The 227,741-nt window shown below is 40.0% G+C and overlaps 11 protein-coding genes and 1 long non-coding RNA gene across 23 annotated transcripts; 1 reads left to right on the plus strand and 11 right to left on the minus strand.

Moving 5' to 3' along the window:
* Nucleotides 1-95,287: 95,287 nt before the first annotated feature.
* Nucleotides 95,288-104,075, minus strand: ubl3b (ubiquitin-like 3b). The gene is made up of 7 exons (XM_039665679.2): nucleotides 103,768-104,075; nucleotides 103,572-103,665; nucleotides 103,006-103,159; nucleotides 99,746-99,854; nucleotides 98,998-99,084; nucleotides 98,715-98,792; nucleotides 95,288-96,961 (listed from the first exon to the last, which is right to left on the minus strand). Exons 3-7 carry the CDS (start codon nucleotides 103,030-103,032, stop codon nucleotides 96,909-96,911), a joined length of 354 nt encoding a protein of 117 aa, XP_039521613.1. The 5' UTR covers nucleotides 103,033-103,159; nucleotides 103,572-103,665; nucleotides 103,768-104,075; the 3' UTR covers nucleotides 95,288-96,908.
* A 316-nt stretch (nucleotides 104,076-104,391) lies between these two features.
* On the minus strand, nucleotides 104,392-113,830 carry slc7a3b (solute carrier family 7 member 3b). Its single transcript, XM_039665680.2, has 12 exons — nucleotides 113,720-113,830; nucleotides 111,143-111,546; nucleotides 110,689-110,850; nucleotides 110,149-110,320; nucleotides 109,740-109,858; nucleotides 109,429-109,651; nucleotides 109,185-109,324; nucleotides 108,993-109,095; nucleotides 108,518-108,750; nucleotides 108,207-108,373; nucleotides 107,991-108,099; nucleotides 104,392-107,453 (listed from the first exon to the last, which is right to left on the minus strand). Exons 2-12 carry the CDS (start codon nucleotides 111,510-111,512, stop codon nucleotides 107,323-107,325), a joined length of 1,929 nt encoding a protein of 642 aa, XP_039521614.1. The 5' UTR covers nucleotides 111,513-111,546; nucleotides 113,720-113,830; the 3' UTR covers nucleotides 104,392-107,322.
* Nucleotides 113,831-114,139: 309 nt separating this feature from the next.
* Nucleotides 114,140-120,820, minus strand: LOC120475007 (uncharacterized). 6 transcript variants are annotated; one of them, XR_016169676.1, is made up of 9 exons: nucleotides 120,652-120,806; nucleotides 118,176-120,206; nucleotides 118,019-118,061; nucleotides 117,281-117,436; nucleotides 116,992-117,139; nucleotides 114,778-114,843; nucleotides 114,597-114,668; nucleotides 114,422-114,490; nucleotides 114,140-114,277 (listed from the first exon to the last, which is right to left on the minus strand). XR_016169676.1 is itself a non-coding variant. In XM_089134852.1 (9 exons), the coding sequence occupies exons 2-8, from the start codon at nucleotides 120,186-120,188 to the stop codon at nucleotides 114,426-114,428; spliced, it is 2,505 nt and encodes an 834-aa protein (XP_088990978.1). In that variant the 5' UTR covers nucleotides 120,189-120,206; nucleotides 120,652-120,804; the 3' UTR covers nucleotides 114,140-114,277; nucleotides 114,418-114,425. The 6 variants fall into 6 exon arrangements, 3 of the variants coding, with proteins under 3 accessions (XP_088990978.1, XP_039521618.2, XP_088990979.1); XM_089134852.1 differs by having other exon boundaries at nucleotides 114,418-114,490; nucleotides 117,050-117,139; nucleotides 120,652-120,804; XM_039665684.2 differs by having other exon boundaries at nucleotides 117,050-117,139; nucleotides 120,652-120,803.
* Nucleotides 120,821-123,857: 3,037 nt separating this feature from the next.
* foxo4 (forkhead box O4) lies at nucleotides 123,858-131,185 on the plus strand. Its single transcript, XM_039665687.2, has 3 exons — nucleotides 123,858-125,953; nucleotides 126,297-127,764; nucleotides 128,034-131,185. Exons 1-2 carry the CDS (start codon nucleotides 125,522-125,524, stop codon nucleotides 127,740-127,742), a joined length of 1,878 nt encoding a protein of 625 aa, XP_039521621.1. The 5' UTR covers nucleotides 123,858-125,521; the 3' UTR covers nucleotides 127,743-127,764; nucleotides 128,034-131,185.
* On the minus strand, nucleotides 128,388-132,335 carry LOC148977552 (uncharacterized). Its single transcript, XR_016169679.1, has 2 exons — nucleotides 132,027-132,335; nucleotides 128,388-128,616 (listed from the first exon to the last, which is right to left on the minus strand). It is a non-coding gene; the product is annotated as an uncharacterized LOC148977552 (long non-coding RNA).
* A 2,511-nt stretch (nucleotides 132,336-134,846) lies between these two features.
* sesn4 (sestrin 4) lies at nucleotides 134,847-151,387 on the minus strand. The gene is made up of 8 exons (XM_039665688.2): nucleotides 151,200-151,387; nucleotides 141,437-141,634; nucleotides 140,566-140,994; nucleotides 138,933-139,047; nucleotides 138,605-138,729; nucleotides 137,523-137,689; nucleotides 137,133-137,277; nucleotides 134,847-136,583 (listed from the first exon to the last, which is right to left on the minus strand). The coding sequence occupies exons 1-8, from the start codon at nucleotides 151,263-151,265 to the stop codon at nucleotides 136,494-136,496; spliced, it is 1,335 nt and encodes a 444-aa protein (XP_039521622.2). The 5' UTR covers nucleotides 151,266-151,387; the 3' UTR covers nucleotides 134,847-136,493.
* A 7,780-nt stretch (nucleotides 151,388-159,167) lies between these two features.
* On the minus strand, nucleotides 159,168-163,862 carry c9hxorf65 (chromosome 9 CXorf65 homolog). The gene is made up of 6 exons (XM_039665769.2): nucleotides 163,749-163,862; nucleotides 163,475-163,561; nucleotides 162,826-162,948; nucleotides 162,657-162,722; nucleotides 162,225-162,331; nucleotides 159,168-161,962 (listed from the first exon to the last, which is right to left on the minus strand). The coding sequence occupies exons 1-6, from the start codon at nucleotides 163,771-163,773 to the stop codon at nucleotides 161,876-161,878; spliced, it is 495 nt and encodes a 164-aa protein (XP_039521703.2). The 5' UTR covers nucleotides 163,774-163,862; the 3' UTR covers nucleotides 159,168-161,875.
* Nucleotides 163,863-163,966: 104 nt separating this feature from the next.
* Nucleotides 163,967-168,480, minus strand: il2rgb (interleukin 2 receptor, gamma b). Its single transcript, XM_039665689.2, has 8 exons — nucleotides 168,257-168,480; nucleotides 167,736-167,823; nucleotides 167,402-167,580; nucleotides 166,673-166,821; nucleotides 166,439-166,589; nucleotides 166,263-166,359; nucleotides 166,069-166,153; nucleotides 163,967-165,983 (listed from the first exon to the last, which is right to left on the minus strand). Exons 1-8 carry the CDS (start codon nucleotides 168,342-168,344, stop codon nucleotides 165,789-165,791), a joined length of 1,032 nt encoding a protein of 343 aa, XP_039521623.1. The 5' UTR covers nucleotides 168,345-168,480; the 3' UTR covers nucleotides 163,967-165,788.
* A 13-nt stretch (nucleotides 168,481-168,493) lies between these two features.
* On the minus strand, nucleotides 168,494-170,655 carry LOC120475011 (UDP-N-acetylglucosamine transferase subunit ALG13). The gene is made up of 4 exons (XM_039665691.2): nucleotides 170,490-170,655; nucleotides 170,165-170,327; nucleotides 169,099-169,237; nucleotides 168,494-168,968 (listed from the first exon to the last, which is right to left on the minus strand). Exons 1-4 carry the CDS (start codon nucleotides 170,568-170,570, stop codon nucleotides 168,857-168,859), a joined length of 495 nt encoding a protein of 164 aa, XP_039521625.1. The 5' UTR covers nucleotides 170,571-170,655; the 3' UTR covers nucleotides 168,494-168,856.
* Nucleotides 170,656-172,275: 1,620 nt separating this feature from the next.
* rap2c (RAP2C, member of RAS oncogene family) lies at nucleotides 172,276-175,892 on the minus strand. The gene is made up of 3 exons (XM_039665692.2): nucleotides 174,999-175,892; nucleotides 173,705-174,014; nucleotides 172,276-173,160 (listed from the first exon to the last, which is right to left on the minus strand). The coding sequence occupies exons 1-2, from the start codon at nucleotides 175,269-175,271 to the stop codon at nucleotides 173,736-173,738; spliced, it is 552 nt and encodes a 183-aa protein (XP_039521626.1). The 5' UTR covers nucleotides 175,272-175,892; the 3' UTR covers nucleotides 172,276-173,160; nucleotides 173,705-173,735.
* A 2,017-nt stretch (nucleotides 175,893-177,909) lies between these two features.
* On the minus strand, nucleotides 177,910-222,502 carry mbnl3 (muscleblind-like splicing regulator 3). 6 transcript variants are annotated; one of them, XM_089134856.1, is made up of 10 exons: nucleotides 221,867-222,502; nucleotides 209,754-210,856; nucleotides 196,332-196,496; nucleotides 196,032-196,232; nucleotides 195,379-195,612; nucleotides 190,867-191,017; nucleotides 189,131-189,166; nucleotides 187,233-187,340; nucleotides 185,976-186,070; nucleotides 177,910-184,275 (listed from the first exon to the last, which is right to left on the minus strand). In XM_089134856.1, the coding sequence occupies exons 2-10, from the start codon at nucleotides 209,925-209,927 to the stop codon at nucleotides 184,258-184,260; spliced, it is 1,182 nt and encodes a 393-aa protein (XP_088990982.1). In that variant the 5' UTR covers nucleotides 209,928-210,856; nucleotides 221,867-222,502; the 3' UTR covers nucleotides 177,910-184,257. The 6 variants fall into 6 exon arrangements, with proteins under 6 accessions (XP_088990982.1, XP_039521630.2, XP_088990983.1 ...); XM_039665696.2 differs by having other exon boundaries at nucleotides 209,754-209,999; nucleotides 221,867-222,167; XM_089134857.1 differs by lacking the exon at nucleotides 189,131-189,166.
* A 606-nt stretch (nucleotides 222,503-223,108) lies between these two features.
* hs6st2 (heparan sulfate 6-O-sulfotransferase 2) lies at nucleotides 223,109-227,259 on the minus strand. Of its 2 annotated transcripts, none has more exons than XM_039665694.2 (2): nucleotides 226,392-227,259; nucleotides 223,109-224,627 (listed from the first exon to the last, which is right to left on the minus strand). In XM_039665694.2, the coding sequence occupies exons 1-2, from the start codon at nucleotides 226,949-226,951 to the stop codon at nucleotides 223,802-223,804; spliced, it is 1,386 nt and encodes a 461-aa protein (XP_039521628.2). In that variant the 5' UTR covers nucleotides 226,952-227,259; the 3' UTR covers nucleotides 223,109-223,801. The 2 variants fall into 2 exon arrangements, with proteins under 2 accessions (XP_039521628.2, XP_039521627.2); XM_039665693.2 differs by having other exon boundaries at nucleotides 223,109-224,630.
* Between the last annotated feature and the right edge of the window lie 482 nt (nucleotides 227,260-227,741).

Raw genomic sequence — 227,741 nt, forward strand, 5'->3', positions numbered from 1 at the left:
TTGGAGAAACTTAATTTTTCGCCCAAAAAAAAAAATGTAAGGGGTACCACTGTCGTTTTTTTTTCGGGCCGAATTTTTGAGTTTCGATATCTCAGCTCTGGAAGGGGCTAGAGCCTCCATTTTTGCACTCAGGTCTAAGTCTCATGGCCCTCTATCAGAATCCAGAGTTTTGGGAAGATTGGAGAAACTTAATTTTTCGCCCAAAAAAAAAAAACGTAAGGGGTACCACTGTCGTTTTTTTTTTGGGCCGAATTTTTGAGTTTCGATATCTCAGCTCTGGAAGGGGCTAGAGCCTCCATTTTTGCACTCAGGTCTAAGTCTCATGGCCCTCTATCAGAATCCAGAGTTTTGGGAAGATTGGAGAAACTTAATTTTTCGCCCAAAAAAAAAAACGTAAGGGGTACCACTGTCGTTTTTTTTCGGGCCGAATTTTTGAATTTTGATATTTCAGCTCTGGAAGGGACTAGAGCCTCCATTTTTGCACTCAGGTCTAAGTCTCATGGCCCTCTATCAGAATCCAGAGTTTTCGGAAGATTGGAAAAACTTAATTTTTCGCCCCAAAAAAAAAACGTAAGGGGTACGTACCACTGTCGTTTTTTTTTCGGGCCGAATTTTTGAGTTTCGATATCTCAGCTCTGGAAGGGGCTAGAGCCTCCATTTTTGCACTCAGGTCTAAGTTTCATGGCCCTCTATCAGAATCCAGAGTTTTGGGAAGATTGGAGAAACTTAATTTTTCGCCCAAAAAAAAAAACGTAAGGGGTACCACTGTCGTTTTTTTTTTTTGCGCCGAATTTTTGAGTTTCGATATCTCAGCTCTGGAAGGGGCTAGAGCCTCCATTTTTGCACTCAGGTCTAAGTCTCATGGCCCTCTATCAGAATCCAGAGTTTTGGGAAGATTGGAGAAACTTAATTTTTCGCCCCAAAAAAAAAACGTAAGGGGTACCACTGTCGTTTTTTTTTCGGGCCGAATTTTTGAGTTTCGATATCTCAGCTCAGGAAGGGGCTAGAGCCTCCATTTTTGCACTCAGGTCTAAGTCTCATGGCCCTCTATCAGAATCCAGAGTTTTGGGAAGATTGGAGAAACTTAATTTTTCGCCCAAAAAAAAAAACGTAAGGGGTACCACTGTCGTTTTTTTTTTTTGCGCCGAATTTTTGAGTTTCGATATCTCAGCTCTGGAAGGGGCTAGAGCCTCCATTTTTGCACTCAGGTCTAAGTCTCATGGCCCTCTATCAGAATCCAGAGTTTTGGGAAGATTTGAGAAACTTAATTTTTCGCCCCAAAAAAAAAACGTAAGGGGTACCACTGTCGTTTTTTTTTCGGGCCGAATTTTTGAGTTTCGATATCTCAGCTCAGGAAGGGGCTAGAGCCTCCATTTTTGCACTCAGGTCTAAGTCTCATGGCCCTCTATCAGAATCCAGAGTTTTGGGAAGATTGGAGAAACTTAATTTTTCGCCCAAAAAAAAAAACGTAAGGGGTACCACTGTCGTTTTTTTTTTCGGGCCGAATTTTTGAGTTTCGATATCTCAGCTCTGGAAGGGGCTAGAGCCTCCATTTTTGCACTCAGGTCTAAGTTTCATGGCCCTCTATCAGAATCCAGAGTTTTGGGAAGATTGGAGAAACTTAATTTTTCGCCCAAAAAAAAAAACGTAAGGGGTACCACTGTCGTTTTTTTTTTTTGCGCCGAATTTTTGAGTTTCGATATCTCAGCTCTGGAAGGGGCTAGAGCCTCCATTTTTGCACTCAGGTCTAAGTCTCATGGCCCTCTATCAGAATCCAGAGTTTTGGGAAGATTGGAGAAACTTAATTTTTCGCCCCCAAAAAAAAACGTAAGGGGTACCACTGTCGTTTTTTTTTCGGGCCGAATTTTTGAGTTTCGATATCTCAGCTCAGGAAGGGGCTAGAGCCTCCATTTTTGCACTCAGGTCTAAGTCTCATGGCCCTCTATCAGAATCCAGAGTTTTGGGAAGATTGGAGAAACTTAATTTTTCGCCCAAAAAAAAAAACGTAAGGGGTACCACTGTCGTTTTTTTTTTCGGGCCGAATTTTTGAGTTTCGATATCTCAGCTCTGGAAGGGGCTAGAGCCTCCATTTTTGCACTCAGGTCTAAGTCTCATGGCCCTCTATCAGAATCCAGAGTTTTGGGAAGATTGGAGAAACTTAATTTTTCGCCCCCCCAAAAAAAACGTAAGGGGTACCACTGTCGTTTTTTTTTCGGGCCGAATTTTTGAATTTTGATATTTCAGCTCTGGAAGGGACTAGAGCCTCCATTTTTGCACTCAGGTCTAAGTCTCATGGCCCTCTATCAGAATCCAGAGTTTTGGGAAGATTGGAGAAACGTAATTTTTCGCCCCAAAAAAAAAACGTAAGGGGTACCACTGTCGTTTTTTTTTCGGGCCGAATTTTTGAGTTTCGATATCTCAGCTCTGGAAGGGGCTAGAGCCTCCATTTTTGCACTCAGGTCTAAGTCTCATGGCCCTCTATCAGAATCCAGAGTTTTGGGAAGATTGGAGAAACTTAATTTTTCGCCCCCCCAAAAAAAACGTAAGGGGTACCACTGTCGTTTTTTTTTCGGGCCGAATTTTTGAGTTTCGATATCTCAGCTCTGGAAGGGGCTAGAGCCTCCATTTTTGCACTCAGGTCTAAGTCTCATGGCCCTCTATCAGAATCCAGAGTTTTTGGGAAGATTGGAGAAACTTAATTTTTCGCCCAAAAAAAAAAACGTAAGGGGTACCACTGTCGTTTTTTTTTTTGGGCCGAATTTTTGAGTTTCGATATCTCAGCTCTGGAAGGGGCTAGAGCCTCCATTTTTGCACTCAGGTCTAAGTCTCATGGCCCTCTATCAGAATCCAGAGTTTTGGGAAGATTGGAGAAACTTAATTTTTCGCCAAAAAAAAAAAAACGTAAGGGGTACGTACCACTGTCGTTTTTTTTTCGGGCCGAATTTTTGAATTTTGATATTTCAGGTCTGGAAGGGACTAGAGCCTCCATTTTTGCACTCAGGTCTAAGTCTCATGGCCCTCTATCAGAATCCAGAGTTTTGGGAAGATTGGAGAAACTTAATTTTTCGCCCCCCCAAAAAAAACTTAAGGGGTACCACTGTCGTTTTTTTTTCGGGCCGAATTTTTGAGTTTCGATATCTCAGCTCTGGAAGGGGCTAGAGCCTCAATTTTTGCACTCAGGTCTAAGTCTCATGGCCCTCTATCAGAATCCAGAGTTTTGGGAAGATTGGAGAAACTTAATTTTTCGCCCAAAAAAAAAAATGTAAGGGGTACCACTGTCGTTTTTTTTTCGGGCCGAATTTTTGAGTTTCGATATCTCAGCTCTGGAAGGGGCTAGAGCCTCCATTTTTGCACTCAGGTCTAAGTCTCATGGCCCTCTATCAGAATCCAGAGTTTTGGGAAGATTGGAGAAACTTAATTTTTCGCCCAAAAAAAAAAAACGTAAGGGGTACCACTGTCGTTTTTTTTTTGGGCCGAATTTTTGAGTTTCGATATCTCAGCTCTGGAAGGGGCTAGAGCCTCCATTTTTGCACTCAGGTCTAAGTCTCATGGCCCTCTATCAGAATCCAGAGTTTTGGGAAGATTGGAGAAACTTAATTTTTCGCCCAAAAAAAAAAACGTAAGGGGTACCACTGTCGTTTTTTTTCGGGCCGAATTTTTGAATTTTGATATTTCAGCTCTGGAAGGGACTAGAGCCTCCATTTTTGCACTCAGGTCTAAGTCTCATGGCCCTCTATCAGAATCCAGAGTTTTCGGAAGATTGGAAAAACTTAATTTTTCGCCCCAAAAAAAAAACGTAAGGGGTACGTACCACTGTCGTTTTTTTTTCGGGCCGAATTTTTGAGTTTCGATATCTCAGCTCTGGAAGGGGCTAGAGCCTCCATTTTTGCACTCAGGTCTAAGTTTCATGGCCCTCTATCAGAATCCAGAGTTTTGGGAAGATTGGAGAAACTTAATTTTTCGCCCAAAAAAAAAAACGTAAGGGGTACCACTGTCGTTTTTTTTTTTTGCGCCGAATTTTTGAGTTTCGATATCTCAGCTCTGGAAGGGGCTAGAGCCTCCATTTTTGCACTCAGGTCTAAGTCTCATGGCCCTCTATCAGAATCCAGAGTTTTGGGAAGATTGGAGAAACTTAATTTTTCGCCCCAAAAAAAAAACGTAAGGGGTACCACTGTCGTTTTTTTTTCGGGCCGAATTTTTGAGTTTCGATATCTCAGCTCAGGAAGGGGCTAGAGCCTCCATTTTTGCACTCAGGTCTAAGTCTCATGGCCCTCTATCAGAATCCAGAGTTTTGGGAAGATTGGAGAAACTTAATTTTTCGCCCAAAAAAAAAAACGTAAGGGGTACCACTGTCGTTTTTTTTTTTTGCGCCGAATTTTTGAGTTTCGATATCTCAGCTCTGGAAGGGGCTAGAGCCTCCATTTTTGCACTCAGGTCTAAGTCTCATGGCCCTCTATCAGAATCCAGAGTTTTGGGAAGATTTGAGAAACTTAATTTTTCGCCCCAAAAAAAAAACGTAAGGGGTACCACTGTCGTTTTTTTTTCGGGCCGAATTTTTGAGTTTCGATATCTCAGCTCAGGAAGGGGCTAGAGCCTCCATTTTTGCACTCAGGTCTAAGTCTCATGGCCCTCTATCAGAATCCAGAGTTTTGGGAAGATTGGAGAAACTTAATTTTTCGCCCAAAAAAAAAAACGTAAGGGGTACCACTGTCGTTTTTTTTTTCGGGCCGAATTTTTGAGTTTCGATATCTCAGCTCTGGAAGGGGCTAGAGCCTCCATTTTTGCACTCAGGTCTAAGTTTCATGGCCCTCTATCAGAATCCAGAGTTTTGGGAAGATTGGAGAAACTTAATTTTTCGCCCAAAAAAAAAAACGTAAGGGGTACCACTGTCGTTTTTTTTTTTTGCGCCGAATTTTTGAGTTTCGATATCTCAGCTCTGGAAGGGGCTAGAGCCTCCATTTTTGCACTCAGGTCTAAGTCTCATGGCCCTCTATCAGAATCCAGAGTTTTGGGAAGATTGGAGAAACTTAATTTTTCGCCCCCAAAAAAAAACGTAAGGGGTACCACTGTCGTTTTTTTTTCGGGCCGAATTTTTGAGTTTCGATATCTCAGCTCAGGAAGGGGCTAGAGCCTCCATTTTTGCACTCAGGTCTAAGTCTCATGGCCCTCTATCAGAATCCAGAGTTTTGGGAAGATTGGAGAAACTTAATTTTTCGCCCAAAAAAAAAAACGTAAGGGGTACCACTGTCGTTTTTTTTTTCGGGCCGAATTTTTGAGTTTCGATATCTCAGCTCTGGAAGGGGCTAGAGCCTCCATTTTTGCACTCAGGTCTAAGTCTCATGGCCCTCTATCAGAATCCAGAGTTTTGGGAAGATTGGAGAAACTTAATTTTTCGCCCCAAAAAAAAAACGTAAGGGGTACCACTGTCGTTTTTTTTTTCGGGCCGAATTTTTGAGTTTCGATATCTCAGCTCTGGAAGGGACTAGAGCCTCTATTTTTGCACTCAGGTCTAAGTCTCATGGCCCTCTATCAGAATCCAGAGTTTTGGGAAGATTGGAGAAACGTAATTTTTCGCCCAAAAAAAAAAAACGTAAGGGGTACCACTGTCGTTTTTTTTTCGGGCCGAATTTTTGAATTTTGATATTTCAGCTCTGGAAGGGGCTAGAGCCTCCATTTTTGCACTCAGGTCTAAGTCTCATGGCCCTCTATCAGAATCCAGAGTTTTGGGAAGATTGGAGAAACTTAATTTTTCGCCCCAAAAAAAAAAACGTAAGGGGTACCACTGTCGTTTTTTTTTTCGGGCCGAATTTTTGAGTTTCGATATCTCAGCTCTGGAAGGGGCTAGAGCCTCCATTTTTGCACTCAGGTCTAAGTCTCATGGCCCTCTATCAGAATCCAGAGTTTTGGGAAGATTGGAGAAACTTAATTTTTCGCCCAAAAAAAAAAACGTAAGGGGTACCACTTTCGTTTTTTTTCGGGCCGAATTTTTGAATTTTGATATTTCAGCTCTGGAAGGGACTAGAGCCTCCATTTTTGCACTCAGGTCTAAGTCTCATGGCCCTCTATCAGAATCCAGAGTTTTGGGAAGATTGGAGAAACTTAATTTTTCGCCCCAAAAAAAAAACGTAAGGGGTACCACTGTCGTTTTTTTTTTTCGGGCCGAATTTTTGAGTTTCGATATCTCAGCTCTGGAAGGGGCTAGAGCCTCCATTTTTGCACTCAGGTCTAAGTCTCATGGCCCTCTATCAGAATCCAGAGTTTTGGGAAGATTGGAGAAACTTAATTTTTCGCCCAAAAAAAAAAACGTAAGGGGTACCACTGTCGTTTTTTTTTTTTGCGCCGAATTTTTGAGTTTCGATATCTCAGCTCTGGAAGGGGCTAGAGCCTCCATTTTTGCACTCAGGTCTAAGTCTCATGGCCCTCTATCAGAATCCAGAGTTTTGGGAAGATTGGAGAAACTTAATTTTTCGCCCCAAAAAAAAAACGTAAGGGGTACCACTGTCGTTTTTTTTTCGGGCCGAATTTTTGAGTTTCGATATCTCAGCTCAGGAAGGGGCTAGAGCCTCCATTTTTGCACTCAGGTCTAAGTCTCATGGCCCTCTATCAGAATCCAGAGTTTTGGGAAGATTGGAGAAACTTAATTTTTCGCCAAAAAAAAAACCGTAAGGGGTACCACTGTCGTTTTTTTTTTCGGGCCGAATTTTTGAGTTTCGATATCTCAGCTCTGGAAGGGGCTAGAGCCTCCATTTTTGCACTCAGGTCTAAGTCTCATGGCCCTCTATCAGAATCCAGAGTTTTGGGAAGATTGGAGAAACTTAATTTTTCGCCCCAAAAAAAAAACGTAAGGGGTACCACTGTCGTTTTTTTTTTCGGGCCGAATTTTTGAGTTTCGATATCTCAGCTCTGGAAGGGACTAGAGCCTCTATTTTTGCACTCAGGTCTAAGTCTCATGGCCCTCTATCAGAATCCAGAGTTTTGGGAAGATTGGAGAAACTTAATTTTTCGCCCCCCAAAAAAAAACGTAAGGGGTACCACTGTCGTTTTTTTTTCGGGCCGAATTTTTGAGTTTCGATATCTCAGCTCTGGAAGGGGCTAGAGCCTCCATTTTTGCACTCAGGTCTAAGTCTCATGGCCCTCTATCAGAATCCAGAGTTTTGGGAAGATTGGAGAAACTTAATTTTTCGCCCCAAAAAAAAAACGTAAGGGGTACCACTGTCGTTTTTTTTTCGGGCCGAATTTTTGAGTTTCGATATCTCAGCTCTGGAAGGGGCTAGAGCCTCCATTTTTGCACTCAGGTCTAAGTCTCATGGCCCTCTATCAGAATCCAGAGTTTTGGGAAGATTGGAGAAACTTAATTTTTCGCCCAAAAAAATAAACGTAAGGGGTACTTTTTTTCGGGCCGAATTTTTGAGTTTCGATATCTCAGCTCTGGAAGGGGCTAGAGCCTCTATTTTTGCACTCAGGTCTAAGTCTCATGGCCCTCTATCAGAATCCAGAGTTTTGGGAAGATTGGAGAAACTTAATTTTTCGCCCAAAAAAAAAAAAACGTAAGGGGTACCACTGTCGTTTTTTTTTCGGGCCGAATTTTTGAATTTTGATATTTCAGCTCTGGAAGGGGCTAGAGCCTCCATTTTTGCACTCAGGTCTAAGTCTCATGGCCCTCTATCAGAATCCAGAGTTTTGGGAAGATTGGAGAAACTTAATTTTTCGCCCCAAAAAAAAAAACGTAAGGGGTACCACTGTCGTTTTTTTTTCCGGGCCGAATTTTTGAGTTTCGATATCTCAGCTCTGGAAGGGGCTAGAGCCTCCATTTTTGCACTCAGGTCTAAGTCTCATGGCCCTCTATCAGAATCCAGAGTTTTGGGAAGATTGGAGAAACTTAATTTTTCGCCCAAAAAAAAAAAACGTAAGGGGTACCACTGTCGTTTTTTTTTTGGGCTGAATTTTTGAGTTTCGATATCTCAGCTCTGGAAGGGGCTAGAGCCTCCATTTTTGCACTCAGGTCTAAGTCTCATGGCCCTCTATCAGAATCCAGAGTTTTGGGAAGATTGGAGAAACTTAATTTTTCGCCCCCCCCAAAAAAAACGTAAGGGGTACCACTGTCGTTTTTTTTTTCGGGCCGAATTTTTGAATTTTGATATTTCAGCTCTGGAAGGGACTAGAGCCTCCATTTTTGCACTCAGGTCTAAGTCTCATGGCCCTCTATCAGAATCCAGAGTTTTGGGAAGATTGGAGAAACTTAATTTTTCGCCCAAAAAAAAAACGTAAGGGGTACCACTGTCGTTTTTTTTTTGGGCCGAATTTTTGAGTTTCGATATCTCAGCTCTGGAAGGGGCTAGAGCCTCCATTTTTGCACTTAGGTCTAAGTCTCATGGCCCTCTATCAGAATCCAGAGTTTTGGGAAGATTGGAGAAACTTAATTTTTCGCCCAAAAAAAAAAACGTAAGGGGTACCACTGTCGTTTTTTTTTTCGGGACGAATTTTTGAGTTTCGATATCTCAGCTCTGGAAGGGGCTAGAGCCTCCATTTTTGCACTCAGGTCTAAGTCTCATGGCCCTCTATCAGAATCCAGAGTTTTGGGAAGATTGGAGAAACTTAATTTTTCGCCCAAAAAAAAAAAAAACGTAAGGGGTACCACTGTCGTTTTTTTTTTCGGGCCGAATTTTTGAGTTCCGATATCTCAGCTCTGGAAGGGACTAGAGCCTCTATTTTTGCACTCAGGTCTAAGTCTCATGGCCCTCTATCAGAATCCAGAGTTTTGGGAAGATTGGAGAAACTTAATTTTTCGCCCCCAAAAAAAAAAACGTAAGGGGTACCACTGTCGTTTTTTTTTCGGGCCGAATTTTTGAGTTTCGATATCTCAGCTCTGGAAGGGGCTAGAGCCTCCATTTTTGCACTCAGGTCTAAGTCTCATGGCCCTCTATCAGAATCCAGAGTTTTGGGAAGATTGGAGAAACTTAATTTTTCGCCCCAAAAAAAAAACGTAAGGGGTACCACTGTCGTTTTTATTTCGGGCCGAATTTTTGAGTTTCGATATCTCAGCTCTGGAAGGGGCTAGAGCCTCCATTTTTGCACTCAGGTCTAAGTCTCATGGCCCTCTATCAGAATCCAGAGTTTTGGGAAGATTGGAGAAACTTAATTTTTCGCCCAAAAAAAAAAACGTAAGGGGTACCACTGTCGTTTTTTTTTTTTGCGCCGAATTTTTGAGTTTCGATATCTCAGCTCTGGAAGGGGCTAGAGCCTCCATTTTTGCACTCAGGTCTAAGTCTCATGGCCCTCTATCAGAATCCAGAGTTTTGGGAAGATTGGAGAAACTTAATTTTTCGCCCCAAAAAAAAAACGTAAGGGGTACCACTGTCGTTTTTTTTTCGGGCCGAATTTTTGAGTTTCGATATCTCAGCTCAGGAAGGGGCTAGAGCCTCCATTTTTGCACTCAGGTCTAAGTCTCATGGCCCTCTATCAGAATCCAGAGTTTTGGGAAGATTGGAGAAACTTAATTTTTCGCCAAAAAAAAAAACCGTAAGGGGTACCACTGTCGTTTTTTTTTTCGGGCCGAATTTTTGAGTTTCGATATCTCAGCTCTGGAAGGGGCTAGAGCCTCCATTTTTGCACTCAGGTCTAAGTCTCATGGCCCTCTATCAGAATCCAGAGTTTTGGGAAGATTGGAGAAACTTAATTTTTCGCCCCAAAAAAAAAACGTAAGGGGTACCACTGTCGTTTTTTTTTTCGGGCCGAATTTTTGAGTTTCGATATCTCAGCTCTGGAAGGGACTAGAGCCTCTATTTTTGCACTCAGGTCTAAGTCTCATGGCCCTCTATCAGAATCCAGAGTTTTGGGAAGATTGGAGAAACTTAATTTTTCGCCCAAAAAAAAAAAACGTAAGGGGTACCACTGTCGTTTTTTTTTCGGGCCGAATTTTTGAATTTTGATATTTCAGCTCTGGAAGGGGCTAGAGCCTCCATTTTTGCACTCAGGTCTAAGTCTCATGGCCCTCTATCAGAATCCAGAGTTTTGGGAAGATTGGAGAAACTTAATTTTTCGCCCCAAAAAAAAAAACGTAAGGGGTACCACTGTCGTTTTTTTTTCCGGGCCGAATTTTTGAGTTTCGATATCTCAGCTCTGGAAGGGGCTAGAGCCTCCATTTTTGCACTCAGGTCTAAGTCTCATGGCCCTCTATCAGAATCCAGAGTTTTGGGAAGATTGGAGAAACTTAATTCTTAAGTTAATTAAGGGGTACCACTGTCGTTTTTTTTTTGGGCCGAATTTTTGAGTTTCGATATCTCAGCTCTGGAAGGGGCTAGAGCCTCCATTTTTGCACTCAGGTCTAAGTCTCATGGCCCTCTATCAGAATCCAGAGTTTTGGGAAGATTGGAGAAACTTAATTTTTCGCCCCAAAAAAAAAACGTAAGGGGTACCACTGTCGTTTTTTTTTCGGGCCGAATTTTTGAGTTTCGATATCTCAGCTCTGGAAGGGGCTAGAGCCTCCATTTTTGCACTCAGGTCTAAGTCTCATGGCCCTCTATCAGAATCCAGAGTTTTGGGAAGATTGGAGAAACTTAATTTTTCGCCCAAAAAAATAAACGTAAGGGGTACTTTTTTTCGGGCCGAATTTTTGAGTTTCGATATCTCAGCTCTGGAAGGGGCTAGAGCCTCTATTTTTGCACTCAGGTCTAAGTCTCATGGCCCTCTATCAGAATCCAGAGTTTTGGGAAGATTGGAGAAACTTAATTTTTCGCCCAAAAAAAAAAAAACGTAAGGGGTACCACTGTCGTTTTTTTTTCGGGCCGAATTTTTGAATTTTGATATTTCAGCTCTGGAAGGGGCTAGAGCCTCCATTTTTGCACTCAGGTCTAAGTCTCATGGCCCTCTATCAGAATCCAGAGTTTTGGGAAGATTGGAGAAACTTAATTTTTCGCCCCAAAAAAAAAAACGTAAGGGGTACCACTGTCGTTTTTTTTTTCGGGCCGAATTTTTGAGTTTCGATATCTTAGCTCTGGAAGGGGCTAGAGCCTCCATTTTTGCACTCAGGTCTAAGTCTCATGGCCCTCTATCAGAATCCAGAGTTTTGGGAAGATTGGAGAAACTTAATTTTTCGCCCAAAAAAAAAAACGTAAGGGGTACCACTGTCGTTTTTTTTTTGGGCTGAATTTTTGAGTTTCGATATCTCAGCTCTGGAAGGGGCTAGAGCCTCCATTTTTGCACTCAGGTCTAAGTCTCATGGCCCTCTATCAGAATCCAGAGTTTTGGGAAGATTGGAGAAACTTAATTTTTCGCCCCCCCCCAAAAAAACGTAAGGGGTACCACTGTCGTTTTTTTTTTCGGGCCGAATTTTTGAATTTTGATATTTCAGCTCTGGAAGGGACTAGAGCCTCCATTTTTGCACTCAGGTCTAAGTCTCATGGCCCTCTATCAGAATCCAGAGTTTTGGGAAGATTGGAGAAACTTAATTTTTCGCCCCAAAAAAAAAAAAACGTAAGGGGTACCACTGTCGTTTTTTTTTCGGGCCGAATTTTTGAGTTTCGATATCTCAGCTCTGGAAGGGGCTAGAGCCTCCATTTTTGCACTCAGGTCTAAGTCTCATGGCCCTCTATCAGAATCCAGAGTTTTGGGAAGATTGGAGAAACTTAATTTTTCGCCCAAAAAAAAAACGTAAGGGGTACCACTGTCGTTTTTTTTTTGGGCCGAATTTTTGAGTTTCGATATCTCAGCTCTGGAAGGGGCTAGAGCCTCCATTTTTGCACTTAGGTCTAAGTCTCATGGCCCTCTATCAGAATCCAGAGTTTTGGGAAGATTGGAGAAACTTAATTTTTCGCCCAAAAAAAAAAACGTAAGGGGTACCACTGTCGTTTTTTTTTTCGGGCCGAATTTTTGAGTTTCGATATCTCAGCTCTGGAAGGGGCTAGAGCCTCCATTTTTGCACTCAGGTCTAAGTCTCATGGCCCTCTATCAGAATCCAGAGTTTTGGGAAGATTGGAGAAACTTAATTTTTCGCCCAAAAAAAAAAAAACGTAAGGGGTACCACTGTCGTTTTTTTTTTCGGGCCGAATTTTTGAGTTTCGATATCTCAGCTCTGGAAGGGACTAGAGCCTCTATTTTTGCACTCAGGTCTAAGTCTCATGGCCCTCTATCAGAATCCAGAGTTTTGGGAAGATTGGAGAAACTTAATTTTTCGCCCCCAAAAAAAAAAACGTAAGGGGTACCACTGTCGTTTTTTTTTCGGGCCGAACTTTTGAGTTTCGATATCTCAGCTCTGGAAGGGGCTAGAGCCTCCATTTTTGCACTCAGGTCTAAGTCTCATGGCCCTCTATCAGAATCCAGAGTTTTGGGAAGATTGGAGAAACTTAATTTTTCGCCCCAAAAAAAAAAACGTAAGGGGTACCACTGTCGTTTTTATTTCGGGCCGAATTTTTGAGTTTCGATATCTCAGCTCTGGAAGGGGCTAGAGCCTCCATTTTTGCACTCAGGTCTAAGTCTCATGGCCCTCTATCAGAATCCAGAGTTTTGGGAAGATTGGAGAAACTTAATTTTTCGCCCAAAAAAAAAACGTAAGGGGTACCACTGTCGTTTTTTTTTTCGGGCCGAATTTTTGAGTTTCGATATCTCAGCTCTGGAAGGGGCTAGAGCCTCTATTTTTGCACTCAGGTCTAAGTCTCATGGCCCTCTATCAGAATCCAGAGTTTTGGGAAGATTGGAGAAACGTAATTTTTCGCCCAAAAAAAAAAAACGTAAGGGGTACCACTGTCGTTTTTTTTTCGGGCCGAATTTTTGAATTTTGATATTTCAGCTCTGGAAGGGGCTAGAGCCTCCATTTTTGCACTCAGGTCTAAGTCTCATGGCCCTCTATCAGAATCCAGAGTTTTGGGAAGATTGGAGAAACTTAATTTTTCGCCCCAAAAAAAAAAAACGTAAGGGGTACCACTGTCGTTTTTTTTTTCGGGCCGAATTTTTGAGTTTCGATATCTCAGCTCTGGAAGGGGCTAGAGCCTCCATTTTTGCACTCAGGTCTAAGTCTCATGGCCCTCTATCAGAATCCAGAGTTTTGGGAAGATTGGAGAAACTTAATTTTTCGCCCAAAAAAAAAACGTAAGGGGTACCACTGTCGTTTTTTTTCGGGACGAATTTTTGAATTTTGATATTTCAGCTCTGGAAGGGACTAGAGCCTCCATTTTTGCACTCAGATCTAAGTCTCATGGCCCTCTATCAGAATCCAGAGTTTTGGGAAGATTGGAGAAACTTAATTTTTCGCCCCAAAAAAAAAAACGTAAGGGGTACCACTGTCGTTTTTTTTTCGGGCCGAATTTTTGAGTTTCGATATCTCAACTCTGGAAGGGGCTAGAGCCTCCATTTTTGCACTCAGGTCTAAGTCTCATGGCCCTCTATCAGAATCCAGAGTTTTGGGAAGATTGGAGAAACTTAATTTTTCGCCCAAAAAAAAAAACGTAAGGGGTACCACTGTCGTTTTTTTTTTTGCGCCGAATTTTTGAGTTTCGATATCTCAGCTCTGGAAGGGGCTAGAGCCTCCATTTTTGCACTCAGGTCTAAGTCTCATGGCCCTCTATCAGAATCCAGAGTTTTGGGAAGATTGGAGAAACTTAATTTTTCGCCCCCAAAAAAAAACGTAAGGGGTACCACTGTCGTTTTTTTTTCGGGCCGAATTTTTGAGTTTCGATATCTCAGCTCAGGAAGGGGCTAGAGCCTCCATTTTTGCACTCAGGTCTAAGTCTCATGGCCCTCTATCAGAATCCAGAGTTTTGGGAAGATTGGAGAAACTTAATTTTTCGCCCCCCCAAAAAAAACGTAAGGGGTACCACTGTCGTTTTTTTTTCGGGCCGAATTTTTGAGTTTCGATATCTCAGCTCTGGAAGGGGCTAGAGCCTCAATTTTTGCACTCAGGTCTAAGTCTCATGGCCCTCTATCAGAATCCAGAGTTTTGGGAAGATTGGAGAAACTTAATTTTTCGCCCCAAAAAAAAAAACGTAAGGGGTACCACTGTCGTTTTTTTTTTCGGGCCGAATTTTTGAGTTTCGATATCTCAGCTCTGGAAGGGGCTAGAGCCTCCATTTTTGCACTCAGGTCTAAGTCTCATGGTCCTCTATCAGAATCCAGAGTTTTGGGAAGATTGGAGAAACTTAATTTTTCGCCCAAAAAAAAAAACGTAAGGGGTACCACTGTCGTTTTTTTTTTGGGCTGAATTTTTGAGTTTCGATATCTCAGCTCTGGAAGGGGCTAGAGCCTCCATTTTTGCACTCAGGTCTAAGTCTCATGGCCCTCTATCAGAATCCAGAGTTTTGGGAAGATTGGAGAAACTTAATTTTTCGCCAAAAAAAAAAACCGTAAGGGGTACCACTGTCGTTTTTTTTTTCGCGCCGAATTTTTGAATTTTGATATCTCAGCTCTGGAAGGGACTAGAGCCTCCATTTTTGCACTCAGGTCTAAGTCTCATGGCCCTCTATCAGAATCCAGAGTTTTGGGAAGATTGGAGAAACTTAATTTTTCGCCCCAAAAAAAAAACGTAAGGGGTACCACTGTCGTTTTTTTTTTCGGGCCGAATTTTTGAGTTTCGATATCTCAGCTCTGGAAGGGACTAGAGCCTCTATTTTTGCACTCAGGTCTAAGTCTCATGGCCCTCTATCAGAATCCAGAGTTTTGGGAAGATTGGAGAAACTTAATTTTTCGCCCCCCCAAAAAAAACGTAAGGGGTACCACTGTCGTTTTTTTTTCGGGCCGAATTTTTGAGTTTCGATATCTCAGCTCTGGAAGGGGCTAGAGCCTCAATTTTTGCACTCAGGTCTAAGTCTCATGGCCCTCTATCAGAATCCAGAGTTTTGGGAAGATTGGAGAAACTTAATTTTTCGCCCCAAAAAAAAAAACGTAAGGGGTACCACTGTCGTTTTTTTTTTCGGGCCGAATTTTTGAGTTTCGATATCTCAGCTCTGGAAGGGGCTAGAGCCTCCATTTTTGCACTCAGGTCTAAGTCTCATGGCCCTCTATCAGAATCCAGAGTTTTGGGAAGATTGGAGAAACTTAATTTTTCGCCCAAAAAAAAAAACGTAAGGGGTACCACTGTCGTTTTTTTTTTGGGCTGAATTTTTGAGTTTCGATATCTCAGCTCTGGAAGGGGCTAGAGCCGTAAGGGGTACCACTGTCGTTTTTTTTTCGGGCCGAATTTTTGAATTTTGATATTTCAGCTCTGGAAGGGACTAGAGCCTCCATTTTTGCACTCAGGTCTAAGTCTCATGGCCCTCTATCAGAATCCAGAGTTTTGGGAAGATTGGAGAAACTTAATTTTTCGCCCCAAAAAAAAAACGTAAGGGGTACCACTGTCGTTTTTTTTTCGGGCCGAATTTTTGAGTTTCGATATCTCAGCTCTGGAAGGGGCTAGAGCCTCCATTTTTGCACTCAGGTCTAAGTCTCATGGCCCTCTATCAGAATCCAGAGTTTTGGGAAGATTGGAGAAACTTAATTTTTCGCCCAAAAAAAAAACGTAAGGGGTACCACTGTCTTTTTTTTTTGGGGCCGAATTTTTGAGTTTCGATATCTCAGCTCTGGAAGGGGCTAGAGCCTCCATTTTTGCACTCAGGTCTAAGTCTCATGGCCCTCTATCACAATCCAGAGTTTTGGGAAGATTGGAGAAACTTAATTTTTCGCCCCAAAAAAAAAACGTAAGGGGTACCACTGTCGTTTTTTTTTCGGGCCGAATTTTTGAGTTTCGATATCTCAGCTCAGGAAGGGGCTAGAGCCTCCATTTTTGCACTCAGGTCTAAGTCTCATGGCCCTCTATCAGAATCCAGAGTTTTGGGAAGATTGGAGAAACTTAATTTTTCGCCAAAAAAAAAAAAAACCGTAAGGGGTACCACTGTCGTTTTTTTTTCGGGCCGAATTTTTGAGTTTCGATATCTCAGCTCTGGAAGGGGCTAGAGCCTCCATTTTTGCACTCAGGTCTAAGTCTCATGGCCCTCTATCAGAATCCAGAGTTTTGGGAAGATTGGAGAAACTTAATTTTTCGCCCCAAAAAAAAAACGTAAGGGGTACCACTGTCGTTTTTTTTTTCGGGCCGAATTTTTGAGTTTCGATATCTCAGCTCTGGAAGGGACTAGAGCCTCTATTTTTGCACTCAGGTCTAAGTCTCATGGCCCTCTATCAGAATCCAGAGTTTTGGGAAGATTGGAGAAACTTAATTTTTCGCCCCCCCAAAAAAAACGTAAGGGGTACCACTGTCGTTTTTTTTTCGGGCCGAATTTTTGAGTTTCGATATCTCAGCTCTGGAAGGGGCTAGAGCCTCCATTTTTGCACTCAGGTCTAAGTCTCATGGCCCTCTATCAGAATCCAGAGTTTTGGGAAGATTGGAGAAACTTAATTTTTCGCCCCAAAAAAAAAAACGTAAGGGGTACCACTGTCGTTTTTTTTTTCGGGCCGAATTTTTGAGTTTCGATATCTCAGCTCTGGAAGGGGCTAGAGCCTCCATTTTTGCACTCAGGTCTAAGTCTCATGGTCCTCTATCAGAATCCAGAGTTTTGGGAAGATTGGAGAAACTTAATTTTTCGCCCAAAAAAAAAAACGTAAGGGGTACCACTGTCGTTTTTTTTTTGGGCTGAATTTTTGAGTTTCGATATCTCAGCTCTGGAAGGGGCTAGAGCCTCCATTTTTGCACTCAGGTCTAAGTCTCATGGCCCTCTATCAGAATCCAGAGTTTTGGGAAGATTGGAGAAACTTAATTTTTCGCCCCCCCAAAAAAAACGTAAGGGGTACCACTGTCGTTTTTTTTTCGGGCCGAATTTTTGAATTTTGATATTTCAGCTCTGGAAGGGACTAGAGCCTCCATTTTTGCACTCAGGTCTAAGTCTCATGGCCCTCTATCAGAATCCAGAGTTTTGGGAAGATTGGAGAAACTTAATTTTTCGCCCCAAAAAAAAAAACGTAAGGGGTACCACTGTCGTTTTTTTTTCGGGCCGAATTTTTGAGTTTCGATATCTCAGCTCTGGAAGGGGCTAGAGCCTCCATTTTTGCACTCAGGTCTAAGTCTCATGGCCCTCTATCAGAATCCAGAGTTTTGGGAAGATTGGAGAAACTTAATTTTTCGCCCAAAAAAAAACGTAAGGGGTACCACTGTCTTTTTTTTTTGGGGCCGAATTTTTGAGTTTCGATATCTCAGCTCTGGAAGGGGCTAGAGCCTCCATTTTTGCACTTAGGTCTAAGTCTCATGGCCCTCTATCAGAATCCAGAGTTTTGGGAAGATTGGAGAAACTTAATTTTTCGCCCAAAAAAAAAAAACCGTAAGGGGTACCACTGTCGTTTTTTTTTTCGGGCCGAATTTTTGAATTTTGATATTTCAGCTCTGGAAGGGACTAGAGCCTCCATTTTTGCACTCAGGTCTAAGTCTCATGGCCCTCTATCAGAATCCAGAGTTTTGGGAAGATTGGAGAAACTTAATTTTTCGCCCAAAAAAAAAACGTAAGGGGTACCACTGTCGTTTTTTTTTTGGGCCGAATTTTTGAGTTTCGATATCTCAGCTCTGGAAGGGGCTAGAGCCTCCATTTTTGCACTCAGGTCTAAGTCTCATGGCCCTCTATCAGAATCCAGAGTTTTGGGAAGATTGGAGAAACTTAATTTTTCGCCCAAAAAAAAAAACGTAAGGGGTACCACTGTCGTTTTTTTTTCGGGCCGAATTTTTGAATTTTGATATTTCAGCTCTGGAAGGGACTAGAGCCTCCATTTTTGCACTCAGGTCTAAGTCTCATGGCCCTCTATCAGAATCCAGAGTTTTGGGAAGATTGGAGAAACTTAATTTTTCGCCCCCAAAAAAAAAAAACGTAAGGGGTACCACTGTCGTTTTTTTTTCGGGCCGAATTTTTGAGTTTCGATATCTCAGCTCTGGAAGGGGCTAGAGCCTCCATTTTTGCACTCAGGTCTAAGTCTCATGGCCCTCTATCAGAATCCAGAGTTTTGGGAAGATTGGAGAAACTTAATTTTTCGCCCAAAAAAAAAAACGTAAGGGGTACCACTGTCGTTTTTTTTTTTGGGCCGAATTTTTGAGTTTCGATATCTCAGCTCTGGAAGGGGCTAGAGCCTCCATTTTTGCACTCAGGTCTAAGTCTCATGGCCCTCTATCAGAATCCAGAGTTTTGGGAAGATTGGAGAAACTTAATTTTTCGCCCCCAAAAAAAAACGTAAGGGGTACCACTGTCGTTTTTTTTTTCGGGCCGAATTTTTGAGTTTCGATATCTCAGCTCAGGAAGGGGCTAGAGCCTCCATTTTTGCATTCAGGTCTAAGTCTCATGGCCCTCTATCAGAATCCAGAGTTTTGGGAAGATTGGAGAAACTTAATTTTTCGCCCAAAAAAAAAAACGTTAGGGGTCGTTTTTTTTTCGGGCCGAATTTTTGAGTTTCGATATCTCAGCTCTGGAAGGGGCTAGAGACTCCATTTTTGCACTCAGCTCTAAGTCTCATGGCCCTCTATCAGAATCCAGAGTTTTGGGAAGATTGGAGAAACTTAATTTTTCGCCCAAAAAAAAAACGTAAGGGGTACCACTGTCGTTTTTTTTTCGGGCCGAATTTTTGAGTTTCGATATCTCAGCTCTGGAAGGGGCTAGAGCCTCCATTTTTGCACTCAGGTCTAAGTCTCATGGCCCTCTATCAGAATCCAGAGTTTTGGGAAGATTGGAGAAACTTAATTTTTCGCCCAAAAAAAAAAAACGTAAGGGGTACCACTGTCGTTTTTTTTTTTGGGCCGAATTTTTGAGTTTCGATATCTCAGCTCTGGAAGGGGCTAGAGCCTCCATTTTTGCACTCAGGTCAAAGACTCATGGCCCTCTATCAGAATCCAGAGTTTTGGGAAGATTGGAGAAACTTAATTTTTCGCCCAAAAAAAAAAAAACGTAAGGGGTACCACTGTCGTTTTTTTTTCGGGCCGAATTTTTGAATTTTGATATTTCAGCTCTGGAAGGGACTAGAGCCTCCATTTTTGCACTCAGGTCTAAGTCTCATGGCCCTCTATCAGAATCCAGAGTTTTGGGAAGATTGGAGAAACTTAATTTTTCGCCCAAAAAAAAAAACGTAAGGGGTACCACTGTCGTTTTTTTTTTCGGGCCGAATTTTTGAGTTTCGATATCTCAGCTCTGGAAGGGGCTAGAGCCTCCATTTTTGCACTCAGGTCTAAGTCTCATGGCCCTCTATCAGAATCCAGAGTTTTGGGAAGATTGGAGAAACTTAATTTTTCGCCCAAAAAAAAAAACGTAAGGGGTACCACTGTCGTTTTTTTTTTGGGCCGAATTTTTGAGTTTCGATATCTCAGCTCTGGAAGGGGCTAGAGTCTCCATTTTTGCACTCAGGTCTAAGTCTCATGGCCCTCTATCAGAATCCAGAGTTTTGGGAAGATTGGAGAAACTTAATTTTTCGCCCAAAAAAAAAAACGTAAGGGGTACCACTGTCGGTTTTTTTCGGGCCGAATTTTGATATTTCAGCTCTGGAAGGGACTAGAGCCTCCATTTTTGCACTCAGGTCTAAGTCTCATGGCCCTCTATCAGAATCCAGAGTTTTCGGAAGATTGGAGAAACTTAATTTTTCGCCCCAAAAAAAAAAACGTAAGGGGTACCACTGTCGTTTTTTTTTCAGGCCGAATTTTTGAGTTTCGATATCTCAGCTCTGGAAGGGGCTAGAGCCTCCATTTTTGCACTCAGGTCTAAGTCTCATGGCCCTCTATCAGAATCCAGAGTTTTGGGAAGATTGGAGAAACGTAATTTTTCACCCAAAAAAAAAAACGTAAGGGGTACCACTGTCGTTTTTTTTTTTTGCGCCGAATTTTTGAGTTTCGATATCTCAGCTCTGGAAGGGGCTAGAGCCTCCATTTTTGCACTCAGGTCTAAGTCTCATGGCCCTCTATCAGAATCCAGAGTTTTGGGAAGATTGGAGAAACTTAATTTTTCGCCCCAAAAAAAAACGTAAGGGGTACCACAGTGTCGTTTTTTTTTTCGGGCCGAATTTTTGAGTTTCGATATCTCAGCTCAGGAAGGGGCTAGAGCCTCCATTTTTGCACTCAGGTCTAAGTCTCATGGCCCTCTATCAGAATCCAGAGTTTTGGGAAGATTGGAGAAACTTAATTTTTCGCCCAAAAAAAAAACCGTAAGGGGTACCACTGTCGTTTTTTTTTTTCGGGCCGAATTTTTGAGTTTCGATATCTCAGCTCTGGAAGGGGCTAGAGCCTCCATTTTTGCACTCAGGTCTAAGTCTCATGGCCCGCTATCAGAATCCAGAGTTTTGGGAAGATTGGAGAAACTTAATTTTTCGCCCCAAAAAAAAACCGTAAGGGGTACCACTGTGGTTTTTTTTTTCGGGCCGAATTTTTGAGTTTCGATATCTCAGCTCTGGAAGGGACTAGAGCCTCCATTTTTGCACTCAGGTCTAAGTCTCATGGCCCTCTATCAGAATCCAGAGTTTTGGGAAGATTGGAGAAACTTAATTTTTCGCCCCCCCAAAAAAAACGTAAGGGGTACCACTGTCGTTTTTTTTTCGGGCCGAATTTTTGAGTTTCGATATCTCAGCTCTGGAAGGGGCTAGAGCCTCCATTTTTGCACTCAGGTCTAAGTCTCATGGCCCTCTATCAAAATCCAGAGTTTTGGGAAGATTGGAGAAACTTAATTTTTCGCCCCAAAAAAAAAACCGTAAGGGGTACCACTGTCGTTTTTTTTTTTGGGCCGAATTTTTGAGTTTCGATATCTCAGCTCTGGAAGGGGCTAGAGCCTCCATTTTTTCACTCAGGTCTAAGTCTCATGGCCCTCTATCAGAATCCAGAGTTTTGGGAAGATTGGAGAAACTTAATTTTTCGCCCAAAAAAAAAAAACGTAAGGGGTACCACTGTCGTTTTTTTTTTCGGGCCGAATTTTTGAATTTTGATATTTCAGCTCTGGAAGGGACTAGAGCCTCCATTTTTGCACTCAGGTCTAAGTCTCATGGCCCTCTATCAGAATCCAGAGTTTTGGGAAGATTGGAGAAACTTAATTTTTCGCCCCCAAAAAAAAAACGTAAGGGGTACCACTGTCGTTTTTTTTTCGGGCCGAATTTTTGAGTTTCGATATCTCAGCTCTGGAAGGGGCTAGAGCCTCCATTTTTGCACTCAGGTCTAAGTCTCATGGCCCTCTATCAGAATCCAGAGTTTTGGGAAGATTGGAGAAACTTAATTTTTCGCCCAAAAAAAAAAACGTAAGGGGTACCACTGTCGTTTTTTTTTTTGGGCCGAATTTTTGAGTTTCGATATCTCAGCTCTGGAAGGGGCTAGAGCCTCCATTTTTGCACTCAGGTCTAAGTCTCATGGCCCTCTATCAGAATCCAGAGTTTTGGGAAGATTGGAGAAACTTAATTTTTCGCCCCAAAAAAAAAACGTAAGTGGTACCACTGTCGTTTTTTTTTCGGGCCGAATTTTTGAGTTTCGATATCTCAGCTCTGGAAGGGGCTAGAGCCTCCATTTTTGCACTCAGGTCTAAGTCTCATGGCCCTCTATCAGAATCCAGAGTTTTGGGAAGATTGGAGAAACTTAATTTTTCGCCCCAAAAAAAAAACGTAAGGGGTACCACTGTCGTTTTTTTTTTTTGCGCCGAATTTTTGAGTTTCAATATCTCAGCTCTGGAAGGGGCTAGAGCCTCCATTTTTGCACTCAGGTCTAAGTCTCATGGCCCTCTATCAGAATCCAGAGTTTTGGGAAGATTGGAGAAACGTAATTTTTCGCCCCAAAAAAAAAACGTAAGGGGTACCACTGTCGTTTTTTTTTTCGGGCCGAATTTTTGAGTTTCGATATCTCAGCTCAGGAAGGGGCTAGAGCCTCCATTTTTGCACTCAGGTCTAAGTCTCATGGCCCTCTATCAGAATCCAGAGTTTTGGGAAGATTGGAGAAACTTAATTTTTCGCCCAAAAAAATAACCGTAAGGGGTACCACTGTCGTTTTTTTTTTTCGTGCCGAATTTTTGAGTTTCGATATCTCAGCTCTGGAAGGGGCTAGAGCCTCCATTTTTGCACTCAGGTCTAAGTCTCATGGCCCTCTATCAGAATCCAGAGTTTTGGGAAGATTGGAGAAACTTAATTTTTCGCCCCCCAAAAAAAACGTAAGGGGTACCACTGTCGTTTTTTTTTTCGGGCCGAATTTTTGAGTTTCGATATCTCAGCTCTGGAAGGGACTAGAGCCTCTATTTTTGCACTCAGGTCTAAGTCTCATGGCCCTCTATCAGAATCCAGAGTTTTGGGAAGATTGGAGAAACTTAATTTTTCGCCCCCCCAAAAAAAAACGTAAGGGGTACCACTGTCGTTTTTTTTTCGGGCCGAATTTTTGAGTTTCGATATCTCAGCTCAGGAAGGGGCTAGAGCCTCCATTTTTGCACTCAGGTCTAAGTCTCATGGCCCTCTATCAGAATCCAGAGTTTTGGGAAGATTGGAGAAACTTAATTTTTCGCCCCCAAAAAAAAACGTAAGGGGTACCACTGTCGTTTTTATTTCGGGCCGAATTTTTGAGTTTCGATATCTCAGCTATGGAAGGGGCTAGAGCCTCCATTTTTGCACTCACGTCTAAGTCTCATGGCCCTCTATCAGAATCCAGAGTTTTGGGAAGATTGGAGAAACTTAATTTTTCGCCCAAAAAAAAAAACGTAAGGGGTACCACTGTCGTTTTTTTTTCGGGCCGAATTTTTGAGTTTCGATATCTCAGCTCTGGAAGGGGCTAGAGCCTCTATTTTTGCACTCAGGTCTAAGTCTCATGGCCCTCTATCAGAATCCAGAGTTTTGGGAAGATTGGAGAAACTTAATTTTTCGCCCAAAAAAAAAAAACGTAAGGGGTACCACTGTCGTTTTTTTTTCGGGCCGAATTTTTGAATTTCGATATTTCAGCTCTGGAAGGGGCTAGAGCCTCCATTTTTGCACTCAGGTCTAAGTCTCATGGCCCTCTATCAGAATCCAGAGTTTTGGGAAGATTGGAGAAACTTAATTTTTCGCCCCAAAAAAAAAAACGTAAGGGGTACCACTGTCGTTTTTTTTTTCGGGCCGAATTTTTGAGTTTCGATATCTCAGCTCTGGAAGGGGCTAGAGCCTCCATTTTTGCACTCAGGTCTAAGTCTCATGGCCCTCTATCAGAATCCAGAGTTTTGGGAAGATTGGAGAAACTTAATTTTTCGCCCCCAAAAAAAAACGTAAGGGGTACCACTGTCGTTTTTTTTTTCGGGCCGAATTTTTGAGTTTCGATATCTCAGCTCAGGAAGGGGCTAGAGCCTCCATTTTTGCATTCAGGTCTAAGTCTCATGGCCCTCTATCAGAATCCAGAGTTTTGGGAAGATTGGAGAAACGTAATTTTTCACCCCAAAAAAAAAAACGTAAGGGGTACCACTGTCGTTTTTTTTTTTTGCGCCGAATTTTTGAGTTTCGATATCTCAGCTCTGGAAGGGGCTAGAGCCTCCATTTTTGCACTCAGGTCTAAGTCTCATGGCCCTCTATCAGAATCCAGAGTTTTGGGAAGATTGGAGAAACTTAATTTTTCGCCCCAAAAAAAAACGTAAGGGGTACCACAGTGTCGTTTTTTTTTTCGGGCCGAATTTTTGAGTTTCGATATCTCAGCTCAGGAAGGGGCTAGAGCCTCCATTTTTGCACTCAGGTCTAAGTCTCATGGCCCTCTATCAGAATCCAGAGTTTTGGGAAGATTGGAGAAACTTAATTTTTCGCCCAAAAAAAAAACCGTAAGGGGTACCACTGTCGTTTTTTTTTTTCGGGCCGAATTTTTGAGTTTCGATATCTCAGCTCTGGAAGGGGCTAGAGCCTCCATTTTTGCACTCAGGTCTAAGTCTCATGGCCCGCTATCAGAATCCAGAGTTTTGGGAAGATTGGAGAAACTTAATTTTTCGCCCCAAAAAAAAAACGTAAGGGGTACCACTGTGGTTTTTTTTTTCGGGCCGAATTTTTGAGTTTCGATATCTCAGCTCTGGAAGGGACTAGAGCCTCCATTTTTGCACTCAGGTCTAAGTCTCATGGCCCTCTATCAGAATCCAGAGTTTTGGGAAGATTGGAGAAACTTAATTTTTCGCCCCCCAAAAAAAAACGTAAGGGGTACCACTGTCGTTTTTTTTTCGGGCCGAATTTTTGAGTTTCGATATCTCAGCTCTGGAAGGGGCTAGAGCCTCCATTTTTGCACTCAGGTCTAAGTCTCATGGCCCTCTATCAAAATCCAGAGTTTTGGGAAGATTGGAGAAACTTAATTTTTCGCCCCAAAAAAAAAACCGTAAGGGGTACCACTGTCGTTTTTTTTTTTGGGCCGAATTTTTGAGTTTCGATATCTCAGCTCTGGAAGGGGCTAGAGCCTCCATTTTTTCACTCAGGTCTAAGTCTCATGGCCCTCTATCAGAATCCAGAGTTTTGGGAAGATTGGAGAAACTTAATTTTTCGCCCAAAAAAAAAAAAACGTAAGGGGTACCACTGTCGTTTTTTTTTTCGGGCCGAATTTTTGAATTTTGATATTTCAGCTCTGGAAGGGACTAGAGCCTCCATTTTTGCACTCAGGTCTAAGTCTCATGGCCCTCTATCAGAATCCAGAGTTTTGGGAAGATTGGAGAAACTTAATTTTTCGCCCCCAAAAAAAAAACGTAAGGGGTACCACTGTCGTTTTTTTTTCGGGCCGAATTTTTGAGTTTCGATATCTCAGCTCTGGAAGGGGCTAGAGCCTCCATTTTTGCACTCAGGTCTAAGTCTCATGGCCCTCTATCAGAATCCAGAGTTTTGGGAAGATTGGAGAAACTTAATTTTTCGCCCAAAAAAAAAAACGTAAGGGGTACCACTGTCGTTTTTTTTTTTTGGGCCGAATTTTTGAGTTTCGATATCTCAGCTCTGGAAGGGGCTAGAGCCTCCATTTTTGCACTCAGGTCTAAGTCTCATGGCCCTCTATCAGAATCCAGAGTTTTGGGAAGATTGGAGAAACTTAATTTTTCGCCCCAAAAAAAAAAACGTAAGTGGTACCACTGTCGTTTTTTTTTCGGGCCGAATTTTTGAGTTTCGATATCTCAGCTCTGGAAGGGGCTAGAGCCTCCATTTTTGCACTCAGGTCTAAGTCTCATGGCCCTCTATCAGAATCCAGAGTTTTGGGAAGATTGGAGAAACTTAATTTTTTGCCCAAAAAAAAAACGTAAGGGGTACCACTGTCGTTTTTTTTTTTTGCGCCGAATTTTTGAGTTTCAATATCTCAGCTCTGGAAGGGGCTAGAGCCTCCATTTTTGCACTCAGGTCTAAGTCTCATGGCCCTCTATCAGAATCCAGAGTTTTGGGAAGATTGGAGAAACTTAATTTTTCGCCCCAAAAAAAAAACGTAAGGGGTACCACTGTCGTTTTTTTTTTCGGGCCGAATTTTTGAGTTTCGATATCTCAGCTCAGGAAGGGGCTAGAGCCTCCATTTTTGCACTCAGGTCTAAGTCTCATGGCCCTCTATCAGAATCCAGAGTTTTGGGAAGATTGGAGAAACTTAATTTTTCGCCCAAAAAAATAACCGTAAGGGGTACCACTGTCGTTTTTTTTTTTCGTGCCGAATTTTTGAGTTTCGATATCTCAGCTCTGGAAGGGGCTAGAGCCTCCATTTTTGCACTCAGGTCTAAGTCTCATGGCCCTCTATCAGAATCCAGAGTTTTGGGAAGATTGGAGAAACTTAATTTTTCGCCCCCAAAAAAAAACGTAAGGGGTACCACTGTCGTTTTTTTTTTCGGGCCGAATTTTTGAGTTTCGATATCTCAGCTCTGGAAGGGACTAGAGCCTCTATTTTTGCACTCAGGTCTAAGTCTCATGGCCCTCTATCAGAATCCAGAGTTTTGGGAAGATTGGAGAAACTTAATTTTTCGCCCCCCAAAAAAAAAACGTAAGGGGTACCACTGTCGTTTTTTTTTCGGGCCGAATTTTTGAGTTTCGATATCTCAGCTCAGGAAGGGGCTAGAGCCTCCATTTTTGCACTCAGGTCTAAGTCTCATGGCCCTCTATCAGAATCCAGAGTTTTGGGAAGATTGGAGAAACTTAATTTTTCGCCCCCAAAAAAAAACGTAAGGGGTACCACTGTCGTTTTTATTTCGGGCCGAATTTTTGAGTTTCGATATCTCAGCTCTGGAAGGGGCTAGAGCCTCCATTTTTGCACTCACGTCTAAGTCTCATGGCCCTCTATCAGAATCCAGAGTTTTGGGAAGATTGGAGAAACTTAATTTTTCGCCCAAAAAAAAAACGTAAGGGGTACCACTGTCGTTTTTTTTTCGGGCCGAATTTTTGAGTTTCGATATCTCAGCTCTGGAAGGGGCTAGAGCCTCTATTTTTGCACTCAGGTCTAAGTCTCATGGCCCTCTATCAGAATCCAGAGTTTTGGGAAGATTGGAGAAACTTAATTTTTCGCCCAAAAAAAAAAAACGTAAGGGGTACCACTGTCGTTTTTTTTTCGGGCCGAATTTTTGAATTTCGATATTTCAGCTCTGGAAGGGGCTAGAGCCTCCATTTTTGCACTCAGGTCTAAGTCTCATGGCCCTCTATCAGAATCCAGAGTTTTGGGAAGATTGGAGAAACTTAATTTTTCGCCCCAAAAAAAAAAACGTAAGGGGTACCACTGTCGTTTTTTTTTTCGGGCCGAATTTTTGAGTTTCGATATCTCAGCTCTGGAAGGGGCTAGAGCCTCCATTTTTGCACTCAGGTCTAAGTCTCATGGCCCTCTATCAGAATCCAGAGTTTTGGGAAGATTGGAGAAACTTAATTTTTCGCCCAAAAAAAAAAAACGTAAGGGGTACCACTGTCGTTTTTTTTTTGGGCCGAATTTTTGAGTTTCGATATCTCAGCTCTGGAAGGGGCTGGAGCCTCCATTTTTGCACTCAGGTCTAAGTCTCATGGCCCTCTATCAGAATCCAGAGTTTTGGGAAGATTGGAGAAACTTAATTTTTTGCCCAAAAAAAAAACGTAAGGGGTACCACTGTCGTTTTTTTTTTCGGGCCGAATTTTTGAGTTTCGATATCTCAGCTCTGGAAGGGACTAAAGCCTCCATTTTTGCACTCAGGTCTAAGTCTCATGGCCCTCTATCAGAATCCAGAGTTTTGGGAAGATTGGAGAAACTTAATTTTTCGCCCAAAAAAAAAAACGTAAGGGGTACCACTGTCGTTTTTTTTTTTGGGCCGAATTTTTGAGTTTCGATATCTCAGCTCTGGAAGGGGCTAGAGCCTCCATTTTTGCATTCAGGTCTAAGTCTCATGGTCCTCTATCAGAATCCAGAGTTTTGGGAAGATTGGAGAAACTTAATTTTTCGCCCAAAAAAAAAAAAACGTAAGGGGTACCACTGTCGTTTTTTTTTCGGGCCGAATTTTTGAATTTTGATATTTCAGCTCTGGAAGGGACTAGAGCCTCCATTTTTGCACTCAGGTCTAAGTCTCATGGCCCTCTATCAGAATCCAGAGTTTTGGGAAGATTGGAGAAACTTAATTTTTCGCCCAAAAAAAAAAACGTAAGGGGTACCACTGTCGTTTTTTTTTCGGGCCGAATTTTTGAGTTTCGATATCTCAGCTCTGGAAGGGGCTAGAGCCTCCATTTTTGCACTCAGGTCTAAGTCTCATGGCCCTCTATCAGAATCCAGAGTTTTGGGAAGATTGGAGAAACTTAATTTTTCGCCCAAAAAAAAAAACGTAAGGGGTACCACTGTCGTTTTTTTTTTGGGCCGAATTTTTGAGTTTCGATATCTCAGCTCTGGAAGGGGCTAGAGTCTCCATTTTTGCACTCAGGTCTAAGTCTCATGGCCCTCTATCAGAATCCAGAGTTTTGGGAAGATTGGAGAAACTTAATTTTTCGCCCAAAAAAAAAAACGTAAGGGGTACCACTGTCGTTTTTTTTCGGGCCGAATTTTGATATTTCAGCTCTGGAAGGGACTAGAGCCTCCATTTTTGCACTCAGGTCTAAGTCTCATGGCCCTCTATCAGAATCCAGAGTTTTCGGAAGATTGGAGAAACTTAATTTTTCGCCCCAAAAAAAAAAACGTAAGGGGTACCACTGTCGTTTTTTTTTCGGGCCGAATTTTTGAGTTTCGATATCTCAGCTCTGGAAGGGGCTAGAGCCTCCATTTTTGCACTCAGGTCTAAGTCTCATGGCCCTCTATCAGAATCCAGAGTTTTGGGAAGATTGGAGAAACGTAATTTTTCACCCCAAAAAAAAAAACGTAAGGGGTACCACTGTCGTTTTTTTTTTTTGCGCCGAATTTTTGAGTTTCGATATCTCAGCTCTGGAAGGGGCTAGAGCCTCCATTTTTGCACTCAGGTCTAAGTCTCATGGCCCTCTATCAGAATCCAGAGTTTTGGGAAGATTGGAGAAACTTAATTTTTCGCCCCAAAAAAAAACGTAAGGGGTACCACAGTGTCGTTTTTTTTTTCGGGCCGAATTTTTGAGTTTCGATATCTCAGCTCAGGAAGGGGCTAGAGCCTCCATTTTTGCACTCAGGTCTAAGTCTCATGGCCCTCTATCAGAATCCAGAGTTTTGGGAAGATTGGAGAAACTTAATTTTTCGCCCAAAAAAAAAACCGTAAGGGGTACCACTGTCGTTTTTTTTTTTCGGGCCGAATTTTTGAGTTTCGATATCTCAGCTCTGGAAGGGACTAGAGCCTCCATTTTTGCACTCAGGTCTAAGTCTCATGGCCCTCTATCAGAATCCAGAGTTTTGGGAAGATTGGAGAAACTTAATTTTTCGCCCCCCAAAAAAAAACGTAAGGGGTACCACTGTCGTTTTTTTTTCGGGCCGAATTTTTGAGTTTTGATATCTCAGCTCTGGAAGGGGCTAGAGCCTCCATTTTTGCACTCAGGTCTAAGTCTCATGGCCCTCTATCAAAATCCAGAGTTTTGGGAAGATTGGAGAAACTTAATTTTTCGCCCCAAAAAAAAAACCGTAAGGGGTACCACTGTCGTTTTTTTTTTTGGGCCGAATTTTTGAGTTTCGATATCTCAGCTCTGGAAGGGGCTAGAGCCTCCATTTTTTCACTCAGGTCTAAGTCTCATGGCCCTCTATCAGAATCCAGAGTTTTGGGAAGATTGGAGAAACTTAATTTTTCGCCCAAAAAAAAAAAACGTAAGGGGTACCACTGTCGTTTTTTTTTTCGGGCCGAATTTTTGAATTTTGATATTTCAGCTCTGGAAGGGACTAGAGCCTCCATTTTTGCACTCAGGTCTAAGTCTCATGGCCCTCTATCAGAATCCAGAGTTTTGGGAAGATTGGAGAAACTTAATTTTTCGCCCCCAAAAAAAAAACGTAAGGGGTACCACTGTCGTTTTTTTTTCGGGACGAATTTTTGAGTTTCGATATCTCAGCTCTGGAAGGGGCTAGAGCCTCCATTTTTGCACTCAGGTCTAAGTCTCATGGCCCTCTATCAGAATCCAGAGTTTTGGGAAGATTGGAGAAACTTAATTTTTCGCCCAAAAAAAAAAACGTAAGGGGTACCACTGTCGTTTTTTTTTTTTGGGCCGAATTTTTGAGTTTCGATATCTCAGCTCTGGAAGGGGCTAGAGCCTCCATTTTTGCACTCAGGTCTAAGTCTCATGGCCCTCTATCAGAATCCATAGTTTTGGGAAGATTGGAGAAACTTAATTTTTCGCCCCAAAAAAAAAACGTAAGTGGTACCACTGTCGTTTTTTTTTCGGGCCGAATTTTTGAGTTTCGATATCTCAGCTCTGGAAGGGGCTAGAGCCTCCATTTTTGCACTCAGGTCTAAGTCTCATGGCCCTCTATCAGAATCCAGAGTTTTGGGAAGATTGGAGAAACTTAATTTTTCGCCCAAAAAAAAAACGTAAGGGGTACCACTGTCGTTTTTTTTTTTTGCGCCGAATTTTTGAGTTTCAATATCTCAGCTCTGGAAGGGGCTAGAGCCTCCATTTTTGCACTCAGGTCTAAGTCTCATGGCCCTCTATCAGAATCCAGAGTTTTGGGAAGATTGGAGAAACTTAATTTTTCGCCCCCAAAAAAAAACGTAAGGGGTACCACTGTCGTTTTTTTTTTCGGGCCGAATTTTTGAGTTTCGATATCTCAGCTCAGGAAGGGGCTAGAGCCTCCATTTTTGCACTCAGGTCTAAGTCTCATGGCCCTCTATCAGAATCCAGAGTTTTGGGAAGATTGGAGAAACTTAATTTTTCGCCCAAAAAAATAACCGTAAGGGGTACCACTGTCGTTTTTTTTTTTCGTGCCGAATTTTTGAGTTTCGATATCTCAGCTCTGGAAGGGGCTAGAGCCTCCATTTTTGCACTCAGGTCTAAGTCTCATGGCCCTCTATCAGAATCCAGAGTTTTGGGAAGATTGGAGAAACTTAATTTTTCGCCCCCAAAAAAAAACGTAAGGGGTACCACTGTCGTTTTTTTTTTCGGGCCGAATTTTTGAGTTTCGATATCTCAGCTCTGGAAGGGACTAGAGCCTCTATTTTTGCACTCAGGTCTAAGTCTCATGGCCCTCTATCAGAATCCAGAGTTTTGGGAAGATTGGAGAAACTTAATTTTTCGCCCCCCAAAAAAAAAACGTAAGGGGTACCACTGTCGTTTTTTTTTCGGGCCGAATTTTTGAGTTTCGATATCTCAGCTCTGGAAGGGGCTAGAGCCTCCATTTTTGCACTCACGTCTAAGTCTCATGGCCCTCTATCAGAATCCAGAGTTTTGGGAAGATTGGAGAAACTTAATTTTTCGCCCAAAAAAAAAAACGTAAGGGGTACCACTGTCGTTTTTTTTTCGGGCCGAATTTTTGAGTTTCGATATCTCAGCTCTGGAAGGGGCTAGAGCCTCTATTTTTGCACTCAGGTCTAAGTCTCATGGCCCTCTATCAGAATCCAGAGTTTTTGGAAGATTGGAGAAACTTAATTTTTCGCCCAAAAAAAAAAAACGTAAGGGGTACCACTGTCGTTTTTTTTTCGGGCCGAATTTTTGAATTTCGATATTTCAGCTCTGGAAGGGGCTAGAGCCTCCATTTTTGCACTCAGGTCTAAGTCTCATGGCCCTCTATCAGAATCCAGAGTTTTGGGAAGATTGGAGAAACTTAATTTTTCGCCCCAAAAAAAAAAACGTAAGGGGTACCACTGTCGTTTTTTTTTTCGGGCCGAATTTTTGAGTTTCGATATCTCAGCTCTGGAAGGGGCTAGAGCCTCCATTTTTGCACTCAGGTCTAAGTCTCATGGCCCTCTATCAGAATCCAGAGTTTTGGGAAGATTGGAGAAACTTAATTTTTCGCCCAAAAAAAAAAACGTAAGGGGTACCACTGTCGTTTTTTTTTTGGGCCGAATTTTTGAGTTTCGATATCTCAGCTCTGGAAGGGGCTGGAGCCTCCATTTTTGCACTCAGGTCTAAGTGTCATGGCCCTCTATCAGAATCCAGAGTTTTGGGAAGATTGGAGAAACTTAATTTTTCGCCCCAAAAAAAAAAACGTAAGGGGTACCACTGTCGTTTTTTTTTCGGGCCGAATTTTTGAATTTTGATATTTCAGCTCTGGAAGGGACTAGAGCCTCCATTTTTGCACTCAGGTCTAAGTCTCATGGCCCTCTATCAGAATCCAGAGTTTTGGGAAGATTGGAGAAACTTAATTTTTCGCCCCAAAAAAAAAAACGTAAGGGGTACCACTGTCGTTTTTTTTTTTGGGCCGAATTTTTGAGTTTCGATATCTCAGCTCTGGAAGGGGCTAGAGCCTCCATTTTTGCACTCAGGTCTAAGTCTCATGGCCCTCTATCAGAATCCAGAGTTTTGGGAAGATTGGAGAAACTTAATTTTTCGCCCCAAAAAAAAAAACGTAAGGGGTACCACTGTCGTTTTTTTTTTGGGCCGAATTTTTGAGTTTCGATATCTCAGCTCTGGAAGGGGCTGGAGCCTCCATTTTTGCACTCAGGTCTAAGTCTCATGGCCCTCTATCAGAATCCAGAGTTTTGGGAAGATTGGAGAAACTTAATTTTTCGCCCCAAAAAAAAAAACGTAAGTGGTACCACTGTCGTTTTTTTTTCGGGCCGAATTTTTGAGTTTCGATATCTCAGCTCTGGAAGGGGCTAGAGCCTCCATTTTTGCACTCAGGTCTAAGTCTCATGGCCCTCTATCAGAATCCAGAGTTTTGGGAAGATTGGAGAAACTTAATTTTTCGCCCAAAAAAAAAACGTAAGGGGTACCACTGTCGTTTTTTTTTTTTGCGCCGAATTTTTGAGTTTCAATATCTCAGCTCTGGAAGGGGCTAGAGCCTCCATTTTTGCACTCAGGTCTAAGTCTCATGGCCCTCTATCAGAATCCAGAGTTTTGGGAAGATTGGAGAAACTTAATTTTTCGCCCCAAAAAAAAAACGTAAGGGGTACCACTGTCGTTTTTTTTTTCGGGCCGAATTTTTGAGTTTCGATATCTCAGCTCAGGAAGGGGCTAGAGCCTCCATTTTTGCACTCAGGTCTAAGTCTCATGGCCCTCTATCAGAATCCAGAGTTTTGGGAAGATTGGAGAAACTTAATTTTTCGCCCAAAAAAATAACCGTAAGGGGTACCACTGTCGTTTTTTTTTTTCGTGCCGAATTTTTGAGTTTCGATATCTCAGCTCTGGAAGGGGCTAGAGCCTCCATTTTTGCACTCAGGTCTAAGTCTCATGGCCCTCTATCAGAATCCAGAGTTTTGGGAAGATTGGAGAAACTTAATTTTTCGCCCCCAAAAAAAAACGTAAGGGGTACCACTGTCGTTTTTTTTTTCGGGCCGAATTTTTGAGTTTCGATATCTCAGCTCTGGAAGGGACTAGAGCCTCTATTTTTGCACTCAGGTCTAAGTCTCATGGCCCTCTATCAGAATCCAGAGTTTTGGGAAGATTGGAGAAACTTAAATTTTCGCCCCCCAAAAAAAAAACGTAAGGGGTACCACTGTCGTTTTTTTTTCGGGCCGAATTTTTGAGTTTCGATATCTCAGCTCTGGAAGGGGCTAGAGCCTCCATTTTTGCACTCAGGTCTAAGTCTCATGGCCCTCTATCAGAATCCAGAGTTTTGGGAAGATTGGAGAAACTTAATTTTTCGCCCCCAAAAAAAAACGTAAGGGGTACCACTGTCGTTTTTTTTTTCGGGCCGAATTTTTGAGTTTCGATATCTCAGCTCTGGAAGGGACTAGAGCCTCTATTTTTGCACTCAGGTCTAAGTCTCATGGCCCTCTATCAGAATCCAGAGTTTTGGGAAGATTGGAGAAACTTAATTTTTCGCCCCCCAAAAAAAAAACGTAAGGGGTACCACTGTCGTTTTTTTTTCGGGCCGAATTTTTGAGTTTCGATATCTCAGCTCAGGAAGGGGCTAGAGCCTCCATTTTTGCACTCAGGTCTAAGTCTCATGGCCCTCTATCAGAATCCAGAGTTTTGGGAAGATTGGAGAAACTTAATTTTTCGCCCCCAAAAAAAAACGTAAGGGGTACCACTGTCGTTTTTATTTCGGGCCGAATTTTTGAGTTTCGATATCTCAGCTCTGGAAGGGGCTAGAGCCTCCATTTTTGCACTCACGTCTAAGTCTCATGGCCCTCTATCAGAATCCAGAGTTTTGGGAAGATTGGAGAAACTTAATTTTTCGCCCAAAAAAAAAAACGTAAGGGGTACCACTGTCGTTTTTTTTTTCGGGCCGAATTTTTGAGTTTCGATATCTCAGCTCTGGAAGGGGCTAGAGCCTCCATTTTTGCACTCAGGTCTAAGTCTCATGGCCCTCTATCAGAATCCAGAGTTTTGGGAAGATTGGAGAAACTTAATTTTTCGCCCAAAAAAAAAAAACGTAAGGGGTACCACTGTCGTTTTTTTTTTGGGCCGAATTTTTGAGTTTCGATATCTCAGCTCTGGAAGGGGCTGGAGCCTCCATTTTTGCACTCAGGTCTAAGTCTCATGGCCCTCTATCAGAATCCAGAGTTTTGGGAAGATTGGAGAAACTTAATTTTTCGCCCCAAAAAAAAAAACGTAAGTGGTACCACTGTCGTTTTTTTTTCGGGCCGAATTTTTGAGTTTCGATATCTCAGCTCTGGAAGGGGCTAGAGCCTCCATTTTTGCACTCAGGTCTAAGTCTCATGGCCCTCTATCAGAATCCAGAGTTTTGGGAAGATTGGAGAAACTTAATTTTTCGCCCAAAAAAAAAAACGTAAGGGGTACCACTGTCGTTTTTTTTTTTTGCGCCGAATTTTTGAGTTTCGATATCTCAGCTCTGGAAGGGGCTAGAGCCTCCATTTTTGCACTCAGGTCTAAGTCTCATGGCCCTCTATCAGAATCCAGAGTTTTGGGAAGATTGGAGAAACTTAATTTTTCGTCCCAAAAAAAAAACGTAAGGGGTACCACTGTCGTTTTTTTTTCGGGCCGAATTTTTGAGTTTCGATATCTCAGCTCAGGAAGGGGCTAGAGCCTCCATTTTTGCACTCAGGTCTAAGTCTCATGGCCCTCTATCAGAATCCAGAGTTTTGGGAAGATTGGAGAAACTTAATTTTTCGCCCAAAAAAAAAACGTAAGGGGTACCACTGTCGTTTTTTTTTTTTTGCGCCGAATTTTTGAGTTTCGATATCTCAGCTCTGGAAGGGGCTAGAGCCTCCATTTTTGCACTCAGGTCTAAGTCTCATGGCCCTCTATCAGAATCCAGAGTTTTGGGAAGATTGGAGAAACTTAATTTTTCGTCCCAAAAAAAAAACGTAAGGGGTACCACTGTCGTTTTTTTTTCGGGCCGAATTTTTGAGTTTCGATATCTCAGCTCAGGAAGGGGCTAGAGCCTCCATTTTTGCACTCAGGTCTAAGTCTCATGGCCCTCTATCAGAATCCAGAGTTTTGGGAAGATTGGAGAAAATTAATTTTTCGCCCAAAAAAAAAAAAAACGTAAGGGGTACCACTGTCGTTTTTTTTTCGGGCCAAATTTTTGAATTTTGATATTTCAGCTCTGGAAGGGGCTAGAGCCTCCATTTTTGCACTCAGGTCTAAGTCTCATGGCCCTCTATCAGAATCCAGAGTTTTGGGAAGATTGGAGAAACTTAATTTTTCGCCCCAAAAAAAAAAACGTAAGGGGTACCACTGTCGTTTTTTTTTTCTGGCCGAATTTTTGAGTTTCGATATCTCAGCTCTGGAAGGGGCTAGAGCCTCCATTTTTGAACTCAGGTCTAAGTCTCATGGCCCTCTATCAGAATCCAGAGTTTTGGGAAGATTGGAGAAACTTAATTTTTCGCCCAAAAAAAAAACGTAAGGGGTACCACTGTCGTTTTTTTTTTTGGGCCGAATTTTTGAGTTTCGATATCTCAGCTCTGGAAGGGGCTAGAGCCTCCATTTTTGCACTCAGGTCTAAGTCTCATGGCCCTCTATCAGAATCCAGAGTTTTGGGAAGATTGGAGAAACTTAATTTTTCGCCCAAAAAAAAAACGTAAGGGGTACCACTGTCGTTTTTTTTTTGGGCCGAATTTTTGAGTTTCGATATCTCAGCTCTGGAAGGGGCTAGAGCCTCCATTTTTGCACTCAGGTCTAAGTCTCATGGCCCTCTATCAGAATCCAGAGTTTTGGGAAGATTGGAGAAACTTAATTTTTCGCCCAAAAAAAAAACCGTAAGGGGTACCACTGTCGTTTTTTTTTCGGGCCGAATTTTTGAATTTTGATATTTCAGCTCTGGAAGGGACTAGAGCCTCCATTTTTGCACTCAGGTCTAAGTCTCATGGCCCTCTATCAGAATCCAGAGTTTTGGGAAGATTGGAGAAACTTAATTTTTCGCCCCCCCAAAAAAAACGTAAGGGGTACCACTGTCGTTTTTTTTTCGGGCCGAATTTTTGAGTTTCGATATCTCAGCTCTGGAAGGGGCTAGAGCCTCCATTTTTGCACTCAGGTCTAAGTCTCATGGCCCTCTATCAGAATCCAGAGTTTTGGGAAGATTGGAGAAACTTAATTTTTCGCCCAAAAAAAAAAACGTAAGGGGTACCACAGTCGTTTTTTTTTCGGGCCGAATTTTTGAGTTTCGATATCTCAGCTCAGGAAGGGGCTAGAGCCTCCATTTTTGCACTCAGGTCTAAGTCTCATGGCCCTCTATCAGAATCCAGAGTTTTGGGAAGATTGGAGAAACTTAATTTTTCGCCCAAAAAAAAAACCGTAAGGGGTACCACTGTCGTTTTTTTTTTTCGGGCCGAATTTTTGAGTTTCCATATCTCAGCTCTGGAAGGGGCTAGAGTCTCCATTTTTGCACTCAGGTCTAAGTCTCATGGCCCTCTATCAGAATCCAGAGTTTTGGGAAGATTGGAGAAACTTAATTTTTCGCCCAAAAAAAAAAAACGTAAGGGGTACCACTGTCGTTTTTTTTTTCGGGCCGAATTTTTGAGTTTCGATATCTCAGCTCTGGAAGGGGCTAGAGCCTCTATTTTTGCACTCAGGTCTAAGTCTCATGGCCCTCTATCAGAATCCAGAGTTTTGGGAAGATTGGAGAAACTTAATTTTTCGCCCAAAAAAAAAAAACGTAAGGGGTACCACTGTCGTTTTTTTTTTCGGGCCGAATTTTTGAATTTTGATTTTTCAGCTCTGGAAGGGGCTAGAGCCTCCATTTTTGCACTCAGGTCTAAGTCTCATGGCCCTCTATCAGAATCCAGAGTTTTGGGAAGATTGGAGAAACTTAATTTTTCGCCCCCCAAAAAAAAAACGTAAGGGGTACCACTGTCGTTTTTTTTTCGGGCCGATTTTTTGAGTTTCGATATCTCAGCTCTGGAAGGGGCTAGAGCCTCCATTTTTGCACTCAGGTCTAAGTCTCATGGCCCTCTATCAGAATCCAGAGTTTTGGGAAGATTGGAGAAACTTAATTTTTCGCCCAAAAAAAAAAACGTAAGGGGTACCACAGTCGTTTTTTTTTCGGGCCGAATTTTTGAGTTTCGATATCTCAGCTCAGGAAGGGCCTAGAGCCTCCATTTTTGCACTCAGGTCTAAGTCTCATGGCCCTCTATCAGAATCCAGAGTTTTGGGAAGATTGGAGAAACTTAATTTTTCGCCCAAAAAAAAAACCGTAAGGGGTACCACTGTCGTTTTTTTTTTCGGGCCGAATTTTTGAGTTTCGATATCTCAGCTCTGGAAGGGGCTAGAGCCTCCATTTTTGCACTCAGGTCTAAGTCTCATGGCCCTCTATCAGAATCCAGAGTTTTGGGAAGATTGGAGAAACTTAATTTTTCGCCCAAAAAAAAAAAAAAACGTAAGGGGTACCACTGTCGTTTTTTTTTTCGGGCCGAATTTTTGAGTTTCGATATCTAAGCTCTGGAAGGGGCTAGAGCCTCTATTTTTGCACTCAGGTCTAAGTCTCATGGCCCTCTATCAGAATCCAGAGTTTTGGGAAGATTGGAGAAACTTAATTTTTCGCCCAAAAAAAAAAAACGTAAGGGGTACCACTGTCGTTTTTTTTTCGGGCCGAATTTTTGAATTTTGATTTTTCAGCTCTGGAAGGGGCTAGAGCCTCCATTTTTGCACTCAGGTCTAAGTCTCATGGCCCTCTATCAGAATCCAGAGTTTTGGGAAGATTGGAGAAACTTAATTTTTCGCCCAAAAAAAAAAAACGTAAGGGGTACCACTGTCGTTTTTTTTTTCGGGCCGAATTTTTGAGTTTCGATATCTCAGCTCTGGAAGGGGCTAGAGCCTCCATTTTTGCACTCAGGTCTAAGTCTCATGGCCCTCTATCAGAATCCAGAGTTTTGGGAAGATTGGAGAAACTTAATTTTTCGCCCAAAAAAAAAAAACGTAAGGGGTACCACTGTCGTTTTTTTTTCGGGCCGAATTTTTGAATTTTGATATTTCAGCTCTGGAAGGGACTAGAGCCTCCATTTTTGCACTCAGGTCTAAGTCTCATGGCCCTCTATCAGAATCCAGAGTTTTGGGAAGATTGGAGAAACTTAATTTTTCGCCCCCCCAAAAAAAACGTAAGGGGTACCACTGTCGTTATTTTTTTCGGGCCGAATTTTTGAGTTTCGATATCTCAGCTCTGGAAGGGGCTAGAGCCTCCATTTTTGCACTCAGGTCTAAGTCTCATGGCCCTCTATCAGAATCCAGAGTTTTGGGAAGATTGGAGAAACTTAATTTTTCGCCCCAAAAAAAAAACGTAAGGGGTACCACTGTCGTTTTTTTTTTGGGCCGAATTTTTGAGTTTCGATATCTCAGCTCTGGAAGGGGCTAGAGCCTCCATTTTTGCACTCAGGTCTAAGTCTCATGGCCCTCTATCAGAATCCAGAGTTTTGGGAAGATTGGAGAAACTTAATTTTTCGCCCCAAAAAAAAAAAAACGTAAGGGGTACCACTGTCGTTTTTTTTTCGGGCCGAATTTTTGAATTTTGATATTTCAGCTCTGGAAGGGACTAGAGCCTCCATTTTTGCACTCAGGTCTAAGTCTCATGGCCCTCTATCAGAATCCAGAGTTTTGGGAAGATTGGAGAAACTTAATTTTTCGCCCCAAAAAAAAAACGTAAGGGGTACCACTGTCGTTTTTTTTTCGGGCCGAATTTTTGAGTTTCGATATCTCAGCTCTGGAAGGGACTAGAGCCTCCATTTTTGCACTCAGGTCTAAGTCTCATGGCCCTCTATCAGAATCCAGAGTTTTGGGAAGATTGGAGAAACTTAATTTTTCGCCCCCCAAAAAAAAACGTAAGGGGTACCACTGTCGTTTTTTTTTCGGGCCGAATTTTTGAGTTTCGATATCTCAGCTCTGGAAGGGGCTAGAGCCTCCATTTTTGCACTCAGGTCTAAGTCTCATGGCCCTCTATCAGAATCCAGAGTTTTGGGAAGATTGGAGAAACTTAATTTTTCGCCCCAAAAAAAAAACCGTAAGGGGTACCACTGTCGTTTTTTTTTTGGGCCGAATTTTTGAGTTTCGATATCTCAGCTCTGGAAGGGGCTAGAGCCTCCATTTTTGCACTCAGGTCTAAGTCTCATGGCCCTCTATCAGAATCCAGAGTTTTGGGAAGATTGGAGAAACTTAATTTTTCGCCCCAAAAAAAAAAACGTAAGGGGTACCACTGTCGTTTTTTTTTTCGGGCCGAATTTTTGAATTTTGATATTTCAGCTCTGGAAGGGACTAGAGCCTCCATTTTTGCACTCAGGTCTAAGTCTCATGGCCCTCTATCAGAATCCAGAGTTTTGGGAAGATTGGAGAAACTTAATTTTTCGCCCCCAAAAAAAAAACGTAAGGGGTACCACTGTCGTTTTTTTTTCGGGCCGAATTTTTGAGTTTCGATATCTCAGCTCTGGAAGGGGCTAGAGCCTCCATTTTTGCACTCAGGTCTAAGTCTCATGGCCCTCTATCAGAATCCAGAGTTTTGGGAAGATTGGAGAAACTTAATTTTTCGCCCAAAAAAAAAAACGTAAGGGGTACCACTGTCGTTTTTTTTTTTTGGGCCGAATTTTTGAGTTTCGATATCTCAGCTCTGGAAGGGGCTAGAGCCTCCATTTTTGCACTCAGGTCTAAGTCTCATGGCCCTCTATCAGAATCCAGAGTTTTGGGAAGATTGGAGAAACTTAATTTTTCGCCCCAAAAAAAAAACGTAAGTGGTACCACTGTCGTTTTTTTTTCGGGCCGAATTTTTGAGTTTCGATATCTCAGCTCTGGAAGGGGCTAGAGCCTCCATTTTTGCACTCAGGTCTAAGTCTCATGGCCCTCTATCAGAATCCAGAGTTTTGGGAAGATTGGAGAAACTTAATTTTTCGCCCAAAAAAAAAACGTAAGGGGTACCACTGTCGTTTTTTTTTTTTTGCGCCGAATTTTTGAGTTTCGATATCTCAGCTCTGGAAGGGGCTAGAGCCTCCATTTTTGCACTCAGGTCTAAGTCTCATGGCCCTCTATCAGAATCCAGAGTTTTGGGAAGATTGGAGAAACTTAATTTTTCGCCCCAAAAAAAAAACGTAAGGGGTACCACTGTCGGTTTTTTTTTCGGGCCGAATTTTTGAGTTTCGATATCTCAGCTCAGGAAGGGGCTAGAGCCTCTATTTTTGCACTCAGGTCTAAGTCTCATGGCCCTCTATCAGAATCCAGAGTTTTGGGAAGATTGGAGAAACTTAATTTTTCGCCCAAAAAAATAACCGTAAGGGGTACCACTGTCGTTTTTTTTTTCGTGCCGAATTTTTGAGTTTCGATATCTCAGCTCTGGAAGGGGCTAGAGCCTCCATTTTTGCACTCAGGTCTAAGTCTCATGGCCCTCTATCAGAATCCAGAGTTTTGGGAAGATTGGAGAAACTTAATTTTTCGCCCCCAAAAAAAAACGTAAGGGGTACCACTGTCGTTTTTTTTTTCGGGCCGAATTTTTGAGTTTCGATATCTCAGCTCTGGAAGGGACTAGAGCCTCTATTTTTGCACTCAGGTCTAAGTCTCATGGCCCTCTATCAGAATCCAGAGTTTTGGGAAGATTGGAGAAACTTAATTTTTCGCCCCCCAAAAAAAAAACGTAAAGGGTACCACTGTCGTTTTTTTTTCGGGCCGAATTTTTGAGTTTCGATATCTCAGCTCAGGAAGGGGCTAGAGCCTCCATTTTTGCACTCAGGTCTAAGTCTCATGGCCCTCTATCAGAATCCAGAGTTTTGGGAAGATTGGAGAAACTTAATTTTTCGCCCCCAAAAAAAAACGTAAGGGGTACCACTGTCGTTTTTTTTTCGGGCCGAATTTTTGAGTTTCGATATCTCAGCTCTGGAAGGGGCTAGAGCCTCTATTTTTGCACTCAGGTCTAAGTCTCATGGCCCTCTATCAGAATCCAGAGTTTTGGGAAGATTGGAGAAACTTAATTTTTCGCCCAAAAAAAAAAAAACGTAAGGGGTACCACTGTCGTTTTTTTTTCGGGCCGAATTTTTGAATTTCGATATTTCAGCTCTGGAAGGGGCTAGAGCCTCCATTTTTGCACTCAGGTCTAAGTCTCATGGCCCTCTATCAGAATCCAGAGTTTTGGGAAGATTGGAGAAACTTAATTTTTCGCCCCAAAAAAAAAACGTAAGGGGTACCACTGTCGTTTTTTTTTTCGGGCCGAATTTTTGAGTTTCGATATCTCAGCTCTGGAAGGGGCTAGAGCCTCCATTTTTGCACTCAGGTCTAAGTCTCATGGCCCTCTATCAGAATCCAGAGTTTTGGGAAGATTGGAGAAACTTAATTTTTCGCCCAAAAAAAAAAAACGTAAGGGGTACCACTGTCGTTTTTTTTTTGGGCCGAATTTTTGAGTTTCGATATCTCAGCTCTGGAAGGGGCTGGAGCCTCCATTTTTGCACTCAGGTCTAAGTCTCATGGCCCTCTATCAGAATCCAGAGTTTTGGGAAGATTGGAGAAACTTAATTTTTCGCCCCAAAAAAAAAAACGTAAGGGGTACCACTGTCGTTTTTTTTTCGGGCCGAATTTTTGAATTTTGATATTTCAGCTCTGGAAGGGACTAGAGCCTCCATTTTTGCACTCAGGTCTAAGTCTCATGGCCCTCTATCAGAATCCAGAGTTTTGGGAAGATTGGAGAAACTTAATTTTTCGCCCCAAAAAAAAAAAACGTAAGGGGTACCACTGTCGTTTTTTTTTTCGGGCCGAATTTTTGAGTTTCGATATCTCAGCTCTGGAAGGGGCTAGAGCCTCCATTTTTGCACTCAGGTCTAAGTCTCATGGCCCTCTATCAGAATCCAGAGTTTTGGGAAGATTGGAGAAACTTAATTTTTCGCCCCAATAAAAAAACGTAAGGGGTACCACTGTCGTTTTTTTTTTGGGCCGAATTTTTGAGTTTCGATATCTCAGCTCTGGAAGGGGCTAGAGCCTCCATTTTTGCACTCAGGTCTAAGTCTCATGGCCCTCTATCAGAATCCAGAGTTTTGGGAAGATTGGAGAAACTTAATTTTTCGCCCAAAAAAAAAAAACCGTAAGGGGTACCACTGTCGTTTTTTTTTCGGGCCGAATTTTTGAATTTTGATATTTCAGCTCTGGAAGGGACTAGATTCTCCATTTTTGCACTCAGGTCTAAGTCTCATGGCCCTCTATCAGAATCCAGAGTTTTGGGAAGATTGGAGAAACTTAATTTTTCGCCCAAAAAAAAAAACGTAAGGGGTACCACTGTCGTTTTTTTTTTTGGGCCGAATTTTTGAGTTTCGATATCTCAGCTCTGGAAGGGGCTAGAGCCTCCATTTTTGCACTCAGGTCTAAGTCTCATGGCCCTCTATCAGAATCCAGAGTTTTGGGAAGATTGGAGAAACTTAATTTTTCGCCCCAAAAAAAAAAAACGTAAGGGGTACCACTGTCGTTTTTTTTTCGGGCCGAATTTTTGAATTTTGATATTTCAGCTCTGGAAGGGACTAGAGCCTCCATTTTTGCACTCAGGTCTAAGTCTCATGGCCCTCTATCAGAATCCAGAGTTTTGGGAAGATTGGAGAAACTTAATTTTTCGCCCCAAAAAAAAAAACGTAAGGGGTACCACTGTCGTTTTTTTTTCGGGCCGAATTTTTGAGTTTCGATATCTCAGCTCTGGAAGGGGCTAGAGCCTCCATTTTTGCACTCAGGTCTAAGTCTCATGGCCCTCTATCAGAATCCAGAGTTCCCTTTCGTAGTCACTTCGAGTTACGTCAGAAGTGACGGAGATTGGGGGTTTCGCATAGAAAGCCAATCCTCTTCGAGTATTAAAACACGAGCCAATGGCATGCAATGCCTTGGGGCTGCGGAAATTTGCATAGCGTACTCCGCCCTACTCCGTGAGTATAAAAGGAGGAAGTGAACGCAACCGCAGTATGTTTTCGCTTCGGAGCCAAGAGAACCTCTTCACTCCTGAAAGCACTGTTCAAGACTCTTCGAGACGAGCGTCCTCTTCAGTGTTGGTGTGACGGCGGTACCCAGCGAGATTCTGCATCGCCTGCGATCTGAGCAGTGGTCTGCCAGACTTTGCGCTTCTCCCTGGTCGCTTCAGCGCTGAAAGAGTGAATTTCCTCCTCTCATTGAAAGAGCTGCACGCGCACGTCTTTTTAAAGACGGTTCGCCCGTGCTCTTCTGGGTGTGATTGATTTCTGTCGTCATCTGATGGTCACGATCGCTGCTTTGTATGCCTGGGCATTTCAGCATGCAGCAGCAGCGTTCGTGGATGACTCATTTTCCTTCTGTGGGAACATGACCATCTCTACACTGAGGTCGAGACTCAATGATCTCACTTGAGTGAGAGTCCCGGTCCCCCCCGCTCGATCGGTTTCCTCCATAGGGGGCCCGTCGACCCGGGGACCTGGTGATTTACGGTGATGGTGTGGGATAAGCCCCGACGATTCCTCGGGCCACACCTCCCGCCTCAGTGCGAGAGCCAGCGAGCGTTAGTTCGATTCAGTCGGTTGCTTCTTCGGTGGCACCGGCTGCTTCGGGCAGCGCTCCAGATGATGATGCGATGTCGATCACAGCATCACTAGGCGGGCTTGACTCCTCGGGAAGTGAGGATGCGGCCGCGTTGCCTCCCTCGGGAGCGTCAGCGCCGCCGTGTCTGATCCCGCGATGATGGCCGTGCTATCTCGGGCGTCCGTGAGCATCGGGTGGGGGTGGAACTCCGCCCCTCCCCGATCTCTCGCGGCTGAATAATTGGTTTTTGGGTAACGCTGCCGCCTTACGGCCACGGCCAACCCCAATTTCCTTTTTTTCCCCGAGTTGCATGCGGAACTGACACGCACTAAAAAAAAAATAAATAAATAAAAAAAAATAAAAATAAAAAAGCGTGCTTAGTTCCCCGCCCTTCCTCCCCTCGGCGATGCGGCTGTCTGTGGGTACGCTGGGGCTCCCCCGGTCAACCGGCGGTTGCTCTCAGATGCCCCTCCAAAGCCTATGGGTTCTCGTCGTCTATGGCGGCGCGATTCTGTAGAGCGGCGGGACAGGCAGCCTCCGCCCTGCATATGATGAGCACCTACAAAGCTAGCTGCTCAGGAATGTGCACGAGGAGGTGACGGACCAAGCGAGCTGCGAGCCTGTCGCCTACCTTGTCCTTAAACGGGTCACGGAGGCGGTCGCTCGCTCCCTTGGTCAGGTGATGCCCACCGCTGTGGTCCAGGAGCATCATAATGTTCGGCGGTGCGGTCCAGGACTTTGCCCAGCACTTCTCGACCGCCTAGGAGCAGACGAAGGCGGTTTCTCTGCCCCGACGGCCAGCTGCTGCCTCCAACCAGCCGTCAGCTCGGACGCCTCCGCCAGCTCGCCGCCGAGGACGCCCCCCTGCGGCTCCCTTCCCTCCCACGCGGCCCCAGCAGCAGCCTTCAGCCGGTTCGCGTCGCGGAGGAGGCCTCAGGTAAGCGTCCCAAGAAAAGAGCCCCCCCTCAGGCCGCGTGCCCCGCTAGACGCCAGGCGAAGCGATGTTCCTGAGGCGGGCCGCTCAGTGATAGTGTCATGGTTTTTCTCAGGAGGCGGTGGCAGGGCCCCTCCTTCCCCGGTGGAGGGCCGGTGGAGAATCTTTTGTTCTAGCTAGCTCCCTGAGCTGGTTGAGGAAAAGCTGACACTGTCATTGAGCACACAGACTGGAATGAGCGCGCACGACGTCCAGTGCGTCGCCCCGTTCATTCCTCTCTGTCTCGGAGGGCGCGGAAGGGTGCGTGTGTCGTCCCCGGGCTACGCCAATCCCTTCCCCCTCTGTCGCCAGACCCCCGGGCAGAACAGACCCCCGTGGAACGCTCTGCCTTCCCTGGTCTCTTCTGTCGGGGAGCGGGTTTCGACGGTGCATCCGGACGGGGTAACTCCTGCACGCATGCCGGTCGACCCGCCTCGCTGCCCCTCCGGGGGGACGTCTGTGGTTCGCATGACCCCGTTGGCACTTCCTGGAAGCCTGGCTAGTGCTTCCCGGGGTTCCCGCTGGGTCATCAGAACGATCGGATTCGGCTACGCGATTCAGTTCGCACGGTCTCTTCCCCGCTTCAGGGGAGTTCGCTCCACGATGGTTGGTGGCAATGCCCCAGTCTGAGAGCGGAGATTGCGACCCTGCTGGCGAAGGGTGCAATCGAGACGGTCCCTCCAGCCGAGGTGAGGTCCGGGCTTTACAGCCCCTACTTCATTGTCCCCAAGAAAGACCGGTGGGTTACGGCCGATCCTGGACCTGCGCATTTTGAACCGTTCTCTCCATCGACTACCGTTCAAAATGCTCACGGCCAAACGCATTTTCGAATGTGTTCGGTATCAGGATTGGTTTGCAGCGATCGACCTGAAGGACGCGTACTTCCATGTCTCCATTCTCCCTCGACACAGACCGTTTCTTCGGTTTGCCTTCGAGGGCCAGGCATACCAGTACGCCGTTCTCCCATTCGGGTTAGCTCTGTCCCCTCGCGTCTTTACGAAGATCGTCGAGGCAGCCCTTGTTCCCCTTCGCGAACACGGGGTTCGCATCCTGAACTATCTCGACGACTGGCTGTTACTAGCACACTCTCGAGCTCAGGTTTGCGAACACAGAGACCTGGTGCTACGGCACCTAGCCCGTCTGGGCCTTCGGGTCAACCGGGAAAAGAGCAAACTTTGCCCCGTGCAGAGGATCTCTTTTCTCGGCATGGAGATAGACTCGGTCGCCATGTCCGCGCAGCTCACGAACGAGCGCGCGCACTCACTGCTGGCTTGTCTTCGACAGTTCGAGGGCAAGAGTGCGGTTCCACTGAAACTATTTCAGAGGCTCCTGGGGCATATGGCATCCGCGGCCGCGGCAACGCCGCTCGGTTTGCTTCATATGAGACCGCTTCAGCTGTGGCTTCGCGATCGAGTCCCGAGGTGGGCATGGCATCGCGGCTCGCTCCGAGTTCCAGTGACTCCGACGTGCCGCCGATCCTTCTTCCCGTGGTCGAACCTCAGCTTTTTACGGACAGGGTCCCTATTCAGCGAGTTTCCAGGCATCTCGTTGTCTCCACGGATGCGTCTACCACGGGTTGGGGTGCCATGTGCAATGGGCATGCAGCCGCCGGTTCCTGGACAGGAGCCCAGCGCCTCATGCACATCAATTGCCTCGAGCTGTTGGCAGTACGGCTCGCCCGGCACCGCTTCCGAGCGTGCTCTAGGGCCAGCATGTGCTTGTCCGCTCAGACAACACTACGGCAGTAGCGTACATCAACCACCAGGGGGGGTCTACGCTCGCGCCGGTTGTCGCAGCTCGCCCGCCACCTCTTGATATGGAGTCAGAAGCACCTGAGGTCCCTTCGTGCAGTTACATTCCTGGAGACCGGAACCGGGCAGCCGCGAGCTGTCCCGGGCCCGTCCCATCTCCGGCGAATGGCGACTCCATCCCCAGTCGGTCCAGCTGATTTGGGACCAGTTCGGGGAGGCACAGTTAGACCTGTTCGCCTCTTGGGACTCGTCCCACTGCGCCCAGTTTATTCTCTGACCCGCGGCTCTCTCGGCTCGGATGCGCTGGCGCACAGCTGGCCACGGGGCCCACGCAAGTGTGCGTTCCCCCAGTGAGCCTCCTTGCACGGGTGTTGTGCAAGATCAAGGAGGACGAGGAGCAGGTCTTGCTGGTAGCCCCCTACTGGCCCACCAAGACGTGGTTCTCCGAACTCTTGCTCCTCGCGACAGCACCTCCTTGGCCTATTCCTCTGAGACCGGACCTACTCTCTCAGAGACGGGGCACTCTGTGGCACCCTCGTCCCGATCTTGGAGGCTGCACGTGTGGCTCCAGGACGGGACGAGGCAGGTTTGAGTTCGCTGCCACCTGCGGTGGCGGCAACCATCACTTCCGCAAGAGCGTCGTCCACGTGACACCTTTATGCGTTGAAGTGAAACCTCTTCGTCAATTGGTGTTCTTCTCGCTGAGAAGACCCCCGGAGATGTTCGATCGGAGTCATGCTTCCTTCCTGCAGGAGGGGTTGGAGCGCAGGCTGTCGCCCTCCACCCTTTGGATTTATGTCGCGGCCATTGCCGCGTCTCATGATGCAGTGAAAGGTAAGTCTATGGGAAGCATGACCTGGTCATCAGGTTCCTGAGGGGAGTGAGGGGGCTAAATCCGCCTCCCTCCCCTCCTGCCCTCTGGGGACCTCTCAGTAGACCTGGGTGCTCTGCAGAGGCCTCCCCTGGAGCCTTTGCAGTCGGTAGAGTTTTGCCCTGTCCTATGTGACAGCACTCCTGATTGCATTGGTTCCATCAGGAGAGTAAGGGACCTGCACGCACTCTCTGTTGACGAAGTGTGCCTGGAGTTCGGGCCGGCTTACTCTCACGTATTCCTGAGACCCCGGCCTGGATATATGCCCAAGGTTCCTACCATTCCCCTCCGGGACCTGGTGGTGAACCTGCAAGCGCTGCCCCTGGAGGAGGCAGACCCAGCCTTGGCACTGCTCTGTCCGGTACGTGCTCTCCGCACCTATGCGACAGAACGCAGTGTTTCAGGACCTCAGACCAGCTCTTTGTCTGTCATGGGGGGAGCCAGAAGGGAAGGGCTCTCTCAAAGCAACGGCTGTCCCACTGGATAGTGGATGCCATTGCTTTGTCTTACCAGCAGCAAGGCCTTCCGTGCCCCCTTGGTGTGACGGCCCATTCCACTCGGAGTGTAGCCTCCTCTTGGGCTTTAGCGCACGGCGCCTCGCTAACAGACATCTGCAGAGCTGCAGGCTGGGCGACACCCAACACCTTCGCCAGATTCTATAATCTGCGAATTGAGCCGGTATCCTCTCACGTACTCGTTTCGGCCAGTTCTGGATCCGCTCAGGTGTCTTCGCTTGCTCGCCACTCCACTCCCCGGACTGGATAAGTGCGATATTTCCTCAGTTCTTCCATTGAAGTCTTGAGTCCTCCAGCACCGACGATGCGGGCACCACTGCGTTGCTCTGGATGCTAGCTAGGTGCCTCCATGCGCACGGTTCCCCATGGTAACCGTCTCATGTGTATTATCCACTGTAAGCCTCTCTGAGCATGTGTCTTCCCTTGGCAAGCCATCTGCCACCCCTGGAGTTTAAATCAGTAGCCACCTGCGGTTGGTACTCCAGTGTTCCATATGCGTTCCTATGTGGCCATATGTGTATTCTTAAGTCCTCCCTTCGGTAGGCAGCTGGTAGCATGTCCCCTTCGGGATATGATTCCCAGTGTACCTTGGTAATCCTGTGTCAAAGTCGGATCCCCAAAAAAAAAAAAAAAAAGAGGTAAGGCTCGGGGGTTCAGTCTTTCGCAGGGCACTGGAAGACAGCTTGAAGATGGCGTGATGGCACAGACCCCCAATCTCCGTCACTTCTGACGTAACTCGAAGTGACTACGAAAGGGAACGTCTCGGTTACGTATGTAACCCTCGTTCCCTGAGTAGGGAACGGAGACGTTACGTCTCCCTGCCACTTCTGCTGTATCGCTGGGTAGAGGCCGAGTTCAGTCTTGGCTCCTCAGCGAAGACATACTGCGGTTGCGTTCACTTCCTCCTTTTATACTCACGGAGTAGGGCGGAGTACGCTATGCAAATTTCCGCAGCCCCAAGGCATTGCATGCCATTGGCTCGTGTTTTAATACTCGAAGAGGATTGGCTTTCTATGCGAAACCCCCAATCTCCGTCACTTCTGACGTAACGTCTCCGTTCCCTACTCAGGGAACGAGGGTTACATACGTAACCGAGACGTTTTGGGAAGATTGGAGAAACTTAATTTTTCGCCCAAAAAAAAAAACGTAAGGGGTACCACTGTCGTTTTTTTTTTTGCGCCGAATTTTTGAGTTTCGATATCTCAGCTCTGGAAGGGGCTAGAGCCTCCATTTTTGCACTCAGGTCTAAGTCTCATGGCCCTCTATCAGAATCCAGAGTTTTGGGAAGATTGGAGAAACTTAATTTTTCGTCCCAAAAAAAAAACGTAAGGGGTACCACTGTCGTTTTTTTTTCGGGCCGAATTTTTGAGTTTCGATATCTCAGCTCAGGAAGGGGCTAGAGCCTCCATTTTTGCAATCAGGTCTAAGTCTCATGGCCCTCTATCAGAATCCAGAGTTTTGGGAAGATTAGAGAAACTTAATTTTTCGCCCAAAAAAAAAACCGTAAGGGGTACCACTGTCGTTTTTTTTTTCGGGCCGAATTTTTGAGTTTCGATATCTCAGCTCTGGAAGTGGCTAGAGCCTCCATTTTTGCACTCAGGTCTAAGTCTCATGGCCCTCTATCAGAATCCAGAGTTTTGGGAAGATTGGAGAAACTTAATTTTTTGCCCAAAAAAAAAAACGTAAGGGGTACCACTGTCGTTTTTTTTTTTTCGGGCCGAATTTTTGAGTTTCGATATCTCAGCTCTGGAAGGGGCTAGAGCCTCTATTTTTGCACTCAGGTCTAAGTCTCATGGCCCTCTATCAGAATCCAGAGTTTTGGGAAGATTGGAGAAAATTAATTTTTCGCCCAAAAAAAAAAAAACGTAAGGGGTACCACTGTCGTTTTTTTTTCGGGCCAAATTTTTGAATTTTGATATTTCAGCTCTGGAAGGGGCTAGAGCCTCCATTTTTGCACTCAGGTCTAAGTCTCATGGCCCTCTATCAGAATCCAGAGTTTTGGGAAGATTGGAGAAACTTAATTTTTCGCCCCAAAAAAAAAAACGTAAGGGGTACCACTGTCGTTTTTTTTTTCTGGCCGAATTTTTGAGTTTCGATATCTCAGCTCTGGAAGGGGCTAGAGCCTCCATTTTTGAACTCAGGTCTAAGTCTCATGGCCCTCTATCAGAATCCAGAGTTTTGGGAAGATTGGAGAAACTTAATTTTTCGCCCAAAAAAAAAAACGTAAGGGGTACCACTGTCGTTTTTTTTTTTGGGCCGAATTTTTGAGTTTCGATATCTCAGCTCTGGAAGGGGCTAGAGCCTCCATTTTTGCACTCAGGTCTAAGTCTCATGGCCCTCTATCAGAATCCAGAGTTTTGGGAAGATTGGAGAAACTTAATTTTTCGCCCCAAAAAAAAAACGTAAGTGGTACCACTGTCGTTTTTTTTTCGGGCCGAATTTTTGAGTTTTGATATCTCAGCTCTGGAAGGGGCTAGAGCCTCCATTTTTGCACTCAGGTCTAAGTCTCATGGCCCTCTATCAGAATCCAGAGTTTTGGGAAGATTGGAGAAACTTAATTTTTCGCCCAAAAAAAAAACGTAAGGGGTACCACTGTCGTTTTTTTTTTTTTGCGCCGAATTTTTGAGTTTCGATATCTCAGCTCTGGAAGGGGCTAGAGCCTCCATTTTTGCACTCAGGTCTAAGTCTCATGGCCCTCTATCAGAATCCAGAGTTTTGGGAAGATTGGAGAAACTTAATTTTTCGCCCCAAAAAAAAAAACGTAAGGGGTACCACTGTCGTTTTTTTTTTCGGGCCGAATTTTTGAGTTTCGATATCTCAGCTCAGGAAGGGGCTAGAGCCTCTATTTTTGCACTCAGGTCTAAGTCTCATGGCCCTCTATCAGAATCCAGAGTTTTGGGAAGATTGGAGAAACTTAATTTTTCGCCCAAAAAAATAACCGTAAGGGGTACCACTGTCGTTTTTTTTTTTCGTGCCGAATTTTTGAGTTTCGATATCTCAGCTCTGGAAGGGGCTAGAGCCTCCATTTTTGCACTCAGGTCTAAGTCTCATGGCCCTCTATCAGAATCCAGAGTTTTGGGAAGATTGGAGAAACTTAATTTTTCGCCCCCAAAAAAAAACGTAAGGGGTACCACTGTCGTTTTTTTTTCGGGCCGAATTTTTGAGTTTCGATATCTCAGCTCTGGAAGGGACTAGAGCCTCTATTTTTGCACTCAGGTCTAAGTCTCATGGCCCTCTATCAGAATCCAGAGTTTTGGGAAGATTGGAGAAACTTAATTTTTCGCCCCCCAAAAAAAAAACGTAAGGGGTACCACTGTCGTTTTTTTTTCGGGCCGAATTTTTGAGTTTCGATATCTCAGCTCAGGAAGGGGCTAGAGCCTCCATTTTTGCACTCAGGTCTAAGTCTCATGGCCCTCTATCAGAATCCAGAGTTTTGGGAAGATTGGAGAAACTTAATTTTTCGCCCCCCAAAAAAAACGTAAAAAAACGTAAGGGGTACCACTGTCGTTTTTATTTCGGGCCGAATTTTTGAGTTTCGATATCTCAGCTCTGGAAGGGGCTAGAGCCTCCATTTTTGCACTCACGTCTAAGTCTCATGGCCCTCTATCAGAATCCAGAGTTTTGGGAAGATTGGAGAAACTTAATTTTTCGCCCAAAAAAAAAACGTAAGGGGTACCACTGTCGTTTTTTTTTCGGGCCGAATTTTTGAATTTCGATATTTCAGCTCTGGAAGGGGCTAGAGCCTCCATTTTTGCACTCAGGTCTAAGTCTCATGGCCCTCTATCAGAATCCAGAGTTTTGGGAAGATTGGAGAAACTTAATTTTTCGCCCCAAAAAAAAAACGTAAGGGGTACCACTGTCGTTTTTTTTTTCGGGCCGAATTTTTGAGTTTCGATATCTCAGCTCTGGAAGGGGCTAGAGCCTCCATTTTTGCACTCAGGTCTAAGTCTCATGGCCCTCTATCAGAATCCAGAGTTTTGGGAAGATTGGAGAAACTTAATTTTTCGCCCAAAAAAAAAAAACGTAAGGGGTACCACTGTCGTTTTTTTTTTGGGCCGAATTTTTGAGTTTCGATATCTCAGCTCTGGAAGGGGCTGGAGCCTCCATTTTTGCACTCAGGTCTAAGTCTCATGGCCCTCTATCAGAATCCAGAGTTTTGGGAAGATTGGAGAAACTTAATTTTTCGCCCCAAAAAAAAAAACGTAAGGGGTACCACTGTCGTTTTTTTTTCGGGCCGAATTTTTGAATTTTGATATTTCAGCTCTGGAAGGGACTAGAGCCTCCATTTTTGCACTCAGGTCTAAGTCTCATGGCCCTCTATCAGAATCCAGAGTTTTGGGAAGATTGGAGAAACTTAATTTTTCGCCCCAAAAAAAAAAAACGTAAGGGGTACCACTGTCGTTTTTTTTTCGGGCCGAATTTTTGAGTTTCGATATCTCAGCTCTGGAAGGGGCTAGAGCCTCCATTTTTGCACTCAGGTCTAAGTCTCATGGCCCTCTATCAGAATCCAGAGTTTTGGGAAGATTGGAGAAACTTAATTTTTCGCCCCAATAAAAAAACGTAAGGGGTACCACTGTCGTTTTTTTTTTGGGCCGAATTTTTGAGTTTCGATATCTCAGCTCTGGAAGGGGCTAGAGCCTCCATTTTTGCACTCAGGTCTAAGTCTCATGGCCCTCTATCAGAATCCAGAGTTTTGGGAAGATTGGAGAAACTTAATTTTTCGCCCAAAAAAAAAAACCGTAAGGGGTACCACTGTCGTTTTTTTTTCGGGCCGAATTTTTGAATTTTGATATTTCAGCTCTGGAAGGGACTAGAGCCTCCATTTTTGCACTCAGGTCTAAGTCTCATGGCCCTCTATCAGAATCCAGAGTTTTGGGAAGATTGGAGAAACTTAATTTTTCGCCCAAAAAAAAAAACGTAAGGGGTACCACTGTCGTTTTTTTTTTTGGGCCGAATTTTTGAGTTTCGATATCTCAGCTCTGGAAGGGGCTAGAGCCTCCATTTTTGCACTCAGGTCTAAGTCTCATGGCCCTCTATCAGAATCCAGAGTTTTGGGAAGATTGGAGAAACTTAATTTTTCGCCCCAAAAAAAAAAAACGTAAGGGGTACCACTGTCGTTTTTTTTTCGGGCCGAATTTTTGAATTTTGATATTTCAGCTCTGGAAGGGACTAGAGCCTCCATTTTTGCACTCAGGTCTAAGTCTCATGGCCCTCTATCAGAATCCAGAGTTTTGGGAAGATTGGAGAAACTTAATTTTTCGCCCCAAAAAAAAAAACGTAAGGGGTACCACTGTCGTTTTTTTTTCGGGCCGAATTTTTGAGTTTCGATATCTCAGCTCTGGAAGGGGCTAGAGCCTCCATTTTTGCACTCAGGTCTAAGTCTCATGGCCCTCTATCAGAATCCAGAGTTTTGGGAAGATTGGAGAAACTTAATTTTTCGCCCAAAAAAAAAAACGTAAGGGGTACCACTGTCGTTTTTTTTTTTGCGCCGAATTTTTGAGTTTCGATATCTCAGCTCTGGAAGGGGCTAGAGCCTCCATTTTTGCACTCAGGTCTAAGTCTCATGGCCCTCTATCAGAATCCAGAGTTTTGGGAAGATTGGAGAAACTTAATTTTTCGTCCCAAAAAAAAAACGTAAGGGGTACCACTGTCGTTTTTTTTTCGGGCCGAATTTTTGAGTTTCGATATCTCAGCTCAGGAAGGGGCTAGAGCCTCCATTTTTGCAATCAGGTCTAAGTCTCATGGCCCTCTATCAGAATCCAGAGTTTTGGGAAGATTAGAGAAACTTAATTTTTCGCCCAAAAAAAAAACCGTAAGGGGTACCACTGTCGTTTTTTTTTTTCGGGCCGAATTTTTGAGTTTCGATATCTCAGCTCTGGAAGTGGCTAGAGCCTCCATTTTTGCACTCAGGTCTAAGTCTCATGGCCCTCTATCAGAATCCAGAGTTTTGGGAAGATTGGAGAAACTTAATTTTTTGCCCAAAAAAAAAAAACGTAAGGGGTACCACTGTCGTTTTTTTTTTTTGGGCCGAATTTTTGAGTTTCGATATCTCAGCTCTGGAAGGGGCTAGAGCCTCTATTTTTGCACTCAGGTCTAAGTCTCATGGCCCTCTATCAGAATCCAGAGTTTTGGGAAGATTGGAGAAAATTAATTTTTCGCCCAAAAAAAAAAAAACGTAAGGGGTACCACTGTCGTTTTTTTTTCGGGCCAAATTTTTGAATTTTGATATTTCAGCTCTGGAAGGGGCTAGAGCCTCCATTTTTGCACTCAGGTCTAAGTCTCATGGCCCTCTATCAGAATCCAGAGTTTTGGGAAGATTGGAGAAACTTAATTTTTCGCCCCAAAAAAAAAAACGTAAGGGGTACCACTGTCGTTTTTTTTTTCTGGCCGAATTTTTGAGTTTCGATATCTCAGCTCTGGAAGGGGCTAGAGCCTCCATTTTTGAACTCAGGTCTAAGTCTCATGGCCCTCTATCAGAATCCAGAGTTTTGGGAAGATTGGAGAAACTTAATTTTTCGCCCAAAAAAAAAACGTAAGGGGTACCACTGTCGTTTTTTTTTTTGGGCCGAATTTTTGAGTTTCGATATCTCAGCTCTGGAAGGGGCTAGAGCCTCCATTTTTGCACTCAGGTCTAAGTCTCATGGCCCTCTATCAGAATCCAGAGTTTTGGGAAGATTGGAGAAACTTAATTTTTCGCCCAAAAAAAAAACGTAAGGGGTACCACTGTCGTTTTTTTTTTTGGGCCGAATTTTTGAGTTTCGATATCTCAGCTCTGGAAGGGGCTAGAGCCTCCATTTTTGCACTCAGGTCTAAGTCTCATGGCCCTCTATCAGAATCCAGAGTTTTGGGAAGATTGGAGAAACTAAATTTTTCGCCCAAAAAAAAAACCGTAAGGGGTACCACTGTCGTTTTTTTTTCGGGCCGAATTTTTGAATTTTGATATTTCAGCTCTGGAAGGGACTAGAGCCTCCATTTTTGCACTCAGGTCTAAGTCTCATGGCCCTCTATCAGAATCCAGAGTTTTGGGAAGATTGGAGAAACTTAATTTTTCGCCCCCCCAAAAAAAACGTAAGGGGTACCACTGTCGTTTTTTTTTCGGGCCGAATTTTTGAGTTTCGATATCTCAGCTCTGGAAGGGGCTAGAGCCTCCATTTTTGCACTCAGGTCTAAGTCTCATGGCCCTCTATCAGAATCCAGAGTTTTGGGAAGATTGGAGAAACTTAATTTTTCGCCCAAAAAAAAAAACGTAAGGGGTACCACAGTCGTTTTTTTTTCGGGCCGAATTTTTGAGTTTCGATATCTCAGCTCAGGAAGGGGCTAGAGCCTCCATTTTTGCACTCAGGTCTAAGTCTCATGGCCCTCTATCAGAATCCAGAGTTTTGGGAAGATTGGAGAAACTTAATTTTTCGCCCAAAAAAAAAAACGTAAGGGGTACCACTGTCGTTTTTTTTTTTTCGGGCCGAATTTTTGAGTGTCCATATCTCAGCTCTGGAAGGGGCTAGAGTCTCCATTTTTGCACTCAGGTCTAAGTCTCATGGCCCTCTATCAGAATCCAGAGTTTTGGGAAGATTGGAGAAACGTAATTTTTCGCCCAAAAAAAAAAAAACGTAAGGGGTACCACTGTCGTTTTTTTTTTCGGGCCGAATTTTTGAGTTTCGATATCTCAGCTCTGGAAGGGGCTAGAGCCTCTATTTTTGCACTCAGGTCTAAGTCTCATGGCCCTCTATCAGAATCCAGAGTTTTGGGAAGATTGGAGAAACTTAATTTTTCGCCCAAAAAAAAAAAACGTAAGGGGTACCACTGTCGTTTTTTTTTCGGGCCGAATTTTTGAATTTTGATTTTTCAGCTCTGGAAGGGGCTAGAGCCTCCATTTTTGCACTCAGGTCTAAGTCTCATGGCCCTCTATCAGAATCCAGAGTTTTGGGAAGATTGGAGAAACTTAATTTTTCGCCCCCCAAAAAAAAACGTAAGGGGTACCACTGTCGTTTTTTTTTCGGGCCGAATTTTTGAGTTTCGATATCTCAGCTCTGGAAGGGGCTAGAGCCTCCATTTTTGCACTCAGGTCTAAGTCTCATGGCCCTCTATCAGAATCCAGAGTTTTGGGAAGATTGGAGAAACTTAATTTTTCGCCCAAAAAAAAAAACGTAAGGGGTACCACAGTCGTTTTTTTTTCGGGCCGAATTTTTGAGTTTCGATATCTCAGCTCAGGAAGGGCCTAGAGCCTCCATTTTTGCACTCAGGTCTAAGTCTCATGGCCCTCTATCAGAATCCAGAGTTTTGGGAAGATTGGAGAAACTTAATTTTTCGCCCAAAAAAAAAAACCGTAAGGGGTACCACTGTCGTTTTTTTTTTCGGGCCGAATTTTTGAGTTTCGATATCTCAGCTCTGGAAGGGGCTAGAGCCTCCATTTTTGCACTCAGGTCTAAGTCTCATGGCCCTCTATCAGAATCCAGAGTTTTGGGAAGATTGGAGAAACTTAATTTTTCGCCCAAAAAAAAAAAAAACGTAAGGGGTACCACTGTCGTTTTTTTTTTCGGGCCGAATTTTTGAGTTTCGATATCTCAGCTCTGGAAGGGGCTAGAGCCTCTATTTTTGCACTCAGGTCTAAGTCTCATGGCCCTCTATCAGAATCCAGAGTTTTGGGAAGATTGGAGAAACTTAATTTTTCGCCCAAAAAAAAAAAACGTAAGGGGTACCACTGTCGTTTTTTTTTCGGGCCGAATTTTTGAATTTTGATTTTTCAGCTCTGGAAGGGGCTAGAGCCTCCATTTTTGCACTCAGGTCTAAGTCTCATGGCCCTCTATCAGAATCCAGAGTTTTGGGAAGATTGGAGAAACTTAATTTTTCGCCCCAAAAAAAAAAACGTAAGGGGTACCACTGTCGTTTTTTTTTTCGGGCCGAATTTTTGAGTTTCGATATCTCAGCTCTGGAAGGGGCTAGAGCCTCCATTTTTGCACTCAGGTCTAAGTCTCATGGCCCTCTATCAGAATCCAGAGTTTTGGGAAGATTGGAGAAACTTAATTTTTCGGCCAAAAAAAAAAAAACGTAAGGGGTACCACTGTCGTTTTTTTTTCGGGCCGAATTTTTTAATTTTGATATTTCAGCTCTGGAAGGGACTAGAGCCTCCATTTTTGCACTCAGGTCTAAGTCTCATGGCCCTCTATCAGAATCCAGAGTTTTGGGAAGATTGGAGAAACTTAATTTTTCGCCCCCCAAAAAAAAACGTAAGGGGTACCACTGTCGTTATTTTTTTCGGGCCGAATTTTTGAGTTTCGATATCTCAGCTCTGGAAGGGGCTAGAGCCTCCATTTTTGCACTCAGGTCTAAGTCTCATGGCCCTCTATCAGAATCCAGAGTTTTGGGAAGATTGGAGAAACTTAATTTTTCGCCCAAAAAAAAAAACGTAAGGGGTACCACTGTCGTTTTTTTTTTGGGCCGAATTTTTGAGTTTCGATATCTCAGCTCTGGAAGGGGCTAGAGCCTCCATTTTTGCACTCAGGTCTAAGTCTCATGGCCCTCTATCAGAATCCAGAGTTTTGGGAAGATTGGAGAAACTTAATTTTTCGCCCAAAAAAAAAAAAAACGTAAGGGGTACCACTGTCGTTTTTTTTTCGGGCCGAATTTTTGAATTTTGATATTTCAGCTCTGGAAGGGACTAGAGCCTCCATTTTTGCACTCAGGTCTAAGTCTCATGGCCCTCTATCAGAATCCAGAGTTTTGGGAAGATTGGAGAAACTTAATTTTTCGCCCCAAAAAAAAAACGTAAGGGGTACCACTGTCGTTTTTTTTTCGGGCCGAATTTTTGAGTTTCGATATCTCAGCTCTGGAAGGGGCTAGAGCCTCCATTTTTGCACTCAGGTCTAAGTCTCATGGCCCTCTATCAGAATCCAGAGTTTTGGGAAGATTGGAGAAACTTAATTTTTCGCCCAAAAAAAAAAACGTAAGGGGTACCACTGTCGTTTTTTTTTTTTGCGCCGAATTTTTGAGTTTCGATATCTCAGCTGTGGAAGGGGCTAGAGCCTCCATTTTTGCACTCAGGTCTAAGTCTCATGGCCCTCTATCAGAATCCAGAGTTTTGGGAAGATTGGAGAAACTTAATTTTTCGCCCCCAAAAAAAAACGTAAGGGGTACCACTGTCGTTTTTTTTTCGGGCCGAATTTTTGAGTTTCGATATCTCAGCTCAGGAAGGGGCTAGAGCCTCCATTTTTGCACTCAGGTCTAAGTCTCATGGCCCTCTATCAGAATCCAGAGTTTTGGGAAGATTGGAGAAACGTAATTTTTCGCCCAAAAAAAAAAAACCGTAAGGGGTACCACTGTCGTTTTTTTTTTTCGGGCCGATTTTTTGAGTTTCGATATCTCAGCTCTGGAAGGGGCTGGAGCCTCCATTTTTGCACTCAGGTCTAAGTCTCATGGCCCTCTATCAGAATCCAGAGTTTTGGGAAGATTGGAGAAACTTAATTTTTCGCCCAAAAAAAAAAACGTAAGGGGTACCACTGTCGTTTTTTTTTCGGGCCGAATTTTTGAATTTTGATATTTCAGCTCTGGAAGGGACTAGAGCCTCCATTTTTGCACTCAGGTCTAAGTCTCATGGCCCTCTATCAGAATCCAGAGTTTTGGGAAGATTGGAGAAACTTAATTTTTCGCCCCAAAAAAAAAAACGTAAGGGGTACCACTGTCGTTTTTTTTTCGGGCCGAATTTTTGAGTTTCGATATCTCAGCTCTGGAAGGGGCTAGAGCCTCCATTTTTGCACTCAGGTCTAAGTCTCATGGCCCTCTATCAGAATCCAGAGTTTTGGGAAGATTGGAGAAACTTAATTTTTCGCCCCAATAAAAAAACGTAAGGGGTACCACTGTCGTTTTTTTTTTGGGCCGAATTTTTGAGTTTCGATATCTCAGCTCTGGAAGGGGCTAGAGCCTCCATTTTTGCACTCAGGTCTAAGTCTCATGGCCCTCTATCAGAATCCAGAGTTTTGGGAAGATTGGAGAAACTTAATTTTTCGCCCAAAAAAAAAAACCGTAAGGGGTACCACTGTCGTTTTTTTTTCGGGCCGAATTTTTGAATTTTGATATTTCAGCTCTGGAAGGGACTAGAGCCTCCATTTTTGCACTCAGGTCTAAGTCTCATGGCCCTCTATCAGAATCCAGAGTTTTGGGAAGATTGGAGAAACTTAATTTTTCGCCCAAAAAAAAAAACGTAAGGGGTACCACTGTCGTTTTTTTTTTTGGGCCGAATTTTTGAGTTTCGATATCTCAGCTCTGGAAGGGGCTAGAGCCTCCATTTTTGCACTCAGGTCTAAGTCTCATGGCCCTCTATCAGAATCCAGAGTTTTGGGAAGATTGGAGAAACTTAATTTTTCGCCCCAAAAAAAAAAAACGTAAGGGGTACCACTGTCGTTTTTTTTTCGGGCCGAATTTTTGAATTTTGATATTTCAGCTCTGGAAGGGACTAGAGCCTCCATTTTTGCACTCAGGTCTAAGTCTCATGGCCCTCTATCAGAATCCAGAGTTTTGGGAAGATTGGAGAAACTTAATTTTTCGCCCCAAAAAAAAAAACGTAAGGGGTACCACTGTCGTTTTTTTTTCGGGCCGAATTTTTGAGTTTCGATATCTCAGCTCTGGAAGGGGCTAGAGCCTCCATTTTTGCACTCAGGTCTAAGTCTCATGGCCCTCTATCAGAATCCAGAGTTTTGGGAAGATTGGAGAAACTTAATTTTTCGCCCAAAAAAAAAAACGTAAGGGGTACCACTGTCGTTTTTTTTTTTTGCGCCGAATTTTTGAGTTTCGATATCTCAGCTCTGGAAGGGGCTAGAGCCTCCATTTTTGCACTCAGGTCTAAGTCTCATGGCCCTCTATCAGAATCCAGAGTTTTGGGAAGATTGGAGAAACTTAATTTTTCGTCCCAAAAAAAAAACGTAAGGGGTACCACTGTCGTTTTTTTTTCGGGCCGAATTTTTGAGTTTCGATATCTCAGCTCAGGAAGGGGCTAGAGCCTCCATTTTTGCAATCAGGTCTAAGTCTCATGGCCCTCTATCAGAATCCAGAGTTTTGGGAAGATTAGAGAAACTTAATTTTTCGCCCAAAAAAAAAACCGTAAGGGGTACCACTGTCGTTTTTTTTTTTCGGGCCGAATTTTTGAGTTTCGATATCTCAGCTCTGGAAGTGGCTAGAGCCTCTATTTTTGCACTCAGGTCTAAGTCTCATGGCCCTCTATCAGAATCCAGAGTTTTGGGAAGATCGGAGAAAATTAATTTTTCGCCCAAAAAAAAAAAACGTAAGGGGTACCACTGTCGTTTTTTTTTCGGGCCAAATTTTTGAATTTTGATATTTCAGCTCTGGAAGGGGCTAGAGCCTCCATTTTTGCACTCAGGTCTAAGTCTCATGGCCCTCTATCAGAATCCAGAGTTTTGGGAAGATTGGAGAAACTTAATTTTTCGCCCCAAAAAAAAAAACGTAAGGGGTACCACTGTCGTTTTTTTTTTCTGGCCGAATTTTTGAGTTTCGATATCTCAGCTCTGGAAGGGGCTAGAGCCTCCATTTTTGAACTCAGGTCTAAGTCTCATGGCCCTCTATCAGAATCCAGAGTTTTGGGAAGATTGGAGAAACTTAATTTTTCGCCCAAAAAAAAAAAACGTAAGGGGTACCACTGTCGTTTTTTTTTTTTGGGCCGAATTTTTGAGTTTCGATATCTCAGCTCTGGAAGGGGCTAGAGCCTCCATTTTTGCACTCAGGTCTAAGTCTCATGGCCCTCTATCAGAATCCAGAGTTTTGGGAAGATTGGAGAAACTTAATTTTTCGCCCAAAAAAAAACGTAAGGGGTACCACTGTCGTTTTTTTTTTTGGGCCGAATTTTTGAGTTTCGATATCTCAGCTCTGGAAGGGGCTAGAGCCTCCATTTTTGCACTCAGGTCTAAGTCTCATGGCCCTCTATCAGAATCCAGAGTTTTGGGAAGATTGGAGAAACTTTATTTTTCGCCCAAAAAAAAAACCGTAAGGGGTACCACTGTCGTTTTTTTTTCGGGCCGAATTTTTGAATTTTGATATTTCAGCTCTGGAAGGGACTAGAGCCTCCATTTTTGCACTCAGGTCTAAGTCTCATGGCCCTCTATCAGAATCCAGAGTTTTGGGAAGATTGGAGAAACTTAATTTTTCGCCCCCCCAAAAAAAACGTAAGGGGTACCACTGTCGTTTTTTTTTCGGGCCGAATTTTTGAGTTTCGATATCTCAGCTCTGGAAGGGGCTAGAGCCTCCATTTTTGCACTCAGGTCTAAGTCTCATGGCCCTCTATCAGAATCCAGAGTTTTGGGAAGATTGGAGAAACTCAATTTTTCGCCCAAAAAAAAAAACGTAAGGGGTACCACTGTCGTTTTTTTTCGGGCCGAATTTTTGAGTTTCGATATCTCAGCTCAGGAAGGGGCTAGAGCCTCCATTTTTGCACTCAGGTCTAAGTCTCATGGCCCTCTATCAGAATCCAGAGTTTTGGGAAGATTGGAGAAACTTAATTTTTCGCCCAAAAAAAAAACCGTAAGGGGTACCACTGTCGTTTTTTTTTTCGGGCCGAATTTTTGAGTTTCGATATCTCAGCTCTGGAAGTGGCTAGAGCCTCTATTTTTGCACTCAGGTCTAAGTCTCATGGCCCTCTATCAGAATCCAGAGTTTTGGGAAGATTGGAGAAACTTAATTTTTCGCCCAAAAAAAAAAAACGTAAGGGGTACCACTGTCGTTTTTTTTTTCGGGCCGAATTTTTGAATTTTGATATTTCAGCTCTGGAAGGGGCTAGAGCCTCCATTTTTGCACTCAGGTCTAAGTCTCATGGCCCTCTATCAGAATCCAGAGTTTTGGGAAGATTGGAGAAACTTAATTTTTCGCCCCAAAAAAAAAAACGTAAGGGGTACCACTGTCGTTTTTTTTTTCGGGACGAATTTTTGAGTTTCGATATCTCAGCTCTGGAAGGGGCTAGAGCCTCCATTTTTGCACTCAGGTCTAAGTCTCATGGCCCTCTATCAGAATCCAGAGTTTTGGGAAGATTGGAGAAACTTAATTTTTCGCCCAAAAAAAAAAACGTAAGGGGTACCACTGTCGTTTTTTTTTTGGGCCGAATTTTTGAGTTTCGATATCTCAGCTCTGGAAGGGGCTAGAGCCTCCATTTTTGCACTCAGGTCTAAGTCTCATGGCCCTCTATCAGAATCCAGAGTTTTGGGAAGATTGGAGAAACTTAATTTTTCGCCCAAAAAAAAAACGTAAGGGGTACCACTGTCGTTTTTTTTTTCGTGCCGAATTTTTGAATTTTGATATTTCAGCTCTGGAAGGGACTAGAGCCTCCATTTTTGCACTCAGGTCTAAGTCTCATGGCCCTCTATCAGAATCCAGAGTTTTGGGAAGATTGGAGAAACTTAATTTTTCGCCCAAAAAAAAAAACGTAAGGGGTACCACTGTCGTTTTTTTTTTCGGGCCGAATTTTTGAGTTTCGATATCTCAGCTCTGGAAGGGGCTAGAGCCTCCATTTTTGCACTCAGGTCTAAGTCTCATGGCCCTCTATCAGAATCCAGAGTTTTGGGAAGATTGGAGAAACTTAATTTTTCGCCCAAAAAAAAAAAAACGTAAGGGGTACCACTGTCGTTTTTTTTTTCGGGCCGAATTTTTGAATTTTGATATTTCAGCTCTGGAAGGGACTAGAGCCTCCATTTTTGCACTCAGGTCTAAGTCTCATGGCCCTCTATCAGAATCCAGAGTTTTGGGAAGATTGGAGAAACTTAATTTTTCGCCCCCCAAAAAAAAACGTAAGGGGTACCACTGTGGTTTTTTTTTCGGGCCGAATTTTTGAGTTTCGATATCTCAGCTCTGGAAGGGGCTAGAGCCTCCATTTTTGCACTCAGGTCTAAGTCTCATGGCCCTCTATCAGAATCCAGAGTTTTGGGAAGATTGGAGAAACTTAATTTTTCGCCCAAAAAAAAAAACGTAAGGGGTACCACTGTCGTTTTTTTTTTTTCGCCGAATTTTTGAGTTTCGATATCTCAGCTCTGGAAGGGGCTAGAGCCTCCATTTTTGCACTCAGGTCTAAGTCTCATGGCCCTCTATCAGAATCCAGAGTTTTGGGAAGATTGGAGAAACTTAATTTTTCGCCCAAAAAAAAAAACGTAAGGGGTACCACTGTCGTTTTTTTTTTGGGCCGAATTTTTGAGTTTCGATATCTCAGCTCTGGAAGGGGCTAGAGCCTCCATTTTTGCACTCAGGTCTAAGTCTCATGGCCCTCTATCAGAATCCAGAGTTTTGGGAAGATTGGAGAAACTTAATTTTTCGCCCAAAAAAAAAAACGTAAGGGGTACCACTGTCGTTTTTTTTTTCGGGCCGAATTTTTGAATTTTGATATTTCAGCTCTGGAAGGGACTAGAGCCTCCATTTTTGCACTCAGGTCTAAGTCTCATGGCCCTCTATCAGAATCCAGAGTTTTGGGAAGATTGGAGAAACTTAATTTTTCGCCCAAAAAAAAAACGTAAGGGGTACCACTGTCGTTTTTTTTTCGGGCCGAATTTTTGAGTTTCGATATCTCAGCTCTGGAAGGGGCTAGAGCCTCCATTTTTGCACTCAGGTCTAAGTCTCATGGCCCTCTATCAGAATCCAGAGTTTTGGGAAGATTGGAGAAACTTAATTTTTCGCCCAAAAAAAAAACGTAAGGGGTACCACTGTCGTTTTTTTTTTTTTGCGCCGAATTTTTGAGTTTCGATATCTCAGCTGTGGAAGGGGCTAGAGCCTCCATTTTTGCACTCAGGTCTAAGTCTCATGGCCCTCTATCAGAATCCAGAGTTTTGGGAAGATTGGAGAAACTTAATTTTTCGCCCCCAAAAAAAAACGTAAGGGGTACCACTGTCGTTTTTTTTTCGGGCCGAATTTTTGAGTTTCGATATCTCAGCTCAGGAAGGGGCTAGAGCCTCCATTTTTGCACTCAGGTCTAAGTCTCATGGCCCTCTATCAGAATCCAGAGTTTTGGGAAGATTGGAGAAACGTAATTTTTCGCCCAAAAAAAAAAACGTAAGGGGTACCACTGTCGTTTTTTTTTTCGGGCCGATTTTTTGAGTTTCGATATCTCAGCTCTGGAAGGGGCTAGAGCCTCCATTTTTGCACTCAGGTCTAAGTCTCATGGCCCTCTATCAGAATCCAGAGTTTTGGGAAGATTGGAGAAACTTAATTTTTCGCCCAAAAAAAAAAACGTAAGGGGTACCACTGTCGTTTTTTTTCGGGCCGAATTTTTGAGTTTCGATATCTCAGCTCAGGAAGGGGCTAGAGCCTCCATTTTTGCACTCAGGTCTAAGTCTCATGGCCCTCTATCAGAATCCAGAGTTTTGGGAAGATTGGAGAAACTTAATTTTTCGCCCAAAAAAAAAACCGTAAGGGGTACCACTGTCGTTTTTTTTTTTCGGGCCGAATTTTTGAGTTTCGATATCTCAGCTCTGGAAGTGGCTAGAGCCTCTATTTTTGCACTCAGGTCTAAGTCTCATGGCCCTCTATCAGAATCCAGAGTTTTGGGAAGATTGGAGAAACTTAATTTTTCGCCCAAAAAAAAAAAAACGTAAGGGGTACCACTGTCGTTTTTTTTTTCGGGCCGAATTTTTGAATTTTGATATTTCAGCTCTGGAAGGGGCTAGAGCCTCCATTTTTGCACTCAGGTCTAAGTCTCATGGCCCTCTATCAGAATCCAGAGTTTTGGGAAGATTGGAGAAACTTAATTTTTCGCCCCAAAAAAAAAAACGTAAGGGGTACCACTGTCGTTTTTTTTTTCGGGACGAATTTTTGAGTTTCGATATCTCAGCTCTGGAAGGGGCTAGAGCCTCCATTTTTGCACTCAGGTCTAAGTCTCATGGCCCTCTATCAGAATCCAGAGTTTTGGGAAGATTGGAGAAACTTAATTTTTCGCCCAAAAAAAAAAACGTAAGGGGTACCACTGTCGTTTTTTTTTTGGGCCGAATTTTTGAGTTTCGATATCTCAGCTCTGGAAGGGGCTAGAGCCTCCATTTTTGCACTCAGGTCTAAGTATCATGGCCCTCTATCAGAATCCAGAGTTTTGGGAAGATTGGAGAAACTTAATTTTTCGCCCAAAAAAAAAACGTAAGGGGTACCACTGTCGTTTTTTTTTTCGTGCCGAATTTTTGAATTTTGATATTTCAGCTCTGGAAGGGACTAGAGCCTCCATTTTTGCACTCAGGTCTAAGTCTCATGGCCCTCTATCAGAATCCAGAGTTTTGGGAAGATTGGAGAAACTTAATTTTTCGCCCAAAAAAAAAAACGTAAGGGGTACCACTGTCGTTTTTTTTTTCGGGCCGAATTTTTGAGTTTCGATATCTCAGCTCTGGAAGGGGCTAGAGCCTCCATTTTTGCACTCAGGTCTAAGTCTCATGGCCCTCTATCAGAATCCAGAGTTTTGGGAAGATTGGAGAAACTTAATTTTTCGCCCAAAAAAAAAAAACGTAAGGGGTACCACTGTCGTTTTTTTTTTCGGGCCGAATTTTTGAATTTTGATATTTCAGCTCTGGAAGGGACTGGAGCCTCCATTTTTGCACTCAGGTCTAAGTCTCATGGCCCTCTATCAGAATCCAGAGTTTTGGGAAGATTGGAGAAACTTAATTTTTCGCCCAAAAAAAAAAAAAAAACGTAAGGGGTACCACTGTCGTTTTTTTTTCGGGCCGAATTTTTGAATTTTGATATTTCAGCTCTGGAAGGGACTAGAGCCTCCATTTTTGCACTCAGGTCTAAGTCTCATGGCCCTCTATCAGAATCCAGAGTTTTGGGAAGATTGGAGAAACGTAATTTTTCGCCCAAAAAAAAAAACGTAAGGGGTACCACTGTCGTTTTTTTTTTTCGGGCCGATTTTTTGAGTTTCAATATCTCAGCTCTGGAAGGGGCTAGAGCCTCCATTTTTGCACTCAGGTCTAAGTCTCATGGCCCTCTATCAGAATCCAGAGTTTTGGGAAGATTGGAGAAACTTAATTTTTCGCCCAAAAAAAAACGTAAGGGGTACCACTGTCGTTTTTTTTTTCGTGCCGAATTTTTGAATTTTGATATTTCAGCTCTGGAAGGGACTAGAGCCTCCATTTTTGCACTCAGGTCTAAGTCTCATGGCCCTCTATCAGAATCCAGAGTTTTGGGAAGATTGGAGAAACTTAATTTTTCGCCCAAAAAAAAAAACGTAAGGGGTACCACTGTCGTTTTTTTTTTCGGGCCGAATTTTTGAGTTTCGATATCTCAGCTCTAGAAGGGGCTAGAGCCTCCATTTTTACACTCAGGTCTAAGTCTCATGGCCCTCTATCAGAATCCAGAGTTTTGGGAAGATTGGAGAAACTTAATTTTTCGCCCAAAAAAAAAAAAACGTAAGGGGTACCACTGTCGTTTTTTTTTTCAGGCCGAATTTTTGAATTTTGATATTTCAGCTCTGGAAGGGACTAGAGCCTCCATTTTTGCACTCAGGTCTAAGTCTCATGGCCCTCTATCAGAATCCAGAGTTTTGGGAAGATTGGAGAAACTTAATTTTTCGCCAAAAAAAAAAAAACGTAAGGGGTACCACTGTCGTTTTTTTTTTTTGCGCCGAATTTTTGAGTTTCGATATCTCAGCTCTGGAAGGGGCTAGAGCCTCCATTTTTGCACTCAGGTCTAAGTCTCATGGCCCTCTATCAGAATCCAGAGTTTTGGGAAGATTGGAGAAACTTAATTTTTCGCCCAAAAAAAAAAAAACGTAAGGGGTACCACTGTCGTTTTTTTTTCGGGCCGAATTTTTGAATTTTGATATTTCAGCTCTGGAAGGGACTAGAGCCTCCATTTTTGCACTCAGGTCTAAGTCTCATGGCCCTCTATCAGAATCCAGAGTTTTGGGAAGATTGGAGAAACTTAATTTTTCGCCCCCCAAAAAAAAACGTAAGGGGTACCACTGTCGTTTTTTTTTCGGGCCGAATTTTTGAGTTTCGATATCTCAGCTCTGGAAGGGGCTAGAGCCTCCATTTTTGCACTCAGGTCTAAGTCTCATGGCCCTCTATCAGAATCCAGAGTTTTGGGAAGATTGGAGAAACTTAATTTTTAGCCCCAAAAAAAGAAACGTAAGGGGTACCACTGTCGTTTTTTTTTCGGGCCGAATTTTTGAGTTTCGATATCTCAGCTCAGGAAGGGGCTAGAGCCTCCATTTTTGCACTCAGGTCTAAGTCTCATGGCCCTCTATCAGAATCCAGAGTTTTTGGGAAGATTGGAGAAACTTAATTTTTCGCCCCAAAAAAAAAAACGTAAGGGGTAACACTGTCGTTTTTTTTTTCGGGCTGAATTTTTGAGTTTCGATATCTCAGCTCTGGAAGGGGCTAGAGCCTCTATTTTTGCATTCAGGTCTAAGTCTCGTGGCCCTCTATCAGAATCCAGAGTTTTGGGAAGATTGGAGAAACTTAATTTTTCGCCCAAAAAAAAAAACGTAAGGGGTACCACTGTCGTTTTTTTTTTCGGGCCGAATTTTTGAGTTTCGATATCTCAGCTCTGGAAGGGACTAGAGCCTCCATTTTTGCACTCAGGTCTAAGTCTCATGGCCCTCTATCAGAATCCAGAGTTTTGGGAAGATTGGAGAAACTTAATTTTTCGCCCCAAAAAAAAAAACGTAAGGGGTACCACTGTCGTTTTTTTTTTCGGGCCGAATTTTTGAGTTTCGATATCTCAGCTCTGGAAGGGGCTAGAGCCTCCATTTTTGCACTCAGGTCTAAGTCTCATGGCCCTCTATCAGAATCCAGAGTTTTGGGAAGATTGGAGAAACTTAATTTTTCGCCAAAAAAAAAAAACGTAAGGGGTACCACTGTCGTTTTTTTTTTTGCGCCGAATTTTTGAGTTTCGATATCTCAGCTCTGGAAGGGGCTAGAGCCTCCATTTTTGCACTCAGGTCTAAGTCTCATGGCCCTCTATCAGAATCCAGAGTTTTGGGAAGATTGGAGAAACTTAATTTTTCGCCCCAAAAAAAAAACGTAAGGGGTACCACTGTCGTTTTTTTTTCGGGCCGAATTTTTGAGTTTCGATATCTCAGCTCAGGAAGGGGCTAGAGCCTCCATTTTTGCACTCAGGTCTAAGTCTCATGGCCCTCTATCAGAATCCAGAGTTTTGGGAAGATTGGAGAAACTTAATTTTTCGCCCCAAAAAAAAAACGTAAGGGGTACCACTGTCGTTTTTTTTGGGGGCCGAAATTTTGAGTTTCGATATCTCAGCTCTGGAAGGGGCTAGAGCCTCAAGTTTTGCACTCAGGTCTAAGTCTCATGGCCCTCTATCAGAATCCAGAGTTTTAGGAAGATTGGAGAAGTGGTATACCTTTCGTTTTTTTTTTTTTTTTTCGGGCGAAAAATGAAGGTTCTCCAATCTTCTCAAAAGTCTGGATTCTGATAGAGGGCCATGAGACTTAAACCTGAGTGCAAAAATTGAGGCTCTAGACCCTTCCAGAGCTGAGATATCGAAACTCAAAATTTCGACCCGAAAAAAAAAACCGACAGTGGTACCCCTTTCGTTTTTGTTTTTTTTCGGACGAAAAATTGAGTTTCTCCAATCTTCTCAAAAGTCTGGATTCTGATAGAGGGCCACAAGACTTAAACCTGAGTGCAAAAATGGAGGCTCTAGACCCTTCCAGAGCTGAGATATCGAAACTCAAAATTTCGACCCGAAAAAAAAAAACGACAGTGGTACCCCTTTCGTTTTTTTTTTCTGGCGAAAAATTAAGTTTATCCAATCTTCTCAAATGTCTGGATTCTGATAGAGGGCCATGAGACTTAAACCTGAGTGCAAAAATGGAGGCTCTAGACCCTTCCAGAGCTGAGATATCGAAACTCAAAATTTCGACCTGAAAAAAAAACGACAGTGGTACCCCTTTCGTTTTTTTTTTTCGGGCGAAAATTAAGTTTCTCCAATCTTCTCAAAAGTGTGGATTTTGATAGAGGGCCATGAGACTTAAACCTGAGTGCAAAAATGGAGGCTCTAGACCCTTCCAGAGCTGAGATATCGAAACTCAAAATTTCGACCCGAAAAAAAAAACGACAGTGGTACCCCTTTCGGGGTTTTTTTTCGGGCGAAAAATGAAGTTTCTCCAATTTTCTCAAATGTCTGGATTCTGATAGAGGGCCATGAGACTTAAACCTGAGTGCAAAAATGGAGGCTCTAGACCCTTCCAGAGCTGAGATATCGAAACTCAAAAGTTCGACCCGAAAAAAAAAGGACAGTGGTACCCCTTTCGTTTTTTTTTTTCGGACGAAAAATGAAGTTTCTCCAATCTTCTCAAATGTCTGGATTCTGATAGAGGGCCATGAGACTTAAACCTGAGTGCAAAAATGGAGGCTCTACACCCTTCCAGAGCTGAGATATCGAAAATCAAAATTTCGACCTGAAAAAAAAACGACAGTGGTAACCCTTTCGGGTTTTTTTTCGGGCGAAAAATTAAGTTTCTCCAATCTTCTCAAATGTCTAGATTCTGATAGAGGGCCATGAGACTTAAACCTGAGTGCAAAAATGGAGGCTCTAGACCCTTCCAGAGCTGAGATATCGAAACTCAAAAGTTCGACCCGAAAAAAAAAACGACAGTGGTACCCCTTTCGGTTTTTTTTTCGGACGAAAAATGAAGTTTCTCCAATCTTCTCAAATGTCTGGATTCTGATAGAGGGCCATGAGACTTAAACCTGAGTGCAAAAATGGAGGCTCTAGACCCTTCCAGAGCTGAGATATCGAAACTCAAAATTTCGACCTGAAAAAAAAAACGACAGTGGTACCCCTTTCGTTTTTTTTTTTTCGGGCAAAAAATGGAGTTTCTCCAATCTTCTCAAAAGTCTGGATTCTGATAGAGGGCCATGAGACTTAAACCTGTGTGCAAAAATGGAGGCTCTAGACCCTTCCAGAGCTGAGATATCGAAACTCAAACTTTTAACCCGAAAAAAAAACTACAGTGGTACCCCTTTTGTTTGTTTTTTTCAGGCGAAAAATGAAGTTTCTCCAATCTTCTCAAAAGTCTGGATTCTGATAGAGGGCCATGAGACTTAAACCTGAGTGCAAAAATGGAGGCTCTAGACCCTTCCAGAGCTGGGATATCGAAACTCAAAATTTCAACCCGAAAAAAAAAACGACAGTGGTACCCCTTTCGTTTTTTTTTTTTTTCGGGCGAAAAATGAAGTTTCTCCAATCTTCTCAAATGTCTGGATTCTGATAGAGGGCCATGAGACTTAAACCTGAGTGCAAAAATTGAGGCTCTAGACCCTTCCAGAGCTGAGATATCGAAACTCAAAATTTCGACCCGAAAAAAAAAAACGACAGTGGTACCCCTTTCGTTTTTGTTTTTTTTTCGGACAAAAAATTAAGTTTCTCCATTCTTCTCAAATGTCTGGATTCTGATAGGGGGCCATGAGCCTTAAACCTGAGTGCAAAAATGGAGGCTCTAGACCCTTCCAGAGCTGAGATATCGAAACTCAAAATTTCGACCCGAAAAAAAAAAACGGCAGTGGTACCCCTTTCGTTTTTTTTTTTTCGGGCGAAAAATGAAGGTTCTCCACTCTTCTCAAAAGTCTGGATTCTGATAGAGGGCCATGAGACTTAAACCTGAGTGCAAAAATGGAGGCTCTAGACCCTTCCAGAGCTGAGATATCGAAACTCAAAATTTCGACCCGAAAAAAAAACGACAGTGGTACCCCTTTCGTTTTTTTTTGTTTTTTTTTCGGGCGAAAATTAAGTTTCTCAAATCTTCTCAAATATCTGGATTCTGATAGAGGGCCATGAGACTTAAACCTGAGTGCAAAAATGGAGGCTCTAGACCCTTCCAGAGCTGAGATATCGAAACTCAAAATTTCGACCCGAAAAAAAACGACAGTGGTACCCCTTTTGTTTTGTTTTTCAGGCGAAAAATGAAGTTTCTCCAATCTTCTCAAAAGTCTGGATTCTGATAGAGGGCCATGAGACTTAAACCTGAGTGCAAAAATGGAGGCTTTAGACCCTTCCAGAGCTGAGATATCGAAACTCAAAATTTCGACCCGAAAAAAAAACGACAGTGGTACCCCTTTCGTTTTTGTTTTTTTTCGGACGAAAAATGGAGTTTCTCCAATCTTCTCAAAAGTCTGGATTCTGATAGAGGGCCATGAGACTTAAACCTGAGTGCAAAAATGGAGGCTCTAGACCCTTCCAGAGCTGAGATATCGAATCTCAAAATTTCGACCCGAAAAAAAAAACGACAGTGGTACCCCTTTCGTTTTTTTTTTTTCGGGCGAAAATTAAGTTTCTCCAATCTTCTCAAAAGTGTGGATTTTGATAGAGGGCCATGAGACTTAAACCTGAGTGCAAAAATGGAGGCTCTAGACCCTTCCAGAGCTGAGATATCGAAACTCAAAATTTCGACACGAAAAAAAAAACGACAGTGGTACCCCTTTCGGGGTTTTTTTTCGGGTGAAAAATGAAGTTTCTCCAATTTTCTCAAATGTCTGGATTCTGATAGAGGGCCATGAGACTTAAACCTGAGTGCAAAAATGGAGGCTCTAGACCCTTCCAGAGCTGAGATATCGAAACTCAAAATTTCGACCCGAAAAAAAACGACAGTGGTACCCCTTTTGTTTTGTTTTTCAGGCGAAAAATGAAGTTTCTCCAATCTTCTCAAAAGTCTGGATTCTGATAGAGGGCCATGAGACTTAAACCTGAGTGCAAAAATGGAGGCTCTAGACCCTTCCAGAGCTGGGATATCGAAACTCAAAATTTCGACCCGAAAAAAAAAACGACAGTGGTACCCCTTTCGTTTTTTTTTTTTTGTTTTCGGGCAAAAAAATGAAGTTTCTCCAATCTTCTCAAATGTCTGGATTCTGATAGGGGGCCATGAGACTTAAACCTGAGTGCAAAAATGGAGGCTCTAGACCCTTCCAGAGCTGAGATATCGAAACTCAAAATTTCGACCCGAAAAAAAAAACGACAGTGGTACCCCTTTCGGGGGTTTTTTTCGGGCGAAAAATGAAGTTTCTCCAATTTTCTCAAATGTCTGGATTCTGATAGAGGGCCATGAGACTTAAACCTGAGTGCAAAAATGGAGGCTCTAGACCCTTCCAGAGCTGAGATATCGAAACTCAAAATTTCGACCCGAAAAAAAAACGACAGTGGTACCCCTTTTGTTTTGTTTTTCAGGCGAAAAATGAAGTTTCTCCAATCTTCTCAAAAGTCTGGATTCTGATAGAGGGCCATGAGACTTAAACCTGAGTGCAAAAATGGAGGCTCTAGACCCTTCCAGAGCTGGGATATCGAAACTCAAAATTTCGACCCGAAAAAAAAAACGACAGTGGTACCCCTTTCGTTTTTTTTTTTGTTTTTTTTCGGGCAAAAAAATGAAGTTTCTCCAATCTTCTCAAATGTCTGGATTCTGATAGAGGGCCATGAGACTTAAACCTGAGTGCAAAAATGGAGGCTCTAGACCCTTCCAGAGCTGAGATATCGAAACTCAAAATTTCGACCCAAAAAAAAAACGACAGTGGTACCCCTTTCGGGGTTTTTTTTCGGGCGAAAAATGAAGTTTCTCCAATTTTCTCAAATGTCTGGATTCTGATAGAGGGCCATGAGACTTAAACCTGAGTGCAAAAATGGAGGCTCTAGACCCTTCCAGAGCTGAGATATCGAAACTCAAAATTTCGACCCGAAAAAAAAAACGACAGTGGTACCCCTTTCGGGGGTTTTTTTCGGGCGAAAAATGAAGTTCATCCAATTTTCTCAAATGTCTGGATTCTGATAGAGGGCCATGAGACTTAAACCTGAGTGCAAAAATGGAGGCTCTAGACCCTTCCAGAGCTGGGATATCGAAACTCAAAATTTCGACCCGAAAAAAAAAACGACAGTGGTACCCCTTTTGTTTTTGTTTTTTGTTTTCGGGCAAAAAAATGAAGTTTCTCCAATCTTCTCAAATGTCTGGATTCTGATAGAGGGCCATGAGACTTAAACCTGAGTGCAAAAATGGAGGCTCTAGACCCTTCCAGAGCTGAGATATCGAAACTCAAAATTTCGACCCGAAAAAAAAAACGACAGTGGTACCCCTTTCGTTTTTTTTTTTTTCGGGCGAAAAATTGAGTTTCTCCAATCTTCTCAAAAGTCTGGATTCTGATAGAGGGCCATGAGACTTAAACCTGAGTGCAAAAATGGAGGCTCTAGACCCTTCCAGAGATGAGATATCGAAACTCAAAATTTCGACCCGAAAAAAAACGACAGTGGTACCCCTTTCGTTTTTTTTTTTTTTTCGGGCGAAAAATGAAGTTTCTCCAATCTTCTCAAAAATCTGGATTTTGATAGAGGGCCATGAGACTTAAACCTGAGTGCAAAAAATGGAGGCTCTAGACCCTTCCAGAGCTGAGATATCGAAACTCAAAAGTTCGACCCGAAAAAAAAAAACGACAGTGGTACCCCTTTCGGGTTTTTTTTCGGACGAAAAATAAAGTTTCACCAATCTTCTCAAATGTCTGGATTCTGATAGAGGGCCATGAGACTTAAACCTGAGTGCAAAAATGGGGGCTCTAGACCCTTCCAGAGCTGAGATATCGAAACTCAAAATTTCGACCCGAAAAAAAAAAACGACAGTGGTACCCCTTTCGTTTTTTTTTTTCGGGCGAAAAATGGAGTTTCTCCAATCTTCTCAAAAGTCTGGATTCTGATAGAGGGCCATGACACTCAAACCTGAGTGCAAAAATGGAGGCTCTAGACCCTTCCAGAGCTGAGATATCGAAACTCAAAATTTCGACCCGAAAAAAAAAACGACAGTGTTACCCCTTTCATTTTTTTTTTTGGGGCGAAAAATTAAGTTTCTCCAATCTTCTCAAATTTCTGGATTCTGATAGAGGGCCATGAGACTTAAACCTGAGTGCAAAAATGGAGGCTCTAGACCCTTCCAGAGCTGAGATATCGAAACTCAAAATTTCGACCCCAAAAAAAAAACGACAGTGGTACCCCTTTCGTTTTTTGTTTTTTTTCGGGCGACAAATGGAGTTTCTCCAATCTTCTCAAATGTCTGGATTCTGATAGAGGGCCATGAGACTTAAACCTGAGTGCAAAAATGGAGGCTCTAGACCCTTCCAGAGCTGAGATATCGAAACTCAAAATTTCGACCCGAAAAAAAAAACGACAGTGGTACCCCTTTCGTTTTTGTTTTTTTTCGGGCGAAAATTAAGTTTCTCCAATCTTCTCAAAAGTGTGGATTTTGATAGAGGGCCATGAGACTTAAACCTGAGTGCAAAAATGGAGGCTCTAGACCCTTCCAGAGCTGAGATATCGAAACTCAAAATTTCGACACGAAAAAAAAAACGACAGTGGTACCCCTTTCGGGGTTTTTTTTCGGGTGAAAAATGAAGTTTCTCCAATTTTCTCAAATGTCTGGATTCTGATAGAGGGCCATGAGACTTAAACCTGAGTGCAAAAATGGAGGCTCTAGACCCTTCCAGAGCTGAGATATCGAAACTCAAAATTTCGACACGAAAAAAAAAACGACAGTGGTACCCCTTTCGGGGTTTTTTTTCGGGTGAAAAATGAAGTTTCTCCAATTTTCTCAAATGTCTGGATTCTGATAGAGGGCCATGAGACTTAAACCTGAGTGCAAAAATGGAGGCTCTAGACCCTTCCAGAGCTGAGATATCGAAACTCAAAATTTCGACCCGAAAAAAAACGACAGTGGTACCCCTTTTGTTTTGTTTTTCAGGCGAAAAATGAAGTTTCTCCAATCTTCTCAAAAGTCTGGATTCTGATAGAGGGCCATGAGACTTAAACCTGAGTGCAAAAATGGAGGCTCTAGACCCTTCCAGAGCTGGGATATCGAAACTCAAAATTTCGACCCGAAAAAAAAAACGACAGTGGTACCCCTTTCGTTTTTTTTTTGTTGTTTTCGGGCAAAAAAATGAAGTTTCTCCAATCTTCTCAAATGTCTGGATTCTGATAGAGGGCCATGAGACTTAAACCTGAGTGCAAAAATGGAGGCTCTAGACCCTTCCAGAGCTGAGATATCGAAACTCAAAATTTCGACCCGAAAAAAAAAACGACAGTGGTACCCCTTTCGGGGTTTTTTTTCGGGCGAAAAATGAAGTTTCTCCAATTTTCTCAAATGTCTGGATTCTGATAGAGGGCCATGAGACTTAAACCTGAGTGCAAAAATGGAGGCTCTAGACCCTTCCAGAGCTGAGATATCGAAACTCAAAATTTCGACCCGAAAAAAAAAACGACAGTGGTACCCCTTTCGGGGGTTTTTTTCGGGCGAAAAATGAAGTTCCTCCAATTTTCTCAAATGTCTGGATTCTGATAGAGGGCCATGAGACTTAAACCTGAGTGCAAAAATGGAGGCTCTAGACCCTTCCAGAGCTGAGATATCGAAACTCAAAATTTCGACCCGAAAAAAAACGACAGTGGTACCCCTTTTGTTTTGTTTTTCAGGCGAAAAATGAAGTTTCTCCAATCTTCTCAAAAGTCTGGATTCTGATAGAGGGCCATGAGACTTACACCTGAGTGCAAAAATGGAGGCTCTAGACCCTTCCAGAGCTGGGATATCGAAACTCAAAATTTCGACCCGAAAAAAAAAACGACAGTGGTACCCCTTTCGTTTTTTTTTTTGTTTTTTTTCGGGCAAAAAAATGAAGTTTCTCCAATCTTCTCAAATGTCTGGATTCTGATAGAGGGCCATGAGACTTAAACCTGAGTGCAAAAATGGAGGCTCTAGACCCTTCCAGAGCTGAGATATCGAAACTCAAAATTTCGACCCAAAAAAAAAACGACAGTGGTACCCCTTTCGGGGTTTTTTTTCGGGCGAAAAATGAAGTTTCTCCAATTTTCTCAAATGTCTGGATTCTGATAGAGGGCCATGAGACTTAAACCTGAGTGCAAAAATGGAGGCTCTAGACCCTTCCAGAGCTGAGATATCGAAACTCAAAATTTCGACCCGAAAAAAAAAACGACAGTGGTACCCCTTTCGGGGGTTTTTTTCGGGCGAAAAATGAAGTTCATCCAATTTTCTCAAATGTCTGGATTCTGATAGAGGGCCATGAGACTTAAACCTGAGTGCAAAAATGGAGGCTCTAGACCCTTCCAGAGCTGGGATATCGAAACTCAAAATTTCGACCCGAAAAAAAAAACGACAGTGGTACCCCTTTTGTTTTTGTTTTTTGTTTTCGGGCAAAAAAATGAAGTTTCTCCAATCTTCTCAAATGTCTGGATTCTGATAGAGGGCCATGAGACTTAAACCTGAGTGCAAAAATGGAGGCTCTAGACCCTTCCAGAGCTGAGATATCGAAACTCAAAATTTCGACCCGAAAAAAAAAACGACAGTGGTACCCCTTTCGTTTTTTTTTTTTTTCGGGCGAAAAATTGAGTTCCTCCAATCTTCTCAAAAGTCTGGATTCTGATAGAGGGCCATGAGACTTAAACCTGAGTGCAAAAATGGAGGCTCTAGACCCTTCCAGAGATGAGATATCGAAACTCAAAATTTCGACCCGAAAAAAAACGACAGTGGTACCCCTTTCGTTTTTTTTTTTTTTCGGGCGAAAAATGAAGTTTCTCCAATCTTCTCAAAAATCTGGATTTTGATAGAGGGCCATGAGACTTAAACCTGAGTGCAAAAAATGGAGGCTCTAGACCCTTCCAGAGCTGAGATATCGAAACTCAAAAGTTCGACCCGAAAAAAAAAAACGACAGTGGTACCCCTTTCGGGGTTTTTTTCGGACGAAAAATAAAGTTTCACCAATCTTCTCAAATGTCTGGATTCTGATAGAGGGCCATGAGACTTAAACCTGAGTGCAAAAATGGGGGCTCTAGACCCTTCCAGAGCTGAGATATCGAAACTCAAAATTTCGACCCGAAAAAAAAAAACGACAGTGGTACCCCTTTCGTTTTTTTTTTCGGGCGAAAAATGGAGTTTCTCCAATCTTCTCAAAAGTCTGGATTCTGATAGAGGGTCATGAGACTTAAACCTGAGTGCAAAAATGGAGGCTCTAGACCCTTCCAGAGCTGAGATATCGAAACTCAAAATTTCGACCCGAAAAAAAACGACAGTGGTACCCCTTTTGTTTTGTTTTTCAGGCGAAAAATGAAGTTTCTCCAATCTTCTCAAAAGTCTGGATTCTGATAGAGGGCCATGAGACTTAAACCTGAGTGCAAAAATGGAGGCTCTAGACCCTTCCAGAGCTGAGATATCGAAACTCAAAATTTCGACCCGAAAAAAACGACAGTGGTACCCCTTTTGTTTTTTACCACTGTCGTTGTTTTTTTTTTTTGGGTCGAAATTTTGAGTTTCGATATCTCAGCTCTGGAAGGGTCTAGAGCCTCCATTTTTTGCACTCAGGTTTAAGTCTCATGGCCTTCTATCAGAATCCAGAGTTTTGAGAACATTGGAGAAACTTATTTTTCCGCACGAAAAAAAAAAACGACAGTGGTACCCCTGTCGTTTTTTTGGGGGGGGTCAAAATTTTGAGTTTCTCTGATCTTCTTGAAACTCTGGATTCTGATAGAGGGCCATGACACTTAGAGTGCAAAAATGGAGTCTCTAGACCCTTCCAGAGCTGAGATATTGAGATATTTATAATGGTATAAATGCTACGTGGGATCTCAATATCTCAGCTCTGGAAGGGTCTAGAGCCTCCATTTTTGCACTCAGGTGTAAGTCTCATGACCCTCTATCAGAATCCAGAGTTTTGAGAACATTGGAGAAACTTATTTTTTCGCACACAAAAAAAAAAAACGACAGTGGTACCCCTGTCGTTTTTTTTTTTTTTTGGGTCGAAATTTTGAGTTTCTCTGATCTTCTTGAAACTCTGGATTCTGGTAGAGGGCCATGAGACTTAGACCTGAGTGCAAAAATGGAGGCTCTAGACCCTTCCAGAGCTGAGATATTGAGATATTTATAATGGGATAAATGCTGCGTGGGATCTCAATATTGCAAGCCATTATATCTCTCGAGGAAAAACTCAAATCTCAAAGCTATTTCTTTAGGAAAACCTCAAATTGCGCTCCCGCGTTCGTTCTTCCTAACTCATTTTCTTATGGGCGAGGCAAATTCTCCGGGCAGGCAAAGCATAGAAAGGGGAGGTAACCTTTCCCCATTATGACTTAATAACAAGGAGATTCAAGATCAGCGCGTCTGAGCTACAGAGAAGTGAAAAATAGCCAAAGCTCGGTTTACACCGATTGGAAATTATAGACACGAGGGGACCAAATACAGGCTAGGGGAACTAATTGTTAAAAAAAACTCCGAAATTTGGTAAAAGTATATTACATTGTTATTTGTTGTTTTACATTGATCACTGAAATGGTTCTTGCTGTTTGCAACAGATTTGCATTTCAGTTTCTACAGATTTCTTTCTAAAATTAATGGAACCATTAAGGAACCAGAGTCATTCCATTTTTGGTTTCCTATCTCTAATTATAAGTGATTGCATATAATGTGTATGGAGGATAGATGATAGCAGACCTTTTGTATAAGCTGAGAAGCCACAATAGCTTAAAGAGTATTCAATAGCAGTCCCTTTTAGGGCCCATGCTTTCTTTAGACCTATTCAGTGGCACTCCTGTTAACTGCACTTTCGATGTATGTATGAACTCTGTCTTACATACACAGGTGTGGTTAGCACACAGCTCTAAACCATTTGGGTGTAGTACAGAAGTCCCATTCTATCCCAGCTCTTAATTCCCATCACACTGAGGCTCAGTGTACAGTAGCCATCCAAGCAAATAAGTATTGTTAACAAGATCAGAGACTCCCTATGTACTATTTAATCCATTAATTGACTTCTGGTTCAACCCAGTGCTTTGGACTCACAACAGTGGAAAAAGCTTTTCATAACAATAGTCATTGTGCTTGACTCGTTTCCACAGCATACTGCCAATCAGAGTCATGACAATGCTGTGCCCCACTTAGGGGTGAGCGGGGCAGGGCACAACCTAGCGCAGGGCTAGTTGTAACACGCTTAGTGTATTTACTAGTTCCCATATCAACACTATATATGAATTGCGCCAAAATTCTGAAATATTTGAAAGATATCACCGAACATTTACTTAACCACAGCAAAAGTACATTTCTAACTTGTGTTAATCTTTCATCTTTTTTGTGTGTGTTTATTTAAAATGAGAAAAATCTGATATTATTTTAATCTCCAATCTCTTTAAGAGTTGAGATGGTTCTTCGCTAATCAGCAGAAGATAGTATCCTGGTTTAATCATTGCAGGTGGGGCATGTTATTACATTACAATGCGCCCTATTAGAACTATGTTATTCTATTCTATAATTTTATGAATTCTATCGAGAAACCATGAGAAAAAGGGGAATAAAGACTGAGAGTCACTGTTCAGAAATTATTAATTGTTATGTTGTGAACTATGCTGTATAGATGTGTTTTGTGGTGTTTACTGTCAAACTCAAAAATTTGTTGTCATTATTTTATATGAAAAAGTTGATAACGTATTTTAGAATTGTAATAATTGTATTTTATCAAAAAAATATTTCAGTTTGTCTTGTGGGCCTATTATTTTATTAGATCAGTTAACATTTTAATCTGTGATAACTACACTCTAAAAAATGCTGGGTTGTTTTAACCCAACTTTGGGTCAAATATGGACTAACCCAGCCGTTGGGTTAAATTTTTACATTACATTTTTAACCCAACATTTCGGGTTTGTCCATATTTGACCCAAAATTGGGTTAAAACAACCCAGCATTTTTTAGAGTGTAATTTTGTGATGTGACAATAATCCACCAATGGGGCATATTGTCAAAATTCACTTCCATTCTTTAGGGGTAAATCAAGAAAAATGTATATTAAATAAAACCACATAATTGTACTAGACATGTGCAATTAATGCAGGAAAAAATAAATACTCTGAAACCAAGTAGGTTTACACAAACTGAGAAAGTCAAAAATCGTTAGGTTGTGCCCCGCTGTCCCCTACTTCATTAACAGGATCTGTGAAAATATATATGGATGTTTCCACACTTTTTGGACCATAGGACCAGTTGAAACCAACTGTAGTGAAAAGTTTGCGCTTAGATAAATATTAATACATAATTTAATTACTTTATTAAAATAATTATTAATAATTAAAATGGCAAAAATGCTAGTATTTCAGAACTAAGAACCATGCCTGTCAGCGACCAGGCATTGCTCCATAAATGACACCATACCTTTATGAACCTAAACAATGTAGCTTTTTTTGCTCTTCCATCATGCCTTGTTTTATCATTCTTTCTTTTTTTTAATTGGACCTCATCAATATGTCAAACAGCAGCTCTTGACTGTCCTCAGCTGTTCTGTTGTTCCCCTTCAATGGGTCTGACATCTCCTCTCCCACAACACAGCTGTCCACCGACTCTGACCACTACTGTGCTGCACAGTTTCTTCTTTCTTCTTCTCTAACCTCTTCTGACAAACTCTGTCTCTCCCTCTCTCATTCTGTCCTACCCCTCCTCATCTCCCTAGGAGCTCCAGAGGTGTATAAATGCAGCTCTGCTTCCCTACAGTATGAGCTCATTCCCAACTTGGCAGCTCGAAGGAGTGAAGGGGAAAATCCACACAAAAGCACAGTTTGCAAAAGCAAGTCGAGGAATGCAGAACAAAATATTCTTATCGCAAAAACATTTTTAAAGACCATGTAACTGGCTCCAAGCACCGTTTGTTGAAATAAAATGTGTTATTAATAATAACTTTTCCTAATCTTCGAACAACTTTGTAATGATAAAATATTTAGACATTTATTTTGGTCATTAGTAATCTTTAGAGAAATAATTCAAGATAATTAGCATCATGAGATCCAGACTTTTTAAATAAATACAGAAAAAAAGAGAATGACATTTCTTAATTTGATCAATTTGTTCATTTAGAAATAAAATAAGGAAAGAGCAGAAATGTGACATCCTGACATGATGGAAATGAACGCATTATTACCATGCTGGAAAATAATTCTCATGGTGAGATATGAAGCCAAGAATAAGAGACATGTTTACTGAACCAACCTGCTGTCTGCAGAAGAAATGTCTTGCTTCTGGCAGTCTTACACAAATGTTTAGTTTTCCAATTACAGTAGCTGTGAAACAGAAACACATTTCATGCAGCACTTCAAACTATATTTCACCCAAAGATGAACATTTTGTCACATTGTACTCTCTTCCATGTCATTCTAACCCTGTATTAAGAAATATGTTACACAGAATGTACAATTTGCTCTTTCCTATAAAATCAAAAGTGGGTGGTTGTTTAAAAAATAACTAAAAAGCAGCACCTAAAAGTATTGTAGATATCTCAAAAATGATTTTATTTCTTCTTCTCTAAGCTCTTCTGACAAACAAAGTTGAAAAACTGTTGTCTTTTAAAGACAAAAATGCATTAGGGTTTGAAATTCCCACATTAAACATAATCTCAGTCTTTGTGTTAAACATTAAACCAAACTGAAAGACAAGTTATACGACAGAATTAAAAATTTTACATTTTCATGTTTGTTCACTCTTTCCATGTTTCCAAATGAAAATCGGGTGGACGTCAGAAACCAAACAAAATGCAACCCCTGACTGACGTTACTACTTTCTACAGAAGGACCTAGAAAGTAGTGGAGTAAAAAGTACGATATTTGTCTTTCAAATGTAGTGAAGTTAAAGTAAAAAATTTCCAGAAAAAATAATACTCAAGTACAGATACTCAAAAAGTTATGTACTCAAGTAAATGTATTTTGCTATAGTCCACCTCTGGTATTCAATAGTGAAAACCAAGATTCGTACATGAAAACAAACAAACAAATGGCTATTGTTAACTGGTATAAAAGTGCTTTCTGCTGAACATCAAGCTTGATCCACATCTGAGAGGAGTTGAGTAAATGATTTGGCCATGTTGGAGATTCCCAGCAGTGTTTTGAGTAGTCATAATGTCAGGCCTGGCAGACAGAGACAGCTGTAGAGAGTCTGATGTGACTGTTGTGCAGATGTTACCACAGACACACTCCAACACTCATCTGGACACCTGACCTTGTGAAAGGACTCCATAAGTATTGGCCACTTTAAAGTGATCCACGTCAGCCTTGCACGAATGCGTGCTGTTTTCAAACCTTTCTGAGCAAGAACATTAATGTATGCCATAAATATTGCACTGAATGGTTTCATATAAGCACAGTGAGATGATTGGGGAAAGGACTTCCCAAACAGCTGAGCAAATAGAAAATTCTGCCATAATCATGGCAGATTAATGCACATGTTTGGGATAATAGTTCTCCACTTTGGGTTCAGTTATGGTTCAGACTGTGAGAAGGAGAGGATGGATTGTGAGGGAAAGAGAAAAAAGAAAGAGTATGAATTTCAGTTTCTGTTTTAATTTACTCAGATGCCCAGAGCAATAACTGAAGAAAATATCATTCACATAAATGTAACAATAGAATAACACTTTTACCCACATTTAATGAAATGCCTGCATTAAATATCCTCTCCAATTTTATCTTCAGCATTAATCCAAATAAAAGGTCTTTAGTAAACATCAGAATCACAAAGTCTTCTGCCTTTCTCGACCACATTTAACAAAAACTGATAACACACTGAAAAGCAATCAATTGAGCTTATTGCTTTAACACAGCAGTATTATGGCCATTTGGGGGAAGAGAAATCAAGATGTCAAAACTGGTCCATGACAGAAAAATGGACACAGAAGAACCCAAGTTAAAAAACAGAGAGAAATATGCTCTGAGGCTCTCTATAAACAATCCAAAATATTCGTGGAGGATCTCATGGTGCTCTGCTTTGGCCCTGCTTCTTTGGCCCTAACACATGTATTTGCTCTAAGCACAGGTGATGATCAGACACTGACAGCCAGGATCACACAGTCTCCGGCAGTGGCACGGCCAGAAATTTTAAAGTGAGTGGACCTTGGTGAAATATAATTTAATTTAATAAAAATAATTTGACAATTAGGATTAGGATCAAGATAATTATCACAGATGAACACAACTTTTATGAATTTTGAAGGCTAAATGCAGTCACCATAAATAAAAATCTAAAAATGAACTGCACCACAGTCCCTCGAATTCAACGTCGTCAACATCACTTAAAGCTTCTGACAACTCTTTCAGTTTTTATGTAAAATAATTTTCCCAAAACGTTACAATAGTTTGTAAGAGCACAAATTTAACCATAACGAGGCTGTAAAAGCGGACTGAGACGATCTCCTTGACACCCTCTGTAGTCCCATTCAGTCACGCTTCAAAAAAATCACGAGTGAGGTAATATTGATGTATTTTATGTCGTAGAATAAAACGTGAAAGTGTCTTGAGCTTGTGTTCGCCACAAACCTTATTTCAGCCATTTAACCAAAACCCCATTCAAAAAACAATTCATGTAGGGACGATGGAACCACAAGTGGTAAAATATTACAGCCGCGCTTTGGCCTACAAATGTCATACCTGCACCACTCTAAAGAGACAGAACTAAGCTGAATAGCAAACTGGGTTGAGTTAGGAGTTGATAGAAATGACGATAGCAATTTATGCGTCGACCATGACAACAAGGAGTGACCCGAGGAGCAGGCTGAAAACCTCTTGAGGGAGAAAGACTCATGTGGATCTCCGCAAACGGATTGTTCTGGAATGACTAACGCAACATCCTAATGCATAAAAGAAAATTACTAGTGCAGTCTGCCTGAAATATGAAAGTCCCAAAAAATGTATTCCTTTCTCAACCACGGATTTATTTTCTAAGCTGTCAGAATGAATATATCTCTACATAGCCTATACATCATGAGCTTGTGCATTAGCAAGATGACAAAGAGACAAACAGAACAAAGACTTTTTCATCTCCTGTGTTTCAAATGGGATTTCTAATCCAACACAGAGACACGTTTGAGCCTCCCAGTGCATTGCATTCGTTTTCCTTCACCACAGCTCAAACTAATTACCAGACGTACTTCACAAGCCAAACAAACTGCAGCCTGCGTTTCGTCTCTGATACTGCATAATGAAACATTTCCCCTTTGACACTTCACAACAAAACAATCACAACTGCTTTCCCTTGCACTTTCCCTATAGGTTTTGTAGACATCATACATCAGAAAGAAAAAATAAAAAAAAACTTTAACCATACTGAGTAGATTTAGAAAGACTTTTTTGGCTTCATTCAAAATGATGTAAAACAGTTCTTTTCTGCCACAATGTTTTCTTCCAGCCTGAAGCATTTGGAGTACTTATTCCTGCCAAAATTGTGAAACGGAGGGAGGGGGGTACAATAGTGCAGAATGGATAGGACAGTTTTATGTTTTTTTTTTTTATTAAGAGAGAAAAAAACAGTGAGTCGGATGGAGGCAAGAAAATGTGGCTTCTTTTCCGGCTGCATTCTTTCCTTCATCAGGAATTCTCTGAGGTTTTGGCAGGACGATTTTATGGTGTTTATATCTGCTTTACTTGGGGAAGGATAGACTCTATGGAGAGGCCTGGGATAAATGTGCAGGACACTGAAATGTAAATCAATATAGAACCTCTCTACTCCATAAATAACAGCCATGAGACTGGGTCAAAGCAACCTCACACTACTGGTGATAAAAAAACATCTCATAAATAATATTCTAGGATTACACGTGACCTCTTCGAGATTTGGATTTAATCCTCTTTACTAATCTCACCTTTGGTATTTCAAAGAGCCTTGTCCTGACATGTTTTTTTTTATAATCCACTTCTTTCCCTCTGATGTGGATTCCAGTGTTGTACCGTGAGCATCACTCCTCTGGGGCATTAGCACCAGCAAGACCAGGCTCATCACATCACCACTGTTAATTCATGTCAGTGTAGCAGAAGATCCATGCACGATCTCAAACATTTAGTGTCTGCCCAAAGAAAACATGAGGGGAAAACATCATCCCTGTCCATGACAGCAGGAATCTATCTGAGGGAAGCTTATAAAAACAGAGTGACGGTGCTATAAAAGAGTGGATTGTGACAGCGGGTTTGTACCAGCAACAAAACCAACATCCCATCCTCGCATTAATCTGCTCAGAACAGCCGCATTTGACACAAGCTCTGTGCTCTATTCAGGACATAAAGTACAGAGAGAATGAGCTTGTTACACTAGACCGTTACACTTGCATAAAGAGACGATGGGAATGAAGCTCTCTAGGGCCTTCCCATACTTCACAGCTGAAGTGAGTAAGCACTTTTCACTGTTTTGTCAGGTTGACTGCAATGTACTTCATGTGATAAAATAATTGGTTTATTATATTTCAATCAACCTAGCTTAAGTGTAAGTTCTATTTTAAGGGTCATTTTTGGTTGAAGCTCTTTATAGATTTAAAAAATGTTAAATTTACTTTATTTACTGACCCTCATGTCATTCTGTGACATTTATTATATTTTTTATGAAACACGACATGGATAATTTGCTGTATATAAATGCAGCTCTTACTGGCAGTCCAGACAGCAACTGCTCGTATATGTTAGAATAAAAAAGGACAGAAAAACACACAAAAAGCACTATAAAAATTATTTGTTTTTGCTAGACATCAAACCTGATGCTTCCATATTTCGTTTGACAGCTATTCACAGGAAAAACTGGCAAAATCCCTTTCTCATACACAAAGTTTATTCAGAAATTCTCTTTTTGGATTACAGATAAAAAATACCATGCAGCTTTTGGCTTTTGAAACAAAAAAACGATTTTAATTTTAATAAGAATATAGATATTATATTAATAAATAATATCAATTCAAACATGAAAAACATGGATGTCATCCACATTCAATATTATATACAAGAAAAATCTTTTGAGAGCTGTTATAGCGCTCAACCTTAGTCTTCAATCTCACTCTGTTATCCCTCATGTGATGTTTTCATGCCACAGCTCTGATTCATGATGCTTTGATCTGAAAACAGTCCCATGATTTAGTATTTTAACTGTGATCTGGGCCTGTGGTGCATGAGGTGTTGGATGTTGAAATGCCCCATATGTGATTAACAAGCAGACTCACAGCAGCACAAATGAGCCACTCATAACAAATCCAGTTTCTGTTGTGCAACATTAAAGATATATGATGCAAAGATGTGCAATAAATGTCCCGCACTGACTTTCTGTTATACTCTTGTGTATCAAACTTCAGCTCAGAGCATGCAGGCATAGCTGTAAACAGCGCTCAGACTCGAAGATCAGTCCCGCTGCTCCTTAATTAATAGCATGAGAGACTGAGATGAGATGATGCAGAGACTGGGCTGCAGCTGCGTGTCCTCTTGTTCAACCTCTATCTCTCTGTTTGGTCCGACTGAGCAAAATCCAGTATCCCAAGAGAAAGCCTAGTCTCCCTAATCTGCCAAGCACAGGCTAATACATCCTCCTTCACAATTTTCCCCGGCACATCCCCAACTTCAAATTCCCAGAGCCAACAGTCTCCAACATGCGGGAGAACAAGAGCTCCACCGTCTTTAAAGACGAAATCCTTGCCTATATGAGAAATCAAGATAAATGAATCATCTCCAGGAGTTTAGATATTATGTACTGCTGCCAGTGTCGTGTCTGAATTTATGGGGAAGATCCGGAGCCACAGAGCCAGTCCAGTTCTAAGGCCAACAACTGTCAGTGTGGACCAAATGTGAAGCAGCTGTTATTATGCAATACTTCCGTATGACCCACAGCAATCGCCTCAGGGTGGCTGGCACAACATGGGCAGATTGTAAACTACTGACCTTACAGGTAAAATCCCATCTGAAGACTTCCTAAACCAATCTACAGTGAAGGTGTTGCAGATTAATGTGCATAGTTTTCCAGGGTGTTAAGTGAAGAGGACGCTGAAAGCTGTCAAACTAAACTTCTTCCTGCAGTGCTGAAGCATAGACGGAATATTTTTAACAGAATAAAGAATATTGCGGTTTCACTATGTAAAATAGACAGCATTTACAACATGGCAAGCTGGAACCTTTTAAAGCCTAATCCAACTAAAACAGTTTTTAATGGAACAATTAAAATATTTATAAAATTAGACGCTTTGCATTTCTGCTTTTAAAGGCCAGATTTATATAGCCTACATTGTACATTTCTTATCATACCCTGTTAAGAGAGGAAGTCAAAATGATTGTTATTACCAACATTATGCTGACAACCTGTTCAACTTGTATTGAGCCCAAAATATTCAGTTGCTTCCACTGATCTTCTTACATCTTTGTCTTGCCCCCATTATGTATGAATGCTAGAAGCCAAAAATAGTCAAAATATTTATCTAAAAACCTTGTTTAAAATAACCAAATACAAGCTGATAGTGATATGAATCTACAGACAATATAATAAGTGTGGCAAACATGTGTTGGGATTTTGTAAAGTTACAACAGAATAAACATCAGAAAGTATAAAACTGCAGAGTGGAGCCTGAAGCAGAGTTTGGGAAACCTGACTGTAGAGTTGATTTATAGCAGGGCGTCTCTGCTCTTTATGTGACCATAATACAAGGGCTTCCTCTGCGTTTTTTAACAGGCAACCGTAATGGAAGCCAACACCTCAGAACAAACTGCCCACCTGAGGTTTCTCACATTTCTGTTGGCATCCCTGTGAAGATTTATAGGGATAAAGGGAAGGATGAATATCCTTGACCATCACTTTACTTCATTCCCCCAAAAAGCTTTCATGAAACATTAGATTGAACCATGGACACTATCTTCTTGGATCCAGATGAACATGAACTTCTGACATGCTCTTTCTGGAGGAGTCATGAACGGTCTGTCAGTAAATGATAAAGTGAGCTGAATTTTCCACATCAGTCAGGAGGCTGGTCTGGACACGTTTCACAGCACTGAAACGGGATCCCCAGATGTAGAATAAGCTGTCCCTGCTCCTATCTCTATAACACTCAATATCACACCAAAAAGTGTGTTAATATTCTGAACTGACTGACATTTTAGACACAGTATTGTCAGTTTCTTTGTGTTTTTTGTTCCCTCAAAGAACATTTCAACAAAGTTCCAAACAAAGCCAAGCAGACTCGACCTGCTTGTCTGAAGTGTTTCACTCTACATAAATGAAGGTGTTTTATAATGAAGCAAATGATTAACTTCTCAATCATATCAGCTGTCGCAACGTGTGTGTAACAATCTAACAGAGTCAGGGGGATCCCAAAAATCCCCAGATTCCCCACCGTTATTAGTCACAGACTGTCTGGAGTACACAAACACAGACAAGCAGAGTGATACAAACAGTGAAAAGTCAGAAATCTTGGAATGCGGCCAATCAATTTCGAGGACTGGAACAAATTTTTTTATTATCTATGTTATAAAACCAAATAGGCTATTTGTATTGGTATTATTAACTTTCAATGTTAAAAAGCATTAAACTGTTTAATTTATAGTAGCATTATAAATTAAAGGTATAGCGGAGGATTTTATTTTTCCGGGTGGGTAGCCTATAATATTTGTCCACCTAAGTGTCAATCATTCTGGTGATATGTTTACATAAGGCCGTCTTCCCTAGTTTTCGCTTTCAGGTGTATTATGTGTGACGAGTTATGGTTTCAGACATTCCTTTGAAAATGGCTGAGGGTCGAAAGAGAAAAAATGTATACGAAGTGTATGATAAGAAGAGAAAGACCGCAGAATATAGAAACAAGACCAGAGTGATTTTGGGTGAATATTTCACACTCTGGCGTGCGCTAAAAGCACAGGTTGGGCTTCCCACTGATGCCGCAGTCACAAAGATTCTACTAGACAGGTAAAGTTTGTCACGCTATTTGGAGAAATCCATTTAAAATCACTGCTAAAAGTATAAGCTATGATTAGCGATGCTAGCCCTGGCACAAGTCATGCACCGCATAGACATGGTAAACATCTCAATTTGTCTAAAGTTGTCTTTTGACCAAATGGTAAATGGTATCACATAATTCCAATGGGTTAACCATAGTAATATTACACAAATGCAACAAGCTACTTCTCCATTGCATGTCATGTCTTGAGTCCTCGGTCACTCAATCAATCAGTATAATAAGTAAATAAAACACGGAAGGGCATTTGACATTTTGTCTTGCGTGAATGTTTTTGAGTTTTTTGCGCATGTGCATTTTTTAAAAAAATTGGAGAGGGCGGGTCTTCTCTAAAATTCAAAAAGATCCTGCTCTATACCTTTAATTTAACTTCAACAGGCTATTATGAAATTAATGTACACATTCATTTTAATATGGTGGGAAACTGCAGAGATTCCATTATATACAAAGGCAAGGATTAAAAAACATTAACCACAAGCATTCAAGAGCACGCAAGGTTGAACACTGCAAATACGTTTTGTACACATCTTCAGTATATAAATCAAACACTAGGAACCAGTTAAGGCTTTGATGAGCATTCCAGGAACAAAAAAACAAGGCGACTAGCTGAAAGCACTGATGTTGTTGTGACAGAAAGTAGTGGGAGAGGCTGAATTAATATCATCTGTTGAGTCCATATAGTGAATTTTGAACAAAATTGCCTATTGGCCATATGAAGCACAGATGACTCAAGTTTCAAACCAGAGAGACACACAGTGAACTGAATACAGAATATTTGTTCTTTAGGTCAGTGAAAAGTAGTATATGGGGGATGTAGCAACCCCTCTTTCTGTGTTTCTCTTTGACCTTTTATAAAACATTGAAACGTGAGATAAATGAACTGATTTCTTAGCTGTTTTCTGTCTTAATCCAACCTGTTTTCTCATTTTGGCTGGAGCTGCAGGTAACATCCGTGGAGCTGCAGAATGCCTAAGCGAGTCCAGAAAACTCTCAGCACTTTGTAATCCTTCAGCTCTTTTCCTAATGACTGACCTTAAATCCCTAGTGTTGTGAAAGATATTGTGCTGTTAAAACAGCAGGACAGCATTGAAACATTAATCCTTTAGTGAATCCAGCCATTATGGATTATAATCATTTTGAATTTGCAGAAAGACTTGGGGAGAACAAAAAACTATATATAAATCTCATAAATAAATGTCACACTGTGAATAAAATGTTTTTGGGTTCAATAGTTTGTCCTGCAGAAATCAAATTGAGAATATACTTCTAGATGACATGTAGCAATCTTTGACCTCCTCCTGGTTCACACTTGTTTTGTCCAGCAGATCCTTCATTATGGTGGCTCATTAAATGTCTTAAGTAAAATACAGAAACAAAATCCTTCATACGCCTTTTGAATGTCACATAAAGGCACTCATGGACTTTTAGTGCTGGATGACAAAGTGGAATGACAGACTCAAGTGACCTGAGGGTTGGTAGGCCATTTGGTTCCCGAAAAAAAAAATCCCATGGTTATACAATGTGAGAAATAATTCGGAAAGCTCAGAATGTTCTACTCTAAACAGGCCACCATAAATAATTCTGCGCACAGATGGAATTAGTCCTCACGTACCACATCTAAAAGCAAGACGTCATATTAAGTCATAAGCATGTGTTTGTGTGCGACAAGCTGCTTTCACAGATTGGATGGATCCACTTTAAATGTTTGAGAAAGATTAGCAGAGAGGAATGCAAACAAACGCACAACTGACAAACATAGCAACTGAGCTAATGTTTGGTTAAAGCATGTGTCTGTATATTTTGTTTAGAAGAAGCCATAATGAAGATGGATAATGGGGGATGTTTTTGATGTTTTCAGAGATGATAAATGCAAATGATCCCCTGGCATGTGCAGTTGCAATGAAGTATAAAGCCATAAAAAGAAGAGTTCACATTGATAATGGTTTAATTTTGTGGTTTTAATAAGTTCTAAAAAGGTACAATACAAAAAAACTGATGTGGGAGAGAATTTGCGAATGGCTTTGAAGTGACGCAATTGCTGCTGGGTTCCATACAATTACAACATTGCGAATGCTGTATGCCGGGATTACATTCATGGTACACACATTCACATTAGATTCTCACCTAAAGGATTTAGGAACACCATACTAATACTGTGATTGACCCCCTTTCGCCTTCAGAACTGCCTCAATTCTACGTGGCATTGATTCAACAAGGTGATGAAAGCATTTTTTATAAATGTTGGCCCATTTTGATTGGATAGCATCTTGCAGTTGATGGAGGTTTGTGGGATGCAGATCCAGGGCACAAAGCTCCCGTTCCACATCCCAAAGATGCTCTATGGGGTTGAGATCTGGTGACTGTGGGGGTCATTTTAGTACAGTGAACTCATTGTCATGTCCAAGAATTCAATTTGAAATGATTCAAGCTTTGTGATGTGGTGTATTGTCCTGCTGGAAGCCATCAGAGGATGGGTATATGGTGGCCATAACAGGATGGACATGGTCAGAAACAATGCTCAGGTAGGCAGTGGCATTTAAGCGATGCCCAATTGGCACTAATGGGCCTGAAGTGTGCCAAGAAAACATCCCCACACCATTACACCACCAGCAGCAGCCTGCACAGTGGTAACAAGGCATGATGGATCCATGTTTTCAATCTGTTTACACCAAATTCTGACTCTACCATCTGAATGTCTCGACAGAAATCGAGACTCATCAGACCAGGCAACATTTTTTCAGTCTTCAACTGTCCAATTTTGGGGAGCTCTTGCAAATTGTAGCCTCTTTTTCCTATTTGTAGTGGAGATGAGTGATACCCGGTGGGATCTTCTACTGTTGTAGCCCACCCACCTCAAGGTTGTGTGTGTTGTGGCTTCATAAATGCTTTGCTGCATACCTCGGTTGTAACGAGTGAAAGTCAAAGTTGCTCTTCTATCAGCTTGAATCAGTCGGCCCATTCTCCTCTGACCTCTAGCATCAACAAGGCATTTTCACCCACAGGACTGCCGCATACTGGATGTTTTTCCCTTTTCACACCATTCTTTGTAAACCCTAGAAATGGTTGTGCGTAAAAATCCCAGTAACTGAGCAGACTGTGAAATACTAAGACCAGCCCGTCTGGCACCAACAACCATGCCACACTCATGATCGCTTAAATCACCTTTCTTTCTCATTCTGACATTCAGTTTGGAGTTCAGGAGATTGTCTTGAGCAGGACCACACCCCAAATGCATTGAAGCAACTGCCATGTGATTGGTTGATTAGATAATTGCATTAATGAGAAATTGAACAGTTGTTCCTAATAATCCTTTAGGTGAGTGTATATAGTAGAACATAGTTTTTTAATGGATGCAAAATAATTACTTATTCAAAAGAAGTACTTAGAGATTATGCAATTTCAGATGCAGCCACTGTCTTAATGAGGGAGTCATTGAATTATTCGCTCAACTGATTCATTAACTCAACATTGATTCATTCAGGAATTAAACACCAGTAGTGTGATTGATTTTGTGGTTAAGTACAAAATAACAGGCTATTTTGGGTCTATAATGTAAGTCAATATTGATTTCTTGTTGGCCAGCAGTCTTACTTATGTGATATTGCATAATTGTTTTATTATTAAAACTTTTTCAATGTGGTCTCAGACCTTTGGGCCCCACTGCATGAATTAATGGCTATCAAATGTGGCCACCACTTAGCAGTATGTGAATAAACAATAAAGAAGCCAAATGTAAAAAATCTCTCAAGAGAGCAAAAGGCAGTCAACAGATTTTCTGTGGTCTGTGCTTCTCCTTGTTTGTAAAAGACCCCTTAGCTAGAAATCTCCATAGTGATCCCAAAGGTTATTCGCTGAGCATTTGACTTCCTCTCATCAGCTTTATACTGAGGGTCATACATCTAAAGCACCATCTCCTCCAAGAAAAAGAAACAAAAGGAGAGAAGACAGTGCTCCTAATGCTCACTCACAACACAAAGAAAGACAATTTGCAAAAAAAATGTTCCAAAGCCTAATATAAAAGACTTGCCTATTATTCACACATCATCTGTGAGTAATTTGAGAGGCAGCAAAACGAGAGCGCTTGTGCTCTGATCTTCTCTCGTTAAGACCTATAGTTCTCATTCACAACTTTCACAAGGAGAAAATAATGTTTGTTTGGATTGTAAATCCATAGCAGAAAACACAAACATTGAAATTGTGCACTTCCTGTAATGGAGATCCCCTGAATGCCTGCCGTAAAGTAAACCAGGCAATAGGGCTCTTGAAGAGCTCCATACTCAATTTGACAATTTAGATGCAACAACCTGACACTTTTGGTGTTTCCAGTTTTCAAAACAAGCGTCTTCAAGTCTAATGCAAAAAAAAAAAAAAAAAAAATTCACAATCATATGTTTCAAATTACAGCTAAGACAATTATATATTCGTAATTTGTAAAAAAATGGCAGAATTGAAATGATCAGCCTTCACATTCCACGTTGTCCAAAAAAAAAGAAAGAAAAGAATTATCAATCAAATAGAAATTATAGCACATGAGGGCACTGTCTAAAGAGCATAAGCGATACTGAAATGGCTTTATGACAGCTAACAGAACGAACAACAACAGCTGATGTTTATCACATTGCTGTACTAAAACAGTGTGAGAAACTCTCCACCCAGAATGCTTTGAGGCACATGTCTGCAAATCCTCTTTAACTGGCCTCCCCAGTTCCATACCCCTTCATTCTCTCTCCTTCCATCGCCACAAGGTACAGAGCTCACATTGTTATTAAACGGCCCTCCCTGCAGCCCTCCCTCTCGCTCCTACTTTTTTACAGTGGCGTGTTATTAAACTCAAGGGACCACCTGGTAAAATAAACAGGCAAATAAAAGGGGAGATGTAACAAAGCTCCGTTGCCTCCTCCGGCCCTGCCATGAAAATAAAGAAGCGTGTCCAGTTCTCCTCCCACCCGTCAGGCAGCTCCAGCTCACGGGTCTTACTTTACTGAATTTCCTATGTCAAACCACAGTCGTATGCGCGCTCGTGTCATTCCTATAATTGAGAAAATGGCTTCTGGAGGAGCTGCCTGGAGTTAGTGGTGAGGAGCGTGAACTTTAGAGCAGTCACGAAAGAGTTTCACACATTCAAGACGTGTATCCGCCGGCTACAGATTCTCTCAGGCCTCGAGCAGAAACTTGGCAGAGGACGCAAAGCATGCGTGCAGAATGATGGCGTCGACACACACGCTCTTGCCCTCTTTGTGGCAGGGATATTGGCTTGACACATAATACTCTCCCAGATGCACTACAACTTGCTTCTGTGATAAGCGACGGAATACCACAGAGCAAATGAACTGGATGGACGGTCAGAGAGTCCAGGCTAACAGTAGCCTGCTTTTTTCACAGCTGGTTTTAATATCAGCCAAAATGACAGTCTGCAGGACTGACAGAATTGAAACCTGAAGAAAAAGCAAAACAGAACCCTTCTGGTGCTAAATGTGACATCCATCATTCTGTGTTTATTATATATTTTCCACTCATTTTTAACATGGAGCTCACATAAAAGATTGAAAGATAGAGCTTGTTGTTGGATAAAGGTCTCAAGGGGTTAAATGGATCACACCACTTCTACTGACCACATACATATTTGTGTTTGACCTCAGGGAATCCTTAAAACCAAACAGAAGGAAAAAGAAAGGGGTTTAAGTTGAGGCAGCTGCTCTGTCACTCTTGTCGTTTCTTTAAAATCACCCACAATCATTAGTGGAGCTTTCTGTTTAGGTTTAGGCTGACCCTGGATCTGATCCATCCCTTCACACATAACAAGCAACAGAGACCTGAACTCACAGGTTAAATAGATTATTACAGCTAAGGTTTAGAAGATGGACAGTATTCAGACTGACTAAAGCAGAGCAAGTCACTAGGCCTATAACATATTCAGTAAACATAACTAAAAATGCTAATACATTAACTTTTGGGTTGTGATTGTTGTTTTCTTGGAAATAAATAATGACACTATTTACAGTTCAAAAATGTGGGCCAGTAAGATTGATGGTGAGAAGACTAATTAATAACAGACTTTTAATTTTTGGGTGAATGCAGCACAACTGCTTTCAACACCAAGAAATGTTTCTTGAGCATTAAAAAGAAAAGTTATTTTAAAATTTAAATAGGTTAAAAGTTTACAATTTAAGGGATAAATTGTATTTTTGATAATGCAGCATATAGAACTTTTTTTTTTTCAAAAGCGTTAAAAAATCGTGGCCCACCGACCTAAACTTTTGAACGTGTGGATGTTGTTTATTTTAGATTTAATTTAGATATTTAACGGCTAATTAGCTCTTTCGTAACTGTAGCGTTATTATAATTGTGAGGCCCTGTCATTTTAAAAAGAAACAGACGCACACCACGAGAAATTCACTATAAAGCGATTTAAAGAGTTTGTGTGCTGGATTCAGTGCACGATCTGGACAATTCTTCTTCCTCTGCCAAAGTCAACTGGAAACCTGGAAATGTCTCAACAATAAGTCATGAAAGGACTTTTCAAAAACAGAAGGAACAATTTATTAAACGAGAAAAGGTCTACAGTAAATGAAGGGTCATTGCAATCATTAAAAATAGGAAAGACATTTTATGGGTCACGTGACTGGGCCTGCTGTCGAACGGTCAGTGGAAATTGATGGTCATAATAAATAAAGCGATTTTCCAGAGTGAATACTAGCTATCATGTTTGTGCTGACCCATGTATTTAATCAATGTTTAATAGAATATGCTAATTGACTCAAGACTTAGCGAATATTAAACCATGAGAGAGGCAGGCCAAAATCATGAGAAAATCACGCAGTAACGGATAGATAACACGTCACATAACCAGACAGAGAACCGGAACCACCACATCGCCATCTAGTGGCTGAACCACAGCACAACATAAACACGGTGCTGCCGATTCATTTAAAAAGACATTCAACATAACGTGTTATTTTTCAAAGAATGCACCACTAGACCCAGTGTACATAATAAAGTCTATTGTATATAATACTGTTCTTGAAATGGTGTTAATAACAGTGATTCATTGGTGTTGCAGTTACATACATGATGTAACTGCAACACCAATAGTATTAGTAATACAGTGATTTCTGCAATATTGTTGGCCAGTAAGCAAAGGCAGGGGGATGTATCATTTTTTAGTTGATACATCAATAAACATGCTAAATAAATAAAAACAATATTTTAAAATCCACAGGGACACAGCATTATTTGAAAGATTTTATTAATTTATAATACAAGATTTAGGGATATTTTTTTTACATGTAATAATTTGTAGCTAATTTTCATAGCAGTGACAATGATAAAACATTCTTGCAGTAATTGGCCAATAAAAGGAAGATTGGAGACAGTTTCTCTGAAACTCACTATCTTTCCCCAAAAAAATTTCCCATCCACTCGCACTCACTCTCTCTCTCTCTCTCACACACACACACACACACACACACACACACACACACACACACACACACACACACACACTTAACACGAATCAGCCATCTGATGTGTACTAATAAAAACTCATACTCGGACAAGATAAAAAGGTCCCAATTATAACTCCATTATTAATAATATTAATTTCCCACAATCAAAAGGCAAACAAAACAGACGGCTTACAAACATTAGGAAATAAAACACTAAATTGTTCCTTTCTTCTGGCCCAGTGGGAGGCCATTAGGGCCGGCCATCCCAAACACACATTTTGACAAAATGCAACAATGTAGCAGGGGGTCCATGAATCCATAGTGCTTATAATGGAGGCTTTTAACAGCCCAGCCCTTAGCTCTAGACAGAGGCTTTCGGGTGATTTCCTTATTCTTTGCACCTGGACTGTGTCCCTCAGGACGCATTTTAGACAACCATGGGACAGGATACAGATGATATATCCTGACTGGGCAAGAAGAAGAGTTTGTCATCAAACACATGCTTCTTCAGCAGAGACGAGGAAAAGAAGAGGGAAAAAAAAAAAAAAAACTCCATTCAAGTAGACACAGGATGAATGGTTTTCAAAGGCGGCTGGTACACACCCAGGGCAAGGAAACACTAGACTAGGGTCATGCACAGATGTTGACGTAACTAGGTAGTAAGAGGAGTCTGGCGACTTTGAGATCCACTCTCAATTGGTCCAAGGACAAAGGCAAAAAACGCAGGTGGCCATAGCGCTATATCCACACAGTCAAATCCACCAGCGCTATATCAGACTCCCTCGGTCCACAGCAACAGACTGGTGCTTGTGTCATCACACCTCTCTCTCCGTAAGCTCCTTCTGTTTGAGGCAGGCAGGAGGATTAAGACTACAACACACACATAGTGACTTCAGATAAGGATCCGTGTTAAGTGCAAACAATAGTCTGTTATTATGACGCATGTTAAACTTCATCTGAGTCAGGCATGTAATGCCAAGTGAAAACTGACACTTGGGTGTTGGGAGAACAGAAGGTCTCTCAATTACAGGACGTCCTTCTGAAAACCTGTTCACACCTCAGTTTACATAATTTGCTTTCAATGATTCAGCTATTTCATATTTGTACACTTTAATATTTTCAGAGGAGGCAGCCTATAAACAAATGGCCACTTTACCAAGCAAAACTCAATTTTGGCAACCAAACGAAACGAGAAAACCAAACCATGGCAAACGTATGAGATTTGATAAACTTGGCACAAGAGAGTCTCCAGTTACTATAAGAGGCAAAAACACTGAACGAAAACCTAGTCGCACTGTCCCTGGAGCTGTTCTGTAATCTTGCAGAAAGCACCACGGGTTGGTGAGCAGAGACAGGAGCGAGGAGCAGAAGGACAGAAGGAGGTGGGGAAAGCTTTGTCTGGGTTTTACAGCAGTAGACAGCAGCTGCTCTCTGTAGTCTTCTCCCTGTTCCTCTGGCCTACGAGAAGAGAACAAATATTGATCGACACCTAATAAATCAAAGAATCACAGGTCGTCCTCTGAAACGCTCTTCAGTTACAAGAATGCGAGGGAAAAGCCGGACACTATGATGACTCGACAGAAGAAAATAACTCGCTTTCTTCCTCGAATGACATGCTACGTGTAACTAGTCTATAATTAATGAGGGGTGGTATTAAAATCAACATAAACCCCATTCAGAGCACAGTTGCTTCGGTAATGTAATGCATTTCAGAGTGAAAGAGAATATTCAGTGAGAAATGAAAATACAGACTTGATTTTATACATCAGGAATGGATTGGATCAAAGTGGGCGTTCTATACGAACCAGCCTCATATTCTGCTTCAAAAAGAAGCTGTTCGTTTGAACTTTCAATCAAATAATCCAGTAAATAAATAATGTATCACGGTTTCCACACAAATATAAAACAATGAATAATAGTTAGAAATATTGCTTGAAGAGCATAGAATGATTTCTGAATGATCATTTGCCTGAAGACAGGAGCAATGATGCAGAATTTTAAGCTTTTACATTACAGGAATAAATTACATTTTAAAATATGCATAAAGTTATTTGAAATTCTAGCTGTGTTTTGGATCATATAAACATAGCCTTGGTGAGTCGAATGGCTCTTTTACATTACCAGTACCAGCTCGACTCAGCTCGCTTTTCGCTTCCCATTGCAGACAGTACCGCCACAAATAGTACCCGGTTGTCATTGCGACGCCTTTCGTTCCTCGTTGCCCTATCAATCTCTCGCAGGATCCTCTCTTTGTCCACCAAACAAAGGAAAAGTCTGCACTCTGCACCTCCTCGTTTGACCACGGAGTATTCTTCCGAATTGCCATAATAATAGTAGTAAGTTTAGTAACTATCTCTGGCCAAACTATTTAAAAATGGCGGGGATATGCACATGTAATGATGACGCAGTGAATGGTGACGATTGTCTCTGACCAATCAGCAGTCGGCATTGTTTTCACGTGACATTTTAGTATCGACTTAGCTCACCTTAGCTCGCTCAGAACCTCCCCGGAGGTGATACAAAAAAAAAACAACCTAAAAGTAGGAACAGGTACAACTTTTACACAGTGGAAAATCAAACAAAGGCGAGCCTAATCGAGTCAAGCTGGTACTTTGTAGTGGAAAAGCGCCATAAGAGACTTCATTCAATATAATATAATAAATATATTAAATAATATAATATAATGGCTTATATAAAGTAATTATGGTTAATCCTGTTTTCATGTTGACTTTGCATGAAATCAAGGAAACTTAACCCCACAAAGACTGTGGGCAACAAATGGGCAATTTGTTCATGTTAACTTTATCTATTGTGAAGCGACAGTGTGAATGCTGGCTAAAACAAGTCTCTGCTCTGAAGCCAGACAATGTTTCTATTTTATATGATCAATAAATCAAACCATGCAACCTGCTTCCTCATTCCAAATATAATAATGACTAGTCATAGTGAACAAGAAGCTTGCTTCAAAGCCAGCACAACTTGTTAAACCGGAAGTACCGAGAAAGGAACAGACTTTACAGATCTTAAGATCTTAAGTTTTGACTCAGCATTGTGTGACTGGATAAAGTTACGTATAAATACTGATGCCAGTTGCTACCTGGCATCAGTCCTCCAATTACTGCCATCTCCTTGTCCTTAAAACAAAAAGTGGATGTGGATGGGCAAGCCAAAGACATTCAGGAGCTAGCCAGAAGAATATATCAGGACTTACCATGGGAGTTCGGCTCTGGCAGCGTCTCTCTGGCAACCAAATGCATGACAGTTGTTCGGCTAGGGGGCAACTTCAGCGCTATACAACAGAGAAGTGGCATTCTGAATATCTGCAAACAACTTGGCTACTTTGCCCAGTACAACCAGCTTCTGACCTCCAGCATATTTTAACATCCACTTTCACTGTCCTCACAATAATGTAGAGACAGACAAAGAGAGCGAAACAACAGGACTGTCAAGCCGTGTTGACCGTGACAGACACACAGACAAGGTCTAGTGCTCACCTCCTAGTGTGACATTGCCATGCAGGAAGCGGCCCTGGAAGATCAGCCTCAGGATGCTGGGGCTACTCACACTCTCCTCCTCCCAGCCTGCAATGCAAGTCATTACGGTCACTAATGAAACAGGCTTGCATGAAGTTTCACTATGTAAAAATGCTCAAGATCATAGTCGGACCGCATGTGGTCACGCATGTGAAATCCAGTGAAAGAAAATTAGCAATAAGAGAAGTATCTAATCCATATTCATCTATGACAGACACTACCATTCAAAAGTTAAGGTTTTTCATGTTTATCATGTGATGCAAAGCTGGATTTTCAGCATTAATTCCAGTCTTCAGGAATTAGGATTTCTTATCATCAATGTTGAACAGTTATAAGTTATGTTTAATATTTTGAGAAAAGATTATTTGATGAATAGAAAGTTCAAAACAGCATTTATTTGAAATAGAAACATCTTCAGTCACTTTCATTTAATATAATGAATCCTTTCTGAATAAACAGTCTTCATTTCATTAAAATAAAAAAATCTTACTGACCCCAAATTCTGAACGATAGTGTTGCCATTTCAAAGTGATTGTTTACCAGGAAAAAAAAAAAAAAAAACATTCTGTGATGGTCATAACATTTAACAGTGGATGATTTGAGCAGTTTCACGTATTGAGTTTAAACTATGTTTTGTGCAGAAAAAAAAAGTGTAACACAAATGCAACTACAAATAGAAGTACAATTAAAACATACACTCAAACCATACCTGCTGGCCAGTTTTCAAAAACATGGTGGGCAATGTCCGTGGCAGAGTCATTCGGAGAGAAAGTGAAATCCTGTGTCTTTCCACTTACAAGGATCAGCCGTAGATTCACCTGTAACCGAGTGAAAGGAGAGAATAAACTAATTTATTTATTCAATTGTGAAGCAGTGCCCTAAAATGCATGCACAGTGGCATTTCAGAACTTAATGACCCTTCAATCTGTGCTCACCCCACAAAACATGAGACGAACTGGAGAGTCCTTAGCTGAAATGGGCATCCCCTCCTAATTAGATTTATCTTCAGCTTTAAGGGTTAAACTAGCTGCTACCCTCTTTAAAGGTTCCTGTGAAATGGTCTGGTGAGTGGGGAAACGCAGGGGGAGGAAGTGCTAATGCCTTTCGTTTACATGTAGTGTACCCCCCCCCCCCCTTTCCTAGACACCCCTTCACCCTAATGCGATAACCCCAGGTGTCCCAGACAACCCAGGGCTGAGTTATTAAATTTACATGCCCCATGCATAACCCCTTGCAGGATAAGGGGAGCAGCACGGTGGATTAGCACAATAAATTTGACCCATGCATGAGTCCTATTAAAAATATGCAACAGACAGACACAATGCCTCTACAAGCAGTATTTATAACACAACAAAGGCCAACACACGCTTCATGCTAATGTTCATATAGGTCTACGAGATCCATCATGCCGTCTAAAAAATAAGGATTATTTGATTTTTACTGCCAGCATGTTCAAAGGCTCCATTCTTAGAAATAATTTAAAGCAATTCTCAGAATATGAAAAAAGTAATAATAATAATTATTTTACTAACTTACTATTTTATAATAATAATAGTAATGATGATTGTACTATAATAATTGTAATTCATTTTAAATAAATTCCAGCAATAATAGATACAACAGCTATAAATTCATATTTTTGTTGGAAAACAATAACATACAGTTCCAACCTTACTGATTTGTTAAGCATTTTTAACTCATTCTAACTAATATTTAAAGACTATAAATCTCAAATAATTTCAGCCAATTTTGACTAAATCTTTTCCATGTTAGCCACCTAAACAATTCTACAGTGGTTTCAATTTTATATCAGTTTGCAACAATATCCAATATATCAGAAAAAAAAGAAAGAAAACAAATTAGCTTTGCAATGACAACATGACCTTGATCAACCAACAGTAGTAGTTAGTAGTGATATCACCACACTGCCCAATTTAGGAATTTAACATAAATTTGGCAGCATCCTCTTTGAATATAAAAAGCACAATAAGACTCAATGTCTGCACAGAAAAGACACAGAGTGCCACTATATAAACTAATAAAAAAAACTCAGAGCAGGAACTTTGAGATTCCAAAGAGTCTCTTGTTCAGTTTATTTCTTCCAGGGTTTAAACATCCTCTCTCCCCCTGGCTCATGGTTTTCAATGACTGCAATTTAAACATTACATCACCCACACTCAGTGTAGAGAGCTTGGCCGGGCATTAATGCTTTCGTTCAGAATCAGTTGAGGGGCCGGGGGCTGTAAGAAGGTGAGCCAGTTGGCCCTGGCACTGCTGTGTATAAAGGCACATACGAAAAAGCGCAAAAACGAAGGAAAACTATCATCATGGAGACACTGCAACCAGTCAGCGGACCAAAACAACTTTCAACATGTTTCTGAGAAAGTGGAAGTGAAAAAGACACTCAGTTCCTCTGAGTTTCAACAGAAGATGTGCGAGTACAAGTTGAGTAAATCGGTTTATATTTTCATTTCTTTTGAGTCGAAGACACTAAATTGTAACCAGCTCATCAGCTCGCAATGGGGGGCCCCGAGTTTTCCTTCCACCCCACTGTGACAGCAGCCCAGGTCATGATCTAAATAGTGGAAGCAATTAAATAACATGACAGGAAAAGGACAACCTCTTCCAGCAACAAAAATGTGTTCAACCTCTAGCACCACGTGCCAGCTAAATCCTTACTAAGGGCGGGCCCCCAATGCCCTAACCTAACCTACTGTGAAATCAGGCTCCTGTGCCGAGGGCATTTGCAATGTAGGGCACCCCACCCCCATTCAGACATTCTTGCTTTCACCTATGGGGACCAGCAGTGAGAACAAAAGAGGTCAAACCATGGTGCATGACGTCATGATAACAGACTGTTTACAAACACCAAGCCCCCAATAAAGGCACGGAAAGCCCTTCTCCAGCCTGCTCGGGTGGATTTAGGGTGTTATCAGCAAATCTGTGATGGATAATATAGATGAGAGCGTAAAAAACAAATAAGCACTCCCTGCTGCCCCAGTTCTTAAAGCCTTGACAAATACAAAACATCAAATCTGCCTAAATGGCCCAGAAGCAGTAGGCAAACACCTCTATAATCTAACGGCTTATATATTTGTCTGCAGTATCTTCAATCGTGTTGTTTTTTATCCCAAAATTCAGAGTTTGAGACACCATACATGGCTACACATCATGTCACTTTCAAATCAAGAGCTTAAAGGCATCAACATTTGCCCCATCCTCAAATAATGGCAGTAAAATAACATATCCCAGAAACAAACAGGTTCAGAAAACAAGTAACCTCTAAGCAACAGTAAGACTGAGTGTGTAACATACAAGATTCATTTTGTTATCTCACCCTCAAAGAAAAGTTCAAATTTACAACTTATCTAATGTAAACCCATATTAGGACTAACAAGAAAAGGTAAGTGTTATTTTAGTATTATTTATTTACTATTACAGTATTTTATTTTATAGTTTAACTTATGTGCTTTTGTTATTTTCATTAGTTTTTTATTTTAGCCTTGTTTTGTCTTTTTTTATTTTAGCTTTATTTCAATAAACCAAAGTTAAGTTTACAAAAGTAACTTGGTAGTTTACAATAACACTAACTGTTTTCTTTTAATATAACATTTTTAGGCTTAAACTAATAAGGTATTTCACAGACAGAAATGCAATGACGTCTCCCTCTCCACAAATGTTAATATATAATCTTATAACTTGACAGCCATGGTCACCATGAACTTTCATAGCATGGAAAGGAGCAGCATGAACATTGTACTAAGTAACTTATATTGCATTTAACAGACATAAAATCATCTCTGTGGGGCAACAAGGTAAAAGTAGATGACAAAAATGTACATATTTCAGTGAACTCCGCACCTATAATTAAGATTTGAATGCATTCTAAAAATGACACCTGATGCTTCATCATATTGATATTGTGTAATGGTGCATGATGTAAAGAGAGATCTGGCCTGATATACTCACTGTGTCGGGGTCTCTCTCAGAGGTCATGGCTGTGATCAGAGGTGGAGGGCAGCCAGGAATCGATGGTTGACCAGCACTGAGAGGGCAGCACAACCCCTGGCACAAAGACTCAGTATGTGTCTTCTCCCTCTGGCCTTTCACTGCCTCGCACAGCCTAACACCAAGTCAGTTATTCACAACATGCCACACGGATTTGTTTACTATACACAGTCCAGTGGTCAAACCAGCATTACCACGAGATGATTAATTATATCTTTAAGTGACATACTTTACTAAGACAAAATGCAGGGCAAAGTATTACAACATACGGGTGATGAGATGACAAGACTAAACACCAGACAAACACTAACTCACGAGATCCTGGTGAATGTTTAGCAAGCAAGTTAACTGCTAGGTAAGTTAGTACTCTAAGTGACCCGAAATATTTGATTAATGGATCACCTAAACAATATACAACCATATAAACAATACACTGTATAACGTTACGGCTTATAAACAGATAACGTTAGACGTTTAACAGCGCGTGTGTAATTTAGGGAAATGCAGCTAAAACAAACGTCACATACCTTTGCTCTATTTGACGTGAAGCCAAACTGTTGTTTGTATTACTGGATCAGCATTATATATCAGCTTGAATCCGTGTTAGGAATCCAGACCTGCCTGTGAATCAGACACCAAACCAGGATGAGCTCGACTGCTGATCGGGAAAAAAATGTAACTTAGTCCAAAATTAAAGACACATCAAAACGATGATACACGAACCATTAAAGAAGAGAGATGTCTCGATTGTGATGCGAGAGATGAGAAATGTTGTATATGAGCAGAGAAAGTGCGCGCGACCGCTGGCCTTGAGCTGCTGGAATAATTTTGACTGCGGCAAAATAAAGAGGAACTAAAACGACCGCTTTGATCGAGTAACAGACGCCTATCAAATCCGGCGCGGTCGTTTGACGGTCCAGTGCTTTCGTGATATATTAACTGATGGGTATATCCATCGTTCTAATCAGATCAGATGTAGCCAAAATCACTCGCAGCTTTCGATCAGATTAATGGCTGAGAATTTAAAGACACCGGAAGTCAGCTGGCCATATATGCAGGAAACTGAGCACAAGGCTTTCTGGGACTTGTGGTTTTAAGGTAGCTCTCCATTTTGTTCTCACCTTGCAGAATGGCAGTCATTTCACATGCTGTGTGATGGAATGCGATGTGTTCTCTCTCTCTCTCTTTTATTTCTAAATAATCTTAAATATGTTTAAACGATCTCTTATGCCATTATGCTAAACATTATAGTAAACTCAACATTTGGCATACATACTGACTTAATTGGAATATAAAATTCCTTATAGAATTGAATTGTTTTCACAGATACACACTCAATTCTTCAACTGAATGACAATACTTCAGATATTTATTTGATAACAGCATAGCACATAATAAAGGCACATTGAATAGGCTCTTTACATTGGAATAATTAAAGCTGAAGAATGTAATTGTTTCAGCGTCACAATACTTTCTCATAATATGCAGAGATAATTTAAAGTAAGGATTTGTTTTCCCATTTACCCAAAAAAGTGTAAATACTGCAGATCTATGTAGCCATCAAAAGACATTCCTCTGTTTAAACATTTCAACCAAGGGTGCGTTTACCTAAAGTATGGTCACAAATTCCATTGAATTGTGTTGGTAATGACGGAACTTGCAACCATACTTTGTGTCAGCAATTTAAGTTTTACAATACAGTAAACAGTGACGCCTTTTCAATTACAGTAGCAATACAATACAGTTATTCAGTCATGATGTAAATTTGATGTAAAACAGCTTTGAAAGAGTGAGAAACAGCTAGTCACAACACTGAGCCATGTAAAACCATCATGAAGGCAGTGTCTGTTCAAAGGTAATACAACCGACTAATCATAACTTTGTAAGAAAAGATATGATTTTTTAATAAACTGGAGGAAACAGTCCCAGCAGCATTGTGTAAACATTAACTGTAAAACAGGCTTTAAAGTCACAATATGTGTAGCAAATTGTAATAACTTTCGAAAAATATACTGTACAAACAACTGTGTAGTGTAAAGAACCATACACCATTCTGTCCATGTCAATAAAATATACAGTATCAAAACAACAAATGAAAAAGCCACTAAATTCACAAAGCTTCATAATCTCCACTTTCAGACCAACTTTTCCTTTAAGAAAAAAAGCATTTACAAGGCAATGTTTTTACAAAAAACATGAAAATGGCATAAAAAAAATGTTATCTTAAGAAGATAACTAAAATGGCAAAAATATGCATGACAAATAAGAGTATTTAGAGGCTGACGCTCAATTTGAAAAATTACAAATTTATCACACAAGTAAAAAACAAAAACTATTTCAGAAAATAAGACAATTAAGTAATGTCTGGTTTAGCTATTTAGCACATTTAAGACAATGAGGTTTTCCTATTTTACATCCCAAATATATATACTGTCAAAAAAAATTGTTACTGAAAAAAATTACAGTACCATCAACAATAAATATATTTTCCTCCTACCGGTACATACATTTACAAAAATGTACAAGAATATACTTTTACAAATAGAAATCTACTACTAAAATCCAATATAATTCATGTATCACTTTTTCAATCATATCAAGTTTATAAAATTAAGTACTATAAGGACGTTTTGAGTTCAAAACAATAAAGCACATCATATTTTACCAAATACAATACACTTCCTAATTATCTCTGGTCCAATAAACATATTTTGGTTCTGTTTACACTGTATACAAATCCGAATTGTCTTTATATATAAATTTAGGACTGAGTGTGCTCACTGTGATTTTGCAAGGTATGAATTCTGATCCGTTTACTTACAGTAGATAGGTTAGAAAATACCTACACTGGTTGCTATAGTAATGATGCAAATGCTAGCATAATACAAAGAGACTCATACAACACCTGTTGGAAAGAGAGGACAGACCAGTTTCAATTTTTCCATCTTGCCACAGTGCACACTCATGAGGCACAATAGAGAATCCTTGTGCAATTAGTCACATTCACTAGTGAATGTCAGTGTGCTATAAGAGGAAATGTTTGAGTTTAGACATGAAGGATGTTAAAGGGTTAGTTCACCCAAAAATGAAAATTATGTCCGTATTTACTCACCCTCATGTTGTTCCAAACCCGTAAGACCTTTGTTTCTCTTCGGAACACAAATTAAGATATTTTTGATAAAATCTGAGAGCTGGATCACTCCTGCATAGTCAATAGGATTCTTGAGGGATTGAAACTTGCCGGCCTCTAAAAGTTATTAAAGACATTGTTAAAATAGTCCAAGTGACGACAGTGGCTCAATCTTAAGTTTATCAAACAACGAGAACACTTTTTGTACGCAAAAACAACAACAAAAATAACGACTTTATTTCAACTATTCATTTACTTCTCTCTCTGCCTTGAGTCAGGTTACTAGTTTAAGAGCGTAAGCTTCTGTTTTTGTACATGACACTCATCACGCACATGACCGGCGTCGGCCAATAGTGAGCCTACGTGTGACGTAGCTATACGCTATCACACTACTTTAACTGACTAGAGGCCCAGAGAAGGAAGTGAACAGTTGAAATTAAGTTGTTTTTTTTATTTGTTTTTGCGCACAAAAAAGATTGGACTATTTTTAATGATGTCTTTAATGACTTTTCGAGGACGGCAAGTTTCAATCCCTCAAAAAGCCAATTGACTAGTATGGAGGAGTGATCCAGCGCTCGGATTTCATCAAAAATATCTTTATTTGTGTTCCGAAGATGAACAAAGGTCTTACGGGGTTGGAACAACATGAGGGTGAGTAAATACGGATATAATTTTCATTTTTGGGTGAACTAACCCTTTAAATACATGTTGCATCATGAATTAGGAAAAAAAAACTACGCCCAATGAGATATTTACTGCCAGTCTGAACAAAGATTTTGAATAAAATATTAATTATGAATGAGAGGAGTCACCATGACCAGAGAACACCCACAGGCAGAGACACCCAGTTCACAAATGAAACAGTTCTGGTCCATCTCTGAATTGGTACCAGAAAAAAAAACATGTGCATACAAAGTACATGTAGGACTTGACCATAGTCTTGTCTAGACATACATAAGTAACACTTTCACTGTACCGTTATGCACTGACACAAGGTAAACTAGTAGGAAATACGGTTTACCTACTAAATAAAATTGATCTCTCTTCGATGCATACTTCAGAAAAATGATTTGGTACAAACATGAAACTGACTGCATTTTACAAAAGTGGTTGTGACGTAGCTGCCATACCAATCTAGTTTGCTCTTCTTAAGGAGTGGGCCCCTGATGTTCCCCGTCATCTTCTGCCAGGTAGATTGGCTTCTTTCCTTGAAAAATGGGCTCAGTTTTTTTACCCTCGGAGCTGTTCCATATTCCATACGCAAAATAAATAAGAAAACCTAAAAGAGACATGCAATGAAGTCAAACTTTGAATAAAAACTGACAAAATATCCATGTTAGTGTTCAATTACAATACCATTCAAAATGTTGGGGTCGGTAAGATTTTTAAGTTTTTGAGAGACGTCCCTTTGCTCAACAAGACTGCATTTATTTATTGAGAAAGAGTAAAAACAGTAATATTGAAAAACATTTTTACAATTTAAAACAACTGTTTTCTATTTGAATTTATGTTAGAATGTGATTAATTAATGTGATGACAAAGCTGAATTTTCTCATTTCTTATTATCAATGCTGAAAACAGTAGAGCTGCTTAATGTTTTTGTGGAAACCGTGAACTTTTTTTTTTTCAGGATTTGATGAATAGAAAATTCAAAAGAACAGCATTTATTTGAAAATGACTTCTTTTGTTACATTTATAAATCTCTCCACTGTCACTTTTGATTAATTTAATGCATCCATCCTGAATAAAAGTTTTCTTTTCTGTCTTACTGACTCCACACTTTTGAATGTCAATGATTTGATATGCCATAACTCACCAAAAGCCATCCATATTGCGAAACGAGCCCATGTAGGTCCATCTAATTGCATCATGAGGTAAATGTTTACAAAGATACTGACCAAAGGCAGAATGGGGAGCAATGGCACCTATAAAATATAGGCAGAGGAGTATTATAAACACCTTAGCATCTGACACTCTCATTTTTTCAAGCACAAAGGGAATAAATCAGCTTTGTTAATGTAAGTCTCTGTACCTTGAAACTGAGAACCTCTTTACTCTGGGGCTGTCGCCAGATGATGATGATGCAGACGGAAGATAGAACAGACAGGAAAACAACCAAAGTGATATAAAGAGGGTTGCCCATCCCCAACTGCTGAATATACACTGACAGCACCACACACAGTATAGTGAACAGTACAGCTGAAGAGCAAAAGAGAAGGTGGTTATCCGCCTGTTTACTTTATGAGCAACAAAATTATTAATTTACATTTCCCTGAGCTTAACTTTACAGCTACAAGTTGCAGCAAAAATGCTATCATAAAGGGGACCAGTGCAAATGCTTACATATGGTGCCAGTGGCAGAGTAAACAATGATGCCCGAAATCTTGGTGGGTACGTCACGGATAGGTTGCACCAGCATCCAGATGGAAAACCTCTCGTTGAGGGGCGTTGTCTCCAGCTCCTGGCTGTACTCATCCCCACTATCCACATCTGCCATGGCTCCTTTAGCCTCCAGCCTCTGTAGTTCCATTGGCTTCTCATCCATAGCCCTGGAGCCAAGGCTGCCTGGTTGGTACCTGAAGATTTAATAATAAATAAATTAGACACATTTTTAAAGAGCATCTTCATCAAGATTACAAAAAAAAAAAAGAAGCCCAACAAGGCTGCATTTATTTCATTAAAAATATAGTAAAACAGCTGTTCTGGTTAATATATTTTTGTGGAAACTATGAAACATTTTTTTCAGAAACATCTGATGAATTGAATGTTATATTTCTTTCACTTTTAAATGGTAATTTAAGTATATGCCATTGCCTACCTGAGAATGAGTACACAGACAGCAACCAGAGTGTATGCCAGAAGGGTCCCAATTGACATCAAGTCCACCAAGGCAGCGAGGTCAAACAGGAAGGCCATCAGGGCTACAGGGAGGAAATAAAGGAGATTAGAGTCACAATTACGAAAGAATTATCTATTGACATTCATTATATGAATAAGAATCCAGTTTTACCTGCTACAACGCCAGACACAATGGTTGCAAACATGGGTGTCTTGGTTTTCTTGTGCATGCGGGAGAGGGAGCGAAAGAGCAGACCGTCCTCGGCCATGGCATAAATCACACGAGGCATAGGGAACATGGAGCCCAACAAGCTAAAGAACCCCCAAAACACAAAAACACAGTCAGAAAGGCCTTAGTTGTTTCATGGTGACTTTGTGTCAATGTCAGTAATGTAATTAGAGCTTCATAAATGTACCTGGTGGAAAGGGCACACAGAGACCCCACAGCCACAATATAGCGAGCAGGCTGCCAGTGCACATATTCAAAGGCCTCAGGAAGTGGACTCAGAACATCCAGCTTGTAATAGGGTATCATGAGTGTGAGTGCTGCAGACACCCCGAAGTAGGCAAAAAAGCAGATGAGCAGAGAGGCCACTATGCCGATCGGGATGGAACGCATGGGGTTTTTGGCCTCTTCACCTACGACGACAACATCAACCAAGCTGGGGTGAGTAAAGTTTTAGAAGTAGGACATTCTGGTTTTACACGGAAAGTTTGCTGAACTTACTTGTGGTTGCAATGCAGTCAAAGCCCACAAAGGCATAGAAGCATGTGGCAGCGCCAGAAAGGACTCCGGTAAAGCCAAATGGTGCAAAGCCACCTGAGCCGAATTCTTTTTCAATGTTGCTAAGACAAGAAAGAGATTTCAACTTTAAATTTACAGACAGCATACTGCATATACATTTTATATACTTTATTATACACACGATATATACAATGTTTTAAGTATTTCTTTTGTTTACTACCATTTCATTATCTTTAATTTAATTGTCAATTTAATTATATTTATTCATTTGATCTTTCTTGTAATTTAGTTGTATATCTGTATTCAGTAAATATGACCAAACTGATCAAGTTTGAATTATGCTCGAAACTGTACTTTGTAGATTACTACTGCTATGCCAAAAAATGCTTACTGTGCTTCAGATTTGTTGGTGCCATTAAGGTAGTCCTCAATAGTGAGGTTCCAGTTGGCAGGGTCGCCTTTCACAAAGCCAGATATGATGACAAATGTCAAAACCACCAGGTTGATTCCTGTGAAGATCTTGTTGACAAATGCAGACTCGCTCACTCCAAATGCCAATAATCCTGTAGTGTGGGAGGTGAGAGGCAGCAAATTCACACCATTATGGTCATTTGAGTGGCAAGAGTGAAAAGAAAGAGTGAGCAACAACAGTCCTATGACTAACATATATCGGAGAAGCGGATCATTTAAAACGATTTAATTCCTTCAATGTAGCTTGTGTATTAGAACCAATGAAGAATCTGTTTTGACTACCCTGTCAGAAACACACTAACAAAAGCCAGGTGTTGGATGGTCAAGAAGTTTAATTTTGGAACAAATATCCACTGGAATAACTGAAGTCTTGACTTTGAAAAACACTTTGATTCAAGCTAAGAATTAACTAGGCACCAACATGTGGGACAAAAAAAGTAGTCAGAAAAAGGTTTCTTACCAGTGAGCAACAAGACCAGGATGAGGGCAAACAGATCTGGATACTCCGCTAACACATTTCCAGTGTCTGGAAATGACATGGAGCCATTGAAGAAAACAGAGATCCTTTTCTGCACTAGATGGTCAAAAGTTGAGCTCCAAGCTCGTGCCACACTAGCTGTGCCTGTGAAAAAGAGAGAAGGACATATGTAGATGCAAAAGACTTCAGACCGTCAACTTGTTATAGCAAACTTAAGCACCTGCTCTAGAGTCCTTCACTCAAGTGAAGTAAACACTTCATACAATTTCAAAACCACTTTAGCTCATGCGTAGCCACATATAATTGGTCAAACTCTAGGGCTTGCATTCAGAGTAAACTCTTGAGAGATGGCAATTAATTGTTATATTTGAATTCAAAAAGGGAAATAGTAATTTTAGTCACATATTTTAAAACTAGACAATATCTACGTTCTCACCAATCACATATGAGAGAATGAGGTTCCATCCTGTGATAAAGGCCCATATTTCACCAACTGTCACGTAGCTGTACAGGTAAGCGGATCCCGTCTTGGGAACTCGTGCCCCAAATTCAGCATAGCACAAGCCAGCGAGGACAGAGGACAAGGCCGCAATAAGGAAAGATAGAACGATTGCAGGTCCAGCCTTCTCTCGGGCTACTTGCCCAGCCAGGACGTATACACCTGCACCCAATGTCGCCCCCACACCAAGGGCTATGAGGTCCAGAGTAGTGAGACAGCGAGCAAAGCGTGTTTCGTCCTGAGAGGTGTCCAGCATGCGACGCCTTAGCAGCATCTTCCCAAAGGAGGCCATTTTTTTCTCAATCATGATGGATAACGTTGAGAAGACTGGGATAATAAAGCTGAAGGCATAAAGGAGAAGAGAAACAATGTAAATATACAGTATATATATAAATATACACGTACATACACTTTTTTTTTAATTGACAGGCATCATCTCTTAAATCTGGCTGTCAATGTTTTTATCGTTCATTAGCTGGGGGAAAAAATTTCTGAAAATGATTCATATTGTTATCATTCTAGGTGTGGTGTGGAATTCTCTATTCTAGTAGAATTAGAACGATTATAAAAACTTCATCGTTTTTTTTTATTCCTTGGTGTGAACACCTTTTAACCAAGTCATTACATGTAAAGGGCATCAATTTCAGGGTGCCTGCTTCCCACCACACCCGTACACAGACAGAGCACTTTATGAACAACCCATTTCACCACAGGGCAGTTCAATCCATCTGGGGGAGAATCAATAAGATTAATATCTAAGAGGTTTATGTTGCCTTTTCATTATTGAGCCATAATTCATAAAGTACAACAGCTTTAGAGCATTGACATTGGTGTGGACGGAAACAATTTTCAGGCAAGACCAAACTGATTAGTCACAATTTACTGGCTAGATGAAAAGAGCAGACTGGTTGAAATTGGAATAGTATCTTGGCAAAAACAACAACAACAAAAAAACAGAAAACACCAAAAAATTCTAGGGAGGTAACTTGCCCTCTGAATGCAGATTGGTGAATAATTAAAAAAGCAATTTGAATACAGTGTTTACATATGACAAATATTAGCGACTCCGAAGCATTGCACACTTTCATAAGGAAATAAGAGCACATGCAGGTAAGATCATCTTGTGTGGGTTTCTGACCAGCAGCTTGAGTAGTCATACATGTTTGATCAGGTCCTGTGGGGAACACTAGAAGTAAACCTGCACCTGCTTACATGACTATTTAACAGTTACAAACTTCTAAATCTAATCCTTAAGCATTCTTACCACATTTTATTCTGTGATCAAAGCAGTTACTCACACATAAAAATAAAACGAGGATGACCTTTTTTTTTTTTAGATTAAACTTTTTCAGTCTAGTGCTAAGGAAACCTCTTTTTGCTAACTCCACGATGTCACTACACGGAAATCATTGACTTCCTTCCAGACAGGGTTATTATATAAAACCACTCACACACACACACGCTCATGAAAAAGGTTGTTAAATTGTGATGATTACCAGTAACCTTACATAAAGCACTGCCCTGTCATATACATTCTTCTACCCTAAGAAATTAAACAAATAACTAATTCCAAGTAATAAGCAGGCAACTTAAAACACGTTTGGACTTTGAATTCACAGGTCCACTATCTATAATCTGACTATCCTGGCACCTGCTTCACCCTACTGATGAGTTTGCTGGAATCAGATTAATATATTTTAAGATGATGTCTAACAGAAGCCCAGGTTTTTGAAGCAAAGTGGCAATTTCACTGACACATGCTTAACAATTATTTATTTAAACATTAAAATCATTTTTGTAATAATTAGCATAGTGTACATGCATGAAGTCCAATACTGCACAATTACTGGTGTATGGTTTACTATTCAAATAGAAAAGACTAGCAGCACCTGCATAACACCTATTAGAGTAATGGGATTTCATGACTTAATGAAACTAACTGTTACACTAACCACAGCTCAGCATCCCATTAGCTAATCCTAGTTTGTGACCCACCGGACATAAATTGCACTGATGCATCCAGTTTGGAATGATTTATTCAAACTAATCGAAGAGGTTTTATTTAAACCATGTTTAAATGAAACAAAACTGTATCTGGAAAAATAAACATCAAGAAACGTGCAATGACTCCATATGATGGAAACTATCATAGTGTTGAAAGGCAGTATAATGATGTAACGTTAACTTAGATGTAATTTGCAAAAATATACATGAACGTAGATTTTTTAAATTATTATACAAATGTTTTGGTGATACGATACCAAATATAGATTTTTTACAGAATGTACGTTAAACCAATAACAATATAGAAGAGTACATTTAACATCGCGCGCATTTCTACACGAGGATGAACGCAATGATAAACATGGGATTTCCGCTTCACAGTTAAAGAGGCTCTCAATACTTGACAGAAAACATAATTCAGATCTTTAACTTAACGAATACTCCCTTACGTCATATATGTGAAGATTAAGAGTGCCATATTATAGGAATAAAGGTTAAAAAGGTAGTTACCCTCGCTTGAGATGATGAACTGAGAACCCGGAGACGATGCGCGGTGTGTAATCTAATCTAGAGACGAATGAGTGGAAATGTGGCTGAGCTGGCAGGACGTATAAACTAAGGCGGAAATTCAAGCCTTTTAAGGAAAATTTCCCCCCAGACAAGGTCGGTTTTTTCTGACGTCAATAACACTGCCAGTCGTAGTAGTTGCCATCGACGACAAGCATCGTTTTCCCAGCATTTTTAAAGTCCTGCTCTGCTTATTGCTCCATTTATTTGTAATACCACAAGATGACATACCTAAGGCATTGTGTTACAGTGGAAAATGTAAAATATAAATCTTCTCCCATGCCTTTAAATCAAACAATAAACCATATTGTAATATTTCTATTTCATTATTAGGGAACGCATAGAGACTCAAGCAACACAATATTTAATTGGGATACATTTTATTAAGTCATTTTAGAAGTACATAAACATGCATAGAACTGCATAGAAATAACTGGTAGAAGCTTCCATAACTGGTAAAAGTTCCAAGTTTCTTTGTCAACACTTCTCTTCTTTTCTCCTCTAAGTGTGGGAGACAGAAAAGACAGAATCAGGCAAAGGTATACAATATTGCTTATTTTAATATCAGCAAAATACAATGATTTAAAAGTATCTGTAAAAAGAACAAAATGCCAGGAATATATTGTGAAGACACAGAATACCTACTACTCTACTTCTTCATTTCCTTTACACACATCTCAAGTTTTTCGTGCAATGGTCCCCAGTTTTTACACTCTATAAAAGACATGTATGCAAAACATTATCTCACAATAAATAAAGACAGTAAAGTTATTGGAGAAAAAAAAAAAGAAACTTATGGAAAAAATAATAATACAGACACCTGAACGCAAATCCATTAGTTCTTGGAGGACCCTCTTAAGTTTGTCTTGATGTTGCAAACAATTAACACAGCCTGGAAGGGGGTTAAAAAGATTAGGTAGGTTTGAAAATATTAGACACCATTTCTGAATTAGAAAACTTACTACATGAGTTTTAAGATAATAACCATGACCAAAATTCACCTGATCCATGTGCTCCGTCAGCTGGATGCACAGCATCACTCTTTACTGTAGGAAGAGCAGTGTGTGCTATGGATACAAACACACATGAAATACATTAGAATGGAGATAAAGAACAACAAAAAAAGTGTTAGAATATTTCACAAACATTTACTACACAGTGTTTTTCTATTCAAGACCAATATATTTTTGTCTTAACAGTGTTTGCTCACCATTCACACTTGCTCATCCATATGTAAGTAAACACTACCGTTGAAAGGTTGGGAATGACAAAGACATTTTGTTTTTTAAAGGACTTAATATTAGCATGTAAGTGATCAATCAAAACATCTAATGCTGCAAATTATTATTTGAAAAAAAAAAAAAAAGGTTTTATCTTTACCAGAAAGCAAAGCTGTTTTAATAGCCATTACCCTAGTCTACTAAGAAAACACTGTCACCTAATAACCGTCACCCACTGTGCTGATTTGGTGCAAGAGGACACTTTCTTTGTATACAAGCGCAGTTGAAAGTGGCTCTTAATTGGTTCTTAGGAGAAAGCGAACCAGGACAGAGAGAAGTGTACACAGAACATCAAAGTGTCTAGTTTGAGAAACAGACTCCTCTAAAGACCTCATTTTGCAGCTTCATTAACCAGCGAATGAATCCATGTTTGAGTTAGCCAAAACAGCTTGATCCTAACATCAATAAGAAGTGTCTAGTGTGATCCTTTAATGAACAGTTTGCAAAACACCAAACTTATTTAAAACAGAAATAGTCATTTGCTACATTTTATAAAAAAAATATATAGGCCTATATATATTCTATTTTACATTCATAATTAATGCAATGCATTGCATTATGGTGGCATAGATGCCAATGTACCATCCAATAATTGAGTTTGAACGGACCTATAAATCTCCATTTCAAAAAGAATGAAAACACTCAAAGGGGAGGCATGCACACACTACTCATTCACATGCATGAATAAAAAGTTTAACAACCAGCTCCCAAATGCACCAATCTATTCAGTAAGGCTAGGCTATTACTGAAAATTACTGTATATCAATCTGTCTGCAATGCATTACATCTAGTCAAGCAGGGAAAATATCTTACAAATAAGAAATGTAAATAAGACCACTTATTTAATGACTCAATTTTCTTGCCTAGATTCCAGGCAGCTTCAGGAAAGATAATTTTGCAGTGATACATCAGGAGCTGTCCTGTTGAGATTTGTCAGTGTGGCTTAAAGCAAAGGGTGGATATTTTCCACATTTTAGACATCGTAATGTTCTTGAATATTGCTTTGATACACCCAATGCGTTTTTGTTCATAATGGACCAGATTTACTAAAAGGGGCAAATTAGAGTGAGCGCAATCCCATAAAACCGCCGACGGGAATGAAAACTTCTACATGTGATCTACTGAAGACGTGCAAATTAAAGAACACTGGGTAATTTCCATAATGACCAATACAATCTATCAAGAGCCGCACAATTTAGCGTTTGTTTTAAGACATGCTTTTTTTGGGTGTAACAGGTTTACGCTAGACAATTTACCCAAGTAAATCACCTTGTGTGAATCATATAAATACTGTCCTCCCACAGACTTTGCATCTGAAAGGGAAACTCCTACAAATGCATATAAGAAACAAGGTCAGCCGCAAAAATAATCCTGTCCATGCCTTTTCACAGCCGAAAAATTCTTAACCGCAAGAGGTTTTGCACTGGTGTAAGCCATTAGTAAATCTGTCCCATTATCTTAATGTCTTTTAATTTTTAAAAATCACAAAATATTGTCAGTAGCTAAAATGTTTCCATCCAAAGTTGTTATGTTTTAAAAATTTAATCCAGTGATCCCGTCACATCCACTGCTGATGCTAAGTCACAAGTTTTTTTTTGTTGCATACGAAGGGATTTATTCACTAAATCAATACATTTCAATCATAGTTCATGTGCATGTCTTAATATCAAATAAGAAAGGTATCCGCCTTAATTGAGCACGTTTTTATGTGCAAGTTAATAATTTATGCGCATCCTGGTGTTTCCATCTAATGTTTTTTATGCAATGTTTCAAATGCGCATTAAAAAGGTGGATGGAAACATAGCTAGCTCCAATAATACTAGTTAAGTGGGTATAATAAAAACTTTGACTGGTATCGTACAAAGCCACATCAACAATTGACCACAGTCTTCGACAACCACCACAAGTGAAAATACATCTGAGACTCATAATTACATTAAATTAATACTTGAGTTGGTTTTCCTTGTGAAAAAATAAGGACAAATGATCGCACCAATTCTTTTTCTCTTTGCCGAAGGCAAACCATCATTGTTCAAGTGCGTTTGGCCCACACTGGGAAGCAGTGAATTCCTCGTCCTCATACCTTTCATAGATAGAATTAGAGGAAACATGATTGGAATGACAAAGCATGATATAAAACCAGAGTCCTTCATTTACATAATGATTTAGTCTAGGTATTTACCATGTTGCATAAAAGTATAAAATCAGCAATCATGAATAGTACCTGTTGTTGTTGGTTTGTTACTACTGGGCTGAGTCAGAATGCTTTCAACAGAGGATTGTGTAGTCTGAGGTGTTTTAAGAGCCAGTCTTTTACGGGTTGGGGGCTGTAGTCCTGATGGTTTGTTTTGCTGTATACCAGAGCTTGAAGGCTTTGCAACTGCAACCACATTACAGCTTACAGAAAGCACAATTATCATATAATACAACATAGTAATACAAAAGTAGTCATGTACACTATATTTCAATTTGTTTAATGTTTTTGAAAAGTCACAGTGAGCTTACAGAGGCTGCATTTATTTGGCCAAATATAAAGTAAAATAGAAAAGTGAAATTATATTTTTTCTTAATATTACTGTTTTTAATATATTTTAAAATGTAATTTATCCCTGTGATGCAGTGTCACATGATCTTCCAGAATTCAGTATAATATGCTCAAGATTGGTGCTAAGCTGAGAACTTATCAATGTTTATCAAACAGTTGAGCTGCTTTTGATGGGAACTCAATATATTAAGGATTCTTTGAAGAAAAGTTCAAAAAGAAAGAAAATTATAAATTATATCTTTTGTAACATTATAAATCTATTTAATGTCACTCACTTAATTAATTAAATGCAACCATGCAGAATAAAAGGAGGTCTATTTTAAATAAAAACAAAAACCTTGACTAGTAATATAATTGTGCATGTATAAAATGTGTAAAGAAAATAAAAAATAAAATGAAAGTGTATAAGCCACTCACCAGCCGTGAAGTTATATCCAGTGGCAGAAGAAACCATAGAGGCCTGTTTAGCAAAAAATAAATCATATTCTAACCCAGTTAAACCCAACAGGTCCAACATTTTTATGCATCCAAGTGAAGTGACTGATTCATAGCGACATAAAGCAAAGTTTCCTACCTTAACAGTGCTAGCTGACACTGCGTTTTTGACAGGTGCGATGTTCTTCCCCTTGTTCATCTGTACTGACTTCCTGTTGCCAAGTAGGGTGGTGGACGTGTCGCGATATTGCGGAACCTGTGGCCCTTGGACAGTCTTTGGTTTGTCCGCTGCTGCCGAGGAGTGCATGGACGACTGCGGCCTTGGGGGAAGACTGGATTTGGGATAACTAAGCTTAGAGGAAAGTTGAGGAATCTGTCTTTTAATTGGACGTTTTGTGGAAGGCTTGTTCTCATTTGCTGGTTCTGATGTATTGTGATTAGAAATGCAGTTTGATGAGATCTTCTGACTTGAGCTCTCAGTCGCCTGCACAGCACCAGTTCCATTGTGATTACTCACAACAAGCTCATCATTCGATTGGGCCTCCATACTGTTGATCACAGACAATCTTTTTCTTAAAGGTGTGGGCTTCACATCTCTCAGTATCTCAAATCTGGGTTCTCTGCCAAAAACAATAGGTGTGGATGTAACCATGAAGCTTGTTTTCATGTCCAAAGTATCATCCAAACAAAAAACACTGTTTCTGCTGATGTTTCCCATATCAGAGGAGGGAACGGATTCACTTTCAGCTAATCCAGGTCTTTCTACTTTCTTGTGGTGCTCGTCTGCTTTGAGCTCAGGAGCATCAACAGAGCAAACAAAAGTTAAGGTCCTTATCTCAACGTTTGTTTCGCTGCTGTTAGAGACTGGTTTAGTGATTTCCACAGAGTTAGAAGCACCACTGGCCTGGTTTAATTCTAAAGATAATTCTGTGCTTGAAGGCTTAATTTCTAGAGTGTTGTCCTTCAAAACTGGAACTTTTGGCACAGGAAGATCAGTGGTTGTATTATGTTTGGTAAACATCATCTTAGCTGGTTTTAAAATATCGGAACTTGATTGTTCAGTTTCGCTAGAAGGTAGATGAGGTGCACTGGCTATTCGCTCCACATTATCAACCATTATATTGTCTTTTAAATTAGCTTCCTCTGTGTTTTTTAATTGATCATCCACAGTCGAGTTAAGATTACCACTTGGTTTTTCTTGTTCCTGAATATCTATTGTTACCTCAAGCTTTTCACTGAGCTGTTCTGTGTTTAAGGGTGCGCTATTCACAGATGAATTGTTTTTAGAATGTACACTGTCTAGAATATCCACAGTTGCATTAACCCTAGTGTCAGGACTCTCTTTAGGGTCATGTGACTGGACCAGGTCAACAGTGGTATTTCCTGACTTAGTCTTAATATTGTCATCAATATCCACTGTTGAATTAAGTCTCACGTCAGACCTCTCCTTTGACTCTTGACACTCAAAAGTGCTGTTCTTCTGCCTGGTGTTGTGTAGATCAACAGTCACATTAACACCAGTGTCAGACTGTTCTTTCGAGTCTTGGGTCACATCAAAAGGGCTGTTCTTCTCCGTGGTGTTGTGTAGATCAACAGTCACATTAACACCAGTGTCAGACTGTTCTTTTGAGTCTTGGGTCACATTAAAAGTGTTGTTCTTCAACTCCGCACTCATGAAATCTGATTTCTCTAAAGATGTTGTGGATACCGAGGGTTCATTGCAGCGCTCATCTGCTTTATCTGCTGTTGCACTAACATCTTTCTCATTATGTATAGATCTAGTAGGGTTAGGTGAGGTGCTTCCATCTGTCGACTGACAGTGCGCACCAAGAGAGCAACTAAGATCGGAATTGATGGCAGCCTCTTTTCTCGGGGCTAAAACTCCCTCGTCCTTATTTTTTGTTTGATTTTCTGATGGTGTGGGACCAGGTGAATTCAACACAGTTCTGGTTTCATTTAAAAGAAACGACGGGCCGAAAGTGTCATCAAGAAATCCAGACACTTGGGGAAAAGGTTCATCTGCAATTGAATAGAAACTAGAACACACATCTGGCAATTTGATAGGCTGGTAAGAAATGGGTTTCTGAAGAGATGATCCACCCAATAGGTTGCCATTGGCCTGGGCAAGCTTTTGCCTTAGAAAGCTCTCCATTTCATAGCAGAAAGGTATCTGAAAAAACAAAAAAAATAAGAATAAAAGTCTGGGAATTATTTTGTGGCTTCCTGAAACCTACTTACTGATAATCTCACGGAGATCATCACATGAGGAAGAAAAAAAAAATACAATACAAAAGATAGTATCAGTTTAAATTCCTTAAATACTTAACTAAAAATAAACACTTAAGTAATGTTACCGCATTGAGGAAACCCAAATGTGTTATTTAAACATCTGATAATAGTTTAGGTAGTATCACATTACACAACAGACTAAAATTATTATCAATCAGCTCAGCTTGTAACTGACAACTGTAACGAATGTTTTGATATGGTAACAATAACACTCGACACGGAAAATTAGTAACGAGCCTACTTTCGATAAGGAACAAACAAACTCAAGACTATTTCTAAACAACTTAACAAATCGTAATCATTAGGAAACATTATCATCTTCTTACCGAGTCTCTTTACAGGCTGACTCTCTGGTGTTAGATACTTCCGTGTCTGACGATTTGAAAACGGCGTCCTTCTATTCATTGGACAAGACGCTCAGACCTTGACCAATCAGACTGACGATCTGTGTGGCGTTTAGAAACATCACAGCGCCCCCCAGTGCTGGCAGAACAAAGACCTCAGTTCTTTCTTATTCTCTCTATGACTCTGGTTCTTTCTACTAATATAAATTTGCATATTTATCAACTAGATATATATGCACACACACGATACACCTATTTGTTGTTTCATGGTGCTCTAAAAACAATTGCTAACACACGATCTAAAAGGGTAAATAAACGAAAAATAAAAAATAAAACATTATTACAATTTCTTTTGAAACTGAGATGCTTGTCAACCTAGGATTATATTAACTGAAACATTTATTTATAAAATGACCGTCACAAACCGATTGATTGCATACCGGTACATTAAACCTAAAGGTTGTAAAAAAATTAAAAAAGACATAGGACTACTTTTCAGTTTTAACATCATAGAAATGGTTCAGTATTTTCTTGTTAACTTTCATTTCCATAAAATCTGCAAAAGAGTAAAATTCCAAATTACAATAAATGTCGTATTTCATTAAAAAATCCATATTAAAGATGAATTAAATGTGACATCTTTGTTATTATTATTTTTATTTTTGAACATGTCTAGAAAAACATTTAATGGCGAACATCAAAAAAGGGAAGACCCGGGCGTGGTTGTAACACATTTTGTTACAGCTTCTGTAACTCAATGATTTTTTAAACTAGATTTCTCTAACTTGTATACAAGTATATTTGTTTAGTACAAAAGACGCCAATTCAATCCTAATATCACAGCCCTTAAAAGTTGATGTCATATACATGTTATGCCTGTTACAATCTAGCTCACTGCTGGGTTAAGTTGTAACAATTAAACAAAAGATACAAAAACAGAAACCATATTATGCAATAAGCTTCAAAAACAGGTTTGTTAAAACGATCCAAAAGAACAATACAAAACAGTGTCTCTCTTTCTGTGACTGACCCTATCAAATTTGACAGGTAATTAGTCTACTCGAACAAACTCTCTTAACTGTATTGAACACTCAACTGAGTGTACCTGATTAAAGAACTAAAAAAAAAACAAAAAAACAGCGTAAATGTGTGTGAGAGATTGTGTCTATATGTGAATATATTCTGAATCAGAGTAACAATGGTAAATTTAAAGTTTTTAGGCTTGGTGAGCCCACACTCACTAACTTGTTGCCAGATGACTCCATAGGTTAAAAATGCTTCACATTTTGCTTGAGAAACTACAATTTGATGTAATATAAGTTATAATATTGTATCTGCAAATGTTTAAGCATTTATTGTTTTTCTTAATGAAATCATGAGCCTAATTACAGTCTTGACAATTCCCATTATATGTCATCTGGGATGAAGTGGGTATAATGAAATGATCATAGGACTCTTAGATTATCTCAAATTGGTGATTACAACTCTCCCCATGTCTCCCTCTATAGGCCTATCACCCCCTGAAAAAAAAGTATGTGTAAATGTAAATATTAATGTTTATGTGACATCAAAAGGGAAGTTAGGTCAGAGATTGTCTGATTATTATAGCGATTTACACTCCTAACTACATAGTTAAATTATATAATTTTTCCAGGCACAAAACTACGATCTGCTATTATTTAACACTTATTTATTTGAACAATTATTTTACTTTTCTTTGTCAATCATCAGTAGAGGTTTTCAGTATGAATGATAAAACCATAAAAAAGATAACTATTGTATTGTTTATTTTTAATGTAAAAGAGTTAACATAACTTTTGCGTGTCCGCATGAGCGCAAAGGTGCTCCGCATCCCCTTGACACCATATACTACACACAAATGATTATATATATATATATATATATATATATATTCCGGTTTTGAAAACTCTTCACGATTGACTAAAAATGCTTCCAAAATCGACAAAAGTCGACCACGATCAACGGGTTGGTGACACATGTAACGTTACTGTTTTACGGTCAATAGTACTAATCAGCTGATTGTCAAAGCCATAACACAGCAAGGGAGAACTAAAGTACATGAAACAAGCCAGCAACCTATTTTACACCACTGACAAGGGAAAAGTCACTACTCACGGTATCTATGGCTATCTTCTAACTTTCTGTGACTTCTCTTTCAAGGTAGTGACGAAACACATGCTCTGTAGCGCTGTTTGTTTGCTGTTGCTACGGTAGAAACATGACGTCACAATATGTCGACCTTCATTGAAGGGGGTGCCCACGGTTATGTAGATATAAATGTCTCATTCTAAGGTAATAAAAACATAATGGCTCATTGAGGTCTTTATACATCAGTGAACACAGTTATGGATCTTATATTGTATTTCTGTCAATAGATCCTCAGAATTATTACACATTGCACCTTTAATCACATACTGGTTTTCACTACGAAGAGTTGCATCATGATGTGTCAATGGCGCACCACAATTCTGGGAAAAGGGGTAATGCCTTGGAAGGAACTCTGTGGGTATTGTAGTTCTCATGGCAGATCCGTGACCACACAGACAAACACATGCATTAAAAAAAAACGTATGAGCAACAGCTGACCAGAATGAACAAAAACACAGTGACAAGTGAAAGTCTGTTTTAAAATGAGTACCTGAAGGTTACATTACACCACTAAGGGTAGGTTTTCGAAATGTAAATGTATTGTATATATTCTTTATTTAAACATGTTAGATTGTAAATAAATAACTTAATTTAAAAGTAAGAAACAAAGCCACGGGGCGATTTTAAATAATGGCCTACATTGTAGCGTAAACATCTAACATAAAAATAGCGTCCATCCACTTGATCTTAATTAAAAGAATGAGATTGCCATTTCAACGGGAACCATGTGGAGAACATGAGGTCAGAGGATTCCATTGGAGATTCATTGGGGATTAAGGATCTTCACCCGCTTCATAACAACATAACGAGATCCTAAAATGACAAAACCATACCCCAGTCAGGACTCGCTCTCACACGCACGAACATATTTAGAAACTATTACATAACATTTTGCGTGCTCAGTCTTTTTTCGCGATCCCGGTTCTCTCTGGTTGTGTATTTACAGACACACGGTACACGACTCATCACATGACTGACTTCAATTCCCATCAATCCCGTCGACGCATGCGCACGACGCGTTGTCTGGCAGTGGTAAACAGACGTCAGAAGGGAGTCTTCGCCTCGAGTCAAAACAAAACAAGAAAGATCTACGAGGAATAGCTGTTTGTGTATCTCTATTAACAACAGACGAGAAACTATTTCGCATTGATTTCAAGAGACGACCAAGTTATTGAAAATAAGCAGGTTTCTTCGACTTTTACCGGAGGCATTTTAACTCATAAAAACTGGAGTTGGCTAACTAGTTACTCTTTCTGTAGTAAAACTACGCTTTTGAGTTTTGTCCCAGAGGCCGAGAGGCCGGCGATTGCCAAGAAGCGGACGGGCTACAACGTTTTGTCTTTTCGAAGAACACATCGACTGTAGTGGGGTTTGGGAAGGCTTCAGCGGGACGGACACGTTCGGCTTAGCTGTGCCCGCGCGAGCATCGTGTGTAGCTGCGTCTCGAGGAACATGGCAGATGGTGACACGCGCCAGCAGCACACAGCGTGGAGGACCGTGCAAACTTGAACGACAGTAACAGAGATTTTTTTTTTTATTGTACGGTAAAAAACAAAACAAACATAAAACAACCCGTTCGAGCACTCCTGTAAGATGTTATCTTGTTGTTTTTTTTAATGTAAAATTTTGATCGTGATTAATTCAGTTTAAGAGCATTTTCCCCCGTAGGGCTTCTTTTAGGGAATTTAACATTATTGCTCAACGCACTTGAGATAGGATGTACTTTAAGCCTCGCATTTATTTGTTTTACCTTAATAATGGATCCCAATAAAAAAATGAAATGGCTATGTTGACTTTGACAGGCAGCTCTAACAAGTAATTTCCATTCACTTGACTTCGTTTACAAGTTGCAGTATTCCTAGATTGTACAGAAATACAACACTCAGTTTACGTTGTACGAAGCGTATTAAGATGGTTTATAGCTTTTTGTAAAGTTCCTCCGTTTGTCTGTCCTGTTTTTTTTTTCTTCTTTTTTTTCTTTCCTTGTTCTAAAGTCTAATTGCGAAAACGAATCAACCAATCGCTGCTATAGGAAGGAACCAGTTGGAGTTGGATACTTTAGCAATTACGGCGCATGCTATGATTGGTTTTGCTATTTCACTTATTTAACTGCTTCGGCAATGATTTTTTTATTTGTAAAAAGGTGTTTAATTTTCCATGAAAATTCATAGATTATCTCCTCACTCCAGCGCGTCCTCTATCCTGAGTTTTATTTCAGTAGTTGCTCTTGACAATCCAGCTGTTTTGATGTGTAGTGAATTTCCTTTGTTCCTTCTACATAAACAAAGAGACCCCCATTCTATCCTCGTTTGCTCTATTTAAATCAGATGGTTTATGTTAGTTACTATTAAGGAGATTATTTGCCCCCTTTAATCTTCAATCTGAGGATTAACTGGCGCTATATTGGTGTGTTCAGATTATTACGAATTTGCTGTTACCATAGGCAGTCACGGTTAAATTTAGTCAAGGAACTATACAATATTATTCCTAAAAAATTGTCGTCACTAAACAATATTATTTTACTTAATTATTATTATTTTATTATTTTAATTAGTTATACATAGTCATACTCTTACTTTAATCGCCCAGTTGGTGTATTGCACCGTGTTTTTAAAAGCATCGCCCCAAAACTATTTCACTGAAATCCAGCCTTCGTCTGAAAATATCTGGATTGCTTCCCACAATGGAGGAAGAAAACGTACCCCCGATTGACCCAGATTTTGAGCCGCAGAGCAGACCGAGGTCATGTACATGGCCATTGCCTAGACCCGACATCTCATCTGTCAAAGCCGGGGGGGCAGACGGCACAGAGTCCGCTGCTGGAACTCCTCCCGCCGAAGAAGATAAACACGAGCCTCAGCCAATCATATCCGAGCCTGAGAAAGTCGCGCTCCCCGATGGCGGGGTCGTCGTTGGAGTGGGCGGGGCCACGCCTCGAAAAGGCACTTCACGCCGTAATGCTTGGGGTAATCAGTCCTACGCAGATCTGATCAGCCAGGCGATTGAAAACTCGCCAGAAAAACGACTTACACTAGCGCAGATCTACGATTGGATGGTAAAAACGGTGCCGTATTTTAAGGACAAAGGAGACAGTAACAGTTCTGCTGGATGGAAGGTACGTAGAAGAAAGTATTAATTGATAATTTTGAGTAATAATAATCAGGGTTTGAAATGAACCTTTTCACTCACTGACCTAATTAGCTATTAAAATTAAAAAAGTTACTGGCTAAAACAAAAATATCAGAAATAAATCACATTTTCAAAAATCAAAGCTTATATTTAAATATCACATTGAAATCTATGTATTATCCCCTTGAAGTCTGCACCAAGAAAAAACCCTCTGAATTGACTAGTGAGTTCATAGCATTCAAACCCTGATCCTAAACCTTGTCATGCAGTAACACTATGTCATGTTGTTTAAATATGAGATTCGATTCTTTTGTTGTTGTCCTATTTAGAACTCCATTCGCCACAATTTATCACTCCACAACAAGTTCCTGCGAGTCCACAATGAGTCCACGGGAAAGAGCTCTTGGTGGATGCTCAACCCTGAGGGTGGCAAGACCGGCAAAGCCCCGCGCCGCCGCGCCACCTCCATGGACAACAGCAGCAAACTGCTTAAAAGTCGTATGCGAGCAAAGCAGACTAAAAAGCAAGCTGGAGCAACTGGGATTGGAGGCTCTGGAGCTACCCTGCAGGGTGAGGGTGCTTCCGGCACCAGCGGTGCGGACAGTCCTGGGACTCCGGGTCAGTTTGGAAAGTGGGGCGTGAACAGCAGCAGCCCTTCCTCTCGTGGCAACCTGGATGACCCCGACATGTGGACAAGTTTCAGGCCACGCACAAGCTCCAATGCCAGCACCCTGAGTGGTAGGCTTTCTCCCATTGCCACAGGGCAGGAGGACGAGGATGACCTACCTGAGGATGGCCTGCTTGGTGGCTATTCTACAGGGAATCTTCCCCCAACACTAACTGAGACCCTCATGGAAGAACTGGATTTGATTGACGGGCTCACTTTAATGACTGGTTCACAAGGGGGTGCGAGCCCAAGCACGGCTCCCCCTGCCCCGCCTCAACCTCTACCCTCTGCCTCCACTCTGCTGCCTCGAGGGTCCAGCTTTCCCTCATTTAGGCAGCTGCAACCAACAAAGGCTTTGCAGGGATCCACTCCATCAGGTCCGCAGAACTCGGTTCAACCCACCGCCAGATCCAGCACAAGCCCTTCCAGCTTTGGAAACTCCCTCTTCAGCCCTCTGCCTGGTCCTGGTCACAGTGGGTTCAGTGCTCGCGTGCCCTCCAGCCTCGAAGCTCTCCTGACCTCTGATTCGCCCCCACCAAGCGATGTCATGATGACCCAGATGGATCCTCTAATGCCTAGCCAAGGAGGTGGTGGCCTTTTGGGGCTTGCAGCATCTATTTCCAGCAGCCAAGCCAAAGCAGGTCAGATGATGTTGAGCAAAGGCATTGACACAAGCACTGTGGGGCAGATGAGCCTTCAACCTCAATCCCAACTCCAGCACTCACAGATGGGCTTTGGAATGATGCACTCACCCATGAACCAGGAAGCGCCTCAGCTCGCAACCATAAAGAACCAGCATCATGTGCCAGGCGCTGGGCTTCTGCAGCATGGAGCTGTTCCGTCATCTAGTGGGAACGGAGGCTTGCAAGGTCTTGGCCAATTTGCGTCAGTGCCCTGTTTCATGCCCTCCCAGGACCGTCTACCTACAGACTTGGATATTGAGATGTTCACTGAAAACCTGGACTGCGATGTGGAATATATTATCAACAGTGATCTTATGGATGGAGACTTGGTTGACTTCAACTTTGACCCCATCATACAGGGTGGGCAGGGCTATTCTGGACCAGCGACCACACAGAGCTCCTCCCATAACTGGGTGCCCAGCTAACTCCATTTAAAGATGAGAACAGGTAATGTATCAGAATTTTGGTTTGCTTTACGGGATAGCTCACCCAAACATGACATCTCCAAACCTATATGACTTACATATTTCTTCAGAACACAAAAAAATACACATATATATGTGTGTGTGTGTGTATATAATATATAAAATATCCTTTAGTTATCTTGTTTTGAGTTCTGTTTTTGAGTGTATGGTTTTACTTTATTTATCTAAAGCTGCTCCTCTTTGTCTCCTAATTTGTTAATGTGTTTTCTATTTTTTTTAATGTTTTTACAGGATTGTCCCTCATCCTTAAAACAACTTCGAAAACAGATGTGGCACATTGCCAGAAAATATTCTACATTTTTTGCCTCTGCATTTGCCATTGTACCTCAAATACATAAACTGTTTTGGCTAAGGACAACACACACTTGGCCAAGAAGTCTTTTGTCAGAATTTTCAATAAGATGACAAAATCAAACCTCATACTTGTCAAGTGCCAATGTCGACTGAAGAGTGTGCTGTTGGACACAGAGAACATGATCTTGAAACAGTTTTTCACTTGTCTTAAATGTGCAACTGTTTTTTTGTTTTTGTTTTTTTTTAAGGTGCTGTTTTGGCCAATCTTGGACTAAAGAAGCACAACTAATAAACAGCTAATCATGTTTATTGCATTAAGGCCTATGATGTGTAGTATAAGATGGAGATGGTACTCCTCCTTGATCTTCTTCACACTGATAATGGAAGTCATTCAGCCAGGAGGATCAAACTCTGCAGCTTTTCTTGATGTGAACTCTTGCTCGTTAAACAGCAGTGGAGAAGTCCCGAGAAGCCGCGATTTCTGCATTGATGGAGTGACTTGCTGTTGCTCAGCACCCCTCTGAGGATGAAAACAACATGGCACCACAGGAATGTTAAGTTGAGAACAACATTAAGTGGCGATGGTTGCAACAACCCCTGAACACAGAGCAGCTGAACTGTTACGCCGTGCTTTTAAAAGCGCGCTCTCAACGATACGACGCTTACTTGAGCATTAAAGGGCTGAAACGTTGCTGAAAGTTCCAAGGTGTTTGGTGACACTGGTTCAATGTGCAATTAGCTTTACTTTTATGACCTCTGCTCTCAAGGGGTTTTTCCTGTGATGTGTTGAAGAGGCTGATAACTAAATGATGATTTAACTGTCTACTCTCAAGTGTTTGTTTGATAACAACAGTATGAAGAAATGTGATTTTTTTTCACAGGGCATTTTGATGCATTTTTAATCCTGCCAACAGGTTAAATGGCATAGTGTTATTGTTGGAAACTCTGTGCCCTTTTGCAGAATACAATATCTGAAGATTTTTTTTGTGTGTGCTGGAGGGTGTGTGTGTGTGTACATTGTGTGCGTGCAAATATGTTTAATGCTCCCGAAACTAAACTTGATTCCAACACACTGACAGAATTCAAAGTTATGGTGCAAAATTTCAATAAGGCACAAAAGAAAGTTAAATGTGAATCTTGAAGAAACATGGCTACAATAATGAGATGTTCTGGTTCCTCTGGCACGTTTGACTTTGTCCAAAGAGGCACAGAAGAAAAAAAAAAAACTATTTTCTCATAGATCAGTTTTTCATAAACTAATCATAAAATAATTTTTCTAATTTAGATTGGAGAGTTATCATTAACAGACTAATAAAAAAAAAACATGCTGTTAATGAGCTTTTTTTTAACGGTCATTTTCTATGTAATCTTTTATTTTTGTAAAAGATTAGATGCATGTAGATTTTATACAATAACCAAAGGAACACTAAGGACTGCATGTTGGATGGATGGACGGATCGCAGTACGAATAAGCTTTACAAAATCTTTCCGAAAAATCAACATGTAAACTAAATCTTAATTTGATTGGTTGCATGATTACGTTTATCAGAATACAATGCTCCAAAAGTTAAAATATGCTATAATTGTGCTAAAAAAAACTTTCTAGGCAATGATATCATCTCAAAATTCAAGACTGGTCCAACCGAATAGGATTAATCCAATGTTTCACTCTCAGGGTTATGAAAAATAATGATTACCTTCTGTAAGGAAGTAATGAGATAATCATGTTATGACTTCGATTGCTCACGGCTTTGTCTAAATTATGAGTCATTTATGCAAGCCAATATCACAGATATTTTACCATTGGAGAAATATATGTAATGTCACAGTTTATAATGAGAGATTTAATGTATGCTTTTTTCCTACAAAAACTTGTAAACTGCCAATGAACACTAGCATGTCGCTCACGAGCGAACCATACAGTTTTTATGCCGTTTTCTTTTAAACTTTCAACTTACCTTTTCTGTAATAGAAGGGTTAACTTTTATTTGATCATTTTCTCAGATGGTTTTTACTCTTTTAGTTTAAAACCAGCAGTCTGAATGTTTATTCATTTTAGGGGTGTATAAATTGGCTTCAGTTTGAGAGCTTGACATTAGTTACTCCTTTGACATCAATGTAATGGTCTAAGTAAGTACATAAGATTAACTTAAAATGCTCTCTCCTTACAAAGGAATAATTTTTATCCTATTCATTGGTGCTAGATATTAAATATGACAATTAAAGAGGGCCATATTTGATTGGTGCAAATGTAGATATCAGGGCCTTTAATAATTTTATGCAACTCATATTGAATACAATTTCTTAATGTAGAACATAGTATGATACATGTACCTTTGTTTTAATTCCCAAACTCTCAGTTTTTCTATTCATTATAAAAGAAGCTGTGAATGGGGAGGGAAAGACTTTGCCATCTCACCACATATTGTGAATGGCGTCAGCGTGGTGTAACGTTTGATACAGCAACTGATGATTTCCAATCAACCGTTTACATTGATGTTCTTGTCTTTTGGGGCATCGTTTCTCATGTTTTTATGTTTGTACTTGTAATGCAGCTTGGTGCATGGTACATCTTCCAGAAAGCTTTAGGCTGACAGTCACCTTTGGCATTTTCTTTTGTCGTTTAAATGTGTTGATATATGTTGAATTTTTATGATTAACACCCTGGCTTAGTTTTATTTCTCAAAGTACAAATATTGTATTTGCCCCATCAGACAGACGTCACAGGGCTGCTGCATGAAATGCAGGAATTCCACACCTTCCCTCTTTCCAAATCACAATCTCTCTTTCCTTGTTTGATATTATCCCTTTAGTATTCATTCTTTTAGTTCCTTTATTTTATTCCAAGAGTTTGCTAAGTCTCTCAGTTGATAACACAGGACATTAGTTTATGGTCTGGGTTGGGTTTTTCCTCTGTTTTTGTTTTGGGTTATGGCGGGATGGAAGACTGACGAGTTGTGCATAGCCAATATACTGTATATGTACTTGATTGGTTTTTTGGTTTTCTTTCTTTTTTTGTCCCCGCCCCCATATTTTGTTAGTAAGAGGCCATTGGAAGCAGTATAAATAAACCTAATCTGTTTAACGGAGACTGTTTTGTGTTCATTCTGTCATTGGTCCATTCATTTGACATTAGCACAGATTCAGGGCATTCATTAAATCCACACTGATTTTAAGCAGCAGTAGTAAACATGATTCACATTCAGGGTTGTAGCTTAAGTGCGGGGCAGAGGACCTCCAGGGAACCCACAATAAAATCTAAATTTGAACAGCTTTACAGATAAACAATACACAACATTTTAAAGGAAGGGTTAATGATATGATAGTGATTTTATAACATTAGAAGTTTCACATTTCTTCTTTTAAACGCTTCAAACGTCTATTATTAGGCACTACATCATTAATCCTGGAGCGAGTCGCTTTGAATTCGTATTTGGCTAAGCCACGCCCTATAATGTAGATTGACCAATCACAGCGCAGCCAAGAGCGAGCTCCTAACACAGCTGCGTCTCATATTTTTGGTCTCGTCCGCTTTTGGTCCCTATTACCGTCGTAGTTTTATCAAAAATATGGTTAAACGTTGTGCCTGGGGCATTTGTAACACAGATACGCGTTTCCCAGAAAGTTTGGAGGGGGGTGTCCGTTTTTTCCCTTCCCAAAACCGAAGTCAAATCCTGACAAGTGTCGTCTTTGGATTAAACTGTATGGACGTCCTCAGTCAGCTAAACCCCTCAAAGATCAACAAGCACATCTTTCTTGCTTCTAACCTTACTGTGAAGTTATACTAGTTAGACCGTTTTAGGTTATGATTTCGATTCTCATACCGGTTGTTGATACGCTGGCTAGCACTCGCTGCTAATAAATACAAAGTTATACTCATGTAGTCCGCTTGCTTTGTAATAACGATTATAGAAGTGAATAGAGACCTACCCAGCTTTGCATGAACAGTGTTGCTCCCTGATATTGTTAGTCCCATCCTCCGTCTCCATTAGGTTGTGCGGTGGTTCATTTTTTGAATGTGACCGGTAACGTTATGCTTTTGCCTCTACATGGATGCCTTGTTGTTTCTTGCGTTTCGGCTGCATGTCTTCAATATAGCCTTCGAACGCATAATGCAGCCCCTTTTGCCTACTTCTATGTGCTGCTTTATAAAAGTTTGATAACATTTCAGCAGGAAGAGCTGTCACAGCCTAAGCCATGTTGATACCAAACCAGAGCCCAGGTGAAGTTTGACGGAAGTAGCAACAGTAACTGATTGTGAAGGGAGATCCACCACTAGATGGCAGGATTGCAGTTAGCTGTATCAGAGCCATTATTAAAAGGATTGTTCACCCAAAAATGAAAATTCTTTCATCATTTACTTGTTCCAAACCTCTATGTGTTTATTTGTTCTGCTGAACAAAAAGGAAGATATTTGGAAGAATGTTTTAATCAAACAGATCTCAATCCCCATTGGTAGGAAAAAATACATACTATGGTAGTCAATGGGGATTGAGATCTGTTGAGATCATCGTTCTATGTGTTTGGAACAACTTGAGGTTGAGTACACGATGATTGAAGTTTCATTTTTGGGTGAACTATCCCTTTAAATAATTCCTAAATAATTTGGAATAAGACATCTTTGATCGAATTATTTGTAACCACTAGTTAGACTGATAAAACTTATACACATTCAAGTAAAAACAAGACACATCAATGATATTGCATATCTTTATAGAAAAAAATCTTTCACAGTTCAAAACTTTTTTTGCATGGTTTTTCAGGGTTTTTTGTTTTTTTGGTCAGTTTAAATTTTTACAGTTCCTACATTTACGTGGTAAATAAACATTTTGGCAATAGCCAGGCTCGTTAAGTCTGCACCGCTGAAGCACCATCCTTAACATTGTTTCAGGGATTTGGCCGACTGAAATTCAAGAACAAGCATTTAAGACAGTCCTGCTTAAGGCTGAATGTCCGTGCTGCAGTTGTATTCTGCCCCTCCTGACAAATGTCTCCGGTTGTCTGTTTCTGTCGGTCAGCCCGGATGATGAACACTCTTGGCTTGTCTTCCATTCTCAGCTAGATTTAATGCAGTTTAATGCCATACTGATGAGCCAAAAGTCAAAAGGCACAGAGCGTCCAACACAGGTTGCGGCTCCTGTACTTCTTTACACATTTCTGCTGATTTACATATCTTAGTATTAAATCAAAACAGTTCAGAAAAGAGCAAAACTGATGCAACAACATCACCCTCTCTCAAAAACAAGGACAAAAGTAATGCAAATGATAAATATTAAACACACACACACACAAAACCAACCATAGGTGTTGCCCAAGTCATTCTGCCAACTGTAATTAGTTAACCAGAGCGATGAGAGTTTAACACAGTACAGGTATTTGGCCTTGTCAACAAAACAAAACATTGATTATATAATGGCCATGGCATCAGAGGGCTCAACACCTCTCCAAGCAATTTGTAACAATGAAAACCGTTGAAACCACACTTGAAGGGTTTTGTGCAAAAGGTTCAGTGCAACATAATAACAATAATAATCATAATTTTGTGCAGGTCAGTTGTGGGCAAGACAGTGATAGGCTGACTGCAAACCTTTCTGCATCTTATAGTCCTGTCAGAAACCTTCATTTGATCTATACCAATGTGTTGATGCTAAAATCACACATTATAAGCTTATTCTGAGACCCTTCTAACATACATCACAAGGTGACTTAATTTTTACATGGTAAAATATTTCAAAACAAGTCCTTATTATTGGATAGTAATTTCTCATGAATAAATATCTACACTGGACAAGCCAGTATTACATTAAAGGGTTAGTTCACCCAAAAATGAAAATTAAGTCATTAATTACTCACCCCCATGTTGTTCCAACCTCGTAAGACCTTCGTTCATCTTCGGAACACAAATAAAGATATTTTTGATTGAATCTGAGAGCTGGATCACTCCTCCATAGACTGCCTAAGGGACTGGCTCTTGACGGCCCATAAAGTCATTAAAGAAAAGGTTTAAATATTCCATGTGCCTACAGCGGCTCATTTATAAGTTTATCAAGCGACGAGACTACTTTTTGTGTGAAAAAAACATAAATAACGACTTTATTCCACTATTCCATTACTTCCTTATGGGCGCATGCGCGAGAACTGAGACGAGGACGTTCTCATTCGTCTACTTCTTGTTACCGGCTGCTCACCGCTTAGAAGTTTTACCGCCCCCTACCGTATAAGATGATGTGCTGATATAGCTGGAAGCGCAAAACTTTCTGTTTACAAACAGAGGAAGATGCGCGCTGTACATACGCTTTTCAATTAGCGTATTTTCCGCACTATAAGGTGCACTTAAAAGCCTTTAATCTTCTCAAAAAACGACAGTGTTCCTTATAATCCGGAGCGCCTTATATATGGATCATCATTTTATACGGTAGGTGGCGGTAAAACTCCTAAGCAGTGAGCAGCCGGTAACAAGAAGTAGACGAATGAGAACGTCCTCGTCTCAGTTCTCGCGCATGCGCCCATAAGGAAGTAATGGAATAGTGGAATAAAGTCGTTATTTATGTTTTTTTCGCACAAAAAGTATTCTCGTCGCTTGATAAACTTATAATTGAGCCGCTGTAGGCACATGGAATATTTAAACCTTTTCTTTAATGACTTTATGGGCCGTCAAGAGCCAGTCCCTTAGGCAGTCTATGGAAGAGTGATCCAGCCCTCAGATTCAATAAAAAATATCTTTATTTGTGTTCCGAAGATGATCGAAGGTCTTACGAGGTTGGAACAACATGGGGGTGAGTAAATTAATGACTTAATTTTCATTTTTGGGTGAACTAACCCTTTAACCAGTGCTTCTCACCGATCAATGCTTCTTTCCGAATCAATTCAGTGGGTGAATTACTTAAAATTGAAGGCTTTTAAATGCTTTTAAAACAGTTTTAAAAAAAGCATCCAAAATCAAATACATACTGTGTTAATTTGACCAATCCGTATAGAGCAGGTGAAACCGACTTTCTGCCCTAAGTAACTGAGAAAGTCTGAGAACACTACCACAAAGCAAACATACAATTTAAAGTAGATTAGAAAATGCAATTCCTTTCAAATTGTTCACTGTAAAGCGGTTTAGATGGCTACTGAGATGAATGGGATTACTTAAAATGGATCCTATAAAAGTATCCATGATCAACCTTTATAGCACCCATGCAGAGAGGAAAGCATGTGGAAGATTTCAGAAAAAAAAACATCAATGCACACTGATCTGGGGTGCGTTTCCCGTACGATGTAACTCTAGCTAGTCACGACAGGTGTTGGAGTAAGAATGTCTTTTAATTAATCTGTTTGACATCGAATTAATGCTAGATGTTTTGCTATAAATTACGGACATGGCATCTGAGGATTATCGCTCATTTTGATTTATTTCCAGATTCAATCATAGGCTCGTTCTTCCGTACTAGAGCTCGTAAGCACACTTCAATAACAAAGCTTAAAACAAACTGAAAGACGTAAATTACATTTCTAATTTAAATAAAAGATATAGACTGTACTGAATGTTAGCTTGCTTATAAAGGAAATCAAGAAAATGATTTATTGAGTCTAGATGTCATGCAAACAATAAACTTTGCTTCTAACCACAGGTCGAGAACTGTAGTTCCAACCATGAACTATGTTTTCGGGAAACACAGACTCGTTCATGCTGATAACGACGGAACTTGCAACCATAGTTGGTTAACGATGCTTTTGTGAAACGCACCCCGAAGAAGTGAAATCAGTACTCGGACGAGCTGCCGTGCGCTGAACGAAGCCACAGCCGAAAGCTTATTGAGATGTTATTTAGATAGATAGTTTCTTAAAAGTGCTCAAAGTTGTACCTTCTCCTGCCCTTTGTTCAATTTTGCTCTGGTCTCACTGTTCCACATTCAAATGAAATATCTGGAAGCCATGTTAAGCAAGCACCTTTTGTCCAGTCAGTCATTACCTGTAAACAGTGACCTTTCCAGAATTTGATATCTTGGAAAACTGACAGTTGGACAATTCTCTCAATTGAATAGCAACAGAAAAAAAAAAAGAGGGAAAATATTAATAACAACAACAAGTGAATAAAAATAATTGCACATTAACCACCTGGGATAAAGATTAAAATAATAAATAAAAAAAAGGAAAAAAACAAAAACAAAAGAACAACTAACAAATTCACATAGGAGAAGCACATGCAAAATGACAGTAAGGGTGAGCGATTGCTTTGCACTTTTTTCTTTCTTTCTGAAGTTTCACCTTTGGGAAAGAAACTTTTCACAGCAGTACCTTATGTCACAATGGTCAACTCAGAGACAACAAATACAGAGACGAAGAGACAGATCTCTGTTTGCATTTCTTTGCCTTGATTTCCATTGTACCACGTCCCTCTGTGGCGCTGTCTTATGCGATCATGTATTGAGTGATGGCTCTAAGCGCATACAGCAGCTCCGCCTGCAGACGGGCCTCCATCACTAACAAATTTACATGAACCTAAAACACAAAACCAAAGATTTGCATCAAAACACTATTATAAAATATCATACAGACATTTAAAGTACATGGTATATGTAAATACATGAATAAAATGCCATGTCAGCAGCATCTTAATGGCGAGAACAAAGTAAATAACTAAAATATAATCAGATGATACTCTTTTTTTTTTAATACATAAGTTAATCATCTCTGATGTATTAGACTACAATGTCATCTCAAAGTAAAAACATTGTCCATTTACAATACAATGTCCAGTAAAGCATGTCTAATAGTCACAGTTTGGAAGTCAGTAAGGCCTGAATGAACATAAATGAACATAATATGCAATTTGGTGCCGTTGCTGATATTTATATGCATAACAAAAAATGTTTCTAGAACAAATCACCTTTCCTATCTTTAACATGATTTAAAAAATACAGTATAACAATAGTTTCAAAGCATTTAGAGGCCTTAGAGATTTCCATACTAAATATGATACAGTATGCTTAATAGAGTTAAGCAGATGATACTGAAGTGTACGCAGCACAAATTTTGATAGGAAATCACCTTCTCTGAAGCTTTGACAGGGCCCCAGGACAGCGGCCATAGCGGGGTCTTGCTGGAGTCGGGGTAGCAGGCCACAGCTTTAATGTAAAGTTTCAGTCCACGCTCCAGTAACCGGTTAACTTCCCCATAATCGTAATCATCATATCTGAAGGTAGACATGTCAAAGTAAGTGCTTTGTTTTTGTTTTGATTTTTTTTTTTTTTTTTTTTTTGCATGTTCAAATCGTTTTAAAAATTTAAATGCAGGATGGTTTAGTTTAAAGCTAAGCTAAAAAAAACAACAACTCTTATTTAATTTCATGATTCTTTAGGATAAAAAGAGCAAACTAAAACCAAATTGCAAACGTGTAATAAAAAAATAAAATTTAAAAAAGAATTCAGGGAACTGTACCTGATTCCATAGATACAATGAATGTAGTTCCAGATGGCTCGTTTGAGATCGGGACTGTGAGGGAAAGGGAGGGAAGCCACATTGCGGAATCGCTCGTCTAACAAGTGTCCTATATCAGAGTAGAGCCTGTTTACCAACGAAAAACCATGATCCTCCCATGAATAGTCCTGCACAGAACGACAAACAAAGAGTTCATAACATCAACTTTACCACAGAATTTGAAAGATTAGAAAGGTAATTTTTGTATATAATATAATAATTTAAAATAACTATTGCAATATATTTTTAAAATATTTTGTAATCCTGTGCTGTAAAGCTGAATTTTCAGCAACATTTCTCCAGTCCTCAGTGTCACATGATATTTCAGAAATCATTCTAATATGTTGATTTTCTTATTATCAATGCTGAGAGCAGTTGTGCTGCTTAATATTTTTGTGGAAACTGATACTTTTTTTGGGGGATTCTTTGATGAATAGAATAAAAAAAAAGAACTCTTTGTTAATATTAATACTTTTGGTCAATTTCATGCATCCTTGCTGAATTAAAGTTTTAACTTTCTTAAAAACGCTGATTTGGTGCTCAAGAAATTGTTATCCATGTTGAAAACCGTTGCACAGCTGAATATTTTTGTGGAAACCGCCATACAACATTTTTTTTTTTACTTTTTTATTAATTAAAAGGTCAAAAGAACAGCATTTATGTTAAACATAAATCTTTTGTAACAATGTAAAAGTCTGTTCCGTCATTTTTGATCAATTTAATGCATCCCTCATGATTAAAAGTATATATTTATTTCTTACTCCAAACTTTTGAAAAATAATGTTAGGATAAAAGTAAGTTGGAATAAAATTAAAAAAAATAAATTAACTACAGCAATTCCCATTCAAATCAAATGCAGGAAGCCTAACAGGCATTTGAGAGGACTTGTCGTGGCACAAAGCTTCCTTTTAAGGTTTTGAGAGTAACGTTAAGGGTTCTGACAGTCTTAAGAAGGGCGGCATGAGCTGTATTTCTGACCCTTAGTACCCTTTTATGCAACTACTTTTAGTAGGTGACACCCAATGCACACTCTCTGTCCCCACCTGCACCCGGAATACTTGGAAATCGTCCTCCTCCCGTCTGGCAAATTCCTGGTAGCCGAATTCTGGATCTGTGACGAAGCAGGAGGGGTCTGCAGACAACTTCGCCTCCTCCTCCTCCTCCACATCTAATATGGAGTTGCATTTGAGAAAGAGAAAGGCAGATTACGAAAGAGGGTCCACGAGAGAAAGATATATACACAGAAGAAAATGTGCTTATACAAAAATAACTCGTCCAAATCCAAAATTACGCTTCCTGTTTACAGAAGCGTTGGGAAACATGGTAACACGACACATTGTCTTTACATAAGACTGGTGAACAACATCTTACCAGAATGTAGGAGTGTCTGTGAATGGAGTCGGTCTCCTTTTCTTTCCTTGATCTCCTCCTGTGATTTTTTAATTTGTTCTAGAAGGCAAGCAACTTCGCAGCTGGAGTCTAGAGACTACAAAAAAACAGACCACTGTTAAAAATAAGACATGCTGGTTTTGCATAAGTTACAACTGACTTCACCATGGTTGCACACGGCTGTACTAGGGTTGTTAAAAAGAATTGTCTCTTAAAGGGTTAGTTCACCCAAAAATGAAAATTATGTAAACTCGTGAACGCGGATTGACAACAGAACCGGAAGACAATACAATGCTGAATAAAGTCGTAGCTTTTGTTATTTTTGGACCAAAATGTATTTTCGCTGCTTCAAAACGTTTAAACTAATCCACTCATGTCAGATGGACTACTTTGATGATGTCTTTATTTGGTCCCACTTTATATTAAGTGGCTTTAAGTACTATGTACTTACATTGAAACAAATAATTTGATACAATGGACTTATTGTGTACATACATGTTTTTACATTGTACTTACATTTTTAAATTCCAGCATGTAATTACAGCTGTAATTAATTTATGTAATTACATCTGTAATTACACAGTTGACCCTCCCCTCACACCTTAACCTACCCTTAAACCGACCCATACCACCACACCTGTTTCTAACCTTACCCATATCACACCTCAATAGCAGCAAAAGTGTTTTACAATACAACAGGAACACAATAATACATTGTACTTATTGTTCAATGTAAGTACATAGTACTTAAAGCCACTTAATATAAAGTGGGACCCTTTATTTTCTTTCTGGTCAAGGACAGTATACCGTACAGACATATTCAATGGAGGGACAGGGGACAGAGAACGGAGTCTTACGGGCTTGGAACGACATGAGGGGGAATCATTAATGACATCATTTTCATTTTTGGGTTAACTAACCCTTTAAGAACTATGCTGGTAGTTAAAAAATAAGTAAAGATAGCAGTCTTTCTACTGTGTTAATAATACCAATTCAAAGTGTCCAAACAAGATCAAATGAGTCGAAAGATCGTACTTGTGCTGTATGAATGTTTGTAGAATTCAGTTTTTGAAGTAGGCTCTTGCGCTCACCAATTTAGGTGATCAAAAACACAGTAAAAACAGTAATATTGTAAAATATTACAATAATAAAAAAACATATGTGGATACGCTGCTCAAGTAACATTTCTTCTTATTATCAATGTTGAAAACAGCTGCACTGCTTAATATTTTTGTGGATACCGTGATAAAGTTTTTTTTTCAAGATTATTTGATGAAGAATTGTTCAAAAGAACAGCTTTCATTTGAAATAGAAATCTTTTGGAATATTAATAGGTTTGCTGGCACTTTAAATAAAACTATCGACTTACTTAATTTGCATCAGTGATGTATTGCTTTAATTGAATAATAATGAATATTAACAAATTAGTTGCTCAGTGGTGTATTAATGGTGGACTAAATTCTGAATAATGATTACTGCAATTTTGATATTGCGACGACTCTAAGCTCTATATTTGATCTCATTTTTGTTCTTTACCAGCTACTTCATACTTACAAACCCGAACAAATTCAGAGTTCAAAGATCAACTGAAACGGTTGTGAATGATCATATATACCCTTCGCCGTGATGCCTTCTCTGTGGGTCCAACAGGGGGCGGTGATAAGGCCGTGTTGCCGTTGGCAGCGTCACAGAGACAGTAACCGGGGGGTGTGCCGTGATGCACTCTGGGAGTGGGAGTGCCATCAGATTCAGAACCAGAGCCAAAAACAAAACTGCAGAGGGAGTGACAGTGGGCCAGCAGAACCACCGCCTGAACAAGCTCAGCCAGAGACCAGCACTGCTCTCCAGTCTTGAGCAGAGCCTGTATGTGCGAACGTGCCGTGAGCCAAGGCTGATGGGCCAGGACCTTGTTGATGTGGTCAAGGTGCTGTAGACGTGGGGGTGCAGCCTCCAGCCCCTGAAGCCATAACGGATCTCCACCCACACGCAGAAACTGAGCTGAGTGCAGAGACACCAGGTAGCTACAGTGATGCCGTGCTGCAGCCTGAAACACAAAAATATGTGTCATCAAATAAAAGCAATAGAATCAAGATAATACTTGAGCCTGTGATCAACTGTAGGGCATGTGCAAGTTGGACCGGCCAGAATGATAATAATTTTATCGTGGCAACAATATAAAACCCATCGACAGAATTTTCGCACACGCATAAAAAGACGGCTCTCTTAAATGGTTTAACACACATTACATCAGAAAGCCCATTATGTGGAGAATCCAGACTATTCATGTAAGTGAATTAAAAGTTGTGTCTTAAGTAAACATAAACAGTTGGGTGAAAACCAGATGCTCAATAACTCCCTTTAAACCCTTTAAATAAGCACACTGTACAAGTTCTATTGTATTTGTCCCATTGTTTGGAATTTGAAATAAAATTTCACGTAATGTGAAATAAGACTTTGGCCATAATTCCTGATCATTATATTCTTACCATGATGGCAATGTAGTGGCGGTAGGGCAGGGGCAATGGCCCATCCATATAGAGGATGTAGTGCTGTGTGCGCAGGAAACTCTCCAGGTATTGTGGGTGAGAAGCCATCTGCTGAGACACCGTGTCCAGACGCCCCCTGTTGGCCAGAGCCTTCATACACAAGAGAGAAGCACGGTCTTTCTCAGAGTTCACCATCACCTGCCAGAAGAATAAAATCAGCATTTAGTGAACAAAACATACCAATTCAGAGCAGTTTTTGTGTTTAAAGTTTGTTAATCTCAAAGGAACCCCTTTAAAATAAAATAAAAATGTATAAGCGCTTGAAATATTCCTCAAATAGTTTCCCAAAAAAAACCCCAACAACAACGAGTAAAGGAATATTAGCAAATAAACACTGCTTCTGTACACGGGTCCTGTGGGCACCGAGGGACGACAACAGACACTGCACACTTGGCCTCCTTTAGTATACAGACTAGACAGTCGTCTGTCGACCTCAATCTCCCACTAACTTTCACGCTGCAAGATGCTTAAAATAAATCCAGATGATAAAAACAGCAACTGGACACCATACCCATGGATAATCACAGGCATAACTTGAGATCTATGGCTCACTCATCCGTATTTAGCATATGGAGTCTATTTTACACAATTAAGACACCTTGTGGAAAGGAAATCTTCTAATGCCCCTGTTTAATTGTGTTGAGGAGATCTGCTGACTCATGTCTTCATGCTCTTAAATGCTGACTGTGAAGGCCAGTCGAGGCCTTGTTCCTCTGCCTTTGGCCTGCTTTGTGTCTGACTGTGGGATTATGGAAATCCTGCCTACTCCCCTCCTGTTCTTCGACACACACACACACAGAGAGAGAGAGAGAGAGAGAGAGAGAGAGAGAGAGAGAGAGAAAACAACTGAATAATAATTGTTCCCTAATATTAGTTAGATTCTTCGGTTTGAAACTACTTGTTTTCTGGTGGTGGGGAAAATTACGGACCAAATAATATAAATTTCGCAATTACACACAGAAATACGTCATATTATGGAAAGTGCATTTTGACACAATAACAGCTCTGTGGAAATGGTCGATTTTTGATTAACTAAGCAGTGAAGTTACATTGGGTCTAGACTAAGGCTGCACAACATGGGAAAACACATTTTTTTCTTCCCCAAATTCTGTATTTTTATTTATTAATATTATTATTACTATTATTATTATTACTAATGTATAAGTGAATTTTAAAATAAAACAGTGATATATTTGACATTACCTTCAAGATAAATTGAACTTATTTAGGGAGTTTGTCCTGAAGACCTTTCAGTTTAATGTGAATTTGACAATAGCTTTTCTCAAACGAAAAGGTGAAATGCTCAGAGGTGAATTCTCAAAGCTGCTCTTGAGATGAAGACGTTCGTGTACAGTCCTCATACAGTGAGATGGCAAACCCTGAAAACACCAATGACAAAACTGAGCCAGTCATTCACAAAGAGACAGACAGAAAATGCAGAATTATTTGGCACTGAATCGTTCAAGGTGTGGGCTAATTATCATTGCTAGTATGTGATATGAGATCATATCTAGTGTTCGACTGTGTGTACTGGCAGTAGTTATTCCTTCGAGTTAAACCCTGCTCTGTGGGTCAGTCTGGAGTTCGGTTACACTTTCTGGGGGGAGAGAAGATGATGAGCTCTGACAGAAGGCAAACATGAACGTGGTCACATATTGAATGAAATCCTGGGCCATCATAACTCTTCCTGACACTACTGAAGAGTCACAGTGTGTACTGCGCCAAAAATCCCTTTGAGTCACTATATATTTGTACTCCAAATACCACTTAAAATCACATTAAAGAACTACTGGGCCTCAACTATATTAGCTAGGCTATACTTCAATTGATTAATTCTTCAAATGGACATTAATGGTGGCAAATAGAGATGTCCTCTAACTAACACAGTTTCATTAAAAACATTGCACTAATCTATGATACCTTTTCATGAGCTGGTGTCTAAGTACTCTACAAATATATTAGTGGTGAAGCAATCTCTTAAAATTTTCACAATTTCGTAGAGCGTTTTCCCTTGAATAATAACAACGTTCACTTTGCGCCCTCACAAACCGATGAGGCCTTTAAAATCTGGGGCCCGTTCTTTGTACATTGCTTAAAACATCCGAGATCAAACGAGACATCCAAGATAATATCATCGTGCTCATCATGATCCAGCTAATTATGTTCTTCAGACACACCTACCGGTTATAATTAGTATAGCTTGAGTTATCTGCACCCCCACATTAAACCCAGGCAGAAAACCTGGCCCTTGGGTTAAATATGAACCATCCCATTGTGGAGGGCATCCTATTGTTTCTGAATGCAATAAGAGTTGCACATCTACAGAAGACTCTGCAGAAAGCAGTGATGCAGAGGTGAGCAGTGTTGTACTTTTACTTTTAATTCTTGATGCATAAGCCAGGTGTTGACAGGTTTACCCCTACCCTTAGAAAATATTTGAGGAGTATTTGAAAAATTGAGGAGTATTTGAAAATACTTGACAACTTAAAGAAAAAATATGCCACTAGAGATATAGTTGCTTCATAGGAACTTCAGAGTAAAGGCAATTGCACAAAGACTCTGAAAATTTCATATGCGGTTTTTTTTTTTTTGCTTTCGTGATTTCGTGGCTCTGAATTGTCAAAACGGCATTCAAACTGCTTGCTACGGATGCGAAAAACGCAGAAAATTGAACCCGATTCGTTTGTTTCGGAGGCGGTGTGCAAGCGTGATTGACATAACGTGAGGTCGCATTGATTTTTTAACATGCGAAAATTTTGGACGGAATTTTTCATACTCAGTGTGCAGGGCCTTAAAGGGTTAGTTCACCCAAAAATGAAAATTAAGTCATTAATTACTCACCCCCATGCTGTACCAACCCCGTAAGACCTTCGTTCGTCTTCGGAACACAAATGAAGATATTTTTGATTAAATTTGAGAGCTGTATAACTACCACATTGGCTCCTAAAGGACTGCCTCTTGACGGCCCAGAAAGTCAATGAAGAAAATGTTTAAATATCCCATGTGACTACCGTGGCTCAACTATATGTTTATCAAGCGACGAGAATACTTTTTGTGCGAAAAAACAAACAAAAATAACGAGTTTATTCGACTATTTCTTTTCTTCCTTGTAGGCCAGAACGAGACTTCCTTAGATTTCCACGCATGCGCGAGAATTGCGATCTGCTTACACTACTTCAGATCGCAATTCTCGCGCATGCGTCGTGGAAATCTAAGGAAGTCTCGTTAAACATATAGACATATATATAAACATATAGTTGAGCCACGGTAGTCACTTGGGATATTTAAACATTTTCTTCATCGACTTTCTGGGCCGTCAAGAGGCAGTCCCTTAGGAGCCAATGTGGTAGTTATACAGCTCTCAAATTTAATCAAAAATATCTTCATTTGTGTTCCGAAGACGAACGAAGGTCTTACGGGGTTGGTACAGCATGGGGCTGAGTAATTAATGACTTAATTTTCATTTTTGGGTGAACTAACCCTTTAAGTGCTAATACATTATTTCACACAGAGTACTATTCCTGACTTTGCATAATATCTCTTATTTCAGGCAAAACATGACTATCACTGGCTTATCTTTACAAAGAACAATTAAAATAAAACTCAAAGAACTAAGCATATTTGTCTCATCTTATATTAAACATTAATGAAATGTTTTATATTTTTTCTGATGGTGCAATGTTGTGTAATATGGCCCATGCAATGTCACAGGCCGTGTCAGGTGCAACCCTCAGGCTTTTCAGACACTTTAGATGGCTAAAGTTCTCTTCATTGTGTGCCCTTGTCCTGGCTAGAGCGGCATTGTAACTGGTCTGGGGTTTGGGTCAGGGAATGGGAATGGGGTCATAAAACACCTGTCTCCAAGCAGGATCCTGTTGTAATCACCTCTATAATGGAAAAATTCAGTTCTGTTAGGATAAGTGTATGTAATGCAGCTTGATATTTATATTTTCCTTACCACGTTCAAATAATGTGCATAGATCTCTGAAAAATCTTGAGTCATGCACAGATCCTGGCCATAGCTGTCAACATTGAACATTGAAAATAAGTGAGATTTCCCGGAATTCATCCCCAAAATAAGGGATTTTTTTTTCTTTTACACGATTCTTACCCACAAACTTTAAAAATAAAGGACTAACCATTAAAAGTCTAAAGGGTGTATAACTATCCTACATATGTGTGAGAGAGAAAAAGACAGTGTGTCAGTTAAAAAAAATCATAGAGAATGTTTAAATACTCTAATATCAGCTTATGACGGAAACCGACAGGCTTTGGGAAAACGGAGGGGGAGTTCTTTTACAACAAAAGTAGAAGCAATACGTGATAAGTGCAGAACAGAACAAGCCAGTCTTTCGCATTTGTTTTGGTCATGCACAAAACTTACAAGCTTTTCAAAAACAATTGTTTGCTTTTTCTCAGAAGTACTTCAGACACCAATTGAGCCCTCTCCTATTACAGCTATATCTGGAAGTGCCAGAATATGGCACTAGTCTAAACCCACAGTGCTAAAAGTATGATAGCCTTTGTCACCCTTTTAGCAATAAAATGGAAAGGTAGGTCTCCACTTACTTCTGCACAGTGGATTAGAGACCCCATGCACAATCTGACACTGGAAATTGTTTTTCTGTAAAAGGTAATAGCTGTAAATTCTGTTGCTTAATGCTTGGCAGCGAGTCTTGCCTTGGATATGTAACTTGGATTCTAGGTTAATGATGTCCTGACCAACTTCTGTTATTACCCTCTGTTAACACACTATTTGTGCCATTACTATATATATAGTATGTGAATGCTTATGAAAAAGTATGTGTATGTGCATTTTATTTATTTAGAATGTTTATAAATATTTACTTTTGATTATTTTTATTTGTACGCATTAGCAAAATTATAATAAAAAGACTTATTTTTTGGAAGATTGGAAGATATTATTGGAAAGTATGTGGGTAATAAATGATGTTTAGGCCTACAGATTGTCCTTCCCTTCCCAGCTCTTCATACAGCGGCTGGCAGAAGGAGAGGGTTATAAATATCTGGAGGACAGCTGAGATAGCACTTGCATAGTTAAGATAGAAATGCCATTCCTGTGCAAGGGACACCACAAAGAAACAAAGATCCCAGCGAATGTGCAAGATATAGTAAACATCTCTCCAGACAGGTTCTTAGAGTAAACATTCTTGAAACAATATGAACTTAAACACTACACTAAACCTTGAGTCAATATGCATGTCTTAACCCAGTTATTGAACTGGAGTTCTGCATTGAGGTGCAAACTGTGGTTTGGCCTCTATTTGGAAAATGAGTCCACCTAACAGGTTTACAGAGGTTTTTGAAAGACCGAAGCTTAACATTTTATATTATGACTATTTAAAAAAAGACACAAAAGCTGGTTGATGATTTTGAGAGGCACAATGACGAAACAGGAACAAAGACACTCTTCTATCAAAGAAAAATATCTGTGTCAAGTCAGCGTTGAAATTACAATATGTTTCTGCTTGAGAAAATGTCTCTTGTCATTCAACAAGCTCAAGGCTTGCAAAATATGTGCAAGCAAAACATGCCAAACAAAACATCATGGATTAATTACAGTTACCTAGAAAGTCAGGCATTTTGATACATGTTGCAGATCAAATGTCTATCAAGACCTATTTTTATGTAACTTCTTTTTATGTAACTTAATTTGTTGTGTCCAAAATGACACAGTATGCACTAGGCCTAGGTACTCTACCTTCTAGTGTATGAACTTTATAAGGTTTTTTTTCATCAGAGTCTGATCGACCCTCCACCTCCTGTACGCAAGGATAACTAGAAGGAGAGTGTATAAAGTTTTTTTAAATTTCACACTTTAGTACATCATCCAGGCATTTAATGTCTAATTTTCAGTATGAACATACTATTTGTACTACAAAATGGCATAAAAAAGTACTACATAACACTGGGATGCATCCATTGTTTGGATACTGTACAGTGCACTAGGTTTTAAGAGTAATAAAGTGAAAATATGGTCAACTAAGGGTCATATTGGCAAAAGAGCACAAGCCATAGGGACAAGTCATTTAAATGGGATTAAGATGTTGAAGTCAGCTTCAAACAACGAATCAAACACTAGTATCCATTGGGATGCCCTTTCCCTGGTAAACAGATCACATGTCTCAAAGTCTGTTCGCAATGCGCAAAACTTTTCAGCGGTGACCCAGAAAAACAGGCAACTGTAATACAGATATATTCAACATGCTATCATTATTCAATACAGTGTTAATTTCATAGCCTGTAGTATCGGCAGCTACACAAAATCACAAGGGAGGTTCTGTATACCTGGAACGAGACAAAACAATTTCCAATTAACTACTAATGAAACTTCAGAGAGAAATTAGAGACTAATGCAAGTCTGAGGGACGCTCACACACCCACACAGATGCGGCAAAACGAAACGCCGCAGCAGATGCTGTCAACTGAAGAGTTTTTTTATACCGAAACTGCGATCAACAAAAGTTATCTAAAGGTTAAACTTGATATTTAGAGTATACAGTTTATAAATAACACCTTCCCAGTTCATGGTCAACTGTGTAAGGTTATTTTGAAACTAGGGGTGATTTTTGTCAATACAGGATGCCTCATAGCACCAGTAACCAACATGTCTTTCCTAACAGCCAACACGAAACAGGAAGTCAGTCTCATATCCTCTTGGTGAGTCCCTCAAATTTATCTGAAATCTTATTTACTGGGTAAAAAAAAAGTTGCCACTTTCAGCCATCATAATTCCTGTTTCTATGAAAATAATTGTGCCATTTATGGTCTTTACATAATAAATCAATTATTTGTTAGAAACAAACAAGTTCATGTGGTAAGGAAAGCAGAATATATGCATTACAGATAAAAAATAAAAAAGAGTGCATGATCACTCCATGAACAAACAAAACAGCATTTAGATTTGAATACATTTGCATGTACCCAAGCACTAAGATTTGAATGTGTTCATGTGTTTATTCTAGCAGGCCAAAATGTCAAAATACCCCAAAAAAATTATAGGGAAAGGTTTAAAGGAGAGTTTAAAGGGAAAGGACGAAATTACCTACCAGGACGAAATTGTTAATTCACTTTTCCAAACCTGTATGGCTTTTTTTCTGTGGAACTTTTATTTTTTTGCAAACTATGGTCACCAAAACGGTTTGGTTACTAACACACTTCAAAAGATCTTCTTTCATGTTCCACATTAGAAAAAGTCATACAGGTTTGGTTTGGAACGGTATGAGGGTGGGTAAATGATGACAGGTTATTTGGGTGAATTATCTCTTTAAGTGTGCAACATATTGTCATTCACAAAACCAAAATAACCAAGACAGCAGACATAGTGAAAAAAGACAAATATAAGCCTACTGCTCGTCTTTTGTCATTTGAGTATGGTCTAAACATGAGGCTCTACATGGCGGGGGGGATTCAGTTCAGGGCCTGAGTCCAGAATAAGAGCAAGATGCGATATTTAATCTGCATTCTCAGAAGGCCTGGAGGGCTCCATCCTTGACATCCGCAAATGTCCCAACTGCAGTTGCACAAACCCCATCGCTCTGCTGCCTCCCTACAAAGGAAACACTATTTTGCCCTGCCAACCTGGAAGCCAGGAAGAACAAAACAGCCAGCTGCACCTCACTGGGGGTTGGACTGAAACAAGCCCTGCAGCAAACACACACAGTAACACACAAACAGACAAACATGGCAAGCCACTGAATGCAGTCAGAAAATGAGGAAGACTGACATTTACATAAGCAGACAGTGACATATATTCAGCACAGCAGCTTGCATATGACTGCCAGTGAAGCGAAGGCAGATTATTGATGAATCACATTTCGGTTTGGAAAGTCCAAGCTTTGGTCTGCTAATGAAATCGCTTAATAACATTATTTCGCTAGCGTTGTGTTCCTCATATCCAGAAGTGAATCATGTTGTCAGTTTTATATTCCTCTTACATAGCCTATATTTTATCCCCATTCCCCTTCACTGTAAGCTGAGTAACATATTGCTGTTACAATGTTTTTCAAATAATATATATATATATATATATATATATTAAAGATGTTCTTTATGTGGAAAAACATAAGGGGATTTTTGAAACACATATTGTGCCATATCTCACCTACAGACCTTTTTCCTGAATTGTGTATCTTACAAGAGGACTAGCGGTTAGTTGAAGGGAAAAGGGAACAAGTTTATGATGTTAACAATCCAAGTACAAGCTAGGGGGATTTTTATGGGCTGGCAAATGAAGAAGAGCAAAGCATATTTCTGAGAAATGATTAAATTGCACATTCCTCTATTGTTCTCCTGTATGCGGAGCAGCGCCGTCACAACAGCGGCACCCTCAGGTTTCAGAGGGTATTGCAAGCAATTGAGGAGAAAAACAACTTTGATTGGCAGTACATCAGCATCACATCGCATAAATGGAGAAAGAGAAATCACTCGCACTTCCCAAAAGGCAAAAACTCTAGCATGAAGAAATGGTAATAAATGTTACATATTCCAGGGTCGTGCAGATTGTCGTGTCACGTCGTTTATGATTGTAGCTACAAAGGGCTTTGTGTCCGCGCGACATGAACTGCGAAAAATACGGCAGCGCTACAGACACATTACAGATTTTCATTTTCACAATGCCTATACACAAGCTTTGCAGGATGATAAAGCATGCAGTTAAATTAAAACTCAATACTAGAGGACCAAAAAAGAAAAAGGAGAAAAACACTAAATCGATTGTCTTCATGAGACACCTTTTAAATGACTCAACAAATGGCTCAGACATGACGGAGAGCGTCAAACCCACAAAACTTCAACATTCCACCATAAAAGCATATAGTCATGAAGGTTTACATCATTTCTTGAAATACATAACCAGTAGGCTACTTAATCTGCACCAAAGGCTCCCAAGATTGTTCCAGACTGCAGTCTTAATTCCCCAAGAAGCTTAAATGTAGAATATCTCCAGCATTAACAGCAAAACGGCAGGTTTTTCAAATGCACATTGTACACTTTTAATAGTAGTCCAAATAATAGTTGCAATATGAAACAATGGCTATCTGAACTGGGTTCAGATAAAAGGGGATTATAAAGCTGACCTTACTCTTTGCCATTTATAAATGCAATGGTCTTGCACAGCTTCTTTTAAGTACATGAAAAGCAATGTAACGTTAGGCGACAAAATAATGTCAAAGGATCAGTATTGTTATGCGAAACATGGGTTAGAGATGAAAGGCAGCACAAACGTCCTCAAAGTCAGATTAACTGTAAAACTGCAGCTTTACATCTTTGGTCTTGTCATAAATAAACTTTATTTCAGGAACAATTAATAAATAACACAATGAACAAGCGTTGAAATCTCGAAGTGTAGACGTTATTGGTTGAAAAGTAGCGATCAGAAGAACAAAACCGACAAATGAAAGAAATCTTGATCCTTCCTGCACATATGTGAACCATGACATTCATGTAAGTTATGCTTAAAAATAACGGAACATATTTATGGCGATTAGTCTTTTCTTTTAAAGAGGGACTTTTGAATAGGCTATGTAACGTTAGGCTATTCAAAATGTTGCCATACGTATGCGATTGAGGAGCGTTTTAAACATGAACAGTAACTAGATGAACTGTCAACTTTCAAACTTCCCTGCAAGAGTCTAGATATGGTTAAGGTTTCCAGTTAATATGTTCAATTCAGTGATGTTACCTGATTTTGAACAAACTGACACTGGGTTCCAAGGCGATAATCCATGATTTTCGTGCAGATGATCATTTTCCTTCCTGTAAGTGCATGAATGCGGCTCCTCTGGCTTTCTTGGTGCTTCTCACCGACTCGCTAACAAAGGCCAAGCCGCTATGATACCTACATGTCCGGACATACAGCTGCAGTATCAATGGGTGAAAAAAAAATGTTGACAGACACGTCCAGTGATGTTGTCCAATCAGAGAGTTGGGAAGGTCGGTCTAAGAGTGGAGCGATGGCCAATCAACTTTCAGTACTGCTTTTTTTTTTTTTTTTTTTTGGTGTGTGTGTGTATGTGTGTGTGTGTGTGTGTGTGTGTGTGTGTGTGTGTGTGTGTGTGTGTGTGTGTGTGTGTGTGTGTGTGTGACGGCTGTGTTTGTCCGACATCCGAGCCAATGAGCACTTTCATGTGGTGGAAAACTACCTGTCTGTTAAGCACGTAAGCCCGCCTACTTTCATGACGCATGAAGCCTGGCAACTGATTACAATACCGCACTGTGAGAATAACTTATAGCTTGTTGTGAATTGATTATTTGACCGTAATTTCCCTGGATCAAAACTGTATTAGACATTCAAATGCTCAACATACAACATCATAATCTTACTGCTCAAGAGAAAGTGATTAATTCAAATTTGAAGCTCTACATAGGCTAATATTTATAAGAACATGTTAAAGTCGGTATGAAATAGAAGTTGAGTCTCTTCCCTGCTGTGACGTAGGTTATATACGAGTGAAACGGCTTCTCGAACAAGAAACAATATAGCGGGATTTGATTTGTCTACTGGGAATCGATTGGATCACTGTGGTTCATGTGACTGACAGGTTGTCCAGTCCCCGCGCCAGTAAACATGTCATCAAAGAAGAAAATGTACTTGGTTATCAATGTAATCTCAATTCTCTCTAGAAGAGGGAACAAGTACTGCCTTACGGTATAGGGGAAAAAACTCTTTTCAATGAGATATTGAAGCCAAAAATTATCCTTAATTTTGAATTAATGTAAAACGCATTGTGCTTGTCCTGCGGCAACTGCAGCAGCCTATTGAGAGAGGCTCTTGGTGACGCCAGATCCAATGGGGGCGCTTCGCACCCACTATGTCACCTCCTGCCAAAGTGGGTGTGGCCTGGCCCTATAAATATAGATCGATGGGCTGATATAATGTGTTTTTTCATTGCTGAAGCGAACCAGAGCATGTTGCAGGCACGGCAAAGATACACAGTACTCTAGTAGTTCTTCCAGAGAGAACCGAGGTTACTTTGGTAACCGAGAACTTTCTCTTATGAGAGATTCTCTCGTACTGCGTAATATCTTACGCAAGGGGAACACAGTGTAAAACGTCATGTTTGCTGGGATCCAACACCAAAGTCCCAAGGACAGGTGCCTGGTAGTAGTGCATAATCACCAGGGACTCACAAAGAGTCTGAGAAGAGAGGCTAGAAGCGTCATTCCCTATAAGTTATTCACAATAAGGGAGCTAATCACATTAACAGTGTTCCACACAGTGAGGGTGAAAATGTTCGGCCTGAAGTGTGTAACAGTATGGGTCTTCTTTTTGCCCATAGAGTAATTTTATCGATCAGCGAGCGATGCTCAAGCAGTTGTAGTATTCTGAGCCAAAGCAACAGGGCAGACAATAATGATTTTAGACTGAAAGTAGTTTAGCCTGTAAGGCGGGAACCTCTAGGTTCTAAAACCTTATAAATGTAGACGGCGAGACCCAGCCTGCCGCCAAACAGATATCCTGCATGATAATCCTGCTAGACCAAGCCCACGATGAGGCCATGCCTCTTGTGCGCTCTAACACCTAAAGGACACTTCAAGCCTATCAACTATCCATCTGGATAGGCTCTGTTTCGATGCAGCTAGTCCCTTAGCAAAAATCTGCTAAATGAAAACGAAGAGCTGCTTGTCTGTCTGAAAACAGATGAGCGAGACACATGAGTTCTAATATGGTCCTGTGTTCTATGAGCTCCGAGTGTAATCGAGTTAGAATCAGCCAATCGTCCAAGTAGTTCAAAACTCGCATGGCCCGAAGTTTCAGGGTGCGAGAGCCGCGTCCATGCACATTGTAAATGTACGGGATGCTAGGGACAGGCCGAACGGACGGACTGTGTATTGATATGCCTGGCCTTTGAAGGCGAATCTCAAGAAACGCCTGTGACGTGACGCTATTTGTATTTGGAAATATGTGTCCTTCCAATCTATTGACATAAACCAGTCCCCTTGGCAATTCTGCACAAGGATTTCCCTGGTTGTGAGCGTTCTGAACTGGCAGTTCACAAACACTTTGTTCAGCTGTCTTAGATCTAGAATGGGTCTGAGACCCCCATATTTTTTCGTTACCAGAAAATATCTGCTGTATACACCCCCTTCGCTCTGAGCTTGAGATAAAAAGGACTTTAAGCAACAGCTGTTGATAGAACGGCAACGGCAGACGGAAGTAAACAGTTAACTGCCGTAGCTAAAGAGCGCAAACATCACTAAGCAACAGTAAAGAGGACGGCATAGGGGATAATTTAATCATAAGACTAAATACAAAAAGAAAGCGATTTTAAAAAGTAAGAGAAGGGTTGATTTAGGCATTTAATGATATACAGAAATGATTACAATGCCACATAACCTAAACCATAACATTAACGTTCTTATTCTGTCACGTAGTAACGACTACGTCAAATCAGCTTTTCTCCCGTAGTAGACGGTTACAGTAGAACGTCGCGAAGGAGCAGTTAATGTCGTGCATGCGCAATAGACCGAAAGAATGCCGTTGCCGTTCCACCAGAGGCTGTTGCTTAAAGTCCCTAAAGGCTCTATTGCCACTTTGCTCAATAAATTCGCTATTTCGACTCTAAGTAGATGGGCTACTCCGGTTTTTACCGTAGGTTCAACCCACGCCGTGTAGTGGCGGGGACTTTGACTGAACTGCTGCGAAAGGCTTGAGAGCCTCTTTTTAGAATGTTCAGCGCCCATTCTGATACCCCGGGAAGCTTTGCCCTCGCATTTGCATGAATAGCTAAGGGAAGAATGAGATCTGGGTTCTGAATGCAACATAGTGGCGACAGGAGAGCTTTGGTGTGTCTGAAACGTAAACACTGTGCTTGCAGCGTTTGAGGCGGGGAGTGCGGTGATCGCAGTGGGCAGCCTGGCTGCGCTTGATTCCCTTGTAGTAGTTTGCTGAGAGAGAGCGAGCGGGGCGAGCCCTGTGGGGCTCAACATTTCTGTGAGTGAATGTGGGCGTGGGACAGCAGGCATATTTATTGCACTGAAAACACCGTCGGCCTGAGCTGATGACTGTATGTGTGTCACCATGGCAACAGCTCGCAATAATGGCAGCCGCCGTCAGAGAGTGCGAGAGCTGCATGATCCTTACCCAGGCAGGAAACGCAGATGAAATGGCGGTCACAATCGCTGGGTGCGACTCGGCATGAGCCATAGGAACGAGGCATCTTTAAAAAGACGCTGCTCTTTTAGACAGAGAGAGAGAGTGTGAGTCGCAGCGAACACACTCGGCAGAGTAAAAAAGATAAAAACACCAGAAAGTGTAGCAGGTACGGTGACTGAAGGCGGCGAGATGAAGGCCAGCGCCTTCAGATGCAAAGGCTCGACCTGCAGAAAGCTTTTCTCAGACGGCTTCTTCACTCCGGATCCAGCGATGTGTGTGCTTCGCTGAAGAGATAAAAATTAAATTATATCAGCCCATCGAGCTGTATTTATAGGCCCAGGCCACGCCCGCTTTCGTAGTGGGCGTGAAGCGACCCCATTGGATCTGACGTCACCAAGGGCCTCTCTCGATAGGCTGCTGCAGTTGCCGCAGGACAGCCAATAGGCTTGAGCACCGCCTTGCCTATATGTCTGCATGCTGCTGCAACGCGTTTTACATTAATTCAAAAATAAGCATAATTTTTGGCTTCATATCTCATGGAAAAGCATAAGATATTCCTCAGTACGAGAGAACCTCTTGTAAGATAATCTGTTGCAAGAGGGAGGGGAATTTATTTTGATTAAAAACTTGCACGTATGAAGTATCCAATATCATTTTTAAAATAGAAATAATTTATGGTTCCTATTTTCTTCCAGACAGGCAGAGTTTAAAGTCTGCCCAGATGAATAATAGGAAAGACGGTGCAAACAAACTTGTAATTCCATGAGTCTTTTATTGTTGCTTTCTTTTATTTAAGCACACTCTTCACATGCATGAAATTGGACCATAATACACAAGAAGACAATTCTTGTAGTTGGTGAATACAGCAGTCCCATCACTAACTCATGAGGTCTATTTTTTTATATACATTTTTATATATTTATACAAAAAAAAAATACAAACAAAAAAAAATACACAATATGACAAAAGTGCTTATTCAACATGTGATGTCCTCTAGTTCGGTTCCCCTCAAATCAGGGTGATCTTAACAAAAGCCTTCGGGCTCTCATTGTCTGGACTCCTACAACATATGAATAGGCTCTTGTTTTGGTAAAGGTCTTAAGAATGCAGTCCAATGCTGTTAAACTAAGATAATTTGTTTTTACTTTGGATGTGATTAGATCCTACATTGTAAGTGCATCAGACCTGACCCCAGACACTGAAAATGTCATCTCATTTTTTTATTGATGTTTGTTTGTAAAATTAGCATTGCAATCTTCCAATAAAATATTTTTTTACCATGTTTCTCTAAAGGGGGGTGGAAGGGTGAAATAACAAATATTTTAGTTGTTATCACTGCGAGGGCTTGGAGCCAGAGGGGTTTAAACTGGCTTTTGACAAACTTTACAAGAGAGACAAAACCAAAATTTTGACCACACTTCAATCACCTTATTAACCTTAAAGCACACACATTGCAACCACAGGCATACTTAAATGAATGAATATTTAAAGGAACACTCCGACTTTTTGGGACTTTTGCCTATTCACCTTACCCCCCAGAGTTAGATAAGTCCATACATACCTTTTTCATCTCCGTGCGTGCTATAAGTCTGTTTGACGCACCCACCGCTAGCCTAGCTTAGCACAAAGACTGGATGTGAATGGTTGCAGCTTTCATACTAATCCAAATGAGTGACAAAATAACGCAAACGTTTTCCTATTTACATGTTGTGATTTGTATAGTCACAGAATGTACAAATAACAAAGTCAAATGAGACACAGACATCTTTTAACCGTATAAAACCTGGGAACTATTCTCTGAAGGCGAAGCACTGCTACTTTGACGGAGTAATAACCGCATCACCTGAGACACGCCGTGGTGAGGAGCGGAGAGTTCGCTCAGTGTTTGGGTAACAGAGTCAGCAATTTATAAATAGTAAAAGCGTAGTTTACAGTCATGGGTTTTCGCTCTATTGTAAATAGCTGCGACAGTAAACAGGGGAGGTAATACCATGTTTCACAGAATTCCAACTAAAAACGCTGACTGGATGAAGAAATGGCTAACTTACTTACTCTGGATATTTATCCAAACACACCTAAAATAGATTATCAAGGGACATTATGTTTGCTCGGTACATTTCAATGAGGACGACTATTTTGAAAAAATGGAATTTGCCACACGGACCATAAGGCCATCCCATCTATAGCACAGACAGGACAAGTGGATCACCTGCGGCTGAGGTAAGTGTTCCGTTATGTTTTTAGATGACCTACTGTAACAGTGCCATTAGCCAGAGCTAATGTAACGTTAGTGACACCATTATATGATTAGGGTATGAATATGTTTTTATCTTGATGCGGTGCGGACGCGCTTGGAAAAAAAAACGAGCGCGTTCACCGCGTTGAACTTGCACCCTGCGCGCGGCGCGCCTAGTAGCCTAAATTTGAAATAACCATGGAAATAACGAACTTGAGCGTGCAAAAGGGTACGATAGGCTGTGAGTTCATTGTGCAAAAACAATTTGTGCTATTACTTTCCCCTTATTCTATCCTATAGTAATGCAATTATACTGTATATTATATACTGTTGAATACATTTGGTTCAGCTAATAAATTGCATTTAAAATATATTGATTCCTGTAATAATAATTATTTATTCATGTGATATTTATAAATCTGGGTGCGTTTTTGGTTGGAAATCAATGAAACATGGTACCTGGTCTCCCCTGTTTATTGTCACAGCTCATACAATAAAGCAAACACCCATGATAAACTAGGCTATGCTTTTCTATCTAACGTTAGTAATTGCTGACTCTGTTACCCAAACACTGAGCGAACTCTCTGCTCTTCGTCACGGTGCGTCTCAGGTGATGGTTATCACTCTGCCCAAGTAGCAGTGCTTCGCCTTCAGAATTATTTATACGGTTAAAAGATGTCTGTGTCTCATATGGCCTTGATATTTGCACACTCTGTGACTATACAAACCACAACATGTAAATAGGAAAACGTTTGCGTTATTTTGTCACTCATTTGGATTAGTATGAAAGCTGCAACCATTCACATCCAGTCTTTGTGCTAAGCTAGGCTAGCGGTGGGTGCGTCAAACAGACTTATAGCACGCACGGAGATGAAAAAGGTATGTATGGACTTATCTAACTCTGGGGGGAAAGGTGAATAGGCTAAAGTCCCCAAAAGTCGGAGTGTTCCTTTAAGTAAAAAATGTAAGAAGCAAAAACGTCAGATAACACCTTTTTGGCATTTCCAAGTCTTCTATGGGCATATCTGCTGAACAATGCAGAAAATAATTGGACAAAAGAGGAATTGAATAATTAACACTAGAATAACACTTGAACAAGTAATTCATTTTCCCGTAAGACCTTCCTTCATCTTCGGAACACAAATTAAGATGTTTTTGATTAAATCTGAGAGCAGGATCACTCCTCCGGCTTCTAGGGGATTAAAACTTGCTGGCCCAGAAAAGTTATTAAAGACACTGTTAAAATAGTCCAAGTGACAGTAGCTCAACCTTAAGTTTATCAAGCGACGAGATTCACTCAAAGGAAAGGAATTCAAAAACAACTCTGACTCATCTTCATCTTTTTTGATTCATCAGTTTGTTTTATAATATTCATCAAAATCTTTTCTGCCTCAGACAGTTCCATGTCTACAGTTGTGCCAGCCATTTTGAATGCTGTTTTAGGGCACTAAATACACTTACACCCTTCTGGCTCTGAACAAAAACGTGGATCCTACATGTATTTTTCAGAGCCAGAAGGGCAAGTGGAGCTACACCCTTCTGACTATAAACATTACTCACACTTTTGTGTTAGATCTCTATTGTTTTGTTGCTTCATTCAATACAGTTTTATTGCAGTCTTTTTGGCACCATTTGGATAGAGCTCATCGAGACATTTATTTTGATATCAAGAACTCACATTCACCAAAAATGCCACTTACGCTCCTCTGGCTCAACGGCCTCGACTGTTTCATTGTCTGAGCAAAATGAAACAAATGGGACAGAATGTGGTATTAATTTTCTGATGTTGTAAGTGAGAGTTTGCTGTTGTGTTTACACAAGAATGTTTACTCAAGAACATGGTAAATAGAATTTATGAAATCTCTTAAAAGTGTTGAAAGTGTGTTAAAGCACACTGCACAAATCACATTTTGTTTTGTTAATCAAAGTACATTCTCCTAAATGGTGCACTGTAAACTAATACAAGCCTCTTTTACTCTATCTCAAGCAGAACAACCAGTCAATTCAGCTGCCTCACTCTTCTGGATCCCTCAAAAGTGCCAGTTACTGCATCATAAGTACTGAGGGTGACCCAGAGTGCAGCGAATGCTTAAAAAACAAGATCCTCTGTCCCACAAGGAGAAGGGACTTGTGTTCCTGCGTGTTAACAGTGAATAGCAGATTTCTGAAAAGACAGAAACTCACAATGGCACAACTTGATGCAGGAAGCAATATAGAACAATATTTACAAATGTAGTTTACATTTATTTAAAATATTAATTAACATGAAAACCTTATACTTTTAATATATATATATATATATTAAAAAGAGGTTTTCATTTTCAACATCTAAAATGGCATGCTTTAATATAGGATGCTTTTATTTTCACTGCTAATCATTTTATGACTTTCTCCAAAGTACAACCACAAGGGGGCAATTTAAAGAACTTTACTTTAAAGGTTATAGTTTTTAAAATTGTATCATTTGAAATATTGTAGTTTTCTGTCTGACTTTACAGTATAATTATCTTTGAAGAGACTTAGGATTTCAAGAGAGCTATAGTAAATACAATTAGAACATTGGATTGAACTTGGAAATGGTACTTCCCTTTTATACCAGCCTCCTCCACAAACATCTCATAAAAACTATTTACACACACACACACACAAACACATGAGCAGGAATGCTGATATCTAATTATGAGAACTTAAAATGTACAAAAGAAGCCCTATGAAACTACATGGTTGTTCACACAAGGGGAAGTGAGGCATTACGTATTGAGCACAGACAGACAGCTGCAAACTTCAGTTTGTAGAAAGGCAGTTTCAGTTCTGTACTGTCAATCACATTCAATCTCATCACACATTTTCACTATCCTTTCTATGTACCTTCCAGAAAAACTGACATTTGACAACCAGGGCTTTAAAGAAAAAGAAAAAAAAACAGCCAGGAGGTATGTGTGCGGTACAACATCAGGGAGGATGTCACAAAAGATTATAATGGCCATAGACGGTAAAACCACTAACTGGCATTTCACCCACTCGTTCCTGTCTAATGGCTGCATTCCGCCCACAGTGTGCTCTGGTGAAATGCTGAAAAGGAAAAATCTATGTGCTGAGTAACACATCATAAAGTTCCTTGCACCTGCAGGGCCTACGTACGTTTTGCTGAAAGTCTGCAGCTGCATGGATGAGAGACATACAAGATACTGATCTTGAATTATATTTCAAGATATCATCATGCCTCTGGCATAAAACTTATTGCAAAAATACACCCACTCCATCAGCATTCAGACAGGTTGATTGCTTACCAAATATAGATCCCAGCATTAAAGGTTGTGCAGTAAATACACACACCAACCTATAAATATTCCCTCTTAGATTCTCTCTCAATTTGTACCCAGCTGGGAAAAGCTTGGTAACAAACAGGTATTCATACTAACCAATCACAGGCAAGACGATGACCTCATCTGTTGCTTAATTGCAAGGGACCAGTGGAAAATTCCAATGTTTTTAAAAAAAGAACAATGAAATAAAGACAGACAGACAGATTCGGTATATATACACTCACCTAAAGGATTATTAGGAACACCATACTAATACTGTGTTTGACCCCCTTTCGCCTTCAGAACTGCCTTAATTCTACGTGGCATTGATTCAACAAGGTGCTGAAAGCATTCTTTATATATGTTGGCCCATATTGATAGGATAGCATCTTGCAGTTGATGGAGATTTGTGGGATGCACATCCAGGGCACGAAGCTCTCGTTCCACCACATCCCAAAGATGCTCTATTGGGTTGAGATCTGGTGACTGTGGGGGCCATTTTAGTACAGTGAACTCATTGTGATGTTCAAGAAAACCAATTTGAAATTATTCAAGCTTTGTGACATGGTGCATTATCCTGCTGGAATTAGCCATCAGAGGATGGGCACATGGTGGCCATAAAGGGATGGACATGGTCAGAAACAATGCTCAGGTAGGCCGTGGCATTTAAACGATGCCCAATTGGCACTAAGGGACCCAAAGTGTGCCAAGAAAACATCCCCACACCATTACACCACCACCAGCAGCCTGCACAGTGGTAACAAGGCATGATGGATTCATGTTCTCACTCTGTTTACGCCAAATTCTGACTCTACCATCTGAATGTCTCAACAGAAATCGAGACTCATCAGACCAGGCAACATTTTTCCACTATTCAACTGTCTAATTTTGGTGAGCTCTTGCAAATTGTAGCCTCTTTTTCCTATTTGTAGTGGAGATGAGTGGTACCCGGTGGGGTCTTCTGCTATTGTAGCCCATCCGCCTCAAGGTTGTGTGTGTTGTGTCTTCACAAATGCTTTGCTGAATACCTCGGTTGTAACGAGTGGTTATTTCAGTAAAAGTTGCTCCTCTATCAGCTTGAATCAGTCGGCCCATTCTCCTCTGACCTCCAGCATCAACAAGGCATTTTCGCCCACAGGACTGCCGATTACTGGATGTTTTTCTCTTTTCACATCATTCTTTGTAAACCCTAGAAATGGTTGTGCGTAAAAATCCCAGTAACTGAGCAGATTGTGAAATACTCATACTGGCCCGTCTGGCACCAACAACCATGCCACACTCAAAATCGCTTAAATCACCTTTCTTTCCCATTCTGACATTCAGTTTGGAGTTCAGGAGATTGTCTTGAACAGGACCACACCCCAAATGCATTGAAGCAACTGCCATGTGATTGGTTAATTAGATAATTGCATTAATGAGAAATTGAACAGGTGTTCCTAATAATCCTTTAGGTGAGTCTATATATATATATATATATATATATATTAGACAGATTTGCATTGAAACATTATTTTACAGAAATTCCTTGCCTTTTACTTCCCTTTCATCCTCCAGCAGAAGGATGTACCTGAGTTTTATATAGTCATTGTCATAACTTTTTAATCTCCTACTGAAAAGATGAAAAGTAAGACAGCATTTCTGATGAACATCATGTCTGTAATTTGAATGAATTCGGACTCAACATTAAGAAAGAGCATGAAGACTGATGTGATGGCGTTTTCTCAGTTCCTGCTCTTCTTCCTGTCCCCAGTGTGGCGCTGGACTTCATCACCGGCATTTACAAGCGTAACTTTCTTGCGCCTTTTAGTCTGCACAGCCACATGAAAACAACAAACAAGATTTGATTATTGTTCACATAAAGTTATATTACCAGTTGTTTTACAGGTATGTCTGTGTATGTCTTACAGTGAATATCTGGCCACATACAGTAAATGTAACAATATTTTTTTAAACATTGCGGCTGAATACTGAATTTAAAGCTGAATACCGGTAATAGAAAATTTAGGTGGCAGAGCAGGTTAACAAATACGAGAGAACGGTGAAGTTCAGATGTGGCTCTAAGATACTCACGATTTTAAGCAGTGCTTCATCACTGATTCCCATTGATGTAGCCTCCACAAAACGAAGCTGCTTCAGACGAGTTTTCTCATGATTGTCAATCTGAGTCTGCAGAGTCTCTGAAAGTCATAGTCATTACAAACACATTAACAAACAACAGTGTACCAGCAATATAAAATACAGTGCAACCGCAACATAAGATAGCTCAAACAATAATAAAATTGTAACTTTTAGACTAATATACAGAAAAAAAGTATTTTTATCTAAACATGAATTCGCATCATATTCAACAAGTTAGTATTATCTCAAGTTAATTTCATCTATATTCTCTGAAAACAATGTAGGATATTAGTTATCTTTCAAAAAAAAAACTTCTTAGCTAAATATATATTATAACACTGATTAAAAATATATATTTTTGCAGTGTACAAAATGCAATGGCACCTTTCAGACCAGAGTGAACATTGGATAGTAGAGAAGTGACTGAAGTATAAGCCCCATCAGACGTACCTGTAAACACACACACACACACACACCCCTGACTGTTACTTTAAAAATACACAAACTATTATCTTCAGGTTATCAATAAACATAATGAAAAACTCAAACTCACGCTTAATAATGCAAGCGGTGAATGACTCTCTAGCCTTTAGCAGTCCACAAGCAGACTTCTGTGAATTCTGGGGCACAAAGAGGAATTTCAACTCTCCTTGTTCATCACACAGGTCTATGAGCTCTGAAACACACACACAGACAAGGTATATTGTTTCAAACACATGTAATAACTGTCATATAATACGTGTTAACGGCCTCTTTACAACATTTTAGAAGCGCAGAGACGTGTTAGGGAGGAGGACAGTGTTAATGACTGTGGTAATGAGCACTCCATTAGTGATGGGCTGATCCGGGCTAATGTCCCTTATACATGCCACAGATGTAATCGGACACCGTTGTAGGAGTATGTGTTAAGAGAGAGTGTGAAATATTAACGCCTGAGATCCGTGACCTCCTGCACAGAGGTCACGCTGAGTTTGAAAGAGCAACCTCCTCTGACCTGAGATCTATGTCAAGTAACCTACTCTTGATGTGGAATATTCACAACAAAAGCACATGACTGAAAGTATCTTCAGATTTTGTAAGATTCTGTTCAATGAAAGTGTCTGAAACTGGGATAAAAGTGCATATAGTTTGACTGATTATGTATTTTGATTATCCACATAATCTTGATGTATGAGAGAAAGCATGGAGAGAGCTGGACATACCTGACTCAGCAAGTTGCAACCGAGTTTTCATGTACTGCATGAGGACAACAACTGTACAATTGGTGTTGACCATGAACTGGTCATTATCTAAATACACAAGAATCACATTGATCAGCTCTTTGAAATAAACTGACCAAATAGAGAAATAAAACAATTTGTGTAGATAGAAATCAGATTTACTAAAGTTACTAAACGAGATATAGATCTAAAACAAACACCAGTGCATTTATTGTAAGGATATTTAAACAAGTTGATTAATAATTGTGATCCTTACCTCCATGTTTAATGTAAATAAACATTGTGGCAGAAAATAACTTCACAGGAACCTCAGTCTACTGTTCAGTTTTAAAGATGCTGCCTGCTGTAACTTAGCTGTGCTAACAAATTAGTGACACAGCAGACAGAGTAACATTATCATCAAGACTGTGATGTCACAATGACACGGAATCATTCGATTAGGGAAACATTCAAGCAAGAAAAACAACAATAATATGAATAATCAAAAGTTTTTATCATCTGTTCAACAAGTTACAAAACTTAAAAGGCACATTTATTAAATATAATGTGCATACCCAACCAATAAAAACTGTCACATAAGTAAATTTGAATGGATTTTGTAATATCTTATTGTTTTCTCAGAACTTTTCTCAGAATGGCTTTTCTGTGCCATTTTTGCGATTCTTAGGGGATTTATAAAGTCAGTTTTCTTTAAGTTCATCGTTAGAAAGAGTACAAATACCTGTAGTCTTAACTTGAAACAATACATATAGTTTTAGAATGAAAAACCTAAATATACCCAGTTTATATTTAAAAATATATATATTATTTTGAACTATTTTATTCACCACCCCCAAAAAAAATCAATCAAAAAAAAAAAAAATCTGTTTTCACAAAAATATTAAGCAGAACAATAATTGTATTGGTAACACTTTACAATAAGGTTCATTAGCATTAGTATTAGTTAGCATGAATTAATAATGAACAGCACTTATACAGCATTTATTAAGCTTTGTTAATGTTCATTTCAACATTTACTAATACTTGATTAAAATCTTGTTAACATTAGTTAGTGCACTGTGAACTAACATGAACAAACAATGAAAAGCTGTATTTTTATTAACTAACGTTAAATATTATTAACAAATAAAGAAACAAATGTATTGCTCATGGTTAGTTCATGCTATTAATACATTAATGCTAGCAAATGTGACCTTGTTGTAAAGTGTTACCATTGTTTTTAACATTAAATCAGAGTGATTTCTGAAGGATCATGACACTGTAAACTGGAGGAATGATGCTGAAAATTTACAAGAATACATTTTAAAATAAATTAAAATAAAATAGAGAACAGTTGTAATAATACTTCACAATATAAACTTGCATAAAATGAGATACAATGGTAAAAAGTAAATGTGCAGAAAACGGACATTAAAATGTAGCTTGTGAACATGTATACAGTAAGAATGAGATGACCTGTTCTTTGTCTGTTTTTAAAACCTGACTTAACCCTAAAACAGTATTCTGGACAAATGTGGGCAAAATAGTTTTGATTTATTTAAAAAAAAAAAAAAAAATACTTTCCTAAGTTTGCCTCCTGAACACACACAATTTTTTTGACTCAATTTTACAATGTTAAGTGGGTGAAAAAAAAAAACTCCTTAATCTTGTATTTGGGTCAAAAATGGGCACCCCTAGAAATGAATGGGAAAAACTGTAATTTAGAGCATTCTAAAATAAGCCAAAATAAGACACCAGATGACAGCAAAGTCACTTCATCTTTAGGTTTTAAGAACTTATTGGAATGATATTTTAATGTAGTTAAAAAAATAAAAATAATAAAACATAAAAATAAGCATAATTTACATAGTAAATATGGTACTTTTTGAAGTAAATAAATTCAAAAATACAAAAAAACAAAAAAAACAAAAACAATAAAAGGACAGACAAAACTTTATCGAAGCCAGTGATATAAAATTTATAATAAATAAAAATTAGAATCACACCTAAGTCCTCTGTGCCCACATTTGTCCAAAATTACAGGATTAAGGGCTATTAAGTGAATACGGTTTGAGGGCTACAACCCATCTTTTCTCTGTGGCCTTTGACACCTAGCAAGATGTCGATTTTATTTACTCGTTTTTTTCTGATTTTGATTGCCTTTATAGCGTGGCTAATGTTTGTACTCACGTTTATGTTGTTTGATTTTAATTTTGCTGTATGTAATTTATATGATTCTATTTTTTTCTATACAGCACTTTGGTTGTTTAAAAGTGCTTAAATAAAGTTGGATTGGATGACAGTCCAGGTGAATGACTTATGAGCTCTGCTGTTCTGCAGGCTCTTCTTCTTCAGTGCTCGGTTCATCACACTTGTCGGTTTGAGAAGCGGGACTGGACACAGGAGTGGGACCGGCGTCACAAGGGGACTTTACCTCAGACACATCGCAGGACAGCTCTGTGTAGTCTGGCTCAAAGGCTTCCTTCAGCTCTTTGGAGATGTGAACCCAGCTCTGAGAAGAAATTGAGGGTTTCAAAGCACATTTACTCATGATTTACACACAGAAATACAGCACAGAGAGTAAAAAGGTTGAATACCTCAACATTTCCATCATGTTTATAGAACAAATCCTGTAGGTTCTTGCTAGGGTCGGGCACAACTGGAAGCAAGATGATTCTTTTCCTATATAATATGGATTTGATTTTTTTTTATTACATTATTTAATACAATAAAGATGGATTAATATTTTAGATGGATAGATACTGAGTGAAATCTCTTAAACATCCCTCACCTCTCGCAAAAGTACAATAACAAACCCAGCAACAATAGCAGAAAGACCGACAGAATACCACTCAACCACTGCCACCAGCCTTGTCTGCTGACGTTCTCTAGAAAACAGAGTAGCAGGATTGAAATATATAAAATGGCAAATGAGAGCAAATCTCTCCGTGTCCCGCACTGTCCCACCTGCATTGCCCCACTCCACTGGAGCGCTCCAGTTACTCCAGAGATCTGAACGACCACAGTATTCATCAACAGAGCTCCGGACTTGGAAAACATAGTGCTTGTTCTTTGAGACCTGAGAGAGACTGAATGACTTTCCCATCACTTTTGACAGCTAGGAAAAAAGAGAGATGGACATGAGAAGACAGTTGGTAGAATGAATGTAAAATGGTCATAATATTGTATCATCGATCTCACCTGGTTTGCGTCTTTCTGGTTGCTTACAATGCGCACCATATAGACTGCACACTTTTTTGTGAGGGGGGCACTGCTGTCCCACTGTAGTAAAAGCGTGCTGTTGTGCTCATTCCACATCAAGGACAGGTTATAGGGTGGATTTAGCAGCACTAAACAAATATATGTACAATAACAAACAAGAGAGTCTTTAGTTTGGAAGGAATCAGTTACGTCAGAAAATGTACAATAGACTCATCTAGTATAATACATAAAGGGATAGAGTCATTATAACAAAATAAATCCCTTATGAGGATATATATATAGTAACTAGCACAGCTGAAATCTGTTCCCTGGCACAAAAGCCTAAAGATTGTTGGTCAGTCTTAATAAAAAAAAAATTGTCAAAAGAATGATTGCCCAGTCAGAAGTGAAAAATAACTGTTTTCTATTTCAACATATTTTAAAATGTAATCTATTCCTGAGATAAAGCTGAATTTTCACATGATACTTCATAAATCATTCTAAAATGCTGTTTTGCTGCTCAAGAAACATTTCTTATTATTACCAATGTTGAAAAATGCTTAATATTTCTATAGAAACTGATGCAAATTTTTCAGGATTCTTTGAAATTTCAAAAGAACAGCATTTAAAAATCTTTATAACATTACAAATATCTTTACTGTCACTTTTGATTGGTAGTTAGTTTGTTGACACACCATTGATACACTGCAAATCTGTTTGTTTTCTTACCATTTCTCCAGAGGGAATCAAAACGTGTTTTAATAGTGTGGTTTCCTTCAGTGAATACAGTTGTTTCAAGTGGCTTTTGGCTTTTGAGCTCATGGCTTTTGAGATGAATTCTGCAGCCTATAGTGTAATTGTGCTCTAAGATGTACTCTGTACAGTCATGGGAGGCGTTGATTGTAAATCTGACAAAGTAAATTTTACAAAGTAAAAATCTAATATTATTTCTCACTCATCGATTATTACCACAAGACAATATTCAACATACAGCATGTCCCAAAACTACATACATAGATGTATTGATGATGAATATGAGTAAGATGGGTTGTGGGAGACTTACCCACTGCTGAAGGTGTAGTTCGCTGTTGATGTGTTTGGGTGCCAGATGCACTCCACATACTCGAGGTTGATGATCTTACACTGCACACCTACACGGGCCAACATGTTTCCAAAAATATCATGTAACAATTCACAAATTTAAAATGTTTTTTTTTTTTTGTCTTGAACTTTTTATTGTCAAACCGTTTCCAGTAACCCACACAGAGAGAATGCTAATCAGTCTCAGAATCACAAACCTCAAGAGCATCATCATAATCATACACACAAAAATGACATCCACAAGAAAAACGAGGAAATCCCCACTGAAACCACCCAAACATAGCTCTCAAACTTTTTGTCTTTTAAAAGACAGAAACTAAAAGCAAACGAACTATCAGAATCCTTTTTTACAAACTGTTTTTTTTCAGTGAAGATTATATTCCCAAACTTGTAATAATAACTCGTAAAGGTTTGTGTACCTTTATAATGCCATTAACCAAAAAACGTGGTGCAGTACAATGTTGTGTGTAATTGTATACTTACTCAGAGCGGCTTCTGAACTGCATTGTTGAAAGGACAAAATTAACAACAGAAGCCCAAAATATAGTCTTGATGTGTGAATGTAAGTCATGCTCTCCTGTGAGCGTCAGAGCAACAAATGAGTGAGGTCTGATACTACACAGGATGTTCATCACAGCATGTTTCCTTGACAGCTTCCGGTTCTTCAAGTATAATATCTTAATAGACAATAGAAGTCATGAGGGAAAAAAATAGATATAATCAAATGTATTAAATATTTTATTAGTGATTACAATGATCAGAAATTTTATAAAAATAATAATAATGTTTTATTAATCAAAATAATATATTTTTCAGTTTTAACAATTGACTTTTTTTATATTTTAACACAAATAACTATTTATAAAAAATTTTTTTTAATACAGCTGCATTTGACTCTCACCACTATGGTGTCTGTACTAATATTATTCAACCCTTCAGTGCATATATCATTGAAGGTCAGTTATTAGTTTGGTAAAAACAGTTCTTCTCAACCAAAGGGTCCAGTGCAGGTATTTCCGTTAAAACAGATTCATCCTCAGCCCAAATTGGCATGGGTATTTGGCAGGGGTCAAGAGATGGTGCTTAAACAAGTCCGACGGCTTTATCTAAAAAGTTGGCGAAGTTCTGCGGTTGACCAGGCTCATAGGTTGTCAAAGCAGACAGATCCATATCCCTCAAGGTCTGAGGCAGGGTACTGTGATAATGGGTTAAAAAAGTACAAACATGGACATTTGCCATCAGCACATCAAATTTAACCATTACAATATTAATATTAACCACTAAAATGGTTGAAAAACGTGAGCGACTTCTCATATAAAACAAACCTGCAAGTGCAGTAGATAAGATGTGACTCTGCCTGCAGCTGCTTTGCGAGCTCCAGCTGATGATTGTCCATTAATTTATCATTGACCACAACGAGTAGAGGTTTATTTGCTCCGAGTGCTTCCAAACAGCTTCCTGCTCCTAATGGGGATAGAGCCGATATTAAGACTTAAAGGGATACTCCACTTTTTTTTTGGAAATAGGCTCATTTTACCACTCCCCTAGAGTTAAACAGTTGGGTTTTGCCATATTTGAATGTATTCAGCTGATTTTCTGATATTTAGAAGAATATCAGTAACCAGACAGTTTGACTTCCATAGTATATTTTTTTCCTATTATGGAAGTCGATGAGACCAGAAACTTTCTGGTTACTGATATTCTTTTTTAATATCAGAATATCAGCTGAATGGATTCGAAAACAGTAAAAATCAACTGTTTAACTCTGGGGGAGTGGTAAAATGAGCCTATTTCCAAAAAAAGTGGAGTATCCCTTTAAACTCATTTCTAATCTAGGGTATACCTTTTTGTTATATAGCCTAGGTAATTATGAAGTCCACAACTAATTATATTACAAAAGTGTCTGCTAAATGACTAAAAATATGCCATGGACCCCTAAGAATAATCATCCTTGAGCGAGGGACCCCCACCCATGAAATTTAAAAGCATCTATAAATTTTCAAGTATAAAGACGTAAATGAAAATGTATATTATAAATATGTGTAAAATATTCTCCACCCATTATACTATACTGTTATATATATATATATATATATATATATATATATATATATATATATATATATATATATAATTTGTTTATTGATTAATTCAATTAATTTTGCCAACTTAATCCATTATTTTTTTATTTTATTTCAATACTTAATTGTGATGATATTCATATGATATATATCATATGATATTCATATTCGTCAATATAAACTACAGATCTTGATGTTACTGATCTGATGGTTGGTATAACGTGTTACCTTAAGTTGCTTGCCCCTCATTTATGTTTTAACTAAACTGTTTCTCAGAATAGTGTTTGGGGCACAGGGAGATTTAACCCACCAGCATGACTGATGACCAGGTCTGAGTGTCTCATGTCATCAACGATTGAGTCTTTGAAGCGAAACACTTGTAGTGTCAGTCCAGGACAGCTGTCTAGATTAGGCACAACTGAACCTCTGCCAACCTGAAGCACCATGTCTGTGTAGCCACGGTGAATGAGTGCCTTCATTCACAAACATAAACAGGACATTTTTCATTTAAAAATCTCGCGGATTATTGCAAATAAAACTGACGCACAGCACAGGTAACTGTAACAGGAACTCATTTGTGTCATTCAGTTTACGCCTCCCGTCATGCAGCTCACTATTTATGAGTGGTTTATTACCTTTACAGAGTCATCTGAAGTCACAGTGCCAATAAGATCATCAAAACTTGTTGTCCCGACAGTTACAAATACAGTTCGCATTGTATAAGTGTGGCTTTACTAAATGTCACAAAAATCAGCCTAAAAGAATGAAACCAGAAATCGTGAAGGAAACATAAGCATGAAAATTCTCTTCACCCTTCAAAATAAAAGTCCGACTGGTTTATAATTGCACTTGTCATAGTTATCTCAAAGTATTTACATTAGATTTTTCAAAGGTGATTTGCCTCCAAAATTAAAATAAAAATGTATACATCAGAAGCTATATTGATGAAAGCAAACAAACAATAATAAAAGCCTAATCATGGACCTTTTCCTCTTATAGTAATTTACTGCACATCTCATTACCATCCATCTCAAATATTATTATTATTTTTTTAAAATATGAAAATCATTCTGTTATCAAAGTATTACAACTAGTTGAACATAGGGGAGATCATTTTAAATAATTTCACGATTTTCTAGCATTTTTTATTTATTTATAGAAATATGTCCCTAAAACAAATGCATATAAAATGTACAGAGCTCAAAAGGTAATGCTTAACACAAATGTCTCACAAAATGATTACAGCCTTTTATACTAACTTATTTAGCACCCTTTAATGGTTCTATTCTTTCTTTTTTAATTCTCTAAATCTGGCAATCCAAGGACATTCAAATGACTCCCGAAGCCACCCCAGTAATGAAGTCACAGGCCTTTAAGATGTGTCTTTTTGTCAAGTCATTCTGCCACAGATATCTAATCAAGCGCTGGACATGGTCACCATTCCAACAGGTTTTCCCATCTCCACACAGAATGCTGCAGCTGTTACAGTAGCCATTACTTTCTTGCCCATCTACCTGACCAAAGGCCTTATGTACAGACAGCAAGTGATTTCACATGTGTTCAATTACTCAAAGGCTTTCTCTTTTTGTTTTTAAAGGAGTAGTTCACTTTTAAAAAAAACGTTTGCTGATAATTTACTCAGCCCATGTCATCCATGATGTCCATGTCTTTCTTTCTTCAGTTGAAAAGAAATTAAGGTTTTTGATGAAAACGTTCCAGGATTTTCTCCATATAACTTCATTGGGAACCAAACGGTTTAAAGTCCAAATGAGAGTTTCAGTACAGCCTCAGAGGGCTTTAAACGACACCTGAATAAGGGTATTATCTAGGACCCTTCGAATCATGACATGAAAAAAAAAAAAGATTTTTAATTTTGATGAACGAGTTTAAACAGGAGAGTCACGAATGCTCATCACAGAACAGAGCAAGGTGAGCATTTGTGCTTATAAAACTTAAACTTTTTAATTTATTTTTTAAATGACCGATCGTTTCGCTAGATAAGACCCTTATTCATCGTCTGGTGTGGTTTAAAGCCCTTTGAAGCTGCACTGAAACTCACATTTGGACCTTGAACCGTTTGGTTCCCATTGAAGTCCATTATATGGAGAAAATCCTTAATTTCTTTTCAACTGAAGAAAGAAAGACATGGACATCTTGGATGACATGGGGGTGATTAAATTATCAGCACAAGTTTTTTGGTTTTTTTTAAGTGAACTACTCCTTTAAATGCAGCATTTAAAATACTTTCAGGACCCACATAACACGCAAACAGTGTCCTTCTTCAAGCACATCACGAGATCCCAAGTTTTCAGACATTGGGTTTTCTGCCACAATAAGACAGATTGTTGAAAACTGATAATGGCTGATTTCCAGGCAAATTAAAGGTCATTATGAAAAGCCTATTGTGAGGTATTGCATGCATCAATTTCAAGTTCTTTATTTAGTTGCTTCGGTTTAAATGTCTCAAAAATGTCATTGATTAGCGACTTTGGCATTTGTCCATTTTATGTGTTTACAGTTTTAAGAGCAAAGAGTTCTATTTACATTACAGTGACTTAACATTACAAGTTTCTATAGAAGCAGTGGTGGAAATGTGTGTCAAAAACAAAGATTACAAGAAAAGAAAGACAACACAGGTTGTAGACTGTAATCATTTAAGGCATCATCAATGCTGTACTTCAGAAACAACGCATACTGTAGTCACAAAAAGCCAAAACAGCCAAAAGAATATAAAAACGCAATATCCATCTATCTCGGTAATTAAAGACTTTAATAAATAGAGTATTAGGAGAGAAAGCATACATACCAGTAGTTTAAAAAAAAAAAAATCAAAAGGGGGAAAAAAAGAAAAGAAATGTTACATACTGAGGTCTCAAACCTGCATAATGGCTGTTACAGTTTAATAATTAGATATCAAACTTAATATGTTAAAAGAAAAAACAGGGGACATTAACAACAGAGCTTCTCCAGGGATATTATAGCCCTGAGCTGACCTGCTCGTCATAACTTTCCCCTATATACGAAAAATAGCTATTAATAACCCAAAAGTTTTCTGTGCTCCAATTCACAGACTGTACTTATTTCCAGGTAACCAAAACATAACTTGAAGATATTGTATATGTGCTCTCAGACCCTGGAGGATTTGAATTTTGAAGACCCTGCGATGATTTATTTGCGGGCAGTAAAGTCAAGCCTCGGCCAGATGTCTTAAGTGTCAGAGTTCAAGGGGCTCAGTGGCACAGGTGTGGCTCAAAGGGTCATCCGATCAGAGACTGGTTCAAAAGAGCGTCCGTCTGGATCATGTGTCTAAGGAACACAGAAAGGAAAGAATGTGCTGTGGTTACCAGAAATACAACATCATATAGCATTATGTGTATAAACGATACAATGGATTTTCTTTAGAATGTAACTTTCAAATAAATGTCATTTCTGTATGAAGTAAGATCATCTTCAATCAGCAAAACCTGAGACTGTAAAAAACTGTTTACATAAAGAAAACACTGAAACGCCACATCTCTCAGGAACACCATTTCCTGTTTTGCTACATCACTTTCCACTCAGGATGTTTGGATTTCCCCTTTCTTCACAAGGATTGTCCAGACAGCGCAGACAGTCTCTTCATGCTTCATCTCACTGATATTGGGATTAAGCAGTTTTGTTCTTCATGCCGCATTCTTGTGGTGATCCAATGATATTTATATATATATATATATACACATACATATTTATCCCTGGTCGGAAGTATCGCAACAATTTTTTGTAAAGATATTTCAAAGTATTAGTGTGCATTTATAATGCACTAGATAGCCAGAATGTTGGTTTGTTTACTCAAGGTCTTGCCCTCTCATACCTGGAGTGAAAGTAAGGCCGGGACGCGACGCTCACTGCACAACGCAGGCGGTGCAACACTGCTCTTGCTTCTCGGGCAAAGTGGTGTAGTTCATCTGCCTTACAATCTCCGCGAATAGCTCATCAACCATACTCTTGCTCTTGGCCGAGGTCTCGATGAAGGGACAGCCCCACTCTTGTGCAAGGGCACGTCCGTCAGAACCCGCGACCTCCCGCTCTGACTCCAGGTCCACCTTATTCCCCACCAAGATCAGAGGCACCTTCTCAAAGCGCTTCACACGGACGATCTGGTCCCTCATTGGTCTGATGTCCTGCGGAGCATGGTGATAACAGTGTTCATGAGAATGATTCATCAAACACAACAGTTTAAGACTCAAATTACAGAGAAATTAAGACACAGTCGCAATGAAAAGGAAGTAGCATAAGATCTTCTGTAATGTGATAAATTAAAGTGTAACAGATCATTAAAAAGGAAAAAATGTAGAGTGAGGACTTGATACTGTCCATAGGTTGTTGAATATGGGCATTGCACTCTAAAGCGGAAACAGATGAATGCGAGCTTGAAGGGCGTGGTTTGAATGGACAAAATGATTGCAGAAGTCCTGGATACGCGTTTCACCAGAATATCCAGTAATGACATTTTGATTAAATTTTTTTTTTGTTGGTATGAAACATGCCCAGATGGATTTTTCCCCCCACAGTAAGTCAAAACATGCATAAAAAAATATAACATCCATTAAAAAATATATCGCCTATAGGGTGAAAATTAATTATCCCAATTTTAAGGGAGGTTCTGGTTAAGGTGTGGGCCTGATGACTTAAGATATAAAATTAAGTTTTTCTACATTACATCTGGCTTTAAGTAGACATTTTATCATATTAACACGAGATATTTTGTCATCCAATGTTGTTGCTCTTTATATATTGTTTTCATTTTATTCAAGACAAAATGTTGTGAAAAATGTTTGAGTTGGATAAATAATCTTTTTTTAAAAACAAATGGGTGTGTGTGAGATCAACTGGGATCAAGTCTCAACCTGTTGCATATGACACAACACAACTTTAACTTATGATTTTATGTCATCTACAGTTGGACTTAACGGGTTTCGGTTTGGTAAACTTCTAAATCACAGAGGTTCCCATCATAGACAGTAAAAGAATGCTATAGGATGATTTTCTGACCTTTGTGGTATCACGTAAGTAACAGTGGTAACTAATAATGTACTTATCTAAACCTCAAGTGCCTATTTCCTGAACTAGTAACGTTATAGACAGATATGAGATGCAGAACTCACCTGAAAAGACTGCTGATTAACAAGGCTGTAGACTAAAATGAAGCCTTGGCCATTTTTAATGTACAGATCTCGCATGGACGCAAACTGCTCTGTCCCAGCGGTGTCCAGGATCTCCAGCACCGAGGGCGACGAATCCACCTCGATCTCCTTCCTATAGAAGTCCTCAATGGTCGGGTCATATTTTTCTATGAATGTCCCGGTCACAAACTGGACCGTGAGTGCGGACTTGCCCACGCCGCCGCTGCCCAGCACAACCACCTTATACTCCTTCATTTGCTCTGATCCAGGCTTAAGCTAAAGCTAACTTTATCTGCTCAACAACGGCCATAAAAACATAAAAATACCACAGCACTTCTTATCTAAACGTTTTATAATCAAAACAAACACAGGAGGTGCACTTTTCTCGGGTTCAAAGAAATCAAAGACACGGAGGATTCAAGAGGAGGAATGTTTTCTCCGAGTGAGTATCTAGCTAAATCCACAACGCCCCTCCATCTGCACTCTATCTCCATCGAGATCCGATCATCCGAGAGTTTGTTAGCCACAGAGGCGATATAAAACACAAGTATTTAGTGTAGTCGTGTCCATGTTTGGTGTCCGTGTGAATGGAGCGCTACATGACTAGCGTTAGCTGGCTGCTAGTGCTTCTCAAAGAGCGAGGCTGCATTCACACACAAACGGCCCTTTCCTGCTTCAATACCGCTTCTGAACGACGAATATAATAACCGGTTTCAGGTTTCTTGCTCTGGGATCAACTCATAGATGCCGTCTTGGAATCCTGTATTGCCTTCTCTAACTGTTACTTGTGTCTCTTTTCCCCGGCCCGCCTCTGCATATCGGCCCAGACAGCAGCAGCAGCGGCCCCGCAACGGAGCTCCTCTCACACAGACAGAAGCGTGAAGGAACAGTTCTTCCGATTCGGATCTTTTCAGTGAATCGGTTCACGGAATGAGCGAAACGGACTGAATTGGGGTCCGAGAAGTTCTCGTGAAAGGACAGTTGGAACCAAGGATTAGCAGAAATGTTACAGAAAATGTATTAACAAATGTTGACTTGATTGTTTTTTAAACGTGAAAAACGTTTCTTCCAAAATATATTAGTAGTAATTAATTAGTATCAGGTGATTTGTTTTAAAATTGCTCTATTTTATACGCCGAATAATTACTGCAACAGACTGAAATGTCAAACATGAAATAAAAACTCTTTTTAGTACAACTTCAGAACAGGGACGTTGTGACGCAATTACGTTACGTTTGACGCAAAGGGTTCGCAAAGTCGTTTTTCTGAACCGGTTCTATAAAATGAACTGTTTAAAAGAACCGATTCGCTGACATGAGGCGGGCCCCGCAGAGAAGCGCTTTTCTCTCTCACACACCGCACACTGACCAATAAACATCCGCCGGAAATCACATCACTCTCACAATACAAAAGTATTAACACAGGACAGAAATTTTAAAATAATAAAAAATTGTTGTGTTTTTGTAAATCTGAATGGCAATCAGGGTAATTAGTTATGAAATAACTTAAAACGAGTAGCCTATCTCAGGCAATTGACCAGCACATTAGGGGATATACCGTCTATGGATATACAAGCACGGCCACACCTAGGCATACCTGGAACCTTAATTACTATGATAATTATTTATAATACTGGTATATAATATAATATAATAACCCATACAGTCTATGTATTCAGACATTTTTTTTTTACCGATTATACGTTTACAGATGATAATGTATAATACTAATATTATAAGATAATTATAATAAGATAAAAGATAAGCGAAAGTGAGGCATAAGAACAGTCAATGAGCAGACTAATAGTTATTTGATAATGTTTTCAACATTAACAAAGGGTCAAAACTAGGCAATTTAAAGCATGTGTAATCATGAAGTTAACACATCAAGGAGCTGACTGTTAGTGGACACACCTTGGACATCCTTTTCAACACAAAGTTTCAACTGATGGCATTATCTTAGCATGTAGGGAGAGAGGGGCACAACATAACGCTTTTCGACTTTCTCAGTTTGTGTAAATCTACTTAGTATTTATTTTTCCCCACATTAATTTCCCACATGTCAAGTACAATTATGTGGTTTTGTTTTTGTTTTAAAAATTACGTTTAATTAAGTTAAACCAAAATATTTTCTCAGTAAAATACAATTATTCACTTTTTCATGTAAAATAATGGCATTTTTTAGTAATTAAAAATGAACTAATTTTTGAGTTTGACAACAAACACAGGAAAACACAGCTATACAGCATAGTTCAAGACAAAATAATAATTAATCAAAACAAAATAATAATTAATAATTTCTGAACATTGACTCTCAGTCTTTATTTACGTTTCTCTTGTTTTCTCAATAGAATTCATAATGATCTCATATATCTAATAGGGGCACATTGTAATGCAGTCTGACAACATGCCCCACCTGCACAACTGGAGTTTAAACCCTGCTAGTGCAGTTAGCGAAGCATTAAAGAGCTATATCAACTGTTAAACAACAGATTGGAGATTAAAATAACATCAGATTTGTCTAATTTTAAATAAACACAAAAAATAGAGAAGAAAAATTAATTTAAGAAAGAAATGTACTTTTGCTATGGTTAAATAAATATTCAGTGATATCTTCCAAATATTTCAGAATTTTGGCACATTTTTTCCCTATATAGTGTTGAAATGGCAACTAGTAAATACGCCAAGTTTCATCATGAAACAAGTGTGTTACAACTAGCCATGCACTACGTTGTGCCCCGCACGCTCCCCTACAGTGATTTGAATAGTTTTGTACAGTTAAACAAATTATTCTTAAATCCAATTATTTGTTGCATTTACGTCTTGTTAGATCAGTTTGTATTTGAATACCCCCCCCCCCCCCAAAAAAAAAAAACACCAAACACAGCCCAAAATTGCCTTTTAAGTGCTTTATTAAAATGTCAAACAAAAAGAACAGAAGTCTTAAGTATGTATATATTCCATACATTTATATATATTGCAAAGGGATTGACAAGAAGCACAGTTCTTGAAGCACATACAAGCACAAGAAGCTAAATAGAAAGAGAAGCATTTCATATAAAGAGTCAAAGCATTCAGTTTTATCTTGTCCTACAGTGGGAGAGAGAGGAATCTATTTCTTATGGCTTTGAAACAATGTAGACATTCTTTGAACGGTTCCACACACACAATAGCATTTACACAGGCATCAGCAGACGCCTTTAAAGGGACATAACCTCTGCATCGCTCGCTTGAAACTATACAGCTTTGTACAACATTAATGTGATGCTCCGGTCTCAGTGATGTCTTCTACACGTAAACACGAACCAATGACGTTAGTGTTCCAGTCACAGGTATGACAATGACGTGACTGAATGTAGGGCACAGTTAGGTGGAAGTCTAACCTCAATGGCTTTCTTTACAGACCAGTCCTTTCACATCACACTGAATGTTTAGGCACAGGATAATGGACAGCAGAAGAGCTTTTGTTGATTTTCTCTGTCAAGCACAGTGGTAAAAGGAGCGTCCCGTGTGTTCGCATTCAGCTTCTGGATGCAAGTCGGGACCCATAGTCTATGCCAAGTCCTAAGTGCTACCTCAGCTTTACAGTCAAAAGGCTGAGGACCATATTCAATTGGTCCAAAGGTGCGTCTATATGCAAGAACCTACAAAAGACTCGGTCTCTCCCTCACTATTAGGGCAAGTGCCATGGCAACAAAATTATTGGCTTCCAAAGCAACTGTAGAGCACAGAATGTACAAGTTTTCTTCAACAGAGGGTATTATCTGGCGATTTAACGTGGGATTTTGAAGGATATCCTGTGAGATTTTCAGGTTTGTTTGTTGTTCTTGGTGAATGCACAAGAATGGAAAACGTCCGTCAATACAACCAAACCAACGCGGAAAACTGAAATTCTGCATTTTGTAGAACTTGCGGCAATGCTTTCCAGCTGCGGTCTGATCCCGAGGTGCTCTTTCTGTGCTAAACTTCCTTTTACTACACCCCCCCGTATCACTGCATCTCATGGGACTACACAGAAAACAAAACTGTGAGCCTGAAACTCACACGATGTAGAGGTAAAAGAGAATCAAGTTGGCCGTTCTTTGGTTTCCGGACACAACCGCACATCGGGATCAGACGTAAGCGGACGCGGTGCTCAACTTGACGCGCTTTTGTAAGCTATGCGAAACTACAAAGCCTTTTATGACATCATTATTTCCGCAAAATGCACTATCATGCTTAACGGTGAGAACGAGGGCATTAGCAAACAGAACAAACAACAAATTTCTCCTCAACACCCCGGCAAAACAGCATCTATCTCTTTAACATTTTACATGTATTCCAAACAATACAGACATTTGATTTGAATCTGCTCTTCGACATATATATATATATTTATTCATCTATGTATATTCAAAATAAATTCTGAATATTTTGACTCATTTATGTACATAAGTGCAAACAAGGTGAATAACACACATTCGTACACCGATGGGGTGACCGATGGGGTCACCAGGTCCCAGCACAGCTGGGGTGCAGTCTGGGCGGGCCAGAGGGGGACAGACACAGAAATCAGGGGCTCATGTTTATGACATCACAGGGCTGCGTTATTTATAAAAACCGGAACGCACCATTGCGAATGCATTGCCAGCTCTTTTCGAACCAAATATGAGACTAGCAAGTCTTTCCCCCCAAAATGATCCATCAGATTGGTTCAAAAGCTCAGATGTTGTTTAAGTAAAGATCTGGTTCTTTTCTAAAAGTGATCAGCAACCCCAATAGAAAAACAATAATCATTAAAACAGAAATAACATATGATGTCTCCAAAGGGCCTCTGGACATAAAGTATCTCACAAGTCTGTATATATACGTATTATATACATATATATATATATATATATATATATATATATAACAATATAGTCAATCATATCTTTTTCCAAGACCACTTAAGAACACATTCCCTTTCTGAATAAGTTAACGTTGTACATTATTTCACTTTAAGTGTGAAAAAATTCACAATTAAGATATACAAAGGTAGCCATGTTGTAGTTTTGTTGCCACAGCAACATGAACTTACTATCATTATAGGTAACAATGAATTTATCATTGTAATACATACAAATGTGTATATTGATATATAGATATATAGATTAAGTATTTTTTAATCTTAAACCACTAACTGCACAAACTATGATGTAGATTATTTAGATTACTTTAATTTCATGCGATGACAGACTTTACGATGTTAGGTAAGGAACCAAGTAACGCTAATGATCAAACGCAAACTACCATTGACAGCGTTGTCAAAACACACCGTAACATGACTGAAGTCGTGAGGATATAGTTAAAACAGGTACCGTCATTAATGTGTGTCGATAAAAACTAGAATGATGACGACGATGATGATGCATTTGTAATACATACACATAGATTATTCTAGCTAACTACTTTATGCAGGTATGCACACTTCTTAAAAAGTGAGATCTTAAAATCCTAAAGCCCCTGATGAGGCACATTGTTTTTTCTTTATCAAGTATTTCGTTGATTCCAGCTGGATTGCAGTTGGAGAAGGCATAATTCTTTATATAAGAGAGAGAGAGAGAGAGAGAGAGAGAGAGAGAGAGAGAGAGAGAGCATCTACACCTTGGCTGGGCAATGGAACTCAATTACAAAACACAATCCAACACATCAATAAACAGTAGAGATCCTTCCTCAAGAAATCTACACGCATTTGCCCCAGTATTTCTTAAAACAATCTTAAAACACATGAACATTATACAGAGATGTTTACAATACAGATATTTTAGTTATAACACAGTATAGTATCATCTTGCTCTAATTTTGTGTTGTTTTACACCACCTATGCTGTCATTTCATTTGTGTTTGGCCTAGATAGTGTGTGCTGATCAGCAAAAAAAGGTGCAATGATGGTTTTTAAGGTCTGGTTATCACAAAAAGAAAAAAAAAAAACGCTTTATGGCTCTCTCTTGGGGTTATGCTGTTGAAACAACATGGCTGACCCAAAGGAGACAACAGTATAGAGAAGGGTCTTTGAGATAAGTGATGATAAACACTTTTTTTTTCTCAGTTTTCTGTCTTTTTGTACATCAACAGTGGATGGCATTGGGAGGCTTTCACTTCCTTGATATGTTGAGAAAGGTTGTAGTTTCGTTCGAGAGAAATGGTGATACAGGCATCCAAAACCTCTCGTGACATTCTCTCTGTCTTAAATGTCACATTCATTTATGCATGTAAAGGCCCGTGAGGGGCAGTAATGTCTTGTCAATGAAGCTTTGGCTGATGAGGGCCTTTACTAAGTACCCAGTCTGAAAATAATTAATTTTCTTTTTTTTCCTTTTATGGTAACATGTCTACCCGAGAGCCGCAGCTTTCAGCTCACAGTCCAAACAAGAATAATATTCTGATGTCGCACGGTCGTCTACGCCCTTGCATTTTAGAGTCTGCCGACTTTCGAAAGTAAGGACACAGTCAGTGATTGAAACCTGTTCACACTCTAAACATGAACACAACAAACACAAACACAAATAGTCTTAAATAGTCAAAATTCAACCAGCTGTCTCTCTCGAAGTCAAAACGGGCAAAGAAACTCCAGTACGACCCTAATGGATTGCAGGCCTCCTTGTATCGTCTGTCTGACACAGTTTTCACGTTCCATCCATGGACAAACTATCAATAATATATTACAGCAATAATCTAATAGAGCTCTTGGTTGGCAAGGACTGGAAGTCTATTAGTACGGCGTCCACTGATGCAGTAATAAAAACAGATGCTGAAAACCACCCTACTGTCAGTTTCGACTCAACCTAATGAACGGTAGCAATAACTGAGACGTTTCAAAACAAAGCACAAGATAATAGCTTGCTCAAGTGGGTTTACATTTGTTGCTCGGGTGGGTACATTTGCGATATCGCAATTTAAATCCATCTGGCTCGCGACCTGATTGCGCAGTCTGAGTTCTCCGGTGATTGGCACAGGGTGACCTGTCTGAGAGTCATTGGCACAAAAGCAGTGCACTTGACATGTCTGTGCAGGGGGGCGCACATGGTGCTGAATACAGCAAACCAATGGGAGAGACGCAGAATTCTCAAATCAGGCACCAGTCTGTAACTTCTAGAAATGCTTTTGCAAATGTGATTTGAAATGAGGGTGTAAACAGCTAAACATGCAGTTTGAACGGATTATGTGAGATTTATTTTGGCAACTAACGACTATTGAACACAGATCTTATAGTACTCTGGGATGCACCAAACATGGCTGAACAAGAAGTGGAGACGAACAGACTGTCACACAGCAGGTGGGACAGAGCATACATTTTGGCAGAGACAGTCCAGCCATCAGAAGGGGGTTGTCTTCAAAAGATAGACATGGTAATAGGATGAAGCTCTTGAAAATATGTCAAATTTCACACCAAAATCAGAACAGTTTTGCATAAAGGTGAAGCCTCATTTTAGGATACTTTTGCTTTGCAACGTCGTTCTTACGACAATTAAACCAAATTCCCTTAATTTAGATTAATTTAGCAATCATTGATTTTTACTGTTAAACAAAAAATATTTTGTTGTGATTTAATTATTTTTATTATATTTTTGTTAAAATTAGGATTAAACAAATACAACTGTGATGTATAAATACAGTTTATATATATATATATATATATATATATATATATAGTTATTTATTGCATTTTACAGTGATTATTATTTTTTTTTTTTTTGTACTATGGTAATGGCGATAGAGGTAATGTGCTTAAATGTCGTTTTTTTGTCATTCAATTGTCTTATTTCCTCTGCTTTTTGGGTGACATGGACACGTTTTCATAAGATTCACCTAATAACCGTAGAAAAAGTGATATGTATTTATAATCTAAAAAGCAAATAAATATGACTATTTTTACAGTATTTGAATATCCAGGACACATCAGCCGATAGTTTTGCAAGAAACATTGAACAAAGTCCAGCTGGAATTAAAAAAAAAAATGTTCAGTTAAAATCTTCTCAATGAGACATCTTATACATCCAGAAGGCCTGCAATCAGACCTTAAATTCAGTGTGCAGCACACTGTGAAAGCAAAAGTGCTCATAGTTAGTGAGTCTGCTTAAGGCAGTTCTATTTTTAAAACGGAGGTACTAGCATGTCAACCAATCTTGTGTTTGACCGTTTCGATGTTGAGCTTGAAATGCGAGGTGAGATACTTCAGGCATGAATATTAACACTTATCTCAGTAGACCAGTTTTAGCCTGTTAGACAGTGGTTAAATAAATAATACTGTTTCATGAGACCATGAAAAACCAAGTCACTCAGAACAACACACATCTCTAAGTTGACAGAAGAACGACACATTGATTCTGAAAGGCTACACAGGTATACTTTCTTAGTCTATGATAAAATGTAAGTCAGTTGTAGTACAGAAGAATTGGGGAAAGAAAGACATCCACACACTTGTAACTCAAAGGCACGAACAACAACATTTTGAAAACCTCTCAACGAAAAACCTAAATCAGTATCATGAACAGATTATCTTACAAAAGAATCAATCGGTTTCAAATAATCTTTTTTTCTCTACATTTTAAAATGTAAACATGAAATAAAACGTGCCACGTTCATTAATTATAATTAAATGTGAAAGAAAATACCACCACCACAACTATGTAAAATATCATTAGCAGGTGTCGCTCTCACACACTCTGTTGTCACATTCAACGACGGAGAAACATTCTGTCTGCTGATGATGATCTGTGTCGGCTCCAACTCCTACCACACATCGGCTCTCAAATCTAATGTTCACCTTCGGAGAATTCATTTTCTCAGCTAATTGGTTTGCATGTATTCGTATGGCTGTGAGTTAGGAGAGCGTTCCGTCTCCTGATTCAGCATCCGCACGCTCCTTAAGTCTCCTTGTTTTGAGATGGCATGCTTCCTTATACAGTTGTAGGTCCAAATTTAAGTATTGCCTGTTTCAATATCAACAAACCTCTGTTGACGTCAAATGAAGTGGGCATCTCTGATATGAGAATTAATGTATTGCCCGTTAAGGACTTTACTGATTAGGCACACGTTTGTTGCATTCATTTTTCTGTTGTGTTTGGGCACACGTTGCATGAGTGATGGGTCTGATTAGGTTGTGGGATTGCGGGAGAGGCTTACTGGATTCAGCGTCATAGGTGCGGCCACCAGGAGTTTAGGAACGGGGCAGAAATGGGCCTCCATGGGAACACACTGGAGGTCCATGGGGTCTGTGCTCAGTACCTCGGCAGCGTCTACTGGAAGACAGGTACAAATACAGCCCACAGATAAGGTAACGGACCTCTAACTGCTAAAAAAGCAATATGCAAGTATCTTATCTACTCGAACATCAACCCTGCGGTTCATTCCGAAATTGAGAAAAAGAATTACAAGAGAATGAATAAATATCGTGCCATATCGTCACATAATGCATCAGTTATCTTGAGACAGTGGGCGAAGACCTGCAATTCCACATTTGTAATTTTGCAAGACATATTTCAGCATAAAAGCAAGCGAAGCAGGAAATGAGCGCTGACACGTCAGGTCTGCGCGGAATATACCTGTACTTTAAAATTGCCTTTAGATTATAAACTAGAGCTAAAAACCACTGAACATCTTACATAATGCTAAAACAATCCACTTTGAAACAAGGTTGGCCGTGTCAAGCTCGTGGCTCATCTAAGATTCTGCAGGACACATGAACTAAAGAGACAAAATGGTGAACTGTCTGTTTCCTCACATTACGAACTTTTCAAGCTAACTGTAAGACAATTAAAAAGGAAGGACAAACAAAAATTCTGAAAACTCACATCCTATTTACAGAAAAACGAGGACACGTATACCATTTCACTCTAGTGTGAGCCACAGAAACAACTTGCACCAGTGCAAAATTAGCAAAACATGGTGAAGGGGGAAGAAAAGACAATGAACTTTTGAGCTTTGACATTTAAAGCAACAGTATCAAAAATGATACTTCCGTCATCATTTACTCACCCTCATGTTGTTTCAAACATGTACGATTTTCTTTCTTCGACGGAACGCAAAAAGGAGAATTTTGTGAAGAATCACTGCACTTCTCGTTCCATACAACGGTAGTTCATAGTGACTAAATCTGATTATTTCCAAAAATGACTGAACACCATACGATCACCAAAACAATGCCATAAAATAAGTGATATAAAATAATTGAATTGAACTTGAACAAATCAGTCTATGATGATCAGATCAAATAGTTCACTGAAAAGAACTTGCTCAATAGAAAAAAAAATTATTAATTCAAGAATTATTCAAGTAAATAAGGAATCAAATCAAACAGTTCATTGAAAAGAACCAACTATTTTATCATATAAACGATCATATAACTTCACAAGGCTTGAATACAATCGTACAGGCTACTTTTCTGGTGCCTTTTTGTTGTATTTTCCTTTAAATGTTCACTATGAACTGTCATTGTATGGAAAGAGCTGGCAAATAATTCACCATTAAACGTCTAATATTATGTTCCATGGGAAAATTAGCAGCATTCAGGTTTGGAAAGACACGAAGGTGAGTAATTAAGGAGAGAAATCTCTTTAAATGCAGTTGTTTGCTCTAATACACAGTGAAGACACAGACACAGACAGACAGAGATGTGAACACACACAGACATGGTTGAACTGGGACATTGTGTTAAAGAGGTAAAGAGAGGATCCTCACTGGTCCACAGAAAACTCAACGACTCAAGGTCATTATGTTTAACCATTTTGGCACAGAAAACACGAATTACCACTCTCTTTACTCAGATATCACTTTCAGACATTACATTTTGATTTTAAAGTGTTCATTTATATATATATAAACACTTTGAAATCAAAATGTAATGTATATAACATATATATAATCAAGCATTATGGTCTATGGACCAGTCGGATGCCTTACAGCAGTAAAAAGGAGAGGCCAAAATGAAGGGGCAAACCTGGTTGGAGGTGGCTGATTCAGCAAAAGGAACATTGGTGACTGGGGTTGTAGCCGACGAAACAGTGGAAGTGGTGGCACCGTGCATCATGGGAACTTTTTTCAGGCGAGTCAGACAAGAAACAAGGGAAAGGGGAAGGTGGAGGGGAGGAGGAATGTTATGAGTACCATGACATAATATGCCAGAGGAATAGGCTGAGTCATGGCAACTACGTCTTTATGTACTGCAAAAGATGATGTTTTCACTCAAGAACAAACATGCAAAAGAACTTAAAAACACTTTCATTACGTTTTAGCTTAGAGAGTTTTATCCGATCACTATTGCTTTTAGATAAAACTATCGAGAAACCTCTAATGGGCAAAATAAAAACATGGCCGTAATCAAAATCACACACATTTGGAACAGACAGGAATGTCTGACTGTCATATTTTGATGGGGGGCGGAGAATGGATAAATATACATTGGGGGAGAAGCAGGGAATGTATATATGAAGAGTTCAGATGCAAAAGCCTCTAAATGCCATTTGAAATTTTCTTCTTGAATGATGATTTTTATCAAACTTGTATATTTAAGTTCAGTGATCTCACTTAAATGGCAATGATGATTACCTATTAATTGTTATTTAAGTGAAATTACTGAACTTAAATATACAAGTTTGATAAAAAATAATCATTCAAGAAGAAAATTTCAAATGGCATTTAGAGGCTTTGCATCTGAACTGTTCATATGCAATTCATTCCCGTCCAAATATTGCCTTAAAATAATATGACACTTTATTTCTTTGGTTTTATTTGAGTTAACCTGATATTTGACATAATCATTCTAAAACACAAAGTAAGAATTTAGGACCAGCTATTAGTAATAGAGATAAAGGTCATATTATATGAAAAACTGCAAATTAACACAGCATGATATGTATACAGCAAATGCATTACAGATGTCAAATAATGATATACAAATTTCAAATAGAGACATGCGCACAGGCACACACTGGCACACTCACTGGTTCAACGCAGATCTAGTGTTTTGACATTTTGACAAGACTGGTGAAGTTGTTTCCCAGCTAAATGACTGTTAAGGACAGATTTAAGTTGGCCAGCTAAAAAAAGTGCATTTTACTGAACTCTATGGGGATGGAAACTTGAGTTTCTGTTAGATTGAGAAATGGGAGGTGTGATTTCTACCTTTCTAAACAGGGAAATGGTAAGGTTGTGAGTGTATGTGTGTGAGGGGAGGGGACCTAGACTCTACCCTCACCAGTATGTCCAGGCCCTGACAGGTAACGACTTTGGGGGGGCCTGCAGTTGGTCCAGTCCCGCCTCTCCCAGCGGCCATCTGTCATTAGGCCTTGGGGTTTGAAAAGGCCTATAATAGATTTAAGGAGGTGAGGGAGAGGAGAGGATGAGGAGGAAAGGGCACAAAAAAGGAACCAGTCTTAATGAGTCGCGTTGAAGGCTTAAGCCTTGCTTATTTGTGCCCGCACTGTGCCATGAGCTGCACACAAAATCACACACACACACATGCAAGAACAAATGTACGTCATACATTGAGGCCAAATAATAAGCAAACAATAACAAGCAGTGGAAGCACACAGGTTGGGTGTAAACACAGTGACAGACAGGAAAGGGTTAGGCCTATAGTTTGAGGCCTCATGAGAAAAATGACAGTGTGAGGAGCATTATGCTAAGCTGTCCTTGTCTTTTTTAGTATTGACCATTAAACATGTCTCATATTGATGAGTTTCTTCGACTATGAGCACTTTTTTTTTCCTTTTCTTCTGAAAGTTTCTTCTAACCCTAACCCAAACCCATTTCCACCATATCCCAAACAATGTACTGTGTTTAAAGGGTTAGTTCACCCAAAAATGAAATTAAGTCATTGATTACTCACCCCCATGCTGTACCAACCCCGTAAGAGCTCCGTTCGTCTTCGGAACACAAAAGATGATATTTTTGATTAATTTGTGAGGTGGTTCACTGCTACATAGGCTGCCTAAGGGATTGAAACGTGACGGCCCAAAAAGTCATTGAAGAAAATGTTTAAATATTCCAAATATACGAGAGTTCAAGAGATTTCCACGACGTATGCGTGAGAACTGCGATCTCCTTCAACTACTTCTTGCGCAATTCTCGCACATGCGTCGTGGAAATCTCTTGAACTCTCGTCTCAGGCCCAGAAGGAAGAAAAGGAATAGTCGAATAAAGTCGTTATTTTTGTTTTATTTCCACACAAAAAGTATTCTCATCGCTTGATAAACTTGTAGTTGAGCCACTGTAGTCACTTGGAATATTTAAACATTTTCTTCAATGACTTTCTGGGCCGTCAAGTTTCAATCCCTTAGGAAGCCTATGTAGCAGTGATCCACCTCTCAAATTTAATCAAAAATATCTTCATTTGTGTTTTGAAGACGAACAAAGCTCTTATGGGGTTGGTACAGCATGGGGGTGAGTAATTAATGACTTAATTTTCCTTCAATAGAATTATTTGGTGGAAATTAAGGTGATGGAAATAAAATTTGAATAATTTTCAAAATAAAATGGCAAACTGAGTTATTTCTAGACTAAAAATACCACACAATAAAAATATTGTTCACAAGTGATATTTTATTATTAGCTGTAAAAGACAGTCATAATGTGTAAAATGGAATAGATCATTTGAATAATCAGTTATTTTCAGTTATTGACAATGATTATTATTTTAGAACTATTAATATTTAATTATGAACACTTTTTGTATCCTTTACTCCTCCAAGTCTGTTTCCACCACATCCTAAATGATATATTGTTTATTAGCATTCAGGTGGAAAAAGAACTTTAAACAATTCTTTAAATAGAATGGTTTTAAATAAACAGCAGCGAGACTGAAAATGCCAGACAATAGAAGTGATATTTACCTTGATTTTGTAAAGGCAGCTGTAAACAATGCAATCTTATTGTATGAATATTCATATAAATTATTGATTTTAATGAATGATTTAAAATTTACAATTAAAATGGGGAAAAAAAACTGTCATGACATAAAAGTGCCCACAGCTGGAGAAAAACCCTATGATACACTGCTGGGCCTTTGGAGTTGCATGACCTTCCTGTCTGCCACATATCTGAGATGTTGCTGTAAGGTAAATGTTGATCCAAATAGACTGGGAAGTGACCTACCAATGCCTCCAGATGGAGCCATGCAGAATACGGAGCCTGCAACACCATGCACAAAGAGCCCAGGAGAAGAGACACCGAGGAGGATGGAGGGGTGGAAGAGATGAGAAGGGGTAGTTAAAGCAGCGTGAGTACAAGACAAAACAACTTTAGAGTTAGTGACACACAGCGAAAGAGCGATGACCGTCATTATGGGCACCATGGTGGCGAGATGGAGACATGGACACAAAGCAGGGGGAAACCAAGAGGAAATGAATTACGCTGGCAGAATAAAAATGTCCTAATCAGGAGGTGAATGTTAACCTGGATGCCAATCTATTGTTGTGTCTCGCCAACTGAGTAGCCCACTGCTAACAAGTTCAGCTTGACTGGTGCTTAATGTTAAAATCAACATGCTTAAAATGTGCTGTGTATTAGATTTCAACAGAATATTCATCTGGATAAAATCTAGAATAGGGCTTCTTTTCATCCATAAGGATTTGATTCAATCAAAAGGTATTATGCTATGATACATAAGAAAAACAAAAGTCATTTTCAGGTAAATAAACCTACTGCCTTGCTTTAAAATAACCTGATAATCTACCATGAAACATTTATTAAGATTTAGTTAAAAAAAGGGCCCATTTTGATTTCATGTAGTCTATAAAGACCTCATGAAATTGTATCGTCTTGTGATGTGGGAAGAGTTGTCAGAAGCTTAAAGGGATACTCCACATTTTTTGGAAATAGGCTCATTTTACCACTCCCCCAGAGTTAAACAGTTGAGTTTTACCGTTTTCGAATCCATTCAGCCGATTTTCTGATATTTAGAAGAATGTCAGTAACCAGAGAGTTTCTGGTCTCACTGACTTCCATAGTAGGAAAAAAAAATATACTATGGAAGTCAATGAGACCAGAAACTGTCTGGTTACTGACATTGTTCTACATATCAGAAAATCAGATTTGAAAACAGTAAAACTCAACTGTTTAACAGTTTAACAGAGGGAGTGGTAAAAATGAGCCTATTTCCCAAATAATGGTGGAGTATCCCTTTAATGAAATTGACGCTGAAGTCATGAGACTGTGGTGTATTTTGGTTATAAGTTTGTATTCATTTTTGAAAATGATCATGATGAACGAAATGTAGGAAGCAAACATGTTGGTCAAAGGGCTTTTGTTTTGTAATAGTCCTAAAGCCAGAGGAAAAATCATACTGAGTTTTTATCGAGGGAACCAGGGTGATACTAACTTCTGGTTCAACCTTTAAAAATACGTCATTGCTACAGCGCTTTATAGACTCGGATTAAAACCCACACAATTCCAGTTTTGAAATGACTGGGTGATTAAAACTCTCTGCTGGGTAGCAAACCTAATGTAACAATCCTCTCACAGACTTTTTATAAGGCTGGAGGGTTGTTGTTGCTTGTCTCATTGAGGCAAAATACAATCTAGTTTCTCTTACTGAATGTGAGAAGAGGAAATATTGTGCACTGCAGAATCAGAACAAGATGCTCATGCTCAGGTGCATGAGGAGACAATGCAGGACTGTATATGCATCATGGGACTAATGACATTGGCATAGGGTGGACTACTATAAAGAGAGCAAGTGGGCTTACAGGGAGAGAGATGGCAAGCAGAAAATGCGCTCAAGTCCTCGTCTAGCCGGGCACTTTGCCTTAAAAGTGCTGTATGTATGCAAGCCAAACTAATACAGGAATATGGTGATATTAGAGCGCAGTCACTCGTCTGCGAAGGCTCACCTGTGGGAATGAACGCTGGCTGCTGCAGCTGCATGCTGGCCAAAGCCTGCTGGTAGTGGAACATGCTGGGGTTGAAGATGGCAGCCGCGCCGTTAGTCTTCTCCAGGGCCGGTCTCTTTGGTAGCTGTTGCATGGCTCCTGGTGGCAGAGCCTGAAGTGATCAGGTCACGATGAAAAAAGAAAGAGGAGAAAAACAAAAAGAAAGAAGAAGAAAGATAGTGGGCGGAGGGGGAGGTCAGTGACAGCCATGGTATTGAGCCACAGAAAACGTTCTACTGTGTGTGTTCATGTCTATGCATGACAGTGATTGTGTATTTGTCATTCTAAGAGTTGCAAATCATGCGTCATAAATAAAATGTAGAAATATGATGATTTTGGGATGCAACAGAAAATGTTTGTTATTATTGCATTATATTTATCATACTGTTTAAAATGTTGGGGTCAGTAAGATTTTTTTTTTAAATAAAAAAATACTGAACTTTCTTTTCATTAATAAATCCTAAAAAGAAATATATCACATTTTCATCAAAAACATTTAGTAGTAATATTAAGCATTTCAACATTGGTAATAAGAAGAAATGTTATTTGAGCACCAAATCATCATTTTAGAGTGAATCTGAAGGATCGTGTGACACTGAAGACTGGAGTAATGATGCTGAATATTTAGCTTTGCCATCACAGGAATAAATTACATTTTAATATACATTAAAATAGAAAACAGTTATATAAATTGTTATATAAGTATTAGGGCTGTCAAATGATTAATCGCGATTAATCACATCCAAAATAAAAGTTTGTGTTTACATAATATATGTGGGTGCACTGTGTATAATTATTTTCTACATATAAATACACAAACATGTATGTATATTTAAGAAAAAAATATTATTTATATATAAAATATTGATATTTATATATATACATGAAACTATTTCTTAAATATATACAAGCATGTGTGTGTATTTATATATATATATATATATATAAAATAATTATACACAGTGCACCCACATATATTATGTAAACACAAACTTTTATTTTGGATGCGATTAATCGCGATTAATCGTTTGACAGCCCTAATAAGTACATATAGTTTTTTTCCAAATAAATGCAGCCATGGTGAGCAAGGTATTTTCTAGAAGAAATGTAATATGTTTGTAGTATTATTTAATAGCATTTTAAAATAATTTAATTCAAATTTGACTAATTTTGTTGACTAGTTTTGACACAAACTAAAGATTTTTTTATTCATGTTATGCTGTGGCTCCATCTTTGGGAAATGTCTGGGTCTGCTTCTCTATTTCTCTCTAAGAGGTGTCAGCAGCATGAGGAAGAGTGATATCAGAAACAGAAACTGAAGTGAAGCATCCTTATCGGCCTCCGATAGTTAAACTGAGAATGCTCAGCCCAGATGAAGGCATGATGATGAGAATGTATGGCTGTCTTCCACTGTGTAATTCTGTCTGAAGACCGATATGCAAGGTGATAAGAGCAAGGTCAAACAGAAAGAGGATATCTGTGATTCACAAACGGAGGCATGATGGGGGAGCAGGCCGACCTCATGATTTACATGTGAACTCAATCCCAAGTAACTCAATAATACTGTGCTGTACTGTATATAGCACTCAACAGTCAGGTTCACAACAACGTAAAAATATCAATCCAAATCTCCATAGTGATTCAGATTTTCAAAACTAATTTACATACCTTTCAAGAAATACTAACAATAAGCTCTAAGGTTATTGTGATGAAGGTGTATGTTTTCCAAAGAAGGCATAAACCAGTGATTTAAACCTCACAGAAAACAATTGCTTAACTGTCGAATTCATTACAGGTGAAGTATTGCACTCCCTACAATCCTGGCTGAGATCCGCCAATCAGAAGATGTTGTTTGAATGGAAACTAACTGTAATCTCCACTACATATTTTTTTCTTTTGCTTGCAGCTAGGTACTATTTTTACATAGTTATGAAAGCTAAAGATAGCTGCTATCTACCTTGTTAGTCATTACAGGAATTACAGAAGTGTAAGGGCATAAAACATGTGGCATAAAACATAAAACCTTGTAGGCGGGTACTCTGTTGAGGTTTAAAACTACTGGATCTGCCCAGAGCCAATCGCTACCATTGGCCGTGAAGTATGACGACTCAAACTAGCGCACAACATCAACGTCATCGTTCTCAGCCACTCCCTCTATTCGCTGATTGGACCAGTAAAAGACTGACCGGAGAAAACCAAAGAATACACCACAAACCCAGACGTAGGACTGAAGGAAAATGAAAATTGAGCGGAAGTACGTAGGAGGGCGGAGCCAGGCTATAAACTATCCCCTTCAAAGAACAAATATTTCTCAGTGCATTATGGGATGAGTAGTTAATTCATTCTCTCATAAAAGACTAGAGACTAGAATACATGTTATGGCATATACAACCACTAAAAGTCTGTTATTAAAATTCTGTCTAAATAACTAACTAACTAACAGAAAAAAAAGCAAAATGCTGTAATTTGAATTTGAATCACCAGATTATACAGTTTGAAAAAGTTATATTAATTTTATGATTTGCTAAAGATGTTTTTTTAAAGATCAACTTTAATTGTTAGACAATGGAAATATTGAATATTGACCAATACATTCAAAAAACTATTATCAGACAACAGCCAATATGGTACCCGACATTTTACATCCATATGTGATAAAGATGCGAAATACATTCTTGTGTCTCTCTTTTTTTCAAATGTGAATCAAATTTTGTTATTCCTCTTTGAGCTAGCACGTTTCAATTTTCTGAAGTGCCCGTGGAGAAAATTATTGAGAAATACAGTATACTAGAACCCAGACTAATAATAAAAAAAGATCTCTGCATATTTATTCAGTTTCATTTCACTTCTAACGGATTAGTTTACAAAAGTTGTGGCTGGTTTCTTACAGTACTGACACGTTCATATGCAATATGAGCAATTAGAAATTAACAAATTAGCATAGCAAAGAAAAGACACAAAAATGGGTGAAAGATCAAAGTACCAGGTGGAAAGTTGGCTGTAGGCTGCGCTTCAGAGGACGCACTGGGGGCTGGGTATGCGAGCAGTGATCACATGACGATGGCAAACCAATCAACGACAGTGGACATAAACACAAGACAAGAGAATGAGCCGTGAAGGAACAGATTCAGCAGAGAGAAAGAGAGAGCGCTGGGTAATAAGCTTGTAGGACAACAAAGAGAGCTGTGAGGATGTAAAGACAATCAAGCAGTGTTTTCATAAAGAATGACAGCTGAACGGAGGAGGAGTCAAATAAAGCCAAAATATGATAAAGCCCAAGGCAAACAAGGTGACTGCAAGAAGCAGGGGAGGATATCTGGATAAGGTTCCCACATCTGTGCACTGTAAATAAACCTGCAAAAATGTTACATGATAAGAAAAGGGAGGACTGGGATAAAGAAGACATTATTAAAGGGAAATTGGCTGCAGTACGCTCTCGGGTGAGAGGCTGTTAGTGGAGGATTTTGTGGGAATGAATTGCTTGTTTTCTCCTTTCTTATATTTTTTCTCTCCTGCACCTGCACTGCAGACACTGTTTGCAAGCGATCACAGAGCCCTGGTCTTCATACATCACACAAGAGACAAAGAGCTCACCTACAGACACACACACACCCTCCTGTGGGGAATCTGAATTATTTAATACACTCCTGAAACTCTCATTGAAGGTGTGTGGAAAGTGAGTTATAAATACACACACCTTCGTCCGATCCAAGTAGAGCTTATTGAAAATGGCATATTGGCCAAAACTATGGTTGTTGGTCACTTAACCTCCTTAATCCAACAAAACCGTGCTGAATGATGATGAACCTTGCTAAATTACTACATAAAATGCCCACAAATAAACAGTGCACTGTGGTCTTTGTAAGTGAAAAGGTATATGATATAATATCATTGAATAATGAATGGTAATCATGAATGTTAATGATAATAAATATGTTTTTCATTTTTTTTTTTAAACAAAGTGGTTTTGATTCATTCTGATTTATGCCATAACAAGCAGCTTATGATTAAATGGTCAGAATTTATTTAAATATGTAACATATTCAATAAATAACAATGAATTTGCATTTATGATTTTATTAGCTTCGATTAATTTATTTCCCGAGTGCGAAAGTTCACAATTTATTTACAAATTATTTGAAAATGGATGCTTTATTTGATTAATTTTAAAATAAATTCAGAAAATTCAGATGGATGGATAAATTAAAGCACTTTCCAGTTTCCACACAATGGTTCTAGATATATTTCTCAAGGTCTTCTCTTGCTAAACTAGTTTCATTGAACAGTGCATTCAATTATGTTTAGTCCAATTATCAATATGACTATTTCATATTGTTGCATTGAATTGTGTTTACTGATGGCATTTGTACACAGAACATCCCTTTTATAAAGTATAAATGATGTGTAATTGTCATAATTATGAGAATTAGCGCGTATGATTGTCATTGTAATGGGATCGTCTCAGTAACTCACCATGGCAGCAGCATTCTGGCTGGCTTGGTGCTGCGCCGCCTTTATCCGGGCCTGTAAGTGAGCCGGAGGGTGAAAGTACTTGCATTTGTCACGGGTGCAGCGGCCCTTGATGTAATCCATGCAAACAATGACCGAGTTCTCACTGCCGTCCACCATGGCGGCTTCCATTGGGTGGGCGTAGCGGCAGTCGTTCTCCCCACGCGTGCAGTTTCCCCGCTGGAATTCTCGACACACCTGGGAGCAAGATAGCAGAGATTTACTATCACCCATTAGTTATGCTGAAAATCAACCTTAGTGACAGTAATTTTAACGTGAGTGGCCCTTGTCCAACTCTGTGTTGTGAGTGGTTGCCAGGGTGTTGCTATAGAGTGCATTAGAACCCACACGCTTTGTTTTTAGTAACATTTGATCCAAAAGTTTGTTTTTCATGCATTTTCCCCCACAGGAATGTAAAAAACGATTCATTTAAAGTTCTTGATTATATCTATAGGAAATATTTTATGTTTATTGCAAACCACGCATATATGTTGTTTTACCGCCAAACAGTTAACTAAAAGTGTGATGCTTTGGAAAAGTGACAGAATGCAATTTGAGATATATTCAAATACGTATGTTTAGCAACAGTTATAGTGATATTGTTTACTGTTCAACACCTCAAGTTTGTCTGTGCGAACATGTTTCTGCGTTGAATTTCCGTTGCCCATGGCCATGCCGGTGGGGCTCCCCGGGACCAGCACGGGGGCGCTGGGCAGAAGCTCGGGCATGAGGCTGATGCCCGGGCTCATGTGGCTTAGGTACGGGCTGAAAGCCATGCTCGGACTGTTGGCCAATGAAGGCGTAACTGGGAAAGAGGTCTGGATAGGAGATACAAAGACAACAAGAGATAATAAACCAATGTTTTCAAGCCGACAGAAATGATCGTGACGTTATTGCTTATGAAAATCTAATCTCACGATAGGCTGCAGCTGAGCTCCAGGCAACATGAACTGCATCTGCTGGGCCAGCATGGCGGCTGCGGTCTTCTGCTGGATCAGGTTGTTCCTGCCGTTTATCTCCAGCTGGGTCTTGAGATGAGGCGGAGGATGCAGGTACTTACAGTTATCACGTGTGCAGCGTCCCTTAGAGAGGTTGAAGAGGGAGACAGAGAGATGAATTGTACTAAATCTCAGCAACTGAAACATCCAAGACTTCATGCAGTGTGTCAGGAAGATAAGGACTCCATGATTGAAAGGATAAATTAAACAGGAATCCCTAGATATTTGACAGAACCGATTCCAACTTTCCACTCCAATAGAAACATCCAAAACCCCATCAAATGAAAAGAAAATAGCATAATCTCAGGAGTGCTGGAAGGTCTGAATATCAAACGATCAAAAGAAACAGCAAAATGACAGCATTGGGACACGGGATACTTCCAAATGAATTGACAGTGACAGCCTTCCCTTTCTGTCTGTCTGTTTGCATCAACAATCTGTCCGTCTGTGCGGCTGACAAGATTATATAGCCCTTGTGGCTGTTGTTCACACTCATACTACATATGGATCGGATCGGATGTATAGCATGATGCTTATCACCCAGCTCCCTGAGCAACATGTTGATGGGCAAGCAACAGACACGGTTAAATACACACACCAAACGTTCAGGAGCGGGGTCGATTAGCTGCGAGACAAACTCAATGAACCCATGGAGCAATGCCATTTGTTCTGCACTGCGTAAGGTACTGTAATAACCCAGTAGGGAAAGATGTCGTTCCATCAGTCCGACAGTTACACACTCTGGCTGATGTTCTATGGATAAAGCTTCTCTATTTCCCTTCACATTAATATATATTTTTACATTTTCTACCCTTTTCAGGTTATGGAGGTCTTGGGGATAGAGAAATGGAGCAGGGAACTATGGTACAAAACCGAGAATCGCATGCTAAACCTAGCCTATAACAATTAGCCTAATAGAGCTGTTAAACTTAAAATTTAAAGGGACAGTACACCTAAAAATTACAATACTGTCATCAATTACTCACCCTCATGTCATTCCAACCATATTAAAGGTACAATATGTACGAATTTTGTGATAAAATATCCAAAAATCACTTGCACAGATTGACATATTTCCTGCAGTTGTGTACTCACAATAGCCCAAAAGTCTCCAAAGATTTTTTTATTTGAGAGAAATTCCAATTTTAAATAAGCGGCTGTCCCGTAAAAAAATGTCGCCAGTCAATGACGCAATATCCGCGCTATCTTCGTTCATACTGCCATAGCCATGATGAGTAACCATGGCGACAGACGTGGACAACTGCCTATTGCGTAACGTTTAGCGGCACGCAGTTCTTGTTTCTTTCAAAAATAGACCATGGCAAGCAGACTTTGGGTCAAACATAGAGAACTAAAATGAGGATCAATATCAGCGTGGCGTTTTTGAGATGCCGAGAGCTCCACGTCCGAGACGAATTTTGGCTTGACAGAGCTTCACGAGTCACGACTTGACAGCTTTATTAGACGGGTGAGCAAATGAACATAAAACAAATCAATGTTATATAACGTTAGCTCAACATGATGAAATGTCAGAATATGATCAGTATGTTATTCTAATGTTGATCTAGCTTACTGCTAGTTTTGTATAGCAAACGAACTAACAATTAGAATAACATTATAACTTTCAACACACATTTAAATGCTGTTTAGTGTGATAGTGTAACGTTAGGTTACTTTGTATTGTCTTCTTGTATTAAGACAATTAAGACAATACAATGCTGAATAAAGTCGTAGTTTTTGTTATTTTTGGACCAAAATGTATTTTCGATGCTTCAAACCATTCTAACAAACCCACTGATGTCATATGGACGACTTTTGATGATGTATTTATTTCCTTTCTGGACAAGGACAGTATACATACATTTTTTCAATGGAGGGACAGAAAACTGTCGGACTAAATCTAAAACTGTGTTCTGAAGATGAACGGAGGTCTTACAGGCTTGGGACGACACGAGGCTGAGTCATTATTGACATAATTTTCTATCTAGAAATCTAGGGGAGAGGTTATGCCACATACAATTTGATGAAATATGCAAACACATGTTTCTGACAGATTAATCATTCATAGTTCATCCAAAAGTGACATTTCTGTCATAATTTATTATTATAACCTCATGTTGCTCATAATGATTTTCTTTCTTCTGCAGAAAACCAAAGACCTGATATAAAAGAATGTGTCACTCTTTTACACACAAAGAAAGTGATTGGTGACCATGGTATCAACAATATTTAGACTTAGGCCTAGCTTTCATATGGGTTCAAAAGACTTTGAATGATAAGTTATGCAGACTATATGGCCATTCATTTTCAGAGCTTGACAGACTAATTTCACTGTAATTGCATGGAAAAGAGCAGATTGGAGTCAAACATCTATTTTTGTTTACGAAAGAAAGAAAACCAACCATGCCCACTTGGCTTGTTTGGTGAATAAATTATGGGGAAATGTCAATTTCATTTAACATAGAAATTAATTCTGTATTAAAGAAAGCAAATATTCTATGAAAAAAAATAAAGATTCTACTGTCATGTAGTCATTTTATTCTAAAAGAAGATCTTCAGAGCTTCAGAGTTAAAAAAACATGGTTTGGTGCACTGAATTTCTTCCTTTAATGCATTGAGATCTGTAAGGGTGGAACAGTGAAACACATTATAATGTTTCATGTTGCTCTTTACAAACATGATCTGCAAGAATGCCCAAAGAGTTAAAACCATCTTTGTCAGCAGGAATTCAAAGGCAACAATGAACAATTTTCATTCTTTTTCTTTCTTTGGTTAGATCAATGTCCTTTACTCAAGTCATCCCTTTTAATGGGTTGTTGGGCTCACAAATCGAATTGAGCTGCGTAGCATGGAACACGCGGTTCCAACACGATGAAATCTGAATGGAATTCTGAGTGGAATTCTGAGTGATGCAACCTTTATGGAATCCAAATGGAATTTGGGGAAACAATGAATGCAAATGGTATCTGATTCTGTGCAAGGCTAACAGTTCAGACGGAATGTCAAACTGTCACTCCATATGAATGAGATGTATAACTGTCCAGCACCAACAGCAATTTAAACACTTGTTTGTGTCTTCAGTAGCCTCTGGGTGGCTTTTAACAGTGATGAAGTCCTAACAAAATTTGAAGTGAGTGAGTGTGGGGGTGTCTCTTTGCTGGCCAGTGTGATCTGGTGCACTTAATGGAGATGAAAGTGGGTGTCTGGAGTGTCAGCATGCAGGGACAGCGTAATCTATGTGTGCTGTCGAGGAGTTGGAGATGTTTCACAATCCAACTGCTGCATCATTCAATGCATCTCCCACACATGCAGCTCTATATGACACCTAGTCGCACGTAGTCAGATGGCATAAAGTCATGTCTACATTGCAGCCTGTTCTGGTCAAGAGCTGTGCCCTTGGCTCACTTGTGAATTAAGCTAGTTCAATATAATCAGAATTGGAGCGTTTCTCTACAAATAAAGATGACATTCACTGCAAACCCTGTGATATTTTATTAAAGTACATAACAACAAGCAATGTTCATCCATTGGTCTCCCTGCATCATCCTATCAGAGAATCCCATCAGTGCCTGCTGGAAGAGTATGCATATACACCACCTAAGAACTGCACCGGAATCACACTGTTTGGTACTTTTTTAACTTCAACTACAACAATTTCAATATACAAACATTGTAAATAATTAAGAAATAATAACAATAATAATTACTTAATAACAAATTAAGTAAATAATTATTCAAATCGTGGGTGACATCAGAAACCAACATCAGTCAGATTCTGACGTCAACCCGACTTTCATTTCAAACCAATAGCGCACAACGGGTAACCAATTGGGCGTAACGGGAAACAAACCAATAAAAGCGTCATCCAACACACCCTTTAAGAGCTTGATAAACGAGGTGCGCTTGTTCCACGGCGCAATACTATTATAACGACGCATTTACCAGGCGCGCTTCACAATTGGTTCAGAGCCGAGGAGATCGATGTTCTCGTCAGGGCTGTAAAAGAAAGAGAAGTGACCATGGGGAATGGGGAATGGGGAATGGGACAATCACCCCCACCCCCACCAAATTAGCTTCGGTTAAACATGCATATAATAAGTTGGGTAAATCTGTAAGCTTTATGCCTATTCTTTCCATCGTCATGGACACAACAATGATTTCCCTCGTGTTTTAATATTTTTCCTTACAATAATGTATCATTTGCAAAAAGTAAAATGCATCTGTGTAGAGAGAATCATCTACAGTGTATGTGCGTTGTTCACACTCTGTATTATAGCCAAGCATGAGCGCTTAAAATAGCATCTGAATGTAATGCGCCACTGACTTTAGACTAGGTTTTTCTGGTCAGTGGCGCATTTGTTTTCTGGAACTGCAAAATAGCATCAGGGATTGTTTGCGCCGGAACATGCCTCCTTTTTTGTGCTAAACCACCCAGGGAGCGCAAGTTCATTCACTAGTTTGCCGGCGTGCGTCTGTGGAAGGAAAAGTCCACTTTGCACGGGTGCAAAATACGAATGATACATACGTTGGTGTACAAAGTCAATTGCGCTGGGTGCAAGATAGGGCCCTAAATGTCTTTTACTGCCCCTTTTGAAGAAATAAAAATCTTACTGACCCCAAACTTTTAAACAGTAGAGTCATTATTATACATTATTTAAAAATTACTAATGGAAACAAGTTAATGTATTTACATTACATATTGTCTTAATTTATATAGTTAAATACATGTTTTCCTGATGTACTTTGCTGTATTAAAGTAAGAGATAGCTGGTTCAAAATGACATTGATGAATGTGACTTAAAATTCTGATGGCTGACTTAAAATGACATTGATGAATGTCATTCCTAAAAACTTACATTCCTATTTTTTACGTTATGCTCTACAAACGTTTGATCAGAAAAGACAAAAAAGAAGAAAATGTGTATAAATTCTGTGATCATAATTTCTTTCTGAGCAAATGTAATATGTACTATATTAGAGCTTGCCAAATCAAGAAAGTACTTTTGTGCAGAGGAGTAGAGAGTACCTGAAAACAATACTAAAGTAAAAGTACAGATACTTTATAGTGAAAACGACTCCATTACAAGTTACTTTACATAACCAATTCCAATACGACTTGAGTAAAAGAGTATTTGATTTTAACAGTACTATAGTATTTTACTAGTGTAGATAGGCTAAAAAATACAGTAGTTCGCAAAACCTAAGAGACATGCCAGTGAAAAACAAGAAACAGTTGATTTATGAGGAGAGCAATAAAACTGAACACCTCAAAATTGCAATAAATCAAGGTCAACACAACAGCCTCTTAAACGTCTAAAACACTCAAGTCTTAAGGTGCGTTCCATTCGACAGGATCCCTACGCAGTGTTCACTGCTCCCTACTCCCTGAACACGGTACATCAGTTGAAGTGGACTTCGCTGACAATAACCGCTCATTTGGAATGCCCTGCAACGTCATCAAAGAAAGGCAACAACAGGGTCGCACAGATTATGATATAACTTTTTAATTACTTTTCTTTCTAATTTAAAATCATATAATAGGCCTATAGATACATTCATCACCCCAACCATTCATAAATACTCTAGTTTGTATAATAACAACAATATTTATGAATACTCATGAGTGTGTACGTAAACTCAGAGCTGTTAGAATTTTAAATTTAAAATCTCTTTCAACAGCTCTGATTTATGGTTCCGAGCGGTGACGCGGTGCACAATATGAGAGTTGGTTGATTTTCACTCTCCACTTCCTGTGAAGTGATGTACCGATGTTTCCTTATTCCCTACGCCGTTTGCAGTGCCCTTCGAACTGAACATGTTCGTTCCCTTCGGATTGGAATCACACTTAAGATGGCGAAACACAATGTGAAGTCCACTTCACAGTCCACTTACGGTCGAATGGAACGCACCTTAAGTTGAGCTCAAGTGCTCAAAAAGAACCGAAGTAAACCAATATCCTTCAAAAAGGTTTTTCCTATGCTATTTCCTATTTAAAGCTTATGCTATGTGCTGGGACGTGCCTCATCACCACTGACTGCAGCCATGCCCTCATTTCATATATGAAACACCTGCGATTCAGCAAATACCTGCTATGTACTCGCATTATATTGACAATTTTAGGTGGCTATGGCCAAACTGCACGAGATATAGTACCTTCAATGCCCTGTACATGGGATATCACTTCTTTTATAGTAGAAATAAACTGCCGCAGAAAAACGTTAGTGCCATGCCAAATTTAACGAGTAATTGCATAAGTCATCACAAATATATTGGAGTAAAGAGTACATGAAATTTTTTGTCAAGCACAGAGTAAAAGTTTAATAGCTTTGATAATCAAACTACAAAGTAGCCAAAAAGATACTTAAAGGGATACTTCAGGATTTAGCATAAAGCTTTGTATTAGTAGAAAACCTGTAGTATTTTCGAATTACCATGCTTTCCACCCTCATTTCCCCATGAGACGAGAGATTTATGTATTTTTTGTCAGGAAAAAATCCTCCGATGATGCAAAAATAGTCATTTTTTGGCCAGAGGCTAAAGACTACAGTCAGTAGTAGGGGCTGTCCCACATGTTCTCAACCCGCCCATGGAGGGTGGGATCTCACTCACAGAATGTACACATAGTGTCAGCCATCTTTTTTTGGAATCTAAGCTAGCAGGCTCTTGTTCTGTGGAGAAAGCCGAGTAGTAGCGGTTACCATCCTCTTTTTCCCGGACATGTCCGGCAGTCGATGTCCGGGATTCAGCTTTTGCTTTCTGCAGTCACGATTCATTGTTTACATGTACAGCTTTTGTTTCAGTCTAACTGAATTCATTCCGATTGGTGAATCTGAATGTAGTGTTTACATGAACGCTAAACAAGTGATCGGTTGATGTGCGTTTTAACAAAGCTAAGAAAATTCCCGCCCCTGCTTGAGAGATACGAGACCGGTGCGTCTCAAAGGTGTCGCTCATCAGTAATTACGCCACCAGCCTTGTGCCGTTCTCCCGCGGCCCTAGCCTCGTCCTGCTCTCCACAGTAAACATAATGAATGGCGACTGTAGAACGCAAAAGCCAAATCCCGGACATTTTGGGCCAATACATTTTCTGGCTTTTCTCAGTCTAGAAAGCTCCAAAATCAAAAATAATTTCACATTTCTTCTACATAAATGACCCATTTTAAATACACATTCATCTTTACAGAGGTGAAGTATCCCTTTTAGTACAGGAACTAATTACATTTACTCAAAACTTTACACCATTGCTTTTATCTATGAACGATCTGGGCTAGTGGTTCCTCTTCATAAAAACATCATAGGCAATATACTCACATGCAAGAATGTACACAGTCACAGATCTGTGTAACATTGTTAATTGCGTATCCTGACACTTGTACATCGCTTTCACACACTGACATTGAGAGCAATTGCATCAGCGCTGTGTATTGTGTCAGTGTGTGGGTAATGAGGAGACCGTCTCAAAGGAGAAGACAGGTGATCCTGCCAAAGCACACATGAGAACCAGCCTCATAGCCAAGCTTTAACATTCTGGAAGACAATGAGAACATGCCGCTCATTTCAATATAGTACACAGTGATACAAAAAAACACAGGTTGTTGTCACCACAGAGAGATGCAGCAAATATGCGGAGGGCTCTGACAAGTGTCCCCATGAGAAGAAACATTGCAGAGATGAAAAGCTGTAAGTCATGTCATGAAGGATGGACTAGGCCAGGGATCTCCTCTGCGTCGTCATGGTAACACACCCGGCAACCGAGAGTAAGTTTTGCCTCATGCTGTCTCCTAACTACTGATTGGCCAGTGAGAAAGAAAGGGAGAGGGAGGAAGAAAAAGAGAGACTGTACAAACGGAGAAAGCAGACAGAATATCTGATTATACCACAATAAACCTCAATTAAAATCTGAGCACTGAACCTTTTCATAATGGCGATTTTCCTTGTTCAAAAAGTTGTATCCTAATAATCTTAGACAATATAATGTTGTGCCAAAAACAACATATGTTTTCAATACAATGTACCCTATTAGTAAACAAGCTGTTTTTGCTTTAAAGGTGAACCCAGTACTTCATGTTGCGATGTCCAGCTGTCTAGGACTTGTGGTGAAAAGCCTAGCGAGTAGTATTTAAAGTGCGTTTGTCAGGTTATTATTATTATTAATTTTAAAATATATTAAATAAGGTTATAAAATGTAATTATCATTAAAATGATTACATTGAGCTTTATAGCTATTTCTGTCATATTTTAGCCATCATATGTTTAAAAGACAGCTGAACTGTGATGTCAGAAGAGGGAGACGTGCCAAAAAAGTTATATTCAAGTATCGAGAGTTTTTAATCTAAGGAGATCCAAAATCCCCCTCAAACCTTCGATGGCCCACACCCATAGAGAGAGAGAGAGAGAGAGAGAGAGAGAGAGAGAGAGAGAGAGAGAGAGAGAGAGAGAGAGAGAGAGAGAGAGAGAGAGAGAGAGAGAGAGAGAGAGAGAGAGAGAGAGAGAGAGAGAGAGAGAGAGAGAGAGAGAGAGAGACGGGCCTGCCACGATCGAATCATTTATCATTATTTTCCCCAGTAACACTTACACACCAAACTTTACAGTTGTATTCCAATTTATATTCTGAGGGTTTTTACTGATGGGTTTGTTCATATATATATATTATATAATATATATTATTTCACTTTTTTTTTCTGGCAGTTGACAGTATTTTCTGATGTATAATGTGTATGCATGAGTGATAAAAAGATCCAAAGTCCTCTCTGTAAAAACCTTTGACTTTAATGTAAAAAAAAAAAGAAACAAGAACTTTGAGCCTGGTTTAAAATTAGGCAAATTAGTTCATATTTTATTAGATAATGCCTCATTTGCATATTTAAACATAGCATTTTGGAAAACCTGTAATGCCAAAAATCTTTTCAATTCTTAATGGAATCAATCAGCTGGGGAAGTATGGTGATACAGTATCTAGTAGTTAATTTTTTACCCTATTTACCTGGGATGTTGTGCCTTAAAATATATTCAAATAGATATTACAGTCACAGTATTACTGTACATACTGCATTTCTAAATCAAACATTTGCAGGCTTGGTGAGTATTAGAAACTTTTAAAAACATTTAAAAAACCGCCTCCACACATTTAATTGGTACTTTAATATTCACATATAATACTAAGTACATCAACCCCTTAATTGCAAAAGAGCTAGGAAAATCCTGTTTTGCAAATGTCCCCATTAAATGTACTTCCTGGAACATTGTCTCTCAGTGGCCATTTAGTTGTCCTATTTTCTAAAAATAACTTTTTGAATCATGTTCATGTGAATAAGACGCAGTCAATGACAGTACCTGCTGATTTGTTTTTGTTTTTTTCAGACAGAAGCCTGTGCCAGCATCAATAACTCAATCACATTTACATGGACTACCTGACTGCCTAATTCATGTATCCCTGTACGATATTTCAAGCAAACCAAACCAGATTAATGGCCAATAAACAGCAAAAAGCAAGACATTGTGCATCAGGGTATAGTGGAAAGAAGAACAGAACAGCAGCCATTAGCTGATGTCGATAAATTAGAAGAGATGTGGAGGTGTGCAGAGGAGAGAGAGGCCTGGGGGGATGAGATTGGGTCTGGAGATGAATGCTGGAATTATTTGAAAATAAAAAAATGCAATGATTGTGATTGAAGGGGGCTGCACTCAAAACCTGAGATCTTGCACAATTAATTATAAGATTTCCTTTTCTGAACTGCAGAACACTTTAGCAACTACGTAGCATTGCCCTGGCAACCGCACACAACACTATTGTCCGGCATACTATGGGTGGATGCCAGGTGTTCAGCATGTTTTCTTAGCATTTTTCTATGCTGTTGTTTTGGGTGGTTGCTGATGATTTGCCCTTTTTTATCCTCCTCAACTAAAAAAAAATTATTGGTCGGATCACCTAGAAAAGTGTGAGGCACCTAATGACATTAGCATGAGCATGTGAGCATGTTTCTCTTCCAGTATTTTTAGCAGAAAGGTTCTGCATGCAAAGGCTTGTCTTGTCTCAAGGTTTTTTGTACAAGGAAGTTACTATGAAATTAAATTGACAATTCAATAGATTCAAGAAGCATTATTAAACAGTGTAACATACAGTCCACTGATTACATATGGTCCCACACAGTACAAAATGGATTTAGCATGGTTAGTGATTGTTTTATAATATAAATATTTCTCGATACACCTCTTTTTTTCATGCGCCCTTATAATCTTTCATCAAAAACATGAACTTTCTTTCCTCTTACAACAACATCTCTTGTCTGATGATGTGTGCACCAGCGTGAGGTGTTCTAGTCAGAATGTGAGTCTGATACTGCTCCATATAAGGGCTTTTTTATGAGGCGTGTCTTAACCATAGATAGTAAAAGAAATGGACATAGCGACCCCATTGATTTCAACAAAGAAGACTGAATCATTGCACTTCCTACCTGATGTCTGAGCGACTGAGCAGGCTCAAACTGAGCGTGACGACAGTCTGACAGTCGTAAATCTTCTAGTAGCTGTGCCAAGATAAATCTGAATCAACTAATTTCTCAAAAACGTTGTTGAAATATATTGTCCCGTTGCTTTTCTGGACTCTCTAACTATGGGCTTCTCCGAACTATTGTCCCCCCGATTGCCTCATAGACAGTAAAAGATTGCCTGCGAGCTTCTCCTCCTGTCTATACGGTAATGGCTCTATTGTGCGACAGAAAGTCCCGTGGTTATGACGCAATGACGCAATCTTTAGCCTATTTTTACAAAAACGGCTGCTACAGGGCCGTAATGTAAGATACAAAGTAATGTAGCATTTTAAACATTTCCGTGTTTCTTTAGAAATAAATAATGGACAAATGACGCCTCGGATGTAAAGTTATTCGCTGTCAAAGTGACGCCAAAATGAATGGGAGTCAATTAAAATTCTAACAGCAGGTGAAGTTCTGCTACAATGGCGGCTCCCGCGAGGCTTCAACTTCCTTGGTCTTAACCGAACCAGGGGGAAAAAAAACACTGCTCTCAATTGGATAGACCTACAACCAATCAGAACAAAGCAGTAAGTGACGTATGTTGAGATTCGCATAGTTGTCAACAAAACTCAACTCCACATACGCTGGAAGAAGTAGTAATAAAAATAACGAGTGTTGATTCTTTTACTTGGTCCTCCATCAATACAACCAAAGGAGAAACCACAACGACCACAGGGTTTTCATTGCGTTCCATCTTCTTAGTGACCATCGGAGCCAGCTGATAAGTAAACTTTTGCCGAATCCCGTAGGAAGGACGGCAAACACATCTTTCCGATCGACAAGTGCCTTGATTGCAGTTCCCTATTTGTCTTTTAAAATGAATGCGCTGTCGATTTCTTTTACAACAGACGCGATAGCAGAAACTATACATCTCAATTATCCAGTTGCAGACATCTTTGAGGGAAACCAACCAGTTCAACCGTCGTATCAAGCCCACCCTGTCAATTTGATTGGCCTGACGATTTCTGAACCGATCATAATTACTCCTCAATGGACCGAACTTCCTGAGCAAAAAATGTTGTGGGCGGGGTTCAGGCTGGCATCCAGGCTAGTATGTCAAATAATAGTGAAGAAAAGACAATCACAAATTCCGTTTCATGTCGAATTTATGTGCACCTTTAGCACTTCAACAGGCACCATTTAAACTCTTAAAGACACACACACACACGCACACACAAGAACATCATGAGGAATAAACCACAAACAGTTTCTCCAATTTATTTCCAGTAGCTTTTATCTCTCTCAGTCATAACAGCAATCTAACCTCGAACTGATAAAAACAAATCGAACAATTGGATGGGTAATTAATCTACACAGGCCACTAGTACACAAGGCTAACAACTGTAACACAGTTCATAGGGATTACTGCATCCAGTCGGGTGGTGCTGTTGCTAGGCCACATGTAACTTTCTCTCTCACTCCTCCTCATCCAGAGCTCCCCCACAAATGCTGCCCACAGCCAAAAAAATGGCCAAATAATACATTCTAGCTCAATAAAAGAGGAGACAGCTGCTGCACTCAGACAGAGAGGGCCTTGTCTGGCTCTTTCATTGCACATAAACACATAAGCAGAGACATAAACACACAAACACATTTGTTGTGCTCATAGCTCAATGCTCAGAGTCCTGATTGACACACAGGTCCAGAGAGTTGCTTCTTGAGATGAACATGGATAATGAGAAGATATACCAAAATGTGTACCATTTGAGCTTATAAATCAAGAATTCACCTAAAGCTGAAAACAATACATTTAAACTGTTTATGGAAATACACATTTTAAAGGGACAGTTCACCCAAAAATTCTGTCAGCAAGCGTTTACTCATTGATGTTCAAAATGTATAATAGTATATTCACAAAAGGAGAAATTATTTAATGTGCTGGTTGTTATTTTTCATGCAGTTACAACGAATGGCACACACAAAAGCTCCAAGAATGCATCATACAAGTAATTATTACTACTATATCTCAAGTCATCTAATGGCATTTAACAACTTTGAAAGAAACTAAATAAATAGTTTACTAAAAATCTTTACATCCACTAATGATTAATCATGAATGAATCATTATTTTTTATGATTCAGTTGAATTATACATTTATGAATCTCTGATCTAGTTTCAGAATTCCTACTTACTAACTTCATGGTCCAGTCAGCTACATTTTTGGATCAGCAAATTATAACTTAAACTGTGATGGTAAAGCTGAATTCAGGATTAATACTTCAGTCTTCAGTGTCACATGATCCTTTAGAAGTCATTCTAAAATGCTGATTTGCTGCAGAAACATTTCTTATTATTTACAATATTGAGAACAGTTATGAGTTAATGATAGTGGAATTGATGGAACTGTTCCTTTAAAAGTTGTTCCTCTGAGATTACTCTTTCAAAGAAAAGCATTATTTAAGCACAAAAAGTAACAAAATCACTGTGGATTATTTTTGAGATAATACAACATAGCATGGTTTCTTGGATATACCATGGTATTCCTAGGACTTTTGAAGTACCATGTAAATACTCCCAGCATTCATTGGTTTTTTTAATTGACATACTATAAAAATGCCACATATCTTTTTAATCATTACTAACCAATCCCAGACCAGAGTTTGCAGTGCTTTCAAATGACACAAACATTCACTCAAAGACTGATTTCATCAGCTGGAGAGAGACCACCACTGAGCAAAAGATCCTAGAGTTATTGACAACATGACCAAATATTGTTAGTGAGTGATATAATCCGCACTAAAACTTAAAATAATGCTCCTTATAGTTAATATATCACAGTGCAATGATAATGGGTGCATGTGCATTTACCTTGAGTGAGTCGAAACAGGCGATGACGCGGCCGTTCTCCACGTGGCATGTGCGAGAGGGGTGAGCAAACTTGCATTCGGCGTCCGAGCGTGAGCAGGTTCCTCGCTGGAACTCTCGGCACACCTCCAGCGTCAGCCACTTGGTGTCGCGGCCCATGGTCACATTGACGGCCATAGCGGTCCCTCGGCGAGTGGCGGGTGAGCGGAGGGCTTGGGTGGGGCAGCCAGGCGTGATAAAGCACAAAGGCTGCAAAAAAATTAGCACAGTGGCGAGGAGATCCTCAGACTACCAGTCTAGAGACGAAAAACAAACTCTCTTATTGACAGGTAGGGGGCATAGTCTAGTGATTAACCAAAGGGTGAGTATGACGAGAATATGAGATTATTTGAAAGTCAGGTAGGGAGAACGACGGACTGAGAGTGCTGAGGTGGGGTAGGTCACTGTGACATGCTGCGGTGCATCTTCGGCTGTCTTCCAGGAAAACGAGGCATTAAAAGTAGAGTAGAGCGCCACTACCTATTTGTCTGCAGCGGTCGTCCCACTGTCTAGACTCACCCTCGGGAGCGCGGGGTTTAAAAAAGCTTCCTTGCATTGATTTAAAATCTCTAAATTTAGGCTTCCGAAACCCCTTGCCCTGTTGCCATAGCCGCAGCAGTCCCTAAAGATGCTCGCATGTCTGGGTCACAAGGGATGGAGAGACTGCAGAAGTGAAGGGAGAAACACTTTGAGAACCCAAAAGGGAAACTAATCGACTGGTGTCCTTGTATTATAAGGTGAAATGGCGAGTAGGCAAAGTTGGAAATCAAGGAACAGGCAAATGGCTTGATTGACTGTCAGGGTGAAATATAGCCCATGCCAAGGCCAAGCGCACACCGCTCAAGTCAGCGGGGAAAAGAGCGTTCCGAAGCAGACACCAGCCAGGATGGGAGTGCAGACACAGAGGAGGGCTTCCGCAGCATCCAGATGAGGCACTTTATGGTGATGCGAGTCTTCTTTTACTTGAATCGCTTTCTCATCCCTCCTGCTTTCCCTGCATTCCTTTCATCGCACTGTGACTTGTCCTCACGCACTTCTAAGAGTCCTCTTGCAGCAGGAGAACCTACCTTTGCGAAAAGACACAAAAAGCAAAGCCGACAAACTCAGTTAAAACAGCTCGTCCGGTTCAAAACTGCAAAAACACAACGGCAAAAGGAATATTACGCAAAAAGCAAACAGTAAAAGTACAAAATAACAAAAGAAATGCCTGAAGCAGCAGCTGTTTATGTTGCAAACCTGTAACTGGGGAATACAGAGGTGAGCGACAAACAGAGAGAGGCTGAAAGCGCATGGCAGAAAGCGTGAGTGAGAGAGTGCACGAGAGGAAGAGGAGGAGTGCAGACGGGAGGCAGCCAGCAATGCAAAGGATGTGTCTTGATTAAGAGATGGAGGGAGGGACGGAGGGAGGGAGGGAAGAAAGGGAGGAGGCAAAGAAAGGGACAGAGACAGAGCAAGCACATGGGAGACAGCAACGTCACTTTACGCCTGTGTGCCAGATTGTTCTAAGTTACAGAAAGTTAGCGGCGCGCAAAACAAAGCGGCGCTCGTTTGCGGAGGCCATGAACTATGCGGCGAATCCCAGTCTCGGCATTCAGGATCTGAACGGTGCTTTTGTGAGAGAGAAAGGAAGTAGAGCAGCTGAGAGGAAGGGCAAATCCCCATAGCTGCAGCTGCTGAGCAGGGAACACTGCAACAGCCAATCCGCAGCTGCGATGCAACCAGGCAAGGTGAACCCACCAATCAGGAGGAGCCTAATATATTGATCGTTAGTCTCCCCACCCTCTTTGTCATTGCATTGCTCCTTGGCTGAATCCGAAGGAGAGTGGGTCTCTTGCTTCCCTGGAGCATTAATGGGAAGGTTTTAAAGTATAGGAAACCGCTGCGACGCCTCATCTGAGTCACAGGTGGGAGGAAGAAGGGAAAAGAAAGGAGAAGCGAATGGATCATTATCACATTCATTAAATGCGCGTGGCGATGTGGGAAGGTGCAAGGTTGGAGTTCGAGAAGTGAAATACCGGGGGCGGTGCCACAGGGGGATGTGAGTGGGTGTCTTGGGTGGGTCTGACAGCTGATATGTGGTCCCTTGAGAGTGAAAAAGAGACAGTACAGTGAAGAATAATCAATGCTGTGATGACCAAGCACACTCGAAACCGGCGCAGGAGGGAGGGATGGATAAACAAATAAAAGGACGGGAAAATGAAAACAAATAATGCAGAGGTGAACGAGCAGACAGTGAAGGGATTAGAGGAGAGGTTAAGGCAGATATTATCTGTCCCTGTGTCTCACAGCGACAGACACAGACGACGGAGGAGGAGGAGGGGGGAGGGGGGGCACGCAGACAGACGGTCCAGAAGGAGAGCATTGCGGTGAGCGGATAAGGGAGATCGGGAGAGAAAACGAGGGAGAGGGGATAGAAATTGAATTAATGACACCCACCTCCAGATACAAGAACAAAGGCACTAACGAAACACCAGGCAAAGCAGAAAGTAGGTTTTACAGCAGGCTGACGTGAGCACACCCTCCCCCAATATCAGCCCTACAGTAAGATCGATGAAGACGCCCCCCTCGGGGAACGCAGACCTGCATTGAGCTGTTTGTCAGCACTGAAGTTAGCACATCTCTGTCTCAGGGCAGCGTGGTACCTCAGCCACACCTGCCTCTTGCATTCACAGTGAAAGGCCAATTATCTCATTTATACGTAAGCAGGTGAACGGAGAGCTGATCCGTGAAGAGAACATGTGGCCGTGACGTCCGCCGCTGTCTAATTCCCTCCAGAGACCTTAATATGTAGTACAAGCGTTGCCCTCCCAACGATTACCAATTCCCCTCCCAATGATAATCAGCGCTATTTCCCAAATTACTTTTATCTTCGCGGCTTGCAAAGCCTGTTATAAATAGTTGTCTCGAACTGGTTATACAACGTGATGAAGTAAATTATTAATAAAAAGTAGACCGACAAAACGCAATCTGAGTGGTTGGTGTAGGTCTGGCCTAGTTATTACAAACTGTAATTTACTGTGGGCAGGCATAAAGGCAGATAACACTAGAATAAAGGCATATTGTTTCATCTAAAAGGACGATTGAATGAAAAGCAAGACAAAAGTTACTTATAAAGTTAGCCAAGGTAAAGAGCAGTCAAGAGATATTCTATTGAAAACGTAGTCATTAACAAACAGTTTATGAATTGTTCATAAGGTCAATAACATGCATTTAGAAAATAGCTCATTTCGATTAAAAAAATTTTGATTTTAATTAACAAAAGTAATCAAAATGTAAAAATAGGGTAAATGTGCATTTACAGCTAAAAATATAATTTTAGCTACCAATATTTAAAATAAAAAATCTGTATTGAAGGCCGATAATAACCGATGTTGTACTGATATATAATGCATCCCCAATGATACCAGGGACTGTAATCGGTTAATGTATGGTTTCATAGACCATCTGAACGATGCAAAAAGGAATCAGAATATGAACTGCCTCAGCTTGCTCAGGCTGAGCATGCAATACAATGTGACATTAAAAACAGCAATGCAGCATTTTAATGCACATTGGAAAAAACTAGCTTGTTAAATTGAAAAGAGCTAGTAAAACACCACTGAAAAATATATAGGCTAGATTAAGATTAGATGTTACTGAACCTGTAGATAGATTTAAAAAATAATGATAGAAAAAGTCTTAAAACCCTAAACCCCATGCACTTCAGAAAGAACATAATTTGTAATTGCACAGACAAGAAGACAAATAACCGTGTGCAGCCAGGATACTAATAACGCCAGCTATATGTAGTACAATTGTTATACAGGCTAGTGTAAGTGCTGGCTGTGTAGTCGGTTTACTTTGATGTTCACTACAGCAAAAAGACGGCAGGACGGAGGATATACAGCACAGTACACGTGTGTGAGTGTTTCTGGCGCAGATCTACAAAGGAAGCTGTAAATATCAGAGGTGTGGAGGTGGCCAGTGTGTATTGTTTCTACAAGGTCACTGAGATGTATACACATTGCACTTGTAGCGGTGTCCTTCAGACACCGCATGTGGCCATGTACACAAGAAGCAAGTCAATAACTGGAAAGTATAGAAGAAGACTGGGCGTTTGAGAAACATATCTTTCATCAAAACCTGGCTACAATTAGTAGGCTAGCATGCTGTTTCAAGTCTCAGAGAAGTCAACAAGACCACCTACTGTCTGTCTGTGAGAAATAACATTATTCCTCCTGTTAATGCTATATGCTTTAAGTCAGCATGAAATGAAAATTCCCCTTATTTATTTTGGTATCGATCTTATTCACTCTTCGAAGAAAGGGTACAAAATCCATCACTAGGATGGTACCCTTTCCTTTGTAGCTAAAGAGCTCATATTATTCATATAGCTCATATATTGGTACCAAACGTTTTTTTTTTTTTTTTTTCATCTGTGACTGTTGATGAATGCTGGACTTCTTCATCTTTTAGTCTGCTTAAAGCCACCCCTCCACAATCCAACCAACCACCGATGGATAAAACCAAGTCCTCGCTCTACATTTTTTTTTTCTTATTCTCTAATAAATTTCACTTGGATGTACGTTCCAACACGGAATACGTTCCATCTGTTTCATTGCGACTTTAAAGGTTGATCCAAAATTAAAATTCTGTCAATTTATTTAACCCTCATAACCATTTTCTTCCAACTCTGTGTGACTTTTTCCTCCTGTGTAACATTCAAGAATGTTTAAACTGTTTTTGCCTATGTAATGAACGTCAGTGGGGTCCAAAACAACATCAGAGCCTATTGACTTTCCTTTTACGCACCAAAAAAACAAAATACAAAAACAAAATTTCTCAAAAATCTGCTTTTTGTATATACCACAGAGAAGATTAAAAAAAAAACGGTTTGGAGAGAGATGATTTTTTACTCACCCTCGTTTTTGGGTAAACTTTGTTACTGTGCTGTAAAAAACAGAAAACCGCTCTCCAGAATTTGTTGTCTATTCGAGACACTTGCTGAATGAGCTAATCTTAGATCTTAGAATTATCGATTATACAGATCAATATGACAACAGCTGCACTAGGTAAAATAATTACAGGGATCACTACTAGAGTAAACATCGTTTAGTTTTCATTTGAGGTCTATTTTAACCATTTTCAAAAAAAAAATCTTTCAATGTAACTCATGTCATGTACTAGGAATATTAATTAAATTAAGATAAACAAACAGACTACAATGTGGAAAAAAAACTGCTGACCAATATATTTTAACAGCCAACACAAATTCTGCAGACGTGTCTTTTTTTCAGGTCCCAACGGAGTGCAACATTTTGCTTATTTAAATAAACCAAAGGCCATTTTATTTTTCATGGAACCTCAGTCTTTGGGACATGACTAATGTGTGAATAGGGAAAATAGAGCAATGCGGCTGTATAATGACTAAAGTTGACCTTGAAATGCTGGGAAGGTGATGATGGGCAAACAGGCGCAGCATTCAAATAAGCATTTTCTATACGGGTTGCCGTCACTGTCACTCTGACAGTCAGTGGCACAGAGTTCCCAAATACGTAAGCCCAGAAAAGCAAGTGAACGAACTACATGGGAATGATATGCAGAACCAACAACGCATGATTGAATCTGGTTCTCTGCCTCTGCCATACTCATCCGCAGACACAGCAGTGGGAGTGCGAGGGTCAGTTGGCAGAGGTCAAGGCAGGAAAGAGAGGAGTCTGCTGTTCCAAAGCACTGCAGCGCTCAGCAGCACTGGAGCGCCACAACATAACCTTCATACCACAGAGCTGACGCATACAAGGCCAGCCCAGCATGACCAGCACATACTGCAGCTTCACCAGCACAGCACATGCTCCCCACATGCATTCTGCCTGCTGCAGCTTGTACTGCAGCATTTCTCACAGGGAAGTGAGAGTTCAGTAGCTCAAAGTTTACCTTTGTATTCCTTCTTAGTGACAGTAATCATTTCATTTACTCACAATAATGCTGTTGCAAACTTGTACCACTTCTGTGGAAAATAAAAGAAGATATTTTGAGTACTATCACTTGTCAATGGTGACCAAAGCTATTTGGTTACCAACATTCTTCAAAATATCTTCAGAAAATCATACCAGTTTGGAATCACATGAGGCTAAGTAAATTATCTTTGGGTGAACCTTGCCGAGGTGAAATACCAGAGAAATGAAACTGAACCCACGTGTATTCTCAGAAATGGAGTCGTGCCTTAAGGAATTTGAGATTTTAACAAGGTTTGCTGTTTTAATATGATTTCAAATGGCTGTTTATTCATTATTTGCTGTTTTTGTGGTTCATCCAAAAATGGAAATTATGGTATTTTCTCACCTTCAATCCTGATTTTCCAAGCTTCTAAATGAGAAAAAGCAACATAAAGTATCATAAAAGAAGTCCATACGGCTTTGTGTGAGAAAACAGAACAAAATTTCAGTCATCGTTCTCTGGAAATATTGACATTCATAGGTCCCTTGGTGTTTTCATGAGAGAGTTAGGGATGTCTGATTCATGAGCAAATAATTATTGTAAGTCAGATTTTTTCAACAAATTGAGTGATTGGGTTCACAAAACCATTCTCAAGACTCAAAGAATCTGTCCACTGGAGTGGAAGAATATCAGTAAATAACAAATTTCACTCTGTCACTCAAAGCTATCATATGGCTTTCTTGAATTTTAGTGCGCAAGTCTAACATGACATCATGACTTTTGCCACTTCACCCAAAAATGATTTGTTCATGAATTAGACTGATGGGGGTTTTCAAGACTGAATTATCTGGTCACATAGTCCACTGGAGTAAATGAAAACCATCATCAAAGATATCATACAGTTTAACTGAATTATAGTGCTCGATTCCCATGGACGACTTTCATGAAATGGTCACTTTTGAAACTGACAGCCTCAGTTATCCTTCAAATTCACTTTTTGTGTTCCTTCGTTTGAAGGGTGCATGAGCAGTTCACCCTAAAATAAAATAATTTAAAAAGTTCTATCAAATGCTTTTTTTTTTTTTAAAGACGCAAAAAGATCACTTGTCGTACATTCCAATTTTTCCAATGACTACATTTTCATTTTAGTGCGAAATATCCCTTTAAGAAGAGTTTCAATCAGTGTAAGACGGCTGCATACTTCTTTAAATGATTGAATCGTATGAATAGACACACTGTCCTGGCCATTACAGGGAACAAACTGTCTGAATGACATTTAAAGGACAAGGCTGATCAGAGCAGAGAATCTGATGCAGAAGTATATGACCCAAATGTAACCGATATTAAGCCATGTGCGTACTTCCCTTAATGAAAGGAAGCAATGCAAAAATACATGGACACATAGTTCCTCAGAGCCAGAACTGCAGCATTCACTAAAAAAAACACAGAAATGGACAGTTCTGACACCGTAGGTGGAGACATACTGGGTCTGACATGGTGTCTTGAGAATCAAGAGCTTGTGAGACGGGACTGGGAGAGGAGAAAAGCCCCCAGCCACTGGGAAAAATAATTAGGTTAAGTATATATAATCCTTTCAGCCTATTACAGCCCCACTGCCTCCATTCATAAAAACATGCAGCTGCCTGAGCTCCCTCAAAAACTCACAGCAAGCACAGAGACACGTACAGCGCTCTGGAGAGCACAAACAAACTCTAAAATCATAGGCTTAAAGCTACATGACACATTACAACAGGCTGAGCCTCTTCCCCTCTGCCCAGCTCAGTGTAATGTTGAAACAACAAACTGGAGAAACGAAACCACTATAAGGAGCGAGTGCAGGATCAAATACATCATTTTATGCACTTATAAACGTCATAAAATGTTCAAAAGCTGGTCAACTATTTTAAATCAAGCGCAGACTTGCCAAAGCCTCATTTGCGTTTGTGTAAATGCACCCAAGTTATATTTAGTTGGACAAATGGTGCATTGCACTTTACAGAATAGTGGTTAAAAGCTCATTTGTGAGTAACACAATCTGAGCATGTCATAACCTACTTGCGAAAAGAGGGCAGTGGCCGTATTAATAGAACGCAATAGTCTAGTTCTTATAGATTCAGTAGATAGAGAACCGATATTTACAGCAATCTAATATTACAGTCACTCAATGTTTGATCATGTGTTGCTTTATCAGCCCAGGCCCACGTTTTATTGCCATTTCAAAGCATATGGCATAAACTACCATGTTTGGTCCAGCAAAGCCGGAGAGGGGACATGAGGACATGCAGCAGAGTAACACTACTCTCTGTTCTTATCATTAATTTTATAGGGAGAATGAAAGCGAGAGCAAAGTCCACGGCATCAGTGGCAAACGTGCCTGAACCTGTGGTGCAGTTTCAGCACATGCGGCAATATGCGGATATGAGGTGCTAACATGGACTGTGTTTAATAGACTGAGAGCGAGAGAGCACGTGGGACCGTCAAGTAGGGGTGGGCGATATGGCAAGAATATCATATCATATGATTGTTTTTCAGGAAGATCATGTATTTGATTTTCTTACATTGGTTTTATTATGTCAGTGAACAGCAAAGCAAAACTAATTAGCCAATTTGATTTTTTTTATCTTTGTAAATAAAAATAAGAACAAAGAAGCAAATTAAGACAAATATAATATACTTAAAGCAATAAGAGATTTTTTTATTAACATTAATGATAAATGGAGGCAACTATATTAGACTGCTGTCACTTTAAGACCCCATGCGTGGATCAAATATACAGACACACATCCGTTTTTCTCCCAAATGTTTATGTTCACTTAAAGGGATTGGTTACCCAAAAAGGTAAATTCTGTCATTAATTGCTCACCCTCACTTTCATCTTCATCAAACCCTTCTGTCACAAGTCTTGCTGTGTGTGTTGGTGCATGATCATGCTGATACACGGTTTGAGCATCAGGTGCTCATGATCCTCCAGAAGGGTTTGGTAGTCCTCGGCAGTGTCGTGTCCATCAAATACAATCAGGATTGTCATGATATTGGAGCTCAAACCATCACTGATCCACCCGTGCTTCACTCTGAAGATTGGCCGCCAGGCATATAGATGTGAAACCTCCAACATTGGCCAGTGTTTCAGCTTCATTGTCCAACCCCTGTATTTCCAAACCAGTAAGGGTGTTCATTTTTGAAACACAAATGACCAGTCACATTTTCGGAACACAAATGACAAGTCACATTTTCGAAACACAAATGAAACAGTCTATGCTACACTACACAAAGTCTAAATTCAATCTGTTTATCATATAAAGGGATCGTATCTCTTCAGAAAATTTGGACCAAACCGTTCAATTTTATGATCTCTTTATGACCATTTTGAAGCATTAAAATGGTAGTTGCATAGACTGTCAATGGAGGGACAGGAAAGCTCTCAGATTTCATCAAAAACATCCTCATTTGCGCTCCAAAGAGGTTTAGACCGACTTGAGAGTGTAATTAATGACAGAATTTTTATTTTTGGGTGAACTAACTGACTTAATTAATGTAAAACCGCACAGGGTGTAGCCGCACAGAAAAGCACATGTCAGAACAGTGTGCAAATTTTTTTTTTTTAATTGACAAGGCTTTAAAATGCGTGATGCATACAGTTGTGTGATTGCAAAAAAGTGCAATGTCACATGAGCGGTGAGCGTAACCCAACCACTGTGTTGCTAATAATCCTGTGATGTGAATGCATGTGAACAGTATGTTGGCACGAGGGTGCCTCGCCAGAACAACTGTCTGAATGTGCACTGTACAGTACGATATTTCTTCAAAAGCACATCGTAGAGACATTTTAATCGCTCACAATCTGAAGGTCGTGTGACCGAAACGTTGTGTGTGAATAAACTTCATTTTAAATTGCAAGTAACGATAGTGTGCGGGAGTTCCTTATCTGCTAAAACGACTAGCTAGTCTGGTCTTATCATCCGACGCACCTATCACCTGCAGGTGTGCGATGGAGTTTGGGTACTAATCGCTCAAAATCTAAAATCATGACATCGGACAAACCCACACATGTCCCATCAGGGGGCTTCCTAATATTTTTTCCCTATCTGTTCCCTACAAGGTAAAAACCATAAGGAGGGTTACTGGCATCTCACCTGATTTAACCCTACACCTCTGAGAAGGACTTAGCTCTTGTTTTCTCTTGTCTATGGCTACCTGACCAATTGTGACCACTGGGAATTAATGGAGCTTGTCATCAGACAGCGTTCTGAGTCTGTGTATGGCGTATGTGGGTCTAGCTCTAATTTAACCCAGGAAGTGCAGGATAAACAGACCCCTCAGGGAGAAGGAGGGTAGGTGCTGTGTATTGGCCTGGTATTAACACAAAAATATATGACTTGTCAGCGATGTATAGACCTTTAAACCTCAGACATAACTAAAGGGCAGCGATGCCACTGAAGTCTGACAGACACCAGCCCTCTAAAGCAGCAGGAGTCCTCTGACCTGACCTTTGACAGTGCACATCACAGGGTGTGAAATCAAACAGAATATCAACTGCCACTCACACGACTGCAGGCGCGCTCTATAAAGCAACTGTATTGTCAGGCATGTATTATTTTATATTCTTTACACAAAATCTGTGGCCTATAACCAAATGAGATAAAAAGGTAGATTTTTACATTTATAATATGAAGCAAGTCCTAAGCACAGTGCAACAGCTGGCAGTTTCAGGAACACGGTTGTCCAGACCTCCCCAGCCCTGCTGTCTTTATGTGTGTACAGGTCAATAAAACACTCAATTTTCAATGTCCGATTGTAATCCATGGAACATGTCATGGCTATACTTCTTAATCTACAAATATCTAGTGCCAAAGCTTCTTGGAATTTGAATATGGCACAACTGTGAAATGTACAAAGGACTATATCTAGCCAGTGAAATATTTATAAATAAAAACTATGATAAATGATAATATTTTACAATAACATTCAATTGCTTTACATTTATTAATGCATTGGATCATTTAATGAACTAAAATGGATTTTTTAGCATTTATTTTATCCAAGTTCATGTAATATGCAAATTTACAATACATTAATGTTAATCATTACAACTTGATGTTAAAAAATAAATCAGTATAGGAAAATCATGAATGTAAAATTGCAAAACTTTCATGTTAACTACTGCATAGGCTAATGTCAACATTTACAACATTATTACAATGTGTTATACATCTATCTGGGTGCTAACACATTGTAGATATTGAAGAAATGTCCATGATTTTTAATTACTAATTAATTTCGCGAGGGACTATGGGATACTAAACCGTTACGATAAACAGGCTTGACCGTGCAAAATAAAGGTCACCAGACTCAACAATGTGCTGTATAAGGAATGCAGATACATTCAAGCCTGAAGAACAAAATAAACTAAAGCATTCGGCTTTGGCCAGTTGTCTGTGCTGGCAAATGTCCGATGATGTTAAGGGTAAGCGGGTCAAAGGACATTTAACTTCAACCACACCAATAGCCTATACAAAACCACCCACACAAGTTCCAATCCCACTTTTTACATGTTCCAGGATATCAAGGACAAATTCAGCTCCAACCGTGGGTGAACACCTTATGGTTGGGAACACATCCAGCTCTGGCCATGAAAAATTTAAATGTCAGCATGACAGCGTTAGCACTTGTTTGAGATGCCAGTCACAAACAGCATCAGAAAAGACATCCAGCCCACTGCACCTGACTATTGCAACTCAATATGTGAGCAGAGTTTGAGCTCCATCTAACCAGTTTACAAACTAGGTGCTGTTCAGGGCAGCGCAGTACACAGCACTGATGGAAAGCTCAACAGCTGTCAGCCAGTGTTTGATCAATGCTCGACACTGCACTGCATTACGGACGTTTTAATAAAAGTGACAGCTTTTCCGGTAAGGTCAAATGATAGACTTGGCTAATAAGAATAAGGAGAAAGTAAAATTCTAGTTTTATCCGTCACTGTGCGAAGAGGCCATGTGCGCAAAAGCAAGGTTAGAGATGGAGACCCATAAACGAGTCAGCGTCAGTCGTGACAGGCAGCGAGTAACGTTAATGCATTAAACCCATTGCATTTGCAATAACGTGTGCGGCAAGACTAGATACAGAATATGACATATTAGTTTTTATGAAAGCAGATGACTCACCTGTGCAGACGGCCCGCGACTAGAGCTCGGGTGACATCAAATGCAGCGCAAAGCGAAATAAAGATTTGTCAATAACTACGTCACGATCACTGGCTGATGTGAGGCGCGCGCTTTGGTTGCAAAAGTTCCCGAGTTTAGCCGAGAGCTTTCGATCGCGCAGTTTGCAGCTTAAAGCCTCGTAAAATGACCAGCGGCTGCGGGTGTTTCGAGTTGAACGACGAAGCTAGCGATGGGGAAGCGTGAAGCGAACTTGCTAGCTGCTGCTAGGCAGAAGACGAGACGAGGGAGGGCAGAAGGGAGGAGTAGAGCCAAAGTGTGCACTGCACTACGTGCATTCCCATGTATTGCCTCCATTTTAGGGGGATTCCCATACGACCTCATGGATATGAGGACACCTATAATGAGAAATATTTCACACAAAGCCTTTAGGAAAAGTGGATTTAAATGCATTTGATTTCGTACAGTACAGCAGCTATATTTAGACAAGAATGCAACGGTTACTTGTGAGTAACGGGTGTTTAAAGGTACACACATTTTTTTTAAACTAAGAAACTTTATATAAAGAAATTAATAGGACTTAATATGATTAAAAATATTTATTACTCGCATGAAATAGTCCCCCAAAAAAGTCTTTTAGAAAAGAACGATTTATTGTACATACTAGAGCGGGTCGCCCCCTCGTGGACGCAGCCATGATGACATCACATGACCTAACGTTTAACCAATTAATAATAAATGTTGTTTTATATAATGGATAACAAATACATTCATGGGGCAGGTCAATAGAATAGTGTGGAAAGATGGTATGGATACGCATGTGCATGATCCAAACAAAATGAGTATAATTGGAAATATAAGGCGCAATATTCAAAGAAGAGTAAATTATTATTACAGGCAGAAAGATGTCAGTATACACTTTAAAATGTGTATTGTGATATAGGACACTTTATGTACTACAGATCTAATGTGTTTATACATGTAAGCTGCTTCCGTTAAAACAATGGGTTTTACTTTGGCTCCATCTGCTGTAAAAAAAAAAAAGACTCGCCCTTCTAGATCAAGTGCAACTACAAAGAAGCAATTTTGATTTTAAATATATATATATATATGTATTTTTTTTTTTTCACAAATGTTATTTTCCAGCAGAGCAATAGTAATTGACAAAGTTTTTTTTTTTTTTTTTCACGTACCATGAACCATCCCATATCATGTGATCCTATTAGAAAACATAAATAAAAGGAATGAGAAAGAAATACATTTAATATAAAACACCTTCAAAAAATAACCCAAAAGACAATTCTTGGACATCTTCAACAAAAGGCAACATAATGTGCATGGGATTGTGACTGTTGAGGTCACTTGAAAAAAAAAAAGGCAATACTTTGAAAGCTTGCATTACTGGTATATAAAATAAAAATGGGCTGCCACCAGCTTCTTCCTCAGAACAGCAAGGTCAGAAAACGTTTCATTCCATTCTTTGGCTTTAACGATACGTTTTTAAGCTATGTATTTGCTTTTTACCCATAGTGATTTTCAGTACATTAATTGAAGAGATGATCTACCTGCAACCTTGAGTCTCTCTCAAGGGCAGAGTGGGTATGGTATTCAGAAGTCACAAGAGAGGTCAGGCAGCAAGACGATAATTTAAAATATGATACTTGACAGAGAACTGGAGCTATGAATCAACAAAAATAATGTATAATATATATATGATATTATACATTATATATACATATATAGGAATTATGATGTGCATTCCACAAAATTCATGTGTCAGAAAAAGAGCAACCCGCAATTAACAAACCCGTACGTGCTAATATTTAGCAGTGATTTGGGCTAAAAGGATTATAGGTAGCCCATAGTAATAAAATGGAATCACCATTTTCTAATTCATTATTGAGTTCAACCCCCTTCCCAAATAGCTGTTGGCTACCGCTACCGCCACTGCTCCACATTTTCTACATAGTCCTGCATGGTTTCATCGTCATCCTCCTCTAACCAGTTAGTCTCACTCTCCAGCTTTTGTCCAGCATCCACTTGATTTTCTTCTGAGAAAGCGGGATATTGTTCTGTCATCGATGGCTCCTTGGTGGGTTTAAAAACAGCTTTCCCAGTCACCCCCCACCAAGACTTCACCTTGGCACGTAGCTTGCGTTTCTCCTGCAGGCGTCGCTGACGGGCCTCCCTGTGCTCCTGCTGTCTGGCGTACTGGAATCGCTGCAGGAAAAGGTCCCGCGCATACTCGTACAGCTCCACGTCCCACTGGTTCAGCTCTCGGATCCTTCGCTGAGTCTCTGGCTCCACCTCTACGCTCGCAGCGCGGGTGCCATTGAGCTGTGTGAATGGAGCGATGAAGGCCAGACGGAATGTTTGCTCGAAGAGGTACTGAGTCTTACGTTGATATTCTGTCAGACCGAAAAAGGCCATGTTTCGAAGATTGCGTTTGGCACTTTCCAGTAGCATGACCCACCGCTGGCTCTCACTCATGATGGAGAGGTTATAGCAGCCCACCAGGCTGAGGTCTGCCAGCATACGGGTCTGTCTGTTGTTGGCCAGGTTGTAAGGACACGCCATGAATTCCTCCAACGAGCAGCCCGACCAGTCGTCACCAGTGTAACAGCTGGGCAGCTCGGTCAGGGTGGGTAAACGGCCATCACAGATGTGTTTAGAGGCCTTCCATGTGGCACCGCGCTGAACGTGCCTCCATTCGCTCAGGTACCGCCATACTGGATCCCTCAAGATCGTGATGTAGTAGTAGTTCCTACTACATGAGACAAGAGAAGAGAAGAATTTATCAAATATGGGGGCCAAATGAGTTTAAACTTAAGCAATCACTCGGTTGACTATAAAAAAAGAAACAAAATGAAAAGTATTATTGCATATGAATCATTAAGTGGAGTAAAGCTGTCATATTTTGTGCATGTTCACAGTAACAGCATTATTCATGGCGTAGTTTCTGTTGGAGTGTGTCAGGGGAGCGATCTTGATGGAAAACGGAATGAATTATTGCTGGTTGACTGTAATTATGGGGATTTTAGCATAATGAGCAAATAAGAAGAATCATCTTTCAGCTCACATCCAGAACGGTTTCCATTCGAATACCAATTACGACTGGCAGGACAAATCCATTACGCAACAACACAGAGTCAAAGTCTATGGTGAGCCTCAACTTTTTCATTTCTAGAAAGCCAACAATGAGCCCATGGGATAATGATTTGATCTAATTATGTCCAATTGGCCTTTCAGACATTTATATCTATATACATCAGTCAATATAGTTGTATATTTAATAGTTTCATTTAGATTACCTTTGGACAGTTATCTAACGACAAGGCTTGATTATTGTAATTCCCTTTTAAATGACTTTTAATCATATCGGATTTGTATAGTTTCTGGTCTTGCTGGTGTTTGTAATGTTATGTTGTACATTACTTTGGTCAACATTTGGTTTAATGCTTATATATATATATATATATATATATATATATATATATATATATATATATATATAAAGTTTACATTGACTTAAAGTTAATATTTAAAAACCAATAATATAAATAGTTGCATGTAATCTTTATCAGATCTCAAAATACACACTGTACATTATTAAAATGAGATGCTCAATTTCACTTGTAAAACAATTTTAGTTTTTAAGGATTTTCATTTAATTAGATAAAGGATAGATTTTTAATATCTGTCTTTGATCAGTTTTCAAACAAAACCACAATCGTTATCCAGGCTTTGGTGTCACATGATCTTTCAGAAATCATTGCAATATGCTGCAGTGTGCACAAGAAACATTTGTTCTGCTCTGAAAACAATTTTTCGGCTAAAAGTTTTTGTGGAAACCATGATACATTTTTCAATATTCTTTGGTGAATAGAAAGTTCAAAAGAACATAATTTATTTGAAATAGAAATGTTGTAACAACAGTCTTTAGTACTAACACTTTTGATCAACTGAATTTGTCCTTGCTAAATAAAAGTATTCATTTCTTTTTCTTTTTTTTAACAACAACTTTTTAATAGTGGTGTAGCTTTTAAAACAGTACCAACCTACTATGCTTAAGGCACTCGAAGCTTATTTATCAAAAGCAGTGGCTCCCAGTGCAAACATTATCAAACACTGTTTACCCCATGATACAGGGAGTTTGTTTAAAGGACAAGCCTGAGAGAATGGCAGATGTTCTGGTGCCAGCAGGCTGTCTGCCCTCCAGGGTGTCTGAAAGGGTGAATGATTATGATGATGGGTCCCCTGTTGCAGGAATGCGCAGAATAAAAGCACTCTGGGGTTGAGTCTGACCTGTTGAAGGCCCTTTGTCTCCACATAATTGACTTGCTAAGAGGTTTCAGCCCGAACTGAACGAGAACAATATGAGGGAAAGGAGTGGAGAAGCACACCGTGACACCATACAACACAGAATACCATAACAAAAGAAATAAGTTTGTTTGTGAAGACGCGTTTCAGTCCATTATAGACACTAAAATCAGTTTATTACACTAATAAAAACCAATGAAACACCCACCTGGGAATCCCACGCCTCTCCTGAGACTCACGGTTGCTCATGTAAGAAGGCACGCAGTTAGTGAGCTCCGTCCAGTCCGCGTGGAGACCACAGGTCCAGCCGGTGGAGAAGCGAGAGAACAGCCAGGTGTCCCGTTTGCCCGGCCGGTAGCAAGTACACTTCTTCTGGCCCGCATGGCACTCGCACGGCCTCTCCAGTTGGATGTTGCGGACCAGGTGACGCCCGAACGTGGTCCCCCCTGTTTTCTGAATGTGGAGGAACACTATAACATCTTCCCCCTTGATATTGAAATCAACAGCGCGATTAAGGTCTTTGGTGGTGAAATTAAAGCGAGGCACAAAGCGAACCAAAGCACCGTCTTCTGAGCTGTACGGATCTCCCGCACCGGCTCCGTTGATGCGATCCCCAGGCGCGCGACTCCCCAGTCTCGAGGACAATGATGCCAGGTGTAGCAACTGGCAGTCGGACGTAGGACATACGTATTGTAATACAATAACGCCGAAACACAGGAGCATCAGCAGTGCGATGAGGAGTCGGCTATAGTAGGATTTTTCATCCATCTTCTCGCTGGAAAAGTGAAAGCATTACTCAGTTGTGCGGTTCCCCACCGCGTCGCGTCGGCCGGGAGGAATGTAGAACAAAACCTGCGACTCGAGCCTCGGCACATCGAAACATGAACATGCCCAGCGCTTTTTGATGATGTTTGTCTGCTAGTGTCGAACGTAATGCATGTCTACATGTTTCCAGGAGGTTTTCCCGTCCGTCGTTATATCATATCGCTTTGAGATCTACAGATAACTTCTGCTGTTTACCTCTGCCACAATTTCTTACTCGCTCTTCCCCGTTCCCTCCGCACCCGCATTTCTCTCTTCACAATAAAAGTCCTCGTGAGTGAGAGAGATGCGGTTGGTTGGGGGTGGGGGTTGTAGGGGGCAAATTCTCTTTTCTCTTTTTCAGTAAAAGTGGTTGTCTATACATTTAATTTGCTAAAATGTCTCCTCTGATGAACAAACAATTTTACTAGAAACTAGCTATCAACAACAAAAAACACAACATTAAATTCCTAAATAAATCATGTTAAATTGTGGTTGACTGTTATAACAAATCTTTGGGAAGAAGCTGCTTATATATTAATGTAATAACTAATTAATTAAATACACAATAACATTATTAACCTCTTATTAATAATCATGGCAGGTGTGGTCCTGGTCAAGACAATCTCCTGAACTCCAAACTGAATGTCAAAATGGGAAAGAAAGGTGATTTAGGCATTTTTGAGTGTGGCATGGTTGTTGGTGCCAGACGGGCCGGTCTGAGTATTTCACACTCTGCTCAGTTACAGGGATTTTC

This window comes from Pimephales promelas, chromosome 9 (assembly GCF_988280905.1).
Source record: "Pimephales promelas chromosome 9, fPimPro1.hap1.1, whole genome shotgun sequence".
In the NCBI taxonomy this organism is placed as follows: Eukaryota; Metazoa; Chordata; class Actinopteri; order Cypriniformes; family Leuciscidae; genus Pimephales; species Pimephales promelas.

Excerpts from the sequence above, each read along its gene's own strand:
- ubl3b (XM_039665679.2), bottom strand. The coding sequence starts at position 103,032 with ATGACCTCTGAGAGAGACCCCGACACA. Across the intron at positions 99,085-99,745 it reads TTTTGAAAACTGGCCAGCAG|GCTGGGAGGAGGAGAGTGTG; the intron begins GTATGGTTTGAG and ends CTTGCATTGCAG. Across the intron at positions 96,962-98,714 it reads GCCAGAGCCGAACTCCCATG|GCCAGAGGAACAGGGAGAAG; the intron begins GTAAGTCCTGAT and ends CTCTTCTCGTAG.
- slc7a3b (XM_039665680.2), bottom strand. The coding sequence starts at position 111,512 with ATGATTGAGAAAAAAATGGCCTCCTTTGGGAAGATGCTGCTAAGGCGT. Across the intron at positions 109,859-110,148 it reads ACCAACAAATCTGAAGCACA|CAACATTGAAAAAGAATTCG; the intron begins GTAAGCATTTTT and ends TTCTTGTCTTAG. Across the intron at positions 108,374-108,517 it reads CTCTGCCACTGGCACCATAT|CTGTACTGTTCACTATACTG; the intron begins GTAAGCATTTGC and ends TTTGCTCTTCAG.
- LOC120475007 (XM_089134852.1), bottom strand. The coding sequence starts at position 120,188 with ATGGAGAGCTTTCTAAGGCAAAAGCTTGCCCAGGCCAATGGCAACCTA. Across the intron at positions 117,140-117,280 it reads TAACAAACCAACAACAACAG|GTATGAGGACGAGGAATTCA; the intron begins GTACTATTCATG and ends TATCTATGAAAG. Across the intron at positions 114,669-114,777 it reads TGACGGAGCACATGGATCAG|GCTGTGTTAATTGTTTGCAA; the intron begins GTGAATTTTGGT and ends ACCCCCTTCCAG.
- foxo4 (XM_039665687.2), top strand. The coding sequence starts at position 125,522 with ATGGAGGAAGAAAACGTACCCCCGATTGACCCAGATTTTGAGCCGCAG. Across the intron at positions 125,954-126,296 it reads ACAGTTCTGCTGGATGGAAG|AACTCCATTCGCCACAATTT; the intron begins GTACGTAGAAGA and ends TGTCCTATTTAG.
- sesn4 (XM_039665688.2), bottom strand. The coding sequence starts at position 151,265 with ATGATCATCTGCACGAAAATCATGGATTATCGCCTTGGAACCCAGTGT. Across the intron at positions 141,635-151,199 it reads GTCAGTTTGTTCAAAATCAG|GTGATGGTGAACTCTGAGAA; the intron begins GTAACATCACTG and ends TTCTTCTGGCAG. Across the intron at positions 136,584-137,132 it reads CTGTCAAAGCTTCAGAGAAG|GTTCATGTAAATTTGTTAGT; the intron begins GTGATTTCCTAT and ends TTTGTGTTTTAG.
- c9hxorf65 (XM_039665769.2), bottom strand. The coding sequence starts at position 163,773 with ATGTTTATTTACATTAAACATGGAG. Across the intron at positions 163,562-163,748 it reads TATTTACATTAAACATGGAG|ATAATGACCAGTTCATGGTC; the intron begins GTAAGGATCACA and ends TTGTGTATTTAG. Across the intron at positions 162,332-162,656 it reads TGTTCACTCTGGTCTGAAAG|AGACTCTGCAGACTCAGATT; the intron begins GTGCCATTGCAT and ends TATGACTTTCAG.
- il2rgb (XM_039665689.2), bottom strand. The coding sequence starts at position 168,344 with ATGACTTACATTCACACATCAAGACTATATTTTGGGCTTCTGTTGTTA. Across the intron at positions 167,581-167,735 it reads AACTACACCTTCAGCAGTGG|ATTTACAATCAACGCCTCCC; the intron begins GTAAGTCTCCCA and ends TTACTTTGTCAG. Across the intron at positions 166,154-166,262 it reads TTATTGTACTTTTGCGAGAG|GAAAAGAATCATCTTGCTTC; the intron begins GTGAGGGATGTT and ends CATATTATATAG.
- LOC120475011 (XM_039665691.2), bottom strand. The coding sequence starts at position 170,570 with ATGCGAACTGTATTTGTAACTGTCGGGACAACAAGTTTTGATGATCTT. Across the intron at positions 169,238-170,164 it reads CCTGGTCATCAGTCATGCTG|GAGCAGGAAGCTGTTTGGAA; the intron begins GTGGGTTAAATC and ends TATCCCCATTAG. Across the intron at positions 168,969-169,098 it reads CTTATCTACTGCACTTGCAG|TACCCTGCCTCAGACCTTGA; the intron begins GTTTGTTTTATA and ends CCATTATCACAG.
- rap2c (XM_039665692.2), bottom strand. The coding sequence starts at position 175,271 with ATGAAGGAGTATAAGGTGGTTGTGCTGGGCAGCGGCGGCGTGGGCAAG. Across the intron at positions 174,015-174,998 it reads TTAATCAGCAGTCTTTTCAG|GACATCAGACCAATGAGGGA; the intron begins GTGAGTTCTGCA and ends CATGCTCCGCAG.
- mbnl3 (XM_089134856.1), bottom strand. The coding sequence starts at position 209,927 with ATGGCCGTCAATGTGACCATGGGCCGCGACACCAAGTGGCTGACGCTG. Across the intron at positions 191,018-195,378 it reads GCCAGAATGCTGCTGCCATG|GCTCTGCCACCAGGAGCCAT; the intron begins GTGAGTTACTGA and ends TGATCACTTCAG. Across the intron at positions 187,341-189,130 it reads GGCTCCATCTGGAGGCATTG|GCCTTTTCAAACCCCAAGGC; the intron begins GTAGGTCACTTC and ends AATCTATTATAG.
- hs6st2 (XM_039665693.2), bottom strand. The coding sequence starts at position 226,951 with ATGGATGAAAAATCCTACTATAGCCGACTCCTCATCGCACTGCTGATG. Across the intron at positions 224,631-226,391 it reads GAGAGGCGTGGGATTCCCAG|TAGGAACTACTACTACATCA; the intron begins GTGGGTGTTTCA and ends TGTCTCATGTAG.